This window comes from Rhyacophila brunnea, unplaced genomic scaffold, assembly GCF_057557595.1.
Source record: "Rhyacophila brunnea isolate RB1 unplaced genomic scaffold, BYU_Rbru_1.0 scaffold_18, whole genome shotgun sequence".
NCBI lineage: Eukaryota > Metazoa > Arthropoda > Insecta > Trichoptera > Rhyacophilidae > Rhyacophila > Rhyacophila brunnea.
In genome coordinates this window covers 38,154,729-38,443,086 of record NW_028232837.1, presented here as the reverse complement: position 1 = coordinate 38,443,086, position 288,358 = coordinate 38,154,729, and positions in this window count along the sequence as shown.

Below are 288,358 nucleotides of genomic sequence, written 5' to 3'. Positions count from 1 at the left end.
GATTGATAATCTCTGTGATCCCAAACTTGACAAGAATTAGGCATTTTATTATTCAAAAAATCGGCAAGATTAACACATTTGAAGATGATTCTAAAGATACTTATTAAAAGCTATGTCTTTGACCATTCAAATGTGATAAACATCATACGAATAATCATAGCTTTATAATAATTATTGACCTAAGAATAAGGTTGTGTTTTTTTTGAAATACGCCATTTCTTTTGTTATTCCCCAGTAGTTAAGCTACAACATACGGCCGTAGGCATAAATTGACAAACTATAATTGAAGTAGGGAGTAAAATGATATTGACGCGCGTGTTTGAACATGTACCGTTTAAAAAAAAATCGGTTAGGTACGGTTAGGAATTTTATGAACTCCACGTGCGAGTGATCATTTTAATATAGTTTTTTTTTAATATTTTTAACTGTCAATTCTTGAAAGAAATGCATAAATTAATTAAAATAAAACACAATAATATTATGTAGTACAACACAATAGATATAACAGTAAATTACGTAGTTAGAGATGTAACTATTAGTTTTAACTATGTCCAATCCTAAGAAGAAAACAATGGGCCTTCAACAGATTTTTGTTTTTACGAAAAATGGATGTTAGACACTAAGTAAACTTATTAGGTTCATAATACTCTAGGTCCAAACACACATTTTAAAACAACATGTGGTTTTTTAATTGCCACACCCGGCACCCACGATACTGTTGCCGACACGTTTTTTTTGTTTTTTTTAAAATAGGTATTAATAACAATAACCATTTCCTTGCTTTTTCTTATAAGGTGATTCTTAGTAACTTTGAACAATCCCAAACACCCATTCTTTGAGAAAAGCATATACATAATTATTGTATCCTCACCAGGTATCGTGCCCAGAACACTCGGGTGGAAGGCCAGCGCTTTACGCACAGCACCACAAAAGCCGACTATACTGACACGTTACCCGCTCGGCCATCGGTCATTAGAAAAATAGTAGAAAAAAGAATAATTAATAATTAAACATCTACTGATTAAACAGGCTTGAAAAATAATTTACTATACCTAACTAAACAAACTTTTACTATATTGTCTAGAGAAGACATTTTTCTTTATCGTCTTTGGCATGAATGAAATACTTAGCTATAATGAAGTAGTTAGTGTGACGTAACGTGGGGTTAATGGTTCTACTATTTTGAAATTATCTTTATGCTCTACGCTCCTCACCCCCGCTGTAATTAGCTGAAGGGTAGATCTATTTTGACGAAATTCGCGCCTCCAAACGATGCCTTATTAGGGGTTGAACTTTATTATGGATATAATAATTATAATTAGGTACCTACTTCACGTGTTATATACTAAACATATAAATGTTACATATATCACGCGTGTGAGATTACTGACAAACTTGAAGATATATTATTTCGTAACAATTAATAACTTTGAGATTGAAGTCTTCTCAGAGCTCAGCGTCTCTTTGTCTAATGAACACGTTTGAATATTATTTCATTTGTCACGAGACCAATTTGTTATACAATGGAACTAGCTAATTTTTATTCTATGCATAATTCTTCGAAAGTTAAGTTGATATACGCTATAGACTATAGAGGAATAGTATATTATTTGAATTATAATTAACGTATATGACTAATATAATTTGATTAAAATACAACAAAATATTATACCGATTGGTCGTAATTATTATTCCAACAGGAGCAAATCAACTGTATGTAATGTTGATGTAATTTCGGCCACATGGAAAGTGGTTTTATGGAGTATAAAGTAATGGATGAGCAATGCTGGTGCTGATCTTGAATATCAACGGTCCAACTTTTCCTGCGATGATCTTGAAATTTTAATGGAATATCTTTTCATAATATTTCGATAAATTTTACAAAAAATGATTATTTATTTAGTAATTATTTTAAAAATAAATATAAGAAAATAAAGTTCTTAAGTTCTTTGACGATTCCTTGAATCGACTTGGTATCAGGTAAAATATTAGAATGTTAAATTATTATAATATATGGTATAGCTTTGAGACTGTTTCTAGACTTTGATTTCGTTGCAGCATAATAAGAAAATCTTGCTTAACATAAATATGTCATAGTAAACGAAAGTAAAACAATAATAGGTTATAAATACTTTTATAAAGAAAAATTAACTAAAATGTAAAAGGTTTTAGGTAAAAAAATATAAAAAAGTATGAAAGTTGACATGATTTCTCCCTTCTGTATGATCTGATCAAGGATTTCTCATCAATCTTATTTTTTAGATCCGCTACGGGGTGGGTAATTTCCCAGATTATATTTATCCATGCATCTTCCCTAACCCATCATTCATGTGTTCTGAATATTGCGAGTTACCGTATCTACTTCAAACATAATGCGAGTGAGCGAAGTAAAATATTACCGTCCTGAGTACGCGCGGCAATCGTACTGAGGCACCTTTGAGCACCGACGAAAACCGACATCGCTTGGATCGGCCGCGGCAACGCTCGGGCGAGTTGTGTACTGACTGACCGAGTATTTTGCCTCACGAGGCTTATACGTATATTATCTATGGTGAAGCTGCCTTGAGCCTACGCGAAGCTGCTCGCTCAGTCAGTACGCGTCTGGCGCACACTGGTATAACAAAACGACGGGCCAATTTAGTGTAAAACAACGTTCGCAAAGCAACATTTGCTAATGTGGCGCGGTGGCACACGCGGCCTATAACGCCGTGGGTCCCAGGCTCAGATTCCTGAGTCTGGCAAGTACACATTTTGTTTTTCAATTTGTGTCTGTCAGGGTATGGACCTAATAGGTTGAGCAAGTGGCTGACATCCATTTCTCGTAAAAAACAAAATATGTTAATTTAATACAAACCTTTACTCTGTGGAGGCCCATATGATCCTATTAGGATCGGACATGGTCGAAAAAAAATACTGACATGGTATAATATGACCTATAATATAAATTTACGTGAGTATTTCTATTGTGACGACTTATATTTAAAAAATAAAACATACTTGTGTATCAGTGTGTTTTTTTCAACAACAATGATGATGAATGTCAAGTTTTTATTATATAAGAAATAGAATAATTAATGTTTAAATAAATAAATTATACCTTGGATGCCCAATACTGTGACACAAACTCAATTAAAACAACTTATTTCTAACAAGAGGATCGAAATTTAGAGCGACAAAATTGGAGCGACTAACTTTATCGAAACAATTCAGTGGCGGAATAAAGTTGACAGTATTCGATCAAATATGTATTTTTTCAACCTAGATTAAATACAAAAGAAAAATAAAGATTTCACATGCAAAAGAAAAAGAAATAAAATCTTCTTTCATATTTTTTTTTATTAATTTATAAAATATGATATATTATTATTTCACTATAAACAGTATAGGTACATTTTATAATACTATAAGCACCCATAATTGGTAAAAATATTAATATTTAAAAAATAGCTGGAAAGGTATCAAAAAACAAATAATAATAAACAACAAATAATACTACCTAGAAGTGAATGTGTATCATCATAATTATCTAGAATACGTCACCATTGAACTAAAGTTTGTCAAAACCATATAATTTTAAAGAAACTGGATTTAAAAACCAGCATTATTTAAATTCGAAATTATATTGCCTCCTTGAAGACTCTAAAAAGTAAGTTAGTTCTTAGATCAATATTTGCTGAAGTAACTCACTGGCAGCACCAGTTTACCCAGAATTGCTTTATGCATGCATTTAATATTATAATAGTAGTTACATTATTTCTTCATGGTTTCACAATTATGTCAAATAATTTTCAGAGCTTTAGGTCTAAAAGATCGTATCAGTCAGTGATAAATTTATTATTTACGAATTTCGGCATTCTTCCTTGATACAAAATGGATGAGTTGAAGAAAACCTAAAGAATTACACCAAAAGCACTTCCACTATTGTATATTAATAGATAGTTTTTTTTGATAAAAGTTGTCACAATAAATTAAACGAAAAACTATTATAAGTTCATCAAATTTCCCGTAACAAAAGTGACGGATAAACCTTGAAATACTATTATATAGTGTAGCATCTCGCCTAAACTTAGTCCGTGGCAAGCCTTGTTACTGTCAATAATACAACATGAACTGATACATATGACTAGGGTTTACAATCCCGGGATCCCGAACTATTTTCGATACCTATGCATCCCGGGATTGGTAAACATAATCCCGAAACTTTCGGGATTGAATTTGTTATCAATTTTGATGGAAAATAAAATAAAAACGAAAATATAACAGAAAAAATAACATAACTAAGTAAATTAGAAATAAACTGAGTTGATTTATTACCCGTGTGTTGCTAATTCATTTTATTTTTTCACATTAATTAATAAAAATGAGAAAGATTGAAAAAAAACAATGCTTCGCACTTTCAACAAAGTGATTCCACCATGATCTCAGACGTTTTACGACAGTTTCGTATTTGGCTGACTAATTAGATGTATGAAGCGGAAAGGTCATAAACCACGATTTACTTATTTTAAATCTCGCTAACACATTCATTATGTCTTTACTATCAGAAATAGCAATCTCATATAATATATGTAAACACTAAACACAATATTAACAATAAAAATGTCTTAAATAGTATAAATTTAATTATACAAGATTTATTTTTGACCAATTTTATCAATGTTTTTTGTATATATAAACATTTAATATTAACTATTGAAAAATGTCAATCCCGGGATCGTCAAATTGTAATCCCGAAATCCCGGGATCAAAAATTTGGCTCGGGATGGATTCCCTACTTATGACCGTATTGTTGACAGTCCTGACACCTATCACGGACCAAGTTCAAGTGGGATGCTACATACTCATTGAAAGTTGACATTCATTTTAGATTAAAATAATTGAAAAATATTAATTGCTGATTTGCTTTTAATAAGAGCATATGGATATAGCGCGACGCCTCTATAAATTCCTTTCATTCACCAATATTTTTGTGTATTCCGGAGTTCTTTACGTGTAAATTATTTGGTGTATGGTAATTAGTGGTCTTCCGGGATGATGGAATCTGGTTGGCTTGAAGATCAGGCAAGTCAGGTTTAAATTTCTTTGAGATATCAGTACCACGTAGTCGTGCCAGGTCCAATATTGTAACTTGATAAAGCAATATCTGTAAGTGGCACAATATCTAAGGAATTGTTGACTTGATACGATTGACCCCATATGATATGGATATGCACTAATATTTTAGTCGCCAATTCCCGAGAGAAGAAAACACCAACAGCTTAGGGGAAGATTTTATGTTTTAATTAATTTTGATGCTGCACGTTACTGATAAATATAACAATTAATATAGATCAAGTAGTATTTCATGAAAGTATTCTCAACAATCAAAAGTGTCGGTGACCGGTGGGAATATCGACAAAGTTTCCCAAACTATAATCGTTACTTTAGCACCTCCCTACTATTCAAAACGTACATTCTGATCTGTATTATATTATTTATATTGATATAGCTATCGCAATAGAGATGAGGTGTAAAATCACCAATATCAAGAAGTAATGATATTTGTATGAAGTCTTAATAACTGAATCGATTGTATATTGTCTTTACCAGTATTTTTCCTATTTTAATTTATGATTTTAAAACTGACAGTAAACAAAAAAAAACACGTACAATTAATGTTTTTGATATGAAGTGCTGGACTTGCTAATGATGGATGGAAAAGTGGATGAATATATTTGTTTTGAAAGAAGTTAAGATAAAACACCGGTTCATTAAAAAAACTTCTCTAAAATAATTGTTTATTTGTGCACCAGAAGGGTAAATAATTTCAAGATAAAAAGAACTTTTTATATACAACGTTTTTAATTTTTCTGTTGAATTATTATGCTCAAACTTGTACTTGATATGAAGTAAATAAAGAACAAACAAATAAATATAGAATACTGAAATGTCATTTTGACATTTAATTTTGATTTCCATAGTAACGTACGTATATATTAATAATTTTAGTTCCTAGGATCACCTCCTTAGTAACCAATAAAATAGTCTTTTACTTTTTACGGATATTTCTGAAATAACTTTGCATACAAAACAGAATTAACTGAAAATGAATTCAATTCTGCTTAAAGATGGCTAAAAGTATAAAAAAAAGTATTGGCATCGTGTTCTGATATATTCTAAAAGGTTCATATATCTAGCTAGTCAGGAAGTTAGTTAAAAATCGATTGCAAGATTTATACTGGACAAACAATCGCCGGACAAACAAGAATACGAGCTAAGAAAAACGTTGTTAAATAACAATGCTCATTGTGCGTGGAAATATCAAGAGACAATGTGGAAAAAGGGTGTTGCTTAGACGGTGATACTACCAAGTAAATTATGCTACACTTCTTTCAATACCTTCATCTAAGCAGGCGGTCGAATACAGGGATTGCTGGAGAGACATTATATCTAGAGACGTCGTTCTCATCAATTAGAAGAAAGGAAGCGGATAAAAGTATTCCGGGTAAAAATGAATGAAAAGATTTATTCCGGAATTCCAGAACCCATCTGGATTTTTTAGATACCATGATATGTGCCAAAGCAAGAATTACAATTTAGAAAGTAGGTATACTAGTATTACATATTTTAAAGTATATAGTGAGAAAATTATCGGGTGAGTTTTTACAAACCAGAATGATATACCTATATCAGGGATGGGCATACATGAGATCAACGAGAGCCACATTCTAGATTTTCATATACCTATATAAAGAGCCAACATAGTCATGTTCTCACGTAGTAGTAAATAGAAAAATTCAAATTTAATTAAATTAAAGGAAAATAATTATTAGTTATTATATATTTAATTTAAAGGAAAACTCGTGAATAGTGGGGGGAAAAATTATATTTTTATCAAGAGATATTGGGAGCTGCACTTAACCCAACGAAGAGCTACATTTGCCCACGTCTGATACATATTATCTTAAGACACATATTTTGGAAAAGTCTTCAAAACCCCATCACAACTCGAGAATTGCTGGTTGTGGGTTCTTACTATTAAGTTACAGACCAAATAATCAACCACAGTGATATTATATTATTGCTTTGGTGTCTAAAATATTTGAAAAAAGTGTGGTAAAAAATCGGTAACATTTGTAATTGAAATCAAGGTAATATTACATTACTAACATAATAATTTATAGAAGACAATCAGGATTTCGTAGAATTTAGTTTTGATATACATGTAGGTACTTAAAAATAATAATTTTCATTTGCTTACATTTTATTAAAGGCTAAATATCGTATTCCAAGTAATTAAAAAAAGGTATGCTAAAATGATACATTGTTTTTGTTATACTATATAAACATTGTTTTTGTTGTGTATTGTATGAAAGAACGATTAAATCGATTTTATATTACGATATAATCACATTGACAAGTAGTAGTCAAGTAGCATTATTCATTGACAATAAATATTATGAAAAAGTTACACCTAATGGTCTTTATTTTTCAGACAGTAAAGTTATCAGGTGCACATTACAATATTAAAAAAACGTTTCGATACTAATGAATACCGTCCTTATTGATACGATGTAACACCAGCTAACTTCACTGTCCACCGAGGCGATAAATATTAACTTTGAGAAGTTGGAAACTTCAGAGTGTAAATAATACGATCGGGATTTTGACCATGAAATCTGACGATATTTTAATTGTCTTATATATTATATTATACTATATAATATAAGTCTAACAAAAGCGAGCATATAATAACTATTCATAAAACGATTGCTGTTGTTGAAGTTAAAACCCTATAAAAATGTATGGGCCAACTCACATTGATGAAGGGAGATGCAATTATGAATTATTGTATAAATTATACAATAAGTAAAGCAATATAATATGTAATAATATATTGATTGTTTGAGTTTGGTAGGTTAGATACTATAATTATATCCAGACGGGTAACACAACTAGGTATTTTACAACATCTTTAAAGGAAGAACAGGAGTTGATGTTAATATCGATGACATGTGCATTGGTTTCCAGGATTATCACTTAGTAAAGGGATAGAATTCACACTTAATATTTTTTTACTCGAGGCTGTATGGATATTCTCTTTTGCTCTATCCAACTTCGACTGACTTTATCTTAGACAAGCTTAACATGCAAAAGCTGATATTGAGATTACAATAACTGTGTTTAACCAATTTGCTTTTTATATCGATATATTTCTCTTGAGTGAGATACAGTGTAGTTAGATGCTGTTTTTTTTTTTAAATAATTAAAATAGTGTCTTATATACTTCTTTGAACAATTTTGCATAGTTATTTTTTATCGCACTGTTTTTTTTTTTTTTTTTTTTTTTAAATATTTTCACTTTGTAACCGTTTTGAACTGATAATTGAAGGCGTCCCCCGCAAAGGGGTCTATATATTAATACATCATGTCAAAAAGTGATTTTATTGACTAAAACGGGTCTAAATAGCATTGATCACGATATTGGAAAGTTTTATTATTTTAACTGCCACACTTTTTGAGATATTAGCAACACTAAAATGCTTACCGTAGAAGAGGAGTCTATATGATTATTTTTATTACCCAAAATAAAAAAAATAAAAAATTGTCAATGATAAAGAGTGTTTTCATGAACATAATTATTATCACAGATATACATCAAAAGTCCGCATGATCGAATAAAACGTTTTTTTCCTCTCCTGAACAATTTTGTTTTTGCATATAGACCCCTTTTCGGGGGAGGCCTTTAATTATTGGTTACGATCACACCTGTCATTATATAAATAAATTGAATAAATATAAAAGGTGGATAAATTGTTTTGTAGTCCTGGTGGAATAAGTACTATAATATAGTTGATTAAATTTTATATATAATGATGCAAGAAGACTGGCGAGCGACAAGGATTCTCGGAGGCACCTCTTGGTGTCCATATGCTCCAACTAAGGTGCGGATATGGCCGAAGAAGAAGAATTTTCACAAAGGATAAAAAAGGTTAAAAATTAATTTCCTTTTTTTTTATATAATAAGTTATTTTGGCTTGGCATATTATTTGTAAGGATTATTCTTATGTTTTTATTTAATAGGTACTGCGCATATGCACACATATATGGGTGGTAGATTCCTATTTCTACGGATTATACGGATTGATTGGATTTGAATAATAAAAGCACTCATCCAGGCTGTGAATGATGTGCGCTTCAACAACACTCGGCCCAAAGTTTTTTTAGATGTCTTTTTATAATACGTAGGTTTCTGTATTTTATCATCCTCATAATATTTTATACTAAATATCTCTTGTACTTATATTAACAATAACGCAATAACTCAAAAACCTTACAGTTTTAGTAGATCAATAAAATATCCAAAAATGTCAAGTGAAACTTATTTTAGTACTCAAAATAGTATTCAAGTGATTAGTGTATTAGGAATTTGAGGCATAAACCTATCAAATTTCAAATGATGTTAACGTAGAAAACTACCATTCACACGGTACATTTGACTATCTATAAATATATTATATTATATTGTATGAATTTTATATTATGATATATCCTGCTTATTTTAAAAATAACATTATCTACTTATCCAGTTACTGTGTTTTTTTTCTCAATTGAGATAAAATTTAATCTAATTATATTTTCCAGTTTTGACTGTAAGGACTCTTAATGGTGTATAATAAATAGGTGGAAAAAACTACAAAGAATCAAAAAGAAAGGGTACTGGGGTATCTGAGGAAGTGAAATAGCATGGACTTCAAAATAAAAAGTACATACGCTCTCAAGGGTAGGCTAAATACCGCAAGAGGAGGTATTCTACCTATTTGATGAAGGACTAGGACGATTTGAAGGCGCCAAATAGACGTCAGGATAACTGGAGAATGTGACAACTGAACGACGAACATCACTGAACGTTATACAGATGAATAAAATACACGTACGTTACGTCTTCAAAAATAAATTAATAGACAAGCATATTATAATATGCTATATTATTATAAAACTTCTAACCATAATAAAGCGAGATTTATGGTTATTGCAAAATACGTATGTTATTGACGTGCTATTATATTTCAATCTTGTTTTATTTCAATATTCTGCAGTTATTGTATTTTTTAATCTGTCAATATTTCGGAAACGGCAATATTTATGAATAGTATTTTAACTTTTGTACTATTGCATAATAATAATTATTGTCAACATTCTCAATATATATATTTACTATTTTTTTTATTCAGTGAATAATTTACAAGATTTAAGAATGTGCCATTCTAATCATTGAATATAGGTAGGTAGGTATATAGTTTTGAAAAGACATTTTTTTTTTGAAAAGTAATTGGACCTGCATCTCTCAGGCACTATGCTAAGGCGCCATACTTAATTGGAATAAATTTTAACTACTGGCTCTTAATACTCTCTGAAGCGCTTTCCAAATTGAGCTACTATCGGTGATCGGCTTATGTATTTTAAATCCAAGTAGGTATTACTTTAATTACTAACCGAAGTGTTTTCAAAATTATGTACAATATATATGGTTCACTATTGTTAGAAAAAAATAATATTATTTCCAACATCAAATTTATCCGTAGAAAAATGAAATCTTTTAAGAAACTCTTTCTTATATACCTACAATAATATGTAAAATGTATGATAGTTTTGCATCAAGTAACGGAAAATAATACAAAAGTGACTTGAAAACATTCTATTAAAAGAATTTGTCACAGTATGTAAGTCATAAAAATAATACTTTAAAATACTAGTTTCCCATTTTATGAATAATAATTCGAAAACGAGGGTTTCAATCTATTAAATCTAACAAGGGAATGTGGAAATGTGTCCGGGAATGTCGGAATTTCAAGCCGTAGCTTTGGAGACAGTTCATTGATCAACTGTGTTAGTCAACAAGCTTTGCATAAGACAAATAACTCCTCTAAGATATATTTAGGATTGTAAATACCAATCGTTTTCCCAGAGACGAGTGTAAATCAACTTTATTTCCGGTGAGCGACTATGTCTTGTTTAGGATTCGGTAAGCACATCTTAGAAGCAAATACATACTGTCTTTTTGAGTTTGTATAAGATAACAATGTATTAAATTTAATTATAAATATCGCTATTATTCACTATCAATAGGGGGGGGGGTATCTTAAAATAGCTAAATATAAGAATATTACTAACTATTCTTTTTATTCAACGAATAATTCACAATGCTTGAGAATGTAACAAACGCGCATATTATTATGTTTACCTAAAGAACCAAAAATGGAAATGGGCTGGACATAGCTCAAAGAAGGGGCAATCGTTGGACAAATCTAGATTTCATTCAGTGGTACGCAAATGGTACAAAGCGTCCACAAGGTAGACCTAATATCTGGGGAAGTACATGGCAACGCAACTCATAGGACAGAGAGAAATGGAATCAGCTAAGAGAGGCCTCCATCCAGCATTGGATACATTCAGGCTGATGATATTTTTAATGTACGTTCATACTTTTATACCATTTGTTTTAATTATTATGAACACAATAATAATGTATACATATTAAAGTTTTGACAATCAGTCAAAAATAATATTGAATTCTACAGGGTGTTTTTTTAAGTTGATAAACATTTTAGCTGTAACATCATTATCAAAAGCAGTCTTAATTATGATGTTACAAGTGTTAAAATCGAAATAACTAATGACTTAAAACATTTCGTCAAATTTAATATAATTAATATTAAGAACATTTTTGTAAAATGGAATTCTACCAAGTAAATACTGCCTCAATTAATTAAAGTTTAAATTTATCTCAATTTTGTAGTTTTTTCGGTATCCATTTTTAACAACATGGTTTTCATCTATTATTATCTTCATGTTTTGTGTTTACGGCACGTATTCTTTTACTTTGTCCTTTTTATTCCTCTACAGTCTGATTTCATCCCTCTAGGAATTTAGTGGCATGCAAGATCTGTTCTCAAGATTCTCAGATATTTGCAGTATTATTGATTTCATCCATTCATATGGACAAAGCTCTTTCTCGTCCTTGCAGGCCTAACCTTATCTATCTAAGATCGATATCAGGTAGGTATAGAATTCTTCAAAATAAACTAAGATAATGTTTATACAAACATAATTGGAATAATTATTATAGCGTTACTATGTCTAATATAAGTAGGTACAATAGATTATAATATCCATAGGTACCATACAGGTGTATACCTTATGATTAATTGCTTAAGTACGCAAAGTTATGACAATAATCATAAAATATGCGAAAGTTTATAAATTAATAAGGTCCAGGTAAAAATTAATATTGGGCATCTAATGAATTTTTCATTGAAAAAAGGCAGTAATGGAAGTGTTAAATATTCAGATCATTTCGAAAATAAATTCAATTTTCATCAACTACATACAAACGATAGTTTAAATTAATTTATAATTATTAATGAGTCTACATAGACTATATTCTAAAAAATATTATTAATTATTTTTAATAATAACGATAGGTGTTAATATTAAATTACATAACGATTAATAAAACATACAATAGTCAATTGCTTGGACATAGAGTTGGGTATTTCTCGAAAAAATTTCAATCTCGAGGTTCGGGATTTCCCGAAATGATAAAATTTTGAATTCTCGAGATATCGGGAAATTGTAAAAAAAACTGTAAAAATCCTAAAATCAGTGTAAAGACAGACAAATTCGAAAAAAATATGATTTTTTTTATTATTTATGTAAGAAGACATACAAAATAGATGTAGAAAACAAAAAAAATCAAAACATTACTTATTAAAATAGACTTTCAATAAACACAGACTGTCAATTGCTGTGTCTGACAATCGCATACGCTTTTGAGACACAAAATTCCCTGATGTTGCAAAAATTTTGCTTATTTTGATTCGACGTTGGCTTTATTGTGTTACGATCAGTCTTTGAACGTTTTGTGTTTTCTGTCCACTTTTTCCATACAGAAAATCGTTTTTCGATTAATATTATAATGAAGAAATAATGAAGAAATGATGTAATAAAGTAATGAAATTAATGAAGAAATCTCGAGTCCCGAGAAAAGATTCTCGAGATCCGGGATTTCCCGAAATGTTAAAAATTTCAATTCCCGAGATTTGGGATGGAAAATCTCGAAAATTTCTCGAGAATTCCCATCGGGAAATTCCCGAAACCCAACTCTACTTGGACATAAGATAACATATTAGTTAATAAAGGGTTGTCTAAATTAGTAATTTTTAAAAAGTTATAGCAGCCATTTTATTCCCACCTAAATTGAAAATTTATGTTTGGTAGTGCTTGGAAAATTATCATGGAAAGATATTATACAGTTGTACAGCGCATACAAATTATTATAATTTATTACAATAATAGTGAATCTATTCGAACAACGTTTTGGGAATTATGTGAGATCTATAAGTAGTCGAAATAATCGACCTACAGAGCTTTCTAATAAAATTCGAGTTAAATGATAATGTTAAGAATTCAAGTCATCAAAAACATAAATGTACTGCTGAAAATATCAATGTTGTGAAACAAAGTGTGGATGAAAATCCAGAACAACCAATTACATGTCGTTTTCAAGCACTTGGACTATTTTATGGCAATACATGGAATATTCTACATAAAGATTTGCATTTGAAGGAATATAAAATACAAAGAACTTAAACCAATAATGATCATTTAGTGGGTCAAAATTTTATTGATTGGGTTTTATAACATTTATGCTTTACGCATTATTTAATGAAAAAATTATCTTCAGCGATGAAACTCATTTTTGGTTAAATGACTTCGTAAATAAGTACAATTATCGCATTTGGAGTAATTAAAACACATATCTTAATATAACTTTTACATCCACAAAAATTAACAGTTGGGCGTGATTTATGGTCTGGATGTATAATTGGGCCGTATTTTCGAACGAAAATGGCAAATGTAGTTACTGCCAATTTTAGAACGCTACAGAAATATGATTACTGTTTTTTTCTGGCATGAATTAGATGATTTTGATCTAGACACTATGTAGTTCTAACAAGATGGTGTAACATGCCATACAGCTTGTAAGACAGTCAACTCATTGGGAGAAAATTTCGGTATATAATATATGTATCTTATTTGATAACCCTATAAAAAGTGGTTTTATTTTATTTTTCGTACCTATAAAGTTTGCTTAAATACTTCTATAATATTGTGATATTATTAATAATTTGTAAGTATGATATATATTACGCATTGCATTAAATTAATATTGTTAGAAGGAGAAATCTCAAAATCGATTCCCGGAAAAAAATGAAAATTAGTAAAATATTCGAAAAAAAATCATACCCTTCCTTACCATGTTTTTTCAATTTACGTTAATGAACAAAATACATTTAGTTAAGAACATTGTATTTTCCCAGACGGTTTCTAGATGGAACACTCTAATCGATATATTAAAATTAACATAATATACAAAATGAACGCAATATTAATATAATTAAAAATTCACTGACAATAAATTATTGAATCTAAAACGAATTTACGTGTAATTTAATATAAAAAACGACATTGTTATGTTAAGATATATTCTATGTTATTCAACTACTATATTTTGGTGACAGTCTACACTCTACAATCTACATCATTGTATAGTTACGAACTTCGGCCACATTCAATGAAGATTGGTATGTCACATCATACGATAAGACATGCCGCAACGCCGTTAGGCTCACATCATATCTCGAGCTTTGCGGGCCGAGGTGCAAACGGCCATAGGGATTCCGGCAGAATTCGGGAGACCACAAGCGCCTAACCATCTACCTACCAAATCCGTCTAACCCACTTCCCCTTCAAGCCTTGCTAAGCCACTATCAGCTGTTTTACAGTCAACGACTGACAGGCTGTCACTGGGCACTTCCGTCGTCACTGGGTTTGCAGTTCATAAGATGAAAGATCAAAGCTGTTCAAAGGAATTCGGTTATTGATAATAATGATATTGCAAAACTCAAGAGTAGTTAATACATATAATATGACTGTACTTAAAAATATTTAAGAATATATGAAACCGTTTTTAACCAATAAATACTTTTTTTAATTGTGCAAGAAAAAACAAAAATAATAATAATTTGGAAAAACCTTAGAAATACGCATAAAAGAAAAAAATAGGTGCCTGGTCGAACTCGACCCCGCATCTATCGGATTCCAGCCAATATGCTTTAGAAATTCACGCATATTATGTACCATACCTAATTAATACGAAGTAATGAATATTATGCCATAGAAGTGTTCATCAATTTTTTATTGATGTTGGCAACCGGTTTTTGTAGTTTGAATCGAGGTACCTATAATACGTTTGATTACTATCTAGCTAAGATAAAAGTGTTAATTATTAAAATATTACATTACTAGTATATAATAGATCTATTATTAGTAAGAAATGCTTGTTAGTAAATCGCCTAATCGCCATATTGGATCTTTGCTATGGATAAAAAATAGAATATTATATTTTTTCAATGAGGCATTCAAACACGTATATTGTAAAAGTATATACCTACATACGTAATGAAATTGTTATTTAAATTTAATGTTATTTGTTTCATTATTTAACTCAGTGATATTCAAACTGTACGCTGCGGGGTCCTGGGGCGTTATATTAGTAACTGGTTTCAAAGGTATTTTTAGGAAGATTAAATAATAGTGAAGCTTAGAAGAATTTATGATTTAAAAAAAATAAGGATAGCTGTAGTGCCATTCCATTTGAATAGGAATACATGCGTTACTTGAGGGTGGTTAGTTAGGGAAAAATGCGAATAATATATTTTTAAAGTAGATGAGCGCCTTCGGAAAGACGATAAAATTTAAAAATCTGTATTTATTTATCAAAAATAATTAAGTAAAAGTAGGTAATGATTTTACATACAATTTGGAGACATTTTAAGTCTACTTAAGGGTCGATTGATTCAAAGATTTGAGAAACTACAGACTCACACAGGTACCCCACTAATTGGTAGGGTACCGTAAAATATATTTAGATATAAATGGCGTCATGAAAGTAAAAAGTTTTCAAACCAATGGTTGAACTAGTAGTATTGGTATTAGCTTGTTACACAACATGGTTCAAGACTAAATTATTGATTTATTATGACGCATTAAGATAACAATAAATTTTATTATTGTCCTCTAATCGCTTAAACTTTACGTAAGATCTGGTTTACCTAACAATTTTATTCAACAGACGTTTATATAATCAAAGCAATACAAGATGTAAACATTTTTTTATTTTGGTGACCATTATATTATAATATTGTCTGTCACATTTGTCTAAAGAATTTAATATATTTTTTACAATAAATTATATTATCATATTATATTACTATTTTACAGCTTTCATTTCACATGTACACTACCTTATTATTATATGGCATATCGTTGCTGTAGGGTTGGTTTGTCGAATAGACCAAATGTCAAATGTTCGGGAGATGAAAAACAAATTTGATTATCCTATATTTAAATACATGAAGGCATTTAAATTGTTGTTTTTACTGCATATGAATGCTGTTTTCATTACAAAGCAATTTAAAGAAAAGGGTAATTCTGGTCCATTTAGATACAAAAAATCATTCTGCATTCAAAGGTCGATTTCGACAAAAACGGATATTCGACAAACCAATCCTATAGCGACGATATTACTATACTATAAAACATTAAAAACTTGTTTAGTAACATTATAAATACAATTTTTATTATTGATACTACAGCCGGTGGTGGGTTCTGGTCCCAAATAAAATAATTTCCCCTTATCTCTTTCCCTTCGTCTTGGATCGCCCATTGGATATGTCAAAAGTATAAAAAGTTATTTTTATTAAATGCACACAAATGAGTCATATTATTATTATGAGTTCCGCCGGTTTTTATACGTCAAGGGCTACGACACACGGTGCTGCAAGATGCCATGTTTACGCCGTGTTGATGTGAATACTAGGTCAGTTTGATTGTGCCGGATGTGCATATACAATGCAAAACACATCTGGCAGGCACGTTTAAGTACCATACTTTAATTTTCTGCAATTTTCAGCATCATGTGTATAATATCTACTTCACTGTAAAGTTTTTTTTTTATTAAACTGTCATATTTTTTACGACCATGTCCGATCCTGATAGGATCATGGGCATCCACAGAGTAGAGGTTTGTATTATAACAAAGTGTTGTTTTTCCAATACTCGATGCATGGCAGAGTTCTGTCAGGAACATCATCTGTAAGGGATCTTGGCATTACGTTTGAGAGTAGACTGACATTTATTAGCCATATAGTTATCATTTGTAACAAGGCGCTTAAAATGTTGGGCTTCGTCATGCATACTTCCCGGGTTATTACGGATTTTACAGTATTAAAACTTTTATTTAATTCTTTAGTTCGAAGCAGACTTGAGAATGGGTCTATTGTTTGGATACCACATCAGTTGAAGTATGAACTTGTGGTGAAGAGGGTTCAAAAGAAATTCTTGAGACTCCTTTACTTGAGGTTGTATGGATACTATCCGTGGCTTTATCCAACTGACTTTCTCTTAGGCATGCTTACATACTGCAGTCTGCAATTTAGAAGAAATCTTTATTTAGCTACGTATTTTATATAATAAAGAGGTATAAATGAGAACTCTGCCATTCTGGGCCATCAGTTGTTTATTCTCCCAAGGTGCAGAACCAACCTGCCACTGATAATGCCAATTGGGAGGGCGATAACTATGTTCAACGAAATTGCTTTGGGAGTTGATATATTCCACCTTCGCGAGAATGAGTTTAGGTGGACGTTGTTTTATAAATTCTTAAAATAGGGTCTGCTTAACTCATCCGGTGTACTTCCTTGTACCTATCTAATTTATATTTTTTGTATATACATATTTCTACTGTTTAATAACATACTATCTATCTCTTTTTTATGTAATACTGTTTTATATTTCCTTATTTCTATATGTCATGTTGTGAACGTCTTAAAATTATAATTTGTAATGTCCACAATATGTTAAAAATCAATAAATTGAAATTGAAATTGAATTAACAGATTTTGTTTTTTACGAGAAATGGATGTCAGCCACTTGCTCAACCAATTAGGTCCATACCCTGACTCACACACAAATTAAAAAACAATATGTGTACTTGCCAGACCCAGGATTTGAGCCTGGAAACTACGGCGTGATAGTCCAACGCTTAAGCCGCGCGGCCACCGTGGGTGTCAGTCATATTACATATTCATAATATGTTTGGTCAGATTGCCTGCATAATTCAGTACATAGGAAATATGTAGAAAGAATTGAGTGGTTCACAAGCATAGTGAACCTAGTCCATTCTGGTTATTTTTGAGTAAGCTAGGTTCAAACAAGATATTTGAGTATTTCTTATTAAATTTATTATCGTATATTGTATCGGTTAAATATTCTTTGAAGTATGCATATCTTTAGTAGGTATGATATTAAAAGGTTTTTTTAAAAATTATTTTTCTCAACAGGATTAATACATTAATAAATAAGTACAATATGAGATATAAAACAAAAGGATAAGTAATGGTTCCTATAACAAGCGAACACAGAAAGCATAATTAAATCAAATTTACATTAAATAATAAATGAAGTTATGAAAAATACATTGGAGAGAGCTATTAAAAATGATCAAAAGAAAAACCCCTTAAGTAGTATTTTTAATAAAGTTAAAAATAAAATATACCTAGGTATTGAAAAACATAAAAGTATAAAAATATATAAAAAGAAGATAGAAAATATTTTATTAAAAATTAAAAGTCGATGTTGACAATAATAAATAATACCTACGGGTATGAATCAAAAGCTCCAGCTAGTGGATAAAATATTCATAGATATTTGTGAATATTAAATATCTATAACGTGGATATAGGCTTGTTGTGAAACCTATTAAAATCTAAACTAAATCGAAGTGTAATATAATGTAAACAATATATTATTTAAATTTAAATTACTCGAAAGTATCTGATATCGATAGTACATAATATAATATATATCTTTTGCAATCTAGAATCTAAATGCTATAGCTAACAAAACAGCGGAAGATTTCACAATACTAAAGCATTTCGGTCAGTAAAATATATTGGTGTTGAAGCATCCTCCCTAAAACAACCCTTTCCATGTACATCCCCTCCCGCTTCCGTCCCCACCCCGATCTCGGGTAGGGGGAGAAACAATAAGGGTGTGTAATTTGACGGCGATTCTCCATTCATTATCAAATTACATTTTAAGGGTGCTTCCAATATTGAGAGTTACTTAACACTTCTGGCGCCTAATTACGTAGTCGACAAAATATATTATTAGTCGTCGAAGAATTAAATTATTCCTTACAAATATATATAACTTTGTTTTATTTATATTACATATTCAATCATTGATTTACATTATAATAACAGTTTAATTATATACTTCTAGTATTCTATATTATAAAATTAGGTATTTTGTTTTGAAATAATTTAAGCGGGCGCGTGAACAGAAATATTTTTGAAGCATATACCTGTATTGTATTAAATACAATTACTATTATATAAACCTAAATGTTATATTGGTATATTAAATGACTGCGTATAAGGACGTTTTGTTGACGTGGGCTCAGTATTAATCATTAGTAATCGCTACTCGCACTAACTCCGACATTTGATAACATGCCTAATACAAAAATACTAATGCTTACTACTAATTCGGCTTATTCACACGTGGCGGTATTATTGATGATTAGCACTAAGCCCGTGTGAACAAGATTTAATGCGTAATAAATTATACTCGAAGGGGGGTACATACCAAGAGAAGGCAAATCGAAGAACGAATGTGAAATATTAAAAAAAAACATAAAACATAGGGTAGCCATGTGACCCATATTAACGGAATATTTAGAGTTTTTTTTTTATATATTTTGTCCCAATGTCGTAATGAAGGTTGTCGGGATAGTTGAATGTCTTTTATTTACGTAATTATTGGCGATTAAGTTATATTCTTAATATATAATAATTGAGAATATTATTTTTAAATATATTGAGATATGTGTTACAATAATTATCATTTTATTTCAACTGAAATTTAAAGAATATTGATGATTCTTCTATAAATGATTTTTTTTATCATAGTATTAATTTTTGAATTTTGAATTCATGAAAATCATCAATTATTTCGGTTTTCATATTGCAACAGTAAAATATTTAAATGTTGAAATTCAGTAATTGAAAAAAATGATGACACTGTAGTATTAACAATGTAACTGTCCAAATTTGTAGAATGAAATAATGAATGAACTAAAAAAACCAATTCATAATTCTGTTTAAAAAATGGTTCTCACTGAAAATTCCCAAATTCACATTCCTGAAAACTGGTTACCCTACCTATATTCATATTTAATAGTTTAAAATGTATGACTAATGTATCAAAATTGGATCGAAAAATAAAACATTATATATCTGAATGTCTCAGTAGAATTACTTATATACGCAGAATTGTAATTCTTCGTACGGAAAAGGTTGTCAGGAAATATACTCACAAAGTTATATTTTAAGGGAAAGTTTTCTTATAAATTTATTCTGTGTATTCGTATACTTAAAAAACGTCTGCTGTGAAATTTCCTTTGATGTTATTAAACATTAAATTTGTAAATACCTCGATACCACGTCATTTTCAAGCTTTCGATTATTGCTTATCTTTTAAATAATTATCTTATACATTAAGATGCTTTACGTATTTCGTTTTTAAAATTCTATTTTATAGTTTAATTTAATTTTTTTTAAATATTGTTGTTTTTTTATTTTATTTCTTTTCCATAAAATTATTTGTTACTTTGTTTTCTTCTGTTAGTTGATTTACCTGTACTTTTTATTCTAAATGTCATGTTGTAAGCTTCTTGAATTAATAATTTGTTATATTATGCTCACTGTGTTTTTTTTTTAAATAAATAAATTAATTAATTAAAAATGCTCTGCTTCCAGATACGATTTACGATTTTACTCGCTGGGTCACTCGTTCGAATTCCTCTGAATCTGAATTCTATGCTTTATAAACTTGTGTATTTCTAGCCTAACGTAATTACGAATATACATATTGCATAGTATTGATATACTACCATTATATTATTAAATATTATGATTATTAATGGGTTCGCAATATATTATGGTGGTTTAATGAAGATAAATATTAAAATTATTATGTTTCTCTTCGTTTTCGTTGATTAAATTAAATTATGAAATAATTCAAATTCAAATCTATTTATTTTTACATATAGTGAACTTTATAAATTATTAATTTAAGAGTTCATCACATGACATTTAGACACAACGAAATATTATTAAAACAGTAATATATAAAAAAGAAATAGATCAGTATTAAGTTATTAAACAGTAGAAAAGTGTTAACACAAAAAAATAAATCTGATACAAGTAAGTATTATACGGAATGAGCTAAGCAGACTTTATTTTAAGGATTTATAAAACAACGTCCGCCTATAAATACTCATCTCACGTAGGTGGAATATATCAACATCCTAAGCGATTTTGTTGAACAAGTTAGAGTTAGTAGCGAGTGAGTAGTAGCGAGAGAGTGAGTAGAGAGAGCAAGAGAGTTATTGTCTTCCCAACTGGCATTACCAATGGCAGGTTAATTTTGCTCCTTGGGAGAACAAACAACCGATGCTCCCGATTTCTAAGATAGTTATCACTTACCAGGGACACACATGCCAATAGATAGTACCAAGAATATATACGTCCATATATAATGTCTCGGACGAACGAAATAGAATGGTTTTTTAGACATTCATCGACGAGTGGTGACATCTATCATTATGACCTACATTAATTATAGATTATTCTTGATAATATATAAATAATAATTATATTATAAATTATAAGATTTAAAAACAGCTGATATATTTTTTAAACTAGTTTTTGCGCTAGAATAACATTAAGGTATTAGCAGCTCGAAGGTGTTAACAGCTTGATTATAACAGAATTGTGAAGGCAAAACATAAAATAAAGGTGGGTTGAGACGGACATTAAATGATATCATTAATTTATTCATCATCGTCTATAACCCCTTTAGCGGAGCAATTTTTGTCACGGCCCACTCGCTTTGCCGCCGTACTATGGAACCTTTACGTACGTACTTAAAAAGACGTCAAAGCATAATTTGAGATCATTTTCATAAATTATTTAATCACATTTTCTAGAAAATAAGCCGGATAGACATCATTAACAACGTCAAACGCAGAGAATATATACATTTAAAAATGATTCGTTGAGAAATATTACAAAAATCAAATTGTCTAAATGAATGCAAGCATATTACATTAAATTGTAATATTTTAAGTAAAAGTCTCGTATTAAATTTATAAAATTCGGCAAAACTTTATTATAAGAGTTATCTAGATTTTGTGTTAGAGCTGGAGACGTAATTGGAATCGAGCCTTGGAACCCCAACGACTCAAGTCGAACTGTGAAATCGGGGTTCAGAATTTTGATTTAATAGATCTGAACATAGAAACGGAACCCTATTTAATGTTTACACTAGAAATGAACACGGAATCGAATATTTTTTTAAAGTTTCTAGCCCGAATTGTGATAGATTTCAAGTAAAGGTATATATTTCTGAGGTTAATAAAAATTATGTATGTTCAATGAAGAGTGTAATATTCTTAAATAAATTATGTATTTGTGGGGGTCATGGTGTTGTGGAGGAAGAAGTCAAGATTTGGTGGTTGCTCCGATGGATGGAGGAGCGAGTTTTATTTGCAGCGTAAACAGTCGGTAAAAGAGTATGTTACAGTAGATATGATACAATACTTATGATACTATTCCGAGGTCTGAGTCTTGGTAGAATGAGATGTTATGCGGAGCGATACAGAAACTGAAATACTAACAGACCGGGAAATTATATTTGAGTGACATGTCCAATGAATTATGATCCGATATTTATTGATGTACTCACAATCTAAATAATATCTTGAAAAGAATATTTAGGAAATAATTATTATAATTGAGTCAGCTACTCTATATTGAGTTTACGTCATTGGATATGGCTGACTATGTGAAAAAACGGATATTGCGGAAATTATAATTGCCGTAAGCTATTTAATGAGTTTGCCGTAATTGGACACTACACGGGAAATGGATATTTGGAACTTGTAATTGTGGTCAGTTATTTAATATCAACGATCAATATGCTGACATGGATTGAGTTGTTTATCCCCATATAGTATTCAGCCATATCAGTCGTAGCGGTTCTAATTATGCACATAACTCCTTTATTCGGCGCTCTTGTTTAAATTATAATTTATGTATTTCTCCACCGTTGATCCTTTTAATAATTCACCTGTTTCATTTAAACATGCTATCTCCAAAATTTTGTATAAAAAGATATATAATGTATTTGCTTATACATATATATATATATATGTATATTCTTTTATTTTTTATGTTACTTTTTTTTAATCTTTTGTATATCATTTAATTATTCATTATTCTTCCTCATTTTTCTCATGTAATCTTCTTATGTACTTTCTTTATATTTATGTTATTTGTACTCTCTATCTTGTTAGGCTTAACTATATTATAATGTATATATGGAAACTTTGCTGGTTTCAAAAACTTTTTATTATTATATTTTAAATTTCTGTAATCAATATGTAACTGTTTGTTTTCCTTAATAAATGAAATAAAAAAAAACATTAAATAAAAAAAATACTTTACGCTAATGCACAATGTTATAAAAACTAATAATATAGAATGTTATTTAAAATATTAAAAAAATATATTTATCATATTCGTTATACTACGGTAACCCGTTTCCGATACATGAAAATGAAATCAGTGCCTTGAGTGAGTAGTTAGATGGGCAAACAGAAAAATATCCAAAAAGTATCAACACAGGTAAAAGAATCTATGAAACTTTTAATGGTACATGATTTTAAACATCTTTTTATTTTAGAAATACTTACGCAAGTCGTTATTCAATCTTGCTAACGGATCCCCATATTCTATATTTATCTTGTCGCTAAGTAGTTTGTAAGTCCGCTTGTAAAACATGCTTAAAACAAACAAACAGGGACGCTTTATTTTCGTTTTCTGCTTCTTCAATAATCAGAAGAATTATATAAAGTATAAATTGCCATACGCTGAAGACTTACGAGTTATTTAATATTTGTATTTATAACATCTGTTTATCGTAAAAGATTTATATGTTGAGACTTTCGCACATAATTTTTACAAAGATTGATTGTTAACCATTATTTCAACATCTCTTCAGAAGGTTGAGGGTGAAACGGTACAAAAAAAAACTCGCAAAATAAAACTCATATTATGATGGTGACGTTGTCTTTTCCTTTAACTCTTATTATCTAATTAAACTAAAAAACTACAGCTATCATATCAGATTTTCAGATTGTCACCGTGTATTATTTTTCCATCTTTCCCCGACGTTTCCTAAATCAGACCTTTGTATCGCAGTATCAGAAGCCAGAATTTTAAGATGTTATTAAAAAATTATTGCTAACATTCAGAGCTCGAAACCGACCGGAATGTACCGGAGTGCCGTTCCGGTTCATAAAATCCCCAAAAAAATCGCTCCGTCTCGTGGAAATATTAATTCGACCGTCTGAACGTCGGCTCGTCCATGTACACTGCGGTACTGCAGCACCCCCAAGCAAATTGAGACAAATGTTATATTATAACATACATTAATTTATGTATCTTCTTCTTGGTCGTGCACTCATGGCTGAGGATCATGACCACATTTAAATTTCGTCATCCTTTGAGCGCCCAAGACTTTCCATCCTTCTCGATCTTCCGCTTCTCTCAGGGCAGAATGGATGGTGCCCCCAGTCAGCTCTTTTACTTGGTCGCTCCATCGCGCAGACGCTCTTCCTCTGCTTTGCCTTTCCTGGAGGCTACCCAAAACTACCAGTCTCTCCAGGTTGTCCGGTCCGCGCCTGACAATATGTCCAAAAAACTGCAGAATTCTTCTCAGATATATCGTCGAGAGCCGTTCCTTTATCTTCAATCTCTGGATGATTGACTGGTTCGTCCTGTGCTCCGTCCAAGAAATGCAAAGCATTCAGCGACAACACCACATCTCAAAGGCATCAATTGCCTTCCGTTCCCTTGCCTTCAGGGTCCACGACTTGACTCCGTATAGAAATATCGAGAACACTAATGTTTGCACAAGCATCATTTTTGTGGCAATCGAAATTCCCCGATCCTTCCATATAGTGGTAAGGCGCGTCATCGCATTTTTTGCAATCTGTGTGCGTCTCAAAATTCCTTGGACTGACCGGGTGACAAATGTTGAAGTTCTCAGTCGAATGGGGAAGGACCAAGAAGTTCTACGTAGTATCAAAACCAGGAAACTACAATACCTCGGCCACATTATGAGAGGACAAAAATACAGCATTCCCCAACTTGTCATTCAAGGAAAGATCAATGGGATTGGGAATGGGAATTTAGTGGCTTAAGAACCTCCGTGATTGGTACGAGTGCAGCTCCACCAAACTGTTCCGGGTAGCAGACGACAAATATAAGATCGCCTTGATGGTGGCCGACCTCCGCTAGGGGATGGCACAATAAGAAGAAGAAGTGCGCTTTCTTATTTGCGCTTCGCAACCGCCCTTTCCACTGATGGTTGATCCCAGATATATAAACTCGTCAACTGTTTCGAGGATTTGGAGTGTACTTGGTGTTGGTAGAAGGTTGGCCCGATCAACAACCATTAACTTGGTCTTATTCCTATTAATAAGAAGGCCGTATTTGCGACTCTCTTCCTCTACCCGGTGTAACAGCTCTGTGAGTTCTCTTTCATCAGCAACGATTGGTGTGGTATCATCTGCGAATCTTAAGTTGTTTATTTTCTGGCCACCAATTGATATTCTGCCCTACCAATGATTTAGGGTTCTTCGCATTATATGCTCTCCATATATATTGAATAACTGGGGAGATAAAACACATCCTTGACGAACTCCCTTCTCGGTTCGAAAATTATCAGAAAACGCACTATTCACATTATGTATATTATATGTAAATATCAATATTATTTAGCGTGTAATCAACTCGCCTGCTGCGATACATCCAATGTCCAATAATATTATCATATAACGCGGTAGGTACTTGATTTTGCACAGTACCGATTTCAATACAATATTTTCGAGTGGGCGAAGGAGGAGCGCCGGCAGCGGTACTCTCAGCTTCGTACTGCCGGTCAGACAGTCCGTTTTCAGTATTTTTCCGTTTCTGTGTCGTGCGTAAGCACGCACGACAGAACGAGGAAAGAAATATAGCTATAATGATTTATTAACATTGTTAAAATTTATTTCTTCAAGCAATTTATGCAAAGTTCTTTATTTTAATTATTTATATTTAATTTTGATGTTAAAAGTAAAATATAATCCAAATAAACATTTATCTTTATTTTTAATCAACCGCAGCATCTCCAAATATTTTATCTCCGAGCTGCCACTGCTTATATGCAATAAAAAAAGTTATTTTTTTAAATACATATTACACAATAATTATATTATAAAAATTTTAATATTTTCGTATAATTATCGAGCGGTCGGGTTCGTTATATTTTCCATTTCTAGCACTGCTAACATTTAATTATTGTAATAATAATACTAAAAATAAAGATTAACTTTTATACATTCATTATATTATGACGTACATTAAGGGTGTGCATTATTTATTTTGTATGCCTTAGGGATACGCGAGGCAAAATGTTTGGAGGCCATTGATTGAGATAAATATTGGGATAGAATAATTGAAGCAAACAGCTGATTTAAATTGAAAATGCATTGTAGTAATAGGTAGATACTCGGCATTTGATTTAAGGGTTTCTTGAATTAGTTTGGTCTCCCAATCCTCGCCTCGAGAGCTAAAACCTTATCCCGATGGCCGTTAAATCTCATCGAATGAGTTTCTCTTTGCCCGAATACAGTTGCCAGTCAAGTAACTCTTCTATACTATATTACATTATGTGCTGCATATTTCGTACCAGGGTTTCTAATCGGGAATAGATTTTACTGAAATTAAATTTAAAAAATTGTTTGAATTTAAATTATGTACTAACTAACTTAATTCTATGTACTAACGCAGTAATTCTCAATATTTATATATTATAACCCTTGCAGTATTTTATAAAATCTCGGAAAACTCCTTATCTAGCTGAGATATATTTAAGTCCAGACAGGATACATTCTAAAAGAAACGTGTAAAACGTGGAAGCCAAACTATATAATGATCCAAATATGAAAAGGCCAACTATCAAAGCGGAATAAATGTCTGGATCTGGAACAATGTGAGCAATCGAAGAGTTAAACACCCTGAATAAATACATTTCACTCATCTATCCGTCTCCGTCTTCAGAGTTGTCAAAAATTGAAGAGTAACTGGCAGTATAATAATAATCGGTGTTGCTTTCTTCATAACTGTATATTCTACTTTCTTAATTATCGCACTAATTATATTTAACCAATACCTACATACTAAAAGTATATTATTTTTTATATTTTTTTGAAATTTTTAAATAAATTATTATCAATAACTCACTTCTGGTTTATATTACTTATTGTTTCACGATTTTTTAAGTAGGGCCCGATCCAAATCCTTCATTTATTTTGGATTTGTTTAGATATGGTATAGAAACATCAATGTCGGCCGTTATTGCTTCATCACAAGGGACGTGTACGCATAAAATACATCGGCCTCACTTGCCCGACATTGCAAACTGCAATTTTTGCTGCTCGTTTACGGGCCCCTTTAGGTTTTAAGGCTATACTTCAGCTGAGGCATGATCTAAAAAGATCGTGACTAGGCGATGCGCGGATTGTGTAAATGACGCGAGCCGAACGAAATATAATTTGTCATAAAAAATCAACATGCATCCTTTTAATATTATGTTTATTATTATATTCGTAATAATTATAGTATATTCATTGATATGTTTTCTTTTTCAAGTACATGCGGAACGTTTTTTAATCACCTTTACACGATTTAAGAATATATTCCTCCAACGCCATCACAAAAAAATTGACGTGCTCACACCTCTCTGTCAGTCTCCGATTGGCGACTACTGCAAAATTTCGTTCAACCTACTATTGAAAATTATTTGCTGTTTCACTTAAGTATGCTCTTTACTGTTTTGGTACACAGTTCAAACCTGTGACTGACATAATTTCTTATTTAGGAGCACACCTACAACAAGGTGTGGTAGATATTGATCTAGTGATTTCTTTCATTAGGTACTCAACATTGTAAAATTAAAAAAATATATTTCAGTAAGAGTCACTGAAACCCTATTTGAGTACAAATAATATAGAAAGAATACAACATAGTCCGGTTATTGACTGCAATAATTTATCGATCAGAGACCCTATTTTATATTACCTACTGGCAGGCTAAAGCCAACATTGTAAGTCACAATATTGGCTCGCAAGCTTTTTATTATCATCTAAATACGATTTTAAAATGTAGCCTGAGAGGACACTAAAAGAAGAAATGTTGCCGCATTGTATTTATGTTGGTAATATCTATGCGGCTATACGCTATTAATCCAGATAGACCGATCGGAATATATTATAGTTATGTACATTGTGCACTTTTTTCTACAAGTGAATTGTTGTAAATCGTTTAGCAGTATCAAATAATATACAAGAGTTAAGAGAAACGTTATTTTAGCGAATAAATTTTCATTTAAGTAGAGAAAAGTTTTCACAATTTTGTTTTACAAATTTATATTTTACAACATAATTAATGAAATAAAATATTCATATTTATTTATGTAGGTACTATTTACATAACGTGGAACAACCAATTTTATTCACTCACAATTAACAGGTTTTGGAATGGACAACGATGCAAATAAAAAACGGAATGCTCTCCTTTACCCTACTATTATGACTATTGTTGCATCATCATCATCATTTTCACGAAATTTCAGGTGTAACACAGCGACTCTAAAGCGCAAAGCCCACATACGGCGGCACGGCGAGTGTGCGAGTTTTTAGCGTTTGGTGTTTGTGGATATTTTTATATATTATCGCCTAGACGTCTACACCTTCTCACTAAACGAGTGATTAAAAATTTTCAAATTATAATAATACAAATTATCTGAAAAACCCTTAATAAACCTTAGATGGAGTGAGAATCTAATACGCGTCTTTTGCTTACCGGTCGAGAAATCTAACACCTACTTACTACGTACTATCTACTTAAGTATCTTTCATACTGATAATAATTTTTAACACTAAAGATGACTTAGAATGTTAACATTGATCACATTTCGTCAACAGAAATCTACAATCATTTATATCAAGACAGTATTTTGCATTATTACAATTTTTGTGTGACGTTCTTATATTTGAAAATGCTTTGCATACTAAAAACCAAGATCAAGTCCTGAATAAATAAACGTCATCAAATATCATCATCATCATCATCAGCCGGGGTCAATCCACTGCTGGATGAAGGCCTTCCCAAGCTTCTTCCAACTCTCTCGGTCCTGTGTCGTTCGCTACCACGTACTTCCGCCGAACTTTACCAGTTTGTCAATCCAGTGGCTTTTAGGGCGACCCTGTGGCCGTTTCGTGCCCCTTGGGTATCACTGGATGACGGCATTTGTCCAGCGGCCGTCCTTTCGGCGAGCAATGTACCCCGCCCATCTCCATTTCAGCTGTTTGGCAACGTCTATTGCATCGCGTACTCTTGTCTGCTTCCTAACCCATTCGTTTCTCTTTTTCGTCATCAAATATATTTTATATAATTATGTAAAAGAACAGCCGTTGATGATAAAAATAGTAAACTAGAGTTTTTGCTCAAATCACATCATTTATTCAATATAAACCCTTTGTGATGAGGATTCATTGTTGAAAATTCACTCAATCTTTTGACTACATATACATTTTATTAATTTAAAATAAACATTTTCACAAACAATATAATATTACAAATTTAAATCAGCCACAGTTTCAAACCCTTGAACCAAGTTTCTGGTCCAATGAGGGCAGATTAATAATAACGACTTTTTATGATTTTTTCTAGTGTACTCGTATATCTGAGGCGTTTTCAAGTTATGTATATTCAATATAATATGGAATGTTACATTCTCAAAATCTTGTGATATAAGAAATGGTTTATTAAAAATTGTTACCAAGTTCAAGTAGACTAAAATATTTGGCGAGAGCCGGCCGTCGGTTTGTAATTACAAATTTAGTTAGTAATTAATATTCCTTGATTTAATACACAAAAACCGATAGTCAATAATAACGCAATTTTATAGGCATTTCATGTGTGACCTACTAATTTAAATTGTTGTACTTAGATAGGAGGCTCATAACATAATTGATTAATGCACTGATTGTCGCGACACCAATGGTTATACGGGTTCAAATCCCGTCGAGTTTCGTATTTTTTTTCAATTATGATTTATTTTAGTAAATATTATTTGAGGTGTTTTCAAGTTAGTATGTTAAACTACTTTATTATTAAATTACTACTTTATTATTAAATTCTACTAATATTTTTCATATACTACAGCCTTTTCAGAGATATGGTCATTTTAATTCTATTTATTTAATTTAATAAAATGTATTTTTTTATCGTACTTATTCCATTTTTATGAAGTAGAATAAGTATTGAATTAAATTAATAAAACAATGCATTTCCACCATGAATTGACAGTTAACACAATACAAGAAACAGTTTCTCTAGATAAAAGTTTACTGATTGTTTAGAGTAACCTAACCTAAAACATATCTTAGGTGGGTACAATAATTTGTTTGAAATAAATTAAATATAAATTAACATTCCATTTGCTCGGTTTTGCAAAGCTGTATCTGTTGTAATGCCGGTGAGATTTATACTTCCGATCTGTTTTTTGGCAAAGATATAAGACAAATTAGATTAAAATAGCTTTTTGGCAGACGTGACTAAATTTATAGGCAAAACTGTTTCAAGTTGTAAGGAGAGTCAATTAATCATAAAAAGTGTTTGAGGAAAAAAATGAAAAAAATATAATCAGCCTTCAATGACTTGCTTCTGAAGGTGATTAATGAAATCAAAAAGGCTTTTATTACTGACTATCAAAAAAAGTTAAAGCGAGAAACTTTTGTTAGGTAAATACATCTATTTTTCTGGCAGTAATCTACCTTTGTTAAAAATGTCGATATTCAAGTGAAAGTTTTTTTATGCCACCCTAAAAAGTAATTCTTTGGCTTTAGTTTACACAAAGGAACATGTCAAGATAATTTAAAGTAAAAAAAAGGATCTTCATCTTTACACAACTTTCTCTCCCAGCCTTGCTAAAATTATTATTTTATGTGAACGATGATGTTGTAAATTTTATTATGGCAATTCATTCGAATCTCCAAAAATGTGCAATAATTATTAGAATTTAAAATCAAGGCACCAATTGTAAACCTGGTGACTACTGGTTGGTTCCCTTTACATTCTTTTTAACACAGACAATGAGGAATAAGTTGCGATTTAAACTAAATGAAAAAGCGTGGTCAACAATAACTAGAAATTGGTATACGAAACGGTTTCTTGCAAATATATTTATTTTGTCATTTTGATCGTTGTGCAGAAACAAAATATATAAGTAATACTAATACTGTTACATATTATATTAATTAGTTACTTATTTATACAAATGCTCCATATATTATATTTTTTCCTGTGCCTAAACGCAATGGTATTTTGATAATGCTAAATAATTTAAATACTGTTGTTTTAATTTATTTTCTCAAACGATATAAAACAACGTGAGGTATGAATTTAAAAATAAATGGGAAAAAAATCGTCAAATTAATTCTTAGCACTATACTATTTATCACCAGTCTATGTATAATATATTTATATAATATTATATGTATAAACATATTTTGCCAATCATTTAAAATACTACTTCGTAATAATGGATAATTTGGATAGTTTTCACATTAATTATTCAACCATATTGTTATAAATGACTTTTCCTATTACTCTCTTATTGTATTATTGTTAAATTGATGTATATAATTAAACTTACTTTTGACTTTTTAAAGACTACTACACTACACTATTGTAATATTTTTAATATAATTTTATTTTTAAATATCAGAAGGTTCCAAATTTAAATATATGACTAACATTTTAATAACAATTCATTACGAAGAGGTAAAGTGTTGTCAGGTAGCAGCGATGGAATGGTGAGGTGAGGTACAGAAGAGCGACTGGCTCCTCCCCGTCACCAACCGTCGTCAATGGTAGAGATTTAGAAAAAAAATACTAATAGAATCAGTCAATTTCATCATTCTGTTTAGTTGTCTAAATAAAGTTATGATTTTATAAAAAAAAAAATACTAAAATTCCGCAGATCCTACTTACTCTCAATGGACTAAAATATTGTTAATTAAACACGTCAGGTCAACTAAACTGAACAGCTGATTTCGCCAGAACTATTATTTATGTAAGCTTTTGTGTTGAACTGAAAATAGTTGTAACACTGAATTGCTTTGGAACCCTTCGAGTGTAATAAATTAAGCAAACTTTATCTCAAAACATGCAAATTAATAATTCATTTTGCGGTCGGCCTAATTGAATTGTCGGATGCGCCGCAGTTGCACGCATAATTCAAAATGCATTCCGGCAAAACAATTAAACGCCACTCCGATAAAATTATACCAGATCGAATAATTAAACTGCTAATTTACCGGCGGAATAAATCCGGCAAGTCGGAATACAAGCGTTTACTTTGCGAACGATAAATTAGGGTGCGGTAGACCTCAGTCGAACAAGCGGCCGCTGAGACCGCGGCTGGCTGAGCCGCATACTTCCACAACGTAGCAACGCGTAACGCTCCACTAATTGTAACAATGATATCGAAAGCTTTAAACTACACAGAAATATAGAGCAGATATATTGAAGTTAAATTTAAGATGACTACTATCAAAATAAACAGGTTGTTTATTTATTTTACAAATTTTGACGATGTTTCATGATTAAATAAACTACGAGGCTTGTCCAAGAAGGTTGCATGTAAGTTGTACGTATGCAGTTCATCGTGGGATACTTATTCGTGCGCCGCAGTACGTAAAACATGAGTTTGTATAATATTTTATCAAATGACGAGTTCTTCGTTGAACATTTCACCGTGGAATACATTTGTACGTATCTTACAAAATGCGGCGACAGTTTGCAAATAGTACTGTTCCAATTAGATTAACCCTAACTTAACCTTACCTAGTAAAGACATCTCATAAAATTCCCCACATGTTGTAACAAATATACTCTACTAAATGTTCAACGAAGAACTCGTCATTTGAATAAATGTTACACGAACTCATGTTTCACGTACTGCGGCGCACGAATAAGTGTCATGCGGTGAACTGTTTACGTACAAATTTCCGGATACGGTCCAAGAATTAAAGACCTTTGTTATTTTAAAAATCCGGAAAATTATATTTTTATAAAAAAAGCATACGAAATTTTAGGTACATGTCCCCATTATTTTTCGACGTAGTCTCTGTTACGATCGATACACTTGGTGAGCCGTGACACTAGATCTTTGATTCCCTTGTCGTAGAACTACGGCGCCGCCGTCTACAAACACGTTCTCACCTCTTCTTCCACGTCCTCATCAGTATCGAAGCATTTTCCGGCCAAAGTAGCTTTAGGTGAAGAAAAAGTTGGAAATAACTCAACGCTAGGTCCGGTGAGCATGATGACGGAGGACATCCCATTTGAATGAGTCCAAAAGGACCACCTAAGCGCTTTTCACACGATTTTGTGTGTGAGCTTCCGTCAGTATTTTGGGCACTTAATGAGCACACCTTTGCATACCCCAATTTTCCCCTCAAAATTGTTTATATGGTAGACTTATTGACGTCTGGGATCAAAATTTAGAGCTCACAGACTGTCAGACTCTGTCTGATCTTCTTCTTAATCTTCACGAACTTTATTATTGATTTTCTTCAACAAAATGTCACCAATTGAGGACCTCCTTCCTCTCTCCTCCTCACCATGACCACTAATTCTACCACTCGAAAACTCAGTACACTACTTTTTGACATTCCGCTGGTTCATCACATTACCATAATTAGATGTAAGACGATGATGGATTTCAACAGGGTGGCTTCCCTCCTGGTTGAGAAACCGAATGATTGAACGCAACATTGCAGGCGGCGGGATTCGACAGCGCAGCGTCCGGAGAAAAAGGTTATACTGATGCAGTTACCGAGCCGGCTTACCACTCGTTCTAGAAAGGGAAGTCTACGCTTAATGCCAGTACTACCATTTTTTGAGAAAGAATATCCGCGTCGCCAAAAATGAATAAAGGTCTTTAATTCTTGGACAACTCTCATACAACATTAACTATAAAGAACGTACTTATTCTACATACATAGTTTAATAATTATCAAGTTGACTATACTAGGTATAGCATGTCCAATAACATGATAATAATAATTATTGAAAGGTGGATTACAAAAACAACGTATATATTTGAGATATGTGTCATTTTGTTGAAAAAATATTTTTTTCTCAATTTTCAAAATCAAGTGACTCGCACATATAAATTTCGTGGTCTGCGCTCATTTGCTATTTCCATATTATTTACCATGCCTTCTCAGAATGTGGGACCATGTAACATATTTATTACACACCTTATGGCTAATTTTAGACATTCATAATAATACCATTGCAATACAATGTGTTAATCAATAATATTAGTTTGTCGGAGTTAGAATCAACTCTTTATCACAACTTGTTTGACGCTGGTTCCTAATCATCAAAAAGGGCAATTAAGTTATTAGTTAGACCACACGCATATAATAACATGATACTGTTCGGTTATCAGGAATACAGCGGAAAACATATTTTGAAAATACCCGATATACTGGATTATTTGTTAGTTTGGGTTAGTTTAGATTAGGTTAGGTTGGGTTGGGAAGCGTGAAAGCGAGCAAGCACGTCCTGCTGGTCACGCTCGACGTCAAAAACGCCTTTAATACGGCGAACTGGGAAAAAACCCTCAGGTCCCTAGTTGAATTTGACGTCCCAGCAAACCTCATAAGAATAATTGAGAGCTACTTCTCCGAGAGAGTTCTTGAATACGAATGCAGTGGCAAGAAAAGCCAGCGAAGTGTATCGGCGGGTGTTCCACAGGGCTCAGTTCTTGGGCCAGCCCTGTGGAATGCAATGTACGATGGCCTGCTGAAGGTGAACATGCCCGAAGAAGCGCGCCTGGTGGCCTTCGCTGACGATGAGGCAATCCTCGTCACAGCCAAGAGGACAGAATCCCTACGTCTCGCCGGAGAAGAAGCCATCAGGCGGGTTGAGAGATGGCTGGACAGCAACGGGTTGCAGCTCGCAGTCCATAAAACCGAAGCCGTTTTCTTCACCAGGCGAAGGAAACTGCTGCCACCCAAACTCGAAGACGACAACTACGTGGTGCCGTTTTCCAGGTCACTGCGGTACCTCGGAGTGCAGATCAACGACAAGTTGCGGTTCACCGAGCACGTTAAAAAAGCGGCCTAAAAAGCGACCACCATAGCAGAAAACCTTGCCAGGCTGATGCCCAACACCGGTGGACCAAAACATAAAAGACGGAAACTCTTCTCCGAGGTGGTCCACTCTGTCTTACTGTACGGCACCCCAATATGGGCCGACGCCACCAAAAAAGAACGGACAAAACTCACCCTGGCAAGGGTGCAAAGACGAAGCGTACTGAGAGTCGCCTCAGCATACCGCACGGTCTCGGGAGATGCCATACTGGTGCTGACTGCCATCCCGCCCATTGACCTGCTCGCTGCCAAAAGGCAGACAGTGTACAATGGGCAGAAAAGAGTCGATGCCAGGGAACTGACGATGCAAAAATGGCAAAAAAGGCCGGTGGACGCATCGGTTCATTGGTGAGCCCATGGCTTGGTGCCAGCGGAAACACGGCGAGCTGTGCTACCACCTTACGCAGCTACTCACAGGGCACGGTTGCTTTGGAAGTTATCTCCACAAAATAGGGAAAGAAGTGACCTGTGAGTGCCACCACTGCGGAAGCATCAAAGATGACGCCGAACACACCCTGTTTGTATGCCCTGGATGGGAGGAAGCCAGAAACAGTCTTAAAATCAAAGTCGGCGAGGAAGCAATGACGCTGACAAAAATGGTTTCTTCCATGCTGGAGAACGCTGCATCATGGTCGGCGTAGTTGGAGTTTGCATAGTCAGTGATGCAGAGCAAGGAAGAGGAGGAAAGATCCCGGCGAGGGGAGAAAGAGTAGCGGCATAATATGATGCAAGGACATAGCTGCCCTCTTGAAGCAATGCATAAAAGCGGATTCCGGGAGGGCAGCTGGGAAGAGGAGGGGGGTTTTAGTGGGTAAGAATCCCACACTACAACCAGTCAGTCGCCGCTGACTGCTGGTGGTGTCTTAAGAAGATTTCCCCTCGCCGCAAAAAAAAAAAAAAGGTTAAGTAAGGTTAGGTTTGGTACGGTTAACCTAACAAATAATCCAGTTTATCGGCTTTTTTAAAAATGTGTTTTCCGCTGTATTCCTGATAACCGAACAGTACCAATAACAATTATTATAATCGATTATGCCCGCTGCCTTCGATTTTGATTTTTTGTCGAATAAATCATGACGGTTATTCATCACAAATCAACGGGATTTTACGGCAATTTCTCTGTACCATCCGTAAATAATAATTGACTTTTATAACTATATTATGTAAAAATATATTAGTATACGTTAAAATTAAAATATATGAATAGATTTTAACTTCCTCTACAAATCAATGTGTGTATATTAAAGGCGGCTCTCGTGGTGCAGTGCGTAGGGTACTTGCCTCCCACCCGAAAGTTCTGGGTTCGATTCCCGGTGAGGACACAACTTTTATGTGTTTTTCTCAAAGCCTGGGTGTTTGTGATTGTTGAAAATTACTAACAACCACCTTGTACGAAAAAGCAGGGACATGGTTATTAATAATTCAAAAAAAAGTGTGTATAATGAATTAAAATTACAAATATATTATCGATTTTTTTAATTAATTTTATTCGTAACAAATCAAAATTATTCTAATACGTATATTTCTGAGATGTTCTAAATAATGTATGTTAAAATAGATGCAGTAATGTCTCAAAACTTTGTATTACAATATACGATTGTCAGTTTGTATTTGCAATAACTAAGATATACATTATTATTATAACGTTGTTTATGACTTCTCTTAACGGTCTTAAGGTTCGATACGAGCAAAGTTCCTGCGACATTAAACTGACTATTTCCATAATCAAGCGTCTCTTTTGCAAGATACCTTTGCGAGACCAAGTTAAGTTTGGTAGGTACTATAGCAGGCCGAACGAGAATTATTTAATAAGCCATTTAACGAGGGGAGTTCGGTAACAATAACGGCAGAGCCGGGGCAGAGACTTGGGCCCGTGTCCAAATATTTGCAATAAAGTAGCGCCACGCGGCGGCGGCGGGCGGCAAGTTTCGCGGGGCGCAAAGTTGCCCCCACTCGAGTGGTCATTAAGCCGCGCGTCTCAAACGTCACGACGTGAAACTGCCTCTCTATGACACAATGGCGTGCGGAGAGTTTGCGTCTAACTTTGTGCCACACCGATAACTAAATTTAACAAAAGATAATAGATTAAGACGATAAGAATGCGAAATGTCCAGGGTTTGGAATGTACGCAGGCGCTCTCTGTAAGGAATTCCGATTCACAAAACTAGCAATTTGATTGTTTGCCTCGTTTATGTCATATTATTATGTTATTCAATTCATTTTATTATGTCATAAATTCAAGATGTGCCTCATAATATTATCGAGAAATTGAAACAATTATCTTACTGACAAAATTTTGTTCCATCTAAAATATATTTGAAAATGGTGCAAAAATATTAATTAAAAAATTCCCGAAATAAATTGGCTATTTATTGTAAAAATAAATTATGCAATTTTCTTTAAATTAAACTAAATTATAGTATCATATTCCACTTACGTAGAATCAATTTAAATAAACGTCGATTTATAATTATTCATAATTAAAAAATGCTCTTTTTAATGCAGGCACTAGTATGTTTGCTGTATCTTCTCTTTTTTAAAAATTTATGTATTTAAATCCCAGTCGATCTGAGATTTTTACAAGCCTTTTTAATGTAGGTATAATGTATTGAATATATTATTACATAATTTGAAAACATTTCATGCTTATACCTACTAATATACATAAACATTTCATGTAAAGCGTATTAGTTAACATCGTCGTCATTAAGAACGATGCCTGAAGCTAAATTATTGGAAAAGCATACTTTGCGCAAATCCAGCGGTTACAGGTTCAAGTCCCGTCGGGTGTCGTATTTTTTTCTAAAAATGATTTTTTCTAGTAGGTATATGCGTGCAACGTTTTCAAATTATGTATGTTATATATTATAATATAGAATGTTACATTAATGTTACACCCGATGCAGATACCTGTTGGATACTGTTTTAGAATGAGATGAAAATAGTTCTATAAGTAGACCAAGAATCGCCCTGAATTGTAAAGTCACAGATAGTATTGTACGTGTAGACACTTTGATACTAGTGTCTATGGTAAAACATGACGTATTGGACCTATCCAAAATTGATATGTGATGATTAGGGAATCCAATCCCAAGCCAAAATTCTGATCTCGGGATTTCGGGATTACAATTTGACAATCCCGGGACTGGTCCCGGGATTGGCATTTTTTCCCATTGTTAATATAAAAAATTTATATTTACAAATAACATTGATAAAATCGGTCAAAAATAAATCAATTATAATTTATACTATTTAAGACATTTATTGTTAATATTTTATACGTTCAATCTTGTGAATACATAAGTTTAATGGAGTAAATAATATTGTAATATAAATAATAATGTGAATTTAATATAATATTGCTGTTTCTGATAGTAAAGACTTAATGGATGAGTTAGCGAGATTTAAAATAGTAAAGCAAATCATTGTCTTTCCGCTTCATAAACCTAATTATTCAGCCAAATATGAAACTGCCTTAAAACGTATGAGATCATGGTGGAATTACTTTGTCAATAGTAGCTAAGCATGGTTTTTTCCAATCTTTCTCATTATTATTAATATATGTGAAAAAATAAAATGAATCGGCAACTTACACATGGGTTTAAATCAAATTTCATTCAAACTCATTTTATTTCTAATCTAGTTATTTGTTATTAAAAGTATTTTTTCTGTTATATTTTCGTTTTGATTTTATTTTCCATAAAAATTGATAAAAAAATCTATCCCGAAAGTTTTGGGATTATGTTAATCAATCCCGAAATTCATAGGTATTGAAAATAACTCGGGATCCCGGGATTGAGATCCCTAGTGATGATATTAATACTATTGACTAGTACGGATGTTAGTAGTAGATGGAATAGTACAAAACTTAAATCCATTTGAATTTATATGTGATGATTATAGAAATGTCTTCTTGCGACAAAACCTATGAAGATAAAAAACGTTGTATAATGTAGACAATTTCACTATCTACGTCACTGTCTGGAAGTCGGGATTGGTCGGAATATAAACATTTAATTGGGTCTGAGCTCACCGGAAAACCACTGCATTGTGAAATCTTATTGTGGCTCACTTTGATTTTTTCACATTTAACGATGTTTAGCTTTCCGCCAATAAAAATTCAATTTAATTATTATTGGCTGGGTTACTTCCTGGTCTATTCTATAAAGTAATTACTAACTTGCAATAGCTGGCTGTAAAATATAAATGCTCACTATGGCTAGATTTCAAATAGGTACTAAAAGTAGATACTCATTCTTAAAATAGATGCCATTAGTAGAACAGAACAGAAACAGAACAGATGACGGAACTATGAATATCTATTGCCAGTAAATTTAAGTACCACCATATAACTTAAATTGTTGAATATAGACAAAATTCAGGTATATTAACTTTTATTATTGAAATAAATAATTACAGGAAAAAAAAACTTTTTATGTACTTACAACTTTTTAAAATTTTCTGTTGAATCATAATATAAACTTGACTTGACTAGCTTAAAAAATCAAAAAAAAAAATTGTATTTGATAGAAATAATACTGAAATGTCATTTTGACACTTGTATTGATTTCCATAGTAACGCACGTATATATTAATAATTTAGTTGCTAGGACTCCATACCTAGCAACTAGTAATAGTGGATTGGATTACGGATTTCTTCCGAAATAACTTTTCATATAAAACAGAATTAGCTGAAAATGAATTTAATTCAACTTAAAGATGGCTAAAAGTATTAAATTGCATTGGCATTGTGTTCTGATATTCTAAAACTTTCAAATGTCTAGCTAGTCAGGAAGTTAGTTAAAAATTTATTGCAAGATTTGTACCGGACAAATAAGAATACGACCTAATAAAAACGTTGTAAAATAAATTATATATTAACTAGTGAGTACCCGGCATGCGTTGCAATGCCATCCAAAGGAAGAAAGTTTTTGTGTTTTAATTCTGTCTATTGAAGTGCTCTTTCATCTTCATCGGATATACACAGCTGACATGTTTAAAATGTGTCTGATATCATCCAAACATCTTATCAGTCCAATTATTCAAGTTTAAAAAAAAACTGTTTTTAGGCTATATTAAAGCATATATTATTATATTTGCATTTATCTCATGATTGGCGTCCGCGATCTGTCGTGTTTATTTGAATCAAGCATTGTTGCACGTCATGAAGCTTTTAAACCCGGGAAGGTAAGTAATTGGTCACTCGCGTGCACTCTGTAGATCGAATATAGAATGACAAAGTCCTTACACCCCTGGACTGATTTTACCCGTCCACGTTGGAGCTATTTGCCGTCGCAGTCGTCGGGACTAAATGACGAAAATGCAAAGCGCCGCGACGCCGACGCTGACGCCTCGCCAATGAAAACTATTTAGTTAAATGCGGAAATTGCTTTTTTCATAGTAATCATCTTAACGAGGAAAAAATCTAACGGCTTTTTTTAAAACGAGCATTATAAAAAAATATTGTCGTAGAAATAAAATGATATTTTTTATTTTCATGCTTCATCTATGTTATTTATTATACAGTACCTGCATAATATTATTTCCATTTATTTGTCCATAATAGTAACGAGGAACATAAAAAAGTAAAAATAAAAAAACTAAATTTAATTAACTATTTATAACGAATATTTTTAAAATTATTTTTAGAGTAAAGGTTTGGCTATACTCATCTACACTCCCTATGAAATAGTTATTCTTTTTGTATGTTACATTACTTTAAGTTAACTCATTTAGTGCTAACAACGCGAGTGGTGCGTTTGCAGTAGTTGGCCATTAGATATAGCTAACGTGATATTTAAATGTGGTAATTAAAAAGTAATTAACTGGTCAGCAGTGAATGTATGATACTCAGTCTGGACCGATTCCATATACTTATATACGTTAAATATAACAATTTTCTATTGTCGTCATGTGCACTAGGTAATGAAAAATAATATTTATTAAATATTTTTTTATTCATATTATTAATTTATTAGCCAGTGCAAGTGCATTATAATAAACATTTGGAGTAATCCTGATACCGGTTTGTAATTATTAAGATAATTAATACTTTGATTTAGTATACAAAAAAGCTGATTGCCAACAAGTAACGCAATTTAGAAACAGCTTCAGAGAGTATTGTAAAAATCATTAGTTAACTTTGTCGCTATTAGATAAGAGTATAGAGTTATCAGTGTACATGGGCTCGAATTGCTAGGGTCGCAGGTTTAAATCCTCTTGGGTGTCGTATTTTTTCAAAACTATTTTTTTTCAATAGTTATGTATTTCTCAGGTGTGTTTTCAAAAATGAAAAATAATATTGTATGAAAAATCTCTGTTCGAAAATAATTCAATTACATAAAACCTAGAGTAAATTCAGATAAAATATTCGGTATTTCATTTTGAATAACATGTGTGTTAATAATTGAATCGAATGCAAGTTATAAGGAATGAACAGGTATTACAAATTAATCAGTATTTTCATTTATATATTATAGTACTCGAGAATAAGGTATCAGTGGGTGGCTGTGTCCAACTAAATTGCCTTGAATATATACATAATATATTTCATGAAGTTAACATGATAGTGAATTTAGAATCAAAATTTACTTTGTTACATAATTCATGAAAATGAGATATATTTAAAAAGCTAAGTAGTTGAGCCTTATTTAGCTGTACTTTTATAAAAACAAAATTACAAATATTATATAAATATGTTGTTCATATTAATATCACAAAAATAACCATGCGTTAACTAATATAATTTATACTTGCAGATTACATTCTCTCGGAAATATTTGGACACACAAAAACGCTTTGACGTTTGACTAAACCATAAAAATCTCAAGATGAAGTAGTAATTCATAATTTTAACTTCTTGAATTTGAAAGAGCCTTTGTATTTGACCATCATAAAGCGAACTTTGCCAAAAATGTGATTTATATCTTCATTGTCACTTCTACATTGATATTTAAAATCATTTATTATATTGTAAGGTAAGGATGCTGCAAAATTGTAATAATCAGCTCTGCAGCAATTAATTAGTACAATTGTTTATCTATAAAGTATTTTATTGGCGCACCAGGGTTTGGTTTTACTACTGTAATATGATTGAAAATACTTTTTGCTTTTTATTTTATTCTATTTTTTAAATGTATTTTCTGTTTTCCTAAATAATTCAACAAAGTCTGTATAAAGTATGGAGTGTTTATCTATTTTAATGTTATCATGTACTATTAATATTCAGGATTCTTTTTTATTAATAAAAAAAAATAATACATAGTTTGTATATTATACTTACACGTCAAAGAATGATATCGTTGAGAGTGGTGCGTTAAACTTAATTATAAAAATCTTTTGTTTATTAACAGTTTTCTATCAGTATTTTCCCTGTTATAGAGCTTTGATAAAACACTGAACTTTACTCTGCGAAGGGGTGCACAATACGTGGCATTATATTTCATTAATGCACTTTTTCGCTATAATGAGGATCCCGTTAAAAGCATTGGCGGTGCAAAGTGCGGGTGAAAGGGGGGTTATGGCAGTGTGCGAGTTTTCACAATATTTGCTATATTACACTGAAAGACCCAACTCAAATAATATAAATCACGATAAAATGATAGCCGTATGCACCAATTTTGAGTTTCATCTAATAATTAAGACTGTTACCAGACCAATACCAAAATGAGGCAGCTGTTATTTATTAATACCATTATCATACAGTAGTATTTATATCAAATTATTAACGTGCTTATCTTTAATTAATATACAATTAAATTATTTAAATATTATTACATATTATTATGTTTTAACCTTTCAGTTTAGGGATAATTTTAAAATAGATGGCAGCAAGCTGGGTGCTCGATTTTCTTTACAAGGGGGTTGGTTGCTGAATTATATCACATAGTTTATATTTTAAAGTTGATCCTAAAATTCAATTGTACTCATTTTAAAACTTTATCTCTACAATACATAAGAACAGAAATATTATATTATATTTAGGTACTTACAGAATATTGGCTTGGAGTGTTTTGCATATATCTTATAACTTGAAAAAATAACGGAAATTGGCAGAGTTACATTATTTAAAACTATTAAACTATGACATTGACGAGAACGTGGTAAAATAGAGACTGACCTCAAAATATCATTATTTTTTTTAGATATTTATTTTGTTAACATTTTATGAAAAACGGTACTTATAACATATATACTTATTGTGGTAAACAACTCAAACCGTGTAAGCATATTGATCAGCGATATTAAATATATTACCGAAATTACAAATTCTCTAATAATATCCGTTTCCCGGAGTGTCCAATTATTGTAAACTCAGTAAATAGCTTACTGCAGATTATTTCTACGATAACCATTTTTCCACATATTTAGCTATATCCGATGACGCAAACTCCATATACTAGTAATTATATTAATTATTTCCTAAATATTCTTTTCAAGATATTATTTTGATTGTGAGTACATCAATAAATAGCTGATCATAATTCATTGGATATACCACTCGAATATAAGTTCCAGGCCTGTTATAATCTCAGTCTCTTTTTTGCTCCGCACGACATCTCATTCTACCGAGATTCGGATCTCGGAACAGTATCATGAGTATTGTAACATAACAACTGTAATATACTCTTTACGCCGCAAATAAAACTCACTCTTCCATCCATCGGAGCAACCACCAAATCTCGACTTCTCATCTATTCTTCTGGCGACTTCATCATACACCACACCATGACTCCCACGGTGATGACATCCATATATTTATTAATATAATAAATTATTGAATAATTTGACATAATATGATTAAAATTTTTAACTGGTGTTAACCTATTATGTATTTTATTAAATGATGACGTGTTAAAATAATATGTTCAATGGATTCTATTCCAGTATTAAGATCTTCTTTCTTTGGGTTCAGGTAAAATGGGAGGAGGCATGAAAAGCGATTGACATGCTATTATTAACCAAATCATAAAATTAACCAATTTATTGTGTTTTAACATAAATTTATATTACGATAGAAATACTGTAAACGTGTGGTGTATAACACGCAAGTTCAAATATATTATTTATAAGTCCCAGGTTTTCAAGTAGGTACTAGGTATAATCGGGTCCTTCAGTGTAATATGGCCACATAGAGGGCGGTTTGTTGTTGTTAGTTGGAGATCCGCTGGCACACAACTGAGTGAATATTCACAATGGAACGAGGCGGTCGCACTAACGAGCTCACCGGCTACACAGAGGGACAGCTATCGCGAATGGCCACTGTGGCACACCACTGTGAGATGTGAATTGAACTGTTGTAGGAATACTATAGAGAAAGGAAATGAAAATATAGCCTTTAAAAACATTGTATTATACTTATTGATTGCGAAGTATTTGATTATTTTCTAAATGATGACAAGACTTGACGGAGGATGTTTTTTATTTAAAATATATTTACAGCATGCAGTTTACAATTTAGCCGACTAAATTGTGTGTCTGTATAAAGACGGGAGCTGAGTAAGCTACTTGTGACTCAAAGGTAACTGGCAAGTGACGATATATGATCATGCCCCCTCATGCTCACCGATTATTTTCTCATTATTCCTCATTATGCTGATGTGACCTTCTCAATATGTTTCTAACACTCATCTGAGTAGGTATTTGGATTTAATTTTTAACTATTAAAACTAATTGTTATTACTAAATTGTAGCCAACTCTTAGTTATTAGACTAACAGAAGCCGGTTTTGGCCTAATCCTTAACGTGGGGTCAATTTAGTGAATGCTATAACATATTTTTATTTTACTTTTTCATATTCAAGAATACAATGAGTCATTTTATCAAAATGTAGAATGACCGCAACATCACAAAAACCATAAAAAGACTTGTTAATGAGCTTATATTTCTTTTACAGTAATAAAGCCCAGACTACCAGGATAGAAATAGAATTGGCTCATCTGAAATTTGATCTTGACAGATGATGTTCCTCATTTTCATGGACGATTATGAAAATTACTGGTGGCACTTGAGGAACGATGTCACAAACACGGGTTTGGGTAGAAATCTCGAAGGCCGTAATCCCGAATGCTGAAATCCCGAATGGCCGAAATCCCGATAACCTAAATCCCGAATACCGAAATCCTGAATGGCCGAAATCCCGTTTGGCCGGAATCCCGAATGCCGAAATCCCGAAAAAAATACAAACAGTAATAATTGCGCAATCTTAACACCTATCTTGAATTGCGCAAATTTTACAATTATTAATGTTTGAATTTTTTTATTTTTCGGGATTTCGGCCTTCGGGATTCTGGTCATTCGGGATTTTAGCCATTCGGGATTTCAGCATTCGGGATTTCGGCATTCGGGATTTCAGCCTTCGGGATTTCGGCCATTCGGGGTTTCGGCCTTTGGGACTTCGTCTGGCATCCCACAAACACGTGTACATGACAGATGGCTTTTCATCAAGAAGGCGTCTAAATGGCTGAAACAACCAAAACAGTGAGAATCGTGTCAGATGGAAGGATATTTTTGACAAACTTTCTCATTTTAGTGATCTCTTCCTACTAAATGAGGTAAAAATTAAGAGAGACGTATTATATGGGTATTTTCCAAAGAATATTATAATTTAATCATAAATATTTATCTAATTATTATTATCTATAATAGGTATCAGAAAATATAATTCGATATTAGCTATATTTACATAGGTATTGTATTATGCTTTATGACATTGCACTTTTTTTACACTTTTGACTACACTAATTCGCCCCTTTGTCTAATTACATCGCATAAAATTATATCAAGTGATATTCACTTGTATTCATAAATGTAGTAATATGAAAATAAATAGATAATATAGATCTCTGTATTACATCTATTAAAATATCATTCGTATAAATATTTTCCAACTTAATAGTTTCCTCAACACGTCCAGCATATCACATATCCAATATATTCAACACGGCACTTATCAGGGTCCCATAAAACGTCAGATGTCACAAAAATGCGTCCGCGGGCAAAGAATGTAATTCGATCCCCACTTTAGTGGAGAGACGCAGCCGAAATCTTAACCGCGCCCCTGTCCGAGCGGGTTATTGCGACCCCTGTCCTATTTCGTTCGTCTGCACCCACACTAGTGCCATTATCTTCCCTACTGTACACTGGATTCAGGGATTATCAATTAATTGGCCATATACATGTTATATTACCAGGATCATGTATAAAATTATTATTACATATTATGCACATTTATTCACAAATTATGTCTGAGGAATTAGAACGCTAAAATTATTATTAGCCTAGAATAAGCCGGGGCTTCCGCGAAGTCCTGGTACTCCGTTCACGATTCTAGAGATTCCGCGAGGATTCACAAATTAAAGTTTGCAGAAAAGGTAAAACTTGAAATCAGTCGTAAAAGAGAAAATATTGACGTATTATATTTGTAAACGATGAAGCATTTTGAAAATACTTACAGCATGGTTAAATATCTTGTCATAAATACTATTGCAATAGCAAAAGTTTTCAAAAAATACAGGACTTTCAGGTTTCAGGTCAGTTTTCAGGGGGTGATGAATTTTGCCACTACGTACTGATACCTTTATTTCTATTAATATATTTAAAACTTTCACAGTAATTCTTTAATTGCAGCAAAGCATAGTTGTATTCCTACAATATTTATTGATAATAATTATTCGTGTATTACTAGGTTACTAAACGTTACAATCAATGGTTTCGACACTTAAAAAGGTTGGGAATCAATGCTGGATCAATCCAATACTGGATGAAGGCCTCTCCATGATAATTTGATTCCTCTAGCTAAGACGTTTTTTGAGTTGGCACAAAACTGTATTATTTCATCAATCCAGCGACCTTCAAAACATGTCTACCTTTCTGAAATTTGTATATTTTTTATACTACTGGACGATTATATTTGTCTTTTCTTCGAGATATATATTTCAACCATTTCGATTTTTTTGGTTTTTAGTAAAGTATTTATTACATACCTACCCCTGTTTGTAACGCAATACAATTATACAGAATTTTGTCCAATGCGTTCGGCCCACCATAATACGCTTTTGTATAACTCTAGATTTATGAATCTCTGTTTTAATGGAGTCCAACCGTCCAACGATCCAACAATGCAACCCAGTTATGCGAATAATTTCAACAAATTATTGCCATCTATAGGAAATTGGCCTCAAAAATTAATGTTGTTTTTCATCTGTTCGAACGAAATATTATTGATGAGAATCTCTTTGTGATCAGCAAATTTGTCCCATAGTTATTAAAAAATATATTATATAGCTATATAAATATCTTCAATAATATATTATACAACATCGTCTGCCAATCTCTATAAGCCACCGGAAAGATTTATTTATTAACAAAGGCGTCCGACATGGCTCTACAATCTCACCCAAACTATTCACAGCTATCTTTGAAGACAAAATAAAGGCCACTTGACTGGAATGATAAAGTAATCCTCATAAATGGAGACAATAATTTACATTGTCTACGCTTTCCCGATGGTAACTTCTTCTATTAATTAATTAATTGGAATAAAAAAAATATAACTTAAAATAGTAATCTTTTGACAGCAATTAAGGTATCGAGGGGTGCTCGAAGTTGTTAATATTCCCCTAATAATATATTGTTCAGACGGTTGCGATTATGTGTGGGATGGTACTGGTCTCATTTACGGAAATACATGTGGGCATTTATATTGTTTCGTATTTTGTATGAAGCACAATAAATTACGTATTACACGGCAAGATAAAATGACAGTACCAGGTACTTATATTAATTTATGAATTGACAAGTGCTGGTGATAATATTCCTTTTACATTTAGATAATTTAAGGGAATGGACGAGCTACTCAGAACGTCTACATTTTAAAAACTCTTATTGACAACTGTGTACGTTTCCGTTGCATTATTGTCTATACTCTATAATAAATGAGCATTGTTAATTACATGTCCGTTTTAGAATTGTAGAGTTGTATACAATCTCTACAAAGGTTTACATAATGAATATAAGAATTTTTATTATATAAACAATTCATTGGGACAACATGAAAATTCATTTTCTTTATTTAAAAAGAACTATATTTAAAATTAAAATAAACTTTCAGATTTCGAGCACCTCAGATAAAATATCACTGTGACCTGATGCTTTATCAAAACAAATTTTGACATTATGGTATTAATTGTGACACCTTTGGTATTATATTATTTTTCTTTAAAAAAAAAACCAGCCAGGTGTCTTTAATATCCCTGTTATACAACTTTACTGGCTATGCCGATCTCAAAATAAAGTGGCCGTATTGTCTCCTCCATTCAACTACTTGTCGCCATAGAGACGCTGCGCTGCCATTATCATTGATACTCTGATGCTCGGCCCACTACTCGGCACTGGTCACTCGGCACTAGCAACTCACCACTCGCTACCCTCTGCCGGATTGTGATGGTCTCGGTTTACAATAGCAAACATGATAGATTATTGTTTCCCTTCAAAACATCCCCACCAATCATAACGTGTTTATGTAACGTGCAATACTAACTTAAGTGATATCTTTAGCTGTTACAACCAATAGTAGTAATAATAGTAAAGTAAAATGGACTTTTCTAAATTAAAATAGTGCGAATTAAAGAAATAGAAGTGACGCAATAAGTAAACAAACCATTTTTTATGATGTTGTAATAGTATGTCTACTAAAAACATTTCAAATAAGTAAGCTTTACCCAATTTCCCTTTGTACATCGCCCACAATGAGCCAGTTACGTGAAGCATCTTTTCGTGATTACAACAGCCACGGATTAGTGATGTGTCAATTTACAAGCAGGAGCGGTCGTACCAATGCACCCCTAAGATTTAGCGGAGACACATGTTTTTTACAATTATTAATAACCTTGTCCTTGTTTTTTCGTACAAAGTGGTTGTTAATAGTTTTGAACAATCACAAACACCCAGGCTTTGAGAAAAAATACAAAAATATTGTGTCCTTACCAGGAATCGAACCCAGAACTCTCAGGTGGAAGGTCAGCGCCTTAAGTGTTGCACCACGAAAGCCGCCTCATATTTATATTCGCATATTAAATATTTAAATTATTCGATTAGTTGATTAATCATTAATGTTACTTTATTACACACCTGGGTTATTAAAATGGTTAGCTACTCAAAGGTATGGATTCCTTAATTTAGTTTTGATTTCTCTCTACAATGGGCTGCCAGATTACTTTATTCAACTATCCGCTATGACTGTATGCCCTTTCTATTTTACACCGTAACATAGTGAACTTGAAAGACCGTTCAATGTTGTACTTCACTGTTCTATTATATGTATACGAAAATTATAATCTATCATACTTATTTATATTATCTACGATATCTATGTAGAATAACTATCATGACTATCCCTGCCTCACCGTTAAGTATTGCTACAAGAACTATCTACTATATTTAGCGCGCCTGTATACTTCGTTTCCGTTCAGATGCTGGAGTATGTCAGGGTGGGTTTATGTTGAAATTAGTAAATAATATGGAAAAAATGTACATATATTTTGATTTGAAATATAATAAATCTCAATTTACAAAAACTATTTAATTATATCCAACTTCACAATATAAAAATATATATAAGGGTGGTTGCATATTAAAATATTTGAATATTATAATCATTAAATCTAAAATTCATTAAGTGCAATAATAAATTAAAGCACTTAATATATTTTATTCAGATATGACGATATATTTCTTCTTTGTCATGTAATAATAATGAAGTTTATGATTGATTTAATAAGTAAGTAGGTATACCAAATTCAAAACTGCACATACATCAACATCAGCCGGGGTCAATCCACTGCTGGATGAAGGCCTCCTCAAGCTTCTTCCAACTCTTTCGGTCCTGTGTCATTCGCTGCCACGTATTTCCGCAACGGTTTTTCGGGCGACTCTGTGGCCGTTCGTGCCTCTTGGGTACCACTGGATGACGGCATTTGTCCAGCGGCCATCCTTTCGGCAAGCAATGCGCCCCGCCCATCTCTATTTCAGCTGTTTGTCAACGTCTATTATATCACGTGCTTCTGTCTGCTTTCTAGCCCATTCGTTTCTCTTACGGTCCTTCGCGTGATGCCCAACATACACCTCTACATGCCTCGCTGTGTGACTCTTAGGGCCGTATGTATGAGATTTCCAAATTCTTTATAAGCTATTTAACCGATTTTCCATCGAATAGCTTATAACACTGTTTGTGACCTAAGCGATCTGACGTCACGCGCCATTAAAAATGGCTGCCTCAGCTGTCACTTTCAAATGTCATTCTAATTTTGCATTCATTGCAACAAACGTTTGGTTGAGGCCCTTATTCGTTTTGTAGATTCTGTAAAACATTTGCGAACTTTAAAAACAGTTCCTAGTCGTGCTGTTTACAAAATACGTATGATTTTGATCCCTAGTCTATAATCTAGATAGTAGATAACTGATAAAATGCCTCGTACCTATTTCGCTTGCAATATTTCTCATGGAGACATAAGATGGACTTACGTAAGATTACGATAAAATATCTCCGCTATACCACAGCAAAAATATGTACCTACTGCTGTATCTGGCATTAAAATATACCATTGAAAGCATTCTGCGTTCTTCAAAATATTATGGTACCTACCTACCTAGTTAATTATTGTAAGATAACTGTAATAGACAAGGCACAACTCTCAAATACACTGGAAACATCAATAGTTGTCATACGGTGATTGGTATAAATGATAATATTATACAGAGATCATTACATATTATTGTCTAAACCATTTGAATTTTCTGTCATTTGTTTCATATTAGTCTATGTTTGTTCATATTCTGTTTTGACATCTATTGCAGTGAAGTTAGTCATAATATTATTCAGTATTGCCACCAAATGTATTCAGTGTTGCCACCAAATGGAAAAGTTTACTGGCAATACAACCTTTCGTACAGTAGAATAATTATAAAATACATGTGATAAAATAGCTGATAAATTATTTAAAGTTCATAATAATTATTCATGTATAGTTATTAAATTTATATGGTACCGTTCGCACACTTTCAGACACATTTACAATTTCAAAATTTTGAATTATTTATCGGGGAATGAAATTTTATAATACGAACACCATGACACTTGAGAAGTCACATTCGTGACGTCACTTAACAGCTAATTACGTTTGTACTCATGCATACAAACGTGCAGTATATAGCCTATAAGGTTTTTGGGAATCTCATGCATACGACCCTTACCCTCTGGAGATCTCTCGTGTTGAGGGTCCACGTCTCGCAGCCATACGTGAGCACGAGTAGCACACATTGGTTGAACACCCTACGTTTAAGACATAATGGTAGGTCACTCTTGAATATACTATTCAGACGTCTGAAAGCACTCCATATTATAATTTATTATCCTTAATTATGATTCAGTTGTTACGCTTACATAATAATATTATGTTTGCACGAAATCAGTTTTTGGTGAACTTTCGGATAGTACCTATCTTAAGCAAATAATTTTATATGGAGATGTTATCAAGTTTTATGCATTGCGTCGTCATCTCACTGAGGATGATTATATAGTCTAACGTTCTTAAGAAAGTGCATCAAAATTAAACCTACATTCTTTTTATCAAATAGTTGATACATAAAATTAATATATGAATAAATTGTATATTGTACTTAATCAATTATTCATCTTGTATTATTACTGTTGCGGTAACACAAATGATGGTTGTTTTCATATATTTTATCTTGCACTAGTTCTCAGATGTAGTGGATCTAGAGTAAGGATTGAAAAGTAATCCCCGTAGGCAGTGATGTGTAGATAACATCAAGACAGATGCAGTGATGTTAAATAAAACTGACTGGAGAGAAAGAGAGATGCTGTTACAGCGATATACCGAGATAGATAGTACAATATACCAAGAGTATAAAGTGACATAGCGTAACTAAATATTATTTGAAGTTAAAAAGTTGGTGTTCTTTATAAAATACTTAAAATAATTTTTATAACTGCTAGAAAAAATTAAATTAAGAACCCAAGATTCAATACTCAAACTTTCGTTAAAATAACCTACAAGTTATTTGTTAAATTTAATTTCAAACAGAACGATGATGGTGTTTTTGGGCTATGATAATATATTATATTTTGTATCCATAGATATTTTGATACAAAATATGATGAGGTAAAATATAGCCTCAGCCACATATTGGCACCAAATTAAATGCCAGGTAGAGTAGATAGAAAAACAGATTTTAATAATCATCTTATGCATAGAGTTCCATTCACTCTATTTACAAATTAACCAAAGTATTTTGATTTATATATTTGTAAGATTGTATTATTTTGCACCCTTGTGGCACAGCATCAAGAGTTTCGTTGCCGTAGCCGACCGTACCTCACCATACAATACAACGGTGCTAAAACAGTGATCTACGCGCTGGCATGACGGGAGCCGCGAGAGTTGGCGATGGACCAAGGGAAGTGGCGCAAACTTGTGCTTGCCACATACCTCAATGCTGAAACGTGATAGCATGAAAGAAAGAAGAAGAAGATTGATTTGGTAGATCACCAGTAAAATACGTGTATATACTTGATATAATTTAATTTGAATTAATGAGGTGAGTATATAAGATGTTAATATTTTATCAACGTATACGTTACACGCAGGACAACTTAGATTAGGTACTTATAAATGTGTATGTTATCGGTGTCGAGAAGCACAGTGGAATCTTTGAGCTGATAATGCCATAGTACCCCCTTTGTAGTTAAAATTCTTTTTTAGAGAGATCGTAGCATTGTGTTAGTATTTACGCGATAATATAACTGAACTAAATCAATTTTATATCTTGACTACGTTGATATATTGGTAAGTTGGTGATTTTACTCTTCATTTTATTATAACATTTGTATTAGCTCGTATTCTTGTTTGCCCGGTGATTGTTTCAGGTACAAATCTTGCAATCAATTTTTAAGTAACTTCCCGACTAGCTAGACATTTGAAACTTTTAGAATATGTTAGAACACGGTGCCAATGCATTCTTTTAATACTTTTAGCCATCTTTAAGCAGAATTGAATTAATTTTTAGTTAATTCTGTTTTGTATAGAAAGTTATTTATTAAGTGGTCTTAGCAACTAAATTAATAATATAAACGTGCGTTACTATGGGAATCAAAATGAAATATCAAAATGACATTTCAGTTTTCTATATTTGTTTGTTTGTTTTTTATTTACTTCATATCAAGTACAAGTTTGAACATATTGAGTATAATAATTCAACAGAAAATTTAAAAACGTTGTACAGAGGCGGCTCTACCTTACGGGTTAGTAGGGACCATCCCCATATCATTATCATGTCAACAATACACGTCCGATATTTTTATCATTGTCATAATATACCTACTTTATTACGCTGACCCGGGTCACTCAGTCTCATCCCGTCACCACAGTACAAATCTAGTTCTACAAAGGATGTGAATGGATTAGCGTTACTATACTCATACTGGGGAACGAATCGAATGACCCCTATATGAAACTGATAATGATAAGTCTATAATAATCATTATTATTAATTAAGTACGCTTTTCAGGTGTGATTAAGTAACGACTGAGATAATCATATTATTTGTTCTGAAAAATTACTCATTTTCTCATTTATAAAATCATATTATTATAAGTAGCTTTATAAGTAGATTGGTACATAATGTATAATATATGAAAGTAGGTAGGTAAGTAGATTTAATAATTAATGACTAAACCCCACCACCTAGAAAGTCGTCGAGCCGCCACTGACGTTGTATATAAAAAGTTATTTTTGTCTTCTTATTATTAATTTTTATTTTGTTTGTAATTATTAAATTATTATGTTATGCTATGTTGATATAATAATAAGAACAAAATTGCTTTGCATCGGTGATCGAAATACATATTACTACGTGAACAAAATTTAATCACGATTTTTCTCGACACTGAATATGATAGATAACACTGTTTATTCCATGCCTTTTACATGCATTTCGTTGAAACAAACGCAACAATTATAATTTATTGATATGGGGCCATATAACCATTGACTGTGTTTATTGAAATGGTGATATAATGAAAATGGTCTCTAGAATTCGAATTCACAAATCTATAAATGAAAAATTCTACTGAAATATAGGAAGGCGTAGAGGCAGCGGGTCCATGTTTTGTGTATTTTTTTTATGAAGCAATATTACACGCACGCTTAATTTCGCACTCGTAAAATCTTTTATGTACCTGACCATTTTTTTGGCGATGAAAAAATGAAGCCCTTCCAGTTTAGCTTCAGAATACCAACATATTGTATTTTTCAAAATAATGCTTTCACATATTATTTTTTTCCATGACCCTCAGAATTTTTGTATTATTTTTTCAAACCTGTGACGGAAGTTAAAAATTGTCATTGAAACTGTAATGTTCATTAGACTTTATATAGTAGTGCATATCAGCATTGAATTAAAATTGGAACTCAAATTCTGGTGGATTCAAGCTCTGCACTATTCCATTTAAGTCGTTTTTTGCGACCCGGGTTTCGCCTTTTGGCATCTTTAGGCGCCTTGTACACTTACCAAAGGTAAACACATACTTTTGGTAAGTGTACACGGCGCCTGAAGATGCCGAAAGGCAAAACCCGGGTCGCAAAAAACGACTTTAGTGGAATAGTACAGAGCTTGAATCCATCAGAATTTAAATTCAAATTCCATCAAGTAACTTCAGTCGATAGTATTAATATTAAAATGGGAACATTGAATTTACTGAAGACGTGATAAATTAAAAAAGACAGATAACTGCCATCAAATAATTAAATGTTTCGAAATATATTTTTTTTATCCAGTACCTATAGTATTTAGGCGGTAGATGAGTGAAAGTAATAAAAGTTGTTGTTGCGTGGATGTTAGGAGGAGGTTTTATTTGTCAGTTCAAGAATATAATAATACTTTAATAAAATTGACGGCGTAAGATTATAAACATGGGTTATGATGTACTGGTGAGATTGACGTGATCAAGAGATTGATTGTATTAATAAACTGAGAGACTTGATTCAAGTGGAATGACGTCGATTATGTCGAGTGAAGGACTCATGACAATAATAGTGAGTCTCGTGTTGGAGCCGTTGAGTTGAGTAAGGATTCATGCATTGCCTTTCAAATTTCTATAAATGCAGTACATATAATATTACAAGAGATATTGACGCAATTTACAAATAAAAACAGACCCTACTGATCTAGCGATGATTGAAAAAATGCTGAGGATTAGTATCTATCTATTGTTTTGTTTTGACAACAAAGCATACATAATATTAAAGTATGTCACTCATTTAATGAGAATGATTGCTACAGTATATTAAAATTCATAATGTAGGGATATATTAAAAGTAAAAAGAGGCTGTCATATTATTGCAGCCTAAATACCATTTATTACTTACTTCTGAATGAGTGGAAAGTGTTCAAGAGAGGTCAAGCGCATCACAAGTGATTGCAATAATTAAATTCGAGATCTTAGTGTCAAACAACACTATCTACAAAAGTGCAACTTTACAGGAGAGCCAAAAATCGTTATTTTAGATTCTTGTAACTCAACATGGGAAATGTTTATTTAAAACCTAATGTTAATATTTTATAATTTATTGTGTATTGTACATTTATCTTGCTAATGATGATGTTAAAATTTATAGGATTAGTTTTTCAAAAATATGAAAACAAGGGTAACTTATGTAGTTAGCGTTAAACTTTACTGACGATTTCATAAGAAATTAGAAAAAAATGACATAACGTTGTTTGACTATCATGTAGCCGTAAATGTAAAATAACGTTATCTTAAAAAAAAAACACTTTTTTGTAGATAACGTTGTCTGACTTTAAGCACAGGAATTATTCCAAACTTACATCTAAAAGTGAAAATTATTTATGTTTATATTTAAAAATATATTAATTAATTTGTATTATTATTGTTCTTATTAGTCTTGGTCTACACTACATCTGAGGTCGGAAAACTTTTTTTACACAATAAAGCCAAATATGAGTAGCACAAACATATCAAGTGCCATAATTTGTTCACAAAACAGAATCTAAGCCAACAGCTTTATTCCATTTTAGCTTATCCTCCCAAAGAACACTTGACCGACCGGTCTTTTGAAATTGGCGATGGATAAGCTTATTTTACAATATGATATTGATAATCCTAATTCGGCCCCTTAGGGTTAATGAAACGTATCTCACTTTTCTCTATTTTCAGGAAAGAGCAAATGCAAGTAAACATAACCATGTCTCTTTGTCATTTAACATAACGTGTTATTTTATATCAAGTTATTTTATCAAAATTACCAAAAGTGCAGACACGTTTCTCTGATAATAATGGGTCGACTTTCCAGTGTAGAACGAACCTACCATTGGTGTTGCCAATTAGGTGGGCAATTACACTAAAATGCTTGGAATGTTGTCATATTTCACTTAAATGAAGGTGACTTTACGATGATGATGATTTTGAAATTCTCAAATACCCAACTTAGCCCACATGTTTTACGTCCTTGTACCCTTGTATTTTTCTTACTATACTGTTTTTTGAAATTCTTAATATTCACTTTTATTGCCATATTAATCATGGTAGTATTGATTATTAAAAATTGGGTAACTACCAGTTTCATTATTGGTTAATCAAATTGTCCAGAATACAGATTTAACTTTCGCTTGGTATTTTTTCTATTATTAATTTTTAATATTGTTTTGTATATATTTATATATGTTATTGTGTAATAGCACCTGTCCTGATCGAAATTTCTCTCTGATTAGCGACGGACAAAACATCGAGAGCGTCGACAGCTTCAAGTACCTGGGAGTACGCATCACGGGAGATGGCATTTTGCAGAAAGAGCTCGATATCCGAATGGGAATGGCTGGAGCAACAGTCAGCCCGATGCGGAATGTCTGGGACTCACGATAGTACTCGGTCAAAACCAAATGACGTCTATTCGACGCTTGCATTCTGACGGTGCTGCTTTACGGTAGCGAATAATGGCACCTTACGAAGGCTCAAAGCAACCGAATACTGAGCTTCGAAAACAGATGTTTGCGACGAATACTGGGTGTGTGGGTGGTATGACTTTAGGAGCAACGAAGAGATAAGAGAACGCATCAAGCAGTCTCTCATCGCGCTGAAAGTGTAGAGGCGACGTTTGACCTGGCTCGGCCACGTGCTGCGGATGCCAGAAGATAACTTCAACCTGGCTTGCCTGTTCTTCAAGCCGACCGGATTCCGGCGTCCTGGAAGGCCGCTAAATACAATCTACAAAGTGTATACGGCAAAGTTACGGGATGCTGGTTTGAACTGGAACGAAGCAAGAAGACTGGCAAGCGACAAGGATTCTTGGAGGTGCCGCGTGGTGTCCATATGCTCCAGTTAAGGGGCGGATATGGCCAAAGAAGAATATATGTTTCGGAGGCATGCATTATGTATATTACATTGATTTAAATTTAAATAAACGTTTGCAGTTAAAATAGTAGTAATTTAACGTTATATAAATTTTAACCTCACGAAAAAAAGTCAGAAAAATCAAATATTTAATATTTTATAAAATTTAATCATGCTTCATATAAAAGGGTTTACAAATCAAATAAAAATGTCGATAGAATTGAAAGAGTTTGTTCGGTAAATAGAATAAAAATATTCAAATGAAATCGTCGAGTAATATATATAATCCGGAAATATGCTTTGAATGCAGCGGCACACCGTAGAGGTCCGGGCAGAATGCAATTTGTATAACACGCTGTTTGGTAGAAAAACTTCGTGCGCAGTATCATAATAGCGGAATTTAATATTCAGGCAATGTTTCGTGAAACATATTGCAACCCCAATGCGCCACTTGACGCATAAATTAACTGAACGTACTATAATTTTGTGCAATACCACGACTGCATGTACTATTAATTGCCGTGTGTATGGAAATATTCTATGCTACGAATGAAAGTTATTGTGAAAATATTCCTTTTAAAGTTTTGTAAAATATTCTACACAAAGTAAATGAGGAATTCCTTTCAGTGATTCTCTTGAAATTATGTTCGAAAACGAATGTTAACTTTTAATACACAAAGTCACGCATTCAACTAAATACCTACCAATAATAACATCGGTACAGTTTTATTATTTTGTAACACGAATGTAATTTATTATTAAGATCATACTTCAGTGAAAAGGCAAATAATTTTCAACTATAGGTGCGACGAAATTTTGGACTCGCTGGCAATCGGAGAGCGAAAGTTGAGCTGTGAACACGTCAAATTGTTTCGTGATGGCGACGGGGATATTAATTCTTAAATCGTGTAAAAATGACTATAAAACGTTACCCATTTACTTGAAAAAGAAAACATGCCAACGAATATATTATTATTGTTACTAATAGAACAATAAACAGAGCATTAAATGGACGCATGTTGAATTTTTATGACAAATTATGTTTTGTTTTGCAGGCGTCGTTTGCACAATCTTTGCGTCGCGTAGTCACGATCGTTTTAAACCGTGCCCCAGCTGAGGTATAGCATTAAGAGCGAAATTGCTATAATTCCAATATAAAATCAAAAATATTGATATATTAATATTTTGTAGTTGTGATCCTTATCGTCACAACTACAAAATAAAAGAGAAACTGTCTCTCTAGATAGGATGGAATATAAAATAGAAAGTTAAAGAGAAGAAAAAGCATGAGACATAAGCAAGGGCCATGGGTTACATGCATCCTTTTCAAGCTGAACAATAATTACTTCCGTAACCTCGCAACTGACAACTGTAAAAATTAAATTAGAATACAAAAAGGAATTGCACGGCTGAAGGCACGTGCAATCTATGATTAAAGATGTACTTATTAAAGTCCTGGACGCCACACGGTCTTGATACCGTGAAAGATTATAATTATATAGCAGTGAGGAATAAAGGGGGAATAATAAATGAAAGAGCAATTTATGTACTTGACCGAAACTATATTATAGCAAAAACAAGAATATTACATTAAATGGTTATTAAGGAAATTATATAATAAAGGCAAGCAGCTAAGTTTTAAAAGAAACATTGGAAGATAAGTGAATCAAATAATAATAGTTTTAAAATACCAAACTTGGAACGACACAGAGGCCTAAAGCACTGCGGCTGCAATCGTACTGCTTTAAGTGACGTCCATTATAAAGGTTGGGTAAAACTAAAGCAGAGCACGACTATACTGGATGACAGACCGAATCAAAAAGCCTTGTTGCTTCTTTCACACCTCGCAACGTCCGTTGCGGCCGGAAATTCTATCAGCGACATCTGTGCAATGGCGTACGCTCCATGACGTGACCATAAATATTCGTCGGGGTTGCCAGAGTATGAATGTTAGTTATGTTCATTTTGAACATAACAATATCTCTCCCTGTATTTTAATTTCATAGTTATTGAATTGTAGAAAATATAATAATATATTATTCAAATGGTAGTGGCATAAGGTGTAATTAGTACTACTAATACGTATTGTAATAACTAAAACGTACGTGTAATAAGTAGTAGGTACTACTAATAAAGTATATGTTATAGGTAATACTATTTTATGGTGTAAAACAGTTTTACAATGTAGTGAAAAAAGGTGGGATATTAAAAGATACAATAAATTAGATTTTATACCAATATTATGGATTGTTCAGGTTTAAGGCCTAAATTTACTTCAATATCTTAATTTAAACCTAACATAGTTAGAAACTTTACATGTTATATTATACTGATAAAAATTACCGTTGTGTCAATCTTTAATAATCTGAAATAATACCACTTACAAGAGAAAAGAATAAAATATAAATTAAAAAAAAAAAACATAAGTACAATTTTATCCAGAAAAACAAAATTTAAACAAAATACATAGAATGTCACTGAAAATGTCTATGTCTTGAAGTAGCGCATTGACTAGGCATGCACCCGTCGCTAATGGTGCCTAATAAGCTTGATACGAGGAAATGGTTCCGATCCAGAATAAATCATGGCTGCGTAGATAATTGACAGACGCATGTAAATTCAAATTCTTTAGGACACCAGGATTGGAAACCATCCCTCGCGATAACAGGCAAATATGTCTCAAGAGCAGAAGTGACCTACGAGATTCAAGAGAGGGAAAAGTAAGCATGCCTTGTAGGAAGGCGGAATACGTAACGCATACAATCACACCAAGGTATATCATTTTTTTTTTAAATTAATTTTATTATGTAGATAATTTAGACCAATAAATTAAATTTGTTATTACATTATTTGCTCCCTAACTCCACATTTGATTAAACTTGTACTCGGTATAGATAGTGAGCAAACACAAAAATTACACAGTAATTTTGAGTATAATTTAAAAAGAAATGGAGATACATGTGTTTGATTCAATATGATTCAATTATTGCACGGAAGATATGCAAAACGTAGGACTAGACCAATACGAGTTAAATGAAGTAACATTGCATTCCCCCTGTAGTCCGATTCTTAGACCCTGAGAGAAAGAGACTGACCTAGTAGTAATACTAATATTATTAGAGGTACGTAGATTATTCATTAAAAAATCATTATTTCCAAATAATTTAAATAAGACGACATATTATATATTATAGTCGTATTACTAGTCAACTAATGATTACATCCGGCAGGCAATCGGTTTCAAATTTTTTGGTCATATTATAGTTCTTTCGCATTTAATATATCAAGTCATACGAAGAATTGTATAAAAATATTATACGGTTTTAAAGTAATATGTCACATATCCAGAGTCATTAATTAACGTCTGCTATCTCTACAATAGAAACTTTTAAGTGCAAAGCAAAATAATGGCAATATCCAAAATCGCGGAAACTCTGCAAAAAGTGTGTGTGTCTTCTAACGGGCACGGTCTGTTTTTGTAAGTGAGATCGCACATTGAGATTATTTGCAATATCAAGTAGATAATAAGGATATTATATTACACACCTAAAACAATTCCATTTGATATTTCATATAAACTGCACTGAAAATCATACATTATTTAGTTTGAAATGACATTTATTATAAATGATTGCGAAGCCGATCGCCTTTTGATTGGCGGAATTTTAAATGCCTCATATAAAACGTAGTTATTAGTAATAATTTTTATACGTAATCATCTATTAATAGGCTAGAGCAGTCACCTGGAAAGTGAAAAATGTGAGATTTAGTCCACTTGTTCCAACATTTTTTTTTCAAGATTTTTTCAAATATGTATCATTACTACATTTTCTAAAATTACGTATTTTCTACAATAAAGAATCTGACAATCAAATTTTGTATGCATTGTATATATATAATATAATATAATATATAGAAAGTACATAAACTAAGTATTATATAGTAGCAAGTCATATAAAAGTACCCACTCGCGCTTATAATCATATTACTATTTAAATATTACATACCGTATTAATTATTGTAAAGGATATAAATAAAATTGATATTTCTTTTCTAGCCTGAGTGACTACTCAAAATTTTTTTAGTTCATACATAATAGTTATTGACAGCTCATTCCAACAAATGAAATAAATTTGAAATTTACAAACAACTATGAAAAATTCAATTTCTAGGAAATATTATAATCATTAATAATTACAAGATAAAAAGAACTTTTTATATAGGTACAACGTTTTTAAATGCTGTTGAACCATATAAACTTGATTTGACTAGCTTAAACGATCAAAAAAATTTGTACTTGACATGTCATATTGATTTCCATAGTAACGCATGTATATATTAATAATTAAGTTGCTAGGACTACCTCCTTAACAACCAATAATAGTGGATTGGATTACGGATTTCTTCCGAAATAACTTTTCATACGAAACAGAATCAACTGAAAATGAATTCAATTCTACTTGAAGATGGCTAAAAGTATTAAAATAATGCATTGGCATCGTGTTCTGATATATAATAAAAGTTTCAAATGTCTAGCTAGTCGGGAAGTTAGTTAAAAATCGATTACAAGATTTGTACCGGACAAAGAACCACTGGACAAATAAGAATACGAGCTAAGAAAAACGTTGTAAAATAACTTGTATATATCCATGGAGTGCACCAAATTGACTGTCTTCAACATTCTAAATGTATATCTGAATCAAGCGACTGGATCAAAGGTAATGTATTTAAATGTGTGATTTAAGAACATGGTACTAAAAATATAAATTACGACCCTAAAATGATTATAATGGAGCTTCACGGAGTGGAGGTTGTATTTTATTTCTATTTACAGATTTTTGACCCATTTGGTCAACCAATTAGGTCTATACTCTGGGTCTAAACATAAGTTTTAACAAAAATGTGATCTTGCCAGACCCAGGCCTATGCCATTACTAGCCGACACGTTACAGTTTGAACATCGTGGACGTGAATTGAACAAATGCATTAGAAATATTTTTTTATAAAACTTCCTTGAAAGGATTCACGTTACTTTGTAAAGCGTTAAAAATAGAATAACTACCTATAATCCATGATAAATTTGGATGTAATGTAATAATATTAAACGTATTACATAAACGGGGATGGCCATTGTTTTATGAAAGCCTCGCTTTGTCTTGTTTCATTATTCTCGGGCCTTAGTTCTTGGCTGCAACGTATATCTACCGAACACTATAAGTTTGTCGATACAGTTTTAGGGCAGCTCTTTGCGTCTTGGATACCACTATATCAATGCATTTTTTTCCATCGCTTCGATCATGTCATCAACTTCCGTCACATCTTATAATTTATTCATCATACGTTGCTCTTAATTTTTGAACTATTTACGTTTTTTTAACACTTTTACGTCGTTGCAATCCCTGTATGCGAGCTAACAAACCCCAACTAAAAGCTTGGTCCGCGAGCTTCGTGCAGGCCACGTCGTGTCGCCCTGGCGCTTAATCTCAACGCTTCCGGCTCCGATTGTTCATTTGGCAGGCTTCCACACTGGAGAGCTGTAAGGCGTGGTCGCGTGGCGCCTGCGATCCCATTTTTTGCATACCAAATCAGTCTGCATCCTGTTTTCCGAAGTGACCGAACCAGCTCCGGGACTCCCCTCCAAACAAAAGGTAGCCACTTGAGAGTATTTTATACTGTTGAGATGTAAAATATCGCCCGCTTCCGACGGCCGAAGGAGTGGAAACGCTCTTTCGATGACTATTTATCTCTATTTTATCTAACGTATATTGCTTACGAGCTCCATAACAGCGCACTGGTCGTTTTGTTTCTAAGATTTAGTTTATCTGCTAAATAAGCTATATTTCTTCGCTTTGGTTTCCTGGTGAAAAACGGCTGCATGGATGAATATTTTTGTTATTTGATTTTTTGTAGAAAACAATACAAAAACTGCTACATTTGTTCTATATTATGTACCTAGGTATCTAATGTGTACATAAATTGAAATTATAATAACAGTTGCCAACACTCATTTAATTATTATTATTTACCTAGAAAATTATATTGAATATATTATTTAAGTTGCCTTCTGATTATCGCAAATGAAAATTTATTGACAACAATAAAAATCGGTGTGTGTACTTATGTACGCGCGTCAGAAGTTATACTTCTTTGGCGTAACAAAACAAAAACAAAACTTGTGATAAACTATATTCTTTGACTAGCTCTTGATTATCTTGTTAAATTGCACACTCAAGAAAAAGGACCGCTTATTGGAACGCTCTTGGTTTATTTCTATACACTTTAACTAATATTAATAAATTATATAATGGTTTCTCGTTGTTTTTATTTTTGAAGTACTAAATGTCAATCTGACGTTTAATTGTTTGTTTACGTAAGGAATTGCTAATGGCCGACAATAATAAATTCACTGCCTAGGCAACGGAACAATTCTAAACTATAATATTATACTGTATAATCGTCACGATTGCAGTATCATACAGTGGCGTAAAGGTAGTGCGTTCGGCTAATAACCGAACAATCGGTGGTTCGAATCCAATCGAGTGCGTTTGTTTTTCGTGTGAAAAAATTAATTATGTGTTACATGTCACACGCCAAAAATACACTCTGATCTGATTTACCAAACGCGTCAAAAGAAGCATATCTTCAATAAGATATTGTGCTTTTTTGTCAAAAACTTTTTAGGCAATCTAATAATTATAACATGAATTCTGATTAATGAGAGTTTAGTACCATTTTGTATGATTTGTGTTTAGTATTCCAGAATTTGGTTTTCGACATCTTCAATGTCTGTGGATATTTTATGATTTTACTAATTGAACGATTGTAAATAATACATTAATTATAAGTATAAAGCAATAACGTCGCACGGGCGTATATAAACACTGCACTCTTTATATCATGTAGATAAATTAAGGAAAAATATTCTGACAGCATGAAAAATGTTGCCTGCAGAAATCTTTAGTTTTAGTGCGTATCAGATATCAAAATACTGTTGTATTTGTCCGTATAAGGTAGGTGCATAGTTATTTAAGACGATACTTCAGCGAAACGGCAAATAATTTTCAACTATAGGCGCGACGAATTTTGGACTCGCTGGCAATCGGAGAGCGAATGTCGAGGTGTGAATACGTCAATTTGTTTCGTGATGGCGACGGGGGTATTAATTCTTAAATCGTGTAAAGATGACTAAAAACGTTACCCATTTACATGAAAAAGAAAACATGTCAATGAATATATTATTATTGTTACTAATAGAACGATAAACAGAACATTAAATGGACGCATGTTGGATTTATATGACAAATTATATTTCGTTCGGCATGCGTCATTTGCACCCGCGACCCGCAATCCGCGCATCGCCTAGCCACAGTCTTTTTAGACCATGCCTCAACTGAGGTATAGCCTTAAATATTTTCAGAAAATTATCTTACGCTCCGTTTCATAAACTTTTCTATTTCGAGCACTGGTTTGAAGAACAGACAAGCCAAGTTGAAATTTTCTTGATGCACCTATCCATAACACGTGACCAAGTCAGCAGCAACGTCGCTTATTCATTCTTAGTGTGATGGAAGGGGTTCACTGTCTTTTCGAAAAAACATTATTTCAACTATATTTCTTTAATTTTAAATCAAATAAATTTGAAGAATAGATGACATCAGGATTTATAAAAAATGCTCTCCATCTTGTATTTAGATAAACAACATTAAAGTAGGTATTTCTGAGAATCGAAAAAATCCTACTTGTACTATTTTAAGAAAACACTTTTTTAAATTTGCTTGTATTTATACCAATGCCGCATTACACAGCAACAAAATCAGTTTACGATGAAATGTTTATGAGAAAAGCAAACGGCTTGCTAGATAACTTTGAGCATCCAGTATTGAGGAGGTTGACACAGTGTACTGTTGGTACTAAAGTATGTTATAGCAGGTGGTTTCAACTAATATATTTAAAATAATGCATTAAACATATTATTATTATTATTATTATAACCTAATATAAAGGTAAGTAATGTTTTGTAGCACATCAGAGACGTACTATTAGAAGAAAAAGATGCACATAATGAAACTTGATAGCCATAACTATCGCATTTCAGATAATATTATGCTTTAAAATTTATTCATATATTTTTTTTAATTTTGCATGAAAAAAATAACCCCAAGAGGAAGGAGGTTCGAAAGAATTAAAACTTTTTAAGAAACAAAATGGGAAATGACGTCTATTTGAATACTAATTGGTTTAAGATTATTTTTACCTGGTAAAAACCTACATACATCTTCCCATTTACTGCTGACAACGCAACTGGTTCGTTGTCATTAGATACTATTAGCATGTTAATTAAAAGTGGTAATTAAATAGTAATTAACTGGTCCGCAGTTAAACAAATGATATAAGTATTTGTAAAGTTCGTTACCCTTAAACAAATTCTTGTATACACACATTTGTTTGTAGGTACTCTAGGCAAAATATCGAGAGATTCGACTGCTTTAATACATTCACTGCTGACCAGTTTATTACTTTTTAATTACCGCATTTAAACAGATGCGTGCACACATCATGGTTAGTGGCATTTTGCACAAACATCTTGTTACCCGAATGGTAATGGCTGAAGATACATTCAACTCATTGCGGAATATACGCCTGTAATCGGTTAACACCAAATGACACCAAATGATACCTATTGTATACCTGTATTCTGATGGAGAGTGGATTAAGTAACCTCTCGTCACGTGATTTCAGAGGGAAAAGGCGACGTCAGATATAGCTTCGTGACGTGCTACGGATAATAATTTCAATCTTCATTGCTTGTTCTTTAAACCAACCAAATTTCGGTATCTTCGGTGTGTTTTACAGAATATATAAACGGCAGAGTTACGAGATTCTGGCATAACCTGGGAAAATGTAAGATTACTGTTGAGTAACCGAAATTCTTGGAGGTATCGTGTGCTGTCCATTATATGGTTTAACAAATGCCTGGATATAGTCGAAGAAGAAGAGGAAAATTTTGACAGTCCACCGCGTAAAAAATGTCCGTAATTGTTTATCAGAACGCATATTTCCATAAAAAATTCAATTTGATAAAAAAATATTTAAAATATTTTAGTATTAACGTTTGCAAATAGTTTTTTATACCTAGATTGGTATTGTGTTTATTTGTTTTCTGGCAGTGATATAATGTAGACTTATATTATATATATAATATTAACTTGAAGCTTTCGAGATATGGCTGTATAGACGCATCCTCATTTCCTTGGACTGACCGGGTGACAAATGTTGAAGTTCTCAGTCGAATGAGGAAGGACCGAGAAGTTCTACGTAGTATCAAAACCAGGAAACTACAGTACCTCGGCCACATTATGAGAGCATACAGCATTCCCCAACTTGGCATTGAAGGAAAGATCAATGGTGAGCGTAGCAGAGGACGGCGCCGCATTTCGTGGCTTAATAAACTCCTTGATTGGTACGAGTGCAGCTTCACTGAACTGTTCCGGGTAGCAGACGAAAAAGATAAGATCGTTTTGATGGTGGCCGACCTCCGCTAGGGGATGGCACAATAATAAGAAGAAGTGATCTAAAATCAAACTATAAACTCGTCTTACGATTTCTGATTATAATATATATTATATGTAGGTATATTATGTAATATGTATGTATGTTTCTGAGGTTTTGTCAAGTTACGTATTGTAATGGAAATAATTTTCATTCTAAAAATAGTTTGTATGTTATAATAATTATAGTCGGTTTTGAATAAAAATAATAAAAATATAAATTTATTGTTTTTCCCTGTTATGTTGTAACGTTGGCTATAGTGTCGAACGCTGAATGTTTGCATGCGAAATGAGACGAGAAGCGCATATCCGGTCGTCTCTCTTCACAAGAGCGAGTCTGGAAGAAGAAGAAGCGTGTTATATCAAACGAGATCGCACCACAAAGCGGCATCTCCTTGCCAAGATCACACATTTTTGTAAAGAACCCCATAAAACCATTCCATATAAATATATCGAAGGCGTTTTCCGGGAAGTCTCGACTCGAATAAAACATCGAATTGAAGTGACGCTTTTCTTACTTTTATTCCATTTTGCATAAAGATTTATTTACTTACTTTTGGAACGAACTGCATTTATTTATATGCAGGCGGAATTTTCAAAGCTATATTGATGACGGATAAAACAGAGACAACTTTATCTAAAATGCCATATTTAAATAATATAAAACGGATATTATTATCAACTATATTGTAGTGTATCTATATTAAATAATAGTGTAATATTAATATTACATATAACGTATTTTTTTTTCAAATATATTTTTTTCTAGTGGGTATCTTAGGTGTTTTCAAGTTATGTATGTTCAACATAATTATGGAACGTTACATTCTCAAAATCTTGTGAATTATTCGTGGAATAAAATAAATGGTTTATTAAAAACATAGAGAAGTTATATTTTCTTTGAATCGTATGCTTGCTAGCTAAGTTAACGGATGACTGGTTCCTTTTTAGTTATAAATAATTACAAGATAAAAATAACTTTTTATATACAACGTTTTAAAATTTTCTGTTTAATCATATAAACTTGACTTGGCTAGCTTAAACGATCATAGAATACTGAAATGTCATATTAACATTTCGTATTGATTTTCATAGTAACGCACGTATATATTAAAAATTTAGTTGCTAGGATCGCAGACCCCTAGCAACACAAAACACATAATAGTCTTCTACTTTTCTTTTCTACTTTTCTGAAATAACTTTCCATACAAAACATAATTAACTGAAAATGAATTCAATTCTGCTTAAAAGATGGCTAAAAGTATTAAAAGAATGCATTGGCTTCGTGTTCTGATATATTCTAAAAGTTTCAAATGTCTAGCTAGTCGGGAAGTTAGTTTAAAATTAATTGCAAGATTTTTACCGGATAAACAACTACCGGACAAATAAGAATACGAGCTAATAAAAACGTTGTAAAATACGAAAGCGCTATGACGAAATGCATAAATTTCAATGAAAAATAAAACCGATTTTTCTTTATTCAATTAAACACGACTACGTTATGTATTACATTAGTGTATTATAATGATAGTAACAGTGAGCTTTCATTGAAATTACTTCTTTTTTTTTTTTTTTGGTAATTAATACTTAGGTATGTCTTTATATTTGCTTTCAATAGATTGTAAATTTTGATATTGATTATTAATTGATGTTATTGATAAATAATACATAATATATTATGTAAAAACTTGATTGATTGAAATATTTATACCGATTTTAAATAGCCTGAAATATAATTTTATCCTCATTATAATATTATAAGATGAAGATTAATCGTCTGAAATTGTATTTTACTTAAATATAACTCTTAGTATATTAGTGCTTGTCTACGTATAGTTTATTGATTTCATACAATTTAAAGATAATTAAATCAGATTCAGTGGAAAACACTTTTTTACACATTTATTGGGTAGCTATTAAAAATATTTATCATAAGAAACAAAATTAAATAAATTTTACATACAATTTATCTTATATAATATTATCATAGTTTATATTTTTTAATAGGTCCATTGGAAAACCGCTGTTATTGACTAACAAAAATATTCATAATATTATACTCTTAGTACGTAACCATGAGGTATATTATATCGTCACTATTCTGGCAGAAGACACTAATTCGAAAAAATGACATATTGAGTTAGTACCAAAATGTTCCTTATTTCAAACTTTACCGTCTGGAAACCTTCCTAATAAATAAACAGTCATTATTTTAAAGTCATCCTTTTTACGATTACTTAATAAACTCACATGATGGACCATTATTTCAAACATTTTAACAACTTCAATGTCAAATTACTCAAAACTAGTATTCTCCAGTTAGTGTGTTCTGCCAGAACAGAGACGATATTGTATATGAGTTTCTATAATTTCATAGATTACCATGTCGTATTATAAATAGTAGTAGAATGTATTTGTCAACTTAATAACATTAAATTTATTAACAGTTACTTACATATATCAATCATTAATAGGTATCGTCACCAATGAACATTTTTTAATTCAGTTTCAAAGTAAGATAAAAAATAATCTGTAACGTGTTTTGGTATATAAAAAGGGTAGGTACATGTGACATAAAGATATGTTACACTATCTCTTTTTACCCTAATACCGTACCCTTGTATCTAAGAATACCAACAGTCTTATTATATTTGGTGTTTATAGTATTTAAATAAACAAGAGTAACACAATCATTTTATATTATACACATATATTTATTATATTTTAAAACATAATTATGTGTGTTTGTCCTGTTTTTATCGTGTGTTTGTCATCTTTTCTTCTCGAGCAGTACCCGAGAGGTTGAGTTATCAGTATCTACGAATAAATTTACTCACAATTAATGTACCTACTATGGAATCCAATCCCAAGCCAAAATTCTGATCCCGGGATTTCGGGATTACAATTTGACAATCCCGGGATCCCGATACTGGTCCCGGAATTGGCATTTTTTCCATTGTTAATATAAAAAAAATATATTTACAAATAACATTGATAAAATCGGTCAAAAATAAATCTAGTATAATTTATACTATTTAAAACATTTATTGTTAATATTGTATACGTTCAATCTTGGAAACACATAAGTTTAATGGAGTAAATAATATTGTAATATAAATAATAATGTGAATTTAATATGAGATTTCTATTTCTGATAGTAAAGACTTAATAATTGGGTTAGCCAGATTTAAAATACTAAAGCAAATCATGGTGTACTTATTGGCCTTTTCGCTTCATGAATCTAATTAGTCAGGCAAATATTAAACTGCCGTAAAATGTATGAAATCATGGTGGAATTAATTTGTTAATAGTGCGAAGCATTTTTTTTCCAATTTTTCTCATTTTTATTAATTTATGTGAAATAATAAAATGAATCGGCAACTTACACATGGGTATAAATCAAACTTCATTCAAACTCAGTTTATTTCTAATGTAGTTATTTGTTATTAAAAGTATTTTTCTGTAATATTTTCGTTTTTATTTTATTTTCAATAAAAATTGATAAAAAAATCAATCTCGAAAGTTTCGTGATTATGTTTATCAATTCCGGGATTCACAATTCGGAAATAGCTCGGGATCCCGGGATTGGAATCCCTAGTACGTACCTATTGTTTTTTATGGTAACGAATAGTTGACCTCTCTGTATAGGCAGTCTCTGCCACTGATATACGATAAAGCCAAATTAGTTTTGTTAAAAACTTGTACGGAAACTAAATAAGCACTTAGGTATTTATAAATGAATTATTAATTGATGTCTGAGCACTGTTATTTGTGCGAAATTTGCGGACGCCCATAAAACAATAATTTAACGCTTAGAGCGGGAGAGAAAGAGACACTTTGTGATTGTTCTTGCCAGTGAAAGTTTCAGTTTTTTACAAAGTGAAGTTGTCAGGCTAATTACTCCGCAAATCGGCGGGCAAGTATTTTCCAACTGCTAGATAGGGCCCTCGCCTCGGCCCACTTTTTGTTCGTTAAATGTACTTCACTTATAGGCCCGCGTGGGCTTCGTAGAAATTATATCGGGTGGGGGAGTCAGAGTGGGGTACTGCCCGTTTAGTAAAATTTATTGAATTATGGCGACATAAATTAAAATCAGTTTTTATTAACTGACATACAAATATCTATTTGATATATTATTTGTATACAATACGCATACTCAAAATTCATGGAAATATAAATAGTTTAAACATTATGTTTTACCGTAAAAAAACGGTACCTACATAATAAATCATGTAAAGTTATTTCTACGTTAGCACTTCTGCCACTTTTTATTAGTAAAAATGATTTACCAATACGGTTTTTTTTCACTAGAACAGGAGAGGTTTACCCAACTCTACAACCGACGTATTATTGTCTATGTTCATTTGTATATCATAGACAATAATACTAAGCGGAAATGATAGGCAACAAATTACTAGCAATGTTGGCCTTCAACCGTACAGTCAAAAATATGCGAGCAACTCCGCATATCGTTTCAACATTAAGAACGTACATAAGTGAAACGGAAAATAATTTGCAACTGTATGTGGAACGAAATTTTGGCCACGTTGCCATTCAGATAGCGATAGTTGACCTGTTTGCACGTCAATTTGTTTTGTGATGGCGTCGGAGGAATATATTCTTAAATCGTGTAAAGATGACTAAAAAACATTCTGCGTGTACTTAAAAAAGAAAACATGTCAATGAATATACTATTATTATTACGAATATAATAATAAACATAACATAAAAAGGACGCATGTTGAATTTTTATGACAAATTTTATTTCGTTCGGCTCGCGTCATTTGCACAATCCACGCATCGCCTAGTCACGATCTTTTTAGACCATGCCTCAGCTAAGGTATAGCCTTAAAGTAAAATCATAATGTAAACCTTACGTAACAAATAATAAAATCAATGTGCCAGTCTTCTTTAATGCCGTGTTAATCTAAAGTGTAGTACTACAATATAAACCCAAGAAAATACTCACTGTTTCTTATTTAAATTGTGTCTCGAACAAATCAGATCATACAAACGCGCCATCAAGCAACCTTCTGCATAATATAATAGATGTTGTATTCTTACATCAAACAACATGAGTACAAACAGAGTACAGATTACAAGAGTGATTTTGGCTACTGGTATAGTGCAATAAATTTTGAAGAAATATCTGGGTTAACTGGGAATTATTCACCTAATAGGGACTATCCAAAAAATGTCTTTATGGTCACACGCCACATTACGTGGAGTTTCATGCACAGTCAAAACGCGCCATGTGGACAAGACCTACGTGTGCTTATGACTCACTGTTGGGTGAGAAATATATTAATTGACAAAAATAATTATAATTTAGACTTACAGTATAATATTATATCATAAAATACAATGAGCTAATAAAAAAATATATTGCTATCATATAATTTGCTTAAAAGTATTTACCCTCATTCAAATTTCATTTCAATAAGGAACTCATTTGTAAAAATGCTACGCCGACAAAAATGTTTTGTTCAAGATCTGCAAAAATGAAATGAAATCTTTTGTAAAAATCTGCTGTTCAAATCAATATAAGTACCTAATATTATTTTCATTTTAAAATGATTATAATAGCTGTAGTTTATTTGATAATGTGTTATAGTATTTCATCTTAAAGGATAATTTAATTGTTCATTAATATAAAAAAATATTAAATATTACTACCCTTATAATATCATTATCTGTAATGAATCACGATGTCACAGAGAATTGAAGCTTTTGAGATGTTGTGTGTAGACTCATCTTCAAAATTCATTGGACTATCCGGATGACAAATGTTAAAGTTCTCAACCGAATGGGAACATATTAAAAAGTTCTGATTTGTATCAAAACCAGAAAAGTACAGTCACTCGCTTACATTATGAGAGTACAAAAGTACAGCATTCCCTGATTTTTCATCCAAGAAAAGATCAACGTTAAGCGTACTTCATGGCTTAAGAATCTCCGTGATTGGTACTAGTGCAACTCCATTGAACTGTTTTGCGTAGCAGATGATAAGGCAAAGATCTCTCTGATGCTGGCCTGTCCCCGCTAGGGAATGGGATGATAACAAGAAGAATCAAACAGAAAAAGACGCTATAATTATTCTTACTTATAGTTTTATAGATAAATACTATTAAGTGATTAGTGCCCACATAAAATATATTAACTTTATAATTACTATTGGGTAAATACACAATCAAAATGTTAAATTCCAATTGATATAAAATTAAACTGAGCCTTGGAGAGTCTTGTCTTAGGAGTTTCAATCTCTCTTTTTGAAGACAACTAAATCTGGCATATTTAAAATTCGTAAAGTAATAAAATCATTCATAATATAATTATAATACGGTATGTAATATAATTGTAATACGCTCTGGAAGATAGACAGATTCTGAATTCGTGGAGGAATATTATTTCATAAATGGAGACAAAATTAAAAAAAAAAAACAAAAGACGGTGGTGATTACTTTTTAGCCAATTGGTTTTGTTTTTGGATCCATAAAATATGTATATTCATTATAAATAATTTCAAGATAAAAAGAACTTTTTATATACCACGTTTTTAAATTTTCTGTTGAATCATATAAACTTGACAATTCTATGTATTAATAAATACCTACTTTTTTGTACTAGATAGAATAAAAATATAGAATACTGAAATGTCATTTTGACATTTCATATTGATTTCATAGTAACGCAGTATATATTAATAATTTAGTTGCTAGGACCCCCTTAGCAACCAATAATAGTGTTTAACTTTTTACGAATTTTTTCCGAAATAACTTTCCATACAAAACAGAATTAACTGAAAATGAATTCGATTCTGCTTAAAGATGGCTAAACGTATTAAAAGAATGCATTGTCATCGTGTTCTGATATATTCTAAAAGTTTAAAATGCCTATCTAGTCGGAAAAATTGATTACAAATTGGAAAAACAAGAAAAAAATTGTACTGGACAAACAAGAATACGAGCAAATAAAAACGTGGTAAAAAATACGTGAACTCATAACTTGGCTCGTTTGCTGAATTTGATCGTGTAACTATTAAAACAATAGTTAAGCGTTCTAGTTTCCATGGTGTTGGATAATCGGATTTAATTCTAAAACAGAGTTTATAATTTTCCTATATTATACTGGAATATAGTATGGGTACAAGCTATAAGCAGTTCATGAAACCTAAATGGTGATTGTGTTGCCCCACAACTGTTGCCAAAATGGACGCGATACAATATTCCCTATTCGATACTTAATACTTGTGTTTATGGCAACACACAAAAATTCGACGGCTGTCGTGTCATTAAAATCAATAATTGTTCACCTTTTTACCATATATGTGAGGCAAATACGTTTGGTAAACGATATACTACATTAATCCAACATTTTCATATACTTACACAGATAAAACTTTTGATGGTGATAATGGTATAAAATTAACGACAAGTGTCGCTACATTTCAAAATCAGCCAAGTCCACCTTTAGGTATTTTTGACTTTTTGTGAGTTGCTGAAGAACTACTGCTTTCTAACATTTTTGCATTATCAAAATGTGGAATTTATTAATTTTAAATATTCTATACTTAAAATAATATAAACTTTCACCCTTGTGATTATGTATTTGAGAAAACAAAAAGCTGTTTTTCTCCTATTCATCTATTATGGACTTGGCTGATTTTGAAATCTAGCGACATAATGTCAGATCAGAGCAATATACTATGTGTCAATATATTCACTGATGAATATGACGGCAAACCATACATTTATTAAAGTTGAGGTTTCTATTGCAAAGAAAGTCAGTCATTGTTATCTCAATTATTGTTTTTATTTATTAAGACATGCCATATTATTTCTCTACGATAATTATTATTATATATAAATATTTATACTAAGTCACGTATTCAAAAGATTAGCCATTATATTTACAATATTTGTGTTTAACACAGCTAATTTGGATAGAGTTAATATTTTGATTTATTGATGTTTAAATTCTGTCTATTTGTGTTGCTGATCTCGTGAACTTTTTCTACTATTCTTCAAGACTCATCTAAGCTATCAAAAATTATTCTTATTAATTAATGACATAATAGTCCTATTTACTATAATATGTACCGATTAATTTCGCAAAAAAAAATAATGAAACAGTATGAGTAACAGTATACACCCTTGTCGGACACCACGTTAACCTTTTGTGGCACCACTGATTCCGTTTACAATCTTTATACCGGCCATCTGTTTTTAATACAGGTTAGCTGAAAACTAATTGTAATTAGTAATAATATAATATATTATGTCTTTTTCGTGTAATAGTTCTAGTATTTGTGAATGTTTTACTATACAGAATGCTTTTTTTGAGTCAAGAAAACATTCATATTATTAATTATCCAGACATTGTATTACTTAGGTATTAAATTTATGCTGAAAATTGTTTCACGTGTGTTGAAATAATTTCTGAAACAAAATCGTCATTGAACATACATAATTTTGAAAAACACTTTCTGAGAGAATATATTATAACCATAGAAAAAATCTTTTTTCGAAAAAAGTAAGCCACCCCGGCAGGGAATCGAGTTCTGCATCTCCCGGGTTTACGCCCCATCCGCGCATTACCACTATGCTACGCAGTGACATACCAATTGCGACAAATTTTACTATTGGTCAATTTTAATACCTACTCATCAGCGCTCTTCCGAATCAAGCTACTTTGGCAATCGATTTTTGTTTCTTAAATAAAAGTAAGTACCTGTTACTTCGATTACTAACCGACGTCGTGGATACTTTGATTTAAGTCTACTCGTAGGTAGTATGTCGTGGATAGTCTATTACGTCTACTTTGATTTAAGAAACAAAAATCGATTGCCAAAGTAGCTTGATTCGGAAGAGCGCTGATGAGTAGGTATTAAAATTGACCAATAGTTAAAACCCCGTAAACCCGGGAGATGCAGGGCTCGATTTCCCGCCGGGTGGCTTACTTTTTTCAAAAAAAGATTTTTTCTATTGATTATAATATTATATTCTCTTAGAAAGTGTTTTTCAAAATTATGTATGTTCAATAATTAGACTGATACATTCTTAAATCTTGTGAATTATTCGCTGAATAAAAGGAATAGTTAATTATAAAATCGTTTATTGTTTAACTCTTGGGTCACCAGGCTAATGGTACTAAAATCATTGCATTTTACGATTCAAGTCTTTCGATCCAACTGCAGATGGCGACTTGTAATTGAATTCCAAAATCGAACTGTCGTGCATGGGGCTGTATCACCGTCTCTCTATTATTGTTCGCTTATTTCTGCCAACTATGGAGGTAGTCGCCAGTAGTAGTTTGGGTCCGGGGCGTCCCCGTGCGAATTTTCTCTTGCCGCCAACCGCCAACCAAACGTGAATATGCATGAGAGAGGACTCATCGCGATTGTATTGCTTTTAAGGGAGGCTGTACATGGTGTATTAAAAACTAAATATATAATATTACAACTTATAGACGTACCTAGTACTAACTGTGTGAAAAAAAACACACAATTAATATCCTTCGGCAATTTCCACATAATACAGAAATATACTGTCTTAATTGAGCCTATATTAAATTTGTACTCTTTTAAAGTATTATTAAGCATGCATTGTAATGAATGGCTGGAAATGCATTTGATAAAAATTTGTTGTATTGCATCATTGTTCTTATCAATCTAATCGTCTGAAATGTAATGCATCATTATCGCTGATTGTTTCAAACTTTCTTCTAACGGAAATTGTTGTATATTCACTTTTCTTATCAACAACTCTGAGAATGCCACGCATAATATTAATGAAGTTTGTTTTATTTCGGACCATGTCCGATCCTGATAGGATCATATGGGCCTCCACATAGTGGAGGTTTGCATTGGCAGATTTTGTTTTTTATGAGAAATGGATGTCAGCCACTTGCTCAACCTATTAGGTCCATACCCTGACACCCACAAATTGAATAACAATATGTGTACTTGCCAGACCCAAGATTTGAACCTGGGACCCACGGCTTTATAGTCCGTCGCTTAAGCCGCGCGGCCACCGTGGGTGAATCAAAATAGCTTTTCAGTTCAGTTTTAATTCAACCTTAAAGAAGGACGCATCGACTGCATTCAATCACTGTATTAAATCAGACTATTAACAAGTTATTATCTAAAACATAATCTATTATAATATAATATAATATAATATTACCTTATAATAAAGCCGGTTTAAATATAAAAGGTGTTTATATGAATACCCGTAATAATACCTAGTAGAAAAAATATTTTTTAAACTATTTTTTTTTATTCAATGAATAATTCACAAGATTTGAGAATGCAAACATTGGTAGGTATTGAATACTGGTTGGGCCATTTATGCTCCCATTCCACTCCTTATCTCCTCACCCACCTCCTAATCTCCAGTGTTATTATCACCAGACAATCAATAAGCGATTACGGGTCATGAGAGACGGTGTTAAAAAGAACATTTAGTTGCATCTCGACAGCGGACGCGTACGGGCTTCTAATAGCTTTCTGTCGCTTAAATGATTGACTCAATAGATACAGACTCATTCAGAATCTATCATCATCATTCACAAAACTGTGTCACAAAGTGCGGGGGTGTACGAACCGGGTGACCCAAAACAACTATACCGCGTGAGCGAAAGTTGAAAACAGACCATGGAGCTATCATACATCATCATAAAGGTATTCTGTTCCATCGCCCCCACCACTAGATCTGACTTCCTCATCTTCCCTTAAAATAATTACAGTCCACTTAAAAAGCTCAACCAAACTCTATTAATTATTTATTGAATAGAAAAACATAGTTATAGAATTATTAGCAAGTGTAAGTACCTACGTTAGAATTTTATGATAGAATATGCGAAGAGATCCTGACGCCGGCTATAAATATAGGTAAGTATTTATCACAAAAATCGATTACCAAAATTAACGTAATTTCGTCAACGTCGTATTTTAATCACGTTACAATTTCCTAGCAACTATGCGTCCAAGATGTAATCTCAAATACCTCTTATTTTCTCGAACATATTTTATTGAAGTCATTAATAGTGAGTAAAGTATAAATACTTATAATATAGGCACATACCTACGTACTTAAATATGCTTTGATTTGATATTTTATGGCATTGCTTGTAGAATCATTTCTTTAGGCGGAGGTAAGTCTTTGAATACGAATAATAGCTATTAATTTAAATAAAATAATTACAAGATAAAAAGAACTTTTTATATACAACGTTTTTAAATTTTCTGTCGAGTCATATAAACTTGACTTGACTAGCTAAAACGATCAAAAAAATTTGTACTTGATAGAAATAATACAGAAATGTCATTTTGACATGTAATATTGATTTCCATAGTAACGCACGTATATATTAATAATTTAGTTGCTAGGACCCCAGATCCCTAGCAATGGTGTCGAAATAACTTTTCATACAAAACAGAATTAACTGAAAATGAATTTAATTCTAATAAAAGGTGGCAAAAAATATTAAAAAAATGCATTGGCAGTGTGTTCTGATATATTCTAAAAGTTTCAAATGTCTAGCTAGTCGGGAAGTTAGTTAAAAATTGATTGCAAGATTTATACCGGACAAAGAACCACCGGAGAAATAAGAATACGAGCTAAGAAAAACGTTCTAACTATTGTATGTTTTCATTAAAATACTATAATAATTATATAATGAATGATACGGTCTTAAATATTGTGTAGAATTTATTGACTATTTTTAATAATCTATTATTAGGTTTTGACGATCTACACGCATATTGATTGTATTATTAGTGATACGGGTTTTTTTTATAAATACTTCAACTATTTATAATTTGTTGATTATATTTTATTGTGATCCTTCACGTAATAGGTAGGTCATAAAATTTGTACATACTTTATTGTATTTTTTTTAAATTTATAAGTTAGAATTAATAATTGAATTCCTTGTCAGTGTGTATTTACCTTTTTGTTAGAGCTTTGTTTGGGGTCTGGGGGCCCGAGCTCAGGAGGGGCCCGGCGAGGCGAGTCGACTAGATAAGTTTGATAAACACACATCACAAATTTGTTCTGAGAGTTAAAAAAGTCGCCTGCGGCGCTATTTTCCTTAATAATTGTTATTATTTTAAATTATGTGGTTATGCAATACAATTTTTAATTATGTATTGATACTCGACAACTCCATAATTGAATTGGATGTAAGTATTAAAATATACAAAAAACACAAAATATACACATTAATTCTATCGCTTACACCACTTAGAAAACGCTACTCTAGAGAATCACGTTGCCTTTATCCTTAGCGATAGGTAGGGGGGCAAGATTCAGGATGTGGGGGCCATGATGCATATAGTGTCTGAAGAGGCTGAAAGACGAAACCCGGATCGCAAAAAACGACTCAAATGGAATAGTATCAATTCGTATTATTCTTTATTGATCGGTGCAGTTAGCTAAATAAACAAAAAAAACCTGGTCGAATCCGATAGATGCGAGGTTGCGTCCCAGACGGTATCAATATTTTTTCAAAATGATTATTTCTATTACTTTTGCGGTCATCAAATATATTATGTATGATAGATGTTATTGTAGTCGTATCAGATGAATGACTCGGTTAGTAATTTTTACGATAAAAGATGAGCAGTGTTAGAGCTTTATTAAAAATACGTAGCTTCCAAAGTTTAGTGTATGAATGTATCATTGTGGAAGGAACTCAGTTCATAGAATTAATATTGTTATAATTTATTTTATATTTATAGTATGTTTATTAGATACACTTTGTAGATATCTGATATAAACTACAATATAAAATTAGTAGCAATACATTTGTTTTGGGACACTCTGCCCAACAATGGCTATGGTACAAATGAATAGTACCTGTATTCAGACCGGTGTAAATTCACGCGCATTTAATTTTGATAATTGTTTGTGTTTACGGTGGCCATGCCCCTCTTGCGATCCTACCACTGCTGCCATGTTGAATCCGCGTTGTCTGCCCCTGAGATTAGTGGGATAACGCATTGAAATAACGTTATGTTTTTTGTTATATTTACGTAACATGTACATTATTTTATTGTTACCTAACCAAGCGATGCAATTCAATTATCAGTTAATCCTCAAGATTTAAGCTACACCAATTTACTGTTGATATTTTATCTAAAAATATACTACAAATTGCAATCCCGGACAGAAATTTCAATCATGGATTTTTGGGAATACCTTTCTCGTCCTAAATACTGGATCCTAGTCATGGTTCCCACATCTTGAAGTGGGCCCCAAGGCCAGGATATTTGGCGGGTCCCCTACCCAATGGGTGTTCCGACAAAAATAATGCAGACTTTTTCAGTCATTCTTTTATTTGTTTACGGTGTCGGTTAGTTTCTTGAAATTCATACGATAATTGATAAAAAATATTCTTATATCCATAAAATATCCAAAATGATGTATGGTTTACATGCATAATTTTAGATTTTTGATAGTAACGAATATTTTTTTTACTATTATCAACAATGGCTTGGATTACGCAGGGATTAATTGAATTTAAAAAATGACCAAAATATACTATTTACATGCTGTAGTATTAGTTAATCGGAAACAAATACGTTTGACTGACAAAGTTTAGTGTGAAATATTTATGTCAGATCTTAACAGCATACCTCCTGTCTGCGACACAGGATCCTAGGATTCTTGAAATCATGTACATGCATAGTTGTATCCACTAAAAATACAAATACATGAAATGGATAATGGAAAATGCTAACTGGACGCCTAGCTAACTGAACGACGAACATCTAGCGCCGTACCGATAAATGAAATATTACATAGTATCTAACTATACTGTAGCTAGAGTTTTATTTGTTTTAACCATGTTCGATCCTAAGTAGATATGAACCTTATTTTTTTTTCTTTTTACGAATAATAGATACGAGTCACCTGCTTAATCTATTAGGTCCATATTAAGTGTCCAAACACGCATTGAAAAAAATAACATGTGAATTTTCTAGGGTCCCGACAAAACCACCCGAACCAAAACCGCCCGGATATTAAAGCTGAGATATTACCGCCCAGACTTTGTGGCTAAAATAAGTTATAAATGATACAATTTTTATTTTTACATCATATTATAATTTACATACACAAATAAAAAAAAACATACGAATAAAGATATAAAAAAATATAAATTTCAATATTGTCTGCTATCCTTCTTAAATATTCTAAATTATAAATACTATCATATAAATTCATTAACTAAGTGTTAAAAGATGATGATTTTAAGTAATTACTCTACTAACAGCTGCAACGGATTAAATCTCAAATTACACTGATTATCGCAAGTTTGTGAATTTCTATCGATTCGCAGTTCAAAAAATCAAAAATGCACTTGTTTTATAATATATTTTTGTAGGCGGATTTGTCCGGGCGGTATTGAAGAGCACTGGTACGGGCGCATTTGGTTTGGCGGCAATGTCGGGGCGGTTTTGTTGGGCTGCCGAATTTTCCAGACTTGGAGATTCGAACCCGTAATCCATGAAATTATAAGCTTATACGTGACCGCTCGGCTTTCGCATATATATATTATATATCACATCATCAGAACCACATATTTTATGACGGTTAATAATATGGTATTACCTATTATACTAATGCTCGGTGCGTTGATGTTCTTTGCGCATTTACCCTGGGACCTTATTTAACAGTCTATGACGTATATCTAGTGTTTCTTTAAAAAATGTCAAAATTTGTGATTTTAATGAATTTGTATACGGTTAGATAGTATTGACAAATTGAGTTGGGATGAGGGGTATCCCTAGAGGATAATGTGGAAGCAAAGGCCCGAGTTGTATGTAACAATAGAATGGGTACATGCTTATCAGTCGGAAACACGAATTGCGTTGGCGTACTGTTGTACTTATATTAGTGTACACACATAAAATTATTCACTTGTTAAATTTGAACATACAATCTATAACCAATAAAGCAGTATCTTTGTAATTATTGGATCGTGAGATAAACAAAATAATGGCGCATTTAATAGTAATATTAAATTATTGGTTTCCGGTTTAAAAATACATTGTTTTAATATTTTAAACTATAAATTACCTATTTATAAAAAGCTTCACGATCTTCATCTATTAGCTTAATAATACAGGTTAAGTTCTAGGCTTCTTAAAACACGTACTCCATCTCCTTAAATTCCAGAATAGTGTATATTCTTGCATCATGGAATATCCATTGGAGTCAATCAAATTTTCTGAATAAGAAGATACATCTTATTTTGAAGAGGATTCAGAACTCTAGCTTATATCTAGGGATTGCAATACCGAATGAAAATGTCAATACCGGTTTTTCGGTATTTCTTATTGAATACTGGTATTTGGTAAAACATTAAAAAAGCAGAAGTTCTGAAAAAGTAAATATATCTATTAAAATCTCTTTAAAATATTATTTTATAGCAAAATCCTATATACCTACAATTATATTTAAAAATATGTAGGCATTTGTCATAATAATGTAGAACTGGTGGTTTTTACAAATAATTTGAATAAGTAGGTATATTTATAATTTTAACTAAAGCCCTTAAAGCAGCTAGTGTTCATCATTTAAGTGCAAATAAGTCCGGCTGCAAGAAAATCTTCTTAAATTCAACGCTTGTACAGTCATCCATAATTATAGAATAATTGAATATTTGTGACGGATGTTTACTATTTAGAAATAATATTATGATAATTCATCGCGACAATTATAGAATTAATATCTTATTATTGATAGATTTTGTTTTTTTTTTTATTTCACATCTGTTGCATTTGCATTTTAGCAGCACATAACTTATAATTCATTTCCAAAAACGTAAATTAGTGTACTTTCTTAATACCGAAAATTCTGGTATTTTGGAATCTTAAAACCAGTATTTCGGTATTGATAAATACTGTAATACCGGTTTTCAAATACCGGCATTGCAAACCTTACTTATATCGTATTTTATGACATTTACTTTATTTTAGTATGAGGTCGTAATATATCCTAGTTCCTACTTAGCATCATTCATAGACTAGATCACGCACACGCTAATCGGTCTTCAGCTTGGTTGAGATTATGCTGGTATTAAAGTCGATTGGCGAGCAATTTACTTACCACTAAACGTTTCAGTAACTAAATACAATGTCAAGTAAAAATAAATTTATTTGTAATGGCTATATTAAAAGAAGTGGAGGAAGAAATTAACAAAAAAAAGTGAATATATATACGAATTTGAATCAATAGGAAAAATGCAATAGGATCTACACATATTTTATTTTATTTATGTAGCGAAACTGAATAAAAATGATTGGACAAAGAAAATTCAGTATAAAGAATCTGGGAACATCCTCTGAAAGTGACCCTATATGTCAGTTGAAAGGGAAGAGCTTCTCAAGTCGGTTTGAACCTCAGTTGGACCGGTCGGTCCGACTTGGTTTCTACGAGGGAAAATTTCTCAGCCTTTAAAAAGTTTGCGGCATATTACGGCGAGAAGGTCTTTGCTAATCAAGATTTGACGGTAGTACATTATATCGAAGTAGGAATCACGCATATTCTAATAGACGCCAACCAAGGTCTTGGGAAATTGCTACTGGGACACTCTTCGCATAAATTTGAAGAGCACATAACGTTCTTTACGCCATGGTATGCGCCTGTATAAAGGGTGAGGAGACGTGGCGGTGGTGGAGGGAAAAGCAAGTATAAAGAATCTGGAGGATGGTTGTGAATTCAGCTATATACATCAAAAGAATTTAGCTCTCATTATGTAAGTATGTAAAATTGATTCGAAATATATTTTTACAACGTTTTTATTAGGTCGTATTCTTATTTGTCCGGTGGTTGTTTATCCAGTACAAATCTTGCAATCGATTTTTAACTAACTTCCTGACCAGCTAGACATTTGAAACATTTAGAATATATCAGAACACGATGCCAATGCATTTTCTAATACTTTTAGCCATTTTTAAGTAGAATTAAATTCATTTTCAGTCAATTCTGTTTTGTATGAAAAGTTATTTCGGAAGAAATCTGTAATCCAATCCACCATTATTGGTTGCTAGGAAATTATTAATATATACGTGCGTCACTATGGAAATCAATATGAGTGTCAAAATGACATTTCAGTATTATTTCTATCAAATAGATTTTTTTTTGATCGTTTAAGCTAGTCAAGTCAAGTTTATATAATTCAACAGAAAATTTAAAAACGTTGTATATAAAAAGTTCTTTTTATCTTGTAATTATTGTTATTTCACCAATAGGAATTAAATTTGTAAACAATTTAATCATTCGCTTTAACATGTTTTTCATCTTAACTTTCATAATTGCATATTTAAGTTCAGTTCATTTCTGTTATAAACTGATTTATTTAAGAATTTGTATCTATATTAGTTTATAACAAAACTATTTCAATAGTGGGTATATAGTTTAAATAAGAGAATTAACCTTTACAATGTGCCTACATAATAATATGATACCCACTCGTTGTATGTAAGGCACAATATTATGAAATAGTCATGCATCATATAAATAACTTTCTGTTGCGAACAAAACAAGTTTTGTATATAAATTACAAGATTGAGTGGTAGCAATAATATTATAATGTATGAGAAACTTCTCTGTCCATGTTTTCGTGACACTGTTGGAGATTTATTATTGATAAATTACCGGAAAAGGTCTTTCCGACAGGCTGAATCTAAAAGTCGTCGCTTTTCACCGTACTATTCCAGTCCTCTAAATATTGAATGATATATAAATATCCCCCTAGGGGGTAGTTGATTCAAGGTGACCCCGTTCCTTTCATCTCAGATTTCGAATAACAAATAAAGGTTCGCTGGAGCTATTTATCCTTTCAGGATGAATAAATGAAATAAATTACATATGGGGTCATTTAAAAGCCTTTCGAGGACTTAAACAAATATCATTCCTAGGACTAATCCCTTCGGAATATTGCCGGAATAAATAACAAAGCATTTGCCTTCCTGTTATAAAACTCATCAGTTTTAGTTAGAACTTGCGTAGCGGCTACGGCGTAGACCCAAAAAGCGTAGAACCCAATTTGTATGTATGTACTCTTCCGACTTAATTCTATAAGCAGCTTGCGCTACGCAATGACATAATTTGTAATTTTCAACGCCATCGTTTCATATATCATTAAAATATATGTGTGAGATTTCAAGCCGGGGGTGAAATTATAACAGTAAGCGATGTAATTCATTTTTATTTTTTATTTTATTTTTATTTTCACCCTCCGTCGTCTGTATAAACTGTTTGTTTTAAAATTGCTTTCTGTACCAGTATATCATATAATTTATTTTACATAATTAGTATTATCATGGCGCAGGCGATAGCCGAGCGGTAAAGTTTCAACTTAACGTGGCTTTCGGATTTGAATCCTTCATATGTTATTTTTTTAAATGACCAATTTCGTAATTTCTATATTCTATGTTATGTAGTATCAAAACCAGGAAACTACTGTAGGTACCTTGGCTACATTATAAAAGGACAAAAGTACAGCATTCCTCAACTTGTCATTCAAGGAAAGATCAATGGTAAGCGTAGCAGAGGATGGCGCCGCATTTCGTGGTTTAAGAACCTCCATGATTAGTACCAGTGCAGCTCCACTGAACTGTTCCAGGTAGCAGACGACAAATCTTAGATGGTCTTGATGGTGGCCGACCTCCACTAGGGTATGTCACAATAAGAAGTAGATATTTCTCGTAAAACAAAATTCGGGTCTAGTACGATTTGGCACCGGGACAACTGGACGCCACGAAATTCGAAAATAAATAGACGTTAGGTACTTACAGGTACTTTAAAAAATATTTAATATTATTATTTATATTTAAATGATTATATTATGATTTAATAGTTGGTAAGAATGTAAATATGCAGACGTAAATAATGATTTAATCGTGCATATGTTTAAGTTCAAACGAAAAAAGAGTTTTTTATTTTATATAAAGCCTTAGGCATAGTAATTCTCAATCCGCAATAAAGAATACATTATGTTAGAGTAAAATGAATTAAAAATACTAAGTAGTAGATAGAAACTGATTAAAATACCTCGTCTACGTTCTGTATACGTGTCTACGGCAGTGCGGCGTCCAATTGTCCGGAGTTCAGTCGTCCCATTCCTCAAAAATCTGTTAAGAAATTTATTTATGAAGGCAGCTCAGGTGCACATAAGGTTATAGGAAGAATAATTTAATTAATATTTATACTACTTAAAAAAAATAATTAAATACATCATGATCGTCTATATTATTGTATACCCAGGTGAACGGTTATGTTGACCTTTATAAATATTTAAAAAAAAATGTAATACTCATATCAAATAACGATAAATATTGGTTACGCTATCAAAATCAAGTCGAAGAAAATCTTCAGCTCCATGATCAATCATTTCAACAAAACCATTTCAGACTTTCAGAACTACGATATAAACACATCTACTGAGTTTTACAAACCAAGGAACGTTCTCCTGTTTATGCTCTCTAAACTACACTATCCTAGACTTCTTACAGTCTACTTTAATATCTTTTCAGCGACCGCAATTAAGACTCTTCTGCGTCACTCGGAGACCTTTCCAACCTTCTAATGAGTATACAATAAATAATAAAATACCACTACTCTACGGTACGAACGGTTTTAAGTAGAGTGCAAAATTACGAACTTCACTTCTATTTATTTAAAATGCAAAATCTTAGGCGTTATTTTAAATTTATCAAACAATCTACAAATGGAGAGGATAAACTCCACAGCGTCTAGGTGCTTCATAATCGAAGGATGGATTACAAAAACAACATAATATCAATTTTTTTCATATTTCAGATTTGTGTGTTATATTGTTTTGTAAAATGTTGTCAATATGCTCTCATTTACCATCATTAAAAAACAGCACATAACACGAGAATAGGAGTTAAAGTTTTTTTAATCCAGCAAAAAAAAATCAAAAGAGTTTCTACAAACCATTATCATCATCAGCCGGGGTCAATCCACTGCTGGATGAAGGCATCCCCAAGCTTCTTCTAACTATCTTAGTCCTGTGTCTTTTGCTGCCATGTATTTCCGCCGAACTTTACCAGTTCGTCAATCCAGCGGCTTTAAGGGCGACCCTGTAGCCGTTTCGTGCCCCTTGGGTACCACTAGATGACGACATTCGTCCAGCGGCCGTCCTTTCGGCGAGCAATGTTCCCCGCCCATCTCCATTTCAGCTTTTTGGCAACGTCTAATACATCGCGTACTCCTGTCTGCTTCCTAACCCATTCGTTTCCCTTACGGTTCTTTCGCGTGATGCCCAACATACACCTCTCCATGCCTCGCTGTGCGACTCTTAGCTTCATAATAATTAAGTCAAATGCCATGTATATTACATATTTTTCTAATAGGTACTTCAAACGTTCTAATGATTATTATTTCTCATTGAAAAATGACCACATGTTATTATGTAGTATCGCATCAAAAGAAGAAAAAACATAATTCACAAGGAATATAATATTGTATTAACTTTTTTTGCTCTCATGTAAAATTATTATGTTCTGCATTTTATGTTGTTTTTGTAATCTACCCATCAATTTAATTCTTACAACTAGCAGAATATCAAGATTTGTGACTTGGTTGGGAGAAAACATAATATGTGATAACTGCATTCCGGCGGCCATTCGCCCAAAACCACCCTCGATGCTAGTTCTACGATAACCCTCTTTTGTTAATGAATAATTGTTTTTTTTTATATTTAATCTAAAATTACTTGGAACACGTTATCCAGACTACATTGTAGAAACCCTTTTGTACTAAAAGAAGCCTACATATCTGTGAAAATGAGGCTGATAAAAGCAACAACGGATTTACGTTTAAATTATCTGCTGTCAGAGATGGGGTTGAGGTTAGTACTTTATTTATATTTAAAACAGCGACAGACAGGAGAAAATTATGAAGCTGAAATCATCACGGACGTCTAATAATGAATATTGCATAAACGTAAGAAGAGAGAAGTCATTTTGAGAATAGACGGAATATTTAAAACTTTTATCATCCGTATCTGTCAGAAATCATTTCAAAATAAATTTAAATTCACACAGACAGTAAATTCATAATAAATATTGAACGTTGCATTTCCTACAAATATTGATATTATTATTATTATTAGTATCCGTTTATCATTATAAAACCGTGGCTACAAAATGATGCCGCGTATTATCAATATTGATAAATGCAATCTTTTATCGTTTACCACAGCCTCAAAAGTGTTGTTTTTCCAATACTCGATGCATGGCAGAGTTCTCTCACGAATATCATCTGTAAGGGATCTTGGCATTACGTTTGAGAGTAAACTGACATTTATTAGCCATATGGTTACCATTTGTAACAAAGCGCTTAAAATGTTGGGCTTCGTCATCCGTACTTCCCGGGTCTTTTCAGATGTTACGGTATTAAAACTTTTATTCAATTCTTTAGTTCGAAGCAGACTTGAGAGTGGGTCTATTGTTTGGGCACCGCATTAGTTAAAGTATGGCCTTATGGTGGAAAGGGTACAGAAGAAATTCTTGAGACTCCTTTACTTGAGGTTGTATGGATACTATCCGTGGCTTTATCTAAATGACTTTCTCTTAGGCATGCTTACATACTGCAGTCTGCAATTTAGAAGAAATCTTTATTTAGCTTCGTATTTTTTTTCGACTTATACGAGGTATAAATGAGAATTCTGCCATTCTGGGCAGTGTTGACCTGTGTGTCCCTGATAACTATCTTAGAAATAGAGACCATCAGTTGTTTATTCTCGCAAGGTGCAGAACCAACCTGCCACTGGCAATGCCAATTGGAAAGGCGATAATTATGTTCAACGAAATTGCTTCGGGTGTTGATATATTCCACCTACGTGAGAATGAGTTTAGGTGGACGCTGTTTTATAAATTCTTAAAATAGGGTCTGTTTAACTCATCCGGTGTACTTCCTTGTACCTATCTAATTTATCTACTGATCTATCTCTTTTTTTATGTAATGTGTTTTTATATATCTTTGTTTCTAAATGTCATGTTGTGAATGTCTTAAACTTATAATTTGTAATGTCCACAATATGTTAAAAATAAATAAATTGAATTGAAAATTATGTATAATAATATATTGGTTATATAGTTCAGTGCCCACTAATTTTTCTATCAAACTAAAGTGATATAATTAGTTTCATAAGATTCCATCTAGTATGGCACAAACTCTAGGGTTAACTTATATTCTTAAAATATATATTAAATTGCAATGAATGGAGATTGCATAAAATTCTATATAGGTATATAATATCGAAAATTAAATTATTAGATTCGTTGTGTTAGAAATCTAGAATGACAATGCCATAACCATTGTGTTATTTTATTATACTATGCTGACACTAATATAACGAGCAAAGAAACAACTCACATAATTATATGACATATATTATTATGTTGATGATAGGTACAATAAAAATGAGATGAATTAATCATCAGTTGTATATGTCTTAACTCACCACTAATGTATTATTATTTCAATAAGCAAAGAAATCTATAGGCAACATTTGGTTTTCCGACTTTTTCTCTGTTTATGAAGTTTGTTGTTGTTTCATTATTAGGTAGATTTAGTTAGCAAAATATTTTATTAGGATCTTAATAATAAAGGTACGGTTTTAAGTAATGTGTAATTAATGCGACTTCGCTATTTTTTCAATCCTCCTGATATAATATTTTAGACATAGTATTTTAGAGCTTAGATCACTAACCTCTATTACTAAGGCACCTCAGTTGAGGCATGGTCTAAAAAGATCGAAGCTAGGCGATGCGCGGATTGTGCAAATGACGCGTGCCGAACGAAATATAATTTGTCATATAAATCCAACATGCGTCCATTTAATGTTCTGTTTATTGTTCTATTAGTAACAATAATAATAAATATACATTGAAATGTTTTCTTTTTCAAGTAAATGGGTAACTTTTTTTAGTAATTTTTACACGATTTTAGAATTAATACCCCCGTCGCCATCACGAAACAAATTGACGTGTTCACAGCTCGACGTTCGCTCTCCGATTGCCAGCAAGTCCAAAATTTCGTCGCACCTATAGTTGAAAATTATTTACCGTTTCATTGAAGTATGCTCTAAATCTAACGCTTACGCAAAGAAAATAGTACCTTCCTAAAAGTAATAAATTTATCTTTATATGGCCATTATATATTTGTAGATAATACAATGTTAAATATTGTGAAAAGCGTTTCCATAAAAGTAATTGAGAGCAAGACTGTGCGTGATAAATATTCATTATGTTTTTATTAATTGTAGATTAGAATAATAAAGTTTCCGAATGCATAATTGAATTTTATACGTTATGTTACCAGCTATATATTCAAACAATCACACTATTAATTTACTAAACTCACGTTTACTGTTTACATTAAACATCTGCTCAATATTAGTATTTACTAAAGCAAAGTCCGCATCTTTTAGGTGAGGAAGAACATTTGTTTGAGGCGAATATTTATTTTGCTTTTAACTAGAATAGCTGTAAACTATTCTTATAAAAAACCAACTGTGCTTACGTTTGGTTTTGATAGCTATACGGCGGACATTTGTTTGTGTGTTTTTTTATGTACCGAAAGTAATATTGTTTGTGAGTTAACGATTTCTTTTACGATGTTCATACAAAATGACAGCTGCAATCAGCTGTCGGGAACGATATATTTTATAATATGACAAGATAATGATACCCATCATCTATTAACGGAAAATTTACCGCCACGGCTTATAGACCGCAGATTTATTTTTATTATTTTATTGTTCTCTCTAAATCTACATTTAAATAATAATTTATTTAATTATCTGTACGGATAAATTAATAAATTAAAACTTACATAAATTTATATTATCGCGATGCAAATAGTAAAGTTGGTGTTGGGTGTTTTAGAACAGGTGATGTAACTTATTACTGAAGTCGCTACACATTGACTGAATCTACTGAGATTAGGAGCCGTTTCAGACGGGACACCGGTGTCGCGCTCGTATATAATAAGGAGGCATTTGTATTCGAATAAAGGGGCCTTTGTATTATGTTTATGAATGCCCCAGAGCTAACGCGTGTCCGGTGCACTTTTCCTTCGGCCGCTACATTCTCAAGCCGCCGATACACTTGTTTTTATTACCGCAGCCAGTTTTATGTTCTAATTTATAACGCAAAATTATGCGTTGACTCATTAGCACTGGGGCGTTCATAAACATACTCGTAATACAAAGGCCCCTTTATTTGAATGCAAAGGCCTCCTATATTATATACGAGCGCAACACCGGTGTCCCATCTAAAACGGCTCTTTGTCTTAAAAATGCGTACGAGAGAGAAATGGCATATAAAAACTGGAAAATAGAAATAAAGCAAAAACAATGTGGTTCTTGCAATTATTGCCGTATGATGCCAAATTCTTTGAAAATATTACAAGTGGCTTTTGTTGCAACAGCCCGATATGCCCAATAGCTTACTGGACTATCTTAACATTCATAACTTAACTCTATTGGCACATTTCAAGATATAGATCCACCAGTTTAAGTTTTTCGTTGATTGAGAGTGTCACATGTTGATATTTGACATACCTACGATGTCATACTTTTTATACTGTGATGTGCTTAGCTCTAAATTCGAACACCGGAAAAATTATGATGGTATATCTATAGACTTGATATCTTGACACTTACAACCATTGAACGTACAGGTTGATAAATAAATCCAAGCTAGGAAAAGTCGCCAACAAAGCCTTTGTTACCAATCAGGAATAAAGTGACTTATATGGTGGTCTAGAGTTAACAAAATTATCGCCATTCGTTACATAATATTTAAAAACAAGGAGTACCAATGTAAAGATACCTGCTCTTTATTGCGACCTTCTTTGTGACTCTCAATCGCAATCGCTCAACATGATTATTTTACCTTCAAGTAAAAGCATTCTTCACGGTTCGGCGTCACTCTATGTGGTATTCAGCAGTGCGTAGATCCTTCAAAAAGCCTTCATTAAACGCAGCGATATAGGCGGGCTTAAAAATAAATTATATTAGATCAGTCGTTCGTAATTTTCGGGTGCATCTGGTTTGGGTGCAAGTATTCTTATAATGTCTGTCTTATGAACGTTTATAATCATGAAATTTTGCTGTTGTGAAACTACGACTAGTGAATACCTGCCTTAAGTATTTGATTTTTTAACAGATTTACTACATAAATTACTACCATGACACTAGCGTGCATTTTATTATGATAGAATAAGCTCAAATAAAACATTTTTAAATATCAGACAATAGAAAGATGTTGAATTGAGAGTGACCATTATTCTATAAAACAATGGTTGAAAAAATCACTAGATAATATTATTATGTTGAATTAATGTAGAACCAATCAAACTATATTATATTTTGACAGAGCGTTATACGGGGACCTTATATTTGGAGTAAAAACCGCCCTTAAATGTAAATAGAACGTATTATCAACGAATTATAATTTTTATCGAAGTTTAAGTCTCTTGGTATATGGAGAATAGCCGTAAAAGCCATTGATAGTTTAAACAGATAATACCTATGTACGTATTGCATAGTTTTTTGTACCCCAGAGCCAGTGTGTCGTAATTAGTATCATGACATAATATTTCAGAGCCAATTCGCCTTTCGAGTCTATTCATAATAGAATACTAAAATTCTTAAAACCTTTAATTTTATTGCATAATTCTTTTTGGTATTTAAAAAAAAAATCATAATAAAATGAGAACGTAATATTCTTATATTGAACATTTAAATTACGCTTACCCGAAAGAGTTTTTTTTTGAGATACGTCATCGTAACTTCTGCAGTTTTTTGAAAATATTATTCAGCGCGGTCTGGATAACTCGGAAAGACGGGTGATTTTTAATAGCCTCCAGGGAAGCAACAGCAGAAAAAGAGCATTGATGCCAAGTAAAAATGCTTACTGAGAGAAGTCTTTACTTTGCCCTGAGAGAAGCAGGAAACCGAGAGTGATTGCGAGTTTTTGTTGCTCAAAATATAACTGAATTTTAAGCGTATCCGTAAATCTGTACGTAAACAGTTCACCGCAGGACACTTATTCGTACGTCACAGTACGTGAAACATGAGTTCGTGTAACATTTAATCAAATAATCAAATGACGAGTTCTTCGATGAATATTTCACCGTGGAGTATATTTGTACGTATGCTACAACATGTGGTTAATGAGATGTCTTAACTAGGTTCTGTTAGGTTAGGTTAGCGTTAATCTAATTGGAACAGTACTATTTGCAAACTCTCGCTGCATTTTGTAAGATACGTACAAATGTATTCTACGGTGAAATGTTCAACAAACAACTCGTCATTTGATAAAAATGTTATACGAACTCATGTTTCACGTACTGCGGCACACGAGTAAGTGTCCCACGATGAACTGCATACGTACAACTTACATGTAACCAATTTTAAGGGCGTCAGTATCTTAAGTCGTGATAAAACGATCAAAAAGGGTGAGACTGGCTTTTGACTGAGTACAAGTAAACCTTTTAAGTAGGTATGACTGTGTAGTATATTTAAAGTTTAAAGATTTGTTTTTTTCAAAATACTTACGTTTTCTTTATTCCGCATGAGATATGCAGTTAAGCGTTATTTAACACGAGAATTATTTAAGTAGGAAATTCGAATATTAAACAAGAGCATACGGTAAAAGCAGTCGCTAAAGCTTTAAACAGAACAGAATAGGTGGTACCGCTCCGTTGGCTATCCATTCCAAACAATTAAATGAACAAAGACTTATTGCATAACAACGAATTGCTCTGGTTTGCCAAAACAATTTTATGGCCGCCAATATAGAGAAGCAATAATACGTTTTTTAATAAAAATAAATAAATATATAGCCAATTGGTATAATTATCTCATAGTTGAATCAAACAATGTACAGGTTGCTAAGTAATTTTGAAATTATTTATTTTATTATTTATTCAAATTTATTTATTTTACATTTCTAATGAACATAACAAATTATGAATTCGAAGCGTTCACGACATGATATAAAATAAGTGTCAACAATTTTTCAAATAAAAATACTTGGTAATGTGAATAAATAATACAATAAGAAATAAAAGAAGAAAAATAAAAGTACATCAAAGCACACAGAGTGAACTAGGTTGATAGACCGCATCTTTAAAACTTATAAAACAACGTCCACCTAAATTCAACTCACGTAAGTGGAATATATCAATATCCGAAGCAATTTGATTAAACATAGTTATTGCCCTCCCAATTGGCATTAGGTACTTGCTTTTCCCTCCACCACCCACCACGTCTTCACACTCGTTATGCAGGCGTATACCGTGGCGTAACGAACGTTAAGCGCTCTTAAAATTTGTGCCAAAAGTGTCCCAGGAGCAACTTCCCGAGTTTGCGTGATTTCTATTTCGACATAATGTATTACGGTCAATTCTCGATGAGAAAAGATCTTCTCGCTCGCCGTAAAATGCTGAAAACTTTTTAAAAGCTGAAAAATTTTCTCTCGTAGATATCAAGTCACAATGGCCGACCAGTCCAACTGATGGTCAGACCAACTTGAGAAGCTCTTCCCTTTCAACCGAAATATGGGGACACTGCCAGAGGATGTGATCGCCATCCTGCAATTCGCAATTCGTGCAATTCACATTACTAATGGCAGGTTAATTCTCCACATTGGAAGATGTCCCACGGATATCCTTGATGCCTAAAATAATTATCAGAGACACACAAGCCAAGATCACTAAGAATGGCAGAGTTTCCATTTATCACACATATATTATAATCCGTGCGATTTTCCTTTTATTACTATTTGAATACATGCTTTTGGTAGTAATATGATTGTAAATATATTTGTAATCTAGTACCTACAGTTATCTGGTTAGTAGAGCTGTTGTCGTATTAGATACCGATTGAGTAGATCCTACAGCTGGCAAAACCATTGGCCTAAAAAAGATTCACTTCAATTCATTATTATTTAAATTTTAAAAGTAACTATAAACATATAGATACTTCAGATGCAAAGAAATGTAAAGGGCAGAAATCACGTAGGTAGAACGAGAATTTCTTGTATACTCTACCCTCGTGTGTATGTCTAACCCATAAACGCGCAGAATGTCGAGTTACATTAAATCGAAACAACTTCAATACTATTCATGAATATATCTTAATAACATAACAGTTCAAAAACTAGTAGTGTGACATTGCGTGAGGTCATCAGTATTGTGGTATTAAAAAAGGATAATATCTCGTTTTTTTTAAATGGTCAATAATGGTAAAACTAGATCAAATTAATAAATAAATTTATTAGTTATTCCAAATAAACATCAAATAATTTAATGACTATTACTTTGTCGACAGTCATAAATAGTAAATTGAATTAATTAATGCATTGAGGATCCAATATTACTACTTAGTGAGATAGAGTTATACAAGATTCGTATTTTAATATTAATATGACAATACAATAATTATTCGTACATATTATTCTAAATGGCATTTTTTTTCATGTTTGAGATATCAAAAAATCTTCATAATTCGTTTATTTTTAGCATATTATTAAATCGATACTCAATATTTTTTTATTTTATAGGAAACAAATAAATAACATTAAAGACTAAGTACCTATTTAATTTTTGGTTGAAAAATGATAAATGTCCAATTCATCAGATTACAGATGGCTGTAAACGTCATAGTTGTCAAATGCGCAAACGATTTATTGACGTCACTCTTTTCGTTAAACAACCGATACACGGCTAAATAATTAATAGGTCTTAAGGCTATACCTCAGTTGAGGCATGGTCTAAAAAGATCGTGGCTAGGCGATGCGCGGATTGTGAAAATGACGCGTGCCGAACGAAATAAAATTTTTCATATAAATCCAACATACGTCCATTTAATGTTCTGTTTATTGTTCTATTAATAACAAAATAATATATTTTGACATGTTTTCTTTTTCAAGTAAATGGGTAACGTTTTTAGTCATTTTTACACGATTTAAGAATTAATACCCCCGTCGCCGTCACGAAACAAATTGACGTGTTCACAGCTCGACGTTCGTTCTCCGATTGCCAGCGAGTCCAAAATTTCGTCGCACCTTTAGTTGAAAATTATTTGCCGTTTCACTGAAGTACCGTCTTGACGATTCATGATATTTCACTCAAAAACACTAACGTATTGGTGATCTAAGCCAGCGGTCCCCAACCGGTGGTCCGTGAGAGAATTTTGGTGGTCCGCAGAGTAATTTGAATATATTTGCAATTTTTTTTCGTTTCGTTTTTTTTTACTTTAGTTTCAGTGTATTCTAATAATATTTTTGTTGCAACTTTAGCCTTATTGCGTCATCAGTCCACATTCTAAATTGTGTTAAAGAAGAAATAAATTGAATAAATTTTGCTGTTCGGGATAAATAAAATGCAAATATCGACACACTGATATTATTATTTGTAATTCTTGGAAACGGCCAATGTCGACACACCACTAAAATAGAAACGCTCGATTTTTATATATGTCCTTGTAATTTGGACATAAAGGAAATAAAAAGCCTAATGATCTATCATCCGACGATGGTCTCAAAAGTAAATTACACTCGTCTGTATCAAGATCTCATTTTTGGCTTTCTGTTAAAAATGAGTATCGAGTGTTGAGTGAAAAGGCCTTAAAAATTTTGATTCTATTTAGGTACAACTACATATTTCTGTGAAAAGACATTCTCATCAGTAATAGCAATTATAACAAAGTACCGCAGTCGGCTTGAAATATAAATGGCTCTCCGTGTTGCAGTATCGTCATTGGAACCAAGAATCCAACAGCTTGTTTCAAACAAGCAGCAACAAAGGTCACACTGATTTACTTTCTGTTACCTGTAATTATTCTTTTATGCACCTCTGTGTCAACGTAGAATTCATATTAATTTAATAATTGTATTGATTTTTTTTAATAAAATGAAATATAGAACGTTTTTTTGCATTTTTCGTAATGAATATCTGTGTTAATAAGTTTATTTATTATAATTCTTTTATCATTATATTGACATATCGAATTTTTAACAAGTGTGGAAAAAATACTTGGTAGTAGTCCGCGGGATTCAAGATTTTGAGTTTAGTGGTCTGCAAGGTCTAAAAGGATGAGGACCGCTGATCTATACTACCGACTCAAGATAGGGAGATGTACCACAATTTAATCGCCAACATTAGAAGATTGGCATAAAAATAAGTAAATAGATGAGAGTAAATTAAATCGAATAACACTTCCTGTTTTGCAGCACGAAAAGCTCTGGCTATCGTTTAGGAGTCAGCCTAAGTGTGAGGCCTTAAAATAAATAAAATATCGAATGATATGCTTTGTAGGCCACGTAACGTATTCTGGTCGCGGATAAAATGTTTAGCTTTGTTTGTTTCTATCGGGGCGAAGGCAAAGTTCTTTGAGTGTGAAAGCCTTCACTTGCTCGACATAATTTTATATAACCGCCGGCTATTCGGAACACCTAATGTTTATTTCTAAAACTGATACAAGGGTATGGTGTAGGTATAGACATAGGTCCAATACGAAATATATCGTATTTGGAATTTGGAATGCTATTTTATTTTGGTAGGTTTATCAAAATAATGATACTTATTATTATGATGTTTATTTAATTTATTTACTTTATTTTCTCCAAATAGTAAACAATAAATAATTGAGTTAGTATTCACTCACTACAATAAATATAATATTTATTCTAATACGAGGGTGGGTCAATAAGTCCTTAGAAAAGCCGACAGGTGGCACGACTAGTACTGTAAGCGGTTTGTTTTCATGCAGCGGCACTACCGATTCAGTATGCTGCGAAGTTTCAATCAGATTGGTCGGGTTGTTGTGTGTTTCTCGTACATTTAAAAAAAAATTTGCTTGTGGAAAATGGAAAAATGGAAAATGGAGAAAATTGAGTTTAGAGCTGTTATTAAACATTTTAATATAAAAGGGTTAACAGCAAAGGAAATAAAAAATTAGTTGGATTTAGTTCACGGCATATCTGCTCCTTCACTTGCAACTATTTGTAACTGGTTAAATGAATTTAAACGTGGTCGTACATCAACAAAGGATGAACCACGCTCAGGACGTCCTGTAGAGGTGACTACACCAGAAATGATCAATAAAATCCACGATATGGTGTTAAGTGACCGAAGATTAAAGTTGAGTGAGATAATTGAGGTTACAGGGATCTCAAAAGGTAGCGTCATTTCTATTTTACATGACAAATTGGGCATGAAAAAAGTTTCTGCAAGATGGGTGCCGCGTTTGCTCACAGTCGACAATAAACGCAATAGGGTGGTGGCCTCTAAAGCCCTGTTGTCGCTCATGCAACGCAATCCGGATGAATTTTTTCGTCGCTTTGTGACTGTAGATGAAACATGGATACACCACTATACTCCCGAGACGAAAGAACAGTCAAAGCAGTGGATTGCAAAAGGCGAACCATGTCCAAAGAAGGCGAAAACCGTAAAATCAGCTGGTAAGGTTATGGCTACTGTATTTTGGGATGCACGTGGAATTATTTTCGTTGACTATTTGGAAAAAGGAAAAACAATAACAGGGAATTATTATGCATCTTTATTGGACCAGCTAAAAAACGAAATTGAAGAAAAACGGCCTCATTTAAACAGGAAAAAAATCCTCTTTCATCAGGACAATGCCCGTGTTCACACATGTTTACGATCAATGGCTAAAATTGAAGAATTGAAGTTCGAATTGGTCAACCACCCACCGTATTCACCAGATTTAGCCCCCAGTGACTTTTTCCTTTTCCCAAACTTAAAAAAATGGCTAAGTGGACAACGTTATTTTTCAAATGAAGAAGTCATCGATCGGACAAATGCTTATTTTGAGGACCTTCCGAAAACTTATTTTTCTGACGGTTTAAAAAAATTGAGAAACGTCTAACCAAGTGTATTGAGCTCCAAGGAGATAATTTTGAGAAATAAAAAAAAAATACAAAAATAAAAACTGTTTTAATGCTTTTTTCTAAGGAATTATTGACCCACCCTCGTAGTTACATTGAATTTGAATTGATAAATTGATACAATTATAATATGAGTGTTTCACAAGCATAGTGAACCAAGTCCTTTCTGGTTATTTTTGAGTATTTCTAATTCTGTTAGGGCATGATTGTAATTCTGAAGTGTTATTTTAGGTACATTTAAGTTATTATGTAAGAGAAATCATAACCTCACAGAATAAGAAATATTCAAATATTATGTTTGAACCTAGCTTACTCAAAAATAACCAGAATGGACTTGGTTCACTATGCTTATGAACAACTCATAATATAGTAAGTACCTGCCTATCAAAAATATATTTTAGATAGATAACGTTCTCAATTTATTAATATTATAAGTAACTTTGTAGAAAGTGTGGAAAATACAATTTTATAATATAAGCATAATGTATAATAACAGTCTTAATTACATTAATGGAAGTCAAAGTCTAAAATATGATAACATAATAATAATTATTCAAAGTTAAGTGTGTTTTATTTCTCCAACTGTCAAAAAACTGACATCCATTTTGATTTATAACCCTTTATGGGGCGCGTTTGTTTGTTGTTGTACCTACTACTTTGCTTGGGGTGTAATAAGATATCAAAATGCTAGACGTTAATTAGTCAAAATATTCGTATCACCACGAGAGAAAGGTAATTCCCGAAAATTGTTGAGTTGAGTGTAAACCAAATTTGCTGCGTCGCTTGGAGACTTATGATGTGCCAGTCGGTCTTTACTCATGATCTTGTCAGTTATATTGAACCTTTCTTAAAAATATATTTTCAACACTCTAATTTTAATTAAACTATTTTGTATTTTAATGAGTGTCACAAGATTTAAGATTTTTTCCCTAATATATAACTGGTTGGGCCAATTGTGGTGGCCGTCATCCTTATTCGCCACCTGCTCAAATCACCTTATTTATTATTTTCACAAGACCAGACGACGAGCATACGTTAAAGTGCCCACCACCACCCGTCATATATGCACAACCGTGGATATTACAAATCACGAGTAGACGGTGACTGCAATGTACATTCAATGACTACCAGACAAGATAACTGGTGGCGTGTTAGCCTGTTACCGCCAAACCACAGTTTATTGATTAATTCAATTATTATACAAACTGATTCCGAAGTTGTTCGTGGGCCACGGCCGGGACAGCTTGATAGTGTGACTGTCGTTTAAGCGATACTTCTGAATACCTGCCAAGCCGTGATGCCGGCTCTCATCATTCATTATATAACCTATCATCATCATTCATCAACCTCATATATCATACATTAACAGTGTACCGTAAATTGCCACGTACCGGGTAACCCACCAAACCATACCGCGCGAGTAATAGTGCAATGAGAACACGGAGTCATCATCAACATTATAAAAGGTCAGTTTATGGCATTCTGTTAAACCCCCCCTAGATTCGGAATCCACCGTCACCTTAAAACTATACAGTCCACTGCAAAAAGCGCCACCAATATCTCTTTCTGAAGTGTTCCAAATTATGTTTCATTTATTTTTACTGTATGTCCTTATTGATACCATTACGTGTTAACTGTTGAGGTGTCTCTAAGAACGATAGCATGAAAAATGCTAAATGGTAATTCAAAAGTCTAAAAAACATAATAATATGTTAGCTGAAAAAATGCTTTATTGGAGATTATTCATTTATCTATATCGGGTATGTAAAGCTGCCTTGCAAAAGCTCTGAAAATGCTTTGTAGTGCAAGGCAAGGCGGTGATGATTAAGTTGAATATTTTGTTGAAATGCCTGCTTCATAAAGTTCAAGTTGGAAATTGGACAATTGAGCAGTTAATGGACGTCGTCCTGGTGATTTTCATCATATCACAAGCATTTTCCGTGAGATAAATTAATATTTATGTTCAATGACGAATGCTATATTCTTAAATACCGTGACTTATTCTTTGTATAAAAAAAATATTTAAATATTATTATCAGCAAAGGCAAGAATTTATGTTAAAAATAAATTTAGAGAAATACTACCTCCATCCAGGAATCAAGTTAAGTGTCTACTAATATCTTCAATAGCTTGATTCAAAATTTCAAAAGATGGTCGCAAATATTAACGCAATTTGATAATACTTCTATGATTGTTAATTAGTTTGTGAAACACGTTGTCCCACTCTGTACTATTTTCAAAATGATATTTTATAAAATTATATTTATGCATTGTTATAATAATTATACCAACGCAAATTGATAAATGCTACTTTATAATGTTATATTATAATATTACGTTATATTATTTAAGGCTATACTTCAACTGAGGCATGGTCTAAAACGATCGTCACTACGCGCAGATTGTGCAAATGACGCGTGACGAACAAAACATAATTTGTCATAAAAATTCAACATGCGTCCATTTAATGTTATGTTTATTGTTATTTAAGTAATAATAATAATGATATATTCATTGACACGTTATGTTTTTTGAGAAAATACGTAACGTTTTTTAGTCATCTTTACACGATTTAAGAATTAATTCTTCCGACGCCATCACAAAACAAATGGTCGTGCCCACAGGTCGACTACCGCTCTCCGAATGGCAACGCGGGCGAAATTACGTCCCACCTATTGGTGAAAATTATTTGCCGTTTCACTAAAATATGCTCTTAAGCATAAACTTTGCAGTTTACTTTACAATTACACTTTAATGATTATAGAAACTAGCGAAAACTGGTTCGATTCCTCGGTTAGAAAAAATGCTCGCTGGTTTATTTTGATTTCATCAAAAGATTGGTTTCTTTGATTACTTGGATAGATAGTTAATAACGATTTATTGTTAAAAAGTATATGGTATAACAGACAAAAAATGTGTATAAAACCTACATTAAAATGTATTCTTATTCCACAGAGAATAGTCATTTTGAGAATTTAAATTGAAATTATAAATATTATGAAGTCATTGTGATAAATTAATAATTATCAGTACCTATTAACATTTGTAATAGGTATATAATGAGACAATATTATATTATGTAAAGTAAAACAGCCATGAACAAAGGATAGCTATATAAATTAATGTGGTTTGTAATACACTGAGTTAATTGAATAAAATTGATATTACGAAGATACAAGAGATAATTTAATTATGGGATTTATTGTAATGTCAAATTCTAAATAGCTTCTGTTCCTCTTTCACTTAGAATAAATGGTGAGTAGTTTGGTGAGGGGGGAGGGAAGGAGGGTGCTCGGATGGCAGTTTAAAAAGGCCGGGTAGGTATAATTTATTTGCTCTTTGATTTACTTCTCAATTCGCGAGACAATTTAAATGTGCTTCTAAATAATTCAATTCCGGAAATCAAAATTGACTCACCAAAAGGGCACACATGACATTTCCGTTAACTATTATAATAGTTTTCTTTCAAAGTCAACAAAAGTGTTTCTGCGAGCGTAGACAAAGAATATGTAAATAATGAATTTCTATTGAAAATTTAATTTTTTGTTTATTTTCTGTAATCGTAAATTATTATCCCAAGCAAAAATCAGTGCTAAATCACTTACATACTGAACAGTGTCATTATTCAGCATTGTAGCATATAAGGCAAGTACAAAATTGCGCCATTCACGTAATTTGTTCTTGTAGCAACGTCGTAGAGTGAGATAAGGTCAGTCATGACTCCAGAATCCATGCAACTGAAAAAATGACACGGATAGTCATGGCATGTAGAATTATATTCTCATCACGTGAAGCATCTCATCATGATCACACCAGTCACTAAGGACGTACGTCTAAGTTTGAAAAGTGGAATATTTGAGACGAGGTCTGGCCATAGCAAATAAATACAATATTTATTTAATTTAGATAATAATTTGTGTCATTCGGGTGAATATTGAGACAGTGGATTGACTTTGGGTCGAACGAAAATTAAATATAATACTATAATATTATCAAGGATGGAAGAGGAATAGAGGGGAGTAGAGAGAACACATAGGTATAAAGGGAATGTACATGGAGAAGGAGAGAAAAATAGAGATTACCTACCTATATATTAATATTGATACGCAATCTTTATATTATGTAACATAAGTAGAAACAACAAAAATAAAAAAAATGGACAATTTACACGTGCAAGCAAGTAGCTAACATCTATTTCTTGTAAAAAACATCTGTTAAAACAACCTCCACCCTGTGGAGGCCCATATGATCTTCTTAGGATCAAACATTGTAAAAAAAACTAGCCTAACAAAATGTGCATGTATTACATGACTGTGTTGTCGCTGATTATGTGCTCAAGTGTTCATCATCTTTCTTACCTTACTATCTCTGGTATACTTACAAGATAGTATTATGATACCATATTGCATTCAACGCTTGTATTCTGACGATGCTGCTTTACGGAAGCGAATCATGGCACCTTACGAAGGCTCATAGCAACCGTATACTGAGCTTCGAAAACAGATGTTTGCGACGTTGTACTAGGTGTATGGTGGGTATAGGAGCAACTAGGAGATAAGGGAACGCACCAAGCAGTCTCACATTATGCTGAGAGTGAAGAGGCGACGTTGGACCTGGCTCGGCCACGTGGTGCGGATGCCAGAAGAGAATCTCAACATGAATTGCCTGTTCTTCAAGCCAACCGGATTCCAGCGTTCTGGAAGGCCGCTAAATACTATCTATAGTGTGTATACGGCGGAGCTACAGGATGTTGGTTTGACTTGGAATAAAGCGAAAAGACTGTCGAGAGACAGGGATTCTTGGAGTGCCCGACTATAATGATATTATCGCTCAGTGTGTAATATATTATATTATGATAATAGTATATCTAAATCCCGATTTTAGCAAATTACCCTGCAATCATTTCCAATGTGTGTTTGGATATTAAGTAAAAACATATTATGCAGTTGGTTGAAAAAGTGGCTGAATTTTTTCTTATTTCTGTTCACTGGATTGTAGAGCCAGTGGTCACATTACCAATGATTTTTTTGTGACCTTTGACTTGATAGGTAGGTAATGGAGTTTTTACCTACGTTATTGTATTGATTTATTATATAAGCTAGGGTTAAGAGTGTTCGTTGTCAGTGTGTGTTTAACTTTTGTGAGTGTACACGGCGCCTGAAGATGTCGAAAGGCGAAACCCGGGTCGCAAAAAACGACTTAAATGGAATACTACAAAATTTAAATCCATTAGATAACAAAACGATACAAATCAATTTATAGTACCAATGCTTTGAGGTAACAAAATGTTGCTTAAGTGTAGCTGGCTTCCTATCTCCGATATAAATGACTGAAACGCCCAACGATTTCTATCCTTCTTGTGTTGCTTTTAGACGTAGGACTTGTTCTGTCAATTTGATAAGTGATAAGTGAAAAGTGTAGCGCCGTGACGTCTCTTTCTCAATTTAAATAAAATAAATCACGCCCTCCTGGCTGAATGTATTATTTATTTCACCTACATACCATTTCTTTTAATATTTACGTTGACCTGGTTTCGATATAATTGCGACATGCATGCTTTCATCGAATGCCTTTCTAAAAATACTCAAAAGATTACTAGAACGTAGAAATTTTTATCATCTCTCATCAAATAAGAAAACGTGAGCTTACAATTCAACATGTTTGTAGAAGAAATGTGATTAAACGAATCTGCCGTTGTGGTAAGGCATTGGATTAACATGCAGCTTCTTATTAATCTGAATTTTAGTAGAGTGATAACATCACGTCGGTATTAAAATTGTTATAGACATTAATATCCTCAGAGTGTCCCTCTGTGTTTTAATTTTATTTATTTTACTATTGTATGTGACTAATAAATTAATATATAACTTATATTTTTATAGTGCAACAGCGGTAAGCCATGCCTACTTCAAATTGTCTTCTAAAGCCGGAATGATCCTTCACAATCTTCCTATAATTTGTAATTCCGATCGCTAGTATATTATTCTGAGCCATGCCGTCCAAAACTACCACACTTTAGGTCTCCCAACACCATGCTAAAAACCTTCTGGACAGGTCAGCTTAGACCCATCTGTTAAAAGTAACCATCCCGTTGTTTTTTTTATTTATTAAGGAAACACACAGTTACATTTTTCGTACAAAAATATGTTTAAAAATAGAACAATGAAAAATTATTGCAACCAGCAAAGTTTCCATAAATAAATTATAATATTGTTAAGCCTAGCAGGATAGAAAGTATGAATAACACAAATATAGAGAAATTACATAAGAAAAATGAGGAAGCATAATTTATTTATTTATTTATAAAAAGAGTATTACGGCATTACAGCTATTGGCCAATGCGCCATAATACATAATAAATACAAATGTATAAAAATATCTTAATTACAAATAACAATAAAAAGACAGCATGTGTAAATATTAATGAAATATGATAATTTATACAATTATAAATTTAACCTATTTAATACGTCCACAAACATTATATTGTTAATAAAAAACAAATCAACCTTTATGGTGCCATCAAATAAACTAATTGCACGATACACAGCATCATGAAACATAACATCTGTTCTGCGACGAGGTATCTTGATGAATGATACCATATTGCAATTATATGCAATAAAGTAACATTTTTAATATATAAGTATACATACTTATCTATTTCTAAAAAAAATTGGAGATAGCGCGTTTAAATGAAACAGGTGAATTATTGAAAGGATCAACGGTAGAGAAATACATTATTATAATTTAAGCAAGAGCGCCGAATAAAATAATTATAATCGCTACGACTGACATGATACAAAGCTTGGTTTTGCGTAAATCTTGATGGACAATGGAAACCCACCCTTTCGAGTATGTTTGGCGAGTCAACAAAACCATTGATAATTTCGGGTATTTCTGGTGATTTGGAGTAAGTTCCCTAAATTTCTTGTAGGTAGACGTAGACATTGTCATACTCCATCTTCATTATTGGCTCTCAGGATTTACCGTTTGAAAATCAGAACACTGTTTTCAGACTTGTTGCTGGTGATCTGTATGTGAGGATTGGCTCCAGCAATATTTTCAGTGATTTTATATGTATATGTATTCAAAAGTAATACTTGGTAGTATTCTGTATATTATATTCGTCTTCTGATTTTAATTTCACGTTAGTGGAAAACGACACGATTCGGTATACGCTCAATAAGCCAAAATGATGCGGTCATTTACTGCAAGGGTGAAACATCGTAACAAAAGAGTGCTTACTACACGGGGGTCCTCTGTAACCAAGAATTTTTTTCCATACAATGAGTAAGCTAAAATTGGGTGAACCTGCCACACTCTATGGCAATGTCTATGGCAATTGAGTTCCGAGGGTGGGTGGGCGCTGCTTACTGTTTACTGTTACTCATTCTAAGGAACGGCAATTAATTAACGAGATACTTCGGTAATGGGTGCATTTATGTTAAAACTATAAAAGATTTTATTGGATATTTTATCGAGAATATTATATACTAAGCCTTCATAAAATTTAAGACTCAAATATTTTTCTTATTATAATGCTAAGATGTTTCAATTGAGGCTTATTTCATTTAACATTTGTTATACACTGTTATTATATTTATATAAAATTAATTAAGTATTATAAAAACAACTATAAAAATACATATTAATCATAATGAGGTGCATAGTATTATATGTTAGCTTCAACCGTGTAGTATGATAATTTATACTTGAAGGTTACATTCACTCTGAAACATTTGTATACATAAAAACGCTTTGATGTTTGACTGTGCTATAAACATCTTACGATTAAGTGGTAATCGATAATTTTGAATTTTTAAATTTTCAAGGAGTCTTTATCTTTAACTTTCATAAAACGGACATTGCCAAACACGTGATTTTTATATTTATTGTCACTTCCGTATTGACATTAAACTTAGAAATATTTATTATACCTATGCGAGCTTGGAAGATTTGGATGTTAGGACCAGCACTTTACGTAGGAAAGTCATCAGTTTAAAGTAGTAATTTGTGCAATTGAATACGACTCTTTCTTGTTCACTCTGACCTTCGTCATAAATAAATACCACGTGATTTTCTAACCCACTATTCTGCCTATCGAATATAAAGTATTTATGTAGAATACGTTTATTGGTAGAACCTGTCTCGAAAATCGTGACGCTGCAGTGTCACGTTTTTACAAGGATCTATTTTTTAATGGAAATAAAAAATATTTAGTGGAGTCGCCATGTTTCGATAGCATATTATGCTCATAGAAAGCACAATTTTTATATACGCTTTACCACTTTGCTATCTCCATAGTCAAGTAGAGCGAAAAAATAACTATTTATACCTACTGTAGAGGTTTAATCAATTCTACAACTGACGTATTATTGTCTATGTTCATTTATATAGCATAGACAATAATACGAACAGGAAATGACAGTCGATAAAAACAGTTTTAAAAAACATTGTTTCAACAATGTACCAATATACTCGCGCAACTCCACGTAATATTCAACCCAAATTCAAATTATAATGTAAACGTTCCAACTCAACATAAACCCATGTGATAGTCCTTTATTAGTGCCTTGTTTATCCAAACAATATTACTACATTATAAAACCAAGAAAATACCACTACTGTGTATTATTCATCACTACCCGAATTTACCATATCACGCACACTCAACGCAACCTTCCAAAATAAATAAATATAATATCGGGGGTAAGAACAGCACGTACGTTCACCCCTCGATACTACTAGCTAAGACGAAAATGTCAATAAGTATAATATTTATTAAAAACGTACCTACTTTATGAATGGTGCAGAATATTATATTACATGATATCAATAATATTATTCATTAAAATATATATAATAATAAAATGTGTAATATGCCAAAAAGTGATTCGTAAGTCGCTAGTTCCAACACTTATCGCAGGCCCAAACTAAATGAATTAAAGTTCTCACACATGAGTCTGGCGCAATGTAAGCCTCGGTGACGTAATTGTATATCAGACAGCCGACGGCTAAAGGGCAATTAGGGTTCCCAGTACGGCCCAATGTAAAATTAAGCCCTTTTAAATGTTCGACATTAGACGAAGGGCCACTTAATCCGAACCCCTCCACCGCTTTTTACACAACTACTACTTTATTTACTTTTGTTTAATTAATTTTGCGGAGCTTATGTTTTATATAGCGGGAAAGGTAATCTTTAATTTATAGAATACAAATAATATATTAATCGAGTGACTGAGGATAAAAGGAATACGAGCGATAAATAAATAACAAAATAAATATAAGTAAAGAGCAGCTCACATCAGCTCACATCACCATATTTTTATAATTTTCTTTTATAGCGTTTACTGTCAATTCATGGTGGAACTGCATTATATTATTTGATTAATTATTTGTTTAATTAAATAAACACAATTTTATAGTACATACTCCACTTTATTTGTTGAATTTTGTATCGGTTTCGTCCTCTTCAAAGGGACATTATCATTATATTATTTTTATATGAAAATATGACTTTTTATCATAGCGTTGGAGCGGAGCACGGAGAACTGGAGCAATGGGATTTTACCCAGAGCAGGAACGTAGCCGGAGCACCAAAAATTAATAGTGCTCCACTGCTCCGGATGTTTTTTTTATTATTAAATTTTCGTCGTAAAATCCAATGAGAGGAAATACAGAAGAGGCAAATAATGAGAGACGATTTGCTGCCATATAATGCTGCTGATAATAATGAAAATGACGATTATTTTCAAACTGCTTATTTTTTAACATTTGTATACATAATATAATACTTATTAAAACTTTTTACCCGGAGCGGAGCAGACCCTGGAGCGGAGCCGGAGCAAGTATTAGGTCCCGGAGCGGAGCTGGAGCGTAGCAACTAAAAAAAGAGTCCGCTCCAACGCTCTGCTTTTTAATGTTTTTAAAGTGTAATAAATTTGCATAGAACGGTATAAATATTGTTCCTATTAATTAAATTAGAATTATTGAAAAATCAAGTTTATCAAAGCGCTAAACATAACATGAATTATTATTGGTAAAATAATAAAGCTAGATTAATCATCTGACCTTACTTTGAACCATGAATTCTGCCTCATCATGGTGACGTTGCATTGATATTATTAGTTTGAAGATATAACAATTATTGCAAATGTCATTTTTGGCTTATTATGATGTCTTCATCATTTTATTGTTTATTTTATCGACGTTTCTAAGAATGAATGAATCAAGGAAGTCTAATAATATAAGACTAAGATATCTAAGGAGTTAACTTTCAATTTTTATAAGTAAGTTTTTTTTGGATAAGAACATTGATTTAACATGACTAAATACACATTGTGTCCAAAAGATATAAGCTGCAAAAAATCTAAATTATTATATAAATCTAGTTTGTATTAAAAAAAAAAGGAACTGAAGTGGGAATAAAGGCTTAAACCTTTATTTTAATTGGTTTTTATTTAAGTATTTATTTATTTAGAAAAAGAGTATTGCGGCATTACAGCGATTTGCCAATGCGCCATAATACGTAATAAATACAAAATTATAAAAATATCTGAATTACAAATAACAACTGATATAACAGGAAAGTAGATAAGACAGCATGTGTTTATGTAAATATTAAAGAAACATGTTAATATATACAATTATAAATTTAACCTATTTAACACGTCCACCAACATTATATAGTTAATAAAAAATAAATCAACCTTTATGGTGCTATCAAATAAGTTAATCGAACGATACACAGCATCATGAAACATAACATCTGTCCTGCAATGAGGTATCATGAAGACCGTAGAGTTACGAGTGATATTGATGGGAACATGAAAATTAATATTTGCCAGTATATACGGATTGTAAATGAACCCACAAAGAAGTAAAAAGAAATGCTTTAAAAGAGCAATTACTCTTCGGGTATATCTCAATAAATAATATCACATTATTAAAATAAAGCACCAACTTATTAATCATCATGCATTAATTATCAAGGTTTATGTTAAATTACTTATTTATTTTAAACCTTGACCGAAAACCATGACAAAAACATTTGTATGCCTCCTGTAAACCGTTGCCTGTTATCACTCAATATAATTATATTGAGAACATTAATAAATAAAATATCTTTACACCACGTAACGGGCAAAGTGAAACTCAAATATTTTAATTGTTACCATATGTAGGTATGTAATAAAAAGCAAATAATAATTGTACTCTTTAAAATACAAAAATAAATGAAAACAAAATTTAAAAATCCAACCTTAAAATTGGGCAAAAAGATCAAAAAGTCGAAATTTGTTTGCTCATTGAATCAATAGAAAACGACATTATAATAATTATTATTATTGTACAATATTTTAACACAGAGAGATAATGATCAAGTAATATATATATATAGTAATATGTAACAATACGCTATTATCATAGATAAGAACCTTTCCTAAAGAATGGCGTTGTTTTGGATGACTATGAATTAATACCTACTGTGATTAATATTACAATAGTTTGAATTTAACAAAACTCTCTGGGTACATAATATAAATACTTACAGGTATATTATTACAAACATATGTATATGAAGAGTAGGTAGTAGAAGAAAATTACGTTTACAGTTTTTAAAGACCGATGATAATATATAAAAAAAATTGTGAACATTCTAAAAAAGTAACTCAGTAATAAAAGAATACAAATTCTAAAACGTATATTTTAGCTGTTTGAATAAATTTTCTTGATATGTGAATATTATATCACACAAATAAACAATTCCAAAGAAGAATATTTAACTTACATATCCAATATATTATATAAAAAAACATCTTTTAGTTCGAATCACAATACGAAAATAAATAAAATATATACAAAAAGAAAAAGTACAAAAAAAACTAAAACCTACATAGTTTTTAACGAAAAAAGGCCCCAAAAACAGAAAGACATAAAGAGATATTACTTAAATAAAATAAATGTATGTAGTACAGATGTGCGAAAACTTTCATGGAAACGGATCTCAGAACGGAAAAGCCAAAGTTTGTAGATATATTTCCTGATCGTACTTATATAATAATATGATCACGAAAAATGGACCTACTATGTTGAGCCCAGATTTAAGCTTCGCATAACAAGCATTATGAGAATGCAAAGGCTCAGGCGGGCAGGTCATGTTGTTAGATGCGAGGGATCCAGAGCCTTCCAAGTAGTCTAGGTAGGTACTTTGATAAGTACTCGACCCTTAAGCTAATGATATGTATAAACTATCTTGCTTATATGTATATGAAAACACGAGAAAACTGTAACACGTCAATTGTGTATTCATAAAACATAATTATGTAAATTAATGCTCTGACGTACATATAGTTAGGTTATTCTTCTTGTGCAATCCCCTATCCAAGAACGGATAATTTAGGAGATAATCAATATGTTGTCTGCAACCAGAATAATTTAGGTAGAGCTGCACTAATACCAATCATGGAATTTTTTTCTGCATCGTATAACGTTGATTTTTTCTTGGATAATGAACTGGAGAATGGTATAATTTTGTCTTGTCATGTTATTGTATCCGATGCACTGTAACATATAGTTTTATGCTGACCAGAATTTCTTGATCTTTTTTCATTTTTCTTTCAGTCAGCCAAAGGAATTTTGAGGATCGTCAATTTATACAGTCACATCTCGAAGGCTTCAACTCTGTTCACTTGATATTATTGATAAGAGATATAATTATCAGTGCACCCAACTAAACTGAAACTGACACGTCACGTTTGTCGCTTTTAACTAACGTTTCCGCTATTGACACCTGTAAACCACTTGTCAAACGTACGGTACGATAATGACATACGATCATCATAAAATATTTTTCGTCCAAAAGGTACCTACATACGTATAACTTGTTTTTTTTTTAATTACTGCATTTTCACATGACGGTATTTTGTTCGATATAGGTACCATCTTGACAGATCAGTAGATTTTGGTTAGGTATCTATACTAAATAAATGTTGAAATAAAAATAATTTACACATACTAATAATTAAAATAATGCACCACATATATGTATAATACTTACTCCACATTATATTTTATAAAATTATCAGTATCGGTTTTGTTTGCATTGCCAAAACACATTTTGTAGTTTCATGTTGAGAATGTCTTGATAATAGGCTTAGATCAGCAGTGATATTTTTACAAATTAAAGTAAATTACAATATTTCCTCCTAATAAGAGCATAATATATGGGTCTCCACCGGGTAGACGTTATATTAAGATTATTTTTACTAGAAAAGTTTGGCAAACGCACATTCCACGGTTTTAGAGACGGCCGTTCTACTAAGTTGGCTAACATGGGTCCACAAATTTATTAAATAAAAATAAGGAATAAATATTAGAATATACTATAGTCTGTATTGTAGTGCATCATTATTTAAAAAAATAATTAATACAATGCATTTCCACAAAGAATCAAAATTAAGGGTATAATGTTATAAAATAAATCGAGTCTATAATACCAGGTCGGAAAGCTATTTTATTTAGCAGTAAGTTTTGTTAAGTGATGAGTATAATTGTAAAAAAGTTGATACAAAAATTTAGTTTATCAAAGAAAATATACAAATAAATTATGTGTATTTAGAGAAAGTGGTAAGTAAGTGATTATTTACATTTTTTTTATTATATGCATGAAAACCGTTTTATGAATAAAGAAGCAACACCTCGGTTTCATATTATTTATACGTTGGTGTAATTTTTATTACGTGATTATTGAGTGCGTAGGGATATAATATAATATTAATCGGTAAAACATAGTACCTTGGCAACATCCGTTGTCGATCAAATTTCCAAATATTTTTGTATATTTTACCATGTTTTTCTTAGCTCGTATTCTTGTTTGTCCAGTGGTTGTTTATCCAGTACAAATCTTGCAATCGATTTTTAACTAACTTCCCGACTAGCTAGATATTTGAAACTTTTAGAATATATCGTCACTGTTCTGGCAAAAAACACTAATTCGAAAAAATGACATATTGAGTTAGTTATACCAAAATGTTCCTTATTTCAAACTTTACCGTCTGGAAACCTTCTTAATAAATAAACAGTTTTTATTTTAAAGTCATCTTTTTTACGATTACTTAATAAACTCATATGATAGACCATTTCAAACATTTTAACAACTTCAAAGTCAAATTACTCAAAACTAGTATTCTCCAGTGTGTTCTGCCAGAACAGAGACGTTATCAGAATACGATGCTGGTGCATTCTTTTAATACTTTTAGCCATCTTGAAGTAGAATTGAATTCATTTTCAGTTAATTCTGTTTTGTATGAAAAGTTATTTTGGAAGAAATCCGTAATCCAATCCACTATTATTGGTTGCTAAGGAGGTGGTCCTAGCAACTAAATTATTAATATATACGTGCGTTACTATGAAAATCAAAATTACATCTCAGTATTCTATATTTGTTTGTTTGTTGCAAAATAGCAAAAAAATGATTTGTTGACAATTGCCTTATTTGTCCTAAATTATTAAAACATAGAATTTTTAAGTTTATATGATTCAACAGAAAATTTAAAAACGTGGTATATAAAAAGTTCTTTTTATCTTGTAATTATTTCTTTAATGTATGATTCTGTTACAAAAAATGGTTTATATTGAATAAAGGATGCTACATCTATAAATATTCCTTGTTATTTATATATAGTTAATAATTTAAAATTTGTTACAAAAATAGATGTACGCCAAAAAAGGATGATGTATTGATATATTATGTAATGATAAATATATGATATGAAGCATAAGTTGTAGTCGCTAAGTCTACGAAGAATAAATTTAAGATCAACGAATATCAATATCTTCCAACTAAAATAGGCTAGTCATATTGAAAAAATGCAAATGGATCCAGCAGTTTTTGATGTGAAGCTATCTGGACGAAGGATGTTTAGTGTACTCTAATTGTGGCGGTTAGATGGCGTGACGATAGAGAGGCCATCAAAATACGTATTGGGAGGGGATAAAGAAGATAATGACATGTACATGCTAATGTGACCTCATTGAGTCATCCACACCCACTCGCTACGAGTCACCTCCCGTGCGCGGTCGAGGTACAGGTGACTTCGTTGATGTTCATATTATACGACGTATCGCGGCGAGACACGCGTCATGTGGACAAACTCTAATGCATAAAGCCCACCAAAAAAGCGTTCGGTGCACTCACTACTGAGTAGGCCCCCTCCCACCCGCGCATTACCCTTCACCTATGTAATAAGGGGCTCAAGGAGCACAAAATAATTATTATTATCAGCATCTCTCATAACAAAGCAATCCAAATATTATTAAATTTTTCGGGGCTTGTAATTAATATCGGACACGCAATAACAAAACAAAGAGTTCTCTGTTCTTAAATAATGGCTTCTCACCCGTCCTATTTACGACGCTTCGAGGAGCGTGATTTTGCTTGCCTTGTTCAATGAATGGACTACGTTGTATTTTCGTTAATTCGTATGGCCGAGAAGCCAAAAAACGATGACTCATGGGGCAGGCGGGCACAATGCGTCGTCAAGTCCAGTGTGCGCTGGCGTATTTGATTACGTTGTATTTTTCGATGATTCACATAGAAAATGCGCGAGCGCCCCGCAAGCGTACTTTAGTGGACTTTATGCCTAAGGCCCACGAGTGATCTGAAGAAGGTACGATCTGACGCTATCTAAGAATAATAATTCTTCATATTAAGTGCATCGGTAGGTTAATTGGAGCATCTGGATTAATACGAGGATCTATGGTACAGTTGGTGCAATTACTGTTGTAATATTAATTAGGTATTACGTTTCTGGTGTGTTACAAAAGATTATTTACGTATAATCGTAAAGATATTAATAAATCATTGAATATAGGTACTTAATATGGACAAAATTCCATGATATCGTCACCTTATTATTAAGACCTCGTAAGTCCGATGTTATGAAAAAATTAAGTTTGTTCGACAAAAAAATTAAACAAAAAAAAAATTAAATCATATAAAAACCTCGGTTCTCTAGACTAATATGCTGTTCATCCATCAACATATTTAAAAAAACTAGTAGGTCTCGTAGTTTTAGCATGGAATTAAAACCTCGTATTTCACAACCAGTGTTAGTAGATTCATCGATCAGAGAGGTGTTTACAACATTGTTTTTATTACGTTTTTTCCTTCCCCTCAACATTTTTCTCAAACAGACTTACAAGGTTTTAATAGTAAGCTAACGATATGATGAAATAGCCTAATAGTATAATTAATATAAACATCTTGGTGAAAAATATTAAAGATCGACTTTGGTGCAGTAACCATGGTCGCCGCATCGCTGATCTGGTAAGTATGTTAGAATAAAAAAAACGTCAAAATAAAGATGAAAGTTTCTAAGCAATTCTGCAATTCTATTATTGATGTAAGGTCATGGGGGGCTGCGAGGGACGGTGGATGGAGGACGGAGGACGGACGAAAACAGCTTATTAGAGATTCTCTTTGAACCGAACTACATTTTGCTTTGTGCTGCACAAAATTTATTGACAATGACGGCACGGCTGGCTACTGACTATACTTTATGTCAGCGCGCCTCAAAATTTCTGGCGCCGTGGCTCAATATTAACAATATAACACACTAATATAATAATATATTCAGCATCAGTACCTACTACGACCCAATCTATGTCTCCAATAATGATGCGGCGTTAAGGCGAATCCTCTACCTGCCCACCTAGGCACCTAGTGGAAAAATGCAAAGCTTGCAATTTTGAGACATGTTTTTGTTAATTTACGATTTAAACTATATTAATTAATAAATATTTACTTAAGATATGAAAACATTAAAAAGAAAAAAACTTTTTATTACAACGTTTTTATTAGCTCGTATTCTTATTTGTCTGATGGTTGTTTGTCCGGTACAAATCTTGCAATCGATTTTTAACTAACTTTGCGACTATCTAGACATTTGAATCGTTTAGAATATGTATATCAGAACACGATGCATATGCATTATTTTAATACTTTAAGCCATCTTTAAGCAGAATTGAATTCATTTTCAGTTGAATCTGTTTTGTATGGAAAGTTATTTTATAGAAATCCGCAAAAAGTAAGACTATTATTGGTTGCTAAGGCGGTGGCTCTAGCAACTAAATTATTAATATATACGTGCGTTACTATGGAAATCAAAATGAAATGTCAAAATGACATTTCAGTATTCTATATTTGTTTGTTTTTTTGTTTTCTATTTACTTCATATCAAGTACAAGTTTTAGCATATTGAGCATAATAATTCAACAGAAAATTTAAAAATGTAGTATATTAAAAGTTATTTTTATCTTGTAATTATTTTTAGTTAAATATAAACTTACAATTTAAAAAAAAGTGTTAGAAAATGTGAATTTGTTAAAGGTTTCCATCTTATTAATAATATATATTATTTTATGGTCATATTTATTATTACAATTTAGTTTACATGATATTATTAAGTTTTCTATGTTGTACTTAAGGCGAATTATCTACTTATCTACTAGAGGCACTTAATGGAAAAAAACGAACCTTGCAATTCGATAATTTGCAATTTAATCTGTATTAATTAATAAATGTGTTTCTGAAAAACATTAAAAGAAAAATACTTTTATTTTCATCAAAGATAAAATTATATTTTTTTTATAAAATGTGAATTTGTTAAAGGATCTTATTATTTCATGGTCATATTTATTATTAAAATTTAGTTTATTAAGTTTTATATAATGCCGTAAAGAGATTTTAAACTAATTCATAGTTTTAATATGTTGTATATTTATTTAAAAAAAATTGATTTTAAAATAAAAAAATAACGAGATAAAAAGAGCTTTTTATATACAAGATTTTCAATTGTTTTGCTGAATTGTTATGCTCAAACTTGTACATGATATGAAGTAAATAAAAAAACAAACACATATAGAATTCTGAAATGTCATTTTGACATTTCATTTTGATTTCCATAGTAACGCAACGTATTAATAATTTAGTTGCTAGGACCACCCCCTTAGCAACCAATAATAGTGGATTGGATTTCAAATTTCTTCCGAAATAACTTTTCATACAAAACAAAATTAACTGAAAATGAATTCAATTCTACTTAAAAATGGCTAAAAGTATTAAAAGAAAGCATTGGCATTGTGTTATGATATATTCTAAGTCGGGAAGTTAGTTAAAAATTGATTGCAAGATTTGTACTGGATAAACAACCACCGGACAAACAAGAATACTAGTTAATAAAAACGTTGTAATATAAATGTTTATAACTTGGAATCCTTTTTTTTATTGAAATCCTTATTATCCACCAACTAGTTAATTATCCAGATATTTCAGGTGGATCATCAATACTCTGAGAAACCCTGGTTTTCTCAGAATCTAAATCTATCTATAGCTTCAAACAGACGATCTTTAATGGCAAAAATATTTTCTTCGACGTTTTTATTTCGATAGAGCTTTTATGTTTTGGTGAAGTTTTATTGAGGCATTACTGTTTTTAATGACCGTTCATGTTTTACTACTCATATTATATTCTAACTTCATATTATAAGAAACAATTTTTACTTTAATAAAATATATTGAATCAAATCCTTTGTTATGCTACAAATATAGTAATTTATACTGTCAACATTAGTTATACTTTAGTTATATTATAAATTTAGATATACTTCAGACTGTTTAATTAGGTATATCATAACATAATCAAATTTATTTATTGAGAAATAATAGACCTTGAAATAAAAATGTATTAAAATGTCAGAAAATATAAATAAATTATCGCATACTTATATAACACATAATATTGCAATGTATCCAAGATTTAAAAAAATATAATGCACATTTTGATAAAGTAATATAACATTATTTAACGATGGATCCATGGATGTATTAAAATATTTTTTTTATAATTAACTATTTCTTTTATTCAACGAATAATTCACAAGATTTAAGAATGTACCATTCTGATTATTGAACATACATAATTTTGAAAAACACTTTCTGAGAAAATATATTATAACCAATAGAAAAAATCTTTTTTGAAAAAAGTAAGCCACCCCGACAGGGAATCGAACCCTGCAACTCCTGAGTTTAGGCTCCATCCGTCGCATTTACCTCTATGCTACGCAGTGACATACTAATTGCGACAAATTTTAAATATTGGCCTTTTTAATACCCACTTATCAGCGTTCTTCCAAATCAAGCTACTTTGGCAATCGGTTTTTGTTTTATTAAATCAAAGTAGATACCTATTACTTCAATTACTGACCGACGTCGTGGATTTCTCCAATATTTTTTATGATGTAACTTACTTGAACTTGCTAATAATTTATAATTAACTATTTCTTTTATTCAACGAATAATTCACAAGATTTAAGAATGTGGGCGTAAGCCCAGGAGATGGACGGTTCGATTCAATTTTAATTTTTTCAAAAAGATTTTTTCTATTGGTTATAATATATTTTCTCAGAAAGTGTTTTTTTTCATTATGTATGTTCAATAAGATTTTTTGTTTAATTTTAATACGAACAATGTATATGTTTAGGGTGATACTCTTTTATGGTATTATTACATAGTCCGTGAACATAAAATTTATATTATGAGAAAAGACAGCGCATCATAATGACATAGACATAGATTCTCTAAAGTTATTACATTATTCATACTGAGGACCTAAAGATGCACTAAAAACTTTAGCTTTGTTTGTTATGAGGTACCCAGGCATTCAAAGTTTAAACTTACTTTTATGAATGTTTATTTGAATACATTTTACAATTTTGACACATGTCAGCAATTTACTAAGAATAAAAAAGTTGCCATTAAACTACATATAAACTGAGAACATAACCAAATAAAGCTATTATTTTCTAAGTTTTAAACCAGCCACTCAAAGCCACCAAGAAGTCTCAATTTTTTTCTGATCTCTTCTTAAATGATCTAACATAACTTGGTAACCAACAGTAGAATAATATTGTATTTGGTTTTTGAACTATCACCGTATATTATTTTACCTTCTTTCAAAGTTTTAAGAACGTTGTGAGGCCATTCTCAAGTAATAATAATATTGCAGCTTAAGTGTTGTTTAGTCTGGTGTCATATCTCGTAGAATTCAATGAATAATAATATGAACTTTGGTGTGATTAATAGGTACAACATGTAAATTTTGAGCTATACCCAGCGCTGAATTATTCATTGTCTAAATGCTAACGCTGGTTTAAGCCGGATCGCACACCTAAACTCGTCCAATTGCAGCACGTCGAATATATCGATTTGATTTTGATAGTATTTACAAAACACGTTTAAGTAAAATGTACTTTCGCACACAGCTCAAATGAGACGTTTAAGTTTGGAACTGGTGTAATACCAAAATTTCGTACCGACACACATTGTGTAGGAGCTCGATCACTCTCCCGGAATGGCTAGAATTTGATTTATAACCTTATCCCAGTCAAGATGATTTTTAATGTGCGACCGGGCTAAGATAAGATGGATTTGAGGTGTTGGTTTAACTAAGAGCAACCGATCTTTGAGACTTTCACGGTTATTGTTTTTGTAATTAGTTTTTGGGCTATCGCCGTGTGTTCTTTCTCCTTTTTGCTTTGAATAAAAAAAAAACTATGTTATAATAATAATAATATCACCATTCCGCGTTGTCATTTATTTTTTTCATTTTATTTTTCAATTATTTTAGCTAGCCGTGTGAAGTAACACCTTGATGACAATAGATTTAATAATCGAACAAAACAATGTCAGGCCCAATAAAACTCACTGCGAGCCAATACATTAAATATTTATTTATTCGTTTTCTGTTGATTTAATTTAAAGTGGCAATTAATTTCCGGGCCAATACTTCTCGTAATATTGTTGTTTGCATCATGAAACAACTCAAAATGAATAAATAAAACATGACGTATTCGAACAGCGGAATTAGTAAAGTTGATAAATGAGATATGTTATAAAACTAAACTGATGTAGTTACATCGAAATACATACAGAGCAAATTCTCTTTGCCAGCTCTCGTATTTAAATATTTTGTTACCAATTGGTATTTTTTATTGATGAAAATAAATATTTGCAGTATTATACATAATATTATAATATATGCAAAAAATAAACATACGCAGAGGTACCAGTGAAGACTCCACAGCTGTATTAAATATTTTCCGACCATATCCGATCCTAATAGGATCATATATGCCTCCACAGAGTAGAGGTTTGTATTAACAGATTTTGTTTTTTACGAGAAATGGATGTCAGCCACTTGCTAAACCTATTAGGTCCATACCCTGACTCACACACAAATTGAAAAACAATATGTGTACTTGCCAGACCCAGAATTTGAACCTAAGACCCACGGTGTGATAATCCAATGCTTAAGCCGCGCGGCCACCGTGGGCGTTAATATTAAAACTAAGTTAAGATGATTGGTAGAGATCTATGACTAATGAGTTTGTTATAGCTTTGATGCTTAATTTATTGTGACAATGAATTAAAATAATAAAATATAGCATGATATAAGGCTGTTAGTTCCAAAGTCGGTACTTCTTCTTCGATGGCGCTACAGCTCAAGTCGAGCCCTGGCCTCCTCTACCGCCGTCCTCCAGCCGGAACGGTCCTCCGCACGTCTTTTCCACTTCCTAATTTTTAGCAGCTGGTTGGCATCTTTTGTAATGTTATCACCCCATCGTGTGAGTGGCTTTCCCACTGGCCTTTTCCCCCCTGGGTTTCCTTCGAAGATCTTCTTCGGTATCCGTGACTCCCAAAGTCGGTACCTAACCGCCATATTTCGCCATTTTGAGATAATTGTAAATTGTATTTTAGGACTGCAAATAGAATATTTTATTTTTGAAAACATATTAGTAAAAAAATTAAAGAATACAAATTGTAAAATAAAATCATTAATAAAGTTAATAGTATTCTTTTAATTGTGTTAGCTGTCAATACATGGTAGAACTGCATTGTATTATTGATTAATATGAATAAATCGTTTTTTTTGTACTTTTTCCACCATCTTATTTAATAAATTTGGACCGGTCTCGTCCACCTCAAACGGATATTTTCAACCGAATAATAAAAAGTAGGTATTTACCACAACAAAATCATAAAGGCGACACAAATAATCTACTAATACATCGCATTACCCGTCCAATAGTACTTTGTCACTAACAACTAATTTAAAATTAATGAGATTGAATGTTATTTCAATTTCAATTTTTCAATTTATTTTACATATTGTGGACATTACAAATTATAAGTTTAAGACGTTCACAACATGACATTTAGAAATAAAGAAATATTATTAAAACAGTATTAGGTACTGTGACGCCCCCGTATGGTCCCCATTTGGGTGTGTCTTTGTGTACCTGGAGACGCCCGAATCGGTATCAAAGCCAACAAATAATAACGGCTGATTGCGAAAATAATTAAATAATGTATAATACCACTAATAAATAATATCTGACCGGCAACATTGTCCAAAAAAAACACGTATGGCAACGTCGCATTGTGCACAGCTCGCGAGTCCAACGGTTTTTTTTTTTGGCGGGCAGATCGCGACAAGCAGCAAAATCGCGAACGCGTACATTTTGCGCTCCGTAGAATTAAATGATAAAAAATGTAACCATATAGTATATATTAACACCAAATAAACCTCGTCGTTTCCGAAACCATTCCAGTGTGTCAATTATCCACCTTCATCCCAAATACAGACGATAAAAAAGAAAACTAAAAATAAAAGTGACAGTTGAGAAAAATCTCTTACCAAAATGGAGGGGAGTGATAGTACATAACAAAAGAGATATATCAGTATTAAGTTATTCTACAGTATAAATGTGTAAATACAAAAAATATTAAGTATATAAGTACAAGGAAGTACCTACACCGGATGAGTTAAGCAGACCCTATTTTAAGAATTTATAAAATAACGTCCACCTATACTCATCGTCACGTAGATGGAATATATCAACATCCGAAGTGATTTGGTTGAACAGATTTATTGCCCTCCCCATTGGCATCACCAATGGCAGGTTAGTTCTGCTCCTCAGGAGAACAAACAACTGATGCTCCCGATTTCTAAGATAGTTATCAGGGACACACAAGTCAATACTACCAAGAATGGCAGAGTTCTCATTCATAACACGTATAAGTCGAAAAAAATACGTGGCCAAATATTGATATCTTCTAGCACTTAAACTACAGTATGTAAGCATACCTAAGAGAAAGTCAGTCTTACTAGGTACATCATTAAGACTAAACTAATATTCTAAAATTATTAAAATAATTTAGTCGGTGAACAGCGCGTGAAGAGGCAAAACTCGGGTCGCAAAAAACGACTCAAATGGAATAGTACAGAACTTAAATTCATTCGAATTTAGTTTCAAATTCTATCAAATACCTTCGATCGATAGTATTAATAATAAATGTTGGTACGCTGACATCTAAAGGTGGTTAGAGAAAATAACGTAACAATTAAGTACTCTTCCTGAGAAGGACTTATGTAATAAGCCAGAAAAAGTTGAAGAAAGAAGAAGAGAGAAGAATATTAGATAGATGAAAACTCAATAAAATAAATATTGATAGTATACAATATTTAGAATTTCACCTCTTAATAAAGTTCAGGGTCTTTCGAGCAGATATTGTGCACTTATCATAAGTAAAAATATAATAAAAAGGGAAGGGATGAAAAGAAAGACCCACTTAACTCAGTTGCAGAAAAGTAATTAAGTACATATTTTATTGTATATTTCTTTTATTTTACCATAGATGTTTATATTGAAATATCTGTAAACAACGAGGCAATGTTGTGGTGTTTTTTCAGTTGTGTGATCCTGTCAAATAAATCCGCGCTCTCATATGCGACCTCAAACCAGTGGAAGACATTTCGGATAATTTATGAGAATAAAACCGGGATTTGCATATTGCGGGGAAGACGCACTCCGGATAAGGCGGAAGGAAAATCGACCCAGCGGGCTCGCGGGCCAAAGAGGCATCGCATAACTCTCCACACACAATTTTCATGTTAGTCGGAAAATTCGGACGGATAATGGGACGGTGTTTATAACTGGTGTATTTTTTTTACATTGTCGACTCGATCAGACGAAGAACATCGTAGTAGTGATATATTGTGATATATAAAAAAAACTGCGTGATATTCTTTTAAGTGTTTTTTACATATCATATTATTTATTGTGTAACAATATATTTCACGCTTATTTTCTTAAATAAAAAGCTTTTACAAAAGCATGGATATGAAAGAAATTTTCCATTTATTCAAAATAGCGTGTAGTATATAAAACCTTAAAAAATTACTTACTATCATCATACTATTATATCCATGGAGGGTGGTAGTGGTCTTTTTTCTATCAAAACATAGATCTGATTTTTTTTTAAATTTTATATAATCGACTCTGGAAAGGAAAAAGGGCGTAATCCACAGAAATCAAATTTTACAGGAGGCACAAACACGTTTTTGTTATAATTTTTGTTTAAAGTTAAAATACAAAATAGACATCTTAAAATGCCTGATTTATAATAATTTGGTTTTTATATTCCTAATCAGATACTTATTAATTATTGATTTAATTAAAAAAAAACAACAAAAGTGGTGGTTAAGTCTTTTTTCCCATGTCACTTCCTTCTTCTTTTTTTAATTGTCAGCTAAATTTAGATAATAGTAATTGCAGCTTACATTCTTTGAACACAACGTGTATTTAGTCGTCTACGATGTTATTATGCAATAAAACCTATTTAGAAAAAACTGAGGATTACGCCATTTTTCCTTTCTACAGTCGATATGTTAATATATAATAATTATCATTGTCAGCCAGGTTTATCCACTGCTGGATGAAGGTCACGTGCATTGCGTTGCCACGTAATTTCGTTGAGCTATTATAATATATAATTATATAAATCTACATAATCGTACCAGCTCGTTAAAGGCCTCAAATGGAAATGGGCTCGACACATAGGTGAAAAAAGGGACAATCGTTGGACAAATCTAGTCATCCAGTGGAAACCCAAGAGGTACAAAACGTCCGCAAGGAAGACCTAGAGGCCGCTGGATCGATGAACTGATTAAGTTCTGAGGAAGTACATGGCTGCATGATGCAAAGGATCGAGAGAAGTGGAATCAGCTTGGAGAGGCCTTCGTCCATCAGTGAATAGATTCAAGCTGATGATGATGACGACTCGTATCTATATGAATTTTAATTGACACAACGATTTCTCTCCATATTAACCCAATGCTTACGGGCCGCACAAAATTGTGTTTTTGCTAATTACTTTTCAAATGCAAATTAACACCTTAATTACAAAATTAATTAAAAGGGCCCGTAAGCATTGTTTTAACTATTCGTTTATCATTGTTTTACAATTTAAATCTGAATTAATACTATCGACTGATAATGCTTCAAATTTTGTATTTTAATTATACTTGATTCAGTTTTGTACTATTCCATTTCAGTAGTTTTATGCAACCCAGATAGGCGAAATTCGACATTTTCAGGCAGAAGGCAAAAACCTTATTTATTGTATTAAGATACTATATAAACAGGCATTAACTGTATTCGTTGCTGTAGTGTATATGCCATTGGTGAGTGTGAACAGTGCTCGAAGATGCTGAAAGTTAGTAGTTCAAAACTTAAATCAACTAGAATTTTCATCAGAATATTGAAATTTGATTGAAAGATTATAATTGGTCCGATCGATTTAATGAGCAAATATTTCCTTTATCGTTAATGCTTTAACCTTTTGGAAACCCTAGTCCTTATAATAATATTATGTGGTAGGTACTTTTTCCAGTTCTAATTTACGTAGGTAAATTAATTAATATTTATATGAAATTTAATAATATATACTTAATACTGCTTCAAATTCAGAAATTATTGCCAACTATGATGATTTTTAAGTATTTTAAATTCAATCTGTTACCATACTATTTTCGAAGCTATTATCTGTACGAGAATTGATAAAATCAATGCGTTTTATTGTTTCTATGCCGTGCATTGTGCTTGTTTTTCGACGAAAAAGTTTTTGCCACAAAATAAACATTACTTAACCAGAAAACAGTTTTAAAAACGTTAAAAAAATATTGCGGCTCTGAAAGGTTTGGAATGGTGCTATATTTTTTAGCTTAGTCTGATTGTTTTCCAATCTCTTTTAAAGTTACGAAAACTTTTAGCTCTCTGTTATTTTTGTTACAAGGTAATTCAATTATTATTATTTCGCAAGACCAAATAGGTAATCTTTTAAGAAATTCATCGTTATACCTACTGGCGGTAAGTTATGATAATTTTATAAAAAATATGTACCTACGTATTAATAAACAAATTATTATTTATAACTAACATTTAATTACTAATGTACTTATACTTGGGAGATAATAACCATAATTCGAATTTACGTAACTTTTTATTTTTTTTCAGAACTCATCTGAAAAAATCAAAAATGTTACCGAATAATAATTCATACAGCATTTGGGGTAATTTACGACAAATATAAAAATGACTCTTCTATAAATTAATATATAATGAATGTGGCCACTTCTACATTAGAATGATTGTGAACTGCTGAATAGAAGGTTCAAATTAAACCTATAATTTAATAAGTGAAGGAAATTATTATAAATAAAATATGATAGGAACAGAGAAGGCCAAAAATAATGTTTTAAATTCCCAGAAAATAAACAAAACCTATAGTAAACAACTAACAATTTTTCCATTTACCACTTTAAACAATTTTAACTATAATTTACAAATTCCCCTTTCTCCAATTACACGTTTTTTTTCTCCGCCCTCTAATAGGACTCACAATTATTAATAATGCATGAATAAAATTCAAACGTAGTTCTCTAGTTTTGGTAGGCGCTAATGTGACAACATGTCGCGTTATTTTAAAATAAATAATACTCACACAATGTTCATTTTAATCGACGAAAACTATTACGCTTGTAAGTATTTGACGGCGAAAGTTTGAGAACTCAAAAAAAAAAGAAAAAAACGTGGGAGCTTAAAATTCACAATTCCACTATAAAAGCTTATGTTTTGTTATAAGGGAGCAAAAAATACGTAATGTGACAATTGTTGTAGAATTGCTACAGTACAATATCAATAGACTAAAAAGATCTCTTGTCTGGTGAATAGTCACCATTAAATGATACCTATGATGGGGTATTAACATTGCCGCATTTTAGTTACTGGCTGAGGATAAAAAAGAGATAGGAGTAGGAAGACGTTACAAAACCTTTTACTTTGCATTAGATAGAGCTTGGTTGATGATTATATAATAATATTATATATTAGGACTTACCTAGTTTATTATTTAAATGTTGAATTAGTTTTAGTAGAATATACATAAATAATGAGTTCGAGATACTATTAATGAACGCTTTTATCTTGTAATAGTAATAATTACTAGTAATTTCGCCATTGTATTTCCCGGATTAAAGTCCGGATTCAAATCGCGTGTGTTAGGTTATATTGATGTATTTACTGGTGCTTTCAAGTCTCTAAACTTATATTAAAATGTCACATTTAATTAACATTATTATTATTAGATAGACACCCACAATGATGGCTGAGCGATTACGCGTCAGGCTTAAATGTCATTGGACCCGGGCTCGAATCCCGCGTATTGCAAAAATTCATGTCTTATTTTGTGTTTGCTTGGATCCAAAGTATGAAACTAATATAATTATGTTGAGCGAGTAACCAACATTCATTTCTCGTAAAACAAAAATCTGTTAAGAAACATTTTCGTGAGTGGCTCATATCCCCATATGATTAAATATCTTCCAAATATATACTGGCAGAATGCAGCAATACCTGTCAATACTTTTTTAAAGCACAGACGAAAAATTATATAAATTATAGTAGGTAATTTACATCAATTCTAATATCATGTACCTATGTAGGAAGGAATAGGAAATAAACACAATCTTTTTCACCGAAAATTCATCACCGAATTTATGAAAAATTCAATGATGACAGTCCTCGGTAAATCGGAAAAATCTTTTTTTCGATCAAAAATTCACGAGATTTAAGAAATTCATATTTATTTTTATAAATAATTGAAAACAAACTTATTTTAAAAATCATCAAAATGTAAATTTTATAATAACATCATAAAGAAAACAGTATAGAGCTAGAATACGTTATATTAATCGTAGTCAGGACGGTAAACTTTAATAATTAAACAACTGGTACACTTTCTAAGCACAAAATTATAATTACTATTAATATTGACTCAAAGTGGTAAGTTTTAGAGGAGAAATACCAGTGACGTCCCGTGAGGGTAGGCAGATTAAGCGTCGCTTGGGAGCGGCAGTTACTCGAAGGGCGGTAAATGGAGAAAAATCATTAGGTATATATAGAAATAGGTACCTAAACTTAATAATCGCGGAAATATCTCTCCAATAAAAAAATCAGCTCACTTGTTCGAAACAAAATATATTAATTAACCGGAATGTTTCTTTGTTGAGTTCCCGATGTCTAGTTTACTTCCGTTGTCCTTGGACGTCATATCCTTGATTACCAGCAATGACACGTGCAGATTTGAGAATTATATTTGAATTATCGGTAAGTACATACTTACCAGTCATTCGCGAGTTTTGAAAGTTGTCCATGGACTCGCAATATTGTCTATTGAAGTAGAAATGGCATTTAAATTAGATTTAGTGGTATATATTTTGTTAGTATTGTATCCATACAACACATTTCTTAGATATTGGAGTCATGGAAGGGTGATAAAAAATACTGTATAAAAATGGGGTGGCATTTTGGCGCTGCCTAGGGGCGGCATTTTGGCTAGGGCCGTCACTGAGAAATACAACATTTCTTTTATTTAATTGCTCTTGAAAAATATTTTTCTCAGCTTCAGCTAAGTCATTTTAAAATATAAGAAAATTTAAACTTTTCTTATCATAAAATACAATTAATATTTGAACGTTTTAATAAGGTTTATTTAGTAGAAATGATTCTTTGTTGTGTCAGTATAAACCTTTCTTATAAAATTATGTAAGTAAGAAATGAAAAAATCTTTTGTTCAGATATATTTGGAACCGAGGCAAGTCAAAGCTTTGTCACAAGAAATTATAAGTAATGTCCCCTTTCTTAAGTCAAACTCAGAAGCAAGGAAAATAATGACTTGTACTGCTTTGAACAAACCGTCCTCTACTAAACCGGTATTAAAACAGTTTTCGAGCTTTTGTTTATTTCATTTTCATCTGCGAGCACTTAAAAGAGTGTTTTGTCAAAATATTTTCCCATTAAATTTATAATGTTTAACAGCAACAAAATAAGCAAAATAATATTGGCAATAGAAACCTCCACTCAAATATGAAAGTGCGTATCTATGGGTTTCTCGTATAAATTTTCCCAAGTCTCAATAGAATTCTATAGTATGGATGTATATAATATTATGCAATAACAGAAATACATCTTAAGTACCTATATTACCATTTTTGATACGCTTTTTCGGCAATTTGAATAACATTGAATTATATTAATTTATTTTGAGACAACTTAAATCCTTTCATGCAGTAACGAAGGGTGTAGGTAGGCTGTTAAGATTTGCCATAAATAATGCACATTAAACTGTGTAAAGTCACACGTATTTGTTTTTATTGAACTTAAACTACAATTTACAGATAGTGATAATTAGTTTTTAAAACTTAATTAAACCCTGCCTTAACCAAACCACAATAGTTTTGGTATACTTGAGGTGATACAGCAAAATAATTGTGCACACTTTTTCATTCATGCTTATTTGTTTTCGTTGGATTAAGAATATATTATTTTCTTCTTCTTCGATGGCGCTACAGCTCAAGTCAAGCCCTGGCCTCCTCCACCGCCGTCCTCCAGCCGGAACGGTCCTTCGCTCGTCTTTTCCAGTTCCTGATTTTTAGCAGTTGGTTGGCATCTTTTGTAATGTTATCACCAAGAATACATTTTACACATACTTATTGTTGGTTCATTTTTTTAAATTCATGAAGCCCTGCCTAAACCAAACTATAATAGATAAAAAAATATTATTCGTCTATAAGTCTATAAAGTATCTAAAGTTGTATATGATTTAATTGCTTAATTTTAGATATTTTATAGATAGACGAGTATTTTTTGACTATTATATAATTATGGCATGATTTCGCAGGGCTTAATTAAATTTAAAAAACTAACCAAAACCATCTGTAAATTGTAATCTTATTTTAATGAAAATAAATACGTATGACTGATAAAGTTTAATGTACACCATTCACCACTGCTTTCAAGACACCGCCGCGTCGCGCAACAATACTAGTTAAGTAGGTACTGCGTCTTGACGATCATTTTGTTTGCCGGTGAATTGTAAGTACCCGATGTGCTTATAGTAATATACACAAATAGTAATTAAATATATATATTCTTTTTGTGAGTGTGGATAAATTCAAACTGCTGAGCATATTGCTGAGACTTGCGCCCTGTATGCTTTCTCTGGAAGCCTTAGCTGTCCACTGGTATCTCTATATAGTGCTGACAATGTGGTTTTATTTTCCTGTGCTTTTAATTTTATTAATGAATATCACTCACCGATATCCGGCTGCTTTACCAGTAAATGAATGTAAAAAAAAATAAAATAATGTATGCCTTCCAAGTTGTGCCACAAGACATATTCATATGTCTGTATAAACGACCCGAAAAACTCCTTGGACTTACAGAGTAAGTAATTTTGACATCCTCAAACGAATGGGAAGGATTAATAGCGATTTATTTTACATGAGGTAGATAAAGTGTTTCCTTTGTTAGACAGTATCAAGATATTTAATTAAATGAGTATTTTTTACAATATAAGTGTGAAAAACGAACAAGTAAAAATTACTTCTGAAGAAATAGCTACCTTGAATTGTTATATTTTTAAGACCTAATACTGTGAATTGCACAAGTAAAAATTTTACAAATAATCTATATACCTGTCAGAGTATTGAATTTCCATGTACATACAACTGTCATTGGGAATGGATCAAGATTTTTTATGTAGCAACAAAACTATGAATCGACGGGACGTTGGTTACATTATAAGTCGACAATGAACAGTATTCCGCAGGACATTATCCAAGGAAAGATCAACGGTAAATCTAGAAGAAGAAAAAAACGTCATATTTTATGGGTGAAAAACCTTCAAAAACAGTGTAGCTTCACAAACTGTTTCAGATAGTACAAGATCGGAAGCAAATAAAATTGCTGTAGTGGTGGCAGATATCTAAAATAGAGGATGAGAAAATATTAACAAAATAACAAGACTTTTTATATATAACGTTTTTAAATTTTCTATTGAATCATACTCGTAGAAATTTACTTGACTTGACTAACTTTAACGATCAAAAAAAATTGTATTTTATAGAAATAAAACTGAAATGTCATTTTGACACTCATATTGATTTCCATAGTAACGCACGTATATATTAATAATTTAGTTGTTAGGACCCTAGCAACCAATAATAGTGGATTGGATTACGGGTTTCTTCCGAAATCACTTTTCATACAAATTAGAATTAACTGAAAATGAATTTAATTCTACTTAAATATGGCTAAAAGTATTCAAAAAATGCATTGGCATCAAGTTCTGATATATTCTAAAAGTTTCAAATTTAATGTCTAGTTAGTTGGGAAGTTAGTTAAAAATCGATTGCAAGATTTATACCGGACAAATAAGAATACGACCTAATAAAAACGTTGTAAAATGAACAAAGTTGTCTCAAAAATCTCTTATAGTATCTATAATGAAGAAAAAGTTAATGCATGATTTAAGTCTAAAAATAATTATAATATTAATTCGCAGCTTAAAATAAAATAATAATTCAAATGAAATAAGATTTATTCCCATGTATTTTTTTTCCAATAATAATATTGTGTATTTACATTGGGATTCTTTCTTATGACTTGATATTACTTATATATTTTTATAAGCATGCTAAATAAATCAATAAACAGATTCAGCAGAACCATTCGTGCTATAGCACCATTAAATTGATAATGCATTAAGCTAAAAGTAAAAAATATAACCCATCATTTACTGTATTTATCGATTGTCGTACAAAATAAAACTTTAACCTTCCGGTCGGAAATTATCTGCTGTAAACCTGAACAAAATGGCCGTATATCATAATATTATGTTCATGTCATTTAACATTGTTGGCTGGTTAACTACCCAAGAACTGTTTTCCTTTGAAAATGCTTGAAACACGAAGGTAAGAGTCAATGTTAGCTGTTAATAGCACTTTAAAATAAAATTATTATTTTTTTCTGAGAAAATATACCTACTCCTTAAGTTAATTACTCTCTCAAGATAAATAAACGAACGACAGATAAACCTAGAGTTATAATATACAATATTTTATATATTTCTTCTTTGAGAAAGATTATAATATTATAAATCGCTTTTCAAAAAAAAAAAAATTTATCGGAATTAAACATCAAAAAATACAATGTTAAATTTCACACATTGAATTTATTGATATTATGTATCTGATTTAAGGATAGAACCAGCACTCAAAATGGACTGTAGTGGACCGGTGCGTAACTCCAGTTTATAAAATCCTCCCTTCCATTTCGTGGTAATTAATATTAAAAATAGCATTTTGGTTCGTGTATTATTGGTAAACAATAATATAAATATATAAACATTCTTGCTACGAGGCTAATTGACAGCAGTAGTGTCATAAAACAGTGATGTAGTCAAATTCAAATTCATTTATTTTTATATAACGTGAATATTACAAATTATAAATTTAAGACGTTTGCAACACGTCATTTAAAAACAAATAAACATTGCAAAGAAGAAATAAATATATGCAGTATCACAAAAACAGTATGAAAAGTAAAGTAAAAGGGATAAAAATTATAAAAAATATACATTATAAAGCATGGAAGCACACCGTATGAGCTAAGTGGACCCTATTTTAAGAATTTATAAAACAACGTCTACCTATAATACTAATCCTCACGTAGGATATATGGATTTATATTATATCCTCATATGGATTGATAAAATCACGATCACGATCTTCTGTCATGAGGGTGATGATGAAGAAGAAGATAATGTATTATAGTAAAATAAAGCTTCCTTCAGTACTATTCATCATTTTTTTATTATTTAAAATTCAAGGATGTTTTTTTATTCAGTTTTACATTTTTATGTTCCGTACAGGGGCGGCAGCTGCAGCGTAAAGAATAATTCGTTTCGAAAGGGAATTTCCCGCCGGAAGAAATAAAAATCCTTAGAAGGAAAGCGGAAGTGCGAAAAAACTATGCACTAATTGAGCAATTAAAGTCAATCGGGGCGGCCATTATCCGTGCAGATTGCTGTACATGGAATATAAAATGGAGGATGCAGCTGATTGCCAATAATAATGGCACATAATGGCGGCTGAAACATGGTCTTGCTTTATATTACAAGGGTCCGTGGCTAGTGTTTAAAATATAACATGCTTTAACTTTAGAGTAATATTATCATTATTTTGAATTTTAATATTATGTCACACAAGTAGTTTTATACTGAATAATAGATCAGCATCAAAGAGATCCAGAAACTTAGAGAAGCACAACGTGGTATGGAGAGGTGCGTGCTGGGCACAACGCGAAAGAACAAAAAGAGGAATAAGTGGATAAGGGAACAGACAAGGGTTTGCGATGTAATAGAGTTTGCTAAAAACCTTAAATGGAAATGGGCTGGACACGTAGCTGAAAGAAAAGACAATCGTTGGACAAATTTAGTCATCCAGTGGTATCCAAGAGGTTCAAATCGTCCAGAAGGTAGAGGCTACTGGATCGATTAAAAGATAAAGTTCTGCGGAAGTACGTGGCAACGCAATGCATATGGCCGAGAGAAGTGGAATCAGTTTGGAGAGGCATTCATCCAGCAGTGGGTAGATTCAGGCTTATGATGATGAGATCAGCATTAACTAAATTTAATATACTCGTACAAAATCATCTTTTCATAAAGGACGTGAATCAATTACCTCGGAAAATAAACTGAAACCATAAGTATTTTTTTTCATATTTATATTTACGAAAATCAGATCATATTAGATGCAATTGTATGATGGCTGTTACTGACTGGCAAAACAGCATGGCAATACTATTGCTAAAAAATAACTACTCTGTCCCAAATTATGGATATTACCTATGTTGTTATTAAATATATATTTTAAACTTTATTTAGAATTTATGCTTGAATAATCCGTAAATTTTGTATGTATTGTATTGTGTTTATGTGATACTATAATCTTTAACCGGAGTCAATCCACTACTAGATGAAGGCCTCCTCTTACTTCATCTAGTCATCTCGATCTTTAGTTATTTGCTGCTACGTACATCCACCAAACTTTATGATTTTGTGGGTATTCCTATACAGTAGGTATCCAATGAGCATTAGGGCAGCCCTGTGGGTATTTTGTTCCTCTAGGGTACCACTGTATGACGGAATTTGTCCAGTGATATGTTCAGCCTATTGCACTTTTCATTATCAATCTCTAATTCTCTATCACATCGCAAACTCTTGTCTGCTTCTTTATTGATTAGTTTATTTTGTGATCTTTACGAGTCATGCCCAATACCATGATAATTTTTAAATTTCTCTCACATTAAGAGTTCATGTGTCACATGCTTACGTGAACGCTGGTAGCCCACATTGGTTGAACACATTATGCTGAAGACACAATGATAGGTCACTTTTAAAGATACTATTCAATCGCCCAAATGCATTTAATGCCAGTTTGGTTCTGCGAGCAATCTTGTCATACATAGCACCGTCAGTTGACATTTTATTTTGTTGTCCAAGATAAACATAGTTGTTAACTCGCTCGATTTGAGTGATATTGATGAAGATTGCTTTTAATTCAGCAAATCAGTTTGGTTCGTTCAATAATGGTCACCCTCATCTCAATATTTCCCTCCTATCTATAATCCAAATTATTGTAAGTCCAGGCGCAACCCAGTTACGAACCATCAGTCAACCGTTATTAATAAATAAACTTAAGTAAAATCAAGACAAGAAGCGCATTCAGATTTATCACAGTTTGACCGTCGTTAACGAGTAATTCAAAGCGCATACAGTGATTAAAAAAGTTAAGTGCAGACCACGAACGTGTCTATTTGAGTCTCCGTGCAAACTCAGTAAATCAAACCACCTGTCAAGCTGTGTTACCGGCACAAGGTGTCTTCTCATCTATCATATAAACATAAACCCAAGTATATCGTGCGTGTGCCTACTAGGACGTAAGGGTATGTACCAGGTACCAACTTCAGCCAGACATCTTAACATCAATAAGGTTAGTGTCTGGACTAACCCCTGTATAATCTCCCCCTCCCCCCTAGCATACACATCCTCCATCACAATCATGCAAAAATAATTACAGTACACTTAATAGCGCGACCCCTGACAGTTTATCATTACTTTTGTATTTGAGATATTAGCTAAAAACCTGCTTTGCGGGTTTTTATTTGCATTCTGTTTTGAAGGCCTTTTGGGTTTATACACATAATAATAAAGTTTTAACGCATAAAATAGGTAGGTAAGTATATACAATTATTTTTACCTCTGTTTTTCAAAATTTTGAATAAAACCACATTTTTGTATATTGGACATTTGCAACTAATGTACTATTAATTTCAAATTGTTTGTTTGATCTGGACATTTCACTCTTAAATTTATTTGCCAATGCATTGTATTAATGTTTGTAAATTTACTCATAACTTATATGATCATAGCTCATAGGTTATTAATATTTGATACAATATCCATATAGTACGATGATTTATTTAGTATGATTAAATTATTATTTACCATTTTTTCCATTTATAAAATATGCTAAAATCTCTTCTGGGGGGACATGCTCAGCGTAGGTCAAAATGGAGCTTTTGTTCTATTTTCAAAGTATGATCCTGGACATATCTTAAACGTTGTATATAATCTATTTATATATTTTGAAGCCTTATTATCCTTTATATTTATTTTAAACATTTGATGACTGCATAAAGTATTTTTATTACATAAAATAGTATTCTTTTAAACCTCTCGCTCTAATGTTTTAGAATATAGTCATATTTCAGTACATAAATGTGCAGTGCTGTTAAGATTTTTTACATTTATTAATTTTTAAACAACGTTTTTAAACAACGTTTTTAAACAACGTTACAAAACCATATAATGTCATAATAAAAAAAATATTATTTTTCAGTTTTTATCATATTAATATTATGGCAAGAATAAATCATTTTTTCAACCTATTTAGAGCACTAACCCCTTAACCTTATCACAGATAACGAAATCGTGAAATAATTTAAAGTATATTGTTAGCGGTTTTGATTAAGCAAAACACTGTAACTAGTAAATCCAGCTCTTAACGCAAATGAACAAAAAGATTTGCATCGCAGCCTCATGCCAAGAATGGCAAGTGGCCGCAAGCCGCCCGTCACGTCACTTGATACTCGCAACCCAGTAACTTGCCACTACTTGCCACTTGCCGCTGCCACTTGCGACTCGGGAATGTTCTAATTACAGAATGCAATCGGAGGCAAGAGCCACTCATCTACATACTCATTTGTATAATTGTACACCATGCTTGGTTTATATTCCTGATAAAACAACGCTTTCTTTCAGTTTATCTATTTTTCCTTCAGCTACGTCGTATTGTTTTGTGAAATGGAATTAGGAAAACTGATTTTTCTCTGTTATTGTAAATTAATATTACTTCCAATTATTTTGTTTTGTTACAAGTATCTTAATATATTGTTAATAATTGATCCAAAAATCACAGTGTCAAAGCTATTTATATATAAATTTTCTTTATTCAACATATCTAACCCAAAATGACGTAAAGAACCATTTAGCAAAAATGTGATATTTCAGAGGTTAGATTATTATGAATGAAATTTGTAGTGTAGGGTACCGGAAATTTGTCACTTACAGCCGTCCTACGATGAAGTTAAAATTGTTATTTGCAGGGTGTGAAAAATACAATATGACCAAACCAAAAAATAACTATTTTAAATTGTTTTAATGTAACCAATATTGCAAATTGTTACTTTTTTAATTAAGAATTTTTTTATTCAACGAATAGTTCACAAGATTTAATATGTAATGTAACATTATAATAATTAAGTAACCAATAGAAAAATCTTTTTGAGAAATGTAAAACACCCCTCACGAATCGAACCTGCATCTCTCGGGTATCGCCCACGCCAATTAATTATGACTCTTTTAGCATAGTGGTCTATGAATGTGCGTGGGCGTCATACCTGAGAGAAAAAGAGAGAGAATTTTCAAAATGATGTATGTTACTTTTTTAGCTTAGTATTTAACCTTATATTATGTATCTGGAAAATTTCATTATAAAGAAATGGAACCAGTATTTATCGGTACCTCTTTATTTAGGACATTTAAGTAGTCTTAAAACAGAAAAAAAAGGTTTATAATAAGTAAAATATGTTAACTGTTTATTGGTAAATAATTTTAAAAAATTTAAGCGATTTTTTAAAATGTAATATTATTCAATGCTTGACTTTACCCGTGGTAGGATACCTGTCTCAATATTTGTTACCTACTAGAAACTAGAGCTTCACACAGTGAACTCAGAAATAAAGGGAACTGAAATACCTAAGGGGTGAAAGGGTAACGGGCAACCGATCTCAAGTAAGGAAGAACCGGGATAAACTTAAACACGTGTCAAGAATACGTCATACGTCAAATACTGACAACTACTCTTGGTTTCAACATTGACGCTCATTTTATCGTATATTACACACACTATTGCACGTGCATAATGCATGTATCGTTTTCGTAGGACACTCACACATTCAATACCCTGCATCAAAATGTAGCGTATTGAATATAGCTTATCGGAATTCTATTTATTATCTGTTCATACCAATCACTTTAAAATTATATTTTACTTGAAATCTGCTTAATAAAATCTAGATTAGATAACTATTTATTAGTGAGTTTACTTACTAAGGTTTCTTAGAAAAGCAAACAGAAAAATTTGCTGAATGGGTACAGTGAGTATCAACATTTTGTATGAACTTTTCTTAAATTTGGAAAGTTTTTTGAGGAAATCGTTCTCAGTTCAAGTTATAATACGTTCTTTTATCTATTCAGAGGTTAAAACTATAAAAATCCCTTTCATGCAGCTGAGAAAAATATTAATAAAATTTTCTAAAGAAAGCGGATCAGAAATTGGCATCGCCCCGCGGAACTTCGCAGACTCTCGAAAAAGTAAAGTTTCATCTCAATAAAACCGGAAACTGTTCTGAGAGGAGTGCAAACTGCGGATGTGTAGTATTGAGGGTCTCGAGCCCCCACGTCGGGTATCTCGTCTTCCGGTATTGACAACAACGAATCTCTTACCGGGAGGCTAACTTTGCACTTGAGTCGGAAAGCGCGGGGGCGGAGGGTCGCGTTTGCGCCGGACGCTGATTGAGTGTTGACTATTTGCGGCCAACTATCTACTAACTTGCAGATAACCTTTCATGTCAGTATATAATGTTCGTCACCGGATATCTGAATAATATCGAATAATATAATCTAATTACCTAAAGATATGCCATACTCACATTCTTAACTACTTATTTTGCACAATTTTAAACAACTGTCATAGCATAGAATTATGTTATATAAATGAAATTGAAACTATTCTTACTCGTAAGCAGTATACAAAATTTTTCGTAAGATTGAATCCACAACATACTCGAAAAACATAATAAATAATTACAAGATAAAAAGAAATACACAACGTTTTTAAATTTTCTGTTGAATTATTATGCTCAATATACTCAAACTTGTACTTGATATGAAGTAAATAAAAAACAAACAAATATAGAATACTGAAATGTCATTTTGACATTTCATTTCGATTTCCATAGTAACGCACGTATATATTAATAATTAAGTTGCTAGGACCACCCTCTTAGCAATCAATAATAGTGGATTGGATTATGGATTTCTTCCGAAATAACTTTTCATAAAAAACAGAATTATTAACTGAAAATGAATTCAATTCTATTTAAAGATGGCTAAAAGTATTTAAAAAATGCACTGGCATCGTGTTCTGATATATTCTAAAAGTTTCAAATTTAATGTCTAGCTAGTCGGGAAGTTAGTTAAAAATCGATTGCAAGATTTGTACCGGATAAACACCCACCGGAAAAATAAGAATACGAGCTAATAAAAACGTTGTAAAAAGGCAGTAGGCGAGGTTTTGATAAAAAGTGAATACACTAACAATAATTGTGCTATATATAATATCTTTAGAATTTTCTTCAAATGTGTTCATCGTGCCCATTTTTTGAATAATAAAATGCCAAATTCTTGTAAAATTTGGGAGTATAAAGATTATAAAATATAATTTTTTATCGTGAATATCACTATACACTGTTTCCATTAATTTTACTAATGATTTTGTAAATGCGTTTAAAAAATAATAAATCTAAAAAATCTTAACACCACTGCACATGGATGTACTAAAATATGACTATATTCTAATACATTAGAGCAAGAGGTCTAAAAGAATACTATTTTATGTAATAAAAATACTTTATGAAGTCATCAAAAGTTTAAATAAATATAAAGGATAATAAGGTTTCAAAATTATATTAATAGATTATCTACAACGTTTAAGGAATGCCCAGGGTTATGCTCTGAAAATATCATAAAAGCTCCATTTTGACCTACGCTGAGCATGTGGGGCCTTAAAACCAAAAAGGTGAACGTCGATAGAAATCAAACATCTGAAGAATCTTAAATTATCCTATTATCAAAGTATTTTTTTATCACACCATAGACTGGCTCTCAGATAATATAAAGTTAATTTTAACTGGTTATTGATCACACGAAACTTGTTAGCACCGATGTATAGTCGATGAATTTTCCTGCCGACGAACTGTTGGTTGCATGCTATTAAGGAATACAAGACGTTTATGTGGTGTAGTCAAGGGAATATCTTAACGACACATGACGACAGTTATATAAATACAAAAGTATATAAAAGTATCTTAACCTAAGGGGAGTCTGTTCGCCTTGCCAACATTTCATTCAATTTGCTACTGGACAGCCGACATGGAAACTCTACGTACTTGTATTGGTACTATGATGTAAGCTTAGCCACATTGAATTACGCGGTTCTGTAGTTACACAACGTATAAAACAATGTAATCTAATATTCTAGCATCGTTGTGTTGTGTATATGGTATTTTGAATTATTTTGTAGCCATCTAATTTGTTTTATAATGTTTGGTTGAGCTTTTTAAGTGGACTGTAATTATTTTGTGGGAAGATGAGGAGGTCGGATCAAGTGGTGGAGGCAATGGAACAGAATGCCAGACACTGACCTTTATGATGATGTATGATAGCTCCGTGGTCTGGTTTCAACTTTCGCTGGCGCGGTATTGTTGTTTTGGGTTATCCGGTTCTTGCACTCATGCACTTTGTGACACAGTGTTATGGATTATATGTGAGGGTGTATGAATTATGATGATAGATTCTGAATGAGTTTGTATCTATTGAGTCAATCAATTAAGCGACGGTAAGCTATTAGAAGCCCACACACGCCCGCCGCCGAGATGCAACTGAATTTTCTTGGTAACACCGTCTCTCAACACCCGTAATTGCCTATTGATTGTCTGGTAATAATAACACTGGGGATTAGGAGGTGGGTGAGGAGATAAGGAGTGGAATGGGAACATAAATGGCCCAACCAATATTTTAAAGCTATAAATAATGAAAACTGAATAAACAAGTCTATTTTCAATCTGAATTTTTTTTTAATTATGTTGTGGACATTACAAATTATAAGTTTAAAACGTTTACAACATGACATGATACATTATTATAAAGAAGAAAAGTAATAAAAACGATAAAAATGAAAATATAGAAAGAAAACATAATATAAACATACAAAAGCAGTTAAAATACAATAATTATTATACATATATAAAAGTTCAAAGAAGTACACCGAGTTTGCTAAGGAGATCCTATTTTACGAATTTATAAAATAACGTCCACCTAAACTCACCTCACGCAAGTGGAATATATCAACACCCGAAACAATTCGGTTGAACATAGTTATCGCCCTCCCAATTGGCATTACCAGTGGCAGGTTGGTTCTGCACCTTGACAGAATAAACAACTGATGCTTTCTATTTCTAATATAGTTATCAGGGACACACAGGTCTACAGAAATCTTTTAAAACTGCGGTTCTCGTGGTGCAGTGAATAAGGCGCTAGCCTTTCATCCGGGAGCACCGAGTTTGATGCCCAGTGAGGATACAATATATTTATGTGATTTTTGCAAAGCCTGGGTATTTGTGATTTTTTCACTTATATTACTAATTACACTGTGTCTCACTCAACTACTAACGATCATTGGGCCTCTAGAGCTGCTGCAGTGTTAAAAAGAATAATATGTATATATAATTTTAAATATAGGTATTATATAAATATGAAAATATCCGTCGAGATGAAATTGTTGTTGTGTTAAATTAAAATATGTAGTTCAATTCCCACAAGTATTAGAGTGGAAAAAATAATACTGATTGAAACTGGAAGCATTAGTTTCAATTTATATAATAATGGAAAAAGCGATATGCTTAAAATAAGAACTTATGGTTTAATAATTATTCAGTTGTTTTTCATGTGAAAAAATTGACAAGTCGTGTTACATAAATTCAAATTTTACATTGCCAAAATGGAATACATTAAGTTTTTACAACGTTTTTATTAGCTCATATTCTTATTTGTCCGGTGGTTGTTTATCCGGTACAAATCTTGCAATCGATTTTTAACTTAATAACTTTTCATACAAAACAGAATAAACTGAAAATGAATTCAATTCTACTTAAAGATGGCTAAAAGTATTAAAAAAATGCATTGGCATCGTGTTTTGATAATATATTCTAAAGGTTTTAAATATCTAGCTAGTCGGGAAGTTAGTTAAAAATCGATTGCAAGATTTGTACTGTATAAACAACCACCGAACAAACAAGAATACGACCTAATAAAAACGTTATACAATAACACTCATCTACGTTGTGACCAATTTTAATTAGGTATGTTATTTTAGCCAAGAAAATTTTTAGAAAAAATAAATATTAAAAAAATATACATAAGTATGTTTATAAAACAAGCAAACGGCCTGTATTTTAAAAAGACAATATTATTTATGTAATGCTTCTTGTAGATAATTTTCTACCACGTTAAATCAAAAGCAGTGTTTTTCTATGCAAGGATATTTATCGTCAATCCTAACACATAAAGTTAGCATCATATGCCGCGTTCGACTTCTGTCAACAAGTTATTGCCAATAAATAAAGAAAAAAACAAATAACTTGAAAATTTTCTGATAATATATAAAGCTGCAAAACTCTATTTAAAACAGAAACTGCCAAGAACATGGGCGAATAAAAAACACAGATTCAATAAGATATGTAGGCAAACGTTTTCAGATTTCGCGATACAAAAATATTTGTAGCTGCAAGAAAATATGACTTCAGATGAAACGTAGACATCCTTGTGTAGATATATTTCAAAGGGCTATGCTATTCATTAATAAATGTGGAAATAATATTAAGTAAAATCTATTGGATTCTAAAGCTATAAAGCAAAATATCATTTAATTGATTTTTGCAGGATCACTTTGATTTTTTGATTGTGAGTAGATCAGGTAAACAATACCATATTATACATATTCTTACTAATATAGAAGAGAGTGTTGTACCTGTGGACACGAGCTTTATTTCGGTAGGTATTCATATTTTTTCAATACTGTGTTCTAGGGATTTACGCACATATAATTCTGGCAACTACACTCAATCCAATTTTTAGTCCAGGAAAGCTGCCAAATTTTGAATTATTTTGAAATTGTGTTTTTTAGATCGAAAAGTAAGATTATAATTAACTATTTCTTTTATTCAACGAATAATTCACAAGATTTAAGAACGCACCATTCTAATTATTGAACATACTTAATTTTAAAAAACACTTTCTGAGAAAATATATTATAACCAATAGAAAAAATCTTTTTTGAAAAAAGTAAGCCACCCTGGCAGGGAATCATCATACTTAAAAAATATTGGAGAAATCCACGACGTCGGTTAGTAATTGAAGTAATAGGTATCTATTTTGATTTAATAAACAAAAATCGATTGCCATAGTAACTTGATTTAGAAGAGCGCTGATGAGTGGGTATTAAAAGTGGCCAATAGTTAAAATTTGTCGCAATTAGTGTCACCGCGTAGCATAAAGGAATGCGCGGATGGGGCGTAAACCTGGAAGATGCAGGGTCCGATTCCCTGCCGGGGTGACTAACTTTTTTCAAAAAAGATATTTTCTATTGGTTATAATATATTTTCTCAGAAAGTGTTTTTCAAAATTATGTATGTTCGAAAAGTAAGTATTTGACTATTTACTGTTAATTTTATCATAATTATTGAGAGACCATTGGATACAATTTGTAAGTGTAGTTTGATTTGTGAATTATTAATTGTTAAGTTAAAGGAATGCATTTTGTCAAAAACGTATACTCAAAAAACTTCAGCACACTTTTAATGTGAAATTTTGATGTGTTGTACCTTTACTTTCTTTGGACTTATTGCTGGTTGTACCTGCGGACGCGTTCAAAGGTACAACATGCATTGATATTATTTGCATGATTTTAAGCTAATAAAAGCATATTTTTTAGATAATTAGTTATTAATGTTACAACTATCTTAAATATGTCCATTTTACAAATTTTTTTCACAGATTTATAAAATTTGGGATTATAATTTGGCGAGACTCTTCGGAGGAGGCCTTCGCCCGAAGAGGGGTTCTTACAAACCAAAAGAACTAATAACATATCACTGTTTAATTTATAAACATTATCTAATAGTATTATATACAAAATAAAAAATCTTAATATATTATGTATTACACAAAAATATAAAAAAAAAAAAATAATTTATTAATATTATATAAACTAAAAAATAAGTAGATAATACAATCATAGATAGATATATAAATAATAGATATTATATTCATAGGTTATATATATTCATTAGATATAGTCAATTAACTGTCATTTACTTTTGTTTGTAAAAAATAAAAAGGCTTTTTTATTTTATTTTATTTATTATTTATATATAATTTGGTAAAAAAACTATTCTGTCATGAGGATTTGACATTTTTTCAAAATTGTTTTCACCTTAGCTTAGACGATAAGTAAACCTGATCGACTAAAAAGTGAATTTTTATTCAATATCGACCCTAAAATTTTTAAAATTGAATATAATGATGGCTAGTAGTATATTGTCTTATATGTCCAAAGGTACAACATATGCTGTCCACATGTACAACATAGTGTTGTACCTGTGGAAAAGTTCCCGGTCTTCGATTATTTGTCAATAAATAAAAACCCTTTGCACTAAATATGTTTTTTTATTTTGTAATTATAAGCACAAATAATCATGATGTAATCAAAAGCATTGCATAATATAATATATTTGACGATTTAGAAATGAAAAACCAAAGTCCACAGGTACAACACCTTCCCCTACTCGTAATGATACATCGTAAAAGCATTTTTAACAGGTAAGCTTTAAAAGAAAATCAAGAGATGTTCTCCGATTACAGAGAGCTTGTTTTATCGCATATTTGAACTCCCTTTTTCCAGTCGTCAGTTGATATCTTCATATTATCTTTCGTCTCATTATGGTGATGGTGGCAGGCTATGCCAACAATCTCTTTCCATCTGAATTGTTGAGAGATCCTGCGCTGATCTTGTTGCTTTAGTTAATGTTAATCTATCTGAAGGTGCTCGCCCTCGCAACCTCATTCCTCCGATGCTACCAGAGATCACTCTTCTCTTCTGGTTACTCGGACCTCTTTCTACGACGTGACCACGCGAAAAACTGAGTTGAGTGAATCAACATTCAACTAAAAATACGAAAACGGTTCATACTCGTAACTACTTCGAGATTCTTTGTAGGTATTTCTCAATTCTCAGTCGCTCAATTAATTTTCATTATGTAGGTACTAAAGTTGAAATCATCATTTTTTTCTTAATATGATATCAAAGTAGATTGTAATACTAAGTGCTATATATATTATTCATACAAACATACGTTCATACTATACATATTAGGTATAGAATTCTGATATGGATTTAAAAAAAAAATGAGTATGCGTAAAGTCTGAGTGGCCGGAAATCTATAACCGTGCGTGAAATGTTCTTAGACAATGTCTTTTTTTTTGGGTATTTCACACACGGTTATACGTTTGAGTTGCGCACGCCGCTGCACGCCGTCCGCTCAGGCCTTACGCTAATGTTGCAGTTTACGAATGCTAAAATTTTAACTTATTTAAATTAGTTACATGTAAGTTGTACATATGCAGTTCATCGTGGGACACTTATTCGTGCGCTGTAGTACGTGAAACATGAGTTCGTATAACATTTTATCAAATGACGAGTTCTTCGTTGAACATTTCACCGTGGAATATATTTGTTCGTATCTTACAAAGTGCGGCGATAGTTTTCAAATAGTACTGTTTCAATTAGATTAACCCTAACCTAACCTAACCTAACCTAGTAAAGACATTTCATAAAATTCGCCACATGCTGTAGCATACGGACAAATTTAATATACTCCACGGTGAAATGTTCAACGAAGAACTCGTCATTTGATTAAATGTTACACAAACTCATGTTTCACGTACTGCGGCGTACGAATAAGTATCTCACGATGAACTGCATACGTACAACTTACATGAAACTAATTTAAATAAGTTGCGGTGAACTGTTTATGTAGAAATTTTTGGATACGATTTAAATTAGGTCGTGCAAAGTCTGACACATGATTTTTTGTTATTGGTGGATTTTTTTCTTACCCATCAAACCTACATAATATAATAATATGAATGTTTTCTCTATTATTTATATTCATTTCATATAAATTTAGATCGCCTATAGGTCCATAAATGTATATGGCGTTCAGAAAGGTTTACGAAGGTAATTAAAGCAGAAAAAAATAAATAGAATATTCAAATCACAATGCATTTGTCAACAGACCTGATAAATTCTAATTCTTCTTCCCATATTATACTGGCCTGTTACTTTATTTTTTGTTTCTGACACACATGACGCTTTTTAATCACTGATCATCGGAATAATTCATTCTACTTAAACAATTCGCATGCCACGCATTAAAAAGTTTAATTTCAAGAAATGACAACCCTGCCTCTACTGATATAGCTTTTGTGGTTTATTGTTTAACATTGTCATCCACAAACGTCGGTTGGAATTTTTATCTCACTATCAAATAGTTCAAATGTCGCCGCAAAACATTATTATAAACATCTTATTCTAGCGCTATTCTCTATTTTCTTCCATATACATTTATGTTAGATTTGTCCTGCGTGTTTTACAAGATAATTTTATCGTAAGCTAGGTTATGTAGGTATATATTTTTTTTGCTCATATTAATAATCCTAGAGTATGTGAGTATAATTAGTATCAATAAATTGATTTGAGTAGATAATATCGTGTTGTGTATAATATGTGTATAATATGTGCCAAATTAAATTAATTAATTATTCTATGTTTTAATATAATAACATGATACACATTTCCCCTTAGATTGATAGGCATGCAGTACCTTTACATATTGTTTTAATAATCCCATGTCTTAACTGTCCTGCAATGAACACCTAGTATTCATGGATCATGTCGTTGCGGTAGCTTTTTTTCTAATCGAAAATTTTACTGTACAGTAGTCATTCAAACTGTTAATGGAATAAATCTCACTTACATATTGTAAGAAATATGATAATAACGGTTGCAAAGACTACATACTAGGCGATTATTTATAGCCTCCCTTCTTAGGATAATTTATTATTAATTGCCATTAATGTTCTTCATTATTATATTATTATATTCTACAAAAATTATATAATTTATTAATGGCTATTTCTGTCTGAAGGTATACATTATAAATTGACTGCCGGCTTACCTAGATGTACGTGTAGCTATTAGCACTAATTAATACATAAGGCTTCAATTAATTTGGTACATTTCACGCATACAACACATACATAATGTGATTACACGTATTGTAAAATACACAAATACACCACCAGTATTGATCCAAGGCTGTAGGTATTTAAGCCTAACATACCATTTGGTGCGTGGAGAGGTGATATTAATTTTACATTTATTTTGAAGCGCCATACCCAACACCGAACAGTCTCACGGACTAAAAGCTGGACTAAAATGTGATGTCACAAGTTCAAGCCCAAGCTCGAAAACGATTTGGCATTACTTTTCTTTCATAATATTATTAATTTAGTGCTTGTTGTTTTTTTATCTAATATATTTTATAAAAAGGTAAACTACAATATGTTTTGTTCAGTAAAATACTGAATATGAAAAATATTCAATTCAAGTAGGTACAGTAAATATGGTTATCCTAAGACGTCTTTTTTTCAATTGGCTACCATAGCCTACCTACTTTTAATAAACAGGCACCCTGCAATACTGGATAACAATATTTTATAAAGAGTACAATAATTGAACTCTATGTAAGGTTAGCAAAAAGCCGGAAACTAAATAAACACATGAGACAATAATTGATCATTTAAATGTAATTATAATAAAACTGTTGTGCATAAACCTTCGAGCTTGAAATGGTTTAAACCGGTTGATAGAAAAGACTTTCAAAAGTTTCGCAAAGCTTTCATAATATTTATTATATTATTGATAAGTGAATATCGAGTTCCATAAATTAAACGTAATTGATTGAAATTTACGAGCACCCATTTATATTATCTATAGCCTATTTATAACATAAAAAAGGTTATCGCGAAAAAAGATTATCCCGGAGTGATCTACGATTTTATTTTAAATCCACGGCGGGAGAAAGTGCGTAATAAAACCCCGAAGTTCCATTGAAAAAAAACCGTAGATATTGAAAATGGTCGTTCTATTTATTTATTTTGGGTTTTATGTTCGATTTCGCATGCCGTTAAGAGGCTCTGGGGTCTGATTTAAAACCAACCTATCGACCCAATAGAATGAAAATAAACGGATATTTGTTAAGGAGCGAGCTGCTTCGCAACTGATTGTGATGCGAAATGTGATATCTTTGTTTTTATTTCGGTTCCAAGATTGTCGTTATGGCCGTATTACACGGCAAGGTGTAATTCCCTTGCTTAAGTCAGAGTTTCCCAATTTTCTCGGATGACCACCACCTTTAAGAGCTGTAACGAGAAACCCGCTGAATATTTTTTGCTGTACAACATTTTTTTTTGTAATAATATGTTGAAGAAGAAAATAAATGTAAAATTTTTAGAATAATCAGTTTGAATAATAATTAACTCATTTTTTAGTGATAACACCGCGTCTTGCGCATTTGAAGTCATTGGCCATTAGATATAATTAACGTGTTATTTAAATGTGGTAATTAAAAAGTTAGCAGTGATTGTGTTAAGTATGCAAAAAATAAATAATCTATATATAAATGCAGCCGTCAAAAAGATTAGATCGTAATATCACGTGGCTGTCATCGGATTCCGGTGACTCAGATCTCAATTATAATATTATTATTTATTAAATATTAATTTTTCACGTACAATCATTCTATGCCTATATGATTTTGTAATATTATGAGATAGCGGGTCTACAATTTCATAACATTAGGAATTAATGTTACTTATTTCATAATAGTTTCAACATATTATTTCATAGTGTAAACTCACTCGATTACAAGTTTCCGTCAAAGACACATCGCACCGAACTACCGTTATATTTATTATATTGCATCGATTGCACCATTGTAGTTATTTGAAACAGTAAATAACGTCTCGCCTCCTCCATCATCACCAACAACTACTACCGTATCTCATCTGCAATACCTATCCTCCACCGAACCATAGAATACGACATAATATAATTGGGATTAAATCATTTAAAATTCGATTTGTTCTTGAAGAGGACATGTGTCTAGCTTTAAATTTTCATGATAGAAGAAATAATTTTACTTTTTAAGTTTCGTAAGCATTTTTTTAAAAAATCACTTTGTATTACTATTTATCTTGATAACTGTAGAAATGTCTTATTTATTGAAAAGGATTATATAATTTTGTATTCAGTATCTATTTACTTGCCAACCAAATGTCGTTTAGTTGTCGCTTGCATTCTGAACGTGGTGTTTTAGGATAGTGATTCATGACACCTTACGAAAGCTAAGAGTAACCGTGTACTGAGTATCGAGAACAGATGTAGTAACGGGTGCTGGGTGTGCGGATGTTATGACTTTAGGGGTAATGAGGAAATAAGAGAATGCACTAAATAGCATTTCATCATGCTGAGAGTAAAGAGGCGACGTTGGATCAGGAACCTGAACCCTGAAAAGAACTTAAATCTGACTTGCCTGTTATTCAAGCCAATCGGATTCAAACGTAATGATAGGCCTTTTAATACTATTTATATTCTACATAGTATGTATATACGGTGGATCTACGGGACACTGGCATGTTCTAAAATGACTCAAGTGACAGAGATTATCGGAGGTACCATTTGTGCTGTCCATATGCTCCAGTTAAAGAAGATATATTAATTACTTTATATTATTGACTAGGGTAGTCGCTATAATGCAATTTTCTGCAGGACTGTGAGTATTTATGGATTCAAATAATATTGATTTTTTTGAATTGAACACTGATTTGGAGGCATTTTTGATTGTTATTTTCAGTGAAAGTTGTCTCTGCTTGAATTAAATATAAATTTGCTAGAAGACAAGTATGTCGAGTTATTTCTTGTAATACAACCATAAAGTAATTTTACCCTCCAAATCGGGGTGTCAGTATTTAAAAGAAATAGGTAAGATGAGAACTTTCCAATATAAAGCATAATCAATTCGGATTATTTGAAAAAATTTGAAGCTCGTTTGGGAAAGTTTACAAAAATGATTTGTATTCGATTGTTATTATAACCGAGAGAGCTGTTGTGCATTGTAAACTGAAACTCAAATAATATTATTTTTTGTAGACAATAAAACGAAAAAAGGTGTCATGGCAGAAAAGCATTAGTTTTCACGGCATCATCCAAACAAAAGTTTTTTGTAAGAGCACCTAGACACCTAATTAAATGCAATATCATTATAATAATATTATAACAACCTACCGAAATATCTTTTTAAAGTATTTATTATTACAATTTTACACAATCAATTTTTAGTGTTAGTATCATTATAATCTACTACTGCTGGATGATGGCCTTTCCTAGCTCCTATTCAATTTTTGGTCCCGAGTTCTTCATTGATTTGATACATACACCGTTATGAGTTTGTCGAATCAGCGAGTTTTAGGGTGTTCCTGTAGTAGTGTTGTACTTCTAGGGTACTATTACATGCCTGCATTTATCCAGCAGTTTTCGACACTCGCCGAGTGACGTGTCTGGTCAATTGACATTTCATTAGCTTTGTAACCGATTTAACTATATAATACTTTGAAAAAGTGTACCAAGTACCAAGTATTTCTTTACACTTTTTTAACACTACGTCTTTAAAATAATACTCATTTTAGAGTATTAATATAAATTACATGTAAAATATTATTTTTAAGTTGAGGAAAGACAGCAAATCATGATATATATATATTAATTTTCCTACAAAGTCTACAGCTTATTCAGACTTAGTTCATAAATATAGCCAAATACCGCTCATAGCAAACTCAAGTTTCATTGTTTATTTTGACAACATCTGAATAATGTATGGAAATTACTTTTTTGAGTGAATCTAAAATTATTTTTCGTTGACAAATACGATAATAGTGTAAAAATTGCTAAAAATAAATCTGCAAGCGACATGACTCGCAGGTGATTTAATAATTACTAGTGGTAGTAGTATTTTTATTATTACCACGTTTTTCTTAGCTTGCATTCTTGTTTGTCTAGTACAAATCTTGCAATCGATTTTTAACTAAATTCCCGACTAGCTAGACGTTTGAAACTTTTAGAATATATCAGAACACGATGCCAATGCATTCTTTTAATACTTTTAGCCATATTTAAGTAGAATTTAATTAATTTTCAGTTAATTCTGTTTTGTATAAAAAGTTATTTCGGAAGAAATCCGTAATCCATTCCACTATTATTGGTTGCTACGGGGGTGGTCTTAACAACTTAATTATTAATATATACGTGCGATACTATGGAAATCAAAATGACATTTCATTATTCTATATTTTGTTTGTTTGTTGCAAAATAGCAAAAAAAAAAATGATTTGTTGACAATTGCCTTATTTGTCCTAAATTATTAATACATACAATTGTCAAGTTTATTATGATTCAACTGAAAATTTAAAAACGTGGTATTTAAAAGGTTCTTTTTATCTTGTAATTATTATTTTTATTTAATACTGAATATACAAAAAGAAATTTTAAGAATGTAAGATACTTTAAAATTAAAATATATTATTTAGATACCTTCATCTAGAGCTGATATTTTTTAATGTACTTACCAGGGTAGATACCGGATTAATACATAATAAATATTGTGTTGTATTATATTTTATTTCACCACGGGTCACGTATATAATGCTTGAATAAAAAGACATTTAATCTTGGCCAATAAGTCGTGCAACCTGGGTCTGGCGAATTCACAGACTTAGTAGTTAAAAGCAAAATTGTTAATAGCCGTTTGTTGTAAAATAAAAATTTGTTAAGAAACCTTTTTGTGAGGGGGCCAAGATCTACATTAGATTGTATAGGTAATAATTATTAAAAAAAATCGGTGCGTGTACTTATGTACGCGCTTTCGAAGTTATACTTCTTTGGCGTAACAAAACAAAAACAAAACTTGTGATAACCTAGATTCTTCGACTAGCTCTTAATTGTTGTTAAATTAAACACTCAAGAAAAAAGGCCGCGTATTGGAGCGCCGTTGATTTATATCTATACACTTTAACTTATATGACTAAATTTTATAATTATTTCTTGTTTTTATTTTTAAAGTAACAACTGTCACTCTGACGTTTAATCGTTTGTTTACGTAAGAAATTGCAAATGGCCGACAACAATAAACGGAACAATTCTACTATCAAACTTGCGATTGTATACAGCTGACTGATTAGCAGCTAACTTCATACTGTCGATTACGTTCGTAACTCTCAATTTTACTCTCTACCAAACGCCCCAAAAGAAGTATAACTTCAAAAATTGGTGTCCAAAAAGACTTGGCAACTCAGAAAAGACAAAAATTTGAGTACCTATACAAGAGTCATGAAATCATTATGGCTTCTATTATTGGCACTTATATATTTGAGAGGAAGATCTTAAGAAGTTTCGGAAACTCGTACAATAAAATGGTGTCTGGAGGAGCAATTCTCTGTCACCATGTTGACGTAGTCAGGAATAACCTTAGACTATAGGGAATAACACTTTTTTTAACGGCCCATGTGCTCAGCGTACGTCAAAATGGAGCTTTTATGCTATTTTCAAATCATGATCCTGGACACTCCTTAAACGTTATAGATAATCTATTTACATAATTTTAAAGTCTTATTATCCTTTATATTTATTTTAAACATTTGATGACTGAATAAAGTATTTTTATTACATAAAATAGTATTATGTAGTAATGTTTTAGAATATAGTCATATTTCAGTACGTCTATGTGAAATGGTGTTATGATTTTTTATATTTATTAATTTTTAAAAGCATTTATAAAACCAATACTAAAATTTATGTCGACATTATTATGGTGAAATATTTACAATAAAAAATTATATTGATGATCTCTGTGATCCCAAATTTGACAAGAATTAGGCATTTTATTATTCAAAAAATGGGCAAGATTTACACATTTGAAGATAATTTTAAAGATATTTAATATAATCTATGTCTTTGACCATTCAAATATGATAAAAATTCTACGAATATTGTTTGCTTTATAAAAAATATTGAACTAAGAATAAGGTTGTATTTTTTAAAAATACACCATTTCTATTGGCATTTCCCAATGGCTTAGCTACAACATACGGCCGTAGCCATAAATTGACAAACGATAAATGAAGTAAGGAGTAAGATCATGTTAACGCGCTTGTTTGACGTAATTTGACTACAACGTAATATTTGTCCAACAACCTTATTTGAGATGCCACTACACCGGGTCTTCAAAACTGGAGAACAACGGCTGGGGGTAGGCAGGCGTAGAGTGATACTGGAAAAGTCCAAAAATATACAAAGAGTTGTGAGATATTTCATTATGAAGTAATGCAAAAACAGTTATAATAATATATAACACGTCATATTTTCCTTTTTTAGTTTGAAAAGTAAACAATTCCTGGATTCTATCTAAAGAAAATTTAAATACAGGAAGAACAAAGAAAAACAACTGGGATTAAACTTTAAAGCAGCAGTATGGCCTAGATCAGTTCTTTGCATAGGTACGTAAAAAAAGTTTCAAAGCATTGTTACAGTTTGCTCGACCCGTCCAAACACTAAACAACTACAATAATTCGTCACCGAACATAGTATAATGTTTATTCTTCTCTTAATTTTATTTAATGACTCACACATATCGTTTTCCATTTAGAATATCCATTTTGTCGAAATCGACATTTTAATGCAGTTCAATTTCTTTTATCGAACTCTACCGAAATCATTTATAAAAAATATTTTTTTGAAAAACCCGAATACGCCATGTTAAGTTACAATTACTCCGTGTTGTTCTCCCGAATGTCCAACTATTCGTACCTGAATATCCAAGTTAATTTCGGTCGAAATAAATCTCTGGCTGAGTTTTTATTTCCCGAATATGACTTTTAGCCAATCAAACCGCGCTGACGCCGTGCATCTCGCTCCCACATTCACGCTGTTTAGCTCTTAAACAATCACGCCCACTTTCATATTTTTCGGCCGTCCGGAGTGCTCTTTCAAATTTCGTCTTATTGATATTGTTTTTAAAGTTACTATTGTTTTAATAGTGAATTCATCAAATTTGAAGAGATCATTTATAGCTGATACATTACCAGTTCGCCCTGAACTTATAGTAAAGTTATGGAAGTGAGTATTTTAACCTAAATAACTGCATTTTGTTTTGATAAATGACACAAAATCCCAACGGTTATATGAATTCTACAGTATGACCCGGCAACTACTATGACGTAAAAAATAATTATTATTTCAAATTATTTTTAATCAAACATTGTTTGTCTTTATTTTACTTTTAATCTAGGTATTTCTATGAAAATAAAGGCGATGCTAATATTTATTTTTGAATGCGCTGATAGTTAATTTAATTTAATATGTATGTAAGTAATTATTTATTTGGTGAATATTATATACTTAGGATATTGGTATCTACCTAATATTAGCAGCCAATGGTAATTAATTTATAGATGCTATTATTTTGTGTTGTCATTCCAATAGTAAATATATAATATTTATTTGGTGGTTTGTAATAAGTTTAATTGTTAATTATAGAAATATATAGATATAATAATATACAGATATATTATATACATAGTTTTTTTTTTTTTTTTGGAAAAAGTTTTAATATAAAATTGTTGGCAAGTACGAGTAAGTACCATCATAAAATATTGGAGAAATCCGTGACGTCGGTTAGTAATTGAAGTAGTAGATACCTACTTTTATTTAATAAACAAAAACCGATCGCCGATAGTCGCTTGATTTTGAAGAAAACTGATGAGCAGGTATTAAAAGGCCAATAGTTAAAGTTTGTCGTCATAAGTATGTCACCTCGTAATTCGTGGACTGGGTTGTAAACCCAGGAGATGCAGGGACGATTCCTGCCGGGTGTCTTACTATTTTCAAAAAGATTTTTTCTATTGGTTATAATATATTTTCTCAGAAGTGTTTTTCAAAATTATATATGTTCAATAATTAGAATGGTACATTCTTAAATCTTGTGAATTATTCGTTGAATAATAAAAAAAGATTATTAAAAACTATTTTATTACTTATTACGAAAAAAACCGAAAAAAACGAATGCCGCATGTTATTATTACCTATGAACTTGGTTTATTACGATCATTAGGTATTTAAATAGTAAAAGTAATCATTAACAATTATCGTGTAAATAAAAATAACATTCGAGGTGCTTACTTTTTGACCACTCAGTAATCCGTGGGCCGTGCAGCAATACGCTACGGTCTTAAGTCCCGAACGTCCTTGTTTTGTCCCGAATATCCATTATTCTGAGAGAGCGCTAAAAATTTCCCGAATATCCACAACGAGTACTTGTAAATAAAACGCATTTTCTGTGCATTTACTGATTTATCCCAGTATATTATTCTTGGAATCTATTCTTAGATAATGTTGCAATCATACAGTGTAGAAAGAATGATTGATACATCTACTGATATTTCAATATACGACAATGAAATTTGTTTTTCGTCTCCTGAAAAATTGACATTTGGTCTATTCGGGAAACAAATCCTAAAGCGACGATATATGACAGTGATAATTGATCAATACTATGTTTTATAGCCACTTAGTACAAGAAGAAACACTAATTTACATAGTGTCAAGTAGGCATGGCCCCAACATCCTGAAACGGCTCCCAGGCCAGGATCTTTGGCGTACCTCCCTACCTATTGCTAGAGTAGATTAAAGATAGTATGATGGTTTACAGTAGCATTTTCCAAATGGTGTTCCAAGTAGAACTAAAGGTATTCATTGTATATTTGTATTGTAGTGTATTTAACGATTTTTTTGTATTTTTAATAGATTCACTTGAAGTTGTCGAATATCGACACACAATAATCAAATATTGCATTGCAAGAGAAATTGCGCCACAGGCGTCTTTTTTACTGCTAGGAGAAACATGTGAAGTGTCTTTATCTTACTTATCTGGTCAATTCAGCACGCCGGCCCCTCTTGAGCTCGAGCCTTGTCAGCCCCCTCTTGTGGGGGCCATGTACGTAGGTACCATAAGAATGACATTCAAATGAATAACGCATTGTTGAGAATAGGCTTCATTTTAACTGATTCAGTGTTTAATAATAACAATAATAATAACTTGTTCTAATATTATTTAGTTTTAAAAGAAGACGATAATAGAATTATATTGAGATACTCCGAATCTGTAAATTGAATGCGCACGAGTCATAAGCAGACGCACAGATCACAGGTCGAGAGTACTCACCCGGATAGCAATCTGGGGTTTGAATGCCACTTGGTTGACCGTGTTTTATGATGTTTTCTTCACCATTGCTGCATGATCTTGGAAGAAATGCGAACGACTGGGATCATTGGAAGCGCCGTGTGATGTCAATAATATGCTCTAACTTAGGATCAGATATGCTCAAAGGGGAGATTAGAAAGAATATATTATTATTTTCAGAGAATATGTATTCAAAAATGATGTATGTTTAATAATATAGCATATTTTTACGAGGGAAATTTATTATTTAGCTTTTAGTACTTTAGCAGTATCAAACGGCAATAGCTGATAAAGCTTCTTCTTGACCACACCAGAGTCCTAGAAAGTTTATAAGAGAATGCTTTTATATTTAATTAATTTGAAGAACGGTTTTAGTGCTCTGCGATACTGTTTACACCTGAATGAGTATGGAGTCATGGCTCGCTAGCAAAAGAAAATGATATGTGGGCACCTGCTTTGGATCTACCGTACATTGTAAAAACAATGCGTTAATTTATCAGACGCGGATTTGGAGATGACTAATCCACCGGATAGGTAAAATTATAACAAAGTTCAGTATTTCCATAAAACGAATTTTGCCAAATCCATAATCATGGGTAATCAAACATTTAAGCAATCTTTGTCCTGTTTGTTGCTTGTTTAGATAAAGCTAAGGTGTTGCGCTTAAACTGGTCTCAAACAGAATTTCTTGGTCCAGGAAGTTGTTCTTCTCTGAAGAGCTTCTTTTCAAGATAGGTACTACAAGATGTGGGCAATGTAAACCATATTTTTTTATTATTTCACTTTGACATTCGTATTTTTCCTTCCAGCTAATACAGAGCATGCAAAATTTTGAAATCTTCAAGTTTTTAGCATTGTTTCTGGGAGTAACCATGCCTTTTCTTCATATAATAGTAATACCAAAAGAGATAATATGATCTTATAATTTTCAGTTTAATTTCTAGGTTAGACTCGTGGCTACATGATATTTTCTTAAATTGTACAAAGCCATCCTGGCCTTATTGATACAGCATATAAGTTCAATAGTAGAGTTACAGTTTAAATGAGGCATAGTAAAGAACTGATATTTTATATCAACGTTTATGATTGTTTATGCTCGAATTTAGATAATGAAATTGGTATATTCTCTCAAGAAAGATTCGGAGAAAACTTGTTAGCCGATATCCAATCCATAAAACCCTTAGGATAGGTCCGCCATCTGTCTTGCTGTCTTAAGCGAGAAAGAGAGAGAGAAAGACGTGGCAGTGCCATGCCCAGAGATGGAGAGCTGCGGTGGACTTTCTCTCAGAACAAAGCCTCAAGACCTTTGGTCAGAAATGGGGCTGGATATTCGAGTCCATAGTGAGTTGTTTTTTCAGTATTACTATTACTAACATATTTTAGGAAGTGGTAATTTATTTGACGGTAACTATTTTAACTCTAATTTAAAACTAATTTAACTCACGCTTATTCCAAATACTATTACAAATTATTAAACAACATTATTATGCTCATCATTATCAAAATAGAATAAATAGTTTTGTTTATTTTTTTAGTTTATTGCCATGATTTAGCACCAAAAACTTGTAAAATGGGAATTTCTTTTATATTTTTTGCAAACGATATACTATTCTTTCACAAAAAAATACCGTACCAAAATAGTGCACTATATCTCTAAGCCTTTGTAATAATTAAATTAAAGATGTATTAATTCGACTCATGGCATTTTTGTAAAAACTACTTAAGTATTTGGGTTTCAGGTATGGTGGATAAAGAAGTCGAGATTTAATTTGATGGTTGCTTCGATGGATGGAGGAGCGAGTTTTATTTGCAGCGTAAACAGTTGGTATAAGAGTATGTTACAAGAACGTTATATTACAATACTTATGATACTGTTCCGAGGTCCAAGTCTTGGTGAAACAGAATGCGGTGCGGAGCGACTGACAAGCTTATTGATCGGACTGAGATTAAGATAGATACTAATAGGTATTTAGACTGACCAACTCATCAACTATGACGCGCTAATTATATGCATGAATATTTGGTAAATTGCAAGTCATTGCTGATGAAGTTTGCAATTGAGAGGTGTGCCTATCAATGCATTATTTCACTTCGAACATTTCGATCCTATTGAATAATGTCTGGCGTGTAGAATATGCTGACTGTGGATGCGACTATTCTGCAATAGTTAAAATGAATTGCTAATTCTTAAACGATGTCATTGACCGCTACAAGTATATACAAGACAACATACAAGAAAAAAAATGATATGTAGTATAATTTTTATATACACCTTATCATGACGTATGGTGATCATTGATAACAAAATTGTTATAACGTTATTAATTTCAATCACATACGCTTTAAGGCTATGTTTTAATATTATACTATCTATATAAGTAGATTTAAACACTCGTTCGCAGAACTAAACTGGCAGCACGATCTCTCAAAGCGACTTTCGAGAATAACCTAATCAACTGTTTAAGCTTTGTGATAAGGGTCGCCAAGCTAATGATATTACAATAAGCCGGCCATATCACTAGGCGAGTGGCAAGTGAATAACCGCTGTATAATAAAATATTTGTGATCGTGATACCTAGTAAACGACCACAAGGCCGGCCTTGAACCCCGCTGGATTGATGAACGTAGGTTAAATACTAGGAAAAGAGATCACGCAGACAGTCCATCCAACTGTCAATCGACAAAAGCTAGTGATCCGTATGGTTCATAATCGATGAAAAAACATACACAATTTATCAGATCTGCATGCATCAAATAATGAGTCTTTTTTTAGTCGATATGATTGGATAATTGTAAAGAATGTTCTTTGATGAATTTTATGACATGGGTAATACGTAGAAGGCTTGAGATGAATAAACATTCAAATCACTATGTTATATGATAATATCCGACGTCCAGCGCATCTATTCTACACACACGACTACTATCGGCGGCTATCGAGGGTAGTTTTTCATATGTTTGTATCGAAGTATTATAGTTGTTAAAATAAGTTAGCCGTCTAAACTCTAAACAGTCAAAACTGATTTATAAGCGTTTCCGTTCACAATTCTGCTTTTAACCGCAACATCAGCTAAAGTATTAATACTTATTGTAACAATTACAATAAGTTAGCCGTCTAAACAGTCAAAACTGTCTATCTCGCTCTAAAATTTAGCACACCCAATAGAGGTGATATTAAAATATAACACTTATTATAACAATAAATTACAACTAACTTAATGCAGTTGTTAAAATAAGTTCTAATAAACAAAACTACCTTCGATAGCTGCTGATAGCGGCCCATAGCAGTCTTGTGTATACAGAACAGATGCACAGTATTCAGTAAATCCTAGGTGGCATTATAGCGAAATTTGATAAAATGGCTCATACTCGGATTGATGCTCATTTGCAATCCATCAAGAATCGCTGATGAACAGAAAATAATATAATTTACACGTATGCAATAAACAATTAATTTCAAATTTTAAATATTTCTCTAACCTCTGACAAGGAAGTGCTATAAAATTTAGCTTACTATATTATTATGAAATTGCCGAAACCTATTTTCATGAATTGTTTCAGCAAAAGCATCCCTAAAATAAATATTTTCTCTTATCTTAAATTTAGTAGTGAGTCCTAAAAATCCAGCCCCTGTTCACTGACTTATTTTAAGGTACAATTTGTTTTGCCTTAGCTTGGACGACAAAGCTTTCGCTTGGCCGTGTTTTATGGAAGGTCCTGACAAGGGATGGAGTTACAATATTTTTTCCTTCCTATCAATGGAATTGCTCTTCCGGTAAGCACATACTGATTCTCTGATAATAGATAGTTTTGTTTCTAGAGAAAATATTGGGTTTCGTGTTAATTATTTTTATATTGATAAATTCATGCCCATGTGATAAAAGCTTTATTCTATAACCTCATTCTAAATTATAACCAGATCATCATAATTCACATATATATATATATTGTTTTAATGAAGTGTGCAGGTAGGCTGTTAAGATCCACCATAAATAGTGCACATTAATCTTTGTTAGTCATACGTACTTTATTTTATTGAACTAAGACTACAATTTTTTACAGATGGTGTTGGTTAGTTTTTAAAAACCAATTAAACCCTGACTAAGCCAAACCATAATAGTTTTGGTATAATATAGGCGATATGACAAAATTTTACACACTTATTTGTTTCCGTTGGATTAAAGATACATATTATTATAATACGCATTGTTGTTTCATTTTTTTTAATTCATTATACCCTGCATAAACTAAAAAAAAAAAAAATTTTATCTATAAAATATCCAAAGTTTTGTATGATTTAATTGCATAATTTTAGATATTTTATAGATAGATGAGTATTTTTCGACTATTATTTATTATTTTGGTTTTTGCAGGGTTTAATTGAATTTTAAAAACTAACCAACACCAGCTGTAAATTGTATTGTAGTCCTACGAGTAGTTCAATAAAAACATATACGTATGACTGACAAAGTTTAATTTGCACTTTTTATGGCGGATCTTGGCAGCCTACCTCCACCCTTCGCTACTGCTATCAATAATTTTTGTTGGAATGGCGTCACATTGATTAAAATAAAACCAAATACATAGTACTAAAGCCACATAATTTTGTCGCGAGACAGTTTAACAGATTCTCTTACAACAACGATATTATAATGTTAGATCGGAATGCAGAAACATTTGTCATAACTAAAATTTCCTTAGCAGAAAACACTATGCAGAAACATTGTCCTTAGTTAAGATCATTTCTATTGAAAATAATACCATATTTAAAAATTCTCTTTGCTATAGTTTAGGTAAATTATTTTATAATTGTTAAACGATGACAAAAATATGACAACTGCATTTTATAAATGCAATAACTATAAATACATATTAATATTTAATTATAATACTTTTATGTTTCCGTTATAAGTCAATATACGTGATTCCACAGGCACCGCAAGATATTTTTTTAACATGTTAACACTAGCGTCAAGTGTCATTCTTCACCTGGCATTTTGTATTTCTGCGGGCTGGGGTGTAAAAGTAAAATAACATTCTGCAAGTACATGCCAAACGAATTAACACTATCAGTATCCATATTGAGATATATTGTTAAATGAATTTGAGTGTATGGACTGTTTTATAGACATGCGAATTTATTTTGACAGCAGCTGTCAGTGGTAAATGGTAATACAGAAGGGGGCGTGTTCATAACAAAAGTAGTCTATGGTTAAGGATTCCTTAACTCTATACTCAGGATTGTCTATGGATGAGTCATGCTTTTCGGCGACTTATCCTTAGGAACGAAATCTTAGATTGTGCATGCTGCTCTTAGATGTAGACTGGCTGCCAAGTAATACACAGTAGTGTATGAATCTATTTGATTTTATTTTAATTGGGTGGGTAATGCATTCAATGTGTTTTTGGATGATACAATAATTTGAGGCTATTGGGTTTAGGTATAATACACTACCACTTGACAATAATAATTGCAGAACTAATGTGAGAAAATGTATTTTCATTCTTAATTGTATTTTGTAATATAGGTACATGTATTTTTGTCAGTAGCGTAGGGTAATTTTTGGAAACAGGTGGGCTGCGGAGATCAAAGAAAAAGAGCACACTTATCAGGTATACTCACGGGAAATAAGAAGAAAATACGACACTCGCGTTTGAACTGACAATATTAACTACATGATACTCGTAACATGATATAAACTATAATCACGATATACAATTAATTTTTATTTTTAAAAACAATTTATAATTATATCTGATTGAACCCAATAAAATTTTTTTTTAATTATCTTATTTATTTATTATTTAACGGCCCACGTGCTCGTCGTAGGTCAAAATTGAGTTTTTATTGTATTTTGAAACCATGATCCTGGACACTCCTTAAATGTTGTAGATAATCTATTTATATAATTTTGAAGCCTTATTATCCTTTATAGTTATTTAAAACATTTGATGACTGCATAAAGTATTTTTGTTACATAAAATAGTATTCTTTTAAACCTCTCGCTCTAATGTTTTAGAATATAGTCATATTTCGGTACATAACTGTGCAGTGGTGTTAAGATTTTTTACGTTTATTAATTTTTAAACGCATTTATGAAACCATTAGTATAATTTATTACGAGATAATTTTTGTAAAATATTCACGATAAAAAATTATATTGATAATCTCTGTGATCCCAAATTTGACAAGAATTAGGCATTTTATTATTCAAAAAATTGGCAAGATTAACACATTTGAAGATGATTCTAAAGATACTTATTATAAGCTATGTTTTTGACCATTCAAGTGTAATAAACATCTTATGAATAATGATTGCTTTATAATAATTATTGACCTAAGAATAAGGTAGTGTTTTTTTGAAATACGCCATTTCTTTTGTCATTCCCCAGTGGTTAAGCTACAACATACGGCCGTAGCAATAAATTGACAAACTATAATTGAAGTAGGGAGTAAAATGATATTAACGCGCGTGTTTGAACATGTACCGTTTAAAAAAAAAGAGAAAAAAATCGGTTAGGTACATGTTCAAACACGCGCGTTAACATAATTTTTTTTCTTACTTTAATTATAGTTTGTCAATTTATGGCTACGGCCGTATGTTGTAGCTTAACTACTAGGGAATGACAAAAGAAATGGCGTATTTCAAAAAAACACTACCTTATTCTTAGGTCAATAATTATTATAAAGCAATCATTATTCATAAGGTGTTTATCACACTTAAATGGTCAAAGACATAGCTTATAATAAGTATCTTTAGAATCATCTTCAAATGTGTTAATCTTGCCGATTTTTTGAATAATAAAATGCCTAATTCTTGTCAAATTTGGGATCACAGAGATTATCAATATAATTTTTTATCGTGAATATTTTACAAAAATTATCTCGTAATAAATTATAATAATGGTTTCATTAATGCGTTTAAAAATTAATAAACGTAAAAAATCTTAACACCACTGCACAGCTATGTACCGAAATATGACTATATTCTAAAACATTAGAGCGAGAGGTTTAAAAGAATACTATTTTATATAACAAAAATACTTTATGCAGTCATCAAATGTTTAAAATAACTATAAAAGATAATAAGGCTTCAAAATTATATAAATAGATTATCTACAACGTTTAAGGAGTGTCCAGGATCATGGTTTGAAAATACAATAAAAACTCAATTTTGACCTTCGACGAGCATGTCCCCCCTTAGTGGAAGTTATCGACAATAAATATATCCATATCGAGTTTAGGCTGTTCGCCTCTCGCTTATAAACTCCAAACAGACCTGGGATTATTTCTTCATTAATTCGCTAGTTTAATTGAAAACAGATAGCGCTTGTCACTTATTTTTGGTTCTAAACTAAACTAAAATAAACTAAACGTTATTCTAAATTCTGACGATAGATGATTTTTTTTACGCTATTATTTGTTTATTTTAATTTAAATTAAATACTTGTTATTACCTACAATTTTTTTAGAAGGTATGCTTTAAATATTTGCCTAGTATGGAGCCTTCATCACTGATTTTTGTATATATTTGTATCCTACATTCTGACGAGGCTTTGTAATTATGTCTTACGAGAAAGAAGAGAATAGTGGAAACTCATTCGTTATGTCTATAAGATACATGCCATGAATAAATAACGCACATTAAAAAAAGGACACGTGAATCTATCTGATGCGGGAATCAAATTAAAACTCGTTAGTTTCAGGCGAGTTGATCGTATATGCTCAATAGAACAATAATTCAAATCCATATTTGTATTCATTCTCTACGTAAAGTTTGCGATTGCATGTGTGATGCATAATATCATGATCATGTGGATTGTAGATGCTCTTCACGAAAATAGAACATGTATTCCGGTTGCCATCTAAGATTACGATACTCCGTATCCACGTGGCACAGTTGTATGGTTTCCTTATACGTGGCCGATCATCCTTAGCAGCAACCTACGCGCCATATCACATGATATGAGAATCTAGATGTGGAGATGAAACGAAAGAAATGGCGCGACCTTGTGCTTGATCTATACTTAAACCATGAAGCATAATGGTATAAAGTAAATAATTAAATTTCAAATTATACTCATTGTGAAATTAGTTCTGCTTTATTTACGCTGTATTTTCATTAATTTATAATAGTATTAAATGCACTGATAAATTATATAATTTTACCCAAAGGTAAAGCAAAAAATAATGGTTTTTAAAGCTCATTTAAGGCATAAATCGACTTATAGTTTTATCCCAACATTGCTAAATTAATCTCGGAAATAACTGACAGATTTTTTTAATAAACGCGATAAAACAGCCAAAATCTAATAAAAGTCGAATATTCTTTTGAGAAAATTAAACTAAAAAATCTGGTTTTTTCGGTTCCGCTTTTTATACAGCTGAGTGTGGAGCCAATCAATTTGTTGTAGCACTAAATCAAATTTGGTCGTCGGGCCGTTCACGGGTTTAACCGTTCAGAAACGTTTTTATTGGGGCTCGTTCGCGGGCGCGGCCCTCCGCAATGAAATGGAGTGAGGAACACGCTGTTTTCCATTGTTTTTCTCCAAATATTTTACGATTTTCCGTCGGCCGGGACAATCGCGTCGATACATCAATATGTTACGCACCCGATTGGACACTCTTTTTTGTATTCGTGATTTACAAGTAGAGCGATAGCAATCCGTAATACGTCACTATTGTGAACAATTAAAGGAAAGGGCAGTACGTTATATTTTTTTCCGACCATGTCTGATCCTAATAAGATCATATGGGCCTCCACAGGGTGGAGGTTTGTATTAACAGACTTTTTGTTTTTACGAGAAATGGATGTCAGCCACTTGCTCAACCTATTAGGTTCATATTCTGACTCATACACAAATTGTTATGTGTAAAAAAAAATTATATGTGTCAAGTCAGACCCAAGATTCGAACCTGGGACCCACGACGCTTATTACAACGTTTTTATTAGCTCGTATTCTTGTTTGTTCGGTGGTTGTTTGTCCAGTACAAATCTTGCAATTAATTTTTAACTAACTTCCTGACTAGCTAGACATTTGAAACTTTTAGAATATTATATCAGAACACGATGCCAATATTTCTTCAAACAGAATTCAATTAATTTTCAGTTAATTCTGTTTTGTATGGAAAGTTATTTCAGAAAAATCCGTAAAAAGTAAAAGACTATTATTGGTTGCTAAGGAGGTGATCCTAGCAACTTAATTATTAATATATACGTGATTTACTATGGAAATCAAAATGAAATGTCAAAATCACATTTCAGTATTCTATATTATTTGTTTGTTTTTTATTTACTTTATATCAAGTACAAGTTCGAGCATAATGAGCATAATAATTCTACAGAAAATTTAAAAATGTTGTACCTATATAAAAGTTCTTTTTATCTCTTAATTATTTTTCCATGTTATATTAACTACCATCAGAATAGTTTGTTAGGATTAAACATCTCAGGTACGATAGATCGAAACATAACTTAATAGGAACAACAAAAATTTCAACCGTTTAGTATTTAATACATGAAAATTGAAGACAAAATTCTTTCCATACAAGATTTTTTTGTAGCACAATTTAATCTATTAATAATCAAACGTGTCACTAAAAAAGGCAAAAATTTGAACACAATTTCAGATTCTTATGTCAAACCTCAACACAATAATGAAAGATAGAATTGACCATGTAAATTTTGGTCCATTTTGTCATGCAACTTGTCATTCGCCTGGCATTTTTTCCTTACTGTTGAATCCCCATAATGTGAAAAATATTACAAATAAAATACAAATACAATAATGTTTCTGTTTAATATAAGGAAATAAAAAATAAAATATAATATTAGAAAGCATTATTTTTTACTCGGCAGAATCTAATTTTAATTTTATATTTAAACATAATAGGTATAAGCAATATGAATAAAACTTACATCTTATCTCTAAAGCAACCGTTTCATCTATATGTGTGTAGGTACTGCAAATAATTTCTAACAACTATGTTAACCGAAGTTTCAAATTTCGATAATGGAATGGAAACAAGCTTTTGTAATATAAGTAATTATAGTATTACTAACATGATTATAGATAGATACTTGCAGTTACAGAATGATATTCAATACCAAGACTATTTTTTTTATTTATTAATAATCTAATATTCTTAAATCTTGTGTATATTTATCAAATATTGAGTAAATAAAATATAATCTAATAACGACCAGAAAAAGTTTCTTTGATGTTGTCAATTGATATAAAAAATACAGTTAATCGTACAATTATTCAGCTATTACACTGTATCTTGCGAGGAGTAAAAGTATCGCTGTTTCTATGATTTTTAGCATTGATTGAAAGAATAAAAAAAAATGCGAATCACATTGTTATAAATCAATCGAAAAATAATAAAGAAAATATTGAAATATGTACAATTCGTTTTACTATGTACTGTTTGTAGAAGTGGCCGCGTGGTATTTTTATTACTACAATGGGGTTTTGTTTGATGTTGTTTCTGGGTGAAATATTTTCAGTCGAAACTTTGTAGATTTTATTTGTCAAGCTCTACAATGGACTGCTCATTCAATAAAAATTTTACTCGTTCAGTCACTAGATAAAAGTTGTGGCAACTATGCTACGTTTATTCAAACAGTTTTTATGATTAATGTGAACGTTTAAAACAACATTATTTAGGACACACTTTATCTACCTTAAAAATTTACTACCCTTTTAAATATTCATAATGACTATAAATTACATATTTTTGTAGTGAATATCATCATCAACGGGGGTCCATCCACATCTAGGTCAAGACTTGCCTTAATTACTTACACTTTTATCGGCACGTAGTTCTTCGTTGCCATGTACATCCTAAATACTTAGTAAATTCCGCAGATTTAAAGACGTCCTTGTACATTGCCCCCACATCTTGGAGCGGACCCCTAGGCCAGGATCTTTGGCGGGCCCCCTGCCCATCGCTAGGTTTAAAGGCAGTGGGCTTTTGACATAATCGTTTTCTAAATGTTGTTTCAGGTAAAATTAATTGTATTTGGTGATTTTGAGTGATTTTGTATTGATTATAAATCCACTTGAATTATGGAATTGTCGAATATCGACACATAGTAATCAAAAATTGCGTCAGATAACTAGACATTTTAAAATGTTAAGACTCTACAAATAAAATAGCGCTTTTTCCCCAATTAGGGCAAATATGTTATGTGTGTTTATCTCACTTATCAGGTCGAGCTGCCGTGTCAGCCCCCCAGGCTAGAGTTCTGTCACCCCCCCCCCCCTCCTTGTGGCGGTCATGTCCTTGTGTATCAGTAAATTTTTAAACAGTCGTCTACTCGCCGGGTGATAATATATCCGGCCTGTTACCTCTTTTTACAACGTTTTTATTAGGTCTTATTCTTATTTGTCCGGTGGTTGTTTGTTCGGTACAAATCTTGCAATTGATTTTTAATTAACTTTCCGACTAGCTAGACATTTGAAGCTTTTAGAATATATCAGAAAACGATGCCAATGCATTTTTTTAAATACTTTTAGCCATCTTTAAGTAGAATTAAATTCATTTTCAGTTAATTCTGTTTTGTATGAAAAGTTATTTTGGAAGAAATCCGTAATCAAATCCACTATTATTCGTTACTAGAAAATTATTAATATATACCTACGTGCATTACCATGAAAATCAATATGAGTGTCAAAGTGACATTTCAGTATTATTTCTATCAAATACAATCTTTTTGATCGTTTACGCTAGTCAAGTCAAATTTATATGATTCAACAAAAAATTTAAAAACGTTGTACATTTATTTAAAATTATAATTATATTAATTATTTAACATTAGCTAGGCGACCTCTATCACATTATGTACTCGTGTCTGCCTTCTTATTCATGCGTTCATTTCGTTGTCTTTCCGCATTGTTCTTTTTCAGTTTTTCTTACTATAAATAGTACAATTTATAGTATTCAGATTTCTGTTACACTTACATGAAGGTTACATGTTTGAAATGCGAGTACTGTTAGTATACTTAACACTCAATGCATAATGGGAGCTCAAATTTGAAAATACGATTCAGGCGCTGAAATAATGCGCTCATGTCAGCCTCGTCATAAGTTATACTATTCGATATAGTCATAGTTGTTGACCAGATCTATTTGAATGTCATTTAAAGATTTCTTTAAGGTTAGCAAATCAGTTTGTCATTACTTTTGTGTTTTATCTTTAAACCTACTTTGAGGAGTTCACTTGTTAACTCCTACACCATGTCCTGCTGGTCATTATGGTATTCCATAAAAATACTTTTATGAACTTTTCTATTGTAATATTTGATAGCAATTTTTGAGGAGTAAGTATTCATTTTATTAAGTATTATATTATATATTATAATATAGTATATATTATATAAGTATAAGTTAGTGGCGAAGGGTGACTTAAGGAAAGAGGTAGGCTGTGGAGAAATCACACTTATTAGATATATTTACGGGAAATAAGAAGATAATCCGACATTACTACTGATGAATAGGTACACAAAAATCAATGAAATTTCAAAAGCTCACTGATGGTATAAAATTAAGCAATTAATTTGAATTATGTATTTTCCTAAACATTTATAATCGCACGATACGCTCGAAGTATATTATTGTCATCTTTGAAAAAATCCGTTGTTGTGTATCTATTCCATAACAATTTATAATTTAACCCGTAAAACTAGACATTTTCAAATACGTATATATTTAAAGCACAGATGTGATGCCAACTGACATAATTGACTGAATACACTGTCTTAGTCTATGAATGAACTATACTGATAAATTAAAATTACGAGATAAATTTTTTTATATTTTTAACAACAATCAATATTATATGTGTTTGTATCACATAGAAATTATTTTTTTAAATTATCTTATTAATTATTTTGAATAAATGTGCACTTACATAATACGTAAGCGCTCGCGAGATGCGCTTATTTTTTTAAACTTTCGAGACATGCCATAAATGGTGCTTATTAAATTGGGGAAAAGATCGTCAAATTATTATGACAATCATACGATAGATGTCGTTGGGCATATTGCATATATTATTAAGTATGTGATTATATTATTTAATATGTTAATATAATTTTTTAAAATATTTTTTTTAAGAAGGTAGGCTTTAGATAATCACCTAGTATGGAGTCTTCGCCACTGGACTATAAGTATTATATTATATTTATTAACTACACAATATTCGTCTATACATTATTAATTTCTTTCCCTTACGTTTTACTTTGGTTACTTTTGTACCGTAACTTGAATAAATGTGAATGTTCATCTAAAAAATCATGATTCATTTTATAAAAAAAATGGCGTGTAATACTAATGTGGAGGCGCTTTTATTGTCGTATAGTCATGGCAAATATTCAACCTCAATTTCGAATTAATAACTCTTACTTAAAACAAGTTAGAATTGGGGTGACGATAAAATTTACTATCACAGTGATAAATTGATAATTTTATCGATTGTAATGTTAATGAGATAATAGTGTTTTAGACACGAATTTGCATACACAAATCTTGATTATACAAGCATTAGTCATTTAATTGGAAGTAAGCACGCTCGTTTACATACGATTTTGTTGAAAACCTAATTTCACCAAAGTGAGTTATGTATGGTAATAATTTATTTATTATTTTTATATTAATATAAAAATAGGACCTACGTAGAAATATTTTATTATAATGCCGATAACTTGACTCTGGAGTCAAGAGTTTCCCACAATACGTTATATTATTATGTAGAAGGTTGTTGGATCGGTTATGAAAACAGGGCTAGATTAATTATTATTAAAATGACGATTTACATTGATTGTGTTTATTGTTTTGCTGTAGAGATATACTAAAAGTAATATTAAAATTGATTTGGACTGCCCAGATAAGGCGATCAATTTTAATATTAAAATGCATTAATTACATTTTGTGCTTAAGTTAATACTGAGGCTAATAACAGGGCACACCATGGGCAAAAGATTTAATGTCCTCATGGGAAGAAGCGAATCGCAGCTCTGCGATGAATGTCATGTTTTAGAGGACATTGTACATATGGCACTACAATGCCCTAAATATGAACTTCACAGAGTACAGCTGCGAATTGCGGATATCTATGAGAATGTCGACGAATTGAAGGGTGTCCTGGCGGTGGGTAAGACGGAAGAGCTAGGCAAAATTGTAAAGTTATTTAGCAGAATAGGAGTAAAGACCTGATCGACAGATCCCCTTCTAGAACACAAGAGGCGATATGACAGCGAATCGCAGTCAAAGCCTCGGTAAAGTCACAAAAAAAAAAAAAACATTTTGTAGTATTGACTTCTGGACTGAAAGTGATTATACGGTACACATTCTACACGGAATGCGTGTGGTTTGGTATTGTCTGGGCATGGAGAGAGATGAAATATTCGTAAAATTGGAGTACTACTACGGGAAAGTGTGGTACGGTACGCACGGAGGTAAAAGAGGATCAATGTGCGTCGCTACGTCTGATGGTTATCCCAACGACCGGCCGTTTGTGGGCTATTGCATCGAATTGCACTGGCCAACTGTCATTGTAGGCAGAGGCCAGAAGCCGGCTCGCACAACAAAACTCGTCTCGTCTGCAACGTGTCGTATACGTAAATCTGACGTCATCGTTATTCATAAAACACATCTTGCCAAATGAAGCTACGCACATTGGTAGAATGCAACTTTTTAGTTTGAAAAAAAAAACACCTAGTGCTGCTAGCAACAAATCGCATGTGTCTCGGACTGCGAGTCGAAGCCGCCAGAACACATACGCATACCTACGAATTGGTTACTCCTAAACCGGCTCGCTGATTGTAGCATCCCATTATATTATTCACTTTCGAGAAGTAGTTACGCGCGACTGTCACTTGGTACTTATGTGCGCATTCTTCATAATATGTAACATTTCTAGAAAATTTGATTTATGGCTGTGCGGCAGACAGTTTAGATGTGAGAGCCAGCTTAGTAGTAACATCATCAGCTCTAATAAAATGTTTCAGGATAGATGTTATCACAGTGCTCAAGATCAAACGATGCAAGTCCGCATGTTGTGACATACTTGCCACGTGCAATTTTTGAAAAGAACATGAAATAATCTAAACAATAAGATTGTGAAGCTCATTTTTTAGTAGTATCTGACACTTAACCAACGTTTGATGAAAAGATGACTCGTACCTGGTTTGCGTAGAATAGGTAAGTATTAATTTAGATTATCGAAGGAACATTAAGGGGTACGCAAAAAAAATGTTGCTTTGTATATTTCATTTTCTTCTTCGTTTATACTCTAGACTAGAGCTAGAGTCTAGACCACGTTTGAGGATTTTGGTCCGGATAAATAGCCGACTAACAATCTTTTCTGAGACTTGCCTTAGTTTATCATGGCATTCAACAGCACACACGGCCTATGTAAGTGGAAAACCTATGGCGTTCTTCACCAAATACGACGACATAATTAACTATGAAAATACATAACTGAAAATTATGAAAATCTGGCATAAATAAACATAAGAGAGTCTATAGTTTGCTGACCATGGAATATTTTAGAGGTACTGTCATCTCCCTCCATTTGCGAAAGTGAAAAGATGCTGTCACTTTTTTTAAAGGTTTTTCGTCTGGATTCTGGACTTGGAGGTGAACAAATAAGGCACCAAAATTGTGGTTGGAAACGACGAGATTTATTGACGTTAATATCTACCAATGGTTACATTTTTATACAAATTTAAAAAAAATTTTTACGGATGACAAAATGTATACGATTACTGGTTGGCTGTCTGCAGCGTTCTGTTGCGCCAAAACAAACGGCCGCTTACGAAGCGGTACCAATGCGGCGTTGCCATTATTAAATTTTGGCACCAAACACGTACAACGTTGCCGGTTTATTATTATTTATTTTCGCAATCAACCCTTACTATTTGTCGGCTTGTCACTAATCCGGGATTCTCCAGATCCACAAAGACATCCCCAAATGGGGACCATTTGGGAGTGTAACAGTACCTATTATTAGCCATCTACGAATATCTCAGAATCTGCCACCAGCATCATATTTTAAATAGTCTAGTATCTATATTTTTGTTACCTTAACCACCAAAGTCGAGGCATATATAAAATTTGATCGACTTTAAATATAGCAGACAATAAATTTAATATTTATCATGAAAAAAGATGATTTTAGTGGATCGCAATCGTTGCTATGGAAGTCTCTCTTTTATAATATTCTCCAAATCATAAATTATAAAATTATATTATGGGTCTGGTTTCTTAAACTAAACTATACAAATACTATTTTGGTGGAGGAATTGCAAATTATGTCTATTAATGCGATCAATTGACAGGTGCATTAAATTTGTTTGTAAATATAAGGCAGAGCGTAATCCCGGATAAATGAAGGATAGCATCATCTACATATAAGCTACATTAGTTATTTTGTCACAAATTTAGTAACCATTTAATTCTTCACTTTGTATATAATTGTATTATTTTAGGATTTGATAACTGAGTACCTATGTCACATTATAAATCCTACGGTTCGCGTTTTATTTAGGTCATGAAGCATACAAAATAAATTGTTTGTTGATTGACTAATACTAATTTATATTACGTCACAGTCATATTTTGAAGCGAGGTTCATAATTATATACATATTCTCTGGTGATCGTCATGGCTGCACCAAGGTAAAATAGCATATTGACTTAGCAAGCCAGCTTTAAAGAATAGTGTGTTTATAATCTAATAGAATCCATCATTCAAACTATCTTGTACCACACCCTTCCTTAATGAGGCATAAATACGTGATTTGAGGCGTCTACACTATGTATTTACACATGGAGTACACATCTCAACAGCAGTCATCCAAAATTGAGGTCGTCACTACCAAAATGTTTTTTGAATCAGTTTACTCAACTTCCTGTATAGCATTTCCAGAAATATTAGCATCTTGCGTTTTACAACCACACACACAATAAATAGGCTGATCAAACATTTAGGCTTAAAAAGTTTTTCAACTCAACCTGGTTACATATACGATGATATATCATTTAATAGTTAAATGAACAATTATTTCGTAAAATGAAAAATTGTCAATAAGAGTGCGCAAGTAATGAATAAAGGAAAAGCATAGGGTGCTTTTTTATATGTAAGCAAAACCTACCTTAAATGCTTCTAACGATGGGAATTTGATTCAACTACCTAGATTGTTGTAGCCGGGAAGCCCATAGTATGCACGTAAGTTCCAAAAATAATCTTCATCGTACACTCTATTTATAAGACTAAGGGCGCCTTAAATTTATGGAGTGCGGGGAGATGCATTGCATTTGCTTGGCATGTAGTACTAGCTCAAAATTGCTGGAGAACGAGCAGATACAGTAGAATAACTGCCAAGGCCAATGCTCGATTTAGACTGAAGAGTCATTGAAAAGATTAAATTTAACCAAAATAAGGAATCGTCTAGATTCCACATAGACATGTCTTACTACTACATGAAAGGATCGGGGAATTTCAATTGCCACAAAAATTATGCTTGTGCAAACATTAGTGTTCTCTATATTTTTATACGGAGTCGAGTCATGGACTCTGAAGGCAAGAAAGCGGAAGGCAATTGATGCCTTTGAGATGTGGTACTGGCGCCAAATGCTTTGTATTTCTTGGATAAAACACATTATAAACTAGTCAATCATCCAGAGATTGCAGATAAAGGAACGGCTCTCGACAATATGTCTGAGATGCTTTCTGCAATTTTTCGGAAAATTTTTTTGGGTGGCCTCCAGGGAAAGCAAAGCAGAGGAATAGCGTCTGCGCACTAAAGCGATCAAGTGAAAGAGCTGACTAGCAGCACCATTCATTCTGCACTGAGAGAAGCGGAAAATCAAGAAGGATGGAAAGTCTTGGTCGCTCAAAGGATGGCAAAATTAAAAAGTGGTCACGATACTCACCCATAAGTGTACGACCAAGAAAAAGAGAGGACGAAAACTGGCGACTAGTTTCGACTATAATTAAATATAACGCCTGCATTCCAGAACATTTTTCATTTTATTACCTGTGTGGTTACATCGTTGATTTTAAAACATTCGTTGATCTGATATTTTTATATGATTTATCAGAGTTTTGTATCAAGTGTTATAATGCAATAATTATTAGTTCATTCGTTAACTCCTTCTAGTATTTATAGTAGTCTACAATACTATAAACCATTTTGGAAATTATCGCGAGGTGGACTATCCGTTTATAATATTATTATGATATGTGTCAAACGGCTATTGCATGATTTCCAGCAATCGGCATCAGTGATCTCTGATTATTCTGTAAAGCCTTGTCAGCTGCTACTGTTTACCCACTAGTTTCATAAAATATGCGCAAACGCCATACTCTGCATAAATGATTATTTGTTATCCAATCCTTTGTCCATATTGGTGATGCTAACATATTACCTACCTATTGTGTTTTAGAATTTGCTATACTTAGTAAGCTTAGTTTGTAATAATCGAATTAGGGATAATTTAATTGCAATATAATATATAGAACAATTATTTTTAACAAATAATATTGTTTATTATTTCAATACAGGCTGGTTATTATATTTGTGGGTTGATTGGTTTGTTTCATAGTTTACAATAGCTTTATGTGTGCTCTATGTTTACATTATTATAATATTATCTTTTAAACTATCTACGGATTTTTGCATGTTTCTATATTATTAGTAAGTATTTAAAATTTGGTAAATATCGTCGGTGTTTTGTAAAAAGGGCGAATAAACCAAAATGCTATTTTACAGGAGGCGGGTTTTTAGCTTTTGACATTTATTTATTAATTACCTAAGAAATATTACTATACTAATAAATGTCTAACAAGTTTATAATAGAGCATAGAAAGAATAGTGTCTTTATAATAGGATTTATAATATAATATATTAAAAGGATTAATAATATGCTAATTTGAAAAAAAAATCGGCGGTGCTATAAAATTAAAGATCGGTTCTCATACAATGTTGTTTTAAAAACCTAACGTGTTTATTAGTGATTTTCAGTTCGAACTAATTTTATTATCACGTTTTTCTTAGCTCGTATTCTTGTTTGTCCGGTGGTTGTTTATCCAGTACAAATCAATTTTTTAACTAACTTCCCGACTAGCTAGACATTTAAAACTTTTATAATATACCAGAACACGATGCCAATGCAAGTTTTTAATACTTTTAGCCATCTTTAAGTAGAATTAGATTAATTTTCAGTTAATTCTGTTTTGTATGAAAAGTTATTTCGGAAGAAGTCCGTAAAAAGTAAAATACTATTATTGGTTGGTAAGGGGGTGGTCCTAGCAACTAAATTTATAATAATATATACGTGCGTTACTATGAAAAACAAAATGAAATATCAAAATGACATTTCAGTATTCTATAATATAATATATTCAGCACCTATTTCTATCAAGTACAAAAAAAGTATTTATTAATACATATAATTGTCACGTTTATATGAATGATTCAACAGAAAATTTAAAAACGTGGTAAGATATAAAAAGTCTTTTTTATCTAGTAATTATTTAGTAATCATTTATTTTATTAAATTTAACGAATCATTGACAAGATTTGAGAATGTAACATCTTTTATGTTGAACATACACGTAACTTGAATATCTGAGATGTTTTCAAGTTATGTATCTTCAATATAATATCGAACTTATTTAATTACATATTATTATAGAGAATTTTACAAATAATAAATTTAAGATGTTTACAACATGATATGAAAAATAAATAAATAGATAATATTAAAAAACAATGATATAGAAGCAGTATAAATTACTGATGCTATATAAAACATTTCCATCACCAATAGATTCCTTACGGTCAGTTTCCAGATAGCTCCCATAAATTCCGTCGATCTAGTTGCCATTATAATTTAATTTGAACATTTCATTACATAACGAAATGAAAAATTTAAAATAACTTTACAAAAACATATTTTATATGGGGGCTAAGAGAGAGAATTAAAAGATAAGAAGAGTGTTAAAATTTTCTACGAAAGAGGTAGCTATTTTTATGCAGTCAATCAATAGGGAATATTATGATCACAAAATAAATTACAATAATATCAAGATGATTGCATATTTTTCAGTATACAAAAATACAATCCTTTATATGTAATCGTCATAGATGAGGGTATTTCTTTGCTTACTACACCTTTATCGGCTATATTATATGATGTTATTATGTGAGTGGATATTTTTTTTATTCGCTGATGATTTCAAAATCTTCTTGATAGCTGTGGTGATAGGCAATAGTCATCAACTCCAATGTGATATATTATAATTAACTAGGTGTATTAAATATTAAATATTACAGTGGATTTTAATATTACTAAATGAAATCTTTTTTGTTGCTTACTAGAGCATCAAGTGAATTGTTTTTTGAAGTTATACTTCTTTATGCGCTTTTGGAAAATCAGATCAGAATGTATTTTTGGCGTGTGACATGTAACACATAATTTATTTTTTCACACGAAAAAAAAAGCACTCGATTAGATTCGAACCACCGCTTGTTCGGTTATCAGCCGAACGAACTACCTTTACGCCACAGTATGATACTGCAATCGTGACGATTATATACGAGTAGTATAATATTATAGTTTAGAATTGTTTCGTTGCCTAGGCAGCGAATTTATTATTATCGGCCATTTGCAATTCCTTACGTAAACAAACTATTAAACGTCAGAGTGACATTTGGTACTTCAAAAATAAAAACAACGAGAAACCATTATATAATTTAGTGATATAAGTTAAAGTGTATAGAAATAAACCAACGGCGTTCCAATAAGTGGTCCCTTTTCTTGAGTGTGTAATTTAACAAGATAATTAAGAGCTAATCAAAGAATCTAGTTTATCACAAGTCTTGTTTTTGTTTTGTTACGCCAAAGAAGTATAACTTCTATCGCGCGTACATAAGTACACACACTGATTATATATTTTTTACTTGTGATTAAACGGATAATATCTGCGGCTTTCCATTTAACTTTATCTTGGCCATCTTTATCAACTGTAATTGAAAAGTTAGAAGACAATAATTATATAACATAATAATTAATACTTTCCGAAGTATGCGTAGTATAAATTAGAGCTCTGTTATTATTACAAGTTTTAATTTATATGTTTATCATTGGGTAGGTAATATGTAAGGGATGGGTCAGGTGTCTTATTTCTCAAGGTATATAAATATTCAATAAGTCCTGTGCTGCAGGATGGTTCCTGGTTTGTAACGTGGTATCTTGTGATACCAAATCATAGTAACATAATTGTGATCAAAGCTGTCAGGAATGCAACTTGTAGACCGCTCTTGTACCACCGCCACTGGGTGATAAAAGTTTGGCCATCATGACGGTATCCTTGAAAAATTACCACCAGATTACTAATTTTTGACATTCATACAACACCCGAGCCCTTAAATCAAATGCCTACCTAATAATAATTTGTTAGTTATTTAAAAGCAATCCATGTCAGATATAATTTGTAAAAAAGACGTATTGGCGCATTTAAAATTACTATACCTAATAATATATTAGGAATCTTTCTTGCAATACTTTAATAGTAGAGATCCATAGGCAGTGATACAATAGGTACGATTAGCGCATTGGGGACAATCGGCGCCAATTTGACGCCACTGTTGATCAGTGACAATTTGGCGCTGCTTGTTATTAGTAAAATTTGTATTTTACTTTTATATATTTAAAAAATATTAAGTTTTTCAATACACAAGTTTTAAAGATTCTGAAATAAAATTCTGAAAAAAAGAAACATAACATAAAAAAGTTTTGGTGGTTTTAGCAAACTTTCGTCAAATTTACTCTGGCTTTTGGTCCACTTTTTTATCCTTTTAAATCTGTCTTCAATGGATTAAAAACTATGTATTCACTTTATTATAGTATTCATGATTATAATACTATATACTTTGGAAAAATAATTGGCTAGTTGCAAAAATAATGACGTAATATTACATGGAATATTGCGTCATAAATATGAGCTTCCGCAAGAGACATTTAGTTATAATAAATTGACCATCAGCCGGCCATTTATCGAACATTTATGGAGCGCCATGTTGCTTCAATGCGACCTTAAATTACCACGCGCACTGCGGTCAAAACTTCTCCGGGAAACTGGGGCGAAACTGCATTTTATATTACATTTATAATTTTAATGAAAGTGTCAAAACTATGGTTTGTAATAAACTTGACTCAAAATTCTGGTAAGAAACTTAACTTATTTCAATGGCATTCTTTTCATAAGTATTTGATACTTACAATAATTAAAATAAAAAAAAAAATTACTAACTTCTTTAAAATTGTTTAATAACTAAGAACTGGTTGTTAATGCTTTGAGCAGTGATTCCCAACTGGATTACGCCAGCCGTGTTCTGCAAGAATTAGAAAAACTACAACTAGAAAAAAATGGTAAAGGGGTAAAAACAGTATCTATATTCTGGGGGTAAAAAAGGTTTAAAAGGAATTCATATCTATACGTATTTTTAAATTAGAATTTAAAACAAAGAATCCCATTGTCAGCAATTAAAATCACCGCCCATTATGCACTGTTCATTTTGTTTCTGTTAAATCGTTTAAAATTTGCACGAAACTTTGTAGTTATAGCATAGTCGTGATTTATTGCGATACCTACTATTTTTTGGGTAGACAAGAAGCAAAAGGGCTCTTCTCCATTTTTGAAATGCACAACAGTGATTCTTTGAAATGTTTTTAATTTTATTTATGGTAAAAGTAGTTCAGTAAACTTTTTAAATATAATAATATAATACAACTTATATTATACTTTAAAACATCTCAAAACTATATTTATAAATATTTTTATGCACGTATCTCAATATGTATGTGATGGAGAAGTGCCTTTTTACTTTCAACCTACTCAAGTGTACTATAAATACTATATTTAAGAATACATTTATATGTCTGATTAGCAGCTTTGGAGAAAAGTTACCTATATTAAATTAAAAATCTCATCAAATTTGTCGAAAATAAAAATGGTTCAGAATCATTAGCTTATAGAAACAACTCATACAAAAATACAATGTTGTGCCATTTTTATAACATATAATAATACTATAAACTGTAATGAAAGATAAAAATTAAATTATATCACCCCGTTATGGGTTATCAAAAATGTAGAGTATTGTTATGTGTTCAGTAAATACTGCCATATTAATTGTATGAATCAGTTAATGTCTTTACTTCCATCTTCAATCTCAAAACTAAGAATACCTACACTATCACAATAATTTTGAACTGGGGTGACTATGTAAATATTGCTTTCATCTTCTCAAATATACGTTCATTATTTTTATTTATTAGATATAGATAAATTATTCTAAATAAACATGTGATGCATAGTGATTTTGAAATAGCTAGGTATTCTATATATATTTTTTCGATCAGTATTTGTTGCAGTGCATAGAGGAAGACCCCATGCGAGATGGCAAGACGACATCATAAAGACAGCGGGCCCAAATTGGCTACAAATAGCCAAAAACAGAGCCCAGTGGAACTCTTTGGAGGAGGCCTTCACCCGAAGAGGGGTTCTTACAAACCAATAAAACTAATTACATACACTGTTTAATTTATAAACATTATGTAATAGTATTATATACAAAATAAAAAATCTTAATATATAATATATATAAAGATTTTTTATTTTGTATATATTATATATGTTTTATACAAAAATATAAAAAATTATAATAATTAATATTATATTAACTAGAAAATAAGTAGATAATACAATCACAGATAGATATATATACATAATAGATATATTCATACGTTACATATATATTCATTAGATATAGTCATATAACTGTCATTTACTTTTATTTGTAAGAAATAAAAAGGCTTTATTTATTTTATTTATTATTTTATTATTTGATGCAGTGCAAGGATCTTATGGGTTGGGCGAATGGATTATATTTATTCCTTATAAACTTAATATCAACTCTACCGTTAGGAGACTCATATAATCAAATATTTTCTTTTTAAATATTAATTACATACCATTATTTTTTCTCACTTGTGTGCCTTTTATTCTGTCAAAAAGAAACCGCTCAACGGTTTTCCTGCCTGCTCTTCCTCCTCCTCCTCCTCCTGCTTTAGGTAACCAAGTCTATTTATATAATTATCGACAATTAATTAGTTTGAAATAATTCAACTGGCAATATACAGTTTAACAGTCCGTCACTAAAAATGGTTCCTATCCTTGGTTTCCGACGTAAAGGGGAATCGAGTCACTTAAAAAATACCCACAGATGCTAACCTCTTGAAACCTTTTTTCAAGTAGGCATTTCATCCAATGATTGAATACCCTTACAGAGTTAACTAATATAGTTTTCTTGAAAAAAAACAAAAGAACAATTCTGTATCTAAAAATATACAAAAGTTTCGTATAAGTATGGAAGATATTATAATATATGCGAACCCAGAAGGATTCTCACTTCAAGTAACCCGTTTATTTTTCGTTTGAAACAAAAACACGATGCGCCCGACTGCGTTGAATTCATAATGAAATCCTGCATACTGAAAGAGACTCCTCGCATCTCTTTCGTATGTGAGTTTCTTTTTCCGCAACTAAATAGGGCAATATGTTGCCTCTTTTAGTGGGTATTTTTTCCCTATCTTGATCTGCTGTTTATTTCCTTTTTTTTATTCTAAGTAAAAACAAACAATCAACTGAATTGATAACATGAGAGAATGTTCATAGAGTATTTATTTATAGGATTACTTCGAAAATCGGCTATGAATTATTTATAACGCATCTTGGATTATATTTTTCATCCGTGCATTTGAGAAATCGTTGCATTAAGCGTATATCATTATTTCAATAGTATTCTTTACATATTATGAAAAGGCTTACAGAAGTAAACTGTCAAATTGATATAATATAAATAGTTCAGTGTAGCGTAACGTGGTATGTATATTGGACATAACGTAAAATGTCGCAAAATTGCCAGAAACTTGTTGCCGGTGTGGACACGGCATAAGATCTATAAATTTCAGTTGTAATGCCTTTTGCAATTTTATATGATGAATTATCATCTTTGTTACATAACTTTGCAGTAATTTACAGATTATTTACATTTACTCCACGAAAAATTACAAAAATGGTTGGTAGGTTTATATGCCATGATGCCCATAACCATTAAAACGCCATTATCAATAATTAGTTATTAACCACTTTAATTAATAAAATAAAATAAAAATTACAAATTGAAAAAGTAAGACCTGTCGAACCTGCATCTATCGGGTATTGCGCCCGCGCACATTGACCAATTGACATTGAATTATGTCAAATTTTAACTAATGGCTTTTAATACTCACTGAAGCGCTTTCTAAATTGAGCTACATTGGCGATCGGGTTTTGTATTTTAAATCAAAGTAGGTATTACTTTAATAACTAACCGACGTCATGGATCACTCTTAGATTTTTTGTTGCAACTTACTTGAACTTGCTAACAATACCGAAAGATGCAGGATCGATTCCTGCGGGGTGTACTTTTTTCAAAAAAAAAAAAGAAGATTTTTTCTATTGGTTATAATATATTTTCTGAGAAGTGTTTTTAAAATTGTGTATGTTCAATAATTAGTTAGTTAATTTGTTAACAAAATAAAGAATCTACTTTGATGTATCACAGTTTTACAAGCTTTTCAGGATAACCACGTACTCAGGTTATGAGGAAAATCAGCTTCCGAGTACTAATGCTATCTATACGTAATTATGTCATTTGGACCAACAAGCGCTCATTATTAGTGGATTGCATCGTATTTTATCTACACAATATCATATTATTAGCTTTTGGTATGCAAGATATCGTCTTGGAATTATAATGATTTAAAACTAGACAAGTTTTTGTTACATACCGACAAGTATCATGTACTCATATCATTATCATTAGCTGGGGTTAATCTAATGTTGGATTAATACCTCCAATGGCTTCCACCGCCACTCCTCTATAATTAGTTGTTTATTGCCACGTATATTCATCAAACTTTATGAATAAATTCATCTATCCAGCGAATGTTAAGGTCTTCCTGTTGTTATGTATCCGTAACTCCCCTCTCTATGATATCTAACCAATGACAATAAATTGCCTTTTGTTTAATTCATCGGCACCCTAAGTTACTAATTATTTACCATTGTAAAGATTATTGCGATTATTGCAATGTACCTACTCAATATTATATTATTGATCAACCCCAATTTATCTACCCTATCGAGCTATGTTACTACACATATATAAACCCTTGTACATGAACTAAGTGTCATTAATATTACTGAGGTACTTACTATTTCATATTTTTTAAACTATTGTAAATGATTCTAATATCATTCATTTCGAACCATTCAAATTGTTCAAATTTAACTCAGCTCTGCTCACCGAGTTGTTTCACTGTGGATCGAACTCTCCTGAGTTGTTTCCTTTTTATTTTTACAACATGTAACTGTAAATTAAGACATGACGAATAAACATTTCAAAAAATTAACATCCATCGAGTCTTATTACTGACATAGACCTTCTACTGGACCACGTGAAGTGAACCGAAAACATAACACTGTCGTTGTTTGGAGCCCCATTGAGTACTAATCCTATATAGTAGTCACTAAATATTATGTACTTTACGTGGTAAGTACTTCGTTAGAATACGTTTTAAACATAGGCTATATATACATCTAGACGCCACCCGTTGCATTGCTAAATGAAGCCGCGTGCCGTGCGTTTGGTTTGTGGGCGAGCGAACGCGTTCGTCTACAATTAATGTTCAAGACCATAGACCATTTCGCTAGTGCTCGCCCAAAGTGCTCGCACTAGACGCTCAGAATTTAAATATAATTTTCTATTTTTTTACGTTATATAGTATTTTTAGGCGGTCAAAATGGAACCATTAGATAAAGATATCCATAATTTAAGTTATTTTAAAGAAACACTTAGTTACTACAATACCTCGGCCACATTATGAGAGGACAAAAATACAGCATTCCCTAACTTGTCATTCAAGGAATGATCAATGGGAAGCGTAGCAGAGGACGGCGCCGCATTTCGTGGCTTAATAACCTCCGTGATTGGTACGAGTGCAGCTCCACCGAACTGTTCCGGGTAGCAGACGACAAAGATAAGATTGCCTTGATGGTGGCCGACCTCCGCTACGGGATTGCACAATAAGAAGAAGAAAGAAACACTAGGTCACTGATATTAAAATATACAAATAAATTATCACGAACATATATCAACTTACCTATGAAACGTAATACCATCTTCTTGCTTATCAGCACGGCTACCATATTTTAATACAACACACAGAACCATCTTTTATACTTAATTAACTAAAAATATGTATCACTGACTTTATGTTTAACACAAGAAATAGCAATTTTAGCAACACGGTTATCGACGCTTAGTTATGCAATAAGCGAAGATTTGCCGGCTACACCATAGCAAACTATCTCCATCTCCCAGATCTGTAAACCTTTTATCTTACTCTAGCGCGTGAGAGATTATAAGGGTACCGAATACTTTCTCACTCGCACTTATGCATCGTTTTTGTTCAGGCCTTGGTTTTAAAGATAAAATAACATTGTATTATTTTATACTAGGTACTAGTAAATGCTGAATATTATTATGTAGGTAGTATTTATAGGAGACATAACATTTTTAGATTCATGTTATGCAATTCAATACAAGGAATAGATAAACCAAAAATATGTCCACAATCAAAACGACATTGTAAAACTTCTCCATAAACATACTTTACGACCATACAAACTGCGCAAAGTTTAAAATTTATTTTCGGACACGGAAAGTTTGCCCGGCAAAAATGTTCTGACCGGAAATGTAGTTGCGCAAGTAAGTTATTCGGGACAATCGGGCAACTGGGAGGGCAGTGGATAATAATTATATTATACGCCGGCTAATTGTCCCGCGTCCTGTCCAATGTCCGAACGCTGATAATACCAAATCTAATGATCACGCATTCCAGTTAAGTACTCGACGTCGTTAATAACAATTGCTGTTTGGAGAGTGGCCAAATGTAACCTTCCCCATTAACTGGCTGGCCGGGACATAAATAAATTTAATACTCTGTCATATTCTTTTATTTAGTGCAAAGTTTTAATATCAATGCAAAGTACACATAATAATGTTATGTTAATTAAAAGTAAACAAAATGCATCGTACAAACTGACGACAGTCAGGATCATCGTTGCCTAGATCTAGCATTTTTCGATAAGCATCTAGCTTGCAAAAATCTCATCTGGCTTGTGGCGTTTTTACTAGTATTTTTTGATGTCTCCAACAGCTTTGAATGTGTTGAAAATACGGTAGATATTTAGTTTATTTATTTTTATGCACATCAAATTTCTACTTGATGCAGGTAGGTCGGTACTTATTTTAGTAGCGTGGTAAATAAAACAACATAATTTAACACTTTAAACAATAAGAGCATTAATTTATGGTCTTATAGTGAAATGGTATCATTTAATTTAATGTGTGCTTAGCTATGTGACATGAGTTTGACGATTGTCGGAATGACATGAATAATGAAACTTGGACGCCGTTGACACAATATAGGCATTTGTTGTCAATTTTTAAATATATTTCTGTTAAAATGTGTGGTTTTTACACGTGTAGACATTTTTTCGATGTTTGCACTTTGCACAGGAAATGTATTGACTTCGTTCTTGGTAGAATAAGTAAATTTACTTGCAATTTTATTTTCACAAATTGTTTTCGTACCCCGTCTGGCATGTTTTTGTCAATGATACTTGGCAACCCTGGTACTAACCGACACAACTTAATAACAGTCAGGATAGAGTTTTTCTGCGAAAACATACCTTTTTAAGCGTACAAAAATATATTTCAATATTATTTTTATAATTAATAATTATAGAACGATACTAAAAGGGGTAGAGCGAATTATACAATAATAAGTAAGTTAGTAATATGATGCCAAATTCAAATAAATTAACACTACTTAAATCACTAAAAAATCTTGTGATGGTTTCCAAGAAGTAAATGAGACGCATATACGGAAAAGATGCGTATTTTTGCAATCTGAATTAAAATTTAAACTTTCAAGCCTTGCAACATAACTAATATTGTATTTTAACACACAATGACAGTTTATCACGAAGGCATGATTTTCGTGGGGGAGCTTCTAAACTGTATTTATAACCGCCACTGCCAACTACCTATTTATGCATAAATCAGGATTCAAATATGTGACTGATTTATGTGAAAAGTTAAAATGTTACAATTTTCATAGCAACGTTTATACCTAATTTGAATGTTTTCTTGACTTGTCATCATATTGTAATACACTGAAAACAACAAAAATAAATAAAACTATATCAATATTATATTGAATTGTAATAATAATGGATAATCATTATAATACATCATTTTCATTCGATCACAAACTATGAATCATAAAGACCAGACCTCGTGCAAGATAAGACTTATTTCAAACTATAATGGGATACCAAAATTTGTCACCAAAGTGTTAAATTAAAAATATTTTTTAAATATAGAACGATTTCCCAGTCCTACAAAATATAAATAAATCTGGTTTTATTGGAACTTATAACTTGTGATTTTCTTCCTAATTTTTAACACGCTTAAAATGGTTAATTAAATTTGTATCTTTATGGTTATTATAAAGTCTTATTTCTTCTTCAAATTGAGAGCGCATACAAATTTTCAAATAATAAAACAAATATTATTTCAGCGACACAATATTTTTTTCTGTATAAGAAATTTTTCATTTTGATTCATGGGTAATTGAGATTTTTCTTAGGATTTTACGCGTACGTGAAATAATAATATATTTGTTCAGTCTTATTTGCGCCTCGGAAAATGAAGACAAGAAACACGGCTGTCTCGGAATATACAGAAGAAAAAAATACGATTCTCAAATGACAAATTTATTCAAGTTATTTGCATCTGTTGCTTGGATTCTGAAATATTACCGATCTGTAAAATATTTCGCGTGTCACAATGGGAAACTTTTTGATTAATATTGCCTTTAGGAAACGCTTATTTACGATACGAATATCCGAAATAATAAATCACAGTTGCGCATTGAGTTTGGGTACACTCCTCCGACATCTAGTTCGCTCAAGTTGCGCGATAATAACATGATAAATCCGACGGAAATCGAATTTTAACTTCGCCTCCGAGAATTATGTAACGATATTAGGTTAACTTGCTGTCATTTTAATGCCGAAAAATCTAATCTATGATTCATTCAAAAGGAATAATAACTGCTCGATAATATAAAGTTTTAAATTACCTAGAAACATTACAAAGTTTTTTTGAGGTTATATTTTTTGGTCATATACCACGCAGGGAAGATGTATCGGGGGTTATCAAAGATGCTGATATATTTTTGTTTTTATTTGTTTCTTTATTAAATACCATAACAGGCCGTGAAGCCCAATAATAGTAGTAAAACACCCAGGCTTGAGGAATTTACATATGAGATTATGTTAAATTTTGACCTCACTGGGAATCGAACCCAGAGCTCCGTGATGGAAGGTCAGTGCCTTGCGCACTGCACCACGAAAGCCGCCCCGATATAGCCCTGATATTAAGATTATCTGTTCTGAAGGTTGCTTGGTGTGTAATGCGTGACATGGTATATTCGGGACACAGTTGAATAATACACGGTGTTGGTATTTTCGTGGTTTTATATTGTTGAATAACATTTGGATAAACACGGCACTAATAAAAAACTATCACATTGGTTTTATGCTGAGAAGTTGGAAGGTTTACATTATAGTTTGAATTAATGTTGAATGTTACACTGAGTTGCACGCGTAAATTGTCTACATTGTTGAAAGGCCAAAATGCAACTGTTTTATCGACAGTCATTTCCTGTTCGTATTATTGTCTATGCTATATACATGAGCATAGACAATAATACGTCACTTGTTGTAGAGTTAAGTTAACCTCTACAGATGACAACCTGAAAAAACCAATAATATTAAATGTAATGACTAATAAGTCGGAAAAGATGAGAAAGAGCCACATAGATGGATCAAATCAAGAGTGCCACACGAGTTTCGACTGAGGTTGAGAGTGATAGAGGCGATAGAGCCGAGTCGTGGATAAACCCGACGGCCAAATCATTTGAATCACGATCTTCCGTTACGAGATCGAAGAAGCATAATGATGTTTCCAAATAAAATTCATATACATAAAATAAGTCAAAATGCGTAGGTACTTAATATCTATAATAAAAATATTATGTCGGTACAAGATAGCGAAATGCGCACGTGACCTTCAAATAGTAAGTTGGTATGGCGATGGGTGAGATACATTACTACTTGCCGAGCTAGTACTATAATTTGTACTGTATATTATCAGGTAGACGAATCACAAAAGAAATTGCGTCTCTCATATCATTCATACAAAACCAATACGTGCACACGCTGCCTTTGAAGTTCCAAGTTACGAAGGTTAGAAATACTACCGCTTACGGGGTTGACTTTTCGTGTATATAATTGTCTCAGGTAAACGAATCGCAAAATATACTGAATCCTTTATTCTATGCATAGAAGCTGCCCTGAGTACTCTATACTATAATATTATTTACAACCATAATGATAGTAGGGACTGGTTCTTTGCGTTTAAAATCAATGTCGATTTAGCATTATGCGATGTTGTGTATTTTTCGCAAATTATGAATTTTAAAAGAAATGACGCATAGCCATAAAAACCAAGGAAAGTTAGCATAGGATTAGTAAAAACAATTTAGTTGGCAAATAAATTCAGTGATCTTACATAATAATACAGATCAATAGATTTTTCTACAGTCTGATGTGGCATACATAATAACATCTAATAATAGTTTATATAACTAGTTGTCCTCTACTTAAAATAGCATGCAATCAGTCAATAACAGAATATAACATTTGTTTATTTAACTGATGACATAATATTATGTTAATTTGTTCCTTTATAAATATTAAATAATTTTAGACGGTTGCGTAATTAAAATAATTGGGTTTAGAGGTAGACAGAAGAATAAATTATACAATACTTTGACCCGAGGCGGTCAAAAAATTATGACAAACATACGTAACCAAAACGAAAATGCAATCAAAAGTCACATTTTTTTATTTCTCCTTGAATAAATACAGAAATGGGAAAAACAAGCACCTTGCAAGGAAACTTTTAATTGCTTAGGAAATTTTTACGACGGCGCCTGACAACATTTTTTCTCTCTTTTTACATAATCTCATTTGGACTTGTTTTATTTGTACAAGTCTTTCATTTGCTACTCAATATTGCTTTCGAAGTCGTAACATAATTTGTTTTTTTTTTCCTTACGAAAGAAATTGTTTTAGATCATTTTGCATGTCTTTTATTTTTGTGCGTAAATATTTATGTTTTATTTATTTTAAACTAAAAAAATACATGTCATTCTAGTATACGTTCGAAAAATAATAAGTTTTCTTTTCTAATGGTGACGTTTTCTATTAAAAGTTTGTGAAAAATTCACAGTAGGTATATTTTACTATCTGTTGTCAGTTGTATTATTTTTTACTGATTATTAAATAAAGTTTACAGTTAATTGAATGGTGCCTTAATTACGCGATAGTATTAGATAGTTAAGTACTACTACGTATTTTTGCTTTGTTTGAAAAATAAATTACGAGTATACTTTGAAACCACTATGTACTTAAAGGAATTTATTTTGATATCTCTCGATGACCGATTTGGTGAGCGTTATTTAAAAAAAAACAATTTTATATCTAGAACAACCCTCTTATGAGTTGTGAGACTAGTTGTGAAATCAGTGTAATGGCTGGTTAAAGCGTTATAATAATTAAACATAATATTCAAGTAGACAACAACAGAATAAATCACACGACATTATATTCGGTAATAAAAAATACAAAGACAAAAGATTTCATATCTTTTACTGTCGATAAAGCAGTACTCTGATTCGTATAACTTGTAATTTTTGCCAAGCATGTGATCAGGCCAGGAAATCCTAATTATACATACAGCGATACAACGCGATGAAAGCCTCTAGCATTAGCCTTTTGTTGATCTGTTCATTTAACGTTCAGATTTTGATTCCAATATAGCATTTGATATGGCCTACCTAGACTCATGCATTGATGGTCAGATAGACTTTTTTCTTACTTAAGCATACTTTAGTGAAACGGCAAATAATTTTCAACTATAGGTGCGACGAAATATTGGACTCGCTGGCAATCGAAGAGCGAAAGTAGAGCTGTGAACACGTCAATTTGTTTCGTGAAGGCGATGGGGGTATAATTCTTAAATCGTGTAAAGATGACTAAAAAACGTTACCCATTTACTTGAAAAAGAAAACATGTCAATGAATATATTATTATTACTAATATAACAATAAATAGAACATTAAATGGACGCATGTTGGACTTATATGACAAATTATATTTCGTTCAGTACGCGTCATTTGCACAATCAGTCACTATCTTTTTAGACCATGCCTCAACTGAGGTATAGCCTTAAGTTGCCTTATGTAGTAGGTGTACTTCCTTGTACCTATCTAATTTATCTACTCATCTATCTCTTTTTTTATGTAATACTGTTATATTTATAAATCTTTGTTTCTAAATGTCATGTTGTGAAGGTCTTAAACTTATAATTTGTAATGTCCACAATATGTTAAAAAAATAAATAAATTTAAATTGAAATTAAAAAATTACTTTATAATACTTTTTATCCTATTTAAAAAAAGTACTCTGGCCTTACTAAAGAGAACAACTTAAGGTATTTTAAATGGTGTATTAACCAAATGCGCCCGTACCAGTGCTCGTCAATACCGCCCGGACAAATCCGCTTAGACAAAACCACTCGCAAAAAATACAAAAATATAATCTAAAACAAGTGCTTTTTTGGTTTTTCGAATTGCGTATCGATAGAAATTTACATACTTACGATATTCAGTGTAATTTGAGATTTAACCCGTTGCATCTGTTAATAGAGTAATAAATTAAAATCATCAGCTTTTAACAAGTCTTAGTTAATGCCTTTGTATGGTAGTATTTCTAATTTAGAATATTTAAGAAGGTAAGCACACAATATTGAAGTTTAATTTCAAATCATTTATATTTTTTTATATCTTTATCTGTGTACCTAAAATATAATATTATGTAAAAATAAAAATTGTCTCATTTCTAAAGTTTTTTGGCGGCAATGTCCGGGTGGTTTTGGTTCCGGCGATTTTGTCGGGACCCCCTTTCATTACTGATATAAAGAGCCAAATATCAAAACCTACAAAATAATGTTGTACATCCAATATGAAAATACTCCAAAGAAAAATAATAAATATGCTTATGTTATGTAGTTTTTATTTAAAAATAAATCTATATTATGTGTTCTAATGGATTCAAGCTCTGTACTATTCCATTTAAGTCGTTTTTTGTAACCCGGGTTTCGCCTTTCGGCATCTTCAGGCGCCGTGTACTCTCACAAAAGGTAAATACACACTGACAACGAACTCTCTTTACTCTAGCTTATATAATAAATCAATTCAATAAAGTAGGTAAAACTCCATTACCTATCTATCAAGTCAAAGGTTACAAAAAAATCAATAAACATATTATGAATAGTTGAAGAATCAGTAAAAAATCTAATTAGTAAAAACCCTATCTTATTAATAACAATACACTCGTAAAACCTTAAAAAAAATAAATCGTCAAAACCTAATAATAGATCAATATTCTTTATGAACAATAAAAATACTACATTCAAGAGGTGTAAATTGTCAATTCTAAGAAAAATAATTGATGGGGTTAACTAATGAGATAGTAGTCTTCAATAATACTCTTACATGGTACCTACTTTTTTATAACATTAAAAAAAAATACATATAAACTTCTACATTCCTAAATTCTCATCCATACATTCTCATACATACATATAAATTTTGTATCAATAACATTGACCATAATAGTCGATAGTATTAATATTATATTATGTGTGTTAAAGGTAATGTAAATACTTACAATATTATGGTCACTAGCCTCCTGATAGAATACTAATACGATAGGTTATTGTAAAATGGTCGCAGGTGGCGATAACGACCGTGGTTAAAATATATCCCTAAAATAAGACATCAATATCATTCAATAAAAATATCCTTGGAAAGAATTGCCAATATAGTAAACTTGGCCGCGTTCGTTTTGCCGGCAATAAATCGTGACATCACTCACGACAGTATTGTCACTGTGCGCCATAAACTATGGAAAAATGAAAGAAAACTTTTGAAAGCTCGCGCCAGATGTGCGATTCAATCGAAGCTTTCGAAGCTCCCACACTGGTCGCCGCTCCCGCTGCTTGTTTTGCTCCCAACAATAACTGAAGATATCACACATTTATTGAACAGGCTTTATTGAGCTTCTGTGTTTACAGTGCATGGAGTGTCAAACAAGAAACGTGGTCCATTAAGGTTGAATATTATCTACAAAATAATCTTGTGTATTCTCTTCTCATATTTTATGTGTATTGACACTGCTAATACAAAAACAGTTTGTGACAATTTTGAGTAACAGAAAATAAATTTGATATTTTGTACACTAACAAACCTGCCAACAAAAAAAATATAACTTCATCATGAATCTTGCTGATGCAATTTTAGCAAGCCGAAGATGACATTTTTTATAATCGTATCCCATATTATATAATTCATTTAAACTACAACATTCTTAACTAGTCATTCCTTTCTGGCTTAGCACCCTTGATACTCGTATTAATTAGTTTCAATAATAATTAATGAAAATTTTATACTTTTCCATTGGAATCGGTTTTAGCAACCTAACATTTACTGTAAATCATTCCAACTCCAATCAAGTGTTTTATTTTAACATTTTTTAATACTTACTGAGTTGTAACGGATTTTCAATTAATTAAATCCAGATAACTGATAGTGTAAGAAACTATATCAGTAGTAAAGACTCTATATTATTTTCAATATATATGATATACTTTATTAAGTATATTATATTTAAATTCTAATTGATTTAGGTTTTGTACGATTAAAAAAAACATTAGGTACCCTCAGTCGAAGTATTATTTCTCATAGAAAAAAATATTACTTAAGAATACAAAATTTCTTGAATTTGATGATAATTATAAGTTTTTTTCTTCCTAATTTTATAAATTTGTTGATGCAGTGGATTTAAGAGCATCACTGTGGTCTTTTACTGCCTTATGGCTACCACTGTTGTATCACTTTATTTGTAGAACGGACGTCCACTCATCGAGTGGTACATCTGACCTATCCTAATATACCCAGGGATAAATATAAAGAAACATAAACTTATTTAAAAAAATTAGATTGAATTAATTTTGTCAAATAGTTTTGTGTATCCATTTTTTGTTGTGATAAACAAAACACATTTTTTCCCGTCCATGCCCGATTCTAACAAAATCATATGGGCCTGCATAGAGTGGAGGTTTGTATTAACAGATTTTGTTTTTACGAGAAATGGATGTCAGCCACTTGCTCAACCTATTAGGTACATACTCTGACTCATACACAAATTGTAAAACAATATTTGTACGTGAAAGAACCAGGATTCGAACCTGGGACCCACAACGCTGTAGACCGATGATTAGGCCGCGCGGCCGTCGTATTTAAAGAGTTCTTATTTGTTCTGCTAATGTCCAAAGGGTGTTAATGTTCAGAAGTTTTTTGAAACATAGGGTTATTTTACGGGGGATTATTAATATTAAGCATTCTGTTGACAAATAAATAAATTTAATATATTTAAATTAATTTAAATAAAAAAGTCCATGAGAGCTTCTGCCTGAAATGACGTATTTTGAGCAAACCGTCAGCCTTCAGTTCGCTGTGCGAAGGTTTTGAAGCGATCAGCGAGAACGGCGAAACCATTTGGCACCCACTCGGTAATCAAAAAAACATCAGATGGAAAATGTATGTGCGTAATTTACCATCTAAATCAAATAGTCAGTCACGACGCGTGAAATATATTTCATTATACATATATCTCTCCATAGTAGGTCAAACGATTTTAATATTAAGAATTTTATTTTATTGCGGAGAGACATTGATATTACGATTACATTCGGTGGATGCTTTCAGACGTATTTTTGGATCACAATATTGCTATTAGCTAGTATTCTTTCTTGTTTATTTGAACATTTTCGAGTTAAGTATATTATTATCACGCATAAACATGTATGTATTACTGTAGCTGTATATTATTATTTGTATTGGAATATTAATACTATCAACCGAATATACTTGGTGGAATTTGAATTTAAATTCTAATGGATTTAAGTTTTGTCCTATTACATTTGAGTCGTTTTTTGCGAATTGGGTTTCGCCTTTCGGCATCTTCAAGCACTGTTTATACTTACCAAAAGGCAAATGCACACTGACAACTTATACTATCAACTCTAATTTATTTAACAAATCAATATAATAAAGTATGTAAAATCACCTACTTATTAAGTTAAGAGTCACAATAAAAAATATAACAAACAAATTATGAATAGTTGAAGTGTTTGTAAAAAACCCCCTACCTTATCAATAATAGACTCGATAAGCGTATAATAAATCGTCAAAACCTAATAATAGATCATTAGTAAATAAACAATAAAAATACTACACACAAGAGGTGTAAATATTGGGAATTATTGGAGTTAACTAATTAGGCACCTACCCATATCTATATCAGTCTATATAATAATACATAAAATAAATATTTAAGCACAAAATTATTATAAGTAATTTCATTTAACAATAGTATGATAATTTTATTATTAAATTATTTTTTTTAATACAATTTTAAAAGATTTACATTAATAATTTACAATACAAACCTAATAACAGCCTTCCAAAATATACTGATGATTAGGGAATCCAATCCCTAGCCAAAATTCTGATCACGGGATTTCGGGATTACAATTTGACAATCCCGGGATCCCGGGATAGGCATTTTTCCATTGTTAATATAAAATTTTTATATTTACAAATAACATTGATAAAATCGGTCAAAAATAAATCTATTATAATTTATACTATTTAAGACATTTATTGTTAATATTGTATACGTTCAATCTTGGAAATACACAAGTTTAATGGAGTAAATAATATTGTTATATAAATAATAATGTGAATTTAATATGAGATTGCTGTGTCTGATAGTAAAGACATAATGAATGGATTAGCGAGATTTAAAATAGTAAAGCAAATAATCATGGCGTACTTATGGCCTTTCCGCTTCATAAATCTAATTAGTCAGCCAAATATGAAACTGCCGTAAAACGTATGATATCATGGTAGAATTACTTTGTTAAAAGTGCGAAGCATTGTTTTTTTCCAATCTTTCTCATTTTTAATAATTTATGTGAAAAAATAAAATGAATCGGCAACCTACACATGGGTATAAATCAAACTTTATTCAAACTCAGTTTATTTCTAATGTAGTTATTTTTTATTAAAAGTATTTTTTCTGTTTTATTTTCGTTTTTATTTTGTTTTCCATAAAAATTGATAAAAAAATCAATCCCGAAATCCCGAATTCATAAGTATCGAAAATAGCTCGAGATCCCGGAATTGGAATCCCTACTGATGATAGTAAGTTGCTAGAGTGAATAAGTAAGTTGGTTGTTTATTCACATGTATAGCCTTGATAATTATGTTACATACGAATAGCTAGAAAATGATATACTTAGTTGGTATAATTTATTGTAATATACTAAGATACTGTCAAATAAATATTGTGAAATTGTCCATTTGAGTGGATTAATTTATTTTATAGTAATATTTATTAAATGATATGTTTTATTGATTCTTCTTTATTATTATTATATTTATTTTTTCCCATGAATTGAAAAATAATAATTATGGCATCTGAATAAAATTTATAGAATGACATTGATATCTTAAACAAAATAAAAGTCTTTTGGAGTATTGATGTATATTTTTCTATTATTTTGAAACTCAAATATGGCTTGATTATTATTTAAAATTGTAACTAAAAGAGCAAAACTATAATAGTTTTTCCGTTCCTCAACAACGTCTAAAACTTAACGATGTAACAAAATCTTTGAATTCGTTTCTTTGAAAACTTTTGCTTTAATATTAAAGAAGAGAAGTTTTGCGGTGTTTCTTCCATAGCAAATGACAAACAAAGTAATGCCAAGTAAAATATTTATCTGATAAATATTGAAATACTGACAAGCTGAAAGTTAACTAACAATATAGGTACATAACAGAGTATTTCTGTATCCAATGGAGTCCTTTGTATATTTCATAGTTTATTCATAATATAATAGCGACCGTCAATAGTAAACTTGTTTTTAAAATTCTCGGTGACTGTTATAATCACGAAAAGAAGTTTCACGTGGCTGGACATGATACTTCTCCGAATAATTATTAAGCATGAGAGTAGCGTAATAATTATGCCATCTTGGCTGCTCTAGGCGTAGCAGCTATTGAATAGCTGGAGATGTAATATGTGATAGATACTGACTCGGAAGATATTTGCGACGTTGTATTTGATCTCTGCTCCAATGCTTGAGTAAGTAAGTAACTTATCAATCACACCCTGTTGCAGAATTTGTGTTGGAATTATTACAGTATGTTTGGAAGAGGAACCTACTTCCGATGTGTTTATCAAATCATGGCGAATTCCTGGTAAAATTTTCGTATGACATCTCTCCCTCTCTTAATTTTATATTCTCATGACAACATAAATTTATGAAATCGTCTGCTATCAGTGAATAGTTTGTTTAAAACCCGAGGGTGGGTTCCATTGTTTAAATTTTTTTTATTGTGTGAACAGCTGCCCATTCTTAGTGGAAATGTGTTTGTTAATTAAAATAAAACACAATATTATTTTATCCCACTAGTTTCACTTTCATAAATATAACATATTGCGTTTTTCCGATATTTCTCTTAATACTAAGTGTGTTTATTATATCGCATATACGTCCTTATAAGTCTACGAATATACAATAATTATATTATGTCAGGTGCATCGTCTGTAAAACAAAATGATTATTTACACTTTTTCTACTGACTTTTTGCAAATAAACTGTGATTGAATTTATTTAAAAACCAGGTAAAAGTGTATATTTTATGTAAATTACTACGCTTTTGAATTAACTTTTGACTTGGTAATCTTTATCATTATAGCCGATAAAGTTAAACGTTATATTTATAATGAGGTCTGTTTTCGAAAAGCGAAACAGTTCATACAGTGATTTTACCACATTTCACAAAAACATAATATAAAAAAGCAAAAATATAACTATATTGGAAAAATTTGTTTGAAGCAAAGTTAAGTAAAAAAGTTTATTTCTCGTCTGAAGTTAATTTGCTTTCTCGTGTTTTCAGTTTTTCAAAAATTCAAAGTATATATTTACATTAAAAATATTTTTAGCTATTTCATTTTACCGAAAAACAAGAATTATCTGAAATATTTATGATTTAATCATCATAATTTCAAGTGTTTTTATATATACCAGAAAGAAAGATTTATATAAAAAGTACTACATTTTTACAACGTTTTTCTTAGCTCGTATTCTTATTTGTCCGGTGGTTCTTTGTCCGGTACAAACCTTGCATTCAACTTTTAACTAACTTCCCGACTAGCTAGACCTTTGAGACTTTTAAAATATATCAGAACACGATAGCAATGCATTTTTTAATACTTTTAGCCATCTTTAAGTAGAATTGAATTCATTTTTAGTTAATTCTGTTTTGTATGAAAAGTTATTTCGACACCATTATTGGTTGCTAGGGGTCTGGGGTCCTAGCAACTAAATTATTAATATATACGTGCTATGGAAATCAATATGACATGTCAAGTACATTTATTGATCGTTTAAGCTAGTCAAGTCAAATTTATATGGTTCAACAGAATTTAAAAAGTTCTTTTTATTTTGTAATTATTAATTCTGATGTCAGTATAAAATAAGATATAAATCAAAATGAATAATTATATGATAGTAGATAATGTCTATTAGATATTATGTCTACACGTATAAACCTAAAAAATATTATGGATAGCTATCTACATAATTATATTAGTTGTACATTTTTTATTCGATTCAGTATGTATATTATAAATTGGTACATAAAATTGTGTAAAAATCATTGACTCTCTTCCTGTGATTTATGTCTTGAATGAATGACTTAGAACTCAAGATGAGTGCAAAAATAAGGTTTATTATAAAAAAAGACTAAGGTAACACAGTCCCTAGATAGAGGCTATTATTAATTATAATAAGTCATTAGTTTATTTATAATTTGACAATCAATGAATCATGAAGATGTCTCAATATACCCATAAAAATATAACTAAGCTTATGTTTTTTTTTTGGACCATGCCCGATCCTGATAGGATCATATGGGCCTCCACAGAGTGGAGGTTTGTATTGGCAGATTTTGTTTTTTACGGGAAATGGATGTCAGCCGCTTGCTCAACCTATTAGGTCCATACCCTGACACACATAAATCGAAAAACAATATGTGTACTTGCCGGACCCAGGATTCGAACCTGGGACCCACTGTTTTATAGTCCAATGCTTAAGCCGCGCGGCCACCGTGGGTGTCAAATGATATTCTTACATGCAATATCATTATCATTACCCACAATATAATACTTGGTAGAGCACCCAGTTTTGAATCGATTTTAATCCTGCACCCTGGTTTTTCTAAAGGCCCAATGTATATTTTGTGAACACACATTCGTCGTAAAAAAGTCTCTGTTAATTTAATTTCAACTCTGTAGAAGAATATATCATTGAGTTTGGCAAGTATACGTGACAGTGAATAGCTATAGATTGAACAATACGCATAAAACTAGATGTGTTTCCATTCAGCAGTAGAATGATGAAGAAATTTTTGAAGTAATAATTATAATGTGATAATTAAATTTAATAATTTTTGACTCACTGATTATTATAAGATACTTAAGGCCAAAAAAACATAATAGAAAACTGTTTATTTCCCTTTAAAAAATGTAAAAAATACCAAAAATTTTTGAACTAATACCTACTATAAATGAAACACATTAGATTGTATACAAAAATCAACTAAAGTGAGCTGTTTAAAAATGTTGGACATAGGTGTTTTAATTATTAAGCAAGAAATATACTAAAATAATAACATTAATTTATTTTACCTACATATTATCATCTTGAAAAACTACATTTATTATCATTTTTAATAAATTTGGTAACATATTTAATCAAAAACTTCGATTTCATATTGTCTTTCTTCACCTTTTGTGGTTTTCCAGTTGATTATTTCAGTATAAAAATCAAGTGTTGTTGGATCAATGAATGTTATCAAGCTTTTTATATCATTAACTTTTTTCTTGTTTATTGGTTCATAACCTTGATAATAGGCCTTAGAAGTAGGCATTGCTACTGGAATTCTGCCATCCCGTAAACAAAATGTATGTTCCAGGCTGTGTTGTTTTAAAAATCAACAGTCCAGTATAATCCGAAATTTTGAATTTTGACTTAGAGCCGCATGCAGAATCTAAGAATCGTTCCTAAGGATAAGTCAGCGAAAAGGATGACTTAACTATAGACAATCCTGAGTATAGAGTTAAGGAGTCCTTAACCATAGACTACTTTTGTTATGAACACGCCCCCTTCCGTATTACGCATGAGTGCAGGACCGTAACAAAAATATCGATATTTTGAAGTATCAATACTTTATGAAAGATACATCGACATTTTGCTATTGATAATTTCTTTCGATAACGATGGATATATAATAAAATTATAAAAAATCCTTCGCAAATAACCATAATTTGACAACGATATTTACAAACATGTCCCCCGCAAGGACTAGGCTAACAGGACTCCTGGGGGTCAATCAGATAAGTGAGATAAACACACATCACAAATTTGCTCTAATACTAAAAAAGTCGCCTGCGCACTATTTATTTCAACGATTTTAACATTTTAACAATAATAGTACGACGCATTTTTTTATTATCGTATGTCGCGATACTTATCAACTCCGCAATTCTATAAATTCCAATGGTTTTAAGTTTTGTACTATTCTATTTGAATCGTTTTTTGCGACACGAGTATCGCCTTTCGGCATCTTCGGGCACTATGCACACTCACCAATGGTAAATATAATTGACACACCGACCCGGGTCGTATAAAAATGACCCATTCACTGCGTCCAACGCAACTGGTGCGTTGCCCATCAGGTGGACATTAGATATAATTAGCATGTTGTTTAAATGTGATAATTAAATGGTCCGCAGTGAATGGGGACTGCGGACCTTTTAATATAGAGATATATTAAAAAATACACAAAATCTCTAAAAATACAGTGAATATCCTTCATTTTGCCTCGAACACCATTTGAATGCTGTATTTCAAAAACGTTGCTTGACACATTTTAAAAAACAGTGACATAAATTGCAAAAATCTTCATACGAGTATTACCTAAATACACAAATGTTAGTAGTTTTTTTTAAAGACAGCGGTTAACATTTGCTATAAAATAATATATTTTACATCTACCTACCTATTTATTTTTATACCTATAGGATTGTTTTCACTATTTTGACTAAAACAAAATAGTGACTTGTAACGTTTTCAAAATACAGCATTCATTTTTAAAACGCTAATATTGAGCGTCACATTGCTTTTAACCGTAAGTAAACTTAAAAATCCTGGCCTGGGGAGTGGGAGCCCGGTTCAGGTTGTGTGGGCCATCCTTTCCTTAAATGACGATACTTTCTTTCGATACGATACCCATTCCATGTATCGATACTTTTTAAATGGATAGACAGGTCTATTCTTTTTTTTGCTCCCCCTCTCAACTTATGTTCGCCTCATACCGCGCAAGAAACAAGAGTGTTACCATATTAAAAAAATATCTTGCGGTGCCTGTAGAATCACGTATAATGACTTACAACGAAAACATAAGAGTATTATAATTAAAAATTAAAATGTATTTATAGTTATTGCATTTATAAAGTGCAGTTGTCATATTTTTGTCATCGTTTAACAATTATAAAATAATTTACCTAAACTATAGGAAAGAGAATTTTTCAATATGGTATTATTTTCAATAGAAAAAACGACCGAAGCTTTAAGACGAGGTGAACCATAGACAACATGATCTTAGCTAAGAACAATGTTTGTGCATAGTGTTTTGTCCTGAGGAAATCTTAGTTAAGACAAATGTTTCTGCATCAGGCTTTTAGGTATTATGCTTTAATTATAAGTGATTCAATTTTAGTTTTTCTCTTGCTTGAAGTGTGATAATATAAAAATATATAATATAATTTATGGTTCATGAAATTCAATATTGCATCCAATTTACAAAGTAATAATACAATTCCAACCCGTGTTACCCAGACTATTCTGGGTGGCGAGTGTCAAAATTAATATGGCGATGCAATATATAATTAATAAAGTGGGGCGAGTCCACTTTTGACAATTTTGACGTGAAATATGAATACCAAACCTCAGCCAGTGCGCACCATGTCATCCGCTAAAACTAAAATCGAGTAATTTCATTAAAGCGCCAGTGGCCCTATTCCGGACCCGCGGTGATGTGTTAACTCTTGCTTTACAACTTTCAGTGGAAACATAATTTAGTATGGGAAATCTATGCGCGCGCAGGTGGTATTATAATATATTTTTAATTAATGGAGTAAACCAGTGTTTAACGGAAAATTTTATGGTATCTTTGCGTTCATGTCAATTTTTTAAACTTATTTACCATACATTTTAGGCTGGCACAGCAATATAATATTTATTCTATATAAAAATATACGGTTTTATTCATTTTTTTTAATGTAAAATGTATTTTTTTTAAACATAATACAGGTTCCAAATAGGACAGAGCACAGAGTAAAGATTATAATATTATTAAAAGATTCCTTTTTATTTTTAACAAAAAATAGTTCTTGGCCAATCTATTGCGTTCTTGATTTGGATCGAAAATATATTGAAAAATTACCTATATTTTTTCTAAATGAGAAATTGAGCCCCCACCCACAGCTTTGAAGCCGAGCTCTCTATCAACTACGGTACCATGCAGTCATGGCTAGACAACATTGCTACTTGTAGATATACTGATGTTTATTTTATTACCACGTTTTCATTAGCTCGTATTCTTGTTTGTCCGGTACAAATTTTTCTTGTGTTTCCAACAGTACACTATTATTGGTTGCTAAGGGGGTCCTAGCAACTAAATTATTAATATATACCTACGTGCGTTACGATGGAAATCAATATAAAATGTCAAATTGACATTTCAGTATTCTATATTTATTCAGTATTTTTATCAAGTACAAAAAAAAGTATTTATTAATACATAGAATTGTCAAGTTTATAATATGATTCAACAGAAAATTTAAAAACGTGATATATAAAAATTTCTTTTTATCTCGTAATTATTTTATTATTAAAAATCCACGATAGATTTAGTGATCTAGTGACTGCTACTTCTTATGTTTGGTGTCTCCTGTAACGTAGAGAAAATAAGATAAGTTTGTTTGGTTCTAAAAGGCCGATTTAGTCTGCAAAATCATTGGTTTAATATGAATGATAATATTCTCAACTCTCAAATGAGTTGAATAAATAAAATGGAAACTGCTTTACAAAATATTTGCTATTTAAGCCAGTAAATTTAATGTAACTACGTTGCTTTTTGAGTTAATATAAAAAGGTATAGTGAATGAATAACGAATGGTAATCTATACCCTATAATCAATTGTTTTAACATATTATCGCGTCATATTGATCTAATTATTCTGCTTAAAGAAATTTATGTATTTGTGTAGGAGTCGTCGATGTGAGGGTCGATGGTGTTGTAGATGAAAGACGATCGTGGTTATTCGTGATGATGGAGGAGTGAAAGTTTATTCATGGTTACATAACAATGTACAATCGGTTCAATAGTATAAATAAACTGACAGTACATAGACTGAGATAGTAACGGACCAGGTACTTAGATTCGTGTGACGTATTCGCTATTTATACAATCAAAATAATATCTACCCATTATAACTTAAGAAATAACTATATTAATCGAGTCAGCTACTTACTGTTATTTGCGTTAATAGACATACGAGTAGCTGACTATTGTATAAAATATAGATATCTCGGAAATAACCTAATTTGACACTACGGAAATGCATATTAAAGAATTTGTAATTGCAGTACAGTATTTAATAACGCCGATTAATCTGCTGACACAGGTTATGAGTTGTTTATCAGACGCCATATCTGTATATTATATTTTTTTGAATACATAATATAATAATATTATGTCGATGTAATATTGACCAAATTTTATACCATAAGTAGGTACCTATTATTTTTAAATAGCAACATTTATATTCAAAATTGTGATATAATAATATTGGTTAACTTATATTCTTGCTGAGAGAAATTATATACATGATTAGTTTAAAATGATAATAACAAGCTGTATTATAATATAATATTGTCTTGTAACATTGACTTATCATAATATACTCATACTGAGGAAATTTATAATTAGAAAATTATTAATTCAAGTTTAGTTATAACAATTTTAGAAAAGTAATTTAAATAAAAATGTGTTTGATGCTCGAAAGCTGCCATCCCGGTCACCGGGGAGTTTTGTGAGAGCATTATGTCTGAACAACCGACAAGATTGCTTTTCTTTCGCACGCCGCCATTTGTCACCTGCAGCACCTAATTTGTTCTGCCTATCACTGCCTTCGATGAGAATTCACCTTTAAACAGCTGAGCACATTTTCAAGAATGTATTTTAAATAAAAACACGATTTTCCATAAGCCAAAAATAGATCCAAGTCTTTCACAATATAACATAGTATTATCAGAAATAATATTGTTTACTATTTTATACATTACAAATATTTGAAACTCTATAATATTATTATTATGTAACTCTCAATATCTGGTACCAAAACATTTTGTTTTATTTTTTTTAAATTTGAAATGTTTATTGGTATTTTTCGTAGTCCAAAATAACTTTTAGCCTATTTATCACTTTAAATAAATTATTTATGTTACTTAAATCGTATTAGTTATCATTTTTTTGTTGTTGGAAAATATGTATTAATTAAATAAAATACAATATAGCGCGGTATTTATTTCACATTATTTAATAACGACGGAAATTTTTAGACCTCTTAAGCGAATACTGTTAACTGTTACAAAAATGCATTTTATATCTTTTCTAGAAATACTTATGTTCAAGACTCTCTCAATTTAAATTTGAAGCAATTCTGACACACTATAAAAAAAAATGTGAATACCTAATGTGGGTAATAAAAGGTGTGAGTCCCAATTCAACTTAGTCCAAGATTTCTTTTAGAATATTTAAAATATGGATGTTTTTGAGGATTTATATAAATTTACTTTAAAGATGGCATACTTTCGCAATATATCATTCATGTGAAAGTTTACGGTAAACAAGGCCATATTGTATTAATGCGCCAGCTAGATGGCATCGACTTGTCTGCGCGGTATAGTTTGTGCAAAAAAAAGAACACTTTTACAGCGCTTTTCGGTTTGCGCGAGCTTTAGTTTTCCCGTCCATATACAGACGGGCATTCCGATACAAACCAGATTGCGCAAGTAAGCTTATGGTAAGGCATGAGCGTCTAGCTGGCGTTTAAGAATAACGTTATCTCTCAAGAATCACGGACACTTCATTAAACTCAACACTACATTTCTATTAAGACAAACTACACAAGTACATGAAAAAGATAACCAAAATCTTCATTGACTGCATGTAATATAATATAATGATTATTATTTTAATGATTTTTTTTATTCAACGAATAAAATTCTTTTGTTGAACATACATCATTTAAAAATACCTCAGAGAAATTATTAAAAACCACTATAAAAAATCTTTTTGAAAAAAAAATCCAAAGCACCCAGCGGGATTTGACACCACGCCCATATGCTCTACCAACTATGATATATGTATTGTATCTAATTGTGACGAAATTTGTTCAATACTGACAATTAAACTATTCACGTAAGTCTCTCTATCCTGTGTAATTCAGTATAACTCTCTAAAGTTGGTCCAATCTCTGAATATGACCAAGAAATTTAGAAGTCTTTCAAACTCCAATACACGTTATTAATTCACGATCAAGTTAATTTTGGTACGTAAACTCCCAGCACATTTTTCATTTATTATGACACACTATGTATACAGAGTTGGTGGTAGTTGAAAAGCATGTCAAAAGAATAATATAACCTATAACTACTCAAATTTATTACTGTTAATATTTGCCTACAATTAATATACTATATAATTCTTTATCGGCATATAGTTTTTGTATAGAAATTATAAATAATGGTATTATAATATGGTTTTATTAGCAAGATGTCAAAAATGATGGCTCACAAATTCGCTTCACTCTTTGACATGTCGTACAGAAACTTTAGTAATTTTGGTTAGGGGTGTTACTATGAATTATGGTGACACTCAACATTGCTACGCTGGCATACTAACAAATATGTAATGATTTTTTTCCCACCTAATATTATAAGCAGGTATGAGTTTTTGAAGTTTTAATTATACAATAAGGTATTTTATAACTCTTTAAGCGGTGCTTCACAATACAAATACTTATTTGTAAATTTGATCACCAATTGGCTTATTATCCATAATACTACCCATGAGTAGATAAACACTAGCATGCAGTATATAATTTATTGAAAATGAATCTTTAAACATTATTTAATTCGGAATACATCAGATATAAACCACATTATACGAATAAATAATAACAAGGTTCGTCATTAATTAAATAAAAAATACACCATTAATACACATATTAATAAAAAATGCTCTATACGAAAATAACTCAAAATATTAATCGCACTTACAACTAGTTAGAACCGGGCAGATACATTATAGAAAATCAGATACATGCAGTTACATACGGATATACAGTATGTCGATGTCGTCATGTCATATATTTATCCACAACTTACCGCGTCTCCACATCTTTAACGCATAGCATAACTAACGAGAAGTGCTCTTCAAGGTCATGATGGAAGCATCTTGAGAAGAACTTGGGATCACCGAGAAAGATTTCTTGTCCAGCCACGCTTTGTTTACGCCTTATGTGTATTCACCTTACAGTCTTACACAGTATCTTCCCTAGTGATATGAATATCTCATTATAACTTGAACCAAGTTATTCTCCTGTATAGATTGTCTACGATTTGAGTTTCCACTTGAGTTATTAATTTTGTTAGCCATCAAAAATCAAAAGCTAACAATTTTCAAATTTCAAAAACCAATTTGACGTCAAACTTAAAATCGTACATTTTTGAAAATTAACTCGAAGTCACATCTTGAGCTTTCCAGGTAAGTGCTTTTATTTCATAATCTATCTATCTGTTGGCTTTTTAAACTTGCTGATATGTACGCTAGTAATATTATCATAACTCTGGCTATAATAATATTAAGGTGTTGGTAGGCACTTTTTTGTAGAATTTAAAATACTATAATAATAATAGATGTACCTATCAGTTAATTAATAAGAGCACTCAGTTTTTTTCTAATATGTTTAACAATCTCATTTTTTTTTTTTTAAATTCCGTGCAAGATCAGCTAATCAATATAATCTTGCAAAACTATAAACATTTTATAAATTTTAGAGAACTTCAAAATAAAAGTGTTTGCAATTAAAGCAAATATGTAGGTGGTTTGAATTTTTTAAATATTTTAAATTTGTCGGTAGCGTCTCTCTGAAATTATAGAATTTTATTATTGTGCTATATTTTTGTGGACTAAATCAGTCTAAAGCCAATTCTATTTTTTATGATTTTACCAAGGTTTTATAGCCTACTATATCAACTCTTCTTGTCTAAAAAAGGATCCGCCGATCAGGTCCTCACTCGAATTCTGTTACAGAACTTTACAATTTTGTCAAGCTTTTTCGTCTTACGCACCGCCAGGGCACCTTTCAATTCGTCGACATTCTCAAAGATATGCGCAATTCGAAATTCATATTTAGGGCGTTGTACTGCTATATGTACAATGTCATTCAAAACATAACATTCATCGCAGAGTTGCGAATTGTTTCTTCCCATGAAGACATCAAATCTTTTACCCATAGTGTCACTTGTTAGTTCTTAGCCTCAGTATCAGGTTAAGCTCATTTCACTTCAAAGGAGACTCTACAATCTACATTCAAAATTACATACTTTTATTGAATGTAATCAAAGTAATAATTTCTGAAATAAGTATATAGTTTTTTAAGGTTCTGTTTCACTGTCGTATAGTGAAGCGAGAAAATAATTGATCAAGTGAGAAGAAGCAGTAACGCGTGAGAGACAATTCCCTTCAACAAGATTAATAGGGCAACATTTTGATTGGCACTTTCGTGCCATACTTACATCTCACATCTACTCACTAACTTGTAACTATTATAATAACGATAATGCTCGCGAAAGGTGAAATAATTATATCCAAAATTATCTAAAGTGTCAAACGAGGCGGTGCGATTAATTTTCTCAGAAAATTCAATAGATTCAAATATTCATTTATTAACAATATGAGCATATAATATTATACCTACTATTTATAATATAAATTTCCTATGCTTCTTTATTATTTTAGGGTAATATTATTCATTCAAATAAAACTCATAAAGATTATTTTCCGGTATTATATTTATGTGTAATCATTCCATATTATTCAAAATGTATTATTTTGATATGCACTGTTTTTATACGAGATTTAAAAAAAGACACATGTGAAAATTGCTTCTCAAGTTGTGATGAAATTGAGATGCATGTCACGTCACTGTCACGCTGTCACGGCGACAAATTTAATCTATGGTTTCGTCATTTTGCAGAATATTTTGAATGATCGCCAACTCTCTAAATTCAATTATGGAGAGTGCCAACTCTAATGTATTAGTATTTTGAATTATTGTTAATTATTAGAGCTAATTTCAATTAATTTCAACAGTTTATACGTGTGCGTATTGCAATATTATATTCATAGATATTATATTGAACAAAACCTAACCTGCAGACCATAGATAATAAACAATATTGTATAGACAACACCAAGAAAAACGACAGTATACATATTTTTCCATTGCGGCAGCTTACTGTGACGTCACATGATAGTAGGCGACATGCACCTCAATTTGATCAGAACTTTATGTCACTTGCGTAGGATTATTTGTATGGGCAATTCATTCATGTTATACAAGCTTTAAAAAACAAACGAACATCTTATCTACTGTCACTTGCGTTTTTAAAACGTTTTTTTTTTATTTATTGATTGCTATGAATATTTTTAAACCTATCAAAAGCTGAGAATTTATAAACTATATTTTATCTGCTTAATTAGGTAGTATGTTAATTCTATTTTTTCGATCTTAGAATTAAGAATTATTTTTTATATAACAAAGCTAAACAAGCCACTTGAAATAAATTAAGATAAACTGCAGCATAATATGAAATTATGTAAGTTGGACCAACCTGCAAGCATGTGATGGTGTTATTGGTTCAGCAAAATAATTCCCTCTTTCTTACTTACTTAAGCTGGCGCTACAGACCATTCAGTCCCATGGCCAACTGGATAATCGTCCTAAAATTATCGCTATCTCCATCGATCATGCCCAACCTCTTTGACACCCTCTGTCATTTTTAAATGTATTTTCTCTGTTAAATTATGATACATTATTATTCAGTTTTGTTGTCAGGATGTATAGATCTAAAAATTGCCTCCTAACAAAGTTGCATGTGAAGTGGGAAAATAATAACGTTAATAACTTATTAACAAAATATTTTTTAATGGGTATCTCAATATTATTCTACTTTTATATTAATATTATTCGCAAATAGAAAATCCCATACCATACTACATTTTTTTTGTTACCATAGGGAGTTGTATCTAGGAAATAGTAACTAATTCCTAGATACAATAATTTAATTTAATAAGCGTTATTAAATTAAATTATTAGCAAGTACCTACATTTATTGTTGTTTTAATTTAATAAAACGCAATTTTTTTTTGTAATACTTATTCCATTTTTAATCAATAGATTAGGACCGGTTTCGTCCGCCTCAGAGGGACATTTTCAACTCAGATCCTACATTTAAATCATGAGGAGAAAGATTCTGGTTTGGCTTACACCAATAGCATAATTGTTTAAAGTAGTACTGCCCGTAAGCTACCGATAATATTTTATTATCTCTACAAAGTTGAAGTAATCATACAAAAAAATCGGTGCGTGTACTTATGTACGCACGTTAGAAGTTATACTTCTTTGGCGTAACAAAACAAAAACAAAACTTGTGATAACCTAGATTCTTTGACAAGCTCTTAATTGTCTTGTTATTTCTCGTTGTTTTTATTTTTAAAGTAACAACTGTCACTCTGACGTTTAATTCTTTGTTTACGTAAGGAATCGCAAATGGCCGACAATAATAAATTCATTGCCTAGGCAACGGAACAATTCTACTAATAAACTTGCGTTTGTATACAGCTAACTGATTCGCAGCTATTTTCATACTGTCGTAATAGTGTGCACTTGCAGCTCTCAATTTCACTCTCGTCACAAAAGAAGTATAACTTCAAAAATAATTATTGTTTGCATTCGCCCAACCTATTAAGTTCGCGCAATTGGTCAAACAGACATTGACAAAATATCATGATTTTTTTTCAGCTGTTGGATCAAACCCCTTACCTACACCCACACAGATGACCGTTTCACTAATTCAGTTACGTCGAGTGCAATCTAAAATCACCCATGCATTATTAATAATGTGAATATAATAATGAACGACCCCCTTTAAGCATTTTCAAAACCGTTAAGCATCAATTACATAGAGCTTCTTTACGAGTTTTACGAGCTTCCTTACGAGTAATCATCGAAAAAGCTAACATGTTCGATGATTACACTGGGCGACTTTACAGGCAGATTATAAATTAGCCAACAAACAGCTCGTAAAGAAGCTCAATGTAATTGAAGCTTTAGTGACTTCACAACAATAATATTGTAACGTATTTAAGATGTAAACAATCTTGGTATGATAATATTTTATTCATCCCTAAATTTGTATTATATTATTATGTCAAAAGTACGCTTTTAGATTTAATCATAATATGGCAAGCAAACTAGCGTTGAAGAAAGTAAATTTTCTTCCTACGCAGTATATTTAGTTTTACTCAGCCTACTTTATAAAAATCAATGAAGGAAATTGAAATTCATATACGGCATCTTATAAATTAATATTATAATGTGAACACGAGATGTTTATATATTCTATTTTAAGATAATTGAAATATTACCTGTCACATAACATGGTACCAAATTTATTTTCTTATGATAAATTTAAGTTTGAATGTAAAAAATATCTATTAACCGAATTTATGTTTATGTTGTACAACTCACTAAATAAAATTTAACCGCAAGCTTTTATTGTCTTAACGTATATTTTAATTTTACCCAACAAATTTTTATCATTTATTATTAACTATCTTAAGTATACCTATTAAATATTGAAGTTTGCAGAAGATGCAACCGCCACAAGCAGAAAATTCTCGTCGAATCTACTCTAACAATGTGTATTGTTTGCATGGATGCCTTAATTTTTGCCTTTGGGCAATACATTGCCTGCCTGCTCTCTTGGAACATCACTGATTATAATAGTTTTAAAACAAAAATTATTTGTGAATTCTACAATAATTAATAATAATTATTGATAATTAATTATGTAAGTTGACAAATTTATCTTTGTTTTCTTAGTGTCTTATTAGAGTTAGGTTTATAGCTCGTAACCGTAGCCAATAATTATGAATAACTCATTTTTTATAGAATTAACTTAGTTTTAAAATAAAGATATTTATATCAAATTTTACCCATCAATCTACATTACACAATGGTTTCATGCAATTCTCAAGTACAATACTTATATAATATTTTCATATTTAATTTTTCCAATAAATAAACACGACCTAAAGTAAGTAAAACATCATTAAATCTAATGAGATTTATAACAGGGCTATAACCAAAATAAATATCCACCAATCGCCCAATCTCCAAATCTAGAGAATTTTATCTAATTTTTATTTAAATGTAAACATATTTCTTTAATATATTACTTTTTAGTCGCTACTCATTCTATTTACTGGGTATTGTATTAAAAAATAGATATTCATAATGTGAATAGGCCGAATGTGAACATACCGATATTAAAATCTGGGTAATTGGATGTTATATTCGAGCAAAAGAACTATCAAAATAAACACATTTATTTTAAAGATTAAAATCTTTTTTAACGAATAAGAAGAGAAAGGCAAAACAGAAAGTTTCTCTGACTACCAAACGGAATTACGTTCACGCAAACTCAATGGACGAAACATCCCCGCATAAGCCAGTTCCATTCACATATGCTCAATCCACATATGTCCATATAACATGAACATCTCTATATATATGTTCATGTTCTATTTAAAAAATACACTTATACAGTTTGGAATGGTCTCAATATAGAATGTATCCAGAAAGCTGAGCGGCAGCTTAAATAATACAAAAATTTGTAAAGTTAATATTCAAAACCAGAAAGTACTTATTAACGAGTGTTTCGTGTATTATATTGTATGTATGCGAAAAAATCTGATAATATAATAATATATCGAAACTTTATGATTATAATTTTTAACTATGGTCATGTCTTGAATGCAACATAATACCATAATGGTATAAACTGGCTGAATTGGTTTTGAATTAGGTAAGTATATCTACATTTATTTTTAAGTTTGTCGGATTTCCTTAATACGTAGCTGACGTAAATGTACGAATATAGAAATTTAAGTAATCGTTATGATGTTTCAAATAATAATATTTTTCGTATACTAAATCTTACTTTCGTGCTATAACAAATGTAATTAATATTGTTTTATAATTAACCGTAAAGTTTTAAAAAGCTTGATATCGACCCCTATTAATAGTTACATAATAATATTACGATTTTGAATGAATATATTGTATAAAAGATATTCGATTAGTGACTTCCGGTTATATTTCTTCAATACTTTGATCTAAAGTTTTGATATTTATTTTGAGATGGCTTTCAAAGAACCACTGATTACACTTAATTATTGATAACAAAAAAAAATATTTAAAAGTTTCACGGATATTATACACAAGGCTCGAAATGGACCGGAATGCATCGGAGCGCCGTTCCGGTTTATGAAATCGGTAAAATTATTGCTTCGTAAAAAATATTTTGACAGTTTGAGCTAGATATGCCATATGATAGAAAATCTAACACTTATTTTATAAAATACACATACAATTAGATAACTATGCAAAAATATCTTCAGAAAGTTGTCGAGCGCTCCGGTTCGTAAACTTTTCCATTTTGAGCGCTGAATACCTATTAAATAAACATGCTATTTTGTAGGCAAAGTGCACATTAATAACAGAAATTCCTAAAATAGGGTCTCCTTAGCAAACTCGGTGTACTTCTTTGAACTTATATATAATAATTATGTATAGGTACTTGTATTTTCACTGCTTTTGTATGTTTATAATTATTATGTTCTCTTTTTATATTTTCATTTTTATCGTTTTTATTACATTTTTCTTTATAATAATGTTTCATGTCATGTTGTGAACGTCTTAAACTAATTGTAATGTCCACAATATGTTAAAAATTAAATTGAATATGAAATTGAAATTCTGGCTGGAATCGCGCCATCGGATATTAGAGGAGTAGCCGCACATTGCACAGCCCACATGTGTAATGAAATACATCCTCTAGGCGCAATCATACTTAAAATTTAGGAACAGATTTTTTAGGTCATTTAAGGAGAGTTTGAAACCACCTTCGGTGAATAGAATGAAGAAAAAATATGACTACGCAAGCTTTTTAATGGTTCCCGACTAGAAACTTCCACCTGGGAGTATGCAAAGACGTCGTAGTTTGGAGAACAATGCGTCAACATGATGTGATAGTTTATCCGCTCGATTCAACCAGCTGCACTATCGATGATACATTTGAAACCAATGATGCGGCCATCGCGGTTGCCAAAGCTTGGTTGGGAAGAATCTAGGCATGAGAACGGAAGACAGTCGGTCAAGGACCTGAATCGTCTGCAGCGCTAGAATCTAAATTAAGTATGTACATTAGACAATGCCGTAATATATTTTTGAACAATATGTATTTTAATGTATTGTCCATCCGGAAAACTCTTCTCAGCGGTCAACGATCAACATTACTTGCCCTCATTAAGGCTTATAAGACAACTACTACAAGCGCGTTGCCTGTCCTAGCCGGAGTGCTTCTGTTGAACTTGCAAATTGAAGTCCATGGTGCCATGACCGCTTTGCTCGGAAACTGGCAGTATCTTAATATTGCCGCCTTCAAGTCTTGGATCCATAAGCCGGTGCACTCGAAAAGTTATTATACGTGACCTGGCGTATGACACCGCACTGCATGCATGGCAGGGGCGATGGACCACCTCTTTCAAGGGCAGACAAACGCATTCGTTTTTTCCTAATATAAAATAGCGCATGAAGATAACCAGATTGACTCCAGACCATTGGACTTCTCAGTTCTTAACCGGACATAGTTGTTTTGCTTGCAAGCTCTGTCAGCTTGGCCTAATAAAATCTCCATTTTGCTTTTGTTACGAATTGCAGGATGCTGATCAAATATGTCCATATGTCGACTGAAAGGGAAAAGCTTTTCAAGTCGGTCCGACCCTCAGTGTGGTCGGTCAGCTATTGCTACTGTGTATTTACGAGGGAAAATATCTCAGCCTTTAAAAAGTTTGCGGCGTTTTACGGCGAGCGAGAAGGTCTTTTCTCATCGAGAATTAACCGTAATACATTATATCGAAGTAGGAATTACGCACACTCTAATACACGCCAACTAAGGTCTTGAAAAGTTTCTCCTGGGACACTTCAGCACAAATTTGAAGAGATAACGTTCGTTACGACACGGTATACGCCTGTATAACAGGTGTGGAGACGCGGCAGATGGTGCAGGGAAAAACGAGTAAGTATTTTAATGTCAACAAATTAAAAAAAAAGATACTTAACAAATTTCTGCATTATTTTTCGGGTATCAGAAAAGTTTGCAAAATCTGTCTTTACTTTTCGGAGCTTAGAAAAGTTGTGATGTGAGAATAAAAACGGACAAAAAGTGTCGCCGAAACAAACCAGAGCTTAGTGCTTTAGTACTAAGCCCTGTGAACATACACCCGTAACCATTTATGCAACATTTTTAAAACATATTTTAGACTGAACGCTTTGATATATTAACTATTTTGTATATCTGTATAATAATCATACTATATCCTATTTTACATAGCATCTCAAATATTTTAATTGCACGATATTTTTTTTTGTTATTAAATTATTTCATTTAGATATCGGATATTTTACAATAATTGTATGTAACTAACAATCGTCTGCGATTTCATCTGTGTGAAACTAATAAATAAAGATATACAGATTTGATTTAAATGTTATATATCCACCCATTATTATTATTTACAACAATGTCACTACTTTTGGTAGATATGGTAAGTAATTTAAAAATTACATTGGAAAATAAATGATTGCATATTTGATTCAAATGTTATATATCCACCCATTAATATTATTTACAACAATGTCATTACTTTTGGTAGATATGGTAGGTAATTGAAAAATTACATTGGAAAATAAATGATTGCATTTTTAATATATATATACTCATTAACTTTTGATACGTATAACAGTATCACACTCGACTGGGAGGTTAAACTAACCGCACGCAATCTACAGTGGTTAAATGTATGTGACCGCACCTGCATCTCACTTCACTTTATCTACTCAACTGCGCTGTTTTCGATCAATTTTATCTCCAAACTTCAAACCTTTTGAGATATTCAGATGACAAAGAAATTAATTCCGATTTTCTATTTCGCTATTCTTACCATTGATCTGCGACGGCACCGCATTTCGTGGCTTAATAACCTCCGTGATTGGTACGAGTGCAGCTCCACTGGACTGTCCCGGGTAGCAGACGACAAATCTAAGATCGCCTTGATGGTGGACGACCTCCGTTAAGGGATGGCACAATAAGAAGAAGAAAGCTATTCTATACACAAGGCGGCAATCGACGGTAGTTTATCATATTTATATATTAAGAAAGTTAATTATTGTAATAAGTTAATGTTACACCCCCAAATGGTCCCCATTCGGGGATGTCTCTGTGAATCTGGAGAGGCCCTAATCGGTATCAAATCAACAAATAGTAAGGGTTGATTGCAAAAATAATTAAATAATGTTAAATATCTGACCGGCAAAATTGTCTGAATGCCGTTAAAAAAATACGAACGGCAACGCCGCATTTGTACCGCTCGTAAGCGGTCATTTGTTTTAGCGGGAGAACCATTTTTGACAGCAACGCAGTAAGCAGTGTTAACCTCGCTATCCGTCAAAATTAAATTGAAAAGAATTTGTATAAAAATGTAACCATTTAGAATATAATATTAACGTAAATATACCTTGCCGTTTCCACCATAATTCTGGTGTGTTATTTGCCCATCTCCAAGTCCTAAATCCAGACGAAAGTCCATACAACGAAGCAAAGTGACAGAGTGTTTTCATTTTCGAAAATGGAGGGAAATGTCAAAAAATACGATGTTTTAACAGCGCTCTTGGCTGTGTTAACTTTTAGAACAAGATAGACAGTTTAGTTTAGACGGTTAACTTATAGTAACATAATATAATAGAATAGACCCACATGTATCTGCACCAGGCGTCATTGCATCAAGTAAAAAAATATATCAGGAATCTTAAGTGGTAAAGCATTATTATCCGGATGGCAAAGGCTGTGGTTTCATGTCCTATTCGGTTCATTTTTTTTAATGTAATATATTTCTGATGTGTAACAAAATAAATATCATGATTGTTCGATAACACATGTCACATTTTTAATGTTAGTATAGAATTCATAGAATAAAAGATAGTGTGATCGAATTAATCTATTTACCTCTGCTTTTAATCAAGGATATATTGTTACCGACTAGTGATATATTATGTTATCGCAAGCAACTGAAATGATAGCACTGTGAATATAATTTATCACTCAGTGATATTGTCGAGGTATCCGATATTGACATGCCTCATAAGCCGAGGTGATTAATCCTATATCAGGTAGGTATACAATCAAATGCAGGTAATATGAAAACTGGGACACAGTTCACACAACTGTCTCAAAGCCACGATTCTGATAATTATTCGACATAGTATTTACTTTGAAGAATTTAATTTTACAATGGTTTAAGGCTATACTTCAGTTGAGGCATGGTCTTGAAATATCGTGGCTAGGCGATGAGCGGATTATGCAATTGACGCGTGCCGAGCGAAATATAATTAGTCATAAAAATCCAACATGCGTCCATTTAATGTTCTGTTTATTGTTCTATTAGTAACAATAATATATTCATTGACATGTTTTATTTTTCAAGTCAATGGGTAACGTTTTTAGTCATATTTACACGATTTAAGAATTAAAACCCCCGTCGCCATTACGAAACAAATTGACGTGTTCAAAGCTAGACCTTCGCTCTCAGATTGCCAGCGAGTCCAAAATTTCATCACACCTATAGTTAAAAATTATTTGCCGTTTTACTTATGTAAACTTGATAATATTATGTTAATTTAATTAGTAGGGTATTTTAATTTCAATATTATTATTAGTTGGTATGTAAATGAATGAATTCGTATAAACATTAATACTGATGCAATGAGTTATTTTATAAATATTACTATCAATTATTTACTATTTTAAATGTACAATTTTCAATTAGATTTATTTAAATATTATTGTACTAGGTACACAATTTGAACCATTTTGGCAATTCACGTTTCGCCTTTTGGCATAATATGTTGTTATTGTGATCACGATCATTCATATTATGGTAAATAAACATCTGAAACAGGATATAATAATAATATATATCCATACGTCATTTATAGTTACGTATTACTTATATAGGTACTAAATTAACAGTAAAATATCTTGAAAATGCGTTATCTATTGAATCCCATAGGCATTCGAAAAATGTCGGTACTCGTAGTCGATAGTATTTATTTATTAGGTACTTATTCTACAATCGTAATCGTACCTAGTGGTCTATTTCTCCTTGCTTAGAAGCCCTTTATTTTCTGATTTTGATATCATGGGAAGCAAAAGGTATATTCTTTTATCTTAACCTACATTGAATTATCTTGAGAGAAAATCTTTCGAGATCATTTCATCAAAAGTTACTTAAAATACTATTTTTTTGAACATAAATTATTTGAAACTCTCTCAGAAACTTACACATTGTTAGAAAACATCCTAACAAAAAATATATCCGAATGCCATCAATGAATCTACGTTCGTGGCGATCCGTGCAGTTAGCTTTATCGATTAAGCAACAAATTTAATTACTGATCTCATTGAAATTACGACCAACTTTGCATTTGAGGTGTCATTTAAAGTTTGTCTAGAATTAGCAACAACCTTTTTAATTTGAATTCAGAGCATAAAAAAACTAGTTTTGATTCCAAATTGTTGTTAAGAGTATATGTCTTATCGTTGTCGAACTTCATTATTCATTGTTTTTTGATTTAATTAAACGATAAAAAAAAATTTAGTACTTATTCAACTTTAATAAATATATTTTGACCGGCTTTCTCCGCCTCAGACTCAGGGACATTTTCCTCTGAGGCGGACGAAACCGGTCCAAATTTATTTATTAAAGTGGAATAAGTACTACATTTTTTTGCGTTTTATTAAATCAAACAACAATACAATGCAGTTCTACCATGAATTGACAGTTAACAAAATAAAATAAATTCATTATTCATCATAACGATTGAGTTTTTTTAATTGATTCTACTGAAATCAAAGTGAAGTGTTAACTGCTAGAGAATAGTTATTTCAACATTAATAAAGATATTGTTAAATTAAATCCGATTTCAACATAATATGAAAGTGTACCTAAATCATGATATAATAATTATATTGCCTAGTTGAAGCAGCGATATAAATAATAGCGTACTTGGTATTTTATTAATTCATATTTTTCCAAGTACTAATAAAATCAATCTACCAATTTGATTTAAAAAATGTTGATTGGAAAACAGTTTCAACGGAAAGAGTTGAATAGGCCATCGAAAATAAATTTACAAAAATAAAAACGTATAAAATGAACAGTATTCACCACCTAAATGTTTTTCGTTTGATATTATGGATGTCGATATAAAATAATAATTATTTGTAAATGATGTAAAAATAACTATGATGACTTTTAAATAAAGTTTTTGTTAATTCTACGATATTTGAGTTATTTATGTTGACAGCTGTTTCGGGCTATTACCCCGTCGCCAGAATGATTTAAACATAGCTAGAGCATTTTTTCAAAGCACAAATTTATTAATAATCTTTATTTATAATAATGTCAAAATAAACATAGATTTTTTTTTAAATCTATCTGATATGCCAGTCGAACAGGGCAGTGGACTCATAAAAAAATGAGTGATTATGGTAGGAGGGAGGAATAAAGTTGGAGTAGGTACTATACACGGGTCATTTGTTACATAATATTTAACATAATAATATATTTTAGTACATATTAAAATAGTTTTAAGAGAAATATTTCCTTTCTTTAATTTTATCTAATAGTGGATAATAAAAATGAATCAATGAAACAAAGAAAATGCTAGTATGTTACTGTTGTGTACGGAAAAGGCATGGCAAAAGAATACACTTCCTCATTCTGACATAATAATATGCAGGTCGCGAATAATCGTTGGCAGTTTAAAATAACTATTAGCCTTTGTTATAATATCTGGCTCATTCTAGTGATGGTTTATAGTTTGCAATAGCAGTAAATATAAACGATTGAAATACATATCGCAGAATTAATATATATATATTATTTAAAAAACATTACATTGGAGATCTATCATATTGTAAACGTCACCGGATATAATAATATTATAGTTTATAGCCAGTTTGCAATTTAGTATCACATTCTTATTTATTACTATTATAAAATATAATTTACCATTGTGTAAGTTTTCATTGGCTTTGTAATAGGATAGTATTATGGTCGTTTCGAGGTATCCATGGACAGGTAATTCTGCTGTGAGCTTTCTCGGGTTACGAAGGTTAACCGGGCAAGCAGTAAAGACTTGACTCGACTTTACATTGTACCACTAACTAAGTCGTAACAGTCCATCCGGCAATATCTATTGATTTTACCTAAACATTTAATCTTACCTAGTCAATCTCAGATGCAGTCTATAGGGAATAAAATACCTGTAATAATTATATTGAAGAGTTGAACTGTACTAACATATTAATGTATTGCGTAAATATCAGTAGCGAAGGGTGGAGGTAGGCTGTTAATAAATAGTGCACTTTATGTGTTAGTGTTAGTCATACATATTTGTTTTTATTGAACTAAGATAACAATTTACATATGGTATTGGTTAGTTTAAAAAAAATCAATTAAGCCCCGCTTAAACCAAACCGTAATAGTTTTGGTATATTTTGGGTGATGCAACAAAATTGTGCACACTTTTTTTATTCATACTTTGTTTGTTTTCGTTGGATTACGAATTCATACAACACATCCATACTGGTTTTTTTTAATTCATTAAGCCTCGCCTAAACCAAACTATAATAGATAAAAAAATATTATTCTATCTATAAAATATTATTAGTTATGTACCTATGCTTTAATTGCATAATTTTAGATATTTTGTAGAGAGACAAGTAATTTTTGACTACTGTCTATTACGGCTTGATTTTTGCAATGTTTAATTGAATTTAAAAACTAACCAACACCATCTGTAAAATTTTGTATTATTTCAATGAAAACAAATACGTATGGCTGACAAAGTTTAGTGCGCACTATTTATGGCGGATCTTAACAGCCTACATCTACTCTTCGCCACTGGTAAATATAGTGCTATAAGGTATTATTTCTGTAGATTTAAAAAAAATATATTAAGAACAATTTTATTTATCAAATTATAGTCACAATATTAGAACACGAAACGACAATAACTGTGTATTGATGACTTTGGTTAGCAACAACCAAAGAATAGTGATAATAAATAGAATTCCGATAGGCAATATTCAATACACTACATTTTGATGCAGGGTTTTGAATGTGTGAGTGTCCTACGAAAATGAAACACGCATTATGCACGTACAATAGTGTGTGCGATACACCAATATTAAATGAGCGTCAATGCATAAACCGAATATTCGACGTATGTCGTATTCTTGACACGTGTTTAAATTTATCCCGGATTATTCCTTACTCGAGATCGGTTACCTAATACTCCTTACCCGTTAGGTATTTTAGTTCCCACCATTTCTGAGTTCCCTGGCAGCAAATAACGTTTTGTAACTAAAATTGAAGCGTCTCCTTTGTATACAGGCAAGAGCAAGTAATTCGATTCTAAACTAAATGAAATAAATTAAACCAGACTATTTTTCTTTTTGTTCATTTCTAAATATTTTTTTAACTACAAAGTATATAAATAAATGCTCAAAAACTGAAATTAAAATATATTATCTGCAATCTATTACAGGCTGTTAATAATAAAATCCGTAATCCTGATATTTTAATAGTATATACCTATATTTTTTAGAATTCCTTTTTAAGTAAAAATTGTCTTATCTATTTGACTAACTTAATTGCGACATTTTTAAAGAGAGCCCATATAATATTATCAGATACTCGCTTCAATGTCGAATCTATTTTCGCTTGTTTTTATATATTTTTCGACGACATAAAAATACTTTTTATAAGCATTACTTACAAAAACATGATACTTTGAGCGAAATAATTTTGTAGGGAAAATTCTCTACACTTTTACGACTCGTCGTCTTGACAACAGATTATGTTTTTCGAACGAAACCCCTCGTAAAGTTTTCACGTCAAATTTTATTTAAACAAGAAACATAAAAAGCGTTAAATTACCGTTAAAAAAATATTCACCTTTGACACTCTTAATAAATCACCGAATAATCTATAAATTTTACAATATTGTTTATTCTTTTCACTTACATTGTAATAAATTTGTATATTTTAATGGATTTAAGTTTTGTATTTTCTATCGAGTCCTTTTTTGCGACCCTGGTTTCGCCTTTTTGCTTTGTCAGGCACTATTTTTTTATACTCACCAAAAAGCAAACGCACATGGACGATTTTAAACCTTTTGAGTGTAGTATTTTTATTGTTTATAATTATTATTACTAATAAATGATCAATTAGGTTTGACAATTTATTATAAGCTTATCGCGTGTATTATTATTGAAAGAGTATGGGTTTTTTAAAGACACTTCAACTATTCATAATTTTTTTGTTATATATTTTTTATTGGATCCTTAGTATGTGATAACCGATTTTTACCTTTTTTACGTGTTTACACGTGTTTTACGTGTTAATAGTGTTTGTTGTCAGTGTGTGTTTGCCTTTTGGTGTAATGTCGTTTTTCCTTTCTCTCACTCGATGCTTCGTTATCTTCATTAGAATTATTTATTCATGAAAAGTTTTTGTTCACGATTTTCCTCAGCTGTTTTATTCTTTTCAGAGATGAATGCATAAACAGTATAATATGTTTAGAAATAAACAACCACTACATGAAAAAAAACCAACCCTGAAGTGATATCTTTCAAAAAAATCATCTACCAGCTTATGCACTTAGAATAATATTAATCAATACGTAACGATACACAATATTTTTTGTATTTTTATTACTGTTATTTATATATTCAGATAATTATTTGATCAGCATCTTGATTTAAAAAAATGAGAGATAATTACTTACGGTGATAGCCGAAATATCTACCGGATAGAAAATGCCTAAATAGTTTAGATAAAAAAAAATATATTAACCTATATAAACAAGACATTATAATTAAACTTAAATATTGCAGTGCCACAAAACACTAAATGAAAGCGTGTAAATGAACCAAAGAAATGGTCAATAATTAAATACGTATTATATACAGTTTATTCTAGCGCGCGTAGAACACTAATAATTGTCATCATTTAAAGATTTTAAAGACATAGTTAGTACCAGTGACAAGTTATTTATATTACCCACACCCCGTTTCCATGTAGTTGTAAATATAATTACTATAGTATATTATAATACTGTCTACTTGATTCTTATTTATTTAATTTACAGCTAGTATTTATAAAGCGTTAATATGGTAAAAGAAACCGCAGAATGAATCAGATAATTAATTACTATGTATAAAATTGGGAAACACCATAAATAATTTTGTGTAAAATAACAACAAAATATGTTTTTTTTATGCTGTTTACTAATACTTGATACTACGCTCGCTAAAAGAACCAGTTATAGGCAAGATTCGCATTCTATCCCTGTTAAGTATAATAGAATAATTATTATTAATTATAGAATAGCGCTAAAAACAATTGTAATTATGCCGGACGCAATCTAAATAATATTCTACGTAATAAAAAAAACGGTTTTAGCTCAAATTTGAAGAGAATTTATCGTTAATTATGGCAAAAAAATATGTGCGATTGATAAAAAAAACTACATATATTTTCACCCACAACAAACGAATGCTAGACCCACAAATTCAGAGGCCGTCGTTTTATCTGATAGTAAGAAACAGGCGAATATAATATTATTATGAAAATATTTAGATGAAATACCATTAATTATCATCACACTTGTTCGTGTTTATTTGAATTTAAAAAATACCAACAATGATATGCATATTTTGATTCAGCATGTCACATAACATTATGCAAATGCAAACGTATGTATAATTCGTAGTGTAGTGAGAATAACAGTAATTCATTTCAGAGCTGTTAGGGCCTGTTTACGGTCTGTTTATTGCCTGAATTACGATTAGCCGTTGGCGGAGGCAATTCGAATTAAGAATGCAAACGGCCTGGGATCGTTTCACACTCGCTTGATTCATACACACTATCGCACCGCAGCTACACCAGATAAAGCCATCACGTAAGGGAGGAAAGCTTTTATGTATTTTTATTTCGTTGGATTGAGATAAATGAATGAATAGTAGAAACGTGCGAAGGCCTTCATTATGTAATGTAGACTCTATTTCTTTAAACATCACTTGTCTTGATTGTGATCATCTAAGGTTAGTATTAGGTTTCTTCTTTAATTCAAGTTGGTATCTTCAAATAAAATAATCGAACATTTGAATAAAAATATAATTAATAACATCATTGGTAAATACAAGGATATCATAACTAAATATCGACAACACCTGATGTGAACTATAATAATATATATGTTAGTAATATCATTATATTGATTTGAATCGCAAACTTGGTTATCTTTTCTGGGCAGAATTCGAAACATTTTAGACAGTTATTAGAAACAGTTATTAGTAATAATTATAATGAGTCATGGACAGATCGGGACAAGAAAAGAGCCTGCACTCAACCAGACAGCGAATGATGTGACTTTGGATATAATTCGGTTTAAATTTTGCCTAATATAAAATAAACATTTATATTCCTAAACATTATGTACTTATATCTAGTAATAAATAAAAAATCTTAAAAGCAATAATTGTGTCTGTATATTATTATGGGAAATAAATTATTCATAATATTATTTTAAACTTGTCTGAATCTTAGTTTTATTAAATTTGATGTATTTCCAAATAATATTTAATATAACATACCTATATATCAATTTTTCTTCTTCTTTTCAATTATACTATAGTCAAAATAGATTATTAATTGGCCTCCTCAACGTTTCCTCTCCATTTATTTGGTCTTCATCAGTCCTCTGCGCTAAGCAGTTCCAATGCATATTGAAATGAACCATCATTGTTATATTTATTTAACTATTTTTCAATATGAAATATATTTCATGGATGTCCCTGTCGCTCGCTAGACTTCTTTCGTCATTCCAGGTCATGCCAGCATACCTCCACCATATAATATTATATTCTATGGATAGTATGCAGCGAGCATGCAGGATGCCGGAATCAGATTGGCTTAAAGAATAGGTAAGCTAGGTTGCTGTTGTTGTTGAGGCCGAGGTTGAGGCGAGATTGAAACCGAGCCACGGCTGACGTCGCCTCTTCACTCTTAGCGTAATGAGAGGCAAATATGGTCCGTTCTCTTATCTACTCGTCACTACCACTGAATTATTCGTCGAAAACATCTGTTTTCGTGTCTGAGTATAATTGGTTGTTCTGAACCTACATAGGGTGCAATGATCGCCACCGTAAAGCAGAATCGTCATAATGCAAGCTTTTTTTTCAAAGAATATGGAACAAAACTTGGAATCGACAAGATTGTAGCAATACCTATCTGTTATTGAATATATACATTTTGGATCACCACTGAGATATTCATAATATCGATCACAAATTATTTTGTTAACATATTGGTGGAGAGAGAGATTTGAACTCAAATTCATTGTATTCCGGCTAACATGTTTAGGCACATTTCATGGGCTCTACTTTTGCTCTGTCCCAATATTTTTCTAATACGTATGTCTACTGAAATATCATTAACCGGATGGCTGCCAATGACGTCTTAAGACGCGAACTTTTCCGTGAACGGAACGCCGCTCATATAAAAATGACGTCTTTAGACGTCCCGATTTAAATGGGATTTTACGTAAACGTTTAACGTAAATCAATTATTTTAAACATACAAATATGTTGAACACATAACGACATATATTGAAAATTTCGTCACATACTCAGAATTGAAACGAAATTCGTTTTTACCACTTGAAACGTAAATTGATTTTTTTATTTTTGCAATAGAATTCGCGGCGTGCAAGCTACCGGCAGTAAAAAGGTTAATCCTATTAAAATAAACATCAACAAAATAGATTTTATTGGTTAATATTATTCACATTCATATTGTAACAATTAATTTAACAGTACATACGAAAATCTTTTTGACAATGCTGACAATGCTCAAAAGATTGTACGAATCTGTATTATGACGTGTAGTTCACACTCTGGTATTTGGATTTAGTTTTACAAAATGCCTAATTTTATTTATTTTTCATAGAAAGATAATAAATAAAAGCTTTTAAAATGTTGGGCAACACATTAAAGGCTATATCGCCGAGAAATTCAGAACATTCAAATTTGTTTGCGCTGCGAATTTATTGAAAGAAGTTATAGTGTTTTCTGTTCCATAAATTGTTTTCTGATCTACATCAGCGAAATGTTGTTCGAGGGGAGGCCGGGGTGAAGGTATCCTCGGGGGAAGAAGAAAAAGTGCGCGCGATAAGGCCAACCTTCATAATTCTTCACATTCTCCCCGCATTCTTATATTCTTGTCGACTTGTTCGCAAAATCGCTTGCAAAACTTTCTTCTTATATTTACGATACATCTTGCTGTGCCCAATACCCTCAAATGTTTCACAATCTAACCTTTCTATTTGTGATCATTAAAATTTAATAACTACCCTGGATCAATCCACACTACCCCAATATCTATCAAAGCTGAGTACATTCTTCTCAGAACTGTGAAATCTGATGCTTACGTTAATCGCCATTCATTTTCAAAACTATTTACTGAAATTATTAATTTAATAAGACGCAATTTTATAGTACTTATATCACAGTGGTTTCTGATTATCTTAAAACAAATATTTGTTATAGTAATCAGTGATCACCTTCGCAATCAACAATCCCATTTTTAATATTGATTACCAAACAAAATATTAAAACATATTTTTGAATACATCTGTAACCAGTGACATCTATAAGCAACGCGCTGCTTTTAATCGAAAATCGGGAAAGGAAAGGGAAAAAGTTATAAGGAAAAATCAGTGCTTAAAGTTTTGTTAATGTTTTATTATTTTTTAGAAATTTCTCATTGAAATTTCTAACCCCTTTATTCAAATATTATGATTTGGAATATTACCGAAAATCTTTTCCACAACACCAAAAAGTATTGATAATACAACTGGAATATCTGTGTTTAATTTATTTAATTTAAATAAGATAGGTAGGTACAATAAAATAGGAGTGTTTATTTATTATAGGTCCTTTTGATGTTAGTTCTAATGATTTTGTTACACTTTGGGCAATGGTGATATTTATATTCAATAATTATTATTTGTGAGAAATAAGCACTCTTTATGATTTTTATGTAATTTAATAATTTATTATATGACTGCTACGAGACGCCCTTTTAAATATCCTGACAAATCGATTTCATCATCTGCGTCAAAGAAAATCGAAGGTGATTTGAGAGATATCCGAGTAATTTTATGCTACTCATTCCATTGTATAAACAAATTGCGATTTTAACACGTTTGATACTCTATAATTAAGTAGGTGCATTTAATATTTCAACCAATAACCTCATAATATAATATTCACATATTTAAATATCTTAAACTGTTTAGGTATGTACTGAACTTTGAGGAAATAATTAGAATAGTTTATTTTACTGTGTTACATACTTTTATAACACAAACTGTACTTTTACATTAACATAAACGCGACCTTTCTTGATAAATAAATTTTAATATAGAGGTAAGTCATATACTAGTCTTTATAGTTTTTCCATTTTCTCCAAAGCTTGAGGGTAACTCGGGAAAACCATTTCGAATGGAAGGAAGAAGACGTCGGTGAGAGTAAAAACAGCATCGGAATGAATATTGCGCGAAACTTAACTTTTAGATGGCTCTCAATGAAAATCAGCTAACTTTACACGTTCCAAATGTGCTCCAGTAGTAAATAACAGCTGAACTTTTAACTTTCTTCGTGGTGGTAATTTGGAATGGCGTTGCAAACACTCTTCGATATGAAAAAAGTAAGAAAGCTACTTGAAACACTTTCGTAACGCATAAACCAAAGTATTTTGTATTCAATTTTATTACAATCACAGTATATTCGGTTATGGATGAATTGCTAAAAGCCTCCATAAATATTTTTTTTTCTTATGATGTATTTTAAGTAAAATAATCAATGAATTTAGAAAGATTTAGAAAACTTACATAATATTTAAACAATAAATAATTATTCAATAAACCATTTCTTTAATTGAACGAATAATCATTTTTTTTAAATAAAAAAAACTCTGGTTAGTATGTGTTTAATTATTTAAGGTATTTTTTTTATTTGTATATTAAATGTAGGATAAGGTCATTATTATATATTATGTTATGTCATCAGTACATAACGTAAGTAAAAAATGTGGTTTTATTAAATGTATTTATCATTTGGTATTCACCACATATAAAACGTATTTTTTTATAATACCTTACTTAGTAGGGTATATCAATAAATATATAGCATAAAATTATAATTAAGTTTCGTTTAGGTGACATTATATTATTTATTATAATATTGACAATATTATGTGTACGGCAGAAATACAACTGTGTGATGCGGAAAAAAGATTGGTAGCCGACAAAATTCTAAATAAAGACCAAGGAATCACAAGAATAAGAAAACTTTATTCAAATCGTAGAAAATACAAACAAAACGATTGTATCGGTCACTCAAAGTTTACTGAGCAAAGAAAGCAAATATTTGAATTGAATGCTATTTTATGAAGGCAGTGAAAAGAAATTTTTATTTGAAATCGATAGGTAAATAATAATATAATATTACAAATCTTGCACCTTTTTTATATCACTTTAATGGTGCTTAGAGTCCATTCTTGACGGAAAGGATATATATATATATATACTAGAATATAATATAATATAGTATTTTATGCGACGTTCAATAAATCTCCAGTAAAGATTAAAATTAAATTCTGCGTATTAGTTTTGACTGACTGATTTCATTATAGGTATACTTATCGACGATTATATTATAAACTTAATACCTTGAACTCTACCTTAATTGTTATAATAATGATGTATTCAATGCTATAATAAAATTATATTATTTAAATTTAATTAAACTATTTTTGAAGTAAGAATTTTCATTGTATAAGTATTATAATATATTTAATAATATCTAGTTATTATAATTAAATTGTTAGTAAATTGGCTGTGATTGATTATCTTGTTAGTTCAAACAAAGTAACAAAAATACTATTTGATGGGCATCATAGTTGAATATCGGGAGTCTAGTAATTCAGTTAATAAATGTTGTCTTCACATATTGGTTTATTTTGGCTTATTTTAAATATCGATGTACTCTGGTATTACTTTTTTTAGTTATATGCGAATGAAACTCAGGTTTATGTGAGTCTTTTTATTTACACAATATAATGGCTTACAGGTGGGTACATATCGACGGCCCCAGGAAAAACCATGATAAGTCTAAAATCATAAATGTTCAGGAGAGCGAAAAAACTAAAACATTTACGCTATTAAATTCATCATATAAAATGAGTAAGTTTTTTCTTATCTTATTTAAGTAAATCAGATAGACCATTTTATGGTCTATATTCCTATCAAAATTTAATGATGATTCATTAATTAACAGCTGAGATAATGTCCAAAAATCGTTTTTATTTGGAATAATATTACGCACTTTATATTTTGACTCGATTCAACATGCTTTTGCGCGGACGAAATAGATTACTGACTCCGCATAACACATTCATATTCTGAGATAGAAACCTTATTTTACGTCGCATTTTTCTTACTCCATACGATTTTATTAATTACAACTATAGTTATAACGCTCTTTTACGGAAAAATTGACATTGCGCAATATTTAACTCGAAATAGTACAGCGTGTCTATAAAATCTTAACAAGGGATATAGGGACATATTGATATATATATATTTTTATGCGGAGTTTTTATAATTTAAATGTATTTAAGTATGACTTTTTATGTTTTTTTGCAAATTATTATTGATATTTTTATAAGTAATCAGAATATGTACATTACGAAATAATAAACATTCAGGAAAAATGTTTATAATGGAATAATAAAGAAGTTATGAGGAAATTAGTACATAACACTACTTACTACACCATCAATAAAATATCTATTTTTTATACCTACTTCGTAACAAATTTTTCATTAAAAATATAGAATAGATAGAAAAAAACAATGCAATGTTAATGGTCATGTATATCGCTAGAACAATTTCAATTTAATTAATATTCAGTACAATTATCGAAACCAGAGAGATAATATATTTCATTAAATAAATCATTATAAGTTCGTTAATGGTTTACATAAAGGATATACTGAGTGAATTAAATTAGTAATTATCACTTTAGAACACACATAATTATTATTGTTCAATACAAAAATACAAAAATATTAAATAACTAGTGGAATATAATATTATACATAACAATTTGGCGCAAATGTACCTACCAAAGCATCGAAATGTTGGAAAAAATATATTTAAGTAGGTTTATTAGTTTCACAAATTTTAATACTAATAAACCTAAGGAAAGTGTTATTTATAACCTAATAATTATTATTTAAAGACAGCTGAATTCACTTTTGTTATCAAATGAGATGGCATTATTAAAATGTTCATCAGCAGAAGTTAAATTCATATAAAATTTATACTAGGCTTGTATTACATACACATTCTATAATCACGATTAGGTAATTACCTATCTAAAATAACATTGATACAACATTATGTAGTTCTGCTGTAGCAAGAGTGATAAGTGATAACCTTTTCAGTACCTACCTTCTATTCACTTTTTTCAATTCAATTTTTGCAACATAATATCTTTTTGTAATTGATCTTGTAAAATTGTAATTAAAAGCTTATAAATACTGATACAGTGATCATATTAACTTTCGTTTTGTTTTTCTAATGTTTATTGTTGATATGAGTTTAATTATCGATTAGTAAACATAGTTGAATTATATTTAATTGTCAACATAAATCATGAAACATCAGTATAAGTACGTCTTAATTGAACTCAGTTATGTTAATTAATACGAGGTGTCATGATTGCAATAATTTATTTGGAAAGATAACATAAATATGTGCCTCCCCAACATTGTAATATTTAGTTTAAAATTTAAATAATCGTGGTACAAATCTGCATTTTTCTAAACGGTTGGCTTTTAACTAGTATTTTCTTTAAATGATACATTATATTGTTATCTAATCTAATCAATTACGTAGAGTTTTATTAAATACTTTCTCAAAAAAACATAGTTTAATATCAATTATCATTCATAGCACTTTATTTAACTTACTATTTTGATCGATCTATATAACTCCGACCGATTTAACTTAGATAAAAAATAGTAATTACTATTTATGCTAGTTTTCATATTTTAAAACAATCATATTCAATAAATTAATACGAGGTAAGTATATATGAGAGTAGGTACTAGATTTTTCAAAACCAATTGATATTTTGTTTGATATTATACCTACCGGGGATACCACAATATGTTAATCCCATCTCATACATATTATTTACCTAGATTCTAGACAACAATAAATGATTCATAAACTGACTATTATACACGTTTTCGGTAAAATTCTATTGAAAATAATAGATAAAATAAGTTTTCAAAAAACCCGGCTAATCTTTTCTTTTAGGTGACCGACATGTAATAATAATTTATAATCCACAGAGCTCGTTTTCGAGAAACATTCAATGTACAAAGTAATAATAATATATACCCTTTTATATTATTGCAAACATAAAATTAGCACGTCGGACGTATTTAAGTTTTACAATGAGCTTAAGTTGGTCCCAATGTGTACAAATCAATTAGTAAGCCTTTCGGAAATTCTCACCATTTGAAAGAGTAATAAAAATGATTTTTTTCACTTTCTTAAGTCATAAATATTATTCCGTAATTAGTAAGAATTTTACTAAGAGAATAATAAAATAAACTCTCTTGTATTTGCTAGCTAGATAAGTCCTTCCTTTTAAATAATAAAATATTTTGTAATTTAAACATGCAAATACTGCCTAGTTGTTATTATCGATGTACAAGACTAATTTAATCAAAATGTGTCATACTGTACCGAAAATAAAATAATTTTTTGAAGTTAAAACATAATATTATAGGTATAAGCATCGGCCTATAACAACGTGGGTTCCGAGGTTGAATCATGGGTCTGAAAAATAGATACAAATTGTTTTTCAATTTGTGGTCGGAGTCAGAGTACGTACCTAATAGGTTGAGCAAGTGGCTGACATCCATTTCTCGTAAAAACAAAACCTGTTCTCCAATCTGTGGGGGGCCTCATTATGATCGGACATGATCGGATATTTTAGGTGGGTACATTTTTAATTGCAAAACAATTTGTTTTCTAGTGATAGGTAATAATATTTAATTAAAATATGTCGTTTTCTGCTGGGTATTTATTTAAATTAAGTTTATTTATAATTACATACTTTTTTTACTCATCTAAATAATTGAAACAGTGAATTATTATAATGATATATCCATATCGTTTTCTATTGGATATTTGTTTAATATCAAATAATATAACAATTTAACATTACCTACAACATTGTTTTTTAGGTATCTAAGTAGAAGAGTAATTAACCGAAAATAGCCGAAGAAAGCTTGTGGAGGTCTTTATTTTGCGGTGGATTGAAATTGGCTGATGAATCAATATAATGAATAATCAATATTTAAACATTATTACTGTGTCCTAGTATAGTAAAAGTACCTACCTATATTAGTACAAAATAATTCTTTTCTATTTTGTTTGTTTTATATTCGATAATATAATATTTTGATAATAAAACACTAGTACTAGTGACTAGTGAGTAGCTTTTTAACTAAAACTGCATTTACCTACTGCAAATTCCAATATTTTCCGAAGATAAACCAATATATTTTTCAAAACTAATGTGATACGTCAATATAAACCATGCCGTATATTAGGATCTCCGTTAAAGACTGTTATTGCAAGTATAACAACCTTCTTACTCGTAAAATAAAACGCAGTACACTTTTTTTATTGATATATGACTATACTCCTCGGATATTTATGTGAACACAAATTTGGTCGATGCGATATGTAGATATAGAGCACCATTGTCGAAAACCTAACTTTGTCAATTTTTATGCTAGAGACCTGAAATTTTTACAGGACATGCACAAAAAATATGATATTATAAAAAGCTAATAAAACTTAAAACGCTATTTTCAGACTTATCATGGTTTTTCTAGGGCACGTCGATATTATGTAAAAATAACTCTCAGGTTCTTCATTTTTTTCCAATTTGAATGCTGTTCTATAATAAACACAATATTGTGGAGTTCAGTGGGTCCATTCTATACCTATCGACCGTTTATATCATAAAGTGATAAATACGACCGCTAACTAGGGTAGGTTTGTATCAAAGTATTAACACTTATTGTAACAATTACTATAAGTTGTATGTAATTGTTGCAATAAATGCTATATTTTAACAGCACCTCTCTTGGCTGTGGTAAAATTTAGAGCAAGATAGACAGTTTTAACTGTTAAGACGGCTAACTTAGTGTATCGATTATAATACCTTAATACAAATATGTAATAAATACTATCACTTTATAAATTTAGCGGTCGATAGTCTATACACATGGCCGCTTTCGGTCCGCTACGGCAGCTGAATAAGGTAGGAAAGTATCGAATTTAGTTTTAATTACAATAATTTAGTTATAATTGTTACAATAAGTTGTATGTTTTAACAGCACCTGTCTTGGCTGTGATAAATTTTAGACCGAGATAGACAGTTTTGACAGTTCAGACGGCTAACTTATTGTAACTGTTAAAATAAGTGTTAATAATTCGATACTTTCCTACCCTATTTAGCTGCCGTAGTGGACCAAAAGCAAGCTTGTATATAGAATAGACCCGCAGGTGTAGTTAATTTAAGATAAGTATAAAAGTAAATGTGTCTGTGTGCGCTTATGCGTAACTTTCCAATATAGTGTAATATTTTGCATATTCAAAATGGGCAGGAAGTTTAGTTGACAAGACGCCAAAAAGTGTATTTTCAAGAATTCAAATAAATGTCAAAAGCGTAACCGTCTCTCGCATAACTTATGATTCTTGCAAAAGTAAAGTGAAGTGAAAAAAAGTGGCTTTTCCGTATCTACATAAATTTTATTGACATATATAAAGTGCAAGTTTTTCCGGCGGATAAAAAACTCACTCGGAAAAAGTCTTTTGTGAGGAATTTGTATTGGCCCCTGCTGACAAGATGATATTTGTTCAGGTCCTGCCAGGGTCGTTTCCAGAAATTTAGGTATTCCGCACAGCGCAAGCAATAATCTGCAGTTGCCAAAGTGATATAATAAAAAAGATATTCGTGTGCCTCTCTTTACTAAAGGGCCTGAATCTTATATTTTACATTATTTTTAAAGAGTTGATTTGTAAAAAATTCTAAAATCTTAAGGCATATTAATTTATTATGTGCATTGTTTACCGTATTGTGCATGTAACACAATGCAATTATGGTAAGGGAGAGAGATGGGGTAGGTTGATTCCAATGAGTAGAAGGATTAAGCGTGATAAAATAGACCCAGTTAAACCCTTAACCATAAATGATACAATTCTTAATACAGACATGTACTTTAATATTGAGTGAGTTTAACAGTTAATAATTACGGAGATTCGTTGCGAAAAATACTAATCGTGAGATCGTGGATGCGACTGGAAGTTAGAACGACTTTATTACTTGTGTTGCTTTAATTTCGCGTACCCTGGGTTTTTATAGCGATTTGAGACAAAGAAAATACTAAGTTGGCTTGGGGCGAAAAACCCGTGGATGCATGTCATTGTTTACCGCTTGACCGATGGAGAGTTCATGCCCTGGTAAACAATTCATAGAAAACTGTCTCTGTTTGCATTACGACATAGCGTTATCGATTAATTAATAATATATTTAATGATACAAAGTTGCACTATTGCATTCTTTCACGATCGGACCAGTAATTTTCTCGCAATAACAATGACTTGTTATTGATGCGTTTGCATTCCTGAATTCTTATGAACAGTGAATTTAGAAAGAAAAATTATTATATGTTATCCGAGTTTACTGACCACAGAGTGTGCAGTTGGCAAATTATTTGAGATTGATATTAAAAGACATACTAAATACTAGCTTTTTTACAAAGTAACATAGTTCTAGGCTATTAAAACAAACTAAGATGCTAACTCAAACATACACTCTGCCTGAAGATCTGTAAAGCACCAACACAGTAAACAATGAATAAACGATACATACTGGCAAGCTTAAAACTAATTGATTGTAATAAGTATTACCTTTTCCTCCTAAAACTGTAGATATAAATAATATTTTTTTTTTGAATATAAAAATATAGGAATATCCCTAATATCTTTAAAATGCATCATTTTGAAATATCTCATAAAACATAGGTAGCTCATAAAAATCTTACTTACCAGGACAATGGAAAATGTGAGGTTCGAGTCCCACGTTGTCTACCTTTTTTTCTAATACGTATGTTTTTTGAAATATTTAAAAAGATTTTTTTACAATAACAGAAATATAATAATATTTGTAAAAATCGCATATATTATTTTAACAATGTAATGTTAAAATTATTATTTAATTCGATCGGAAGATCATTTGAGGCTCCACAGAGTGGTGGTTGTATTAATTTTTTTTTTGTTTTTACAAGAAATGGATGTTAGCTGTTTGTACATTTTATTATAGTTTGGTCTAAACACTCATTGATCAAATATAGCTATTTTCCACAATTTTATATTTTACCATGTTTGTATTAGCTCGTATTCTTGTTTGTCCGATAGAGATTTTTTCTTGTGTATCCAGTACAAACTTTTTCTTGTTTGTCCAAGATTTTTAACTATTTTCCCGACTAGCTAGACATTTGAAACTTTTATATATCAGAACACGACGACAATGAATTTTTTTATTACTTTTGGCCATCTTTAAGAAGAATTGAATAAATTTTCTGTTAATTCTGTTTTGTATGTTTCGGAAAAAAATTCGTTAAAAGTAATTCACATTTACCACTCACTATTATTGGTTACTAAGGGGGTCCTAGAAACTAAATTATTAATATATACGTGCATTACTATGTAAATCAGTATGAAATGTCAAATTGACATTTCAGTATTATATAATATTTATTCAGTATTTCTATCAAGTACAAAAAAAAAGACAATTTAAAAACGTGGTATATAAAAAGTTATTTTTATCTTGTAATTATTTAAGAATGAAGTCGTTATATTTTTCTGAAAAAAAGTATAAATTTGTATAATAATTGAATTAGTATTTTTTTTGTGAAAACTTAACTTCATAATTTATTATCGTGATTCTTAAAATGTGATATTTTAGGGTTCATAAAATAATTGATTATTCTATAGAATTTTTCTCATAATACTCCCATTATACTTTTAAAGTATAATTTTTAAAGTTTGGTCTTTGTAATAAATAGTAACATAATGCGAAGTTCACAAAAATTGTACAGGTTAATCACATACCAACTGTCTTATTTATAGCATTTACTAGCGGCAATTCTCATGAAATTGGTAACTTTTTTTTAAATCCCATCCGTCAACAGCTAGACGCGCAATCCGTCAGTAGGTAATACAAGTATTAATTATCAAACTATTGACCTGGTGAACACACTGAAATTGATTATCTAGTTATACTAGTAGAACGCATATTTTTCAAAATCATATTATGACGAGGGCAAGTTTCCTTGCAATTTTAACCTCTTTCCACACGTTCAGTATAGTGAAATATAACTAAATTTATAGTATATTAGTAAGTACATAAGAACCTTAGTCATAGATACTAGATGCTGCTAACAATAGTATGCTTATAACTAACTTCACTTATTAATTGTGGTTCGAGATTAGAGATTGCAATACCGAATGAAAATGTCAATACCGGTTTGTTGATATTTCTTATTGAATACCGGTATTAATACAAGTATTTCTTAAACATTAAAAAAACGGAAGTAGGTGCTTATCAATAAATAATATAGCTATGTATTAAAATTATTTTAAAATATTGTTTTATAGCGAAAACCTACATACCTACATTGACATTTTAAAATATATATTGTAGAACTAGCAATTTTATACAAATAATTTGAATAGATTGATATTTTTAACTAAAACTCTCAAAAGTTTATCAAGCGCAAATAAGTCCGGCTGCAGGAAACGCTTCTTAAATCCAACGCATGTACAGTCATCAATAATTATAGAATAATTGAACATTTTTGTCATGGATGTTTTCTATTTCGAAATACTAATATGATAATTTGTAAAATATATTTGTTGAAATTTATTTTATTATTTTTTCACCTCTGTTGGATTCACTCTATATGTTTGCATTTTAGCAGCACATAACTTATAATTCATTATCAAAAACCTAAACGAGTTTGCTTTTGTAATTCTGTTTTTTTGGATTTTTAAAACCGATATTTCGGTATTGATAAATACTGAAATACCTGTTTTGAAATACCGGTATTGCAATCCCTATTTTAGATACACCCGTTTAAGATCGTACGGCGACAGATGGTTGGTGGCCAATATCTTTAAATTGCTTAGCGTGATACGATTGTATAATACGAAAGTCATCTACTACCGTAGTACCAACATTTTATTGATGTTAACTTTAATTTAAATTTGTAATAATATTGCCATAGTTCGGCCCGGCCCTGGTCGTCGCTGAAACGAAAAATATTAGCACAGCTTGTGCACACAAATTTTACACTGTTGCGATAAAAATGTTTTTACAAGGAGGATTTGTTTGTTGGTTTTGCAAAATGGTGCGCATTTAAAAAGATTTAAATAGCAACTTTCACCCCTTTATCGCTTAAGAAATCGATAAATTCTCATTATTTAGTGTACAAATATTATTATACTACGACAATTTTGTGTTTATTAGTTCTTTAGTCGTCTAAGTATTATTTCCGTAAATAACAATACTTTGAATTGTATTTAATACAATTTTATACATAGAATAATATAAAAATTCAATGAATGAAAATAGAATAATTATTTCATGACTGATTTGAAAAATTATATAAGACCACCAGAAGCTTACGTGGATTGAAGGGTAACTAATCAGATGGTCACATTTTGAATTCTTGCATCTGTGACAAAATGTAGGTACCTACCGGGATTTTTAAAAAATACGTATCACTGAGTTATACAAAATATTATATAATTATTATCATCGCTAAGAATTCACGCCATATTAAAATACACTATCTAGTATGTAATTTATATTTTGGTAGTAGGTATACAATATAATCAAAAGAATGTCGAACGACATACAATAAAATTGGTCACTGTTTGTTATGAGATTGTTTATTTATATTATAACCTTTGTAAAGTGATTTAAATGCCATAAAGGATCGTTTTTAGGTTAAATTAGCAGTTTTTCATTAGGTTTTTCTTAGAGACTTATTTATTTATAAACTTACTGTTTAAATTTTATTTGCAAGGTTCATTTTGAAAAAAATATCTCCTATAATATTATATATCGGGATTTAAAAATTCTAGACTCTAGAGTCTAGAAGATACCACTGACTTCCGTATTTACTCTGCCAACTACGTATAGCTTATTGTTGATTCAACCGCGGACTTTTATGTGTACATTATCCATATCCATATAGTCTTCAATTTGAGTCTAGCGATGAACATCTGACCTGCGGTTATAACAACTGTGTGTGCTCTCCTACGATTTATTCAAATCAGTCGCATCCACAAGTGGTTATTGAACGTAATTATTAAAATTGCTAGTGGACGTTTGTATCGTCCACACTGTCACGTCTTTTAGACGTCATGTTGCGTTAGAAAATTAAAGCAAACATTGGACGCCTCAGATGGTTGCACCGATTCATGAAAGCCATGGGTCTTCTACTGACACAAGTTTGCGTTTGGTAGAATGTCGATAGAAGTAGGGTTATTCCGTTAAAAAGGCTGTTTGACAACCAAATTAACCGGGCAATGAACCCATATCATAAATATCTGAAGAAAAAGAAGAAGAAAAAAATATTCTATTCGCTTAAATATTTAATTGTACTTTTTTCGTTCATGGGGGGGGGCTGGACCAAAAACCTCCCGCTTGTGTGCACGCTTGGTATCACTTGAATAATCTTGCAAATAAGGATTGAATAGTTTGACTGCGATCGTATTGCCTTGCCGGACACCTTAGCTTTGAGTCACCATTAAATCAGCTAAATCGAGGGGTCTACCACGAAATACTTGAAATTGATTATAACGCAAGGAAATGTGCAAAGATCGCAATACAGCAGTTGATTTTAGCATTGTATTATATTATAGTGTTTAGTTATTTGTCTACGAGTATCATGTGTTTACTATAATGTCTTTTATTGTGTTAGATATAAGCAGCCAATACTATCAAGGAAACACGTGTCTATTACACGTGTACCTACGCTAAATAATTTAATGATATAAACCGAGCGATAGATAAATTTAATAAAATGTTTTATTCTCATGGGGTGGAGAGAGAAAATGGGGATTTTCCAGAAAGTTCTCATTAATCTTGCATGTTTCCTTAATTTATTGGTAGCGTTATTAAAAACGTGTAAGACGCGATTCGTCTTAGCAAAGGTACGTCACGCAAGCGATTTACGGCTCACCGCTGCCATTTAATTGTTCCCGCATGAAACTTCTATCTAAAAACGCGATAATTCCATAATAAACATTAGTAACGTACAAAAAGAAGTAAATGCCAAAGCTGAGAAAATATTTACTTTAACATAAACATAGAATCGAATCTAGTAAAAGAATGATAAAAACAAATTCTTTATATTTTACTTCCGGGTGTTCTACTTAAATTAAATTCTGTCGGGATACTTAGATGCTACATGGAGTCAAAATCTGAATAATATTAAAGGCCAAAGTAATAACGGTCTCAAATGTAATATTTTAGATATTTTAAGTTAACTCCGAATATTATTTAAATATTGTAACGCATACTCAGGTGCGCACACAGAACAATGATTTGAGGAGTCCATTTTGAAAAAATATTCAGATTTTAAGGCCACGGGAGTTAAAACCAGTTAACAAAATGAAGCAGGTGCCACTGATTTCCACATTCTTTTCAGTTTCATTAATCCTCAGTGAACCTCTGATCTCAGGGTTCTGATGAAAAAAAGAACAACAACCATGCCATTTAGCAGTGGCGAAGGGTGACTTTTGAAAACAGGTAGGCTGTAGAGAATGCACACTTGTTAGATGTATTTACGGGAAATAAGAAGATAATCCGACATAACTACTGATGAATCGGTAGGTACACAAAAACCGATGAAATTTTAAAAGTCACTGATTGTATAAAATTAAGCAATTAATTTAAAAAAAATATTTTCCTAAATATAAACGCAAGATACGCTCAAAATATATTGAAAATATTCGTTGTTGTGAATCTTTTCCATAAGAATTTATAATTTAACCCGTAAACTAGAGATTTTAAAATAGTTCTAAGTATATTTAAAACACAGACTTAGATACAATATCAGATTTCAGCTGACATAACTGGCTGAATAAATTGTCTTAGTCTATGAATAAACTGACAAATAAAAATCACGAGATAAATTATTTATTATTTTTAACAACAATCAATATTTATGTGTCCCATAGAAATTATTTTCTTAAATTATCTTATAAACCATTTTGAATAAATGTGCACTTACGTAAAATGTAAACGCTCTTTAAATAGCTTACCAATTTATATGGGCCGCCGCAGACATCTTGAAATTATGAGAAACAAGCTTCATATAAAAAAAGTTTTCGATTCACGGCAACAGAATCCATACAATATGTGAAGCGAAACGAGATGTCGCTTATTTTTTTAAGCCTTCGAGACATACCATAAATGGTGCTTATTGAAATAGTGGAAAAGATCGTAAAATTATTATGACAATTATACGACAGATGTCGTTGGGCATATTGAATATATTATTATGTGATTATATTATTTAATATGTCAATATTAAATTAAAAAATATGGTACTGTTTGGTTAAAGCGGATACAGCGGAAAACGCATTTTGAAAATAGCCGATAAACTGGATTATTTGTTAGTTTGGGTTAGTTTAGGTTAGGTTAGGTTGGGTTAGGTTAGGTTAGGTTAGGTTAGGTTAGGTAAGGTTAGGTTTAGTTAGGTTAACTTAACAAATAATCCAGTTTATCGGCTATTTTCAAAATGCGTTTTCCGCTGTATCCGCTTTAACCGAACAGTACCAAAAATATTTTTCTTAAGAAGGTAGGCTTTAAATAATCGCCTAGTATGGAGTCTTCGCCACTGCCATTTAGCAAAGTAATTTGTATATCTGAGGCGGAGTTCGGATACGAAACCCTTTCTTTGTTTGTACGCTTGATCATTGTGTATTTATTTTATTATTATGATTGCCTGCTTTTTTATCCTCAGAATTAATATTACATTAAGAGCATACATATTAAGTGAAACGGCAAATAATTTTCAACAGTAGGTGGGACGAAATTTTTCATTCGTTTCCAATCGGAAACCGACCGTCGAGGTGTATGCACGTCCATTTGTTTTGTGATGGCGTCGGAGGAATATGTTCTTAAATCATGTAAAGATGACTAAAAAAGTTACCCATTTACTTGAAAAAGAAAACATGTCAATGAATAAACTATTATTATTACTAATATAACAATAATATAACATGAAATGGACGCGTTTTGAACTTTTATGACAAATTATATTTCGTTCGGCTGGCGTCATTTGCACAATCCGCGTATCGCCTAGTCACGATCTTTTTAGACCATGCCTCAACTGAAGTGTGAAGCAACAATACTATTACCGTATAAGAGTATCATTGTAAATATCGTGATTTTAAAATTGCCATTGAAGCCTGCGATTTAGTCCTCTTTGGTTCGATTTCCAGCCGTAGATATGGTAATGGAAAACTTGTATGTATTGATTGGGCTTCAGATTGGTTTTTCATTCAACATAGTTCCCGAACTTTGCATGGTGGGATATTTTAAAAGCTTGGTGGAAAGATTTTGAATGTCATCTCTGCACTCAATGACTATATTTTTGTCACTCAATAAAAATATTTTACAGACGAGAACTTTTTGATTTTATATATTTTTTTTAAACAACCCTAATATAAATAATAATTACAAGATAAAAAAAACTTTTTATATACAACGATTTAAATTTTCTGTTGAATCATATAAACTTGACTTGACTAGCTAAAACGATAAAAAAAATGTGCTTGATAGAAATAATACTGAAATGTCATTTTGACATATTATATTGGTTTCCATAGTAACGCACATATATATTAATAATTTAGTTGCTAGGACCCCAGACCCCTAGCAACCAATAATAGTGGATTGGATTACAGATTTCTTCCGAAATAACTTGAAAATGAATTCAATTCTACTTAAAGATGGCTAAACGTATTAAAATAATGCATTGGCATAGTGTTCTCATATATTCTAAAAGTTTCAAATATCTTGCTAGTCGGGAAGTTAGTTAAAAATCGATTGCAAGATTTGTACTGGATAAATAACCACCGGACAAATAAGAATACGACCTAATAAAAACGTTGTAAAATGAGTAAATTTATTGTCAATAATATGTAATACATTTTCAGATAGGTACTTATAAATGTACATACATATTATTATTGTATTGTGTGTTATTGAATTTCTTGAAATTAAGCTATCAAAGTCGTGCCTAGTTCCAAGAAACGTTTCACGAAGCAATTCGATACGGTTTCCAGTCGATGAAAGGAAATTAAGCATTCATAACGAAATTATGTTCCTCCATATTGAGGATTGAATCGAATTCAAAATGATACGTTACACTCACATTATATGTTTTGATTTGACGCACGCTATAGGTTATTTTGGATGTCTCGTACCAGCCACGAAAGAATTATGCTATAAAAATAATTACCTACCTATGTAAATTAATTTTGTGCATGTTTATGATTTTATTGTAATAAATAATGCATGCAAATCAACGAAGCGGACAAAAATTAAGTGGATAGAGAGTTTTGTTGACATTATCAGTTTATACGAATCATAATTTTTTTTTTTTGTTTTTGCGACCATGTCCGATCCTGATAGGATCATATGGGCCTCCACAGAGTGGAGGTTTGTATTGACAGATTTTGTTTTTTACGAGAAATGGATAGCAGCCACTTGCTCAACCTATTAGGTCCATACCCTGACACACACAGATTGAAAAATAATATGTGTACTTGCCAGACCCAGGATTTGAACCTGGGACCCACGGCTTTATAGTCCAACGCTTAAGCCGTGGGTGTCGAATATTAAATCGGTCATTATTTACAAATCAGAAAAACAATTGAATCAAAGCGATAACCCTGCATATCGCTGTCGATTCGTTAAATAAATACATTTTGTAAAGATTAAGCATAATAATTTAGTATACACTAAAATTTATTGACTATTGCCCGCGGGCGCCAATGCGCACTCGGAGAATATTTGATGCGCCCTCAAGATACCATCAAATTATATACTGTCACTTCACTAACAAGTTTAATTTCAAGTTAAAAAAAAAAAGATTATGTCCGCGAGAAAAAAATGAGTTGGTTATTCATGTTTCAATGAATGGTCCCGTGACAAATATTACACCCTACGCACGTAGTGTTTATTATCGCAATAATGCGTAATTATTAAGAATATATTTATATATATTATATAAAATACATCATATACTTATAACGATTATGGATACTCTCATTGAAGAGGTTTCTTCTAGATTTGAGGAATTTGTGTTATTAGAACCAGTGGTGAGTTTTTTATAAATACATTTAATATTACTATAAATGATATGTATACCCAGCATGATTTCACCAATTATTTTGAAATTAGTAATATCGAAGACCTAGAATAATTGGAAATAACAAAAATATACATAATGATACTATATTAAAAAAGCACATTATAATGATAAAATGTTTGACAATGTGTTTTCAACACAATTTGTTGACAACTCTGTTTTCTAATATGAAATGCTTAAAATCAAAACTAGGATACTTGCAGGACAGGTAATTCTAATTATGTACCTGACTGTAATAAGTTAGTTGAATTTACAGTGCCAAGTGTCGCATTGAATTTTATATGTATGTATATTTAGATAATATAATAATACCCATTTTAAAATACATATTAACAATTAAAAATTTATAATAATGTTGAAAATTTGAATCTTGGTTTACTGTTTAATTATTTTATTATTTGTATTTCTTATTTTATAGCTTGGAATATTAGTTATATATTTTTTATGTTGATTTATGTCGATATGTATGTATCTTCACTTAAATAAATATTAATTCATTGATTAATATGGTGTTTAATTTATAGAACTCCATATGATTAATAATGCACATTTCTGTTATTTTCGTGGTTATATCAAGATTTTAAATTCTATTGGAATTTTTAATAGTTATCAGCTTTAAAGGAAAATATATAATATATATATGTATAATTATGCGCCCCCGGCTATGTTCAAATATTGTATTACGCCCTTCGCGGCAACAAGATTGCCGACCTCTGATGTAAGGGATGCATTATCCTCAGTGCATGCAAAATAACACTAATAAACTATCTATAATATAATAAATATAATTCTAAAAAAAATATATAAATATATTAGGTGAATGGAAAACTTCTTCTTCTTCGTCGGGATCTCGTGAAAAAGGAATGTGATCTAAATGATTTGGCTGTCTTTCTCAAATGATTGGCCATTCTCCTTCCGGTATTTTATGATATGCATGGCCTGATAGAAAACCCGTGGTACTCCTAAATTTGTTCAATCATCTGAGACATCCAATGTTTTCTTTAATATTCTCACACGGTCTGTCTAAAAAAATAACGGCGCAGACGACACAAACGGACCCTAATGATTCTAATAACTATGACCATTAGGCAACGCACATCCGATTACTACTTGTGGATGCGATAACTCGCAACGGACTCGCAAGCAGTCCAGGTCTTTATCGCTAGACTCAAACTTCGGGGTGTATGGGTATGGAGAATGTACACGGAAGGTATTATATTCCACGATTGAAGCGACGAGAAGCTATAAGTAATAAAGTGGAGTAAATGTTAATTCACTGATATCTAATTGCAGGATTTTGTTAACCCCTCCCTCCAATTTAAAAATCGATAATAAAATAATTTTCAAAATGGACCCACCAATAATATTTGTCTGTAGATTTACATAACGTCAACATTCTATAAATATATCAGGCCCTAAGTAAGCTTAGGGTGGCCGCGCGGCTTAAGCGTTGGACTATCAATCACGCCGTGGGTCTCAGGTTCGAATCCTGGGTCTGGCAAGTACACATATTGTTTTTCAATTTGTGTGTGAGTCAAGGTATAGACCTAATAGGTTGAGCAAGTGGCTGACATCCATTTCTCGTAAAAAACAAAATCTGTTAATACAAACCTTTACTCTGTGGAGGCCTATAAATGATCATATTAGGATCGGACATGGTCGGAAAAGAAGTGTATCTGTGTCATAAGAAAAAGAAGATTATTATGGTTCGGAAATGAGTATGTTTACGATTTTTAGGTTATTTATATTCTATCATATAAACGCTAGTTCATTGAATGTGAAAAGATAATTTAAGCAAAAAGAGTGTTACCAGTTTTATCATTAGCTAAACAATTTATCTTGTTTCTTTAAACCAAAATACTCTACCCTATTATATTTAAAAACAAGGGCTGTAAATTCCATTCCATTTTTAGTTCAATTTACCTAAACAGATGTTCAAATTTCTTATTACCTACACGACATCTACTGTATGTCGGTATACGCGCTCAGATAATTCTCATACATTACTTAATTATTTACAACCTACAGGATAACGTTCAAAATACTTTATAAAGCTTCATTCTTATTATAATTCTGTTTCTTTCTCTCACGAGACAATCTAAAACAATCACACTGATGTTGTGTTTTGTCGTCTTTACTCACAAGGTAATCAGCTTCTTGTTAGTAAGATAGGAGTATATTTTTGTTTTGACAGGTCCATCACCCTATGCGTATTTCCGTTAACAAGGGGGCGTTAACTAAGTAATTTGTTTTGTCACGTATTATTAAATATTTAAATTAACTTAAAATGCGCTTTGGGGAATGTTTTTGTTTTTCATACTCTCTTTTTATGTTCAGCGAAGAAATTTCGAGCACGAGAGTTAATGCCAATCCGGCTTACATATTATTATTATAATATTCAAGTATTTAAAAATGTAGAAATATAGATATTTAAATTAATAATACTATGTTATTTTGACGTACGTGTGAACATGGGTCTAAATTCAGCTAGTCACATGTAGGTATTATATGAAGACCAATTAATATTGTTTATTCTACGTGCATTACCTGTGTTCCTGTTTATGTGTGAAGCGTCAAATCTTGCTAAGGCCCGAAAACCGCAACTTTGAGATTCGATGTTTCTGTTGAATTTTAGGTTTACACTGGTATGACCCTGTTATAAATACATTAGTTTGTGACCTGACACATTAGATCTTGGTGATGGATGTATTCACGAAGAGACATGTCACATTATTTGGGCATTTTTTGTGTAGAAAGCGTGATCCTCCACACCCATGTGGCTTAGCGGCAAGGGCTCCCTCACACTTCAGCGTTGCTATAAAATGATCTACGTGTTGCAAATATTACACGGTTGCGAAGTACACGTTACCATATTATTATTATCTCTTGATAATGACCTCTCCATGAAACCCAAATCGTCGAGAAAGAAGGGGAAAGAATACATGGTTGTAATTAAGTGGTTCTACTTTTTAAATTAATGCCTTAGTTTTGAATCTCATTCCACGATGGCCGCGCTGCTTAAGCATCGGCCTATAGTATCTTGGGTCCCAGGTTTGAATCCTGGGTCTGGCAAATACACATATTGTTTTTCAATTTGTGTGTTGAGTCAGGGTATGGACCTAATAGGTTGAGCAAGTGGCTGACATCCATTTCTCGTAAAAATAAAATCTGTTGATACAAACCTCCACTCTGTAGAGGCCCATGTGATCTTATTAGGATCGGACATGGTCAAATATAAATTTGAATCTCACCTAGCAATGGGTTTCAAACGGGTCTTTAGTCCATGTTGGGCTGAAGTAATTTATCGTGAAATATTAAACTATTACATAAGTTAAAAATCAATATTTACATCAGTTAAGTACTTATGAGTATTTTAATCCGGATTCTTAGCTTAAATTCAGAGCTCTTGGTATGGATATAGTACGATGCACTGAGTAGATTGCTCTTCAATTATTGCTGCAAGGAAGGAAAGGGTGGTTCATGATGGAATACAAGGCGAAGGATTGTTCTAATATTATGTTTCTGAGGCTTTTCTAAATTATTTATCTTGATAATAATTGTTATTTACTAACGTTCTCAAATATACCTAGAAGTCTTTTATACAATCATGAAAAGGTATATGTAAGCCAGTGGTGAAGAGTGGAGGTAGGCTCTTAAGATCCGACATAAATCATTCACAATAAGCGTTGTCAGTCATACGTATTTGTTTTCATTGAACTAAGTCTACAATTTACATATTAATGTGGTGTTGATTAGTTTTTTTTAAATTCAATTACACACTGCGAAAACCAAGCTATTATAGATAATATTCAAAAAATAATCGTCTATTTATAAAATATCTAAATTATGCCATTAACCATACATAATGTTGAATATTTTATAAATAGAATAATATTTTTATCTACTATGGTTTTGTTTAGGCTTTTAAAAAGTAACCAACAACATGCGTAATAATTTATGTACCTATTCTTAATTCAACGAAAACAAATAAGTATGAATTCAAAAGTGTGCACTATTTTGTCAAATCACCCATAACATACCAAAACCATTATCGTTTCATTTAGGCAAGGTGTAATTGATTTTTTTAAACTAACCAGCACCATCTTTAAAATATAAGTCTTAGTTCAATGAAAAAAAATACGTATAACTTATAAAATTTATCGTGGACTATTTATGTCGGATCTTAAAAGCCTCGGATGCAACTACCCATACTCAGTGCGTGTAGCCCAATAAACTTGTCCCAAGAAACTAGTTTGGACGCATGCGGTGAAATCATCGCGACTCATCTTTCAGTACTATTGAGAATAAATGCGCGCAGTGAGATAGCATAGTATGTCGAGCCTTGATACACTCAACTGTCATTGGCGTCATTGCTCTCTCTTTCTCCCTAGTTGTAAAGTTGGTATAGTGAAGGACAGAAATGGTGATAAGTTCGTTTTATAGTAATAATATGGAGTTAGTTTTAGTTCCAGTTGAATATAACACTAATAAGTATTTACGAAATTATCTGGTTTTGTCAAGTCGAGTTTCTTGATTTTTTAGTGTTATAATTGGAACTTATAAACTGAATTCAAGATTATGCGTGATTGTGTAAATGGATAATAATTATATAAAAAATTGTGTAAAAATGATTCCTAAAAAGTACTGACAGCTTTGCATATCAAACGCTCTATATAATATTCCAAATAGTATAATTTATATAGAGTAAATATTTTGGAACAAGTTTTGATACTAAGTATTTTTTTATACTGGTAGTAAGTATACTTAGTCTTCAAAATCGACCAGTTTTCCTGCCTCTACAGCCTACCTCCAGCATTTGCCACTGATGTAAGCATACGTATAATATTGTACGTAATTTTTTAAAATTGAATAATACATCTTCAGAAAAGATGGTGTAGCATAATATTTTGATTAAAATATTTGAATAATCATAAAGAACGTTTCACATATTGCTGTTCTTAATTCAAAATTAAATATACTGGGAGAGCATCTGATGAAAACGATTAAATTACCAGTATTATTATGTACCTCGGTAGATGGAGGTACTTTACGAAAGGGACAAATTTAGAAACCTTTCACACGAAGACGTGTGGGGACAGTCGATTTAGCAGGCAAAGGTATTAGGGTGGCATAACTCGAACGGAGATGTACGTGGGCAAACATTTTACTATGCGATTTGATTATTCGTAAGGGCGTTCGGCGATTGTTTGCGCATACAAAACACAGGCGAAACTCTGCTGCGAGAGTGCTCGTATTTTGAACAAACACATTTAAAAATAATATCATTGTGCAGGCACTGTATATTTTGGTCTCGATTATTGAAATTGATTTTCAAAATGGAATTGAAAGTTGAACTAAATAATATTTTTAAAAACTTCTTTTTAAATCAGACTTTCAATGGCTTTACGGTGTCTTTTCAGAAGTTAAGAAAGGTAACATTATTTATCTCAGCTTATACGATATCAATCTGATATGAATAAAGAAATAGTTAATTAAAAATTATTAGCAAGTTTGAGTAAGTTACAACATAAAATATTGGAGAGATTCCTGACGTCGGTTAGTAATTAAAGTAGTAAGCACCTACTTTGATTTAATAAACAAAAACCGATAGCCAATAGTAGCTTGATTTGGAAGAGCGCTGATGAGCAGGTATTAAAGGGCAATAGTTAAAATTTGTCATAATTAGTATGTCACCTTGAAGCATAGTGGACAATGCGCACGGTGCGTAAACCCAAGAGATGCAGGTTCCATTCCTGCCGGGTGTCTTACTTTTTCAAAAAGATTTTTTCTGTTAGTTATAATATATTTTCTCAGAAGTGTTTTTCAAAATTATGCATGTTATACGATATCGTTGAAATTACATGTTAGTCTACCTACTACGTTTTACATTTCATGCACTACAAACAAAATTGGTCATCAAGAATTCCTATTTCATCATCGTCTTGATTGAGTTTTTAAATACCTGAAACCTGTAAAACATTAAGACGTTATTCCCTGCACTGGTTTTGACGGTCAACCGCCACACACAGGGTGACTCAACAAATAGTTATCGTGCGAGAGTGGTAGTGCTAGTGAGTGAGAACCAGACCACTGAGTCAGCCTCATCACCATTAAAGGTCGGTGTCTAGAATTCTTGGTATAACCCATAGGTTCTCAATCTATCGAAGGCTTTTCATGTTCGATACTCGAGGAACAAGTGACAGACTCATCAACTGTCTCGGTCTATATTACTCTATAGTCACAATTTTATAAATTATAGGATGAATAATAAATACATTAACCCATCGAAGATAGATTTTCAGAGAAAAACTTGAATCAACAGCCAGATAAAATTTTTTGTTTTATACTAAATCTGACACATTCTTTAATATTACATTGTGCTCAATTTAAATATATTTTTAAAAAAATTATGGGTATTGAAACACATTTTTACTTATTTTTTTTTTTAATATTTAGGTAAATTTCTAAGGTTTCAAGAAATATCTAGAATAAATATAAAATTGACTACAATTGTTCAGAATCACTTGATCAACTTTGTGAGGATATTCTCAAATGGATTAAACAAATTGTGGAAGATATACCAAACCGAGGAAGATAACTTGAAGAAGCCATGGCCCTCCCCGAGCGGTTCCTCTATGAATAATGGTGATACCAAATAAAAGTAATGGAACATTTTATTCTTAGGTTCAAAGTAACACATTGAAATTTCGTCGTGAATACAAATGAATAGGTAGGTAAAAAATATTAAAATATTTTTTCTTACTAAGCTCATTTTTTTCTAGTCGGTCAGTATGAAAAGAGGCTTTTACGGACAACGGTAGGTATAGATAAACAGGGAAAATACAATAATCTTAACGGCTTTATAAGCCTTGCGATGATTGATTACTTTTTCTTATAAAAACGAAACACGAAACACAAAAGTGACGCCGTGTCTTCGCCCTGCTTAATAAAAGTTAGCTGAAAATATATGACGTCACTTAACACGGACCATTATACCTCCCGGCACTCCATTAGCCTTTTCCTCGTCCATACGTTGGATTGAGATGACTGCGTAGTTGTTATTACAATATTATATGGAGGCGGTGGACGAGGCAAGTGAAGAAAAGTCGAAAGTTGTTCGAAGAGAATAGATACAGGTTGAGGTGGGTCGACCACGGAATCCTCAATGTTGTGTCACAGCGTTACAGAGTGTCATTCTCTCTGGCGATATTCGAAACAAAGGTTTCAACCACGCAAAGCATCTCCTCGTGATTACTTATGAATTTTTTGATTATCTGATAATAATATTGTTATTATTATAAATTTGATAAGTACAACTAGAAACTTACGAGCATTTACCAGAATTTTTGATAAATATGCACGATTTATGATAGTGTGTTCAATTTACTTAACTACCTATTTTATTCCGTCTTTCTCTTGTATTCCGGTGATTTTGATTACGTATTTATAGTTGGTTGGGCCATTTATTGTTACAAGACTTTCAATAAGCAATTAGGGGTTATGAGAGACAGTGTTACAAAGAACATTCAGTTGTATCTCGACAGCGGACGCGTGCGGGCTTCTAATAGCTTTCCGTCGCTTAAGTGATTGACTCAATAAATACAGACTCATCCATAATCATCATCATATCATTCACCATCATAATTGTCCATAAAACTGTGTCACAAAGTGCGGGAGTGTATGAACCGGGTGACCCAAAACAACTATACCGCGCGAGCGAAAGTTGAAACCAGACCACGGAACCATCATACATCATCACAAAGGTCAATGTCTGCTACTCTGTTCCATCGCCCCCACCACTAGATCCGACCTCCTCATCTTGTACAAAATAATTACAGTCCACTTAAAAAGCTCAACCAATAGTATTAAATTCAGACTTGAATTCTCAACATTATTTCTTTATATACGATAATTCCCGATAAACTATGATACGGTCAACTTTATATGTACAATTTACATGTATACTCAAAATGCTGGTATTTTGGCTAACTGCGATTTCCATCATCTGTTCCACCCATTCTAATCTCATCCAAATCCACGTACACAGTTTTACTATCCGCGTGTGTGACAATTTAGAGCGATTAGTTGGTGAGCACTTTACAAGAGTGTTCATATTTATAGACATACCCAATTGATACTATAATAATAAAAAATGGAATATTATTAAGTTAATTATATTTCCATTTTATTAGTAGTGTGAAACGGTAATAGTTAAGTCCAGTTTGGGAAATTGTAGTTTTGTTATAACATTTTTACCTTCAACACAATATTAAAACCCTGTCTTTATATGAATAATGATAATATAATGTTATTATTTTAAACTAAATTAGCTGTTTGTTTTATAATTAATTTGAAATATCTTTAATTCTATTGTAGAGTTTCATAAGTTGGTGTCGTCCCCATTTTTGACAGCCTTTGTGACAATGAAAGGAAAGGTCAAGCCGAAATGATTAGTCATTTGATTAATGGATAAAAAATAATGTGACTAAAGCTTTAACTGTATATTATGAACAAAGTAGCATTATAGTTATTACATTTGTGAACGTTTTTTATTGAAATTATTTAAAGAAATGAGCATTTATCCCAAACAAAAATCAAAATGCTAAATTACTCGTATTTACAATAAAGATATAAGTATATTTTTTAGTTGTTGTATTACTAAAAAAACATAAAATTTGGCGCCATGTCTAGTAAGAGTTTTAAAGTGCAAATTATGACATCTAGTCATGAATTATGAATCATGCAAAACAACTCACTGACAAATTTACATTAGTTCTGTTAAGAGTGAATATACATTACAAATCCAAAACCATTAAAAAGAAAGATTTTTTTTAATTCACGGATAAACTTAAAGAATGGTTTTTTTTTAAAGTGTGTTAAATTCTATAGGTTATATAATAAATCAATAGCCATTTTAACTACTAAGTAAATGCTTACCCAGTAAAAAATAAACGTACAGTTAAACAAATGTGTTTTCATTATTAGGATTATTTTTATCATTCAAATATAGTTTAATTCGCTCGTTTATTTGAATATTCTTTTGAAGGTGTAGCAACGAGTTCCCAATTTCATTTGAATTATGACTCCCTTTTATAAAAACCAAGTAACCTGCAACTTCCCGTTACTCGTCATTTTTAAATGGTTTAAGAAGAAAATAATAATATATTATTACTAAAGATAATCATAAAATACAACATATCGATTATCATTTGATTTCATGCATTTCATTCACTTCATTCATTCCTTTCATTCACTTCATTCATTCCTTTCATTCATTTCATTCATTTCATTCATTTAGTTCATTTCATTCATTTCATTCATTTCATTCATTTCATTCATTTCATTCATTTCATTCATTTCATTCATTTCATTCATTTCATTCATTTCATTCATTTCATTCATTTCATTCATTTCATTCATTTCATTCATTTCATTCATTTCATTCATTTCATTCATTTTAATCATTTTCACGCATATTGTCTATATTGATGTATGAATTTGCAATTACCACATTTTCTTTAATCACATTTTATCTCCTGTTTGCTTGAGTTTTTAATTCACTAAAACATTACATTTATCTGTTACTAGTTTCTATGAATTTACTATCAAATATTATAAGCTTTTTATAGTCCATACAATAGCTGAGAATTTTTTCTCTGGGTAACATATTATTATTGTTAGATACACTATTAATATTTTACTGTTGCAACTATTTGTCAACTCCCACTTTGAACATAATTCTTTCCTTTGTGGTGTATGAGGTTAATTGAGTGTCGATTTCCGGCGTCCAATGCAGCAAAACTTTAAATATTAGATATTTTTAGTGTTTGATAATAAAAATAATTAATTTGAAAAGGTCACAAAATACACAATGTACACATTATGAGACATACTCGTATAATTAATACACCTAAGTCCCTAAATATTATTCAAAATTAAATGACATTGAAATATCGATTTCAAATAATATTTAACATTGTATTTTGTATCACGGTCACAAAATTTACTATTTAGTAGTTAGCATTCCCCCTTGAATCACGACTCATTAGTTGGGAACAAGTGGTGCATAAAAAATATTTCTGAATGATTGAGTTTTTAAATTGTACCTAAGTTTATTTTTAATTTAAAAAATAATTATTGTTCATTTTTCTGTAGTGTTTTCAGATATGTGTTTATCAATTAAAATATTTTTGAATGGATGCACATTGTGTTAGATGTAAGTTTTGCAATTCCATAACTGAATTTTCCTAGTAACACAGTACTGTTCCTTAATACAATGAAATTGAAATCTTAATATTTTTAATTTATATTGAAAATATTAGAACTGATTGTGATCGAGACCTAACTGTCTACTTGCTGTGATATTATATTGATATTAAAATATTTGTTTGTTCCAAAAATAGGAGAATATTATATTGATTTTGCAAGATGTAAAGACATTCTCAAAGCTAATATTTTTTACAGAAACATTTTCCTTATCGTAATGTGGAAAACTTCCTTTGTTGGGCAAAAAAAGGCATTTCAAAGCGGCAATAACCATGCCAATGAAGTCGAAAATGACTCGCTTGACTACATAACAATGTTAGTTTGCTATGTAAAGTGCCTGTGCATGAAGTAAAATAAAATCTTATGAAATTTGAAAAATATTCCACTGGGACTTACGTCGTACTCATTCTAAGGCAATCTCTTAGAACTTATTGGAATATTTTCGCTTGGTTTAGTATTTATTTTCTGAGCATACGGTGGCTCTTGTAACCACTGCATTTTCATTGCTAATATACTGGGTGAATATAAAATTACTTATAGCTACATATTTATTGAAAAATATGTACAGTTCCTGACATAACTTGTGTTTGTATAATATGGTGAGACGATAATTATATGGTTCAAACACATTAAACTGGTTGGGCCAAATTCTAGCTCTCAATCTTCACTTCCCACCTACTTTCAAATCTCTTTTTATTATTGTCACAAGACCAGACGATGGGTAATTACGGGTCATAAGACGACCGTGATTCCGAATAACATTCAGTCAGCCCAAGAAAAACGAACCCGAACGGGTGCGTGTTTCCGCGACGCGTTGACTACCGAGTGATTCAAAACATATCTGTTCGACCTTTATTGCACTAAGTCGGTTACGGTTTGAGTGAACATTGCATCTATATCATCCATCCTGAACTCATTCTCACCATTCATCAACCTTATAATATATCATCTATCCAAAGTGTACCGTCTGTTTACTAGTGCGTGAACACCGAACCAGTTCCAGAGTGCGCCAGCCCTCTCTCCTATGTACCCCCCCCCCTTGGATCTGCAATCCACCATCACTTTCTAATTAGAGACCACTGCTGAAAGCGCCACCATAAACCAACATAGAATTTTCCGTGTGAATATTTCAGAATTATAAATTTTATTTAAATTACGATCATCTTTATAAGAAACGTAACAACCCAGATAGATTTTGACTTGCTACATATAATATTCTTAACTATTCAATGTAAAAAGCACAATCACCTTTGTTGACGAAAGCAGTTCTATGTCGATATATTATCTGATTCACTTTACATAATCAACAACTAAAAAATTTTTTTATACGATATTTATTTTTGTTTACTATCACACCATTATCCTGGTATTCATTATATTATAATATGATAGGTGAAATAGCTGTGGATGAAAAGAAAACACTTTTTGGTAAAATTAATTACATTTTATATGCTACTCTGTAAAAATATGTTCGTCATAACGTAACTATTGTATTTATTTAAATTTCTCTGAACGCGAACCAATTTATTATGAGTAAATAATTCCTTGTCACCCTGTGAAATATACGAGAGGATCGCAAACAATTGGCAATGTGGCGACATCGCCTCACCGCATGTTTACTAATGCCAACTTTTGTATCGGAAAATGAACTATAAAAGAAAATACTACCATTGTTATTGGTTACAATTCAAACCGAAGGAATGGGACTTTTATTCGATACTCCATAACGCCGGTATTCAAAAATAATACCAGTCTCGAAATAATAATAATTATTATTTTCCGTTTTACTCAAGTCGGAAAATTTAATTAAAACAGGACTAAAAACATAATTTATTGGAGAACTAGGCGGCCGAGTTTTATTAAATAATAATATTTGAGAAAATATTTATAATTTTCTTCGATTTTCTTCAATTCAAATTTATTATAATATTTTGTAATATTTCTCAGATGAGTCACTGCGATTTGAACAAAAACAGTTTTATTTTTAGAAGATACTTGGAAAATTTAAAAATGTTGGTAATTACTGATTATTTTTATAATAAATCTGTTTTTACTTCATCACCAAATTTATTTGCAATATACAACTACGTAGAACTACATATTTGCATTCTGAATATTGCCAACTGCTTAAAAAAGGGTTTTGACGAAATGAATATATCAATATTATACCATCTGATGGCAAATATCAAGTTAAAATTGGTCAAATCCTCACGGCCAAGATGACGGTAAGGAGAAAAGCTCAATAACTGCATTCCAGCAGCCATTTTATGTAAATGGCCCCATGAGATCTTAATCAATCTGGACGTTTACTTTGTACTTTATAAGTTATTCATTCAAAATAAAAAGAAAACATATTTTCGATAATTTTACCTAGAACCGCCCCCGTTGACAAGCATAGTTCTGAGTTGTTTTATTGTGTGGTATTTAATATTATATTTTTAAGTGGCTACCATCACTGATGAATTTAATATGAATGATTGTTTTTAAAAATTTTATTGAGACGAATGGGTTTATTACTATACTGCCCTGCTAAGTAAAAATGTTTTTGGTTTTCGTCAAATGATACCCCAAAACTACCCTTTCTTATATTATATCATTATTATAAGCATTGGACTGTTTTGACACAATCTTTAAATATACAGTATATATTATATGTATAGATTATGTCAAAATTATCCAATACTTTTACATAATATAAGAGAAAATGTAGTTTAAAATTTCACTAAAACCAAAAACTATGTCTTTTTACTTTGCATGGCAGTATGTATTTTAGGCTGTTATAATGTGATGCCTTTGACCATATTAAATTCGGTTCATTTATTGCTGAGGACCGTATGTTAGCTCCACCCCTATTATTCGACTCCTGATGAATTGTAGGAAGTATTTTCATTATTTTGAAACAAATTATTTTGTTAATTCAGAACCTCTAAATATATTGAAACGAAATAGTGTTTGATTAAAAGTTTTAGAGAAATAATGGAACACATATTGAGACAAATAAAAATGTAAATAACTTTATTTTCTGCCTATATACCTACTTATCATAAAAATCGACCAAACGGTGATCAAACAAAAAGCATTTTGATATCAGACAATAAGTACAATTAAATTATATTATTAGTACCAATAGATTAAAATAAATAATAAAAAATATCTAATAATTGACTAATTTATTATAATAATTGGTTCTTACTACACATAGCTTAAAACTATAATATGATATTTTGTTTTATATTAATTATCACGTATAACCAATATGAAACAATTGTAAGTATATTTTTAATTAAATAATTGAAAATCTATTATCTATATTGTATTAAGAACACGAAATTATATAATATAGATTAAATATGAAATGAATCCACGATAAACAGTTTTATTACTAACTCATAATAATTATGATGCACAGTATCAGTTCACTAATTTAATTAAATTCTTTGAAGAGTATTTGAAATGGTGCACGCATATTATTACACGCACAGTTTATGAAATCACGCGATGTAAATTTACTATCACTAAAACAACCCCATCGAAAAATGCATTTTAAATACAGCTGTCCAATAGTAAGTACTATAAACACAAAATTTAATCAATTTTGAAACAACTTTCAAGCGCATATCAAAGTGTGGAATTTACCACAATGAATTTACCACGATGAAATTTCAATACTATTAATTAGATAATAATATAATATTATAAATTATTGATAATATCAACAATTATTATATTGCATTTGAAATTAAATATTTCAAAATTTTATTTTGAAACATTCTGGTTACAAATGACATTTTGTTTCGTAAAAACTACAATAATTAAAATTACCTAAATAAAAACATTCATGAAATGAAAGAAATCGGACGGTTTCGAGACAAAGGTTTTCATGGCAAAAATCTAATTAAGAAATTTAATTACGAATTTAATTTTGAAAACTTCAAAAACATACATATTATAACACGTAGTCGTAACTATCCGGTGCTTTTGACTTTAAGCTGTCGATCCGTCTATGATTTATTCGAATTATTTCTTATAACTACGTTTTGACGTACCAATTATTATTCTTATTAGTTTGGATATCAAATTTTTGAAGGTTCCTAAAAGTCCTGTCAGACGAAATATCACAAGGTTACGTCAAAATACTACACAGATACTAATGGCATAATTTAATAGTCAAACAACACCGTCTGTTGGATTTCTTTTTACTAAATTGAAAAAAACATCTGAAAAAATTCTACAATAAATATATAAGTTTGGCTTAGTTTTAATTCACTATAATGATTAATTTTAAAGATCTGTATTCTCAACGTTGCTAACATTATTTTGTACATAGAATTTGCGTATTACATTACACTATTAGAGAGTCTTAGTCAATTAGTGATTATATATACCTATGTATATGATTTGTAGTTATTTATTTTTTAGTTTATTTTGTCGTGAAGCTTTTCCTTTATCATTTCACATACGTCTCTGTGAGGCGGGCCATGTCTTATGAATAGAAGACACCAAACCACCAAAAAAGCTCCTTATCAATAGATAGGAAAGGAAAACCAGGGTCGGGATACCCAAATTGACGTGGTTGGTTAGAGTGTAAAAAAGATACGGCGGCCTTGGTACTCAGGTAAAGGTAGTGGAATACTGAACGTAGTAAATACGTTTGCCGTAGATGGGCTAGTATTCACACTGAATAATTTTTATGAAGGTTATATTATATGATCGTAATCAATATAAACTGAGTTGACATATGTCATCATATGCACATAAGTACTGGTTGCTTTTTAAGTATTTAAATTATACAGATTTTTCCATTAAATCTAAGATTTAGTCACATAATGACTCCACTGTTATTATATTTATCGTCACTATTCTGAAATGAAAAATTGACTAACAATAAAAGTAAAATCCAGATAAAATAAAAAAATGATACTTAATAATATATACCATTGAATTCTAAAATAATATAAAACTAGCCATCTTCAAAGTATAATCGATAGATTAAATTTGTTTTATTAGCGATGTGTATTATAAATAAAATTTTGAATAAAACCTTCAACGTAAATAACAATAACTTTGAAATAAATTTTAGTGGAGTTTGGGATTCCGCAGCTTGGTATAATTTTCATGTTGAGTTTCCAATTTAATCAAGAACATTAATCCAAATAAGAATGATCATATTATTATTTCGTGAAAAATAAGTTCGTTAATAGATAAATTTACTTATTTGTGAAGTTATATGAATTATGCTCCCCGTTGAAGTCGAAATAATAATTATAACTTTTCAATCCATGGTGGCAAGATTTTGTTCTGAAGAACCTAGCGCGGACATAATAATTACTTGTTAATGCATCTATTGGCGGTTATATTATGCTACTGTCTGAATTTATTATACTGTTTATAATACTTGGATAATATTTATTATTTTGGCAATAATAATATTGACGATCCATATATTCTTTATTCGTTATTTTATCAAAAACATATTAAATTGAAAAGCATAAAAAGGTAGATGTCCAACCTTACTAATAATAGAAAAACATTATATTGTAGTTACAGAACACGTGTTACTAAAGCTCCTTGATTTCAAAACGCACGCGGAATGATTGATGAAGCAACTCAAAAAATATTAATATTTTGATCGCAGGCAACAGGGTACAGTAATAATATAAAGGTGCCTAGATGGGTATCACGCGTAGAGCCTCACAATGCCACCTAATGTAGACGATAAATTTAATCCGCGTAGCTTACTCAAATAGCTTTTACTTCCATTTACTTTCATTAAACTAAAAGCTCGGCCCGGTCGGAAGTCAGCCTCTTTGTACGCCATGTGACATATCGGGGCCCGAATAAAAAAAAAAATTTAGTGGAGGTTTTGTGTTTTGCGGACAAAGGATTATGGGCTTTCTATTGAAATTAGATCTAAAAAAAAGAAAAGTTTTTAAACGTGCCCACCTATATCCTAAATAATAAATGTAATTAGTTACTTAATGATAGCTGTAATCAAGGCTTTTACAGGTGAGTAATTAATTAATGAGATTTACCATGTAGTACAGGTAAGTAAGTACGTTTGCGCTTTAATTTATAAATCTTTGCTTAATTTTTCTGGCTTTTTAAAATACGACATCAACCGTGGAAAACCATCTGTATAATTTATATTTTATACTTACTACTTTTTTTTGTTATGTTTTTATATTATCAAAAAATCAATATAAAAGTTTTTTAATCTCCATATATTAGTTATAGCGTACCTACTGGCAATTGTTAATAATTTAATAATATTAAGAATTTTTTAATTCGACAGATAATTCACCAAATTTGGGAGTGTAACATTCTAATATAATTTGAAAACACCTCAGAGAAATTCTTTTAACCACTAAAAAAATCTTTTGGAAAATTGCATTGCAATTATATGAGACACACGTAGCTTAAGGGGGGACATGCTCGTCGAAGGTCAAAATTGAGTTTTTATTGTATTTTCAAACCATGATCCAGGACACTCCTTAAACGTTGTAGATAATCTATTTATATAATTTTGAAGCCTTATTATCCTTTATAGTTATTTTAAACATTTGATGACTGCATGAAGTATTTTTGTTACATAAAATAGTATTCTTTTAAACCTCTCGCTCTAATGTTTTAGAATATGGTCATATTTCGGTACAGAACTGTGCAGTAGTGTTAAGATTTTTTACTTTTATTAATTTTTAAACGCATTTATAAAACCATTAGCATAATTTATTACGAGATAATTTTTGTAAAATATTCACGATAAAAAATTATATTGATAATCTCTGTGATCCCAAATTTGACAAGAATTAGGCATTTTATTATTCAAAAAATCGGCAAGATTAACACATTTCAAGATGATTCTAAAGATATTTATTATAAGCTATGTCTTTGACCATTCAAGTGTGATAAACATCTTATGAATAATGATTGCTTTATAATAATTATTGAGTAAAATGATATTGACGCGCGTGTTTGAACATGTACCGTTTAAAAAAAAAATAATAAAAAAATCGGTTAGGTACATGTTCAAACACGCGCGTTAACATAATTTTACTCCCTACTTTAATTATAGTTTGTCATGTTATGGCTACGGCCGTATGTTGTAGCTTAACCACTAGGAAATGACAAAAGAAATGGCGTATTTCAAAAAAACACTACCTTATTCTTAGCTCAATAATTATTATAAAGCAATCATTATTCATAAGATTTTTATTACACTTGAATGGTCAAAGACATAGCTTATAATAAGTATCTTTAGAATTATCTTCAAATGTGTGAATCTTGCCGATTTTTTGAATAATAAAATGCCTAATTCTTGTCAAATTTGGGATCACAGAGATTATCAAAATAATTTTTTATCGTGAATATTTTACAAAAATTATCTCGTAATAAATTATACTAACTGTTTTATAAATGTGTTTAAAAATTAATAAATGTAAAAAATCTTAACACCACTGCACAGTTCTGTACCGAAATATGACCATATTCTAAAACATTAGAGCGAGAGGTTTAAAAGAATACTATTTTATGTAAAAAAAATACTTCATGCAGTCATCAAATGTTTAAAATAACTATAAAGGATAATAAGGCTTCAAAATTTAATAAATAGATTATCTACAACGTTTAAGGAGTGTCCAGGATCATGGTTTGAAAATACAATAAAAACTCAATTTTGACCTTCGACGAGCATGTCCCCCCTTAATTAATAGAACATATTGGCGCAAAACTAGTGGGAGTGGGTTTGAATCACGCTCTGATTTAAAAATATTTTTTCTAGTGGTTTATATTATTAATTCTCTGAGGTGTTTTAAAATTATGTATTTCATATATATTCAAAAATCCTCCCTTCATTATTATATCATACTTTATAGTGCAGCAACTTTGTCAGGTAGGTTTTGCCTGAAAGAAATAAAATACCTAACCACTGATGACGCTCATCTTCCACAGACCAGAAGGAAAAAGGTAAATGGAGAAGATTACTGTCTATGTTAAAAGTATTATCGTATATGACTATTGTGGTGAAAACCAAATTTATTATATATCGTCACCTCAATACCACAACTAGATAACTCTGATTTAGTCATCGTTGGGAAAATGAATTTTAAACTTTATTATTAACATTAATCTAGGCTATAATTATTATTTAAAATAAAATTGGAAAATTGTGCTCGTCTAATTGGTGCCCACGATGGCCGCGCGGCTTAAGCGTTGGACTGTAAAGCCGTGGGCCCAGGTTCGAATCCTGGGTCTGGCAAGTACAAATATGGTTTTTAATTTGTGTGTGTCAGGGTCAATGACATTAATATGGACGAATCATCTGGAAAAGAAAATGACACTCACTTTATTGTCGGGTCTGCCGAATGGCATAATCTGTTCTAACGCCATTACAATAAAGGTGATATTGCTATAAATTCCTGATGCTTTTTGTTGGGTCTACCGAATGGTTTAGTTCGAACGGGTTCGCTCAAATGAACATTGACATTAGAAACACTGCTCTAACGCCATTACAATAAAGGTCATATTGCTATAAATTTCCGATGCGTGCTATCGCATAATGGAAATTGCGTGACGTCTACCTATACATGCGAATACGTATAGGTAGACAGTAGAAGTAGTATAATGAGTGCGTCGTCCATTAATAATGTCATTGGTCAGGGTAGACTCTGTGGAGGCCCATATGATCATGTTAGTTCGGATATGGTCGAAAGAAAAAAAAAAGGAATAATGTTCAATTCTATGAAAAAATATTGTAGATAAATTATTTAATTTATTTAATGCATTTATGGTTTTAAAGTTATCTAATATTTTCAAACACAAAATTAATACAGTTCCTAATAACTTTTTGACTTACCTAGTTTTATCATTTTGTAGAGAAGGCAAAATATATAAAGTTATCTAGTTGTAATATTTAGGTGACAATATTATAATAATTTAATAAAGTAATCGTAATAAATATAAAGTATTTTTGAGTCACTCTGTAATTTTCTACATCTGCTATTCTGTGGTAAAATAAAATTAAGGCCAAGTATATTATACAGAAAGGGCTAATATGCTTTGACAAAAGAGTGATAGTAAATTATGTTATCGTGTCTGATAAAAACTTGCACCTTCCGTCGTTAAGTTAGTGCGGTGTGGTAATAGATCTCAAATTGTATTACATAGGAGATTAATCAAATAATAGTCTCTACGGCTCAAAGTGAAATTTATTTAATTTCCGAAGGGAATACGTACAATGTTGACTAATTTTCAAAATTCGGAAAGGTTTGAATTTCAAAATTTAATCAGAAGTGACATCCGTTAAACGTATTGAAATTTATTTACAAGATACTGTAAATTTAATTTGCATAATGGAATTATTGGAGAATCACCCGCTAGAAAGGAGAAAATGGGACAAAATAAATTTCCTTCCTAGGACACCGGAAAATGAAAAATATTAAAAATGTAGAAATTTATTGTACCTACCTGACAGTTGATAAAGGTTGACTTTTTGATCTTAACATTACTATTTTTATTCTTTCTTCATTAAAAAAGATTTTTACTTTGGTTCTGTTGGGATTTTATAAGACGTCAAAGAAGAAACTGCTTAGGTTTTTAATTTCTTACATTCCTGGCAAAAAAAGTGATAAAAATATTATTGCCATAGGAAGCAGGTCTAAATGATTTAATGAAGATACTTACATATAACGCAAGCTATTGAAAATATACAACGTCCTACATAATAGAAGATTGACTTAAAATAAAGATTATTTTAAAGGCATTTTAAAATGTGTTACGTTTAATAAGGAAGAAAACAATTATTATTATAAATGTTATTTCTGTCTGGTAATTCTTTGTTACAATAAATTGTTAACATATCCAATGTATTCTTTATCTTCATACAGGTTATATTAATGACATTAAGGAGAAAACATATGAGCTTGTTAGTATGCAGAACTGGTTGGAAACTGAACTGGACCGAAGAGAATGGAGAAAAAAGTTTGATCAGTCCAAGTCTCAATTTGATTTTAATTTTGGAGTTGGTCAACGAATTAAATAATAATATATGTAAGTGTAATTAATAGACATTAGCACCGCCATCTTTAGATTAATAAAGCCTGAGCATAACTTTTTGCTAAGTAACGAGTGGTCCACTTTTCAGCTGTCAAAATCAGATCATATTCATATTTATTCGCCCTTTCTCATTGCAAATTGAATTATTAAACATTCTCAAATCAAATATAATAACTATCAGTGTTATTAATAAAAAAATATACATTCCTGTTATTCATTAGCTGTCAAAGTCAGACTAGTTCTTTATACAAAAACTGGTGGTAATATCGATTTCCAAAAAATATATAGCATTGATCTCTGCATTACATTTGTAGAAGGTGTGTTAATACTAGTGTATTATCTATCATCTAACTTATCTATTCAAATCAAACCATTCCCTGTGTGAACACGACAAACGCGTCAGTATGAGCTGTCTATAGCACAATGACAGGCAATGACAGTTCATACATAGACAATAACAGCAAAAGTAGGACCAGTCGTTGTGAATGTATCGGCTTTTTACTTGAGTCGGCAAAGACATTAGCCATTTAATTCACTACCTAAATAAAATTGTTCAATAATAATTATGAGTTGTTATGTATATCAACTAATGATAACAACTTTTTATTTCAACCGGTTTCTTTGCATGAAGGAAAAACCTCCAAAGTATCATTAATTATTGTGATTATGTTCGGCACATTGACTGAGGAATGACGTTTGATTTTTTTTTTGAAGAGTTGACGAGATCTCTGAAAGTTGCTCATGGCGCCATAGAGAACCGCGGTGTATATTTTGAACACCACTGCTTTAGAAAATGTTTTCACAAAGTGTTCGCTGGAGGGAACTGAAGTGGGGCATCTCTGACCCCAGAGGCTCTAAGGGGTGTTAAGAAACATATGGTTAATAATTAATAGAAAGCTTGGCAGCACACCGCTCATTATTCCTCATTAGTTATTATAACAGTTAGTAATTTTGTTTGTTTATAATATGTAATTTCAACTTAAACTAGCTTTTTAAAATTCTCAAATTAAAAAAAATACACCTACAATTTTAGTAAGTATCAAATTTTTTCATTGTTTATAGAGAGATTTGTGTAATAATGATGAAGTGTAGTGTAGGTATATGAATGCAAACGTCGCTCCAAGAATGCCAAAATGGATCCGATTAGCAAAGAGTAAATCATTACAATCGTTAAAGCCAGAGATACCGGATCGAATATTGGATTTTGCTGACGGTGCCGGAAGCCATGACGCTTTTAACCGTAACCCATAATCCCTATTAATATGTTCACCGTTTCTATGGATTTCGATGGCCTCCTTTACCAATTGTGAGAAATATTCCTTATCTAACACAGTATCTTGGTTTCGAAGTCAAGTTTTTGTCCTGTATCCATCAAGTGCTTAGAAATTACTGACATCGTGTAGTTTTTAAGTCGATATGCCCTCTCGTGCTCACTTGCGTGCTTCTTTACCGTTCAAGAAGAGAAATCTCTTTTGACATTCTTAGAGATTATGTTGCATTCATAAACCTACAATACACATCATCATTACACATATATCTTGATAATAGCCTCTACAACGAGCCCAAAACGTCGAAGAAAGAATAAAGAAGTACACGTGGTGGAAACCCAAGAATCTATTACTATAAAAAAAACAACCTTAACAAAAAAACATTATATAATTTTAGTATTATTTGAGATAGAATTTTAGAAAAAGCTTTGCCTTTTTGATTGAAATAAAAATTAATTATTTATCAACAGATATAATATAGAGTGAAATTATTAATACTGTAATTTTATTAGTGTTTTTTTTTTAAATTTGAATTACTAATAATCATGTCATTGCGTTTTAGTGCAAGGTGGTTGTTAGTAATTTTGAATAATCACAAACACACAGGCTTTAATAAAAACACAATATTTATGTCATAAATATTGTGTCCTCACCGGGTCGAACCCAAAACTCTCGGTTGGAAGGAAATAGCCTGCATCACGAGAGCCGCCTTCATTAGTGGTATTGAAAGATAATTTAATTAATAATGAAGCCATTTATATAGTCTCACTTTCAACGATTAGTTATAATTTATAATATATAGTAGGATTACCAAAGTATTATCATAACGTAACTGACTTCCAGTTACGATCCAATCAATTATCTCTACCGGTAGCGAGAAATAGCTTTGATACCTGAGAGTGTTTACGAAGCGTGTAAGTCAATTATTGATGGCGCTTTGATAGGTTTGTTCCACGGCTAACGCGCAGACAAAGGTGTCGGTGCAATCAAATTGTTTGCACCGTTTCAACTTTGTCAATATTGGACGTAGAACACTACACCTGGACTCTGATAGTTCGGTGAAATATAACCTTAGTTTCAAAGCCCTATAAATGAAGTATTAAAATATATTATTAAATAAATAATATGAACTGTACCTCAAACACAAGAATACTGCTGCCCGACGTGACATATTCAAAATATCCCCGAATGTATAACCGCTAAAAAGTGATGTTATATTATTCAACACTTATCTACTGGAAGACCACCAAGTTACCTTAAAACCTGCTAGGTCAAAGCTTTGGTTAAATTAGTTCAAAAAAATGGTCGTATTTAGATAATTATAAAAAATTGAAATTATCAACATATAATTTATTATATTGTCTTGTGTTGTAAAATATATTTTTCTACGAAAAAGTCAGAAAAATGTGGCTGTTGTAGACTAATGCGTATAGTACTGGCTTTTAATCCTTGTAATAATGGTTTAATTTCGAGCGAGGTCAGAGTAAATTTAGATACATATTTAATTTTCTGAAAGTCTTGGTATTTAAGTGATTGTTTTAATACAAATAACCTCAGTACTTGTGGTGATAAAAACTTAGCTTCTTTGTACGTAAAAGTATTTCTTCAGAAATATTACATACTTGATTTCATGACTTGTAAAATAGTCTTAATTTTTATTACAATTCTATTCTGTCACTTCCAATTATTTTGTTTGTCATTTGATATTGATGTGGATACTGATTTATTCAATGACTATACTCGAAGAGGAAATGTTTATAATTGCTTTGTATTGGTATAGAATATCGACTGTGGAAAGGAAAAGAGGCGTAAGCCTCAGTTTTTGCATAGTGGGTTTTATTTGTTATTAGCAAAGTATTCAACTCAATACATGGTATGCCCAAAGGATTTAAGCTGCAAATGACGAATTATTATGAAAATTAAGCTTTTAGTTTTTAGAAATGAAGGGCGTGTGAATTTTACGTCCAGGAAAAGGGGCTCAAACCACGTCAATGACATTATAAGTCGTTTAAGCAATCTTTTGTGGTAAGGAAAAGGGCGGTAAGCAACTTAATCCGTAAATGTATGAGGATAATGGCAGTTTTACTAAACGCTGACGGCCGGCTGGCTCAGGTATGAACCATAATGAAGATTAAGCCACCTAATAGTTTCGCTCGCTCGTTTGACAGTCCAACACGTTTTTCGACACTCTCTCCATTAAAATTCATTTAAAGTATACTAATCCAGTGAAAATGGCAATAGAAAGAAGTTAAAATATTCTTAAAATGTGTGGTGTTAACATGGATGGAATAAACAACACAAAGAAAAATGGTAAGACCTTAAAATTACGCCTTGAAATTGTTATGCCGCACAAGTGAAGCGTCATCGTTAATTCTCTGTAAATTGTTATAAAACATTATGTTACAACTTATATTGTGTCTTAATCATTGGTTAATGATCTCTTGTTCATATTAGATGATAAAATTAATAAAATATTTGCTATATTTACTTCAAACACCGCCGTGCGGTTTATAGGTTATGTGACATGTCAAACACAATTCTAAACTGAACTAGGTCCTATGTACGCTTATATTTAAGATTAAAATCATTGTAATGGACAAAAATTATAATTATACACCGTATTATTTATAGTAATAACATAAATCTCGAGTAAAATGCGTTTTGTTTTAATTTGTTGTCAGGAGCCACTGATCAAAGTGACAAGTGATTGTCAAGAACCAAATACATCCGCAAATATTGGTTATTTGTTATAATTATTGTAAATAACTAAGATTAGCTTGAATCAATATACTATGTCTATCTATATATAATAAAATATTTGCTTTATTTACTATTATCATTATTACTATTATGTAATTATTATGTGTCATTTATGGTTTAATAAAATACTTTTTTTCTGAAAATAATAAATTATGATTGTTCTAATTTTAAACTTAATATAATTAAACCATAGGAAATGAAAAAAATATTAAATAAACACCTAGTGAAACACTATAAAGAAATACATTCCCAAGAATTTAATTAAAAATAAGTGTGAAAAAAGGCTATTTGCTGCGTAAGTCCACTGTATTTTATGAATACGACATTTGAAATTGGTAAGGAAAAAGGATGTTACCATCATTTTTATCGGTTTTTCTCTAATAACTTACGTAATTAATGTCAGATTGGGAAAATAATACACCAAATTATTAATCATTATGCACTTTAAGTCTGTGTATATTTTTTATTTTGATTTTGACAGAAAATCATTGAAAAAACGTTTTTTGCTCCTCCTGTAAAATTTGCTTTGTGTGGATTACGCCCTTTTTCCTTTTTACAGTCGATATGAAAATGTGAAGAAAAGTTAGGTATACAGTCTTATTTTATAGTGCAAATGATTGGGTTACCTGCTATGAAAGATCTTAGAATATACGGTACTTCTAGCAGCTTCTAGTAAATCTCATCAATAGTTAGGGTTGATCTATTGCTTGATAAATGCCTAACATATGGAGATAAATGGTTAGCTATGGCCTCAATGAAAAAAATATATTTAATTATAATACGTATACTTATATAAAATGAAAACAGAAAAAATATTCTACCCCTAGCTTCCACGCGGCGTCTTGAGAAAATACAGAATGTTCTATTAGGATTGTTAGGAATGTACAACTCACCTGTTGTAAAAAGAACTTTTTATATACCACGTTTTTGAATTTTCTGTTGAATCATAATATAAACATGACAATTCTATGTATTAATAAATATTTTTTTTGTAGTTGATAGAAATACTGATTCATATTGATTTCCATAGTAACGCACGTATATATATATTAATAATTTAGATGCCGGGACCTCCTTAGCAACCAATAATAGTGTTTTACTTTTACCGATCTTTTTCCGAAATAACTTTATATGTATATAACTGAATATGAATTCAAAGATTGTTAAAAGTATTAAAAGAATGCATTGTCATCGTGTTTTGATATATCCTAAAAGTTTCAAATGTCTATCTAGTCGGGAAGTTAGTTAAAAATCGATTGCAAGACTTGTATTGGACAAACAAGAATACGAGCTAATAAAAACGTGGTAAAATATGAGGCAAAATTATTATAGGTCTTCAAAACGAGAGACCTTCGGCTAATAGAAACACAGACAGAAAACATCACACCAACCTGCCTGGATAGCAATATCTAAATACTTGTACGAGAACTAAATAAATTTATATTTTTAAAATATTAACAATATTTTTATTTACGGGGTTTTGGAATATTAGATTCGAGTTTGTTGCCGTTGTTTGAATTTACGGATCCATCAAACCGATAGGTTTATCCATGTCTGAATCATTTCACACCACTAGCATCGTGTCACATCACATCGTATGCAATCGCGGTCACGTGATGCAAATTCCAAACGCTACAAATAATATGACACGTCAATTTTGGTACCCCTAGCCAGCGATCGCAATCAAGATCCTCGGAACCATAGAGTTTCGAGAGTCGCATCAAGAGTACCGCGAGAATTTGAAAAATCAAGTGAAGCATTTAAGATTTTAACTGGGGTTTTTTATGATTTTACCGAAGCTTTGACTGTGACTCGCTGTCATAATATAGAAGGAAGTCCACCGATCAGGTCTTCACTCCTATTATGTTAAAAAACTTTACAATTTTGCCTAGCTCTTCCGTCTTACCTACCGCTAGGGCACCTTTCAATTTGTTGACATTCTCAAAGATATCCGTAATTCGGCGCTATATTCTGTGTTGTTCATATTTAGGGCATTTTACTGCTATAATATGTACAATGTCCTCCAAAACATCACATTCATCGCATAGTTTCTTCCCATGAGGACATCAAATCTTTTACCTATTGTGTGACCTGTTCTCAGCCTCAGTATCAGTTTAAGCTCATTTCTCTTCAAATGAGATTCTACAAACCAAGGTAGCAACCGTGGGGATGGTAGAATTGACTTACTCCATTTCCATTTTTCTAGTGATGCCATATGGTGAAAATCTATCCACATGCTTTTACACATTTTCTTTATGGCCTCATTCCAGTTCAGGTTTTCTGGTATTCACTTATATGGTATCCCTGATTGAGCAGCTTCCTTTGCCAGATCATCCGCCTTTTAATTGCCATCAATACCCATGTGCGACGGGATCCATTGAAGGCATAGGTGTTTGAACGAACTTCCACATTATTTTTTCATTGAGTGTTATTCAGTATATAAACGCCATCTTCACGAGAACGGTCAAGGTTCATACTATACTGTAGAATCAATTAATTTATGAGCGATTTAATATTCAACACTCTAAAATAACAACTAACTAAAAAAACAGTCAAATCACATTACATAATTATGGAATATTTAATAAATCATTTCTTTTATTCAACGAATAATTTGCAAGATTTTGAGAATGTAACGTTCCATAATATATTGAACATATCATAACTTGAAAACAATGCAAGTATTTTATATCCACTAGAAAAAATACGATGCTCGACGAGATGCTGACATTCTCAGTCACATTCTCAAAATCTTTTGAATTATTCGTTGAATAAAAAAATGGTTTATTAAAAATTGTTGACAAGTTTAAGTAGACGTTATAACTTAAAATATGTGGCGAGAGCCGGGCAACGGTTAGTAATTATTAAGGTAACTAATATTCCTTGATATAATACACAAAAACCGATACCGTCAATAATTGCGCAATTTTATAAGCATTTCATGTAGGACCTACTAGTTTAAATTATCTTAATTAGATAGGACGCTCGTGGCATAATTGGTTAATGCACAGTTGGCGCAAAGCCAGTGGTTATAAGGGGTCATATCCCGTTGAGTATCGTATTTTTTTTAAATATGATTCTTTTTAGTGGGTATAATATTTGAGTTGTTTTCAAATTATGTATGTTCAATATATGGAATATTTAATTATTATTCTCTACCATTTAGGAATTAAAGTTATCCTGTGTTAATTTAATAGTGGCTTAATATTCTAAAATTACGCTTAGAATTGCTTATCGATCGTATGATTTTATAAAAAATAATAAATTCAATTCGCGCCCATAGTAATTCTATTAAACTTCTATAACTTACTTGTTCTAGATTATACTTAGAGCTTTGGAGGTATCTAAGGCCTACAGAGAGTAGTAAACAGTCACAATACTACTGATACAAGTACTCGTATTTCACCCTGTTTTACATCTTACAGGTGTGGTTTCCGAGTAACTTGCTCGACAATCCTTACGCAGGGCTGTCACGGTACTTGGTACTCGAGCTGAATGAGATTATCTCGGTGATATTACGTAATCTAATCAGGAACAAAACCAATCAGCGATTAGCTCCACCAGCTAAGCATTGCGTTTAGAACTTTGCCAAACTGTCGCCTACCTAACTCTTAAACGTAGGGAAATTCTATTTGGAACCTATTTTGAGTCTCGAAGCGAGGCGCGCAATATTCTCCAACAAGTAATATAAAATATACTATTCGATGGAATTATACTTTATAATACTTGTAGAATATAAAATATCAAAAATAATATCTATATGTATCTCAAAGTCACTGTATCGATTTTTTTTTTAAATTAAAGTTGAAATTTTGTTCATACCCAAACTATAATATTTATCGGGACAAACAACTCAATCCGTGTCAGCATTTTGATCAGCGATATTAAATAACTGACCTCAACTACAAATTCATTAATATCCATTTCCCGTAGGGTCTAATTATGAAAAACTCAGTAAATAGCTTACTGTAATTATAATTTCCGCAATACCAGTTTTTTCACATAGTCAGCAATATCTTATGACGTAAACTCAATATAGATTAAGTAGCTGACTTATTATTTCCTAAACATTCTTTTCCAGATATTATTTTGACTGTGACTACGTCAATAATTAGCGGATCATAATTCACTGATCATAAAGTCACTCGAATATAAGTTTCCGGTCTGTTAGTATCTCGCTCTCTGTATCGCTCCGCACAACGTCTCATTCCACCGAGATTCAGACCTCGGAACAGTATCATAAGTATAACTACTGTAATAATATACCCTTGTACCGACTGTTTACTCTACAAATAAAAATCGCTCCCTCATCCATCGGAGCAACCACCAAATCCCAACTTCTTCATCCACCACACCATGACCTCCAACATATATTTTTTTGAGTTTAATAATAACAGAAAGCTTAAATTCTGAATAAAATGTATATATGGTCATACAATACACCGATGCTCACGTAAGTCAGTATATTCATATAATAAAATCACAATATATAATGATATAAAGCACCATAGAATATTATAGTCAATTTACAAACTTTAATCTTAATTTCATACTGTTGCCTTCCAGCAACAAACTGTCTTATTCTTTACATTTTTGTGAGAATGATATTTTATTTAAACGCTTGCAGTGTTCTCTGTACCTAGTGGACAAAGTGTGCTGATAAATTTGCAAATGTTTTTATTCACGTGTACCACTGTTAACTAAATAATATCAAACATTGAATGTAATCGATCAGAAAAGTAATTCATGAGTCGTTAATTCAAAAGAACATTTATTTAACAGAAAAAAATATGATACAATAAATTAAAAAAAGAGAAAGATAGTGAAAATAAGTGCTATAACAATTTAAATAATGAAAATAAATTATAAACTTCCTCTTACTCATATTAAATAATATTGTATGAAAAATAAATCTATCAAATCGGTTAACCGCACAATACACGGCATCATATAACACAACATCCATTCTGCGGGGTTGCGAGTGATATTAGTGAAATGATTGGTAGATCATTGGTTTTTACTCCGTGGCGTGTGTGTTTTTTTATTTGTGTTTAGTAATAATAATTGGGTTATTCATTTGAAAAAATGTTTGGGTATATAATTTTTACTCTGTGGAGGCTAATGTGGAGCGAAAATTGTAATTTTCTGTTTTACTTTACTAATAATGTCATGGCGCCCACGGTGGCCGCGCGGCATAAGCGTTGGACTATCACGCCGTGGGTCCCAGGTTCGAATTCTGGGTCTGGCAAGTACACATATTGTTTTTCAATTTGTGTGTGAGTCAGGGTATGGACCTAATAGGTTGAGCAAGTGGCTGACATCCATTTCTCGTAAAAAACAAAATCTGTTAATACAAACCTCTACTCTGTGGAGGCCCATATGATCCTATTAGGATCGGACATGGTCGAAAAAAAAAAAAAAAAAAAAATAATGTCATGCTGGCTTAGGCTGCGTAGCACATTTTTAGAAGCTCTACGGAATAGCAATAATATTGAGCATCTACTGTCTAATCTTATCTAACGCTGCTAATTGTAGCGAAGAGTATCTTTGATTATATTATTGTTAGTTCAATCCGATAACAATCAATTCCGCGAATCACAATGCAAACTTTATCAATAAGTGAAGCTGTATTCAATAATCTGTACTAAACAGTAACTATATAGAAGGAGATTGTATATTTTGAATTAATAGTTTAACAAGAATTTAGTTGTTTACCAAAAACAAAATATCCATATTTTCCTCAGTAAAATACGGTAGACTCCCAATATTCAGAAAATTTAATTGTTTATTATTCACTGTGGTTTTACCAAAATAAATATGAATGTTTTTATTTCTCACGGCACGTGATTTATGAAAATGTTATATGATTATTAGAATACGTGTTTAAGTTTGTATTATAATAAGTTTAGTTTATATTTCGTAGTAATACCTCAACTTCTCTACACGAGAGGGCGAATTAAAATTTTAACTGTTTAAATAACAAATAGATTAAATAATGACTTCCTACCCCACGTTTATTGAAGTTTTTATATAACATGTATGGGGAATGGTACAATTGGGCTCCAGGATAATTGGGCGCCGCACTGTCGAAAGAAATTAAATAAATAGTCATTCGTTACGATGTTATACAGGAAGTAGACAAGGAATTTTATCTATCTTTTACTTAGTGGTTTTAATTCATTTTGCTCTTAGCATAATTTTTTTTATTGAGGATTAAAAGAACTCTCTCCTCATTGGAATTTAAACATATTATGTACAACTAAATCATTTTTTACCTGTGTATATTTTAATTCTTACCAAATATTAAACAATAATATAATAATAATTTAAATATAAATAATAATATTAAATATATATTTTTAAAATACCATTAATTCTCGAACGTATTTATTTTTGAATTTTATTTGATTGCGTGGCGCCCAGTTGTCTCGGCACCGAATCGTTCTAGACTCTATGTATGATTGTATCAAGACTAAATATTTTACATGACAATATTATATTATTATTACGCTGCTATAGATATTGCTATAAAAATAAATTGGCCAAACTGCCAGAAACAAGAAAGCCTTAGTAACTAACGAGACAAAAAATCTTCAGAGAAGCAAGGATGGATGCATATAGCAAAACGAAAATGATTTTCGTAGCTTTGTGTTATTGGAAGACACCCTTCGTCACAAACACGTGAATTTACTTAAATCACTGTGTAAATCTGAAATTGTCCAGTAGGTACAAACCAATGTCACGAACGGTCTAATACTGTTGAAAAATGGAAACAAATAAGTTTATTTTTAATCCCCCATAGAAGTTAAATTCTACTTCTATTAAAAATATTATAATTTATTATCTGAGAACACAATATATTATATTATCGTTTTAGTACGGTGACGGTACGTAGATGAGCAATTAAAAAAACGGTTTTCATACAGAGAATTACAGTAGACATTCCAAACAATTCCACAGCCACGTTCTACTGCATTGCACTTGTGCTAAGCCGCTTTGCGCGGAGTTGCAAATAAAGAGATTAGCAGACTGCGTGGAAATACTTGGTCCGGATTTAACAAGCGTCCGGTGGTTTTTTTTGCTTGTGTATCTGATGAAAAAAAATAGATTTATGTCGAACACGAGCGGAATTCTAATCGTAACACTCAGCGGAAATCCACACATAATAAAATTAATACTCATGTAATATTAAAGCACTAATTAACATATCCGTATAATAGCGGTAGCATGGTATTAAAAAAAATCGAAACCGTTAAAAATTCAATAACATAAATTCGGTCATTCTTGATCTAACGGTTATTTTGTCATACTGAAACATTATTTTCCTATATTTCATACTGCCAGACAATTTTGTAATATTAAGCTTTATTATTTTAGCGATATTATGATAAGTTGGGAAATAATGTATCCTTCGATATCATTTCGAAAAGTACTAGGAAACCAAACTGAAGCAAGCACCGTGTAACGGCCGCATTTTTACATCGTTTTTATTAGCTCGTATTCTTGTTTGTCCAGTTCAAATCTTGGAATCGATTTTTAACTAACTTTCCGACTAGCTAGACATTCGAAACTTTTAGAATACATCAGAACACGATGCCAATGCATTTTTTTAATACTATTAGCCATCTTTAAGCAGAATTGAATTCATTTTTAGTTAATGCTGTTTTGTATGAAAAGTTATTTCAGAAAAATCCGTAAAAAGTAAAAGACTATTATTGGTTGCTAAGGGGGTGGACCTAGCAACTAAATTATTAATATATACGTGCGTTACTATGGAAATCAAAATGAAATGTCAAAACTACATTTTAGTATTCTATTTATTTGTTTGTTTGTTTTTTATTTACTTCATATCAAGTACAGGTTTGAGCATATTGAGCATAATAATTCAACAGAAAATTTAAAAACGTTGTATATAAAAAGTTCTTTTTATCTTGTTATTATTTCACTTATTTTTTTCCTGTATTTTCCGGTATAGTCCGGTTTACCTTTGACTCCTACGTTATACTGAATTATTATTATGTGAACATAGAAAAACAAATGTTTAAATCCAAAAATAAAATTATTTTCAACTAAATACCCATATATTTTTTTAATATGTATTGCTATCCCTTGGAGAATTCATTATTCCCCAGCTTACCACTGTGGCATTTATTTTGTAATCGATATTAAACCTCTTAATAAGTTTAAATAAATTATTTTTTTTATTCAACAAATAATTCACAAGATTTAAGAATGTAACATTATAATTATTAAACATACATAATTTTGAAATCACTGCTGAGAAAATAATATATTATAACCAGTAGAAAACCCCAAACAAAAACACCCCGCAGGAATCGAACCTGCTTCTCTCGGGTTTCGCGCTCATGCACATATACCACTATGCTAAAGGCGCGTGGGCGTGACAAAAGTGTGGAGGTTTGTATTAACAGATATTATTTTTATAAAAAATGCCAGCCACTTGATCAACCTATAAGGTCCAGACTCACACAAAATGAAAAACGATATGTGTAATTGTCAGACCCATGATACGAACTTGGGACCCACGACGCTTAAGCCACGCGACCAACTAAAATCAACACTCTTAAATACCGTACTACTACCGCCATCTTAATCTAGTATCTTACTAACGGTTTAATATATAGAAAAATATTTTAAAAATACATAATATCTTCATTAAAGATAATTATATCGTATCTGCAAAGGTACCCGAGATATGAGGTGTTACAAAATGTCAAACACAGATTTTGAAATAAAATGTCGTTTGTATTGTTCTAACGTCTATGAGTGTTGATTAATATGTAGTAAATAATGGAAAACAATACTTGAGATTGAAAGGGCATAGGGTTATAATACATGACAAAATTGGTGATTTTACAATTTTATCAGATAAAATAAAGTAAATTATATCTTTCTATTTCAAAATTTACTTTACCTACCTATTATACTTATAGTAATAATTAGGCGACTCTCATGGTGCAGTGGGTAAGGCACTGGCCTTCCACCCGAGAGTTTTGGGTTCGATTCCCGGTGAGGATAAAATATTTATGTGATCTTCTCGTGAAAGCTTGGGTGTTTGTGATTGTTTAAAATTACTAACAACCACCTTGTACGAAAAAGCAAGGACATGGTTATTAATAATTCAAAAAAAAAGTAATAATTACTACACTCTGTATCCACGGTGGCATAGTTGGTAGAGCAGCCGTCTCTAAGCCGTGGGTCATGAAATGTATGCATGCTATTTTCAAAAAATGTATGCTATTTTTAAAGTAGTGTTTAATTCAGTGCAATGATACAGTGGTTAGATGAAAAGCTAACAACTATTCCTCGGCAAAAATGGTTTTTTTATAAATTAATTCTATTAATAGTGAATAAGGCAATTTACTGTTTTACATAAATAATTATTACCTACTATTATTGTACATAATATTATATTCTCAATATTATATTACAATTAAATATAATGTATCATTCATTAGTAATAATCAACTAAGTAATGTTTTTAAATTTTTAAAAGTTCAAAAAATTAATAACTTAGGTCGATAAATAATTTAGGTATAGACGTGCTTACTTCAATTTGAAAATTGATAAAAACTCCAAGTGCTAAAATTTTTAAGCCTCATAGAAAAGAAAGGAGAAAAGTTTTCGGGGGGTACATAGGTATGCTCGAATAGAATGGCATTCCTTTGGAAAGAACACCGAGGGCATTAACCACAATGCCACTTTATTAAATTAGTTTGAAGTTTTGTGAGGGTATTAGCATAATATGCCAGACGGCTGCTACTTTTGCTTCTACTCACTTTTAGGGGTGGAATTAAATGTTGTAATTATTTAAAGACTTTTATTTTAATTTTATATTTACTTGTCTTAAATCAATCGTTTTGAATTTGCATTTTATCACCATACGCGAGAGAAGATTTTGTATTATCTCCATTCTCAAACACGTAAACTGCAAGTCAATTTACTAGCTATAAACATTTTAAATTCTAATGGATTTAAGTTTTGTACTATTCGATTTGAGTCGTTTTTGCGACCCGGGTTTCGCCTTTCGGCATCTTCAGGCACTGTGTACACTCACCAAAAGGCAAATATATACTAACAACGAATACTATTAGCTCTAATTTATATAACAAATCAATTCAATAAAGTAGGTAAATTAAGGAAAATTAAGTCAAGGAACACAATAAAAAAATATATAAGAAACAAATTATGAATAGTTGAAGTGTTTGTAAAAAACCCCGTAACTTATTAATAATAATATCCTCGATAAGCGTATAATAAATCGTCAAAACCTAATAATAGATCATTAGTAATTATAAACAATACAAATAATAATACTCAAGAGGTGTAAAAAATCGTCCATTCTGGGAACAATGGTAACGTATTGAGAATTAATGAAGTTAACTAATGAGATATATCTATAATAAATCAGTCTTCAAAAGTTATTAGTTAAACAATCAATATTCAATAATATTCTTACATGATACCTACTTTTTTTAATAATATTATTTTTTAAATAATATAACAAATCCACAAATAAACCCACCTAATTTATTATACATTTATCTACACCCGTATACATACCTACATCCACATACATACATTATGTTGTATATTAATACTATTGAGTATTGATCATAATATTATTATAGTCTCACATGTAAACCATCGTGTTATAGGTCATAGGATGATGGGCTATTAGAAAGGCTCATTTATCAGGATCATTTAAGATAGGTATCAAGACCTGAATCGAATACAATTTATATCATTCATAAAACATACCTACCTATTTATATCACCATCTGTTTAAAGGTTTGCATAATAACAATTTATGTCGTCTGTTATGTAAACCATGATGATTTTCGTATTTCGCAAGCTAAACCCAAAGGAATAACTTACAAAAAAAATGCATACAGAAAAGGATCGACGAAACTGGGGTGCCGTTTGTTTATTGCATGATCGAGCCGCTGACCGTCGTTTAGTGTCGTCGCTAGTAAAGACGATAGTTACCTATCTTTAGAGTAGGGTATTTCCCGAGAAAATCTCAATCTCGAGATTCGAGATTTCCAGAAAAGAATTCTCGAGATTCGAGATTTCCAGAAAAGAATTCTCGAGAATTCTCGAGATATCAGGAAATTTAAAAAACCTGTAAAAATCCTAAAATCAGTGTAAAAACAGACAAATTCTAAAAAAAAGGTTTTTTTTATTTATCTAAGAAGACATACAAAATAGAAGTAGGAAAACAAAAATAATTAAAAACAGACTGTCAATCGCAGCGTCTGACAATCGCGTACGCTTTTGAGAGACTAAATTCTTTGATGCTGCAAAAATTCCGCTCATTTTGAGTCGACGTTGGCTTAATTTATTGTGTTGAATGCCCCGATCAGTCTCTGAACGTTTTGTGTTTTCTGTCCACTTTTTTCATATAGAAAATCTTTTTTTCAATTAATATTTGATAATAAAGAAATCCCAAATCCCGAGAAAAGATTCTCGAGATCCGGGATTTCCCGAAATGCTAAAATTTTCAATTATCGAAATTTGGGATGGAAAATCTCGAAAATTTCTCGAGAATTCCCGTCGGGAAATTCCCGAAACCCAACTCTACCTATCTTCTATATTCCGATTAACAAATATTAAAAATTAATCAGCTTCCTTAGTGATTTACTAAAAGAATTTTATGTTCATAATATTGTATTGTATGTGTGTGACAAATGGAAGAGAGATTGTAAAGAAAGTATACTATAAAAACTTTTAGAAAAAGTGGGACTCAAACCCCAAATCTTTTCACTATCCGGTTGACTGGTTTTGTCGCTTGGGCTATGACGCCTATCAACAAATTAAATCAAATTTGTTTACAGTCCTATATCTATCAAACTTCATTAAAATGAGGTAACTTATACTGTGATTAAATCCTAAATAATAATATTAAGACGTTAAAAATATTTTATTTTATAAAAATACGAATTAGAAATTAAAAATCACTGTTGTCAAAATTGTACTTTATAATATATAATAAAAACTATAGGATTATAGCCAACAGCGGAATAGTAAAATTATCCTCCATACGTCTCTATCCAAAACCTTATCCTCTAGTAGGACACTTGAACCTTTTCTGTATCCTTATGCATGACGTCCACCCATCTCTTACGTGTGTGTCCAAGGGTCGAATGCTTACCGAAATTTCCTCGTAGACCCCGTTGTGAGCTCTATATAATAGCTTATAATACTTATATAGGTATGTAGAATTTATCATTATTACTTTTTTCACGTACGAAATATATAATATAATATTATCTTTATTGTGAATAAATATTTATTAATTTATGTATTTTTTTCATGTACGTAAATAATTAAAAAATGCAGGCGCTACTTTCGGAAGACTTGCGGTATTAAACTGTCCATCTATGGCGAACCACGCATCGCAACCCTCTTTACACCGCTCAACACACAATACACCGTATAGCTCCTACAATCGGTATGGTGGAAAGGTTACATAGGTGAACATGCGTGCGGGCAGGGTCGAATGCATCGATTCTTATGAATTATTGTGGCTGTGGCGATAGTACAAAAAATACAGTGGATTGTGTATTACGCGGTGTTCAAAAGAGAGAAAGTTGCTGCAACGCGTGGTTGTAGGGCGTAGTGGGATAGGGCCGTAGTCAATACTTTACATACTAAAAGAGTCGAATGACTTAACTTTTAATGCATTTAAAGTTAATGTTGCAAGTCGGAAACTATTTTTTTAAATTTAAATCAACAATGCAATATATTATAATATCGACTATAAACCAAGTTGTAGACTTTAATTTACCTAATGTATATTATCAATTAGTAATTCATTAATAAATGAACAGTAATTCAATCAAAATCACTTGTAAAAATGCAACTAATAAATAGTAGTAGGTAAAATAGTAATAATAGCAAGCGGTAAACCATTTTATCTGTATTTACCTGCAATTAAACCAATACTGATAAATTGAATAAGTAATATTGATTGTTATATCACTATTATATAGTTACGAATTCAATAATTATCACCTTACTGAAAACTTCTATACTTACTTATTTTTATACCGTACTGGAATCAGTGATAAATGTTGTTATAGAAAATGCAGGGCTCGAAATGGGCTAGAGCGTACCGGAGCGCCGTTCCGGTTCGTGAAATCGGCAAAGTTATCGCTCCGTCTCGTGGAAAAAATAATTTGACCGTCTGAGCTAGATATGCCATATAACACGAAATATAAAAAACATATTTTTATAAATTACACATACAATTTGATAACTATGTTAATATCTTTAGAAATTTGTCGAGCGCTCCGGTTCGTAAACTTTTCCATTTTGAGCACTGAGAAAATGTAGATACCTATAAATTATATATAATTCCCTCAAGTTAAAATTAGGGATAGAATTTAAATTAAGCGCGAAGAACGGCTCCACCCTCGTGGGCAAGGTGTCAGGCATTTACCAGTCACCAGATGCGATGGTTTACGATTTCACCGAATATTTTTCATTTTTCAAGTATTAGACTGGCTTACAGGTAGAAACTTTTCTTCAATTATGTATTATGAAAATGGCCGCCTCTCGAAAGAAGTTAAATTATTTTACTATGGTGGCCAGTTGGCCATAAAAAAGATTTACGTGGTATTGTCATTTATTTAATAGGCTTTTTTTAAAACTACCGTAAATATAAAATAAGCACTTATTTTATAGAATATAGATAGGATGTAATGACCTCAGACATAAATATTTAGATGAATTTTTGATATATCGTATGTGATTTAAATCTACGTCTATCGCGATCTAGATTATATTAAGCTTCACCGATTAAGCTACAAACTGATACACACATAACGTAAATTTGAAATAAAAATATAATTAATTAAACACACAATAATACATTAAAACATAGATATAAAATGCATTTTTTAAATAACCTATCAACGGTGTGATTTAAAACAGCGACATCCAACCGTTTAAAACAACGATTTACAAACTGGGAGGCGCGGAGTGTTGCAAAGGGAGGCGCGAAAAGTTTAACACAAATGTAGCCACAGGTTTGCAGTTTACAAATGCATAGTTTATAAAAAGCCTGGGGGCCTGGGCATAACACACATCACAAATTTACTCAAATAGTTAAAAAAAAAAAGTCGCACTTTCTTTCCTATTAACCATTTTAAGTATATAGTTGTGCGTTGCAATTTTATGTGATACCTTTTTGATGATTGCTATATTTAAATCATAACTCCCGTGTATGATTTAGGAAACACTACTTTAGAGCACAACACTGCCCTTAATCTCAGCGATAGGTAGGTGGGCCTGCCAAAGATCCTGGCCTAGAGGCCCGCTTCAATGAACGATGATGAATTTGGATTAACTACTATTGAAAAGGAAAAAAATGATAGAATTATCATGTGAAAATTCATTGAAACAAAAACCCTAGTTCAATTTTGGTTAAATTAAAGTGAAGAATAATATAATACTAACTTCGTCAAGAAATGTGATTGTAAGTTGTAAGTAAAGTACTACTATTATATATATACGGGATTTTCTGCATTAGCTGCAATGAAATCCAAATATCGATCCCGATTAGCAGAAAAAGAGCACTTTGTGCTAATAAACAAGCATATCCATCGCATGAAAAACAAATTAATTTAAAAATGAATATAATAAAAATAGTAAAATCTTGTTTATTTTTATTATTAAGTTTTTTCTTATTTTTGTATTAGTACATTTTTGGCAATTGAGGCGCCAAGATGACATTTTTTTAAACAGGGAGGCGTAGTAACATAAAGTTTGAAAACCACTGGCTTAAAAACTCAAAGCTCATTTGCGGTTCTCAGAGAACAGCTTATAAGGCACTGACCTTTCATCCGGCTCCGAGGTCCGAGCTCGGCCATTGGACTTCTAAGCCTGTTGTAGTGACAAAATTTTATATTTATATTTATTTAAATTCATATTTATTTATATATTAGTCTTATAAAATCTCGTAAGGTCCTTTATTCAATCCAAACTTCTAAAAAAATTAAATGAATAATAATACTATGTATTGTCGCGCCATCGCGTGACTATATTAGTAAAATGCTATGTTAATTAAAAGCGATACATTGCACTGCAGACGACATATTTTTTGCTGTTATTACATATGTTTATGAGACGATTGAACAGAAATAATAGGACTCTTATTAATAATTATATTATCATTTTGTAATCGTCGTACCAATACAATAGTAGGTTATTCTGGAAAAACCGTGTTTTGAGTTATGAATGCCATTTTAAGCGGAAAAAAATACGAATCCAATGGAACAGTAGTATATTCTGTAACTCTAATATTTGACCTACACGGACGCTTAACTTACTATAAAACTGGGTAAAATATTAATGCACTATTAATGCAACAGTAGGACATGAGGCATTTTGTCCTACGGTTGCACAGCTTTATCGTTTCGTTTTTTAAAAGCAACGTATAACCAATGTCACTTTATCGTATCTTTTATCTCTTTCTTTTAATTGAAGAGATACCTACTGAAACTATTCAAAATGTTTAATCAGACACCGAATATTAATTTACATAGGATATTATTTTTTTGTGGTTTCATACATTTTTGTATGTTGTATGTTAATGTCTTGAACCATTTTTAAAATCTGTTTAATTATGTATATTATGTTTCTGAAATAAAAAATAAAATGCCGTTATTAATTATAATTTTCATTTAAAATAATAATAATATGTACAATTTTTCTTTCTTCTGACTATACAAAATAAACGGAATAATATAAGATAATTCAATGCAACATTAGGATAATGTGTATTTGTTCTCAATAACAAACTTTCTGTGACATATTTAAAATTATAACTACATCTACCATAAAATGTATTTTTTTTTCTAAAACAATACAAAAAAGTAACACTTTTATTAAGGGGGGACATGCTCAGCGCAGGTCAAAATGGAACTTTTATTGCATTTTAAAAGCATGATCCTGGACATTCCTTAAACGTTTTAGATAATCTATTTATATAATTTTGAAGCCTTATTATCTTTTATATTTATTTTAAACATTTGATGACTGCATAAAGTATTTTTATTACATAAAATAGTATTCTTTTAAACCTCTCGCTCTAATGTTTTAGAATATAGTCAAATTTCAGTACATACATGTGCAGTGGTGTTAAGATTTTTTACATTTATTAATTTTTAAACGCATTTATAAAACCATCAGTATAATTTATGTCGACATTATTACAGTGAAATATTTACGATAAAAAATTATATTGATAATCTCTGTGATCCTAAATTTGACAAGAATTAGGCATTTTATTATTCAAAAATTGGGCAAGATTAACACATTTGAAGATAATTCTAAAGATACTCATTATAAGCTATGTCTTTGACCATTCAAGAGTGATTAACATCTCACGAACAATGTTTGTTTTATGATACCTATTCACATAAGAATAACGTAGTGTTTAACCTAACCGATTTTTTTTAACGGTACATGTTCAAACACGCGCGTCAACATGATCTTACTCCCTACTTCAGTTTTAGTTTCTCAATTTATGGCTACGGCCGTACGTTCTATTTATTTATTTGTTTAAGAATACAAAACATTGTGGACATAACAAATCTAAATTCAAGACGTACACAACATGAGATTTACATTATAAGTCAAACATTACCCTCACAAGAGAGAAGAGAATATAGAAAAATAAATATATATATAATAACAATAATAATAACAAAAAAATAATCAAAACATACTTAAGTACAATTTAATACAGAAAAATATAATTTTTGAGAACGAAAAAGATGTTGATGATGATGTTGTAGCTTAACCACTGGGGAATGCCAAAAGAAATGCCGTATTTTAAAAAAACACTACCTTATTCTTAGGTTAATAAGGCTTAAAAATTATATAACTAGATTATCTACAACGTTTAAGGAATGTCCAGGATCATGCTTTTAAAATGAAATAAAATCTCTATTTTGACTTACGCTGAGCATGTCCGCCCTTATATTGCAAAACAAAAAACAGCCATTATCTTCAAACTATGATTTGCAGATTGTCCTACTGTTGCATTGATGCGACGATGAACCTTGGGTAGATTTATGGACAAAATATGACGATCTTAGTCTATTTTCTTCCATTTTGTTCAAAAGAGTTTTGAATACACTACCTTAGCTACCAAGGGTCAGCGACGTACTGGTTGGCCATTACTATAATGATAAATAGTTATTCATATACCTATTTGATTAGGTTAGAAGCAAAATGGCTTCCCATCATCTTTAAAAATGCACAACTTTCAACAATCTTTGTAATTTTAAAATTAAAACAATTTTTATTATTTTATTTTTAATCAAAACAATGGATTCAGCATACTCTATTCTTCTAATACAATACAATTTAGGCATATTATTCCAAAAATTAAATTAATCCCCCCAAAGTTAAGTTATTAGTTTTATCTGCATGTTGTGTCAATGTGTAGGTGATGGAGAGAAGCTCTTTTGCTTTAAACCTACTCATTTATTAAATGAAAAGAAACATTTAGTATTTGCTGTCATAGTCATTATCTATTAAAAAAATACTTTAATAAACTAATTATTGTGAAATTACATAAATTAAAAAATATAACTTCTTCAGCCAAATCGGTTTAAAAAAAAAATAATGTTTTTTATCCTTAAATTCATTGTCCAATAATGAATGCTGGATTCGTAAATTTTTATTATTATTATTAATTAAATAAAGAAATATTTTTTATTGTTTGCTGGAATCCGGAAACTTCACTACTTTTTGACAACGTGCAAAATTACATTTACCCAACAATTTCATAAGAAAAAGTAACAACATAGATATTTTAAATCGATGTCCAGTGGAATATACTCGTAATATAGTAAACAATATCATTTTATATTAATATTAACAAAAATATAAATAGTAATACAATGGATTTAAAATTAAATTCAACATGCTCCCTTCATTAGATCCACATGAGGATCTATCACTATTAAAGATAATACAAAACAATCATATCATTTTTAAAACATTTAGAGCAGTATTTTATTATAAATGTAATATAAGAAAATATGATTGCAAAAATTCATTTATACTAAATACTTGACAGAAAAGTACGCAAACTTACCTAGCTACAAAAATATTCCTCGATATTATCAATGAAAAAAGTCTCCATACCACGTACGAACGAGTACAAGTTAGTTTGCAACCTTTTCCGTAAATTAGGTTACAAGATTGATGCGAAGTTTAGTTGGGAGCTTTCGGAGCCTCATGAAAAGCGATTGATTGACGAAAGTTTCGTTTGAACTTTTCCAACAATATTAAAAGCTCTGCGTGTCATTTCATATGAGACCACCAAACTGAAAACTTTTCAAATAACTTCAATCAACCTCATCTCATGTATGTAGTGTAATATTATCTTTTTTCTTCTTCATAAAGTGGATTAATACTTGAGCGAGGTGTCGAAAAAGTGAAAGTTTTTCTGCTGAGCTGGAATTGACAAATTACATTTTATACTAAGAAATGTATACCAGGAACACTTACGATAATAATTATTTAATTTAAACACTAGCTATACATATTCGCATGATTATGTATTAACACCAATGAATCAATTTAATTTAGGCACGCACCCCTTTCAATTCAATTTATTAATTTTTAACATATTGTGGACATTACAAATTATAAGTTTAAGATGTTCAAAATATGATATTTAGAAACACAGAAATATAAAACAGTATTACATAAAAAATAGATAGATCAGTATAGAGATAGATAGTAAGTTATTAAACAGTAAAAATGACGTGTACATACAAAAACATAAATTAGATAGGTACAAGGAAGTACATCAGATGAGTTAAGCAGACCCTATTTTAAGAATTTATAAAACAACGTTCACCTATACTCATCCTCACGTAGGTGGAATATATCAACACCCGAAGCAAATTTCGTTGAACATAGTTATTGCCCTCCCAATTAGGATTACCAGTGGCAGGTTGGTTCTGCACCTCGGGAGAATAACTAACTGATGTTCTCTATTTCTAAGATAGTTATCAGGGACATACAGGTCAACTCTACCCAGAATGGCAGAGTTCTCATTTATACCCCGTATAAGTTGAAAAATATTCGTAGCCAAATAAAGATTTCTCCTAAATTGCAGACTGCAGTATGTTAGCATGCCTAAGAGAAAGTCAGTTGGATAAAGTCACGGATAGTATCCATACAACCTCAACTGAAAGAGTCTCAAGAACTTCTTCTGAACCCTCTCCACCATAAGGCCATACTTCAACTGATGCGGTGCCCAAACAATAGACCCACTCTCAGGTCTGCTTCGAACTAAAAAATTAAGAAATAAAAATTTTAATACCGTAACATCCGAAAAGACCCGGGAAGTACGCATGACTACTTTCCCAACACCTTACTTCACAACTCCACTGCCATTATCTATTAATTTTATACAATGATGTTAAATTGTTGCAAATTCTTCTTTTTAAAACGTTTTATAATAACATCAAACTTGATAAAGACAGAACAAAATGCAAATATTTATATATTACTTCATTTTATTGTTTACCAAACATCTATCGGAATTTATTCTTGATCAGAAACCGAAAGAACAATTATTTGAGTGTGAACAACTTATGACGTATCACAGGAAAAGTCACTTTACTAAAATAGCATGCTATTCGAATAGGATTGACTAAAGAAACATTTAATTTATGCATAATGTATACTAATAATCATTATTTATGTTTATAGCGTCCCGTTTAACTCAGTCCATCGTAGGCCTCGAAATGCAACACACTCGTTTTACACAGTTATGAACATCCAAATAAAGTCTGAATTATATTCAAATCTATTATTAAAAGTGCACCTACTATACCACCAATCCCACACATTAAATGCCACCTATCCAATATCGTATTTTGACGGTGCTGCTTTAGTGTAGCGAGTCTTAATACATTACGAAGGTTAAGCGATATTGTATATGTAGGTCTATGGACGAATACTGGGAGTATGGTGGTGTGACAATTGTATTTATTTTGTTAATTAGGTTCTCTAACACATATTTTCTGAGAATATTTATTCAAGGAGTACTTGTTTTTTACTCTCTTGAAGCTCATAGATCACTTCCGCTCGTAAAACATTTTTACTTACTCTCACATATGATGGTTTACAATCGTAATGTGCTTATTGTACTAATAGTTTAAAGTCATCAATAATTAAATGCTTGATCGCTGCCATGACTTGTTCTGCATTAAAACTGTGTTCTTGTGACAGACTTATCAGGACGTTAATGATGACTATGCAGCTAATCAATATGCTTCCTAAGCACAAACACTTTCAACACTTTCATTTTAATTTTCTTGATTAACTTATTTCTAATATTTAATTTCTTGATATTTTTTTATTATAACACGGTTTACTTGTTCTTTTTGATTCTAGATAGATACCATGTTACGGTTTTATTTTAGTATTAATTATATTTTATGTATATTATATAAATTGTTTTTTTTTTAATAAATCTATTTAAACATACCATTTCATTTGAAGAAGTAAAGCCAGACATGGTCTCAGTTACGTATCAAGAGTCTTTTTTGAATCCAATAGCTAATTTTAATTAACTATTTCTTTTATTCAACGAATATTTCACAAGATTTTAATAATGTACAATTCTAATTATTGAACATACATAATTTTGAAAACACTTATGAGAAAATATTGCCAATAGAAAATATCTATATATTAGCCAAACCTGCGTCTCTTGAGTATCGCGCCCTATGCATTGGGACGAGTGTTTTCAAAATTATTATGTATTTTCAATACCTAATTATTGAATTATATTGATGAAACCAGAAAAAAATTTCTTAACAAACTTGTTGCACTAAGTTACGAAGAATATCATCAAAATTTTCAATATTACACAACAGATACATTGTCATAATACTTAGTGTTATGTTTTTACTGAATTTTCCAAGAATTTGGTATGTAGTTGCATTTTATTTTTTAACTGTATTTGACCTCAACAAATCTGGACACACCATTTTTCAAGGCCCATAATATGCGTATATATATTGCTTATATTATAATATTATAAAGAATTAATACAGGATACATCGCATTTTGACAAATTTATTTATCTAATAAATGATTACTTTGAGTTAAAGTTTATTGAGCTATGTGGCAAGTTAACACTATTATATAACAATATTTTCATTCATTACCTAGGTACTGGATTATTAAACATAGCTGACAATGATACTGAAGATACAAAGTAATTTCCATGAAAATTTTTCGTGAATAAAAACTCATTTTAAAGTCTCTATCACATACCGTTGAGACAATTTCCTGAAAATATTGGTTTATTCAGTCCATTGGAAGTTGACATTCCTTCGAGACATGTCTTCTGAATAGTTGTCCAAGTCGATGAAGTAAAACTAAATCGCTAGAACTTATTAGATCTCTACAAAAAATCCGGCCGCGTACGTACTTATGTGGAAATTTCCGGGAATATGTCAATAATAAACCGAAATTGTGTGTGAAAGGGGCAATTTTTACAAATAAGAAGTTTCCCACGACGCTTCGTTGCTTTCGCAATTTCGGGGAAAAGTCAGTGATTTCCAATATGCCCAACCACCCTTACTTAATATAGGTACGTAGACCATTCAAGGAATATTTGATTTTTTTATGCCAGATATTTTATATTTCATAATAAAACAGTTATAATATTATAAATGACGTAAATGTATATTACACTTTTGCACTGTTTTAGTAATAACGGTAATAAAAAGTTTATCTAATATATATAAAAATCAATATTTGTTTGTTCGTATTTTATGCGCTGCCATACCGTTCATCCAATTGCGATAAAACTTTGTAAACTTATTTCTTGCACTTGCGCGAAGAGTAAAGGCTATATTATCATATATATAAAAATGAATGTCTGTCTGTCTGTCTGTTTGTCCCGTATGCGTTCCTATACCATTCATCCGATTGCGATGAAATTTTGGTAAGTAGTTGTATGCACACCCGCGAAGGTTTCTGAATTAGAAAAATCATTGTCTTCTTCTTAATTATATTTTATTTTATTCGTATGGTTCCTATACCATTCATCCGATTGCGACGAAACTTTCGTCAGTTGTTGTACGCACACCCGCAAAGTGTTGCGTTCATATTCCATTCATCTGATTGCACTAAAACTCACGTCAGTAATTGTGCCATACCCGCAAAAGTTTCTGAATAAGTACAACCATCTTCTTCTTCTTCTTCTTCTTCTTCTTCTTTTATTCCATCTTTTTCTATTTGTATGCGTTTTTATACCATTCATCCGATTGCAATGAAAGTTTGATCAAGTGTTGTTCTCACGCCCGCAAAGGTTTCTGATTTGGTATAACCATTTGCATCTTCTTTTTCTTCTTTTTCTTCTATTCTGTCTTCTTATATTCGGTTAAAGCAACCCTGTGCGAAGCCGGGTACTTCAGCTTGTATTAAATAAAATAATCATATTACTGAATCAAAAAGTATCTGATATATTTTTTTATAATCGGTGTAACACGTATGAAATTA